Source organism: Semicossyphus pulcher, unplaced genomic scaffold, assembly GCF_022749685.1.
Source record: "Semicossyphus pulcher isolate SPU_LCO1_2020_fin unplaced genomic scaffold, fSemPul1.0.p SCAF_17, whole genome shotgun sequence".
Classification (NCBI taxonomy): Eukaryota; Metazoa; Chordata; class Actinopteri; order Labriformes; family Labridae; genus Semicossyphus; species Semicossyphus pulcher.
The window spans coordinates 14,289,843-14,572,450 of NW_027211681.1; the positions used below are offsets into that span (position 1 = coordinate 14,289,843).

General features: G+C 41.1%; 23 protein-coding genes and 1 non-coding gene across 31 annotated transcripts; 11 read left to right on the forward strand and 13 right to left on the reverse strand.

Moving 5' to 3' along the window:
* Nucleotides 1–20,428: 20,428 nt before the first annotated feature.
* On the reverse strand, nt 20,429–24,411 carry LOC138595357 (CD209 antigen-like protein A). The gene is made up of 6 exons (XM_069666735.1): nt 24,231–24,411; nt 22,467–22,550; nt 22,015–22,251; nt 21,700–21,863; nt 21,483–21,589; nt 20,429–20,785 (listed from the first exon to the last, which is right to left on the reverse strand). Exons 1-6 carry the CDS (start codon nt 24,310–24,312, stop codon nt 20,626–20,628), a joined length of 834 nt encoding a protein of 277 aa, XP_069522836.1. The 5' UTR covers nt 24,313–24,411; the 3' UTR covers nt 20,429–20,625.
* A 2,463-nt stretch (nt 24,412–26,874) lies between these two features.
* On the forward strand, nt 26,875–29,349 carry LOC138594419 (CD209 antigen-like protein E). The gene is made up of 6 exons (XM_069665488.1): nt 26,875–27,031; nt 27,384–27,477; nt 28,417–28,421; nt 28,547–28,701; nt 28,813–28,913; nt 29,170–29,349. Exons 1-6 carry the CDS (start codon nt 26,875–26,877, stop codon nt 29,321–29,323), a joined length of 666 nt encoding a protein of 221 aa, XP_069521589.1. The 3' UTR covers nt 29,324–29,349.
* Nucleotides 29,350–32,055: 2,706 nt separating this feature from the next.
* On the forward strand, nt 32,056–33,142 carry LOC138594422 (C-type lectin domain family 10 member A-like). Its single transcript, XM_069665493.1, has 4 exons — nt 32,056–32,158; nt 32,371–32,607; nt 32,758–32,921; nt 33,032–33,142. Exons 1-4 carry the CDS (start codon nt 32,056–32,058, stop codon nt 33,140–33,142), a joined length of 615 nt encoding a protein of 204 aa, XP_069521594.1.
* Nucleotides 33,143–34,030: 888 nt separating this feature from the next.
* LOC138595313 (histone H2B 3-like) lies at nt 34,031–34,402 on the reverse strand. Its single transcript, XM_069666682.1, has one exon. It carries the CDS (start codon nt 34,397–34,399, stop codon nt 34,031–34,033), a length of 369 nt encoding a protein of 122 aa, XP_069522783.1. The 5' UTR covers nt 34,400–34,402.
* A 1,431-nt stretch (nt 34,403–35,833) lies between these two features.
* Nucleotides 35,834–36,244, reverse strand: LOC138595311 (histone H3). Its single transcript, XM_069666680.1, has one exon. It carries the CDS (start codon nt 36,242–36,244, stop codon nt 35,834–35,836), a length of 411 nt encoding a protein of 136 aa, XP_069522781.1.
* A 3,634-nt stretch (nt 36,245–39,878) lies between these two features.
* LOC138594423 (histone H4) lies at nt 39,879–40,190 on the reverse strand. The gene has a single exon (XM_069665494.1). The coding sequence runs from the start codon at nt 40,188–40,190 to the stop codon at nt 39,879–39,881; it is 312 nt and encodes a 103-aa protein (XP_069521595.1).
* A 3,401-nt stretch (nt 40,191–43,591) lies between these two features.
* On the reverse strand, nt 43,592–43,960 carry LOC138595312 (histone H2B 1/2-like). The gene has a single exon (XM_069666681.1). The coding sequence runs from the start codon at nt 43,958–43,960 to the stop codon at nt 43,592–43,594; it is 369 nt and encodes a 122-aa protein (XP_069522782.1).
* Nucleotides 43,961–45,188: 1,228 nt separating this feature from the next.
* Nucleotides 45,189–47,377, reverse strand: LOC138595309 (uncharacterized). Its single transcript, XM_069666677.1, has 3 exons — nt 46,998–47,377; nt 45,918–45,928; nt 45,189–45,583 (listed from the first exon to the last, which is right to left on the reverse strand). The coding sequence occupies exons 1-3, from the start codon at nt 47,375–47,377 to the stop codon at nt 45,189–45,191; spliced, it is 786 nt and encodes a 261-aa protein (XP_069522778.1).
* LOC138595310 (histone H3) lies at nt 45,951–46,361 on the forward strand. The gene has a single exon (XM_069666679.1). It carries the CDS (start codon nt 45,951–45,953, stop codon nt 46,359–46,361), a length of 411 nt encoding a protein of 136 aa, XP_069522780.1.
* A 6,624-nt stretch (nt 47,378–54,001) lies between the features above and the next one.
* Nucleotides 54,002–55,674, forward strand: LOC138594424 (C-type lectin domain family 4 member E-like). The gene is made up of 4 exons (XM_069665495.1): nt 54,002–54,005; nt 54,998–55,140; nt 55,312–55,412; nt 55,518–55,674. Exons 1-4 carry the CDS (start codon nt 54,002–54,004, stop codon nt 55,672–55,674), a joined length of 405 nt encoding a protein of 134 aa, XP_069521596.1.
* A 3,416-nt stretch (nt 55,675–59,090) lies between these two features.
* Nucleotides 59,091–77,267, forward strand: LOC138594637 (centrosomal protein of 95 kDa-like). Of its 2 annotated transcripts, XR_011308446.1 has the most exons (22): nt 59,091–59,251; nt 59,993–60,121; nt 60,695–60,802; nt 61,051–61,161; nt 62,174–62,294; nt 62,998–63,110; nt 63,502–63,689; nt 64,788–64,857; nt 65,041–65,102; nt 65,472–65,662; nt 65,766–65,892; nt 66,131–66,239; nt 66,547–66,755; nt 67,340–67,435; nt 68,084–68,234; nt 73,927–74,096; nt 74,253–74,327; nt 74,431–74,583; nt 74,878–75,024; nt 75,126–75,197; nt 75,677–75,922; nt 77,243–77,267. XR_011308446.1 is itself a non-coding variant. In XM_069665803.1 (21 exons), the coding sequence occupies exons 1-21, from the start codon at nt 59,227–59,229 to the stop codon at nt 75,851–75,853; spliced, it is 2,604 nt and encodes an 867-aa protein (XP_069521904.1). In that variant the 5' UTR covers nt 59,091–59,226; the 3' UTR covers nt 75,854–76,617. The 2 variants fall into 2 exon arrangements, 1 of the variants encoding a protein (XP_069521904.1); XM_069665803.1 differs by lacking the exon at nt 77,243–77,267 and having other exon boundaries at nt 75,677–76,617.
* LOC138594639 (uncharacterized) lies at nt 67,565–73,467 on the reverse strand. Of its 3 annotated transcripts, none has more exons than XM_069665807.1 (5): nt 73,187–73,467; nt 71,132–71,359; nt 69,764–69,815; nt 68,972–69,011; nt 67,565–68,719 (listed from the first exon to the last, which is right to left on the reverse strand). In XM_069665807.1, the coding sequence occupies exons 3-5, from the start codon at nt 69,792–69,794 to the stop codon at nt 68,392–68,394; spliced, it is 399 nt and encodes a 132-aa protein (XP_069521908.1). In that variant the 5' UTR covers nt 69,795–69,815; nt 71,132–71,359; nt 73,187–73,467; the 3' UTR covers nt 67,565–68,391. The 3 variants fall into 3 exon arrangements, with proteins under 3 accessions (XP_069521908.1, XP_069521907.1, XP_069521909.1); XM_069665806.1 differs by lacking the exon at nt 73,187–73,467 and adding an exon at nt 72,080–72,339; XM_069665808.1 differs by lacking the exons at nt 71,132–71,359; nt 73,187–73,467 and adding an exon at nt 69,941–70,162.
* On the reverse strand, nt 76,731–85,474 carry LOC138594638 (uncharacterized). Of its 2 annotated transcripts, none has more exons than XM_069665805.1 (6): nt 85,151–85,474; nt 79,384–79,455; nt 79,057–79,186; nt 78,327–78,417; nt 78,136–78,226; nt 76,731–77,987 (listed from the first exon to the last, which is right to left on the reverse strand). In XM_069665805.1, exons 1-6 carry the CDS (start codon nt 85,378–85,380, stop codon nt 77,729–77,731), a joined length of 873 nt encoding a protein of 290 aa, XP_069521906.1. In that variant the 5' UTR covers nt 85,381–85,474; the 3' UTR covers nt 76,731–77,728. The 2 variants fall into 2 exon arrangements, with proteins under 2 accessions (XP_069521906.1, XP_069521905.1); XM_069665804.1 differs by lacking the exon at nt 85,151–85,474 and adding an exon at nt 84,445–84,986.
* A 2,181-nt stretch (nt 85,475–87,655) lies between these two features.
* LOC138594203 (E3 ubiquitin-protein ligase SMURF2-like) lies at nt 87,656–145,180 on the reverse strand. The gene is made up of 20 exons (XM_069665213.1): nt 144,810–145,180; nt 124,702–124,740; nt 120,456–120,564; nt 113,680–113,813; nt 110,659–110,724; nt 109,942–110,026; nt 109,508–109,591; nt 106,645–106,856; nt 104,133–104,217; nt 101,810–101,968; nt 100,687–100,740; nt 94,737–94,950; nt 93,128–93,231; nt 92,907–93,021; nt 92,523–92,701; nt 91,813–91,950; nt 91,488–91,608; nt 91,138–91,339; nt 90,861–90,936; nt 87,656–90,758 (listed from the first exon to the last, which is right to left on the reverse strand). Exons 1-20 carry the CDS (start codon nt 144,859–144,861, stop codon nt 90,659–90,661), a joined length of 2,328 nt encoding a protein of 775 aa, XP_069521314.1. The 5' UTR covers nt 144,862–145,180; the 3' UTR covers nt 87,656–90,658.
* A 1,201-nt stretch (nt 145,181–146,381) lies between these two features.
* LOC138594204 (importin subunit alpha-1-like) lies at nt 146,382–151,615 on the reverse strand. The gene is made up of 11 exons (XM_069665216.1): nt 151,610–151,615; nt 151,189–151,296; nt 150,951–151,091; nt 150,364–150,452; nt 149,710–149,978; nt 149,479–149,573; nt 148,949–149,212; nt 148,056–148,289; nt 147,681–147,863; nt 147,039–147,188; nt 146,382–146,593 (listed from the first exon to the last, which is right to left on the reverse strand). Exons 2-11 carry the CDS (start codon nt 151,252–151,254, stop codon nt 146,504–146,506), a joined length of 1,581 nt encoding a protein of 526 aa, XP_069521317.1. The 5' UTR covers nt 151,255–151,296; nt 151,610–151,615; the 3' UTR covers nt 146,382–146,503.
* Nucleotides 151,616–151,986: 371 nt separating this feature from the next.
* Nucleotides 151,987–152,059, forward strand: trnar-ccg (transfer RNA arginine (anticodon CCG)). Its single transcript has one exon. It is a non-coding gene; the product is annotated as a tRNA-Arg (tRNA).
* A 1,429-nt stretch (nt 152,060–153,488) lies between these two features.
* On the forward strand, nt 153,489–159,504 carry LOC138594205 (UPF0450 protein C17orf58 homolog). The gene is made up of 5 exons (XM_069665217.1): nt 153,489–153,561; nt 154,109–154,780; nt 156,722–156,808; nt 157,636–157,827; nt 158,103–159,504. Exons 1-5 carry the CDS (start codon nt 153,489–153,491, stop codon nt 158,288–158,290), a joined length of 1,212 nt encoding a protein of 403 aa, XP_069521318.1. The 3' UTR covers nt 158,291–159,504.
* Nucleotides 159,505–163,237: 3,733 nt separating this feature from the next.
* Nucleotides 163,238–205,469, reverse strand: LOC138594261 (nucleosome-remodeling factor subunit BPTF-like). Of its 2 annotated transcripts, none has more exons than XM_069665298.1 (36): nt 204,698–205,469; nt 201,316–202,138; nt 198,616–198,667; nt 198,227–198,395; nt 195,362–195,601; nt 194,720–194,908; nt 193,708–193,893; nt 193,129–193,295; nt 192,594–192,773; nt 191,564–191,745; nt 191,176–191,307; nt 190,307–190,436; nt 189,726–189,861; nt 188,951–189,253; nt 186,791–188,843; nt 183,600–183,724; nt 182,998–183,150; nt 182,743–182,893; nt 181,845–181,884; nt 181,229–181,454; nt 180,944–181,093; nt 177,596–177,726; nt 177,341–177,455; nt 176,898–177,115; nt 176,551–176,791; nt 176,066–176,331; nt 175,678–175,791; nt 175,220–175,381; nt 174,816–174,898; nt 172,212–172,437; nt 171,685–172,004; nt 171,240–171,413; nt 170,326–170,518; nt 169,654–169,738; nt 168,251–168,437; nt 163,238–165,422 (listed from the first exon to the last, which is right to left on the reverse strand). In XM_069665298.1, the coding sequence occupies exons 1-36, from the start codon at nt 205,269–205,271 to the stop codon at nt 165,386–165,388; spliced, it is 8,913 nt and encodes a 2,970-aa protein (XP_069521399.1). In that variant the 5' UTR covers nt 205,272–205,469; the 3' UTR covers nt 163,238–165,385. The 2 variants fall into 2 exon arrangements, with proteins under 2 accessions (XP_069521399.1, XP_069521400.1); XM_069665299.1 differs by having other exon boundaries at nt 176,060–176,331; nt 182,998–183,126; nt 204,698–205,468.
* A 2,349-nt stretch (nt 205,470–207,818) lies between these two features.
* On the forward strand, nt 207,819–209,964 carry LOC138595341 (perilipin-2-like). 3 transcript variants are annotated; one of them, XM_069666713.1, is made up of 5 exons: nt 207,819–207,914; nt 208,097–208,179; nt 208,285–208,534; nt 208,632–208,768; nt 209,565–209,964. In XM_069666713.1, the coding sequence occupies exons 1-5, from the start codon at nt 207,893–207,895 to the stop codon at nt 209,895–209,897; spliced, it is 825 nt and encodes a 274-aa protein (XP_069522814.1). In that variant the 5' UTR covers nt 207,819–207,892; the 3' UTR covers nt 209,898–209,964. The 3 variants fall into 3 exon arrangements, with proteins under 3 accessions (XP_069522814.1, XP_069522816.1, XP_069522815.1); XM_069666715.1 differs by having other exon boundaries at nt 209,703–209,964; XM_069666714.1 differs by having other exon boundaries at nt 208,635–208,768.
* Nucleotides 209,965–210,957: 993 nt separating this feature from the next.
* On the reverse strand, nt 210,958–215,531 carry rps6 (ribosomal protein S6). The gene is made up of 6 exons (XM_069666147.1): nt 215,478–215,531; nt 214,700–214,831; nt 214,034–214,244; nt 213,249–213,395; nt 211,706–211,863; nt 210,958–211,093 (listed from the first exon to the last, which is right to left on the reverse strand). The coding sequence occupies exons 1-6, from the start codon at nt 215,481–215,483 to the stop codon at nt 210,998–211,000; spliced, it is 750 nt and encodes a 249-aa protein (XP_069522248.1). The 5' UTR covers nt 215,484–215,531; the 3' UTR covers nt 210,958–210,997.
* A 2,322-nt stretch (nt 215,532–217,853) lies between these two features.
* acer2 (alkaline ceramidase 2) lies at nt 217,854–230,056 on the forward strand. The gene is made up of 6 exons (XM_069665170.1): nt 217,854–217,973; nt 218,355–218,469; nt 221,147–221,288; nt 221,888–222,025; nt 227,407–227,544; nt 228,104–230,056. The coding sequence occupies exons 1-6, from the start codon at nt 217,860–217,862 to the stop codon at nt 228,288–228,290; spliced, it is 834 nt and encodes a 277-aa protein (XP_069521271.1). The 5' UTR covers nt 217,854–217,859; the 3' UTR covers nt 228,291–230,056.
* Nucleotides 230,057–232,620: 2,564 nt separating this feature from the next.
* Nucleotides 232,621–243,896, forward strand: LOC138595228 (tetraspanin-5). Its single transcript, XM_069666585.1, has 10 exons — nt 232,621–233,036; nt 235,495–235,545; nt 237,729–237,875; nt 237,989–238,159; nt 238,259–238,384; nt 239,886–239,933; nt 240,567–240,683; nt 240,761–240,822; nt 242,146–242,198; nt 242,318–243,896. Exons 1-9 carry the CDS (start codon nt 232,953–232,955, stop codon nt 242,156–242,158), a joined length of 819 nt encoding a protein of 272 aa, XP_069522686.1. The 5' UTR covers nt 232,621–232,952; the 3' UTR covers nt 242,159–242,198; nt 242,318–243,896.
* A 3,528-nt stretch (nt 243,897–247,424) lies between these two features.
* mttp (microsomal triglyceride transfer protein) lies at nt 247,425–258,945 on the forward strand. Its single transcript, XM_069666088.1, has 18 exons — nt 247,425–247,485; nt 248,986–249,170; nt 249,318–249,461; nt 251,804–251,911; nt 252,008–252,124; nt 252,216–252,355; nt 252,437–252,581; nt 253,175–253,332; nt 253,492–253,660; nt 253,987–254,094; nt 254,235–254,447; nt 254,553–254,764; nt 254,888–254,985; nt 255,094–255,215; nt 255,338–255,565; nt 255,858–255,982; nt 257,341–257,511; nt 258,046–258,945. The coding sequence occupies exons 1-18, from the start codon at nt 247,425–247,427 to the stop codon at nt 258,191–258,193; spliced, it is 2,652 nt and encodes an 883-aa protein (XP_069522189.1). The 3' UTR covers nt 258,194–258,945.
* Nucleotides 258,946–262,193: 3,248 nt separating this feature from the next.
* On the reverse strand, nt 262,194–274,470 carry LOC138594789 (uncharacterized protein C4orf54 homolog). Its single transcript, XM_069666018.1, has 2 exons — nt 270,177–274,470; nt 262,194–267,346 (listed from the first exon to the last, which is right to left on the reverse strand). The coding sequence occupies exon 1, from the start codon at nt 274,422–274,424 to the stop codon at nt 270,201–270,203; it is 4,224 nt and encodes a 1,407-aa protein (XP_069522119.1). The 5' UTR covers nt 274,425–274,470; the 3' UTR covers nt 262,194–267,346; nt 270,177–270,200.
* Between the last annotated feature and the right edge of the window lie 8,138 nt (nt 274,471–282,608).

A 282,608-nucleotide genomic window follows, 5' to 3' on the forward strand; every position in this document is an offset into this window, starting at 1 on the left:
TTAAAAATGGTGTGCACACAACTTTGCGAGCGTAATCCCAATGCATTGGTTGCCAAATAACATTGATGATCCGCGCAATAAAGCTGAACATTTTTTCGTTGCTTTCATATCGGACGTGCGCTTCGCTGTGAAAATGAACTATGAACGAGGACATAATGATTATTTTTTGGAGCAGTTTACAAGAGGTCAGCCTAGAGAATTGGTTAGGAGTTGTCAGCACATGATTCCTGACAGAGGTTATCAACTGGCTAAAAAGCTTCTTCAGGAGCACTTTGGGAACGAGTACAGGATTGCTGCAGCTTATATAGAGAAGGCTCTGGCCTGGCCTGCGGTGAGAGAAGAGGATGTGAGAGCGCTCCAAGCCTTTTCTCTATTTCTGAGAGGTTTTTGCAACGTAATGGGGGAACTTCAATATATGCAAGAGCTGGACATGCCAACTAACATGAGAGCAATCATGACAAAGTTGCCATTTAAATACAGAGAAAAATGGAGAACAACAGCACACAAGGTACTGGAGAGGTGTAATTGCAGAGCTTGCTTTAAAGATCTGGTCTCATTTATCGAACGCCAAGTTAAGATAATTTCTGATCCACTCTTTGGGGACATCCAAGACACGGCAAGTGGTTCGCCTTCATTAAAGAGTGTTAACAAGTTCAAGTCTCACCCCAAGTCCAGCAAGCCAAGAGGTAGCAGCTTCGCCACCACAGTTACCGTTGTTGATGCAGCTAAGGGATCTGGAAGTTCACGCCCAGTCTCACAAAAGCAGGACCCAAAGGAAAACTTTAAGGTTGCATGTGTCTGCTGCTCCCAGTTTACAGACTGGAAGAGTGTCCAAAGCTGAAAGGGAAGAAGCATCGGGACAAAATTGATTTCTTAAAGGAAAAGGGGATGTGTTTCGGCTGCCTGTGTAGTGGACACAGAAGCAAGGATTGCGACAGGCGCTTAACTTGCAAAGATTGTGGCCAGAATCACCCTACCCTGCTTCATATCGCTGGAAGGTCAGGAGCCAGCACAGGAAGTGAGCACTCTAAGGAAACAGTACATGTTAAATCACCTGCTTCAGAAACTTGTGGACATACAGGGGCCGTAAAGGAGGATAGTATTTTGTCCATCTTGCCAATTCAGGTTAAATCCATCACAGGAAACAAGGTAATACAAACCTATGCATTACTCGATCCTGGCAGTACGGCTACCTTCTGTTCAGAACACCTTATGCAAAGGCTGAGTATTACTGGTAGAAAAACCAGTTTCCTTTTGAGCACTATGGGACACGAAAAGGTCGTCTCTACTAGTGTCCTTAATGGTTTGGAGGTGGCTGGCCTTGGCAGTAATAACTTCTACAGTCTCCCGGAGGTCCTCAGACAAAATGAAACGCCTGTGACCACCAGCAACATCGTCACACAGGAAGAATTGCGAAAGTGGCCATACCTCTCTGATGTGCAGATTCCCTGCATTGATGCTAACGTTGACCTGTTGGTTGGTACTAACGCCCCCAAGGTATTGGAACCCTGGGAGGTTGTTAACAGCCAGGAGGATGGCCCATATGCAGTACGAACCGTACTTGGCTGGGTGGTTAATGGTCCCTTTCGAGTAGGGGAGAGCAGCAGGCCTAAAATGGGGTTCACAGTGGCTACTGTTAATAGGATTTCTGTCTGTAAGCTGGAGGAAATGCTGAACAACCATGCCAGCAATCATGACTTCAATGAAAGAAGTTCAGAGGAAACAGAAATGTCACGGGAGGACATCAGGTTCTTAAAGATTGTAGATGAGTCAGCACAGTTTCAGGACGGACATTACAGCCTCAAAATGCCCTTCAGAAAGGACCACCTCACACTTCCTAATAATCGCTCTGTGGTTAAGCAAAGGATGCTAGGATTAAAGGGCAAGTTCAGAAAAGATTAACTATTTTACAAGGAATACTCCAGCTTCCTCACTGATGTTATTAGAAGGGCTATGCGGAGAAAGTGCCTCAACATCAAGTGGAGGGTGAAAAATGGAAAGCTCTGGTATATTCTTCACCATGGCGTATGTCATCCCAAAAAAGGTACATTGCGTGTTGTGTTTGACTGTTCAGCTGAGTGTAAGGGAACCTCACTCAACAGTCAGCTTCTAAAAGGCCCAAACCTCACTGGATCGTTGTTTGGAGTCCTCACCAGGTTCAGACAGGAGTCAGTGGCGTTTATGGGAGACATTCAATCTATGTTTTACCAAGTTAGAGTGGCTGAAGAGGATAAGGATTTCCTTCACTTCTTGTGGTGGCCTGAGGGCAATGTGAGCCAAGAGCCGGAGGAGTATCGAATGGCAGTTCATTTTTTCAGAGCCGTCTCCTCCCCAAGTTGTGCTTGTTATGCACTCAGGAAGACGGCAGAGTACAATCATGCTCACTTCTCACCAGAAGTTGTGGAAACAGTCGGAAGAAATGTTTATGTTGATGATTGTTTAAAGAGTCTGCCTTCGGAAGGAGAGGCAGTCGCCATGGTTCAAGCTCTCACTGGAATCTGCCAAAAGGGAGGCTTCACTCTGACAAAGTGGATCAGTAAAAGCCGGGCAGTACTGCAAACAATTGAAGAGGAGCACAGAGCTAAGGATTGGAAAGAATTGGACCTGGATAGAGAGGAGATTCCAGTAGAAAGAGCTATTGGGCTACAATGTTGTGTGGAGTCAGACACATTTAAATTCAAAATGGTGATGAAAGAACAACCACAGAGCAGGTGAGGAATGTTGTCCATAATTAGTTCAGTTTATGATCCCCTGGGGTTTCTTGTGCCAATAACGCTGCCAGCCATAGTCATGTTGCAAGAGCTTTGTCGGAGGCATTGTGGATGGGATTGTGGATGGGATAACAATCCCATACCTGCAGACATTGGCCATCAATGGATAAGATGGCTGGAAGATCTGAGAGGGTTGGCATTGTTCAAAGTTGAGAGATGCATTAAGCCCAAAGACTTCGGACAGCCCATCAAGGCGCAGCTGCATAACTTTTCAGATGCTAGTCAACACGGATTTGGCACTGTCACTTACCTCAGGATTGAAAATAGCAAGAGCAGGGTCCATGTTTCTTTCTTACTTGGTAAAGCTGCTGTTCCGGCCGTGCGCGTAGATCAGGCGTTGAGAACAGAGTTGGAGCTGCCACTGGATCGGTCAACTTTCTGGAAAGATAGTACTGCAGTGCTCAAATACATAAAAAATGAGGACAAGCGTTCCCATACGTTCGTGGCAAATAGGGTGTCAACTATGAGAGATGCAACTCATGCCTCTCAGTGGAGGTATATAAATACCAAAGATAACCCTGCCAACTACGCCTCAAGAGGTATGAAAGTTGGAGACCTGCTGAATGGTGGTAGCTGGACTGAGGGCCCTAAGTTTCTCTTTGACCCAGAAAAGGATTAGCCTTCAGACATCATAGAGGCCATAATTGCAGATGATGACTTTGAGGTCAAAAGGGATGCTATAGTAAACACAATCATTAGTCAGGACTCTCCTAATGCTACAGATCATTTCATATCTTACTTTTTAGACTGGAGGAGACTGAAAGTGGCGGTTGCATGGTTTCTTAAATGGAAAAGGATTCTTCTGCAGTTGAAACAAAGGAGAAAGGAATTACACGCTCTTGAGCTCCACAGAGAGGCTGCAGATGGATCATCCATTAATGAGTCACTGGAGATAGAGAGGGCAAAAAGAGCCATAGGAAGTTAGATGTTGTCAGTTTAAGATCTCTTTGATGCTGAGATGGCCATCATTCGCTACAGTCAACAAAGGAGGTTCAAGGAAGAATTTGTTGCCCTATCAGCTGGAAAATCTGTGTCAAGAGACAGTTCTTTTTACACAAGTGTCCAGTATTCGTTCAGATAATGGAACAAACTTTGTGGGAGCAGAGAAAGAGCTGAGGGAGGCACTAGCATCATTAAATCACAACCGGATACAGGGAGTGCTATTGCAAGATGGCATCCAGTGGAGCTTTAACCCACCTGCAGCATCTCATCACGGTGGTGTCTGGGACGTGTAATTCGCATGGTGAGGAAAGTTCTCACTTCTGTGTTACATGTGCAAACCCTGGACGAGGATGGACTTCGTACAGTTTTGTGTGAGGTTGAATCTATTTTGAATGGTCGCCCCCTCACCAAGCTCTCAGACGATCCCAGCGACCTTGAGCCCCTTACTCATAATCACATACTCCTGTTGAAAGGTAAACCAGTCATAGCACCTGGACTGTTTAACAAGGATGATCTATATGTGAAGAGGAGATGGTGACAAGTCCAATACAGTGCAGATTTGTTTTGGAAAAGATGGGTACAGGAGTACCTCCCCCTGCTCCAAGAACGCCAGAAATGGAATCAAAAAAGGAGAAATGTTATTCCTGGAGACATCGTTGTTGTGATGGATTCTGCTGCTCCACGTAGATCTTGGCTTCTGGGCAGAGTTTTGGATATCTTCCCTGACAAAGAAGGGTTAGTACGCTTTGTGCGTCTCCAGACAAAGACAAACACCTTGGAAAGACCTGTCACTAAGCTTTGCCTGTTGCAGGAAGCTTCAAGCAGTTAGTGATGAGATATAGTGACCTGAATTAAACAGGGTTATGTCTACAAATGTTTGGGTTTGTTTTGTTCACTTTGTATGTATACGTGTCACTTAAAATATGGCTCCATTGGTTAAAATTTAAGGTAATTGTAATGTTAGCTGCCATTCAATTAGGGGCCGGTGTGTTAGAGCCATTTTTTGTGTCTGTGTTGTAGCATGTTGTCCCTGTTTGCCACAGTTGGGGGCGCATATAGACAATGGCTCATGTAAGACATAATTAGAAGAGGAGTTGATTACTCGACAGGTGTGCTTCTTACCGGGAGAGGCACACAGTTTTTCGACCACCGTTTACTGGCCTAACTCTGAGCCTTTTGTTTTTTTGCATATAAGTTATTAACAATATAAGTGTGTGTAGGGTAATGAAAGTGTATCGTTTTAACGGGATTGTTGTAGCATAAAATAAATACGTTTGAGCACGACTGGACGTTTTGATTCATCTCATTGGAAACGCCACAGACGACGCGTCAACTGGAATTTCCCAGTAACAGCCCCCCAGTGGCTTAGGTCTTTTGTGTTGTCGAAAGATCAAGTCCCTACAATGATATTCAGTACAACATCACTCCCTCTAATGTGATATTGATTAATCATGTCACCATCTCGCACAGTACCATTCTTCTGTTTATTTATTTAGTCCTAAAGAGCCTGAACGCCTCCATCACTGCCTCCACCTGCAGATTATACATACACATATGTTTATAAACAGACGTCGTTTCAGAGGCTCTGCGGCCTTTTTTAAAAAACTGAAGTGGTCAGACAGTCCAGTGAAAAGTCTCTTTTTTTTATCTAAAGAGAGAGAAATCAAAGCAATTTGATCTTTGATTATTTTCCACTCTTATACTGCAAATGGTTACAAACTTTATTACATATGATTCTCATTCCAGAAGAATAAACTTGTTAGCAGCACAAGTTGCTGTGTTGGAGATTATTTAATCTAGGTTTGGTATTTGTGTGTGTGTGTGTGTGTGTGTGTGTGTGTGTGTGTGTGTGTGTGTGTGTGTGTGTGTGTGTGTGTGTGTGTGTGCGTGCGTGCGTGCGTGCGTGCGTGCGTGTGTGTGTTTCTAATGTTGGATCCAGCTGAAAGATTAACTAGAACACACTCAAAAGCTTCTTTCATCATCTTCAAAAGTCTGAGGAGGAGGCCATGTCTCATCTCCTCAGCCTCAAGGGAGGGACCCGCGAGATGTAAACAGGAAGTTAAATAAAGTTGCTAACGGCTACACTGGTATCTCTCGTCATCCTTGAAGTACCTGAAGGTCTCGTGATCCACTGTTAGCAGAGACAGAAAGGCAGATGGCTGTCTCATGAACAAGTCCTCCACATGTTGAAAACATCAGTAGATCTACAAATGACATTTTACTCTTCTAAAAACATTATTGCTAAAGACAGCTCAGTAGAAATTGGATGTTTGTGGGGACGCGATGTTAGCATCACTAAATTGTAAGATCCTGAACTGAGGATGACGATAGAAAGGCAGCTGTGTATGAGGTTAGCAAGAGGTGTTTAAATTGGTCAAAAAAATAGACACATGGAGTGTGGCATGGGTGTGAAGAAGGTGTCGCTCTGGCGCTCTTCAGTGTGGGGATCCAAGTCTGAAGTGATTGAAAAGATTTGAGGCTCTAATTAATATAAAGCCTGTCTGTCTTCAGGGTTACAGACTCAGTAAAAACATGCCCATGTGTTTCAGCCATTAAGGCCTTATGCCCTCTGAGTGCCTCACATCTTTTTAACTTTAACTTTATGTATTAAAGTAGTTCATCAAATATCTAAAGACTTCTTCCACCACTGGACGATGTGGAGCTCAGACACTTTTACAGGAGATTCAAACTGTCCACCTCTGTTGACACACCAGCACCCCCGACCACTGATAAAATCGACAACCTGATCATCAAGAATATTTTTGACCAAATCAACCACCTGTTTTCTGAACTCAGCAAATACACCCAACCCAACCCGCTCAACAGTGTCACTACACAGATGCAGTCTACTCTGACCACCATGGAACAGATCCTACTCAACTGACAAGTCCCACACACTCCCCTCCCACCACTCTCTGCCAGCTACTCACACATTAAACATGCACAAATACCAACGTTCAACACCGGTACAAGGAAAAGAGCAAGACGGGAGTCAACAGAAAACACACACACACTTCACACCTGTTGTAATAGAGAATTACAAAACCCCCAAGAAGCCCTTCTCAACCAACCAATCCATCCTAAAGGAAATCCAAATACTAAAGCTGCAAGCCACAAACTGGTTCAAATGAGAAATGGTAACATACTCATCTACCCCAAAGACATTCCCTCCCTGAACTCCCTACTCTCACCATGGCCCGAAGAAGCATTCAACGGAGCAAAGTTCACCTGCAGACTAGCACGCAAGCACAACTCCATGACCCCATCTGAAACCCCCACAAAACTACTGGTCATCAAAGGCATCCACACTAACACCACCGAAGCACAGGTCCAAAAAGAACTGGAAAAACAAGGCATCAACATCTCCAGAATACACAGAATCACAAGCAAAGCCACTCAACAGCCAACCACATTCATCAAGATCCACCTCATTAACCCAGAGCAAGCTGCTGGCCTTCTCCACGAAGGATTCTACATGGACCTCTTCCAGTACAGAGTGGAGAAGGCACGGCCCCCAGCCATCATCAAACAATGCTACAAATGCCAACAGTTCAACCATATATCCACCAACTGCACCAACCCCGTCGTATGTTTGAGATGCGGAGAAAACCACCATCACAAAACCTGCACAATAGAAAGGAGAGAAGCCAAGTGTGCCAACTGTGCAGGCGAACACTCTGCCGCCTCCAAAACCTGCCCTGTCTACCTCTCACACATGACCCCATCAACCAGAAAGCCACCATCCGCCAGACCCTCAGCCAGAAAGCCCTCCATCACCAACCCCGCCAGCCAGCACCCAAACGACGGCACCCACCTCCCTCACCTGCGTGACGACCTCAAAAAACTCTCCATGGATGACAAGAAAATACTCAAAAGCATCAGGAAATACACACACTCCAGCGTATGAAATCTGGTTGACCTGGTTGACAAAGAAATTGCAAATCATGACACACACACACACACACACACACACACACACACACACACACACACACACACACACACACACACACACACACACACACACACACACACACACACACAGTTGATCCCACTGCAGAGCACCACCCCCTCACAAACCCAGTCACCACCCAAGAAATACAACTGCAATTGAAAAAAATGAAAAACAAAGCACAGGGAGAAGACAATGTTGACACCATACTCATAAAACAAGCACCGCTCACCTACCTTCAGCACCTTGGACAGCTCTTGCCTCAGCACTGGTCACTTCCCCTCACCATGGAAAGCTGCAGTCATCACCATGATCCATAAACCAGGAAAAGACCCTCACAACGCCACAAGCTACCGTCCAATAAACCTTCTCGGCTACATAGGAAAACTGTTTGAAAGAATACTCACCACACGCCTCACCACCCACATAGAATCAATGGGCCTCCTAGGAATTCACCAAGCTGGCTTCAGGAAAGGAAGAACCACCACAGACAACATCCTCCGATTATCAGAAGACATCCACAAAAAACTTCAACAAAAAAGAAATAACCCTGGCAATATTCTTCGACATAGAAAAAGCATTTGACAAAGTATGGCATAACGGACTCAAATACCGACTACTGGACACCAACCTCAAACTCCCGAAACCCTCCCAATCCATCATCTCAAGCTTCCTCAATAACCGACAAATCAAAGTAAAAGTTGCCTCCACCATCTCAACACCTTTCACCCCCCAAGCAGGAGTTCCCCAAGGTGCAGTTTTAAGTCCACTTCTCTTCCTTCTGTACATCTCTGACATCTACTACCCCCAGCCAACATAGCTAACGTCTCACAGTTCGCCGACGATCTCTGTTCCTGGTCAAGCTCCAAAACTCCACAATTAGCAGCCAAAAAACTCCACATATGCATAAATGAAATAGAAAACTGGTCAAATATGTGCGAATCAAACTCAACCCTGCCAAAACACAATGCCTCCTATTCACCTGCAGCCCAACAACAACATCAACTTAACACTATACAACCAGAAAATCAACATCGGCAAAGAAGCAACATTTCTCGGAGTAACATTTCAAAGCAACAACACCTGGACAAAACACATAAACAACCTGGAACAAAAGGCAAATAACAGACTCAACCACCTCAAAGCCCTCTGCGGAAAGCATGGCGCATCATCCTCTACAGTAATCAAAGTCTACCTGGCATACATCCGACCACTCTTTGAATACTCTGCCCCCGCCTGGATCACCATCTCAGACAACCAGCTACAACGACTTCAAACCATCCAGAACAAAGCACTGAAACTGGCACACAGGCACCCTTTCTACATCAGCAACATATTACATACACACCATAACAGGCATCCAAACAGTAAGACAAAGACAACAAGCAATAACACTGAAATACCTGAAGACAGCAACAAACAACCCCGCCCTCCAGAAGATCATTAAGGAAGCACAAGCAACAGCCAACACCACCCTGTCATCCATCCTACAACTGGCCAAAGTCACTCAACCCCCCATAATGGAGTAATCGAAACCTACAAACAGAACACTATTCCACCACCACTATTGCCTAAAATCACCTACTATCACTTAATATCACCTAATATCATCCGCATGCACACACACATATTAATGTAAGTGACACATCATGCACAAGCCGTTTTTTTTTTTTGTTGTTCTTTTTGTTGTCTGTCTGTTTGTTTGTCTGTCTGTTTGTCTGTGCCTTGGTCCACATGCGTCCTCCAACCTCAAGAGCCCCTTGGTTCCTTCCCCCCCTCTTAAAACCAGATAAGCCATGACCACCTACTATGGATAGAAAAGGGCACAAGCCCTGAGCTATCCCTCCAGGCTCATGATCTCTTACTTACTTGCTGAAGAGCATTATTCGTCTTGAAACTATCAACCAGTGACGATGAGTGGAAGAGGCAAAGGCGGGATGAATGAATGAGTCCTTTCCCTGCACTCTCTTTATTCTACTGTTATGGCTCCCCTCAGACCTGCTCCTTGTGCTGCTAAATTCGGACACTTATGGGTAAGGCTTAAATACACTGGTGATGGTGAAGCACCCCCTCGTGATTATGTAGCAGAGGAGCTATTGTTTCAGACAAATTGGCTCAGTGCCAAAGACATTTACTCTTTCATTTTGTTACCAAACAAGAAAGATTATGAGTTGATTTTCTGCCAAGAGGCTCCCCTCCGCCGTTTCTTGGAAGTAGTATCAAGACAATCACAAGACCCGAAATGGAAGGAGTGGTTAATTGAATCCTCCATAGAACTTGATGTCACCACAATTGTGGTCAAATTCTGGACAGGCAGAATCCCGGATGAGGACGTTGAACTTTACTTGAAAAGGTACTGTGACATTCTTCAGCCTCCATTCAAACCAGTGGATAGATTTGGGATTTGGTATGGGGTGAGGAAATTCAAAGTCAGAATGAAAAAAGACAGCAACGGCCACCTCGTCCAAATACCCAACTCCATATCACTCGGTAACTTACAACGGCCGAGTCATTTACAACGGGCAAGCAGCCAGGTGCTTTATCTGTCAGGCATCCGACCATCAGGTGAAGGAGTGCCCTACTGTAAAATGCTGGCGCTGTGGGAAACTAGGTCACAAGGCCAAAGGTTGTCAGGGAACAAGTAAATGTTCCCTTTGCGGACAGAAGGGTCACACTTTTTTCAACTGTCCGCTGTCATATGCCAATAAAACAAAGAAAGTCAAAGCACCCAACATTCAGACACACAATACAGCTCAAGCTCTCCCACAGCCGGCTCCCCTGCCTCCTCCGCAGGACGAACCTGCTCCTCTTCCGACGCCTGTTCCAGCTCAGCCTCAGCCTGAGCAGCTGATCGTGGCCCCCCAAACACAGCTTGTCGATCAGCAGGCTCCAGATCAGCCCCCAACACAGCTGCAGACAGACAGCCAGTATCACTGCGAGGAGATCCCAGCTGCTGAGCCGCAGGCTGCAGAGGAGGTGCAGGCAGAAACCCACAACGACCCCGTTTCCCGCTCAACCCCGCCGATGGGAAGTGAAGGAGATGACGACGATGATGAACAACAACAACAACAACAACAACAACAAGGTGACAACAATGACATTGGCAGTGACGACGACGACGTGTCGGAGAAGTATGAGAGCGCCAGTGATAGTGATGAATTCAGCACTTCCATTGTTCCCGGAGGACATCACACCAGCTCCCCCCTCCCTTCTTCTGGTGAAATAGATGTGAGTATCCCGTCCTCCTCCTCCAGCTCCCCTCCATCTTTTCCAAGGGAGCTGGTACCTGATTACCCGGTGCTGGTTAATAAAAGGAAGCGTACCAAAATCCCAGCTGCTCATGGCAGAGAGAAAAGTCCAGACCATAAGACAAGTCCTGAGTAAGTCCTAACATCAAATCTCTTCTATGTGTTATGTAAAAGTTGCTACCTGGAATGTGAGAGGTCCGCAGTCCTCTAAGCTGAGATGTGGGAAAATGAATTATCTGCTGAACACCGATCTTGACTTCTTGTGTCTGCAAGAGCTCTGTCTTAAAAGCAGCGCTGATGTCGATGATGTGTGTCGTCTTTGGCATAAAGGACTCTGTGTGATCTCTATAGGCGAAGATAACGTTGACGGAGTGGGTATTTTCTTTAAAAACCATACAGAAGATATTATAAAGAGAAGAGATATAATACCTGGTAGACTTCTTCTGATCGATTGTTTTTATATGGGTCAGAAATTTCGTATCATTAATGTATATACTGCGCCTGACAGAAAAAGTAAAATGCAGTTATTTAAAAAGTTAAAAGAAATAGTCAATGTTGGATTTAATATAATATTATGTGGTGATTTTAATACTGTCACTGATGAGAAGGATAGACTTGCTGCCACTCCTTTCAAAATGACTCGGGAAGGAAAATTACTTGATGATATTTGTAAAAATGCATGTCTGAATGATCTGTACAGAGTTTTAAACCCAGCGGGGACACATTTCATAGTCAAAGCCTCTGTTATGTGCAGCTGTAAAGACAGGAAGGGCTTTTGGAAACTTAACATTAAATGTTTAAATAATACTGACCTATTGAATGAATTGAAAATCGAATTGAGTAAAATAATAGATTTAAAAGTTCTTGTAAGATCCGATAATGAACTGTGGGAATTAATGAAAAGCAGGGTTAAAGATGTATTTCAGTTCAAATGTCGGGAATTAAGTAGGATTAAAAACATTGAGTATAATGAAAATGTAAAAAGATATGTAGAGCTGAAATGTAATAAACATCGTACAGAACTAGAGGAAGATATATTGAGTGAACTGAAGAGTCAAATAGACCTAATAAATACGGAGTTATTATTTAATATGCAGAAGCTAATTGGAAGTGATGACAGGGGAAATGTTACTCACACTCTGTCAGTCAGAACAAAACAAGCGGCAGCTTCATTAAATGTGTCAAAGATCTCAGTAGAAAACTGTGTTTTAATGAGAGAGAGAAACGATGTGCCGTCGCCGAGAGCTGCTCCTCCATGTATGGGAGAATAGCTCCCGATGATGACGCCATCAGTTCCTTTTTAGACGTAATCACGCCCTATGATCCGTGTACCTTTACTGCACTGTCAGGTGATTTTAGGAGAGATGAAGTCGTCACAGCCATCAACCAGTTAAACAGCAGTAAGTCTCCAGGTCCAGACGGCCTGCCCGCTGAGTTTTATAAACTGGGCTGTGATGACATCACCGACCTCTTAACTTCAGTGTTTAATACGGGTTTTAGGAACGGTGTACTATGTTACACGTTTTATCATGGAGTCATGTGTTTAATGTATAAAAAGGTTGAGGAACATGATCTAGATAATTATAGACAGTTAACAATAATGAATGCAGATTATAAAATATTAGCGAAAATAATAATGAACGGGCTGAATGACGTCCTCGACATAATAATAGAACAGGAACAAACATGCGCCATCAAAGGGCGACCGATGTGGGATAATCTTTGTAGTTTAAGAGAGGTCATTTACAGTAAAGCCGCAGACTTTTATGTTCTGGGATTAGACCAGAAAAAAGCTTTTGATTACGTGTCACGTGACTATTTATGGGCTGTTCTGAAGGCATACGGCTTTCCAGCTGATTTTATTCAAATGATTAAATTACTGTATGTAAAATCGATTGTGCAGGTAAATGTAAATGTCAAGCGGCGTGAAGCAGGGCTGTCCTCTGAGCGCAGCTCTTTATGTTCTCGCTATAAGTCCTCTAATTAAACGGATAAATAATGATGCTCGTATAAAACGAGCTCCCCTGGGAGACTCGTTTAGAGTGGCAGCTCTGGCCTACGCCGATGATGTCACAGTTATTATCAGAAACCAGTGTGAGATGAACACTTTAACTTCTCACCTGGTTCAATACGAGCGAGCATCGGGTGCCAAATTAAACCAGGATAAAAGCGAAGCCGTGTGGATCGGGTCAGAACAAAATAAGACGGATATTAATATTCATGTAAAGAAAGAAATTAAAGTTCTTGGTATTTGGCTGGATGGAAAAGACTGCTGCCAATTAAACTGGAGTAAGAAAGAAAGTGAGATCAAAGAGGAGGTGCAGAAATGGGAAAATCCAACAGATCCTGTGAACATAAAACCCACCTGGTGTCAAAACTTTTATTTTTATCGACTGTGTTTCCACCGACCCCCAAAACAATCATGACCCTCAACAAACTCTGTGCTAAACTTATTTGGGGAACAAATCGTGAAGTCACCAAAAGATTGTTAATGTACAAAAGTAAAGAACATGGAGGTTTGGGATCACCTGACCTTAACATCCTGTTGAAAATTCATTTTATTAAAAATGTGACTAATGCACTGAGTAAAGGTGCTGCATGGTCTGGTGGAAATAAAAAGCTTTGGAGTAAATTAAATGCAAGAGCTAGAAGTAATGTCCCATATTATAAGTTGATTTTTGGTGATTTTATAACTAAATTTAAATTTCTAAATATAAATTGGACTGGCTCATCCTCCAAAGACACATATAAAGTGATTAATGATAGTGTTAATGGAGGCTTAATTGAATATAAAAATGTACGTCCCAGTGAATGCAATCAGATCAGCAAAAATATCCAAGACAAAATTTTAAGTGAGAGTCTCCGTGACAGAGCGTAGCTGATCTCTGTGAACAGACTTCCTGTGAGGGTGGTGGTTCAGTGGAGCTGCTTCGTCACAACAAACAAGTGTCCCATGATTCACTGTGATGAGGACGAGACTGTAGAACACCTGCTGCTCCACTGCCGCCGCACTCACAGGTGAGGTTAAAAATGGCCAGCGTGGGTTTTAACGTGATTAATGATTTCAAAGCTGTCATGTATGGACTGTTTACTGAATCAATAACCGACAATGAGAGGCGCCTCTTTTGGCTCGTCGTGTGTGATAAACACAACAATATGGAAAACTAGAGGGAAAGTCGTGCTTCAACAGAAAATGATCTCGAGTGACTGAAAAACATCCTCTGTTATCTGAGGAAGAGGAAAACCATTGACCAGAAGAATAACAGTCCTTTGCCCTGGGACCTTTTAAACATTTAATGTTTGATTCACTGAACATGTTGCCAGCCTTAATGTGTTTGACTGTACTGTATGTGTTTCATCTTTATTATTAGTTTAATATTTTAGCCTAAACTTAAATAAAGTGATGTTTATTTTGTTTTTAATCTAAAAAAAATCAAATGAAAACAAAGACGATGATGACAATGGCCTACAGTCAGTCAATGAGTGATACAATAACTGTGAGGCATCGGAGTCTTGTAAAATAAAAAAAACAAAGGCGGGAATCGTATTCCTGAACGAGAAAAATAAGTGGAAGAGGAACGGGCGGGAATCTATGAATTGTTCCTTTGCTGCCTCTGCTTCCTGTTTCTTTTTTCTGCCATCATGGCTTCTCTCAGATCTGCTCCATACGCCTCTAAGTTTTGCCATCTCTGGGTAAGATTGAAATACACAGGTGAAGGTGAAGCACCCAGTCAAGAATATGTTGCTGAAGAGTTGCTGTTTAAATCCATTTGGATCAACGTCAATGACATATATTCTTTCATTTCTCTGCCAAATAAGAGAGACTTTGAGCTGTGCTTCAATGAGGAGGCTCCTCTCCGCTGTTTTCTGGAGATCATCTCCTCTAAAAAAAAATGACAAATTGAAAAACTGGTCAATTGAATCTGCATTTGAGATCGATGTCGAAAACATTGTGGTTAAGTTCTGGACCAGGATATTGAGCTGTATTTAAAATATACTGCGAAATCCTTCAACCCCCAGATAAACCTCTGGATAGATTTGAATTATGGTACGGAGTCAGGAAGTTTAGAGTACGTGTGCGCAGAGATAGCTCCGGCCACCTTATTCAAATCCCTAACACCATCTCTCTGGGACCCTACAACGGTCGCATATTTTACCCTGGCCAAGCAGCAGTGCTTCATATGTCAGGCTGCAGATCATCAGGTAAAAGAGTGTCCCACCATGAAGTGCTGGAGCTGTGGAAACCTGGGTCATAAAGCCAAAGAGTGTCAGAGTGAAAATGAGTGTGGAGTTTGCACCTGATGCCCTGGAGTTAGTTGGTAAAGGGCTCAAGCGTCCAGCCAAATTGGCTACTTGCGGTAGAGAGAAACGAAGAGATGATAAAACCAGTCCCAAGTAGGTTCTAACTTTTATCTCCATCCATGTGCTTATTAAAAGTAGCAACTTGGAATGTGAGAGGTCTACAGTCCAGTAAATTGAGAAAAGAGAAGATTAATTACCTACTTGATGTGGACCTTGATTTATTTTGTTTACAAGAGCTTCGACTCAAAAGCAGCACAGACGTGACAGATGTTTGCAGTCTGTGGAATAAAGGGGTCTCTGTGGTCTCTATTGGGGAAGATAGCGCAGACGGTGTGGGTATTTTCCTTAAAAACAACGATGTAACTATAAGAAAACGAAGAGATATTATACCAGGCAGACTTCTCCTGGTTGATTGTCTTTATCTTGGTCAAAAGTTTCAGATTATAAATGTGTATACGGCACCGGAAAGAACAAAGAAAATGCAGTAAGTTTAAAGAGATAGTAAATGTTGGTTTTAATGTAATATTAACTGGTGATCTTAATACTGTCACTGATGATAATGATAGGGTGGCTTCCACTCCTTTCCAAATTACACGGAAGGGTAAATTATTGGTGGAAGTCTGTAAAAATGTGTCTGTCTGACTTACCGACATACCGTACTCAATGACTTCTCTGATCATGTATTGGTCAAAGCCTCTGTTTTATGTGGTAATAACGATAGCAGAGGTTCCTGGAGACTTAACATGAAATGTCTCAATAACACAGATCCACTAAATGAATTACAAAGTGAAATTAAGAAAACCATGGATTTAAAATTTTTTTAAAAATCAGATGTTAAGATTTGGGAAGTACTGAAAAACAGACTACAAAAATTATTCCGATATAAGTGTCGAGAATTGAACCAGATAAAAAACTCTGAGTACGATGTTAATATGAAGAGATATGTAGAACTCAAGTGCAACAAAAAAAGGTCAGAAGAAGAAGAAAATGTAATGTGTGAACTAAAAAGTAAAATTGACTCTGTCAACAGTGAGTTATTATTTAATATGCAGAAGATAGTTGGAAGTGATGTCAAAGGAAATACAAATCATGCATTCTCTGCCATTCAGAAAAAGACAAAGTAAATTTATAGTAAGTATTAAAGATGTCAATGATAAACTTTGTTTTGATGAGGGAGAGGAACGCCGCGCCATCGCAGAGAGCTGCTGGGAGGATGGTCTCTGACGATGACGCCATTCTCAGCTTTTTAAACACCATCGATCCTTCTGATCCATCAACCTTTACAGATCTTTTAGGTGAATTTCGGAGGGATGAGGTCATCACAGCCATAAGTCAACGTAACAGCGGCAAATCCCCGGGTCCTGATGGCCTGCCGGATGGATTTTATCGACTTAATCTCGATGACGTCATCAATGCCCTAACGTCTGCTTTCAATGAAGGCTTAAAGAATGGAGTAATGCATGACTCCTTTTATCATGGTATAATGTGTTTGCTTTATAAAAAAGGTGAGGAAAATGATTTAGATAATTATGGACAACTAACATTAATGAACACTGATTATAAAATTTTAGCGAAGATTTTAATGAATAGGCTAAACGACGTTCTCGATGCAAAAATAGAAAAACAGACATGTGCAATCAAAGGTCGCCTGATGTGGGACAACCTGTGCACTTTAAGAGAAATTATCTATAGCAAGGAAACAGATTTTTATATCCTCGGTTTGGACCAAAAACGTGCCTTTGATTATTTATCCTGGCAGTATCTATGGGCTGTACTGAACGCCTACTGTTTCCCATCTGATCTTATTAAAATGGTTCAGTTATTGTATGTGAAGTCCACAGTACAGGTGAAAGTAAATGGAGTTTTAACAAAACCCTTTGAAATCTCACGTGGAGTAAAGCAGGGCTGTCCACTAATCAAAAGAATCAACAGTGATGATCGAATAAAAGGAGCTCTCCTGGGAGGCGCACGCAGAGTAACTGCTCTGGCTTACGCTGATGATGTTACAGTTGTCATCAGGAACCAGAGTGAGATGCACGTTCTGATCGATCACCTCCAACAATAAAACGCCTTTGGAGACGGCTTATGAACATTCAATTCACAGGCAACAGCTCTGGTGGACATTCCTGCAGTCAGCATGCCAATTGCATGCTCCCTCAAAACTTGCATCTGTGGCATCGTGCTGTGTGATAAAACTGCACATTTTAGAGTGGCTTTTTATTGTGGCCAGCCTGAGGCACACCTGTGCAATAATCATGCTGTCTAATCAGCATCTTGATATGCCACACCTGTGAGGTGGATGGATTTTCTGGGCATAGGACAAGTGCTCACTAACACAGATTTAGACAAATTTGTGAACAATATTTGAGGCCTTTTGTGTACATAGAAAAAATCTTAGATCTTTGAGTTCAGCTCATGAAAAATGGGAGCAAAAGCAAAAGTGTTGCGTTTATATTTTTGTTCAGTGTATGTGCCAAACTTGTCTGGGGAACAAATCGAGAAGTAACAAAAATATTTTTAATGTTTAAAAGTAAAGAAAATGGAGGATTAGGAGTTCCTGACCTCAGTATTAAATTAAAAAATCCTTTTATTAAAAATGTCTCAAACGCACTCAGCAGATGAGCAGCTTGGACTGAAGGAAGTCAGGCTCGCTGGAAGAAACTAAAGGGGAGAGCCAGGTCCAAAATACCGTATTACAAATGACTCTTTGGTGATGTTACAACAGAGTTTCAAGCTTTGAATATAGACTGGACTGGCTCAACCAATTTGTAAAACAATTAATAATCATAAAAATGGAGGCCTGATTGCATACAAACATGCTCAGGACCAAGACTGCCTCCAGATAACAAAAACCATAAACGATAAAATCTTGTCCGAAAATCTTCGGGACACAGTGTGGTTGATTTCAGTGAACAGACTTCCTGTCAGGACTGTGGGTCAGTGGAGCTGTTTTCTAACTACAAAAAAATGTCCAATGTTTAATTGTGATGAAGACAAAACTTTACAGCATCTGCTGATTGACTGCTACAGAACCACAGAGGTCAGAAATAACATGATCTCTGTAGGTTTTAATATCCAACATGAGTGAGTGTCTCTCTTGACGTCTTGTTGATATTTCTTTTGTATTTCACACAGGTGTGATGACCTCCTTTGTCATGGCTCTCTTATGAGTCAGCACGTGAGTGAGATTGATAATGTGTCTTGTTTTGCTTCGTTTTGTCTTTGCTTATTACTTATATGATGAAACAACTTGGAATGTTTTAAAATTTGCCCTTGACTGATAAATTCTTTGTTTTATTCACAGAAAAAAAAAAAGAGAGAGACGATGATGGCAGTGATTCACAGTCAGTTTTTTTTTCAACAAATACCGCGTGAAATCTGAGTCTTTCATAGAAAAAAAAAAAAGCTATAGAGGTGCAGAGTGTGGGAAGGCAGGCACACGCAGACAGACAGCAACCTCGAGGGTTTTCTTTAGTTCCTCCTAACTTTCGTTTTTTTCTTTCCCCTATAACATGAATTATATTGTTGGGTTTTATTTTAGTTTGAGCTGGAGATCTCCGGTAGTCCAGTTATTTCTTCTTTTGTTTTTATGATTTTGAGTTTTTACCAGTTTATTTAGTTTAGGGGGAGGTGCAGGGAACGACCGTCCATTGCATGGCTGGCCTAGCACCTGCGCACTTTTGTTCATTTTGGCCGAGGTCTCCAGCTCCTTTCTTTTCACTTATTTCAGTAGTGATGATTATGATTTTTGTTAAATAAACAAATTAAAACCCTGTGGGTTTTCAAACTTTTGTGTGGCGTCCTCTTTAAATATGATTGGACAACTCAAAAGGCTCCCCGGTATGTGATTGTCATGATTGGATGACTGGCTGTCAATCAAACTCCTTGTTATGGCAACATGCAACAGCAAAGCCCCCCCGCTACCTGATGTTTTTTCCCCAAAGAGAAGCCTCATCAGTCATACTCGTTACTACTCAATACTGTCTCAGACCAGACCATCATAATGCGTCTGTGCCAAGATAATAACAATTTATTGTCTTACTTTTTGAACAGGTTATAAGTTGGCTAATAATATTATTATTAAACAGGCAGCTAATACCTTGTCTTTTCTCTTTATAAAGACCGGATACGACAGGTAAGAGTTGGGACTTGATGTGACATAACCTGTGACTTGACTTGACTTGACTTGCCCAAGAAAAATGACTTGAGACTAACTTGGGACTTGAACAAAGATGACTTGGTCACAACACTGCTGGTAGAACATACAAAAGTTTTCAATAATACAACTGAACGAGGGGCACAGGCAGCGGTGAGCTGACATGATCAAAATGCTGTGTGCTGAATTTTGAGCTGGGAGGTCGGCTGCTGCTCTCCTCTGATTGGGCATCGCTCTGGGCTGACACCAATCCGTCTCCTCCAGCCAGCAGCGCAGGTGAAGAAGATTAGCCTTAAAGACACACGACTACCCAGGTAGCTACACAACACACAATCAAACACACTCCAACATAATTAGTCACACAGGGGGAGAGGTGAATGGCGGCGACCGTAACACTTACTTAAACTAAATAACACGACTGTAAATCATTTGGTACAAACAAATGTATAAACCTTGATTTTTGTTCAGAGCTCTGTTACTAAAAATTATGGAAAATAATAATAAAACAAATCCACTCCTGTACTTCTGTACATGTAGTCCTTTTCTTTATTCCTCTTCAGTTGTAACCTGTTTTTCCCTTTTTTGGAGACAAGCGTTACAGACTCTTTCTGCTGGACTTTTACACAAACAGCATTAATAAACGTAAGACTTTTTATTCAAAAGTGTTTTAATCATTAACTGCATTCTGACACAGTTCATCACTATTTCTGTTCAAACCATCTATCACTGACCTTATAAAGCTGGATCACCTTTAATCTTTTAACTGGGGTGACACCAAATACTGACCACTGGAAACATGGACATTTATCTATGCAGGGGTGGCCAACCCTGCTCCTGGAGAGCTACCTTCCTTCGTGTTTTAGGTTTCTCCGCACTCTAACACACCTGATTCGAATGTTTCGCTCGTTACCAATCCCCTGAGACGCTTCAGTTGGTTGATAACGAGCAGTTCATTCAAATCAGGTGTGTTAGAGTGCGGAGAAACCTAAAACATGCAGGAAGGTAGCTCTGCAGGAGCAGGGTTGGCCACCCCTGATCTATAACTTCCACACTCTCTTCTTATTTCATTTTTCTAGCTGCACACCTACAGCTACTGCACCTCTCTACACATCTGATATGATAACCAGCTTCCTGGACCACCTTGTATATTGTATTGAAAGCTATTGAAGATAATTATCTACCAAAAATAATGTATGCATGTAAAAGCACAAAAATACACGTACATTCACATTGTGTTACGCTCTTGACCTCATACTATTTACAAGTACTTGGATCTTTCTCACACAGCCAGCGCCGCTTGTCTCCACAGCGGGCGTCGTTCCAGTTGGCCAGCTCTGGGTTGTGATGGTACATCTCCACACAGTCCTCTCTGTTGTTGGGACCACCACGATCCGGCTGACCAGACTGCCAGTATCTATGTAAAAGAACGAGGAGGCGAGGGAGACGTTTAGCTGGATCACAATTTCCATCAGTCAACTTGTGCAGAATCATACAGCATTTTTCTTTTTTACGTATGTTGATGACATATATTGTTTCTCCTTTTGGCATATAATTTAAAGTTGAATTACGTTGGTGTTCTATCCCTAATCTGACCCCATAAAGTAAAATCACATTATGATTTGCGCCTTATTATCCACATAGCTATTCACACGTCTGAGAAAGTCAAAGAAAGTAAGATAGAAAGTCAATAAAAGACATAAAATATACATTGTTCTATACTGTATATTTACTTTGTATACTTCCATTTTCTGTGTCATCATTAAATTAAAGACGTGTTAAAGGGACAATAAATCTTTTTTTGCGTATTGTCCAGAAGAGGGCAGCATAGACGGACAAATTTCAAACACAAAATCACTTAAACTTTACTGAGGTGTAAAAGGGGGCTTTCCCTTTCTTTGGAAAACCCAGAAGACAGAGCTTCTTCTCTGACATCACGACAAGTGTGCATTAGGGTTAGGTTGTTTTTGTTGAACTGTTTCTAGTCTAGTTGACAATTTTGAGTAAAATTCTTCAGTCTAGCTCTGCCGAAAAACATTAATTTCTTAGATACCAAGCTCTTATTTAAATTAACCTTTCTAGCATAAACATTCAGGTTAATCTAAAGGCCTTACGGATTGGTCAGCGCCGATCCATCCACCCATTTGAAGGTCCCGGCGTTGTCATACAGACCGATCCAGAACAAGAGATCAGAATCTCTATCCAGTCGGTACAAGGCCCTCTATTGATTGAGATCACAGGAAATGTAACGTTCGCTTCATTAGTTCTTCTTTAACATCAACAAGAGATACACGTGTAGGTGAATCCATGTACACGTTAACTGCACAGTACCTGTTCCTGTTCACTGTTGATCACCACCAGGTCAGCAGCTTTACTCTGACAGTATTGCCTGCTGTCCTGCCACGTTTTACTCTCAGTTGACAGGAAGTAACATCGGGAGTTGATCTCCCTCCATCCTGCAGGACAGCGAGAAGAGGACACACAACCACCCAGCTCTGGAAGACCAAATAAACACGTCACAGATTATAGTTTGGAGAGAAATACGCATAGCTATTATATATGATAGGAGAGCAGTGGATAAATTACATTACATAAAAGTCAAAAAGAAAGAAATGAACAGGAAGTAAAGTTTTTGTTTTTTTTCACCTAGCAGTCTTTTTTTCAGCCTGTCCCGTTCCTCCTGCACGTCCTTTATCATGTTGTTGAGTTCATTGTTTCGGTTTTCAAGCAGGTTTTTGTCTGCGGTCAGTGCGTTGAATTGGTCTTGTAACCTGTTGAACTGATCATTCCGCTTTTGCTCACAATCCATCTGCAACTCCTTTGCCTGGTTCTGATCTCTGAAATGAGTTGTGTTGCAGTGGGAGGATTCCCTGCTTGAGTACACTGATAATATAGAAACAAAAAGTTACATTTAAAATAGTTCTTTAGGAGGTAATCACAGATATAACTCAGGTCTGGTGTGATTGAAAGTTGTGAAAAAGTGTGTGCAACATGTCAAATTACACCAGAGTTTGTGTCTTTGCAACGCTGTGTTGTTGTTGTTCATGCAACTGTCTGAACAAATTTCAGGTTACATAATGTGAAGAATCCATACTCACGAGTAAGACGCAGAGAAATGTTGAGAGCAGCTTGTATGATACACAGCACGGCAAAGCTTAGGAGAAGTAGCTGGAGTTTTCTCTCTGCAGAATCAGCACACATAGATACAATAAACGTCTATAAGTGCAGTGACAGCTGTGAGGCTGTGATGTTTTGTTGATGTTATAAATGAAGAGATATTTATTCGTTTTCTCTTCCTCTTTTTCTCCCAGTTAAATTCTTCAAATGGCTACAATTACATCTAATGTGGCAAGAATCATGTGAGACAATCAGAGGGTTTTGAAGACCCTGATAGATTTTCTGAACCCTTAATTTGAATTTAAAACCAAAACACAACCGCAGACTTTGTATGCACAATACAGCCAATATATTTCACTTCCACAAACCAATGAAAGTTCAGCAACATTTTCTCAGGTTTACCCCCACAAAAAAAAAAGACTTTAGAGAGCGATAAAAAATGTACGTTGTCCTTAAATCCCTGTCAGTCCTGAGTTTGGTTCCTAGTGTTTCCTGTTTTATTTTGTAGTTCTTGCCCCTTGTATGTCATGTCTTGTTTGACTTCCTTCCTTTGTTCCGTTTCCCGCCTTTTAGATTGCGTGCCCTGCCCTCATTGTGTTCATCTGTGTTAATTAGTCTCACCTGTCCCTGATTAACCTGTGTGTATTGTTCCTACCCTTCTGTGCCAGTTCATTGTGTCTATCGGTGTGTCCGAAACCGCTTACTGTTATACTAATCATACTAATCATACTAACCGTGACGTAAAAATTGAGTATGTCATGCGTTCCCATCTCATAGTATGCAATTTTCTGTATGCGAGAAATGCCCGGATGTATACTAGATCGGCCCGGATATTTGAGTATGAGACGGGAGATCACTGGTTGTACTCCGCCGCCCCAAAATGCATTGCAGCTATTCAGCTTCTACTATGGCGGAGATGGACCGGAGATCAGACCGGACATACGTAAACGATTAAGTCACGTGATACGGAGAAGACGGCTCTGATTATGATGCGAACGGCATCCTAATGGTCAGGTTAGTAGGCAGTATGCAGTAAATACTGTTTGAGTATGTAGTAGGCAGTATGTTAGTATGCGGTTTCAGACACAGCCCTTCCTCCCGTGAATTTGTTCCTCATGTTTCTGCCCTGGATGATCCTCGTGCCTCCCCTGACTCCTCGTGTTCCCTTGGATTGTCTGTTCTTTTTTGCTCTGCCCTCTGATTTTCCGTTTTTGTCTTTTGTTGGATTTTAGATTTTGTTTTTGCATTTTTACTCAGTTAATTAAACTCCTTGCCATTGTCTGCACCTGGGTCCTTTAGCTTTTTATTTTACCCAAACCGTGACAGTACTATACTTGCTTTCATGCATGGCTCACCCTGTTATAAGGGTAGCATGGCTCTCAAGCAAACAGAAAGCTTAAAAGGAAAGTTGGCAACTTGGCACGAGGCTTTTAACATTATATTCACTATTCACTCTAAAATCATTTGGGGCTTAAGCCAGTGCCCACCAGAACTTGCCGCCCTAGGCAGCCGGCCCAGAATATGTCCCTTTTATAAACCCTGATCTGTCTCTTCATCTTTTTGATCTATTCAAAGTTGAGAGAGAATTTTTAGAGAGAAGCTAGACAGTGTAGTCTCCCAAGCTATGATCTCGATGTCCACATTTTCATGTGTAGCTGTAGCTAGAAATGTAGGAAATGCCATTCAAAATCTGGTTCTCATTTGTTGTGTAAGGTACATTTACATGATGTGATGTGTGTTATTACCTGTTTGATTTCCATTCTCACTGCGTTTCCATCCAGGCCTTGGTCGCTCATTAATATAATCTGCTATCTCCATTGGCTGCATCCTCTTGATGGTCTTGATGCATGTGTGAGAAGACAGGTTCAGGGTGATCAGAACACTGAGATGTGTTTACCCTCTTGTGGTGTCTCCAGAATGAGCTAAGACACTGATTACAACATGGTGTACAAGAGACTAAAAAAGAGGATCTTGTAAACTCTTTAAGGTTTGGGGTTCCATGTGCAGTTCAGTTTCTGTTGAAAAAAAAGTCCGACATGAGCAGGGTGAAAAAAAGACACAGGAAGCTGATTGCATCACGGTACATATTCCGATATATATTATCTGTACTATCTAGCAGTTTCACGATAGCACTTGCAGTACACCTACGCTATAGGAAAAAGATAAGCAGTCCTAAACATAACATATAGATCCAGCGCAGCTCAGTACCAACACTTAACAGGAAGTGGCAACATGAGTAATGCCTAAACGTTTAGTGTCAGCACAAAGACAGAAACATCTGCATTTGCGGGGAAGAATACTTGACCCTATTAAAAGAAAGATGTATCATAACACTCTCTGATTCTCTCTATATGTAACAGGCGTGGATTGTGCCAGCGGTAGCCTAACTAAGTAGAGGATCGTGTAGATTGTCGCCTACTGAGACCGTGACCAATGACGAAGAAATGTGACACTTCCGTCATCACCCCTCTCATCAGAGAAGCTATGTGACGAGCTGCATGACAAACTACATCATCAGCTATGTGACAAGTTGCGTATCAAGTTACATGACTGTGATAAATATGTGACAAGCTATGTGATAGCTACTTGACAAGCTACAAGAATACTTTACATTTGCCAGATCTGTTTTCACAATATCTTCTAAGACCCTTTTTTTCATCTATATTTTTGTTATTGTATGAAGCTTTGTTTTGCGACAACAATGATTGAAATAAAAGAATAATACTGTAATTTACTAATCAAGAACGACAGTGTTAAAATAGTATGATTTTGTAGAATTTATTCAATTAAAGCAGTAAGTATGTACAATGCTCAACTGTCCTTCAAATTTTATGAGTGCAATAAACATTTATACTCAGAGAGAAAATCGTGATTCTCATTTTATCTCATTTTATTTTATCTCATTTTCAGAAATCCACCAGACAAACTCCTGCATGTTCTTGTTAACTCTCCTTGCTCCTCACTCTCCTTCACATCTCTCAATCATGCCGTCACTGCATGCACAGCACGTGATCCAATAGACAAAAAAAACTCCATCTGGGTCTACCTCCACTTCACCAAAAAGATATCACTCTGAGTAATAATCATATTTTTGACAACAGAAATGAAATAAAATACAGTTTAAATACATAAAGCATTTTAAACATTCAATTAACTTTAAATTTTAAAATAAACGTATTTAAATCACTCTTTTAAACCAGTTTAAAACTCATGTATTTATTTATTAACCTATTTATTGAAAACAACTACATCACCTTTTTTAAACAGGGCTTCAAAAGCGTACAGTCAATATTGAACATTGACATTGTCTGTTGATGTTAAAGTAAATGTTGATACGTTTAACACCACGTTTAACTCCCACAGCTAACCTCAACCAACAAACCCACATGTTTGCTTTAAGAAACTTCTGTCTGCTCCCCCAGTATTTAGTCAATGAAAGAGGAAGTAAAGTGTCATTGATTGTGCAACACCAGTGTCACAGCAGAACAATTTACACTGCAGTTTGTGACGATCTGCCTTGACAGTTGAACCCAAAAGCACGACAACAGACAAGGACACAAAGTAAATAAGTAAGATTTATTTATTAAATAAATCCAACAAATCAATAAACAATAAATCAAATCAATCAACAATAAAAGGGCAAGAGGAAATCCCTGAACTACTCTCCTAACTTATACTAACCTGAAAAACCTATCTAGTCTGAGAATAATGAAGAGACATGACACAGTTGCAAGTGTTGATTTCTTCAAAGACACGTCAGTTTATAGGAAATGATGTAAGCATGGTTTTCCTTTGGATTACTAGGTTATATATTTGGACCAATATATAAGGTTAGTTTGAGGTGTATAGCAGTTCAGACTAAATACATATGCATATAGGACCTTACATAAGCGTAACTTCATTTCTCAATTTGCTTTTTCAGTTTTCAGCAGTGGAACGAGAAGCTTCTTTCTCTGTTTGCTTAATGGATTTTAAAATAAACCCAAATCTTGTGTCCATTCACCTCAGTATGTCTGACTTGCCCGGCAAACAGTGGAGCCAAAGTTTTTTACTCAGAAATGTTGCCCTCTGTTGACTTGTATCTTGTAAAATTCGATTGTGACGCCTCAGTGGGGAAGTAGACGAGTGAATGAATATTTGTACTGTGTTGTATTCAAGTTGAAATCTTAATCTACCATTATTATATTTTTGTATTAAAATCATAAATGTATTTAATTTACTGTAATACCTTTGAAATACAACAGAGGAAACTTGAGAGTTCTTAGAAGTGTGAACACTGAAGACCTAAAAAAGAGGAAGAACAAAAATGCAATGCTTTAATAGGAAAGACAAAAATATAATAGCAGAAGTTTACTAACCATCAGTCTCATCTTCATATTCTAACAACACATGGCAGAACACATCACCGTGCACTCTCACGCTCCAGTCCGTGGAATATATAGTGACATCATCGTCCCTGAAGAGCAACCTGAGAGCACCATGGACTATGTAAATGTACCTGATGCTTCAGCCAGCAGTAATGCTATGAAGGACGCTGCAGTGTATGGTGAGAAAAAAGTTAGTGATTCAGAAAAGATGAGAAACAATCATTTTATCCTGGTTTTGGTGAACATATAAAAAGATGTAAAAACAGTCTTGATTTGCTTTGATGTGATGAAAGTGTATTCAATCCTTATGCACTATAGACCATTAACTATATTATTATTTAATTTATCAACCTGAATGTTTTGATTTCTGCTGGGATTTTGTAGTTGTAAATCTCAGATGCCAAGCTCACCGGCCTATATACAGGCAGGCCTCCCACAATGCAAACAGAGCAGAATGAACTGGGTAAGTTTGTGAACCTGCTTCTGTGAAGACGCTGCTGAGGACTTTGTCTGTCTGATTCCTTCACTCAGAGAGAAAACACTTCAGACTGGTCACTGTGAGCTTTGGACTCTTGTGTATCCTTCAAGCTGCGCTCAACATTTCACTGCGTCTCGCTTTCTGTGAGTCACTTTAAACAGACTTTTTAGAAACTCTCCATTTTTATAATACTAATGTTAACAGATTAATAATTGCATTTACAATAAATCACAGTAACTTTCCCTGATGGGTTTCTAAGTATGTTTGTGTTGCAATATATTTCCAGTGTGTATAAAGCTTGTTCCGTTATGACAAAACCTGTTGCTGACTCATTATTGTGAAAGTATGTGACTGTCATGTTACTTCCTGCTTCATATGTTTGCCCTTTAAATAAACAAAACTCATCTAAACGTGCGTATACTAATTTTACATTAAGCCACACATATTTTTTAATCTGGTTTGTTCCTAATCTGCTTCTGCCAACACGTCCAAGTGTCCTTGAGGAAAATACTGAACCCCAAATTGAAAAACAAAACAAATATTGTTGTATTGTAATTTAATGCTAAAAATACAAATTGTCAATTAAAGGTTTCTGCTTTTTCAGACAGCTGTGGCAGTGAGACACCAGATATAGAGGCCAGCTGCAAAAACATGACTGAGACAAAACTGATGAACTTTGGTAAGTGGGAGGATGAAACATGTCTTTACCAGGAGTCAAAGTTTGAAACGACTTAATTCAATATGATAAAACAAAAAAGAAAATAAATATTGTTTATTATTTTAATGTCTTTCTTGTAAATGTGGTGCCTATAGGGCTACAGTGCGACAGAAGTACTTTAAAATACAGATATCCCAAAAATTGCAATTGTAAATGCTGAAGCTTGACACTGAACAAAAATCCATTTTAAAATGTACTTATTCATTTGTCTTTAAAAATTTGTCACAAAAAACAAGACTTTTTTTTATTATGTTCTCTTTTCTGCTTTACGTTTTGTAATGCATAATTGCATTAGCAAATGCCCACTTGTTAAAAGTGCTAAATGTATGAACTGATTATAATCAAACACTGTAGATGCAGAGGCAGAGGCCGAGCTGCCCCTTCCAGTGGGCAGATATGGGACTTTGTTTTAGAAAATGTTAATATAGCAAGACAAATCCTGTTTGAGTTGTGCCAAACTCCAGATATAATTGTTCTCTTTGCTGTTATCCATAACAGAACACTATTTCCAACAAGGATGGGTGTATCTCCATCCCAGTTTCTATTATATTTCTTCTACAAAGAAATCTTGGCAAGAAAGCAGAGAGGACTGTCAGCAGCGAGGTGCAGACCTGCTGATAATAAACAGCAAAGAAGAGCAGGTGTGTATTCATGTGTGAGTGAACATGAGTTTGAAACAATAATAACAGAAAGAGTGAACAATACAATGCCACTTTAGAAATTGTTTATAATGTATATGTTTATTGTTTATTGTGTATAAACAGGACTTCTCTAGAAAATTCCATAAGCTAATGTGGATTGGACTGACTCAGAGACAATCCAGAGGAATATGGAAATGGGTGGATGGCACTCTGCTTACCAAAAGGTTCACACATTTACTCAAAAATAACAAAAATAACAATAACTTTATTGATCCCCAAAGGGAAATTCACTTGTCTGGCATCTCATCATAGATTCAAACTGAGACTTAAAGGCCTTAATGCTTCATTTCCTATTTTTGCTTAACTGATGTGTAAATATTCACAGGGCACATTTTGCAACTTAAACCTTACCATAGTCAAGTATATTACTGCTTAGGCTTCTGAAGGTAAACTATTTATTTTCATTTTTGTTTGTTTTAGCTACTGGGGTCCTGGGGAGCCAAACAGCTATCAAGGCAAAACAGAAGATTGTGCAGAGATAAAGTTGCATGATAATGAAAACAGCTGGAATGATATACCATGTGGAGATCAAAACTTCTGGATCTGTGAAAAGACTGGGCCTTATAAGACGTAAGGGACATAATTAGAACCAAGTATTTAACACAGCCATGTATTAAGACATATTAAACCACCGCTGAGAAATGAACTTCATTTACTTTTCTGCATATTCTGAAAAACTATTTCACAATCATGTAATTCTTTAAGTAAGTTACTACGTTGTATGCAATTATTGACAGGGATGAAATGAATGGAGCTGTGTAAGTTTTGTTTTTAAAGTTTAATTCTTAAATCAGAATGGAACTGAGTTATTTTTCCTGAGCAGAGGCCTTATCTATATTCAGTCTTCTGCCGAGGTTGTTTTTGTTGTTATTCTCTTTAATCCATAAAAATAGTGCTCTGAATCCCATCAAGGCAAGGATTGCACATGTACATGTGCAACTGATTCATTATTTGGTTTAACTTTTTGTATCTTATAAAAAACTGTTTGAGTCATATGATGCATATCATGAGTCTGAGTCATATCCCTCTATGGAACGATGTTGCCTCTAGGCAACATACCCATATTTGGCTTTTTACACTCACACAATACATCCCCAGTTACGATGCAATACTTTAAAAAAGAGGACCATAAGGAACCAATAGCACTGTTTGAATTTGCCACATGACACTCTGGAGGCCAGCCTGAATCCCTTTTTTGCAGACTTTCTCACAAGGATCAGCTCAGCCATTTCTCTCCACAAAAATGGTCCTAAAAATGTCTTTTCCTGGCCTTTTTGAGTCTGGAAAAAAATGTATTCACAATAATAGATGAGTAAAGCTTAATTTCTAAAAGTTTAATGTACTATATTTGCTAATTAAGTAATGAAAACTTGTCAAAATGCAAATGTTGCCTTGAGGCAACACCGTACCATTATGGATTCACCATGACATTTTGGTATTGTGTATTTAGGTATATATACTGTTCAAAAGCATACCAGTCATCATCATTTTCTTTTTATCTCTACAATTTAACCTAGCTAAATTTGATGTAGTAAAGTTAAGTTCAGGCTATTACCGTACACTGTAGGCTATAGTTTACAATTACAGTGAACTTTTTGAGTCTTTTTTGCAGAGCACATGCTTATATTTTATATATTTCTTTATACACAGGAGACTGACAGACACTCGTGACATTGAAAACAATCATTCAAATGGCATGCATTGTAACCTGTTGAGGCTACTGAGTATTTTCCATGTGTTTTTAAATACATTTGGTCAAATTTGAAACAATAACGCTTTTTTCATTACTTACCATTATGGTACAGTGTTGTCTCAAGGCAACGCACCCCAAAAAGTACCCCCAAAACTGCCATCATAATGCATACCATAGAGGGATATGATTGCAAGGCCAAAGGTCAAGAGAAGAAAGGTGAAATACAAATAAGGCCTGATGAGTCATCCCAGAGGAAACCTGCAAGTTTTGGTATATCAACATGAGTTTGGTAATGGAAAAGTGGATATTGGGGATTTTTTATATTGGGGAGCTGGGTCGCAATATTTTTTGTTGATTGCTATTTTCTTATATAACTGTGATTACTTTGATTGTGAGTTGATGCACGTTATCATGAGTTGATCCTCTTATTTGTTGTTAATAAAAGGTTAAACACATTTTTTTGGATCTCAGTTGTTTTGCTAAGTGTGTCAGATAAGTACTAGGCCCAACCTCAGCCTCTCAGCGACTTATTTGTGCCATGAAGTCGCTACATCGCCATTTGGTGTCATGTGTGTGTAAATAAGGCAAATCCACTTTTCTAAATGAACAAAACTGCAACAGACAGACTTGTGAAACATACTATCTGACCCTAGTCAGTCTACAGACAGATTCATGTTCAACCAAAATGGAATGCGCTCATCATACAGCTGCAATTTATGTACCAAGGTGGTCACCACAAACATTTCCAGCACCAGACATGTGTTTACAGGGATTGGCTCCTTAGGTTTGTGACGTTTCAAAGCTGCCAATCTGAAAACGTGTTGTTCAGCCTGTCCTTGGTACACTGCAGTTTAAAAGCAGACAGGCCCAGCCATGGAGATGCCTGATAATGTTGTCCCTGATATGTCTTGTAGCACATGAAAAACACCACATGGAGATGTTTACAAGGTTATAAACGCTTGATATTCACTGGAGGGGGTCTTTTAAGGGAATGCTCCCTAACCTTCAGCCAGCAACCTATCAGACTCCTTCCCCTCTAGGGTGGGAGGAGGATGCCCTGACTACTAGGGCTTCCTATTGCCAGTTCTATGAGGACAGGCCAGTAGAGAGGGAAGTAGAAGCTTTCAGCCATCTCTCCAAAAGAGGCTCCCAGCAGACAGGAAGTAGATCTGGAGCGGGCTCTGAGGCTGCTCCAGCAACAGTTAAGCAAGTAGTTCTTGGGCCTGGGTGAGGCTCCAACGACAGGCATTCAGGTTAGTGTGTTATTTAGGCTGGTCCCAAAGCAAGCTGTTTTTATGGTGCTGCCATCCCAGCCAAATACTGAGGAGCTCCAAAATTGCTGGCCAGACCTGAAGTCTCTATCTTGCCACACAGCTGATGGCAGAGCCCTGGCCTCTATGCATAATGTTAGCAGTCATGTTATGTGGAGGTTGCAGGTCTAGGTAGAAGAAAATACAACTAAAGGAAGGGTTGTAGCCATTTGTAGAATTTATTTGGGACTATCTGGGAGAAAAAGAGGAAGAGAAAATGATTAAATGTCTCTTCATTTATAACATCAACAAAACATCACAGCCTCACAGCTGTCACTGCACTTACAGACGTTTATTGTATCTATGTGTGCTGATTCTGCAGAGAGAAAACTCCAGCTACTTCTCCTAAGCTTTGCCGTGCTGTGTATCATACAAGCTGCTCTCAACGTTTCTCTGCGTCTTACTCGTGAGTATGGATTCTTTACATTATGTAACCTGAAATTTGTTCAGACAGTTGCATGAACAACAACACAGCGTTGCAAAGACACAAACTCTGGTGTAATTTGACATGTTGCACACACTTTTTCACAACTTTCAGTCACACCAGACCTGAGTTATATCTGTGATTACCTCCTAAAGAACTATTTTAAATGTAACTTTTTGTTTTTATATTATCAGTGTACTCAAGCAGGGAATCCTCCCACTGCAACACAACTCATTTCAGAGATCAGAACCAGGCAGATGAGTTGCAGATGGATTGTGAGCAAAAGCGGAATGATCAGTTCAACAGGTTACAAGACAAATTCAACGCACTGACCGCAGACAAAAACCTGCTTGAAAACCGAAACAATGAACTCAACAACATGATAAAGGACGTGCAGGAGGAACGGGACAGGCTGAAAAAAAGACTGACAGGTGAAAAAAACAAAAACTTTACTTCCTGTTCATTTCTTTCTTTTTAACTTTTATGTAATGTCATTCATCCACTGCTCTCCTATCATATATAATAGCTATGCGTATTTCTCTCCAAACTATAATCTGTGACGTGTTTATTTGGTCTTCCAGAGCTGGGTGGTTGTGTGTCCTCTTCTCGCTGTCCTGCAGGATGGAGGGAGATCAACTCCCGATGTTACTTCCTGTCAACTGAGAGTAAAACGTGGCAGGACAGCAGGCAATACTGTCAGAGTAAAGCTGCTGACCTGGTGGTGATCAACAGTGAACAGGAACAGGTACTGTGCAGTTAACGTGTACATGGATTCACCTACACGTGTATCTCTGGCTTCATTAGTTCTTCTTTAACATCAACAAATGTTACATTTCCTGTGATCTCAATCAACAGAGGGCCTTGTACCGACTGGATAGAGATTCTGATCTCTTGTTCTGGATCGGTCTGTATGACAACGCCGGGACCTTCAAATGGGTGGATGGATCGGCGCTGACCAATCCGTAAGGCCTTTAGATTAACCTGAATGTTTATGCTAGAAAGGTTAATTTAAATAAGAGCCTGGTATCTAAGAAATTAATGTTTTTCGGCAGAGCTAGACTGAAGAATTTTACTCAAAATTGTCAACCAGACAACAGTTCAACAAAAAACAACCTAACCCTAATGCACACTTGTCGTGATGTCACAGAAGAAGCTCTGTCTTCTGGGTTTTCAAAAGAAAGGGAAAGCCCCCTTTTACACCTCAGTAAAGTTTAAGTGATTTTGTGTTTGAAATTTGTCCGTCTATGCTGCCCTCTTCTGGACAATACGCAAAAAAAGATTTATTGTCCCTTACACAATATTTGTCTTTAATTTAATGATGACACAGAAAATGGAAGTATACAAAGTAAATATACTGTATATAGCAATGTATATTTTGTCTTTTATTGACTTGGGGGGGGGGGGGGGGGCGCTACTGCAATAGGATGCCAGCTGACATGGTTGCCATATTAGTTCTAAATGTTAGGGCTTAGGTCTAAATAAGTGATAACGTATAGTGTGCGGGTTTAGCTCAATGTAAGGCTGTGGCTGTGTAATAAATGTAGTGAAAGACCAACATGTGTAGACTTTCATGTCTGTTGGCAGTGCACTGTGCTTTTATGCTGCTTGTATTTGCAATTTTTTTCTTTTAGATCAGATTACAAAAAATTGTAACACTGCAGAATTGCAGTTAGTTGTTTTCCTGAAAGTTGTTAGAATGACTGCACACCTACAATCATGATAACACATTAAATAAAAACACTTTCACTAAAAATTCCCCAAGCATCTTGTTTGAGGTGTGCCGTGGAAAACAGCCTTTAGATGGAGTGGGTGGTCCTGAAAAGGACCGTTAAGTTTGGTAGGTTAATGTCAGGTTTACTTGGAGCTGGTGTACTTGGTCACAGCCTTGGTTCCCTCAGACACGGCGTGCTTGGCCAGTTCACCGGGCAGCAGCAGGCGGACGGCGGTCTGGATCTCCCTGGAGGTGATGGTGGAGCGTTTGTTGTAGAGAGCCAGACGGGAGGCCTCACCGGCGATGCGCTCAAAGATGTCGCTCACGAAAGAGTTCATGATGCCCATGGCTTTAGAGGAAATACCAGTATCGGGGTGGACCTGCTTCAGGACCTTGTACACGTAGATGGCATAGCTCTCCCTCCTGGTCTTCCTCCTCTTCTTGCCGCTCTTAGTGGCTTTAGCCACGGCTTTCTTTGAGCCCTTCTTGGGTGCTTTGACTGAGTCAGGCATTGTCGCTGAGTAGGAATGAGTACTGTTGCTGAAAGCAGCCGACAATGAATTTGTATGCGGTTAATGCAAAGGAGACTGTGCCGTTCCTCATACGTGATTGGTTGAGAAGACTTTACAACCAACCTTTAGACATGCGGGCTCGTACAGCCCAAGCTAAAGTCTAAAGACTTTTTATCCTGTTTTTTTAATGGATATTTTTTTATTTGTGTTGAGTTTACTTGACACCAAAAGGTGTCACATCAACATACAAAAAATTAAATGACAGATGAGTCATTATTTTTACGACATAAAAAGTGATCATTTACGTGTGGGTTTTGCTGAAAGGAAATTTGCTGTTTCCTTTTTTTCCCAGGGCCAAGTCTTGACAATTTAACTCTGCTTGTTTTTAAATTGAATAAGTGTGTTATATGGAATGTAAATACAAATGACTCAAAATTCCCCATGTTCTTGATATATGTCATCCTTTTCAGATATATCAGTATTTTAGTATTTATTAATTAGAAAAAAAACAAAAACATGGAGAGATTTAGATGACAAAGTTCCATTTTAAAATGGATATTTAGTTTACTTTGTGTTAGAGATAATAAAGGGGAATATCGTTAAATGTTACAGTTTGTAAGTTGTTATTCACACATGCAGTCTTTTCAAGCACACACTGTCATCTCCTTCACAACACACATATAATGAAATAAAATCCAAATGAATAATACAATCACACTCATGTTGTAGTAGGGCTATAGACAACTTTGCAGAAGTGGTTACAGTGAATGTATCAGGATTAGAAAAGTATGATTATATCATGTATGAACTTGTTTCAGAGATTTCAGGGGCAATTTGAATTGAAGAAAAAATTGAGAGCTGGTTCTGTCTGAACAACGAAAAAAGATCCATAAATCCTGAATATTAAAAAAAAAAAGAAAAATTTCTACATTTGGGTCCATCTGTTTGCGAATGATTCTCTTTCAAACAACGCCTTTTATGTGGTTTGACGGAAATGAAGACTTCCTGATTGTTTTATTAGAAAATTGTTAATGGAAGAGTTTGTGAATGGACGAATTCACTTTAATTCATTGAGGTAGATTTTCGAAGTTTCCAGATCAAAACGGACCCTAGAATTAAGAGTGTACTGAAGATATACGAAAGGGTTTTATTTGATAGGATTTTACTTTGTAAACTGTATCAGTTATCAATTATCGACAGACCTTCAGCAAATGTTTATTGATGACACACATTAAGCTGATGTGTTGTAGTTAAGGCTAATTTTCGACAGACGATCCATTTTAAACACATGGGTTTAACCTTTAAATTATTATTATTATTATTATTATTATTATTATTATAATAAAAAAAGTAAAGAGGAATCATAGCTCTTTGGTGAAGAGTGAGGTGGCTCTTAAAAGAGCCGTTGTTGTTGTCAGTGGAGCAGTAGACAGTTCAAGCTCGCTCTCCGCGGATGCGGCGGGCCAGCTGGATGTCTTTGGGCATGATGGTGACCCTCTTGGCGTGGATGGCGCACAGGTTGGTGTCCTCAAACAGGCCGACCAGGTAAGCCTCGCTGGACTCCTGCAGAGCCATGACAGCAGAGCTCTGGAAGCGCAGGTCGGTCTTGAAGTCCTGAGCGATTTCTCTGACCAGGCGCTGGAAGGGCAGCTTGCGGATCAACAGCTCCGTGGATTTCTGGTAGCGACGGATCTCTCTCAGAGCCACGGTACCGGGCCTGTAACGGTGAGGCTTCTTCACGCCGCCGGTAGCCGGGGCGCTCTTACGGGCAGCTTTAGTGGCCAGCTGCTTCCTGGGGGCTTTGCCTCCTGTGGATTTACGAGCGGTCTGTTTGGTTCTCGCCATTGTTTCTTTCTCTTCTATGAAGAGGAGTTAAGTGTGTCGTGCAGACAGAGCAGACGCGCTGCTCTTAAACTGGAGGAGCGGCTGTGAGACGGTGACGCTGCTTCAGACCCCGGCTTCTGATTGGTGATGGGCTACTCCTGGAGCTCAGCCCCGCCTGGAGGAGCGACCCACCGCCTCAACTCCGCTGCTTATTGGAGAAAAATAAGTTCAAACTGTCCGCCAAAACCGAGAGCGGGCCGCGCCTCTACAGATCGCGGATCATTTCTCTGAGTAACTACTCTAGAAAGTATATCTAAAAATGAGTGGAAGGGGTAAAACCGGAAGATGAAAAGAGAAACTATTAGAGATTTATGTGCAGATAGTTATAAGAAGATCGATACCGATCAAGCCACTGTGGAGTCCTTCTTAAAGTCTATCTCCTCTCACGACTCCTTAAACTGTATTCCCCTCCTGGGAGAGATGAAGACAGACAACAGCTAAACACGGGGAAATGTCCCAGTCCTGACGGCCTTCCTGCCGGATTATATAAGCTGAACCTTGATGGAGTCATAAACCTCCTCACCTCTGTGTTCAACGAAGGCCTCCACAGTGGTTCAATGGGTGATTAATTTTATCATGGTATTATGTGTTTATAATATAAAAAAGGTGATGATACTGACATAAACACTTATAGACCGTGATGTGGGATAATCTCTGTATTTTAAGATAAATTATAAACCAGAAGACTCTAAAGGGTTTTATATAATAGGGCTTGATCAAAGGAAAGCCTTCTACTACATCTCCAGAGATTATCTCTGGGCTGTCATGAGAGCCTATGGTTTTCCAGAAGCTTTCATAAACCTGGTGAAAAGTCTGTATATTAAATCAATTGTGTGTATCAATGTTAACGGTGTTTAAACAGAAACGTTTCAAGTAGAGAGAGGCGCGAAGCAGGGCTGTCCCTTGAGCGCCGCCCTTTACATCTTGGCTATCAGTCCATTAATAGACAAGATGAATAATGACAGCCTTTTAACTGGCTCCAGGGTTGGACACATGCACAAGGTCACAGCCATGGCTTACGCCGATGACATCACAGTCATAAAAAACAGGAAATGGATGTTTTAACTAATCATTTAAATTTGTATGAACAGGCCTCAGGTGCCAAATTAAATCAAGATAAGACAGAAGGAGTTTGGATCGGCTCAGATGAAGACGTACAAAACATAAATATTAAAGTTAAACAAGAAATTAAAATACTTGGTCTTACCTTCTGTAACAGAGAATGTAGTGAAAGAAACTGGGAGAATAAACTGTGTGTGGTGAAAGAAGAAGTAAAGAAATGGGAGAACAAAAGTACTAATTACAAAACAAGAATTAATCTTGTTAAAACGTTCATCTTATCCAAACTCCTTTTCCTGGCCAACATTTTTCCTCCTTCTCACAAAATGATCATTCAACTAAACAAACAGTGTGTAAATATGGTATGGGGAACCACCAGAGAAGTCACTAAAAGAGCTTTGTTATTTAAATGTAAAAAACAAGGAGGTTTAGGAGCTATTGATTTGGGACTTATGTTAAATATTGCCTTTGTTAAAAATGTATCAGCTGCCATCTTAAGAAATGCTCTCTGGGTTGGTGATCGCTCCTTGTGGCAGAAGAGAAGGGGCAGATCAAGAAGTGGCCCCTTCTACAAGCTGCTGCATGGAGATTTTACATCTGATCACCAACACTTACAGATCAATTGGAGTGGTACACCCAGTAAAAATATATTTAATATAATAAATAATTATAAATGTGGGGGGTTGATAGAGTATAAAAATATAACTGATAATAATTACACTGAGGTGATAAAAATCATAAAAAATAAAAATATATCAGAGAGCATTAGAGATGTACGCTGGCTCATTTCTGTTGGCAGACTTCCTGTGAGAGCTGTGGTATCTTGGAGTTGCTATGTGATGACAAAAAAATGTCCAATGATTTATTGCCACAATGATGAAACTCAGGAACATCTTCTCATCGAGTGCTACAGATCACAGGAAGTCTGGAGCAAACTGAAAAGTATTGGGTTGTTGTTCAATGTATGTTATGTTTCCGTCATGTATGGTTGGTTGGAGGAAGAATTTCCAAACAAACAAAGAGAACTTTACCAAACCATCATCAGTGTTGCTTGTTATCATTTATGGAAAACACGATGTGTGACCACCATACATCAGACTTTTGTTGACTCCAATACTGTCATAAAACAACTCCTTGTAGACCTCCGGAGGAGGAGAACTCTAGATAAGGCTCAGCGCCTCCCCTGGCACATTCTGAACCTTTAAGGAAAACAAACTATTTTTCGGAATATCTGCACTTTATGTTTTGACCGTATGTTTTTTGTATTTATGTATTGTACTTGATTGCAAACTGTAAACAAATGTAACTTCATCTGTAACGTTTTATTTTCAATAAAAGAAGAAGAAAGAAAGCGGACTTGCATCTCTTCATGTTGAAGTCACGTTGAGCTCTGCTGCTCACTGTTTTTTGTTTGAGGAGCCTTTAAACCTCACACCATCATCGCTGTGAGCACCATCGATCATTGGCTTTTGCCACTACGCTGCTGGGCGACTGGTGCTCGAAATGGCATAATATGCCTCAGGCTCAAACATACTCTATTAAATGTAAACCGTGCATACAGCACCATTGTTAATAAGAAATAAACGTTCATATAAATTATCCTACAGTTTAATTTTTATTTTTAAGCAATCCAACTCACCGTACTTATTTAAATATAGGATAATTATTGGGATTCTTTGTTTTTATTTATATGAGATTATTTTTTAATGTTTTTTTCTTTTTATTATTATAAAGAATTCTTTGACTATGTACAGACTCAGTGAGCACAGCCTGGCCATCAAGAGAGGCCGCCACAGGCCGACCTGGCTTCCTAAAGAGGACATACTCTGCACCCACTGCACTCAACAGGAGGTGGAAACAGCTGCAAAAAAAGTAGAAAAAAAAGAAAGAAGCAGAGCTACACTCTTTAACTAACTGACATCAGAGACACATACTGATTACAAACACCTAAAAAGACTTTGACAACATGTATAATACCTCGAAAACACAGCAGCAAGGTGTGTGAGTATAATACCTCGAAAACACAGCAGCAAGGTGTGTGAGCTGTTTTGACAGAAAGAGGATGTCCAACAGCCCAAAACCTCCATGAAGAAGACGTACATTCTGTGTGTTCCTCCACTGTCCATTTGCACTTCCCATTTCTGTATAAACTAACGGTACAAACGAGACTAAACAAAGCTCCTAGAGGATTCTTTTTTCAAACAATCTACAGTAGAAAGTGGTATATTTTTTCATAGTTACATCAACCTCTTTAGCTGAAATAGTGGATTGGATTGGATAAGGTCATAAGGTGGAGAACTTCAGCTTTCATATCTCCCGTGTGCTTGTTAATATTGGACCACTTTCAGACAAGTAGGCCAAATGCAATTCTGCCTTTACGGAACATAGGAGAGGCGCTTCATTTGTGACCGTTTCAATATGTTGCACGTTTGCCAATGGTAGTTGCAGATGCTGCAAGTACAGAAAGTTAGCTCTTTATATTGAGTGCGTGGGTGGCTCTTAAAAGAGCCTTTGTGTTGTTAAGGACAGTTAATGTTTAACCTCCGAAGCCGTAAAGAGTGCGGCCCTGTCTCTTCAGAGCGTACACCACATCCATGGCGGTCACGGTCTTCCTCTTGGCGTGCTCGGTGTAGGTGACGGCATCACGGATCACATTCTCCAGAAACACCTTCAACACTCCGCGGGTCTCTTCATAAATCAGACCGGAGATACGCTTCACTCCACCACGACGAGCCAGGCGGCGGATAGCGGGCTTCGTGATTCCCTGGATGTTGTCACGGAGAACTTTACGGTGACGCTTAGCGCCTCCTTTACCGAGTCCTTTGCCACCCTTTCCTCTTCCACTCATTTTTCTCGTTCAGGAATACGATGCGAGATGACCTTTTCCTCAATGTTCACAGCTATTTAACTCATGTCTGAGGACGTAATAGAAAAGCCGAGGCATTCTTCTTCTCTGGGTTTTAATGAGGGTCGATGATTTACTCTATGGTGTATTAGCGCCACCTATTGAACAACTTCCGATCTGGCCATGAGGTATGGTCTATGACTAGATTGGAACATGGACAAGTCGAGTTGCATCAAAAACATAAATTCACACAGTATTTCTATAGTATATTTGTACTCCTATTGATCTTACTGTAAGTGCATTAAAAATACATTTGTATGTACGTTTACATACTTGTCAAAATTATACTTCAAATACTTGTGTAATTGACTACCCTGATACTTGCATTACCATTTAGTTTGACACTAAGTCAGTACACTCTCAAATAAATCAACTTTTAGTGCTCTATAAATACATGTAAATCAGTTAGCTACAATGTGTACCAAAACATATTTTAAATAATTATATAATTAACATATACTTTAGTCTACTTGTGAGAGGTCTGACTTTTTAAGCCTTTAAAATAATATTTTCATTTTTTTTTTATGTGGATAAATTAGTACTTTTCACTGAAATGCATGATTATTATGTGCCTACTTGTTATGTAATATACATTAAATTATGTCACAATAGTATTTTAATTCAATGTACTTTAAATTCTTGATTTTTTTTCCTTCCAAAAATACAACTGAAAAGTTCAATTTTCTATTATTTATATCAGCTTTAAAGAAAATTTTCTTCACCCTGAAAAAATAGTGTTAAACTGTACTACCAACAAGCGTGTAATTACATCATCTTTATTGTATATATTCAGAAAAATCCTTAAAAACACAAATAATGACATGCTTAGTATTAAAGTATAATTTTAAACAAACAGTGCAACAAAGTATATTTAAAAATACATTTGTTCTTTGTCAAAGCCATGTTATGAAACGTTTTCTACAATCATGTTAATATTTCTGGCAATATTTCAAACTATGGAGGAGGTTTTGAGCCCCCGACTCAAACCCTGTAAATATTACAGTAACTCGGTAACAATAACTGTAGATCAAAATGAAAATTGGTTGGTCAATGGGCAGTGCCTTTATACAGGTTGAGCTCATTTTTCCATCATAACTTTATTGAGGTACAATATTAATTTACTATACAGCAAGCTTTATTCTTCATGTTTTAATTTTTGTTATCTACTTGATGAATATCCTAAAATTATTTTAAAGAGATAAAACTATTTGTTGGTTGAACTCCTGTATTCCACCTGGATGTCTTTTGTGAGCGTAGGAGTATTTTATGACTGTCGCCGTCCGAGGTCCTGAACTGAAAACAACGGTGTGGGTAGCTTCTGTCTCTGTCCAGGGTGCTGCACCTGTGCTGCTGCTAAATTTAAAAAGTCAAAACATTAACTGAGACTCAGTCCTGGTCCCTTGATGTTCACTTAATTCCTGATTGATCTTTTCTCTCATGTGAAGACATTTTGGCAGATGTATTTGCTCTCTTAGTGGCAGCATCAGGTGCTACACTACAGCCGTCCTGGGAGTCAGTCTGCTGCTGCAGGGATTGGCAAGCTCAAAAAAGCAGGCCATATTTTAAGGATGGAGCCGGATCACGCAGACAAGACAAAGGAGACATTTTCTATATGACTGCGTATCTTCATCACAGTGTAACATGTTTTATAAATGTATCTTCCAGAGATTGCCATGTCCTCCCCTAAGCCCTTTACTACTGCCTTGAGCAATCTGTGGTTTGTTTTCCCAAGTGTGGTTGCTCCTGACTGTGGACGACTGTCTACAGAGCCAGTAAGCCATTAAGCTGCCAGGACTTTGGAAGTCGAACATCAGGCTCCTATGCCATTTTCTGTCAAGAGGGGGGTTTGAGCTGAGACAGTAGGGAATTCATGATCCTTCAATGATAACCAATAAAATGAGTATAGTGTAAAATAAATTTTAACCATAGCAGTTACATGAATGTAGTGAAATAGAAAAAGAACGATTTTTGCCTCTTAGATATGTCGTAATAGAAAAATAAAAGTAAAAATATGCAATCCCCTTAAAATTGTACAAACTAAGTTTTGAAATTGAACCACAGTTCTATTCCGAATGTAAATTAACTCATAATAGAATAATGGGCAGAGGTGTCTGTACTTTCTGAGAAGGCTGGGGTCCTTCAACATCTGCAATAAACTGCTGCTGATGTTTTCCAGTCTGTGGTGCCCAGTGTTCTCTTCAATTGTGTGGTGTGTTGGGGAGGAACCAGTAAGAAGAGGGACACTGCGTGGCTGGACAGACTGGTGAGGAGGGCTGGCTCTATAGTGGGCACAGAGCTGGACTCCCTGGTGACCGTTGCAGAAAGAAGGACCCTGGATAAACTGTTATCCATCCTGGACAAAGCCCACCACCCTCTGCACAGCACATTCATCAGGCAGAGGAGCGTGCTCAGCTGAAGACTGCTGTCCCAGTCCTGCTCCACGTACAGAATCAGGAACTCTTTTGTCACCCTGGCCATAAGACTGTTAAATCCTTCCGGTGATGGCAAGGGGGAAGCAAACAATGCAAAGACTGAAAAGCAAATTCACACCAGAACTCAAAGCATTGTAACACTTTAATGCCCACTTATTTATGGCTATAAATCTTAATGCACATTTGCACTGTACAGTTTTTGCATTAACCCTGCTCATCTCTTTAATGCCAACTTATACATTTTTATCAAAACCAAAGAACACATTAAAGCATAACTGGTTGTTTTGCAGTCAAGTGATTACATTCCTGTCCTGATTAGCCACCCTTACATTTTAATGCAAGGGTGGCACAGACACAGAAAGAAGCTATATAATGCAGAAAGGTCTGGCAATTCACAAAATGCGGAGCCAAGCTTGTTGAGACCAAATGACTGGCACCTTAGACTTAGACTCAACTTTATTGATCCCTTTGGGATGACTCCCTCTGGGAAATTCAGTCTCCAGCAGCTTATACAGTACAATACAATAGGAAAGAATCAGCACACAGAGGGTAAAAAATAAAGATCAAAATATATATATATATATGTATGTATATATATAAAGTACAAAATTAGATAAAGTATATAAAATATACACTAGTTAAAAATATCCATGGGATAAATAAAAAAAGCACACAATCTCTTCGCAAGAAGAGCAGAAACCTCACCAAAGAAGCAAGAAATACCACCCCTACTAAAAAGGTTTTCCATGGACACTTAAGTTTAATATGGAAAGAAAAACTTTAATTCTAAAGTTAATTATGTACAATGATCCTTGAATTAAGATGGGATTTAATTCTGTGGAAAACAGCCCTTATAAGATGGAGTGGGTGGTCCTGAAAAGGACCTTTAGGTTTGGTAGTCTAATGTCGGGTTTACTTGGAACTGGTGTACTTGGTCACAGCCTTGGTTCCCTCAGACACGGCGTGCTTGGCCAGCTCACCGGGCAGCAGCAGGCGGACGGCGGTTTGGATCTCCCTAGAGGTGATGGTGGAGCGCTTGTTGTAGAGAGCTAGACGGGAGGCCTCACCGGCGATGCGCTCAAAGATGTCGCTCACAAAGGAGTTCATGATACCCATTGCCTTTGAGGAAATACCAGTATCAGGATGAACCTGCTTCAGGACCTTGTACACGTAGATGGCATAGCTCTCCCTCCTGGTCCTCCTCCTCTTCTTGCCGCTCTTGGTGGCTTTGGAGACGGCTTTCTTTGAGCCCTTCTTGGGTGCTTTCACTGACTCAGGCATATTGCTCTTCTGAGTTACCTATACTCAGACAGATGACGCCGACGACAGCGGAACGATTAATGTATATGTTGTGATGCAAATTGGCCTGTAGCTTTACTCGCCGAGGATTGGTTGAGATGTTGCGCTCGAGGCTGAGATGTACAAGCAAGCGCAATTGCGCAACAGAACAGTGTGTCCCAAGAAGTCCCCCATGGGACACAGCAATTCTTCCCTAACCCTAACCCTTTTTATGAGACTAGTGAATAGAAATCCGGTGTGTTAGGGATTTCAAGATCTGATCTAATCTATTATGATGAGGGATCTATTTCCCGATAGAATTACATAGAGTTAATGTTTTAAATCATTTGGAGAAGACATTGACATGCAACCTTTCTATAGTATATAAGTAGTATTTTGTTTTAATTCACTTATCAGCATTTTCATAAATGTTTATAATCATGTTTTTATTTTACTGCATTTTATAATTTCCCAGACATTTAAAAATATATCGTCTTTCTAGATAAATTGGGTCTCACTATACTGATAATAATTCAACCCGCTTTATGTTTAGCCCCCTCCCCTCCTCACACTGATCACATTGAAACTGCAGGGGAAGAAATTGGATTCATGAGTTGACCAAAAAATTATTTATTTAACCAGTTTTTTAAAATCTAATGAGTCAGATGAAAGAGCTATAACAGAACTTTTTATTTTTTTATCAGAATAGGTTAATGGGGGGGGTGTTCTACATCAAACGTGTAAAACACGTTAGGGTGTGTTCTTGGAGAGAAGGGTGAGTTAAAGTACAAAGATTATCTATCTTTCTTTCTTTCTTTCTTTCTTTCTTTCTTTCTTTCTTTCTTTCTTTCTTTCGTTGTTGATGTGTGGCACTCAAAAGAGCCTTTGTGTATTTTTAAATCTGTTGTGTCTAATCTCTACTTCATGGCGGGCTCTTGGGCAGCAGGACAGCCTGGATGTTGGGCAGCACACCGCCCTGAGCGATAGTCACTCCGCCCAGCAGCTTGTTGAGTCAGTTTACCATCGTTTTAGATTTTTAAGGTAATGCCTCAAACTAAATTTAGCTAATTATTTAATAGTTAAGCAAGTGCGAAAACACTTATAAATGAAGATTTATAATAAATGGTTTTATATTTAACCCAAGAGTCTGCTGACACTGGAATATAGTCTTTGGTTGTTGTGTGTGGCTCTTAAAAGAGCCGTTGTGTGTTTTAAAGTCGGTTGTGGATTTCTACTTCTTGGCGGCCTTCTCGGTCTTCTTTGGCAGCAGGACAGCCTGGATGTTGGGCAGCACGCCGCCCTGAGCGATGGTCACTCCGCCCAGCAGCTTGTTGAGCTCCTCGTCGTTGCGGACAGCCAGCTGCAGGTGACGCGGGATGATACGGGTCTTCTTGTTGTCGCGGGCAGCGTTTCCAGCCAACTCCAGGATCTCAGCGGTCAGGTACTCCAGCACAGCCGCCAGGTAAACGGGGGCGCCGGCACCCACACGCTGTGCATAGTTTCCTTTGCGCAGCAGTCTGTGAACACGGCCGACTGGGAACTGGAGCCCTGCACGGGAAGAGCGGGTCTTTGCCTTAGCTCTGGCTTTGCCGCCGGTTTTACCCCTTCCACTCATTTTTAGATATACTTTCTAGAGTAGGTACTCAGTGAAAATGACAATCTCGTAATTTCAGACCCTCCTTTATAAGTCCGCAAAGCGCAAAGCGCGAGACTTCCTGGACCAATCAGAAAAGAGGCTTCCAGCAGAGCAACAGAGGCGCGGCCCGCTCTCGGTTTTGGCGGACAGTTTGAACGTATTTTTCTCCAATAAGCAGCGGAGTTGAGGCGGTGGGTCGCTCCCCCAGGCGGGGCTGAGCGCCAGGAGTAGCCCGTCACCAATCAGAAGCCGGGGTCTGAAGCAGCGTCACCGTCTCACAGCCGGTCCTCCAGTTTAAGAGCGCGCGTCTTCTATGCATGACACACTTAATTCCTCTTCAGAAAAGGAAAAGAAACAATGGCGAGAACCAAGCAGACCGCTCGTAAATCCACCGGAGGCAAAGCGCCCAGGAAGCAGCTGGCCACTAAAGCTGCCCGTAAGAGCGCCCCGGCAACCGGCGGCGTGAAGAAGCCTCATCGTTACAGGCCCGGTACCGTGGCTCTGAGAGAGATCCGTCGCTACCAGAAATCCACCGAGCTGCTGATCCGCAAGCTGCCCTTCCAGCGCCTGGTCAGAGAGATCGCTCAGGACTTCAAGACCGATCTGCGCTTCCAGAGCTCTGCTGTCATGGCTCTTCAGGAGTCCAGCGAGGCTTACCTGGTCGGCCTGTTTGAGGACACCAATCTGTGCGCAATCCACGCCAAGAGGGTCACCATCATGCCCAAAGACATCCAGCTGGCCCGCCGCATCCGCGGAGAGCGAGCTTAAACTGTCTGCTGCTCCACTGACGACGACGACAACAACAACGGCTCTTTTAAGAGCCACCTAACTCTTTATCAAAGAGCTTTAATTTCGCTTCTCTTTTTTTTATAACATAAATAAAAATAATTTGAAGGTTAAACCCATGTGTTTAAAATGGATGGTCTGTCGAAAAAACACATCAGCTTGATGTGTGTCATCAATAAACATTTGCTGAAGGTCTGTCGATAATCGATACAGTTTACAAAACCCTTCCGTATATCTTCAGTGCACTTAATTCTAGGGTCCGTTTTGATCTGTAGACTTGGAAAATCTACCCCAATGGAATAAAATGATTCTTCGTCCATTCACATTTCCTTTACCAAACCAACTTTATTGTGCAACCTTCGTTATTAATTTAAACAAAGCGATTTTAAAGCCTCATCCCGGCTTGTAATTCAGCTCAAAGCTTGTTTCAATAGCACATTAAGTGCAAATGGTCTGTTTCAACTAGGTGTGTTACAGGACTGATTTACAGTCAAGTTATTTTTAAAGGGTTACATGTTGACGGTGCAGAATAGCGAATTCAGGAATGTGCATTTCAGTTTAGGTGTGTGGCTCTTAAAAGAGCCGTTGTGTGTTTTTAAGTCGGTTGTGGATCTCTACTTCTTGGCGGCCTTCTCGGTCTTCTTGGGCAGCAGGACAGCCTGGATGTTGGGCAGCACGCCGCCCTGAGCGATAGTCACTCCGCCCAGCAGCTTGTTGAGCTCCTCGTCGTTGCGGACAGCCAGCTGCAGGTGACGCGGGATGATACGGGTCTTCTTATTGTCGCGGGCAGCGTTTCCAGCCAACTCCAGGATTTCAGCGGTCAGGTACTCCAGCACAGCCGCCAGGTAGACGGGGGCGCCGGCACCAACGCGCTGGGCATAGTTTCCCTTCCTCAGCAGTCTGTGAACACGACCAACCGGGAACTGAAGTCCAGCCCGGGAAGAACGGCTCTTTGCCTTTGCTCTGGCTTTTCCGGCTCCTTTGCCACGTCCAGACATCTTCTTCGCAGTTTGTGAAAGAACTAGGTAAAACTGATGAGGGGAAGTGAAATACGTGTTTATAAAGCAACCCCGCAGCTCGTTCATTGGGCCGATTTGAACGACCAATCAGAAAGCAACTCCTCATATGCGGACGTAAGAGAGGCCAGGGTGGAGAGCACAGTGGCGCGAAATGAAAATCTTGACTGATTGGGGGGGGGTGGGATTCGGGTGTTGCAGCAGCACAAAGACAAAAAAATAAAAATAAAATACAGTACATATAATATGAAAATAAGAATAGATAAAACAAATGATGATAATGTAGGCGGTATATACAGCTGGATGTTATACAAGTGACAAAGTGGCAGGTATGAGATAAAGTGACTTGGTGTGGTCAATTGCAGCAACATTTTAGCAGTATGAGATAATACAGTATGATATGAGGTATAAAGTATGACATGTATTATTATTATTATAATATAAGGTACAATATAAAAGTGACAATACATACAGTGTGTGTGTGTGTGTGTGTGTGTGTGTGTGTGTGTGTGTGTGTGTGTGTGTGTGTGTTACATACTGTATGACGTAGGCCTATACTTAAATATATTGTAGTTGTAATAATAATAATAATAATAATAATAACTATTACTATAGCACCTTTCAAACAAAGATGCAGCCCAAAGTGCTTAACAAAATAAGATCAGAATCACACAATATAAATTAAAAACAAAAATATGAATACATGATAAAAGAATAGCAATAGAAAGCAAACAAAACAACAAAATCAGCTCGATAAAAACAAGCATTAAAAAGATATTTCTTTATTTTTTTATTAAAAAGTCCAAGGGAGTTTATAAGATAAGGTACAACCTTATAAATGCCGAAGGAAATTATAGTGCAGTGTCCAGATAGCTCCAAAAATACAGTACAAAGAGAAATACAAAAAAGAGAAAAACAACTAAAATATAAGTGAAAATATTAAATATAAAGTGTACGTGTTAATGGAAAAGAGACTGTGTCTGATAGAAAAAGTAATATTTCAATAGTTATTAACAGAAGTAGACAGGAAGTAATGGTGGCAGTTAAATTGACAGTAGTATTGACAGTTATTACATTAGAACCTCTATTGCACAAGATAATGAATTTAAAGATGTAATTGTACACAATAATGAAGAAAAGATTATATTGTTCCTGATACTGCACATGGTACTAATAATTAAGTACATAAGTAAAGCTTTATTTATAGAGCACTTTTTAAAACACCAGGTTACAAAGTGCTGAATAAACACAAGAATAAAAACATATAATTATAAGGCAAAAGTGACAAAGTCAAACAAGTGGAAGTATTGCAAATGATTATGCATTCTATAGGTATCAAGATGAATACAAATATAAATGTGGCCAGTAAAGTATTATTATACATACTGAACATAATATAACCTGATATTGAAGGTGTTATTGCATATCATATCAGAAGTTGCACATGATGATAAAAAGTCCCTTTAATGCTTAATTTGTCCTCGTGCTGAATGGGGAGGAGTTATACAGTCCTATGGCCACAGGTAGAAAGACTTCCTGTGGCGCTTCTCTGTGCTCCTCTGTGCTTTCAGTCTACCACTGAAGGTGCTCTGGTAGGACTGCTGGACGGAGGGTGGGCTGAGGCCACATCATCTAACCGGTTTATCTTATTGGCCTCATGTTGATCACCTTTAATCAAGTGCCTGTCAATCATTTGCTGTACTAACATCCAGTGGGGAAGGTCTTCTAAATTTTAGGGCCATAAAAACTAAAAGCTACATCACCAAAACTCTTGTGGGGCACTCTAGGAACTCTAGGAAGAAAGGCTATGGAAGTTCTGAGAATACGATCTGGGATATAAAAAGAGAGGCAATCAGTGATATATGTAGGTGCTAAATTATGTAAGGCCTTGTAGATGTGTAAGGACTCTAAAATCAATTCATATTAATAATAAAGCATGTATAAGCTTTTCAACATCTATCTTATTTAGGCAGTATTCGTAAGATTAAAAAATTTGGTTTTTGCAACCTTGTTAAAATGGCTAGTAAAATTAAGATCACTGTCACTGAGAGGCCCTGAAAAAAACATTCTAGTCTCTGCCACTCTGTTTTTTTGGACCGACAAGGAGAATTTCAGCTTTCTGGTCGTTTATTCTTAAAAAGTTTTTACTCATCCAAAGGTTAATATCGTTGCGTGAGAATTTAAAGCACTGTGGTCAGTAGGGACAGAGATGTATAGTTGTGTAATATCAGCGTAACAATGATATTTTACATTTTGATGACTTATTATTTTACCCAGAGGGAGCATGTAAAGAGAAAAAAGAATAGGACCTACAATACTTCCTTGAGGACCACCATAATCAATGTCAAATGTTGCTGACACACAGTCACATAGACTAACAAGGAATTTTCTTTCTGACCAGTTTGAATAAAACCAGTCAAGCACAGTGCCCAAGAGGCCCTCTCTTTTCCCAAGTCGATCAATTCATATGGTATGATCAATTGTATCGAATGCAGTGCTCAAATCAAACAAAAGGAGGGACAGACACATTATCTGAATCAGTAGAACTTCTCATGTCATTTACCACCATTAACAAAAAAGCTTCTGTGCTTTGCTGATAGCCGGACCGGAATTTATATAGAATGTTATTAGTACTAAGCTGATGAAGTAATTGATGAAAAAAAAAAAAACCTTCAAAAGAAGTTTACCAAGAAAAGGAAGATTTGAGATAGGCCTGTATTTAGCAAGGTCGCTAGTATCAAGATCAGGCTTCTTGAGCAGTGGTCTTAAAGCTGTTTTAAGAGCAGAGGGGAAAGTATCAGACAGCAGAGACATATTGATCATTGTTGTGGTTTCTGAGGCGCTGGAAGCTGGATTTTTTTTAAAAATGGTAGGAACAGGGTCCAGGGCACATGTGGATGTAGACTTCATTTTGTTCATAGTGACACCAATGACAAGTCAAAAAGACAGATGACTGGACGTAAAATTGATGGACGCTGTATTTTTACGTTCCAGGATTTAAACTTCACTGTCTTTAGATCCCAAGGACAACAATTAAACTGACAAGCAAACGCGGACAAAATGGACAAAATCCAACGAATAAAATTATCATGATGATATTTTTTCAATGTGCTGAAAACATATTGCACACATTGGTGTTCCTCTGGGGTCAATTTGACCCCAAGCTGTTTTAACTGTGTAGAACTTGTCTGTGTGTGTGTGTGTGTGTGTGTGTGTGTGTGTGTGTGTGTGTGTGTGTGTGTGTGTGTGTGTGTGACCTAACATCCCCACACCTGCAGGTGCAGAGTTGATACTTTTGAGTTGATACATAACAGGGGGGTGGGGAAAACAACTATTCCCACCAGAACTTTGATACTTCTTGTGATGTGGGCATGTGGGAAACAACTTGACTTGTGAACTGCTGCCAAAATGAGGAAGCCAATGTAGGCTTGCCAGTTGATCACATCCAAGTCTTTCCAACTACACATGCCTCCCCTCTAAAATGATCATCTCAAGTACAATATTTTCAATTGATGGTTATATGAAGAGCTTGAATAATGACTTTATGTCTTCAACATGGCTGACTGGGGCTGAGACTTTATAGTGACTAACCACAAACAGTTTACAAAAAAAGGAGATAAAAATAAGTACATAAATATATTTATGAGAGGATTCTGTGAGAGTCATGAATGTGCACCCCAAATTAGAAAATATTTGGATGAAAGATTTTCGAGATACACTAACTCTAAAACTGAAAGTTTGACCTGATGGTGGCGCTACAGGAAAGGTCATATCATCACCAAAACCAATAGGGTTCATACTCTTGTGTTCATTAATGTTGTCAGTAAATTTGAGAAGATTTGTATGAAAACTTTTCAAGATACATTAATTCTAATTCAAATGTTTGGCCTGATGGTGGTGCTAGAGAACAGGTCAACTCACCGATAGGTTTCATTATCAAGGGGTTATTTATGTATTCAACAAATAAAAAAAGTGCCTGACACAAAGACAATTTTACGTAAATCATTTTCTGGAGGCAAATATCCCTGGGGTCAGATTGACCCCAAGGTTAAATGTGTTAGTAATATTTGAGGATAACAGGAGGGTTAAGAGATTTGAGAAGCAGCATATAGTGACTCAACATGCAGATATCTAATTAAAGACTGATGCCACAGAGGTGTCAGAGATGTCACAAAGATAAAGCCGTATAAACGTGCTGTGTTCGTTACAGTGAATACCACTTTCACACTGTAAGTAAGAAGACGCATCATCATAGCAAATACAACAAGGATTATTTTGATGGCTTCTTCGGGCTTATATGTGAACATGCCAAAGGAGATATATGGCTGTTACTTTTATGGAGATGTCACAAATTTCAACAATCAAAAAAGACATCCAGGTAAGAATCTACATAAAGTACATCATTTAAAAAATTATATAATATTCATTCATATCCATACAGGTAACACTTTACAATACTGGTGCGCTCATATGTATTTATTAATGCCTAATTAATGTATGACTCATGAGGAACTAAGGCATACATTAATGATTACCACATCAGCAACTAATAAAGAGTCATTATGATTCACATATTGAGTAATACATGAATTACTATTAATCACGTCCGTATTTATTGATTAATTCCCTGTTAATATCTAGTATTAATACTGTATATTCATGTTTTATTTGCCAAAATGGGCTGATGTTAGTAAAGTCATAATTATATCTTTGTGAATCATTAACTAATGATTCATTTATGCTGGTTATGATTTCACTTTGGGACAATAGTAGCAACACAAATAAAGTAACTACAGCCAGCAATTCACAGTAAATCTGATTAAGAAGCCTGCATACCAGTCATGATCTTAAAATAACATAACATTAATCCTTAATCATCAATAAAATAACATTTATCAGTGACTCTTTTGAAACAAGTTATTTATTTTGTTTATTTTTTGCTCGCAGGGAGGAACCAGTACAAGCTCGTTGCTGTGAGTTTTGGACTCCTGTGTGTCGTACAAGCTGTTCTTAACATCTCACTGCGTCTGGCCCTCTGTGAGTTCACCTCTGTCTCTACTTTCACCGTTTTTGTATAAAGACAAGAATGTGGAAAACGTAGAATTCACACTCTCATTCTTAATGTTTTACCTGTTCCAGGACATTTAACCACAATATTCATTTACAACACTCCACCTGTTTTGGTGCTTGAGAGAAGTTAAACAACCACAGAAAAAGAAAAGTTGAGTTTGTGGATGTATGTATCTTTAAGGATTACAAAGCGTAACAGCAGTTTAGCTTGAAATTTAGAGCAGAAGTGCGTTGAAGTTTGTGATTCAGATTTACGCCCTGAAAGAAAACTTAAGCACAAGTTTAAAAACGTGTTTTGATTGATGGTCAGAGAAAAGTTAATTTACAGAAATTAAACTTTGCATATATCAGGTCCAGTAGAGATATGTTACAGTTTGACAAATACTAAATTTAAATCCACTACATGTCTACATGTTGCAATGAGGTTGCTCAGTCTGGCAACCTGAGTTAACCTCACTGTATAACTCATATGTTGTGTCCGAAACCGCATACTAATGTACTGCCTACTACATACTCAAACAGCATTATCTGCATACTGCCTACTAACCTGACTATTAGGATGCCATTGGCATCGTACTCAGAGCCGTCTTCTCCGTATCACGTGACTTAATCGTTTACGTATGTCCGGTCTGATCTCCGGTCCATCTTCGCCATAGTAGAAGCTGAATAGCCGCAATGCATTTTGGGGAGGTTGAGTACAACCAGTGAGCTCCCTTGTCATACTCAAACATCCGGGCCGATCTAGTATACATCCGGGCATTTCTCGCATACACAAAATTGCATACTATGACCTGACAGCTCCCTAAAAGTGAAGCCAAAAAATCTCTATCGCCCCCTGCAGACTGGCTGCAGTATAGGTCATAAAGCCTGCCTCCTCCATGTTAACAGATGGGACACGAGTCAAACTATAAAATCAAAATACACGCCAAATAAATGTTTCTCAAACATGGTTTCTGTCATTATAGCTAGTTATTATCATGCTGATTTATGTCCAAGTGTTCATTTGTCTTGAACGTCTTCAATGACTTCAACTACAGTCATTGAAGTTTACATATCTGTGAACGTCTGCTTCAGACCAACACAAAGAAGTTGTTCTGCTGTTAAATTTGCCGACGCCGTTAAAAGAGTTACAATTTCATTTAGCAGACGCTTTTGTCCAAAACGACGTACTTCAGAGAGTTAAAAGTGTGTTTATCTCTCTGCTCTCTTAGTCAGCTCTGAAGACAGGACATCCGATACTGTGGCCATTTACAAAAATGTGACTAAAGAAAGAGACGAGCTGAAAAGGAAGCTGGCAATCTTTGGTGAGTACAAGGATGAGACAAAAATACACTGGTAACTTTTACTGAAAAAAATATGTTCTTTCAGGTCCGAGCGCAGTGGACACTGATCAAGTGTCACCAACAGGGTCAAAGTCAGTGACAAAGAAGGGAATCACACATGAAATACTGTTTCAACAATATAAATAAGTTGTAAAACTAAAGATAAAATAAACAGAATTATTTAAGGCTGATAGGTCAGTCATGAATGCAGTGTATGGGTGAGTGTAGTGCTGAATGCAAACAAAACACAGAAACAACCAAACCAGCTGGTGGAGGCCTGGGAGGAAGAGAGGAGAGTTAGAGGTCAGAGTGAAAGCCACTTAAATAAGCGGAGGACCAAAAAAAACTTTGAAAAAAAAAAAGAATAAAATGTCCTTTCATTCCCAATATGTCAAAAGTCATTCTGTCATAGCTGACCTCGTTTGATGCAGAGCAGATTCATTCTGGTTAATAGCTTTTTGCATTCAACATCAGCAAATACATGGCTAACCAACAGATGCAGGTGTGTTTCTGACATTGATTATGTGAGTTCACAATGAATATGTGTTTTGGTGCCTTCTGGAAAATTGAAGGAAGCAGAAATGGATCGTACTTAACTGTTGTTTGAGCCTCTTGCTCGTCACATCTGACAAAGTGGTGCGGTGAGCTTTGGGATTACGCAAGCAGCTCCTGCACAGACACGATCAGGTGCTGCAAAGCATCATTTCTTTTAATCATCTGACAAGGACATTCAAACGTTTCAGTGACTCGATAAGAGCTAGAAGGAAGTGTTGGCTCTTGCTGTTATGCAATCAAGAGTGGTGATAAATGTATTAACTCTGAATGTTACCACAGCCTTACTGTGAAAGGAAATCAGATTTTATATTTGATAGTTGACACCCCTTCACTGAAGGAAATTGTGGGGGTGTAAGGGGGATTTAAAGTCAACTAGAACGGCACAACAACACTTTCCTTACTGTAATGTAACTATAAGTAGCATCTGTAAGCAGAGTCCAAACATGCAATAAATAGTTAATAACACTAATGTCATGTTGAATCATAATAAAGTTGAACAAGGATGTTTTACGACAAAACATGTCTTCACTGGAGAAATTATAATTCTCATATTCTCTCCATTAAAAGCACTTAAATAAATCTAAGTTGCTTTTAAAAATAGATGAACAGACCTTTATTAAATTGACTCTCTATCTATTTATTTATCTCCTAACAGCTGAATATTCTCACCACGGCTGGGTCTATTTCAATGATAGCTTCTATTACATTTCTGCATGGGGCAATTCGTGGCAGGACAGCAGAGAGGACTGCCTGCAGAGAGGTGCAGACCTGGTGATCATCAACAGCAAAGAAGAGCAGGTGTGTGTGTGTGTGTGTGTGTGTGTGTGTGTGTGTGTGTGTGTGTGTGTGTGTGTGTGTGTGTGTGTGTGTGTGTGTTAGGGATGGAGAGAAACAATGAAATAATAATAATGTAGCCAAGTTTACTTTATGTTTAATTTAAGTTGAAGACAGATTTCTCCCTCTATCAAGGAATTCATGAGACAGTTCAAAAAGCACGTCTGGATCGGACTGACTGACAGAGAGACGGAGGGGGTTTGGGAATGGGTGGATGGGACCCCGCTGACCACCAGGTTCAGACATTTTCTTTTGATCTTACTCTGCATAAGTATTAAACAATAATAACAAATAATGTGACCAATTATGTGTTTTCTTTATGAAAATCTTTTGTTTTTCAGCTACTGGGATGCCAATGAGCCAAACAGTCATGAAGGCATAGATGAAGACTGCGGAGAAATAAAGCTCCACTATGACGATGAAAATAACTGGAATGATGTATCATGTACAGTTCAGAACATCTGGATCTGTGAGAAGAAATTCACTCTTACTCAGTAACCAAACTGTGACAACAAGACAACAACAGAAACATTGTTTATTGCCTAAGGCATACGGTGTGCACAAAGCAAGTTCCACATAGCCAGGCTTTTTTCTTCATGACCAAACATCAAAACGTTATCCAAAGGGTCACAACAACCAGGACAGAATAAGAGGAGGATGATTGAAGGGGTGAAAGGTCAGGTTTTCTGCATCACCAACTGAATATACACCGATCAGCCATAACATTATGACAACTGACAGATAAAGTCAGTTGAAACACTTTGATTATCTTGTTACAATGGCCCCTGTCAGTGGGTGAGATATGTGAGGCAGCAAGTGAACCATTTGTCCTCGAAGTTGATGTGTTAGAAGCAGGAAAAATGGGCAAGTGTAAGGACGTGAGCGGCTTTGACGAGGGCTAAAATTATGATGGGTAGACGACTGGGTCAGAGCATCTCCAAAACTGCAGCTCTTGTGGGGTGTTCCCGTCTGCAGTGGTCAGTATCTACCAAAAGTGCTCCAAGGATATGCTCCAACATATATATATATATATATACTTTATGTTGGAGCATATCCAACATATGGATATACAACAGGAGAGCTACTGTAGCTCAAACTGCTGATTAATTGAATGCTGGTTCTGATAGAAAGGTGTCAGAACACACAGAGCATCACACTTTGATGTGTATGGGGCTGCGTAGGCCGGTCAGGGCGCTCATGTTGACCCCTGTCCACCGCCATAAGTGCCTACAATGGGCATGTGAGCTGGACCACAGAGCAATGGAAGAAGATGGCTTGGTCTGATGAATCACATTTTCTTTTACATCATGTGGATGGCCAGGTGTGTGTGTGCCACTTATCTGGGGGAAGACTTGGCCCCAGGATGCACTATGGGAAGAAGCCAAGCCGAAGGCAGTGTGATGCTTTGGGCAAAGTTCTGCTGGGACACCTTGGGTCCTGCCACTCATGTGGATGTTAATTTGACACAAACCACTTAGACCAGACCAAGTACACCCCTTCATGGAAACAGTATTCCCTAATGGCAGGATAATGCGCCCTGCCACTCTGCAAACATGGTTCAGGAATGGTTTGAGGAACACAACAAAGAGTTCAAGGTGTTGACTTGGCCTCCAAATTCCCCAGATCTCAATCCAGTCGAGCATCTGCGGGATGTGCTGGACAAACAAGTCTGATCCATGGAGGCCCCACCTCGCAACTTACAGGACTTAAAGGATCTGCTGCTTAAGTCTTGGTGCCGGATACCGCAGAGCACCTTCAGAGGTCTAGTGGAGTCAGTGCCTCGATGGGTCAGGGCTGTTATTGCGGAAAAGGGGACCTACACAATATTAATGTTATGGCTGATCGGTGTATGTTACGATGTCAAAAAATATATATAATTACAGTACAGTTTGCCCTTCTATAACTGCACACGCTCAGTTGGCATTACCAACGAAACAGTCCAGCACGTGTCCCCGCAGCTGGGAATATTTATCACATATAGAGAATTGTGAATTAACAACTGGCAGGAATATAACGAGTGAATGGGCAGCAGTCCCAACAAAACCTCCTCTGGCACAACTCACAGTGGTGACAGTTTAAAAAGAGCCACCTTCGTGACATTGAAATCTCGTTTTAGACTCCATAACTAATGGAGCCATAGCCACCATCATTGGTTCACTGCTGTTTTAAAGCCTCAAGTTTGGCACTTCAGCTGTTTTCATGTTGTAATTTTTTTTAACCTGAAGTGAGCAAACTTGGATAAATGATAAATATAAAGTGCTAATATAGTTATGTAATATTCTATTTTCACTCACCAAAACAGCCTTTGTGGATGGTCTGTCAGTACAATAAACAGAACAGTAATTTTGCATAATGTTATGCCCCTTACAGTTTTCACAAATAGAGCGATAACTTCCATTTTTAAATATATATTTTTGTTTTTCTTGTTTTTAACATTCATGGCATAATTTTATTCATGCATCATCTTTGGTATGGTTGTTTCAGTGTTACAGGGACTGCATGCATGTACTGTAGCTTTTGCTAATATATGACTAATGAGCTAAATGTTTGTGTTCAATACCACGATGTGGTATCAATAAATTGTATCCAGGTGTACACGCGGCAACATCTTACATAACCAGATTCAGACCCAATAATAACCTTATTTCATCTTCCCTCTGCTCAAAATGTCCCTTGTGTATCTATGTCTCCTTATCTTAAAAAGCAGGTTCACATTTCACACCCTCACTCGATTAGGCCGCTATGCGCTTAGCATTATGCTGACAAACTGGATATCCTTTCTGATGGTGTCATTTTAATTGCTGTGTTGATGCTGATGTTGAAAAAAACTGCTAGATATCTAATAGATGTTCCTTAGAGTTTAGTCTATAATTAGATATCTTGCGTGTGAAGTGACAGTTATGACCTGTACTGCTATTTGTAATTAGATTTCATCTCTCTAGGTGAATTTAATGATCAAAATCCCCCGATGTTCACTATTGAGTGGTAGGTTTGTGGTCACTTGGTTTTATCCCACTTTGTATAAGCACAACTCAAGCACAATACAAATTAAAATGGTAATGAGCTTTATTAAATCCTGAATTGATCTGTAACTTTATTCTCTTTATTAAAGTTTGAGTGATGTGTTATTACACTTGGACAGGGCATAATCAGAGCACATGTGGTGGCTTGTTTCTGGGCAGGGGACAAATCATAAGAAACCCTTTTCAGCAGAGACATTTTGACATTTCACACTGGTAGAGCAAACGTGTTAATAACAAAATGATGACTGAATTTTAATTCGCTTCTTCAATTTCAGGATCCTTATGTTGTACAAGCTGTCTAACTGTCCCACTAAAACAACTGAGATGCTTGAACAGAACAGAGCAATCAATAATGTTATTAGTATCACCTGTGCTTTTCTTGCTATGACAAGTTTAATGCCTGTAGGGAAAAAAGGCCCATTAACCATTGTGTTATTTGCTGTGTAATATGTAATTCAATCCAAATTCTACATTTTAATTCATTACTGTTGTAGTTGACTCATAAAAAAAATGAGTCAATGGTAAAATAATATAGAAAACAATCTGGTTAAGTAAAAATCTATACTGGGCTGATATCCATCCTCTACGGATTACATTGAAATAGGCTATACATTTACCGTAGTTAATATTGAATCAGAACTGAATGCAAGTTTTAAGCCTTGAAATTATTATTTGACTTGATTCAAATAGTCTAAAAACTGATTCATATAACAACGTGTGCCTACAGACAGTCCGTTGCCAAGCTCACTCGGTGAAACTGTACTACTGTGTATAATATTATTGTCTGCAATATACACCGTCACCAGCAGAGGGCGGTACTCGCACATCAAACGGAACTTCCGGAAACAAAGAACGGGTGTATCATCCAATCAAACAAGCCTTCAATTTGAAATGAGAACCGATACTTCCTTCTCCCCCTTAACATTACTGAAACCCATAACAACACCAAAACTGACTCCAACTGTTCAGGGTTATACGAGACTCTTTGGATTGTAAGCTTCAGCTGCCTCTCGTCCACAGCTGTTTCATGGGAACCCAGGAGGGAGAGAGAGGTAAGAGGCAGCCGAGACCCTGTTCTCCAGTCCCGGGGAAAGCTAACGACACGTAACGCTAACTTCAGCTAATGTTTCCAAACAGCCAAACAATTGTTGCTCTCCTGCTATCACCGACATCTCCTACACCATAATAATTAGCCGTATGTTATAGATATAGTTTTAGTTACGGTTAGAACTCACAGTTTAACGTCAGCTGTTCCCGTTAGCAAACAGACCGCTTTAGCATCGTGAGCTAGCTACTTTAGAGTCAACCGCCGCTAAGTTTGTGCTAAAACACGTCATTTGTAACTTAAATGTGGCAGGTAACTTGAGACGTTTGTCGGCTGTTTTCTGTTGCCCCAAATCCATGGCCACTTGTGGCATCTGTTAAAAATGTAATGTACGTCGTACAAAGCGGTCCTAGTGAACGGTAGCTTGTGTAGTAATGTTAGTTGGTGTAGCGCGAGATGACTCCCCGCTCTTAGATAGGAGTTTGCCGGTACAGGTGTTCATAATCCAACCAACGTTATCAGCCCAGGAGGAGACACTGAATGTAGTTAAGGAAAACTGAATATCAACTCCCTTTATGTAAAGTCTTTCTCCAAACATGTCTTCACTATAAAGTATTCAAAACATGTAGAATTTGTCTCTGTTTATGTTATAAAATAATACTTTCTTGATATTAACTTAAGTTTATATCCTCTGTAAGACTTAGCAGTTGGGCATGACTGAGGCTGATATCATTTTCTCTCCATACAGATTGGGTAGATGTGGCAAATGATTTACTCAGCAAGTGTCACATAAACCTCAAGCTAAGGAAACTCACAGACTGTGATGCAAGCGCTTTCATTGCTCTGTATGAAAACATCTTTGGGGAGAAAGTTCCAGGTAAGAGCATGCTACAGATCTACACAGTGTAGGCTGAACAGTCAATGTAGTAGATCAGCAGAAAAACACCTTTTTTAGTAGACAACCATTTTCAAGCCAATGCTCTTAGTCGTGATCATTTGTTGCCTTCTTCATCTTACACCATAAAGTACTGATCATTTTAACTTAAAGGAATGGTCTGATCAAAACAAACAATTACATTGTATTCATATAGCAATTAAATGAACAGCATAATTGATGATGAAAAAACATTATTTGCAGCTCTAAAAAGTTCATTTTAATTCTATTCATGAGGCTAAAACACTGGATGTTAACAAGCTTTAAGTTTTAGTTTGGAGCATGATCTCTTGAGTGTGCTTAGCATGTCAGGAATGCTTCCTAACACCATCAAACATGCCATCACGGGGCTCTTAATGTTGCTGAGCTCTTTCCTGCGTTGTTAAGTACAGGAAGGAGGTACAGTTAAGGTCCCATATGTTCCAGGAAGTGTGTGAATGCATGTTTCTGCAAGCGTGGCATTGTTGATCTTTTTTACACTGTGGTCTCATTCTGTGGTGTGATGTGTGTGTTTAGATTACATTGCATCCCCATGCAGTCAAGAGGATGATGTCCATAACGTTCAGTCTGTGATTGATTCGCTGTCCTTGGATTACCTTCAGATCAGCCTCTCACACATCACAGGTAATAAACATTTTTCACTTTTAACAGCAGTAAACATTGTGTCATGTGCAGGATCTAGCTCTGAACCACAGGAGATGGAAGAAATTTTAACAAACAAGTCACTTTATTTTGGGCTGCCTGACCCAAGCTATTTTCTTAATTCCTTCAGGGGTATGCAGCAACTGAGAGACAATTCAATCCCCTGTTTTCTTCAGCAATAACAAAGATGAGTACTGATTATAATGCAGAGGGTGGCTGTTTGTTTGCAGGAGAAAATGTCGTCAGAGGAGACAGAGAATCTATCAAGAACCTCCTGGAAATCTTTGATGGCCTCCTGGAATACCTGAAGGAGGAGATCAGCGAGGAGTCACAGAACGGTGGTAGGCAGATAAGTTTCACTTCAGTTTGGCATAGTTTCTATCCTTCAATGTATCAAAGCTGTTCAATATGACTTTTGGGAAGACTAAACAGATATTAAGAACTACAAGGACTGGTTAGAAATTAAACTCTTAACATTTGCATTTAATACGCAGCTGTCATCATTAAACAGCTTTTCAGGAGAGTGGCCAGATCGCCATCTGCATCACAGCCTTTAGCATCCGTTTCTTCCTCTTTTTACTGACTGAGGCATAAGTCTCTGTTAAGGTGAGACGGCCTGTATGTCTGTTAGCATGAACTGGGCATGAAATGTCCTTAACCCAGTTTAAGACCAGCTGGCGCAGGACTTTTATGGGAACAGCCAGCCCTCTTCATTTGGCAGAACTGAGCATGCCTTTGTGTAAGTGGGCTGTCCCTCAGACCACTGCCAAATAGCAATTAGTATTTAATGATTGTGTTTGCAGTTACAAACAATGTGAGTTTCTCGAAGGCCTGATAAACATCCTGAATGTTCTGTACTGAAATTAGAAAATAGTTTATTATAAACCGTGTTTTTTTTTTTTTTTTTACCATGTTGTGATTGCATGTTTTCTTTGTTTAGGGTAGAAACGTTTATCAGTCTGAGCTGTGGAGACAATGTGGAGATATCGTGTGTTTAACCATGACACGCTGCACTTCTTTAGTGTGTAGTTTAGTTGGTGGTACATAGTTGCTGTATTTTGATATGTTTGTATTTGTGCTACAAACTAGGAGACGACCTCAGTTGTTTGTTAGACTGTTTGTACTGCGAGTCTTTTAGGTTTGTGTATCTTCTCTAACAGTGAATTTCCCCTGCAGTGTATTATTGTGTTAAGGATTTTGGCTGAATAAACGTTCATTTGTGTTTGTTCCTCTTTTAAATTCCACTGAGGTCATCACATGTTGAAATAACAAGTATTGCTTTCTCTCTTTGGCTAGTTCTGTTTTTTATATAGTTTCTCACCTCTCATTTGCACTGTTCATTTCCTTTTTCAGAAGAACTGAACGACAGTCTTAATGAGGATGTGCCTGGTGAAACCAAGGAGCCAACAAGTGGGGATGCCACAGAGCACAAAGAGGCTGAACCTGAGGGAGCGTCCACGTCTTCCAGTGGAGAGTAAGAGCTCCTCCTAGAAGTCATGAAAATTCTTTCAAACGCTAAAAAACTATAATTTACAACAAAAGGAAGTGCATGGTAGAATTAATTAACACATCACACCAGCTCCTCTGTTTGGTTTGAACTCTCCCATAAACCAAAACAAAACAGTCTGACAGTCTGTCAGGTTTGTTCCACATGACCCTTTCCATCATCCACCTTCAGTGCAGATCCAGTCTGCACATCCTGTTGACACAACAACACGCAACGATAATACCTAACATGTTGTGTAAATATGAACAGGCAAAGGGGTAGCTGTCAAACATTTAAAGTCAAATGAAGATATTTCTGCAGCTTTTCGTGTCTTTCTTTATGTGCTATGATGCATGTTGTGACACTGCTGGTGTCATTACATTTACTATAATTTTGTTAAGGAGGCACGTAAAAGACTTGAGATAAGTACATTTGTAATATTTAATTATATTGTGGTGATACTGCCATTGATGCTTCTTTCTTTCTGAGTAGGGCCATAGAGCTCTTTAAGTCAAAGCTCCTGCTGTGATGATCTCCACATCTAGAAGGAGACCTTAAAAGACCCTTCCATCGAAGCCAAGGCTTAGATCTGTAACAAATGCACAGTTAAATAGAGTGTGAGTGGATTGATTAAGGGAAACTCCATCAAATACAGTACTTTTGGTAAATAATAATACGTCTTATCACTCAGGTCCACTGTCCATTCCAGTAAACATTCCCTCCATTCCTGTAATGCTGAAGGATCAACTAGTGAGCTCATTGGGCTGGGAGTCTCGGCACGCACATTCACAGCCAAACAAGAAGGTAAGACACACGAACTCCGCCCGTGTTTACTTTTCTTAATGACGCTTGCCATTTTGTGCTTTTGGGCAGAACGCATCGTTGTTTTTATGCATAGTGTCAACATGTCGATGTTTTTAACCTGCCGGTATTCCACATTTTGTCGCCTCATTGATACATAAAGATGTTTCCTCAGTGGAGGAGTTCTCAAAGTTCTCTTGCTAATGTAGTTTGAGGCACTGTTGTCATGGTATATTGAAGTTATCTAACCTGTTGTGTACACTCGCAGCAAACCACAAAGATATATTTTATACTTTACTTACTTGTTTATTTATTTAATTGTTAACATTATTTTAACTCTATTTACTTCTCAAGAAAACTAATTTTTAACCTGCTGTTTCTCCCCAAACATCAGAAGCAGTCACCACCTCTGGTCTCCTGGACCCCCAGGATGCTCCACTGACTGAACCGCTGCACTCAGCCATCGCTCTGCAGCCACCCAACCAGAGCGACACCCCTCACAGACCCGATCCACACCCACCCTCGCCCAGCCAGTCCCCCACAGGGCATGAGGGGGAGGACGCAGCTCCTGTCACTACACAGGTAGGCTAATGATGTTTTACAGTGAATTTACCTGATATTTGCATGCAATCTAAAAGGACAAGCAAATTTTGTTATCCTCCCAAAGTTTGAGAGCAATGAGATGTATTACTGTAAAGCTAGCAATGCAAGACTGCCTCCCTCTATAACACACACACCTAAAATCCCATTGGTCTGCAACAATGGCTGTACATGTAAATAGAGATGGATGATACGTCTCCATAGCCCCTGAGATAGGCGCTGCCATCTTGCGATGTGACATCATTTGGAGCCAGAGTCTGCCCAGTACAGATTGGCGGGTGGAGCCGCCGTAGCCACTTCTGCTAACCAAAACACACAAGGGAATTACAGAAAAACAGCAAAGGTCCCACACACTGACGTATTTAACAGCAGAACAGCTTCTTGTGTTGATCTGAAGCAGTATTCATATTTTTTAACAGAGCTGTCAATCATCCTTTTGACAGCTTGGACATAAATCAGCATGATAAGAACGAACTTTAATGACAGAAACCATGTTTGAGAAAAATATATTTGCCGTGTATTTTGATTTTATAGTTACTCATACTCATGTCTCATCTAACATGGATTAAGCATGGAGGAGGCGGGCTTTATGACCTATACTGCAGCCATTCAGCAGGAGGCGCTCCAGCAGGGGGCTTCACTTTTAGGGAGCTGTCATGTCGACCATCTTCTTATACAGTCTATGGTCTGCAATCAGAGGAAAGCTATGCCTTAGGCAAGAGGGTGATTTTAAAACACGTCTCCCTATTTACTTATTTATTTTTACATGTGTTATGCCAAAGAATAAAGTCATTCAAAGCAAAAGTCAATTTCCAACCCAGACAGACAATAGAAATAAATAACTGTCTGCCCAACCTGAACACTGTCTTATCTTTGTAGTGACTTGACCCATCACCAGGGACAATATGTCAAAACAATTTTTACAAGATTTTAGAAAATGTATTTTATGAGCTGCAGATTATTTTCTGTACTCAACTGTGCCCCTCTGTAGTCAGTTTTAATCATCTCAGCTCAGCTTCACAGTAATTCTGTCTTTGCTATTTCCCCCCCTCTCACTTTCTTACTAATGTCCTCATGCAGACATCTACACCAGCAGCCGAGACAGTGGTTACAAACGGACCACAGTCTCCTCCCCTTTTCCAGCCTCCTGGTGAGTAAGAAAAATATACCAGAACAAAATGTTTTAACTATGCGAAACAGAACAAAAGCCGAATAGCACTGGATAGAAATGATGGTGACTGAATGTTGGAGTTGTTGATGGTGGATATCAGGGGCCTGTGTGAAGAGGGAAGTGTAATTTACTTCCTGATTTCATGTTTTGCTTAATTTCCAGCTGAGAGTGAGAAGTCTGTGCCCAGCCAGCAAAGAGCAGAAACAGAAGTGGAGGCACTAGAGGTAAGAGAGCAACAAGCCATCACTTAACAGCCGCCTCTAACCCGTCCAGACATGTTTAGATCTTGTGTTGTGTCGTGTCCAGCGTCCCCTGTGAACAACCCAGCTGAGGGTCAGGTTTAAATTTCAGATGTGTGTGTAAGAAAGGTTATTCTGTTGCAACATTTTGTCCCATTGCTTTATGTACGGTAATGGTGGTTCTGCTAACTTATCTGTCAGACCTACTTACTCCATTTTAGCCCATGCATGTACAGTATGTCGACATTTCTAATCTTTGGATTATACAAATGCAGCAGCTTTCTGCTCTTTTCCTACCTCTTCTTTTTGGTGCCATTTCTTAATGAACTTAAACCTCCTTCTGTCTAATCTCAGCCAACCAACGGGGGTCCCAGAAGGGTTTTATTCCGCACCCAGCCGGATGTGCTCTTCCTCAACCTGCAGGATGAGATGGCAGCTGCAACCCCTTCTCCTCCGGACACTGAGGAGGAGGATGAAGAGGATCTGAGTTTTACACGAACACAACTGGACAGAAGGATAGATCACAGAGACAGGGCAGGCCACAGGTGAGAGAGCTCCAGAAAACAGGAGGAAGGTATAGAAAGGGGATTAACAACACATTTTATGTGGGGAAGGTGTGGTAATGCTTTGTAATCTTTTTCTGAACAGGAGCAGGTTGGAGGAGGAAGATTATGAGGATCCGCTGTCGTATCGCAGACGGAGGAACAAGAAGGCAGAAGAGGAGCTGCACCACATATCTGAGAAACTCTCCCATCGACTCGAGGAACTTGATCAGGTGTGTTTGTGTGTGCGTGCATCTTTAGTTTCTGTTGGTCAGTTTAACAGTTTGCTTTATTTCACCAGGATAAACAGCTCAGTATAAATAGTGCTTTAGATGTGGTACTTGGTGCATACTATTCTACTTTTGTTAATTGCGGTGTCTTTATAACTAATAGTGTTCAGTGTATACATTTCTGTGTTCTTATGTTATCTCATTCATGCTTTGAATCGTGTGTGATGTGTAATTCCTGTAGATGCTTAAGCGAGTCATGAGTGAAAGTGGAGAGTCCAGTGAAATCAGAGAAGAAGACAAGCAGTCCCACCACAGTGACAGCGTCATGGAGTGTCGCAGACAGCACACAGGTACACACACACAAACACACATAACGCCTGAGAGGAACAAAGTGTTTGTGTTTGATCTCATGAAGTCATTACACTACACATTGTTTATATTGACACTATTCTCAACCACACGTTTTAATATTAACATAGTAAATATTTTTAACCTGTCCGGTTGCTAGAGATTGATTTCACAATTACTATGAAAAATACCTTAGTCATTAAAGACAGAGTGATCTATCTTCTTGCTGTGAACCTCCACACTAGGTTGAATCAGTGCCTTGCACTCATATATAAAATAGAAGTATTGAAATGAAACATTTCTTTTCAGTTTCAGGAACAACTGAGCCTGAATCCACCCACCGGACTCGCTCCTTATCCCCCTCCCCTCCACGCGTCGGTCGACCCCTGCAAGGACAGTTAGAGGACACAATGGTCGAGGCTTTGAGTCTGGATGATGGGAGACAAACCAACTTGACGGTTTCTGATCAAACTAGACGAGAAAAGACGCCCCACAGATCTCACCGAAAACACAGAAAGGTATTATCTGTCATGGATTCTTTTCTTCTGTTTATAATACATCATCAGTAGACTTCCTTCACTGTATTTTATTTCAAGTTAATAGAATATGTCTCGAATAGCAGCTGACAATATCAGAACTGGCTGTAATTTGCTTTACAGTCAATATTTGCTATTAATTGACTGCTCAGGGGATAAATAATTATTTGTATAATTAAAATGATTATAATCAATTAATAATTAGCGTGTTTATTGACATGGAGAGGCATGCTTATACCAGGTGTAAATGCAGGTTTTAAACATGAACAAACCTTTTTTATCTCTTAAGAGATTTGAAGGGGAAGTTATTATTTTGGACCCATACGCTATCCTGAAAATGGTTACTTAAATGTTTTCTAGCTAAATAAGCTTTTTCTAAAATTTCCACTGCATTAAACGGGGTGAAAGCAAATACACAATGTCTCGGTTTATCTATATATTTGTAGTGTTTTTATTTCTTAATCTCTCATAACTAAATTAAAAGTTAGAAAATTTAAGTTAAGATGAAAAGTTAAATTATCTGTTATTTCATGTACATGTAAAATACAAATATCTCTCTCTTTCAGTATCTGCAGAATAAGGCCTATGAGGAGGAGCTGAAAAGATATGAAGACAAAGAACGAGCAGATCTAAACCAGGCACGCCTCAGAGCTCAGGAAGCCGTAAGTCATTACTATCATGTCTCGTGTGTACGAGTCTCAGTCCTCACATCCCTCTTCATTGCAGCACATCCCTGTGAAGGACACTGAAACAGAGATTGTGCTGTTATCTGTAATGTTTTTTTCCCCCAGTACTGCTCAGTGGGTTCTGTCCTAGACCTGCTTCTTCAACATCACATATTTCAACTGAACTGCTCTTATGCATTAACAAGTTCTGTGCATGGTTTCTTAGTCCTTTACTTCCTTTATGTGGAAATCATTGAATTTAACAATTAGAGAAAGATAACATTGATCAATTTATCGCATTTTACTATAACAACAGGTGGAAATGACATCAGCTGATTGACTATCGAATGGGTCACTTCATATTGAGAAATTGTAAAAAGTAGTTTTTCACAACTTAGTCACAGCCTGAATATAAAAGTAAACAAAATGAATCGCATCAGCTTGTGAATTAAATTAAGTATCAATCATAGTGAAGAATTTATTCAACTTTCACTTTAAAAAAACATGAAATGCACTTTGTTTTTAATGAACACAGAAGGACGACTTATCTCTCATCTGTTAACACCAATTTCACCTCAAAAGTTTGCATAAACTTTTAGAAACTAGTATCAAATATCAACTGCTCCTTTGTCTGTCTGTGTGTAGGAGCGACAGTACAGAGAGGCCATTCTTAGCGATGTGTCTCAAGCCTCCAGACCCTCCCCGGCTCGAACAAAGGCCCAGCATAGGTCACAACGTAACACACAAACCACACAAGGGCGAAGGTTGCAGGAGGCCCCCAGGAAAGCTGCATCAAGTAAGTTCAGACCTTTATTTTTTTATTGTTCGTCATCTTCAGGCATCTCCAACTGCATAACATTTACCTAACCTAAGACACATCTGAAACTAGGTTTGTGTCCGTAATCAGATTCACAGAAGTCAACTGATCTCTGACAGAGTTGACACAAGGCTCCTCAGGTCTCTGTTGGGTCGTGGGACTCTGAGACTGAGGATTCAGAAATGCTCTTCTTTTTAAGCTGTGACTGAGTCTTGGCATTTACAGACACTTTGTTCTTTGGCTGAGGTTTCCTCTTGGCCGGTTTGGGAGGCCTGTAAATGTTCATATTTGCGGCTTCAGGCTGGTTGGCCCACTTGCGTTGATAATCGCAGAAGTAGCACTTCTGGTAGACTATGAGGTAAGGACCACACGTGCGTTTGCTACAGCGGCACTTTCTGTTGCACATCGGGCAGTTGTTCATGAGCTGCAGGATGGCCTCCTCATCAACAATGTGCAGAGTTGGTCTGTAAGGTCAAAGAAAAGAGAGCTGAGAAATTAAAATGCCAAGGGGGTTGTATCGAGCACAGCTAGAAACATGCAGGAGTTGCTTATTATGAATGCACTGATGCAGATACAACAGTGGTAAAGGGGTGATTAAATTGGATATAACCAAGCTCTGAATAAACTGCAGTATCACAGGGCCTTCTGCCTATTTTAAGCTGCATGATTTACTTGGCACATTAAGGGAACTTGATCAAAGATATTTGCTCACTTACTTCTTCTCGGCAGCAGTGCAGTCCCCAGGTACTTGAATCCCTGCGAATTAATATCGATATTATCAGCCAAAATAGTTTCGAATAAAGTTGAAACAGCAGAATAATGTAGACTGAGTGGACACCTTGAACTACCCAGCAGCTGCAAGCTGCCAGACTGTCTTCAAAACAAAAAGGAAAGCAGAAACTTTGTGTAATCCCAATAGTGTTTGCTTTCAAATGGTTTTTGTCCACTGACAGAACTGCTCTTTATTGTATCAAAATAAACTGAGGGCTTTAAACTATTCCTATTGATACTGATAGTAAGTTCCCAACATAAAAACTGTGTTAGATACAGGTCATTTCCAATCTGTTGGAGATGTTAAAACACTGCTGTCCATGGAGGGAATGTCTAAAGTATTTACTTGTCTCTTCTTGAGAAATACTTAACTGCTATCATTTAAGAATGGTGTGCTTGAAGACCTTAGGCATGTCAATAATAGGCTTAGTTTTATACATTATTATACATCCATCTATTATCTATACCACTTATCCTGTTCAGGGTTGCAGAGTGGCTGGAGCCAATCCCAGCTGTCCGATTAATATATGTTACACATGAATACATTCATAAACACAGCACTGGGTTAAGACTTGATGCAGACATGCCCTTGATTAATTGCTTGTATAAACAAACCTCAGGTACTTAGACCTGTGAACAAAATGCTGTTTAGTGACTATGGCTACAAACACCACCAATAATGTTATTAATTAACGGCAGATGCACCTGTAAAGCAAGAGAAAGTCATTCATATTCACCTGTGCCTCTAACCTGGCCTGGGCTGTCCATTATTGCCCTGTTGTCTTCTACCTGTAAAATAAACACACCACACAAACAGGAACACTCTAAACACCTGATTTAAAATCATCAATGCACAGTTCAGCTAACCTTGCAGCTAACATTAGCTAGCGCACTTACTGTCAAAGTATACTCACATTAGTGGCAATAAGTCATCCAGCTTGATTGTGCGCCATTATTGCTGCAAATAAGGCCATCTAATAATCAGACTTGTACGTAGCAAGGTGGAGACCCTCCCCACCCAGCCCTGCCTGTGCTGGTGTGTGCAGTGATGTTGGGAGGCCCAGCAGTCATTGCTCTGTTTACTGCACACTGGTGTGTCGATACTGTTATGGGGATGACTGGTTATAATCAGCCCGTGCAGGGGTGCACCAATTACTGTATGCACCACCAGCAGAAGCACACACTTCATCTTTTCTAATATAACAACTGACAAAGCCTCCACAGCTTTAACTTAAAGGTTTCGGGACTTCCGGATTTTTCAACCTAGACCTATTTTCCCATGTGTTTGTGTGTAAGTGACTAGTGGAGACAACAGCTATTGAAATCCATCCAGTATTCAGGGAGGGAGCACCGGCCGGCAGCCACGAAATGAAATACAATGTAACTAAACAGGGCGCCTGGCATACGCCGATATACAGCCACTAAAAGCGCTTGTTTCTGCTACTGACAGGCTCAGATCGTTATAATAAGTGTCTGACAACACTGTGGCAGCCATGCTACTTTACCCTACGCTCTCTGTTGTTGTCTGTAACCAAGTCTCGCTTCACGGAGAAGTCTCACGTGAGACCGTAGTTGTTGCAGGAAGAAGGAGAGAGGAGTGAGAGAAGACGAAGAGGGAGAAGTGCCGTTTGTTGTGTTGGAGTACAGAAAGCGTTGCTCAGTGCTATATAAAAGATTGTCATGCCTGAATATTTATCTGATTTCTACGATGTGGATGAAGACTTTGACTTCGATGGACACCCATATTTATTTGAGCCGGAGTATACAGACGAGGAGCTCCTAGAAAACGAAGAGCGGACGAGAAGAGAGACAGGATGAACAGGCGGAGGAGGGTGAGCCAGCTGCTGCAAGACCGCGAAGCTCGGGAGACTCAATATACCTACCTATGCCATGTTTGAGTTTTTGGGTAATTGCACATTTTTAGATATTGATGCCAAACACTGTAACACTTCATAATTTACAATAATAACACAAATTAACTATTCAGTCTGGGCCTAATACACACACAAAAAAATAAAAAGACATTGAGCATCTATCAAGTAATGTAGGAGGTGAACGGTTACTATTCAATGGTTCAGAAATGGTGTCAGCACTGCTAAGCTTACCACTGATTGTGCCCAAGTAGGAGGCAGTGCAAGGTGCGCCCCTGATAAGGATGGCTTGGTGCGTGGAATGGTCTGATGTGGATTTGTCAGAAGTGTCAAGCTAGAGGAGAGACTCCGACCAGTTGATCCAGATCGTTGATTTGACTTGTGTCGAGTCTTGGTAGGAGTGGATTGTGGTACTGCAGCAAATTCACTTTCTTTGGGAGAATCATCACCACCATCCGTTCTCTAAAAAGTAAAGAAGTAGGTTTTTTTTACATAAGTATGAACCACATTCGTTTATCACACCTCCAACTCACAGTTATTTACATACAGGTCCTAATAATTTAGGGAAACGGGTAATTACACAGCTATGGCCCTATCTTCAAAGTCTAAATAGTATAGATGTGTCAATATTCCTAAGCGCAATAATGATCATTCAACCATTCAGTCTGTGTACTTACTATATTTCTGCTTTTAACTTATTTATTATATCTTGCTGACACTATTTTCTTTTGCTGTGCAAATATCCCCTTTGTGGGAATAATAAAATCAATATGTTCTTATCTTACTATAGCAGAACCTGCATAGGTGCTCACAAAATAACAGACATCTTCACTCACTGCGAAATCATCTCTATATGTCCTAATGTATAGGATAAGCGAAAGAAGGCATAAAAGTGTTCTTACAGTTATAATACCTAAACATAACTATGACATTTTTACACCACCCACATGCATACACACTTCGACAACAATATTACCCAGATAATATCAGGTTGTTGATATCACTTACTCAGTTATTATGATAGTCAACTGCTGAAAGGCAGAAAATAATCTATACAGATATTTTATAATCGGTCATGAATAAGTTGATGTTTTGGCTTTCTGAGTGACGGTTTTTGCCGTAATCCTGTCTGGCTTTCGTGTGTAACCAGGTCAACATCATAACTTTTGCTAATAATATCACCTCCACTCTGTCTGCAGCGCGTTTCTCCGCTCTCGGAACAGCATTTTTCTTTATGTTGAAGCGCATTATTGCTCGTCTTGGCCTCTTTGCCTGGCAATAGTCATCCCGGTCGAAATGGTCACTGCAGACCCGAGGGTCTTCGAGGCGCAGTGTATTAACAGGAGTGTGGGGATCCATTTGCAGTACAACTAGCCACAACTTCAGCGTGTCCACATCGGAGAACGGCAGTCGATGAAAGCTTTTCGAAGTGTAGCTAGTCATTTTGTTGCCACAATTTGGAAATGAACACATACGAACCATTGCTGTTGTTTCTCTTGTATTATATACACACAATATACAACAACAAACAAACGGTGTCTTCTTCTTATGCGTCTTCTCGTCTTCTCTCACGCACAGTCAGATAAATATTCAGGCATGACAATCTTTTATATAGCACTGAGCAACGCTTTCTGTACTCCAACACAACAAACGGCACTTCACCCTCTTCATCTTCTCTCACTCCTCTCTCCGTCTTCCTGCAACAACTACGGTCTCGCGCGAGACTTCTCCGTGAGCGAGACTTGGTTACAGACAACAGAGAGCGTAGGGTAAAGTAGCATGGCTGCCACAGAGTTGTCAGACGCTTATTATAACGATCTGAGCCTGTCAGTAGCAGAAACAAGCGCCTTTAGTGGCTGTATATCGGCGTATGCCTGGTGCCCCGTTTAGTTACATTGTATCTCATTTCGCGGCTGCCGGCCGGTGCTCCCTCCCTGAAGACTGGATGGATTTAAATAATTGTTGTCTCCACTAGTCACTTACACACAAACACATGGGAAAATAGGTCTAGGTTGAAAAATCCCGAAGTTATCCTTTAATGTCTTCAAAGGTGTGAAAATAATCTGTTTCTCTAAAAATCCCTTGCTAATACCTCCATTAACCTAAGACCACCTAGACCCAAATCCCTTCACAAGATGAATAAAACTTTCCTACAGCCCATCACGGTAAATCTCAAAAACAAAAACCTTCTGGGATTCCTCGTGGTAGCAAGTTAGCCATCAGTTACTGCTAAACACTGAAGCTACTAGCATCTATAACGTGTTAGCGAAGACTTGCCTGTGCTCTTACCTCGGGTTTTAGGTCTCTAGGAACAGCTGAATGTTTCAGGAAGAAACGTTCGCTTGTTTGTGACCCGGTCTGGTCTGAGTAGTCATTCCTGTCCAAATGTTCGCTGCCCACACGAAAGACTGCCACACGTAGTTCCTTGATACGTGTAGTAGGGTCTATTTCTAGAGCAGCTAACCACAATCTGAGTCTCTTTTTATCGTGTGAAGGCAGTCGATGAAAACTGCATGGCGTTTGTTTTTTTTCATTTTGTTATTACAATTCGGAAAACTTGCAAGCACGACCCATTTCCTCGCGTTAAGTAGTCTCGAGGAAGCACAAAATCTGAAGCAAGAGCCGCATCACAGCCAACAGACCGGTGTGCGCGCATGAACACGCGGGCAGGCCAGGGGAGCTTAAATACACGACATTGGAAAGGATGTCTGTCCTGTAGCAAATGTTAGTGTGTCTATACACGTGTATACAATATTTGACTAATATTTAACAGAAGAAAACATTGACAGTAAAGTTTATTAAAGCTATTATGACCTTCTGAACATGCCAAACATTTAAAATAGGTTATAGTCCCATCCCTGATGCGTGTGTGATATTACAAGGCCTCATTTTAAGGTTTCAATGATTGTTGCAATTGTTAAATGGAGGCATAAGTACATCTTGCTATCATTGCATGGACAATACTTTGTCGTATTAAGAAATTCCTCTTGTGTCGTAATAGTGTTGGTCTCTGTTTCCTCTGTCTCCAGTGGTGGTGAAGGAGAATGAGCTCCTCCCTGTCCTCCTGGAGGAGTTGCCCCACCTTCACATGACCCCCCATGCCCTTGGTCGGATGTGGGAGCAACAGATGCAGCAGGTGGACAGACTCCACGCCCTGTCTTCCTCTCGTGGCCAGCGTCGCAGCAAACTCTCCAGCGAGGTAGTACTGTGGCCTTTACGAGTCTCAACCAAACAGACTTTAAAAGTGTAGTGAAATGCGCCTTACTTTGATGTCTGTGTCCTTTTTAACATCTGGAATGCATCACATGGCTGATGGACTTATGGATGAATGTGTAAACACTTCCTTGTCTACCAGGTGGAGGAAGCTCAGAGGAAACATGACCTGCTGGTGGAGATCGTCCACAAGGAACAGGACCACAACAAGCGTCTGGTGAGCATCACCACATAAATATACACACAGAAAAGATCTTATCAACAACAGTTACAGTGAACACTAAGAGTGTGATCACATGACCTCAATATTTATCTTCCAGAGGGACTTCAAAGAGCGTATTCAGCAGCAGAAGTCGACCCAGAACAGACTGAGGGAGCAGAGGCAGCAGATAGCACGCGCCAAGAAGTACCACAACGACTACCACGTCCAGCACCGCGCCCGCCTGATGAGGTCTCGAACCAAGGAGGAGAGGGTGAGTAGTGATCAGTTTGTACTCCACATGTAGGACTAAGTTTAAGTTTAAGGACAACTTACCATTTATTATGTTTTATTTATCTTCTCAACATTTAGTTTTGTCTGACCCAGAGTTCACTTCAGAACCCAAATAGATTCAATTTCTAAAAATATAAAAGAAAGAAAAGCAGCAAATCATGCTTTAGAAGCTGCAAGATACAGTCCATCCTTTCTACAAAACTTAAACAGACCATCTGGCGTTAGTCTTTTGGGTCACATGACGATCCAGGCTTGTGTGTGTGTGTGTGTGTAGATGTTCCGGCAGCTGTTTGAGGAGGGTTTGGAGCTTCAGAAAGTCCGGTTAAGAGAGCAGCGAGAATACGCCAGGGAGCAGCGGCTGGAACATCAGCGACGACACCAGGACCACATCAAGTCCTTAGAGAACTACTACAAAGACCAGGTAGGACACCAACACACATGCAGTGAACTATAACAGAACCATGAGGTCACAAGTCTACTCATATATTCCAAGTGAGCTATTAAGTGTTTCCTTTCTTTCAGTTTTCACTACTAGCTGAAAAACTTGCACAAGAGCGGCAGGACATCCAGGTTCGGAAAAAAGCTCAAGAAAAGGTAAACCCCCTTTCTTTAACCATGAATGTATTTCCGCTATTACAGCAGCTGGTGAACTGTCCATCATGGTGTTTGTTATAATGCAGCGGGTTAAATACAGTATTTAAACTTAAAATCCAAAACTTGATTAGTTTTTTTTACTTTGGTTTGACGTGCGAGTCTGATAACGAGCGTGCAGCATTTCTTTAATTCCTGCTGTTAAAATCCACAGCGCTCATTGCAGCTCCGTCATGTCAGAAAGAGTTGCACCTGGTTTCTGATCCACACATCAGTTACCCAAGTGTTGACCACTTTTACACCCAGGTTCAGCTTCTGTTGGGTCTTTTATAAGTTTCTGTTATCTTAAAATAGATGATTTCATCCATAGTTTAGGAACTAGAACTGTAGAACTACACTGTGAATGTGAAGCATGACTGTTCAGGTTATTCACGTTTTCCTTGTAAATTACATAAAAACAATCACCATGCTTTTGTTTGCAGGCTCTGCTGAAGATGAAGCGAGAGCTGCGCTCCAGGATGGAGCGTGAGATCGGTGAACTGCAGAAGATCATCATCCAGAACGATGAGGACGATCATTTCCAGGATCTGGAGGTTCAGAGGCTGCGCAATCGAGTCCACATGGCTTCCTTCCAGTACAACACTAGCTATCTGCACTGAGCAGGGAAGTGAGACAAAGGGCTGTTTTAAGCTCTCCGCAATCAGGACATCTGCCGCTCCCGACCAAGGGTACGATATTCTGACGGCTGAACAGTACTGTCTCTTCTATAAGATATGCACGGAAAGAGGAAATTCACTTTAAGAACCTACCTAAACCGTGATGATTGATTAATGAACTGAACACACTCAAACTAAATGTAGCTTTTAGCTTATTTAACTCTTCCTCTCACCTCAGCTGCTATACCTAATGACACCTTGGACCTAGTCCCCTTCTTCCATGGGTTTTATTACTTGATAAGTAAGAATGTTTGAAAGTGGCTCCCTCACTGTGCAGTCTTAATGTGCTGATATTGTAGCAGAAAACTAGTAAAATGTTCTTCCTCTTGCCAAACAGGGACCACAGATGCAAAGTTAATAAGTATGAATGTCACACAATGACTGAGATTTTTACCCTGTTTAATGTACGATGTCATCCTTACATGTTTTAACCATGCCATTGGATTATTTATTTTTTAACTTTAATGTAATTGGATTTTTTTATTAACTTGGTGTTGTGCTGTCTGATCACAATAGGCGATGATAATCAGTCTTTACTTTTCCTTTTCCTCAGCTCCCTTGTGATTGTGTTTTTTAACTCTCGGCCTTATTTTGAACCAACACACAAAAAGATACAAAGTTGAAACTCTGTTGATATCGTGCATTGTATCTAATCTGCACACTAATTCCCATCCTGTCGACATGTATTAAATGTTTCACTCACCTTCTCTGGCTAAAATGGGTCTCAGTTAAATGCTTTGTTCTTTGCATGAGTTTGAGATGATGACATTTAAGATTAAGAACATTTAAGTCGACACACGTGACGATCAAATCTTTTAACAATCAGATCTTTAATGAGGAAAAATTACCTTTTAAAAAAAAACATGTTCTTACTTATACCTATACTTATTGAACACTAGGTTAGGAGATTTTCATCTTAAACTTTTGGCCCTATTTACACCTGGTATTAACATATATATATGGATAATGGCATCCAATTCACAAGCATTTGCAATTTCATCCTAATATTCTCTGTTCTCACATTTTATTAGGCTTCAATATGCAAATCAGTTGACCTCTGACACGCCATGTTTATCCTGACAAGACACCCCGCCCAAAGAAAGAAATGGTATTAATGGACATAAATCTGTTTAAAATTACCTTTAGCCTGACTTGCTAGGTGCTGCTGTTGTAGTTTTGCGAGAGTTTTGCAGGGCTTGGTGACAAAATGCATCCTGCATGCATTTACACACCTTTCTACATTATCCAGATACCGATTGCAGGTTATTGGCCGGTGTAAATGGGGTCTTGAGTTGAATCACAAATTTCTACATTACAATCTTTTTTGAACAGATGTGAAGCTGCATGTCGGCACAAGGAATAGAAAGAAGATTAGAATGACTTCCTGAATTGAAACAATCAGAGAAAAGATTTCCTTGAACAGGTAAGGAGGTTTTCTCAGGAAACAATCTTTGCCTTTACAACTATTGCTCAACTGTAGCCTGTGTTGTGCAGCAACAGCCTCACTCCTGATCACCAACAGTGTTAACTGACTTTAAAAGTATTATCCCTCCTTTTCACTTTGCTGTTGTATGCATGTTAACAGACAACTGCTACCTGCTGAGTTGACCTCTCTCATGCACCACACAGTTCTTTGTAGTGTTCGTTGGCATATGGGAATTCATACAGAGACGTCTTTTTGGCGTCACTGCAGAGCAAGAGGGTTGAATTCCACAAGAGCAGCAGAAAAATCAAAAGTCCACCTGCCATACATATTCCTGGTTCACTGTAATCGCAGCACAGCCACCGTCAGCCTTAAGCGTCACTTCGAACATCATCTCAACTAGTACTTTCGCTCTGTGACACCGCTGAGTTGGTCTGTCCATGTGCTGCATCTTTTCCATTCATCTGGAGACGTCCGCCATCGTCATCTGACAGGTTAGTCCATTTACTGCGATGTTGACAGAAACAGCACGACTGGTTAACCACGAGTTTGAGTCCTTTGACCTGTTTTCTAACTCTACATTGTCTGTTGCATTCCTGGCATGACTGGAACAGCTGAAGGATGCACTCTTCATCGACGATGAACTCTGACGAGCTGAGGGAGGCAGAAAAGATGCACGATTGGAACAACGAGCGAAAAGAGTGAAACAATATTTCATTTTTATGCAAAGCTAGGGATGATATGGGTGATAAAAAGGAGGGGAAATGTTGAATCCGGTTTACTCAAATTTACATCAGCCTACCTGCCCAGATCCACCTGGTGAAGGCCGTCGCCTACGATTAATGACGTGTTGAATTCTTCCTCCTCGTCTTCTTGAAGATCTGTGTTGATCACTTTGAAACAGATGTCAGTTATTAGCTCATTTTCCATGCAAACAATTTGCTTACGTGTCTTTTGGTAGATAAGCACTCTGCTCGTGTGAAGATCACTCACCTCTGTTTTCTTTATTTTCTGACTGATTCGTTGCCATCCCCTCGTCTTGACTTCTTACTCTTTGACAAACAGCATCTTTTTCACTGGACTCCTTTAAAATGGGAAGAAACGGAAAACAATCATCACACAGCTTGGGAATAAAAGTCCACATTTTTACACATGAAACAGATCCCATTACCTTAAAGATAATAAATCAAAGTCTATCACATAAACAGAAAGCTAAGATATTAAATGTCTAACTTATATTATATATATTTATGTGTGCAAAGTGCTTCAGCTATATATGTTGATTAAAAAAAACACAGCAATGAGTCTGTTCTGTTCTGTTCTGTTAGAGGCCACTGTTGACAAATGCTTTCTCAGGATGGATTAATGGTGTCTCTCTATATAATATAACAAATATTGCCCTTTATGTAAAGTGTCATGAGATAACTTTAGTTATGATTTGGCGCTATGTAAATAAAAACTGAGGAAAAAGTGAAGGAACTTCTTCTCTACAATCAGACAAAGTGAAGAGCAAATATATTATATTTTTTTAAGTAGGTATATTTGCTACAATCCATTCTTAAATGTTCTAAAGTTTTTATGTAATTGGTACAAAACATTTCACTGCAACTGACAATAAATTAGATTATTGCCCTCTATTGATTAACTTCCGTTCCAGGAGTGCAAAGAGAGATATATAAACTGTTTTAGCTTAACATCGGAGATTTGTCAAAGTCACATTCACCTTTCCGTTTTCCGATGACTGGACGTCAGGTGACTGGACATCAGAGGACTGGACCGAGGGAGCAGCAGAAGTTTCCGGTTCATCTTCGCTTTCTGAACTCATAGTCAACTGGCATTCATTCACACTTTCACTGAAAAGAACACACAACAAGAAACACAAGGGTATACAATAAGCATGAGTTGTGTGATTAACATATTTTACTGCTAGTCACTGACTGACGAATCAAAAAGACAAAAATATTACAAGACAAAGATGCCAATGCTTTCAGAAAGCCTTCATCATAAAGTGATTTTAACTCGACTAAAATGTAAAAAACATTTTACACACCAGGCTTTCGCTGAAGAACCGCTTTTTAGAGCTTTAGAGGCAGGTTGATTCTGTGGCTGGGTCTGAAGATACCTACGATGAGAAAACACGGCTTTTAATCATCAGGTTCATTCATAAAGACACAGGAAGTACAAGGAAACACGTAGGGTCGCTGACACCATGTTTCTGCACCATATAACTTCAATGTCATTCAGATTAAAATTAAAATCAGGTAACAGAATAGGGTGTAATACGTGTATGCTAATTTATAGCTGATAATTCAATGGCTTGGTTTTATTTAATGCATATATACATTTTGTGATGCATTAGTTGTGTGATAGGAGATACTGGACAAATATTATTGGCATCTCTTATAATAAATAATAAATATGCACATTAAACCCCAACTTTATATAACCGCCAAATCGTTTTATTTTAATTGTAAACCAGGCAAGAGGACATGAACAACAATTTAGCCTCTGTGAGCAACAGCCAATTTCCAGGGCTGCCGGTGTAGCCAGCCGTTAGCTAAAAAGGATAGAATAGAATATCTTTATTGTCATTGTACAAGTACAACGAAATTGAGTGCAAACCTTATTTGTGCAGACAAGAACACATAAAACAGTAAAAAAACAGTATATATAAAAATAAAAAAATATATATATATATATATCACATAAAAACACATACACACGCACACACACAGGGCATGTTCCAGTTCTAATAAAGTGGTAATAATAAATAATAAAGTGCATTAATGCAGTTAAGTGCCGTTATTGCTTTTGGATAAAAACTGTTTTTTAACCTGTTTGTCCTTGTTTTAATTGTCCTGTATCTTCTGCCCGAAGGCAGCAGTTCAAACAGGTGGTGACCCGGGTGTGAGGGGTCTCTGAGGATGTTGTGGGCTTTGTGGAGGTTGCGAGAGCTGTACAGCTCATCCAGGATATTCCGGCCAAGACCTCTACTTCCGTGCACTGCATTATTTACAGTCTGACTAGAACAGAGTTGGAGTTGGAAAATGACACCTCAGAACAGATCCAGTCCCGCCCTTAAAGATTTTGCATTTTTTACACATTTAACTTGTATTCTAGGCAGTGGAATATTTTGACAGGCATGTTCGTTACTGTGCAGTGACCATGACACATCGTATGTGGATAATTGCAGACTTGATCTATCAGCTCTTCTTCAAAACTTTCTGCCATTGTTATTCTTTCTGCTGTGTTGACCCCGTCACATCCCCTTTGCCGCTACACTGCCCCTACTGGTCATGTTCATACTGCTTCTCGTAGCACGATGTGCACAGCCGACGCTCCAGACGCCGGGGGGAACACACTGCAGCCATCATGCATACGCTACCATGTAGTTAAAAGCAAGTAAATCTCCAGTTGACAGAGTACTGTCTCTGGTGGATGTTGTTGCATTGCTCGAAGCCTTAACTGAAGCCAAAACGGCCTTTCCAATGTCTTTGGCTAATTAGCTGGCAACAGACGCGGTTTGCTTGCGCTAGAGCTTTTATTTTGGTGTACCTCCACTAACCAGCAGTGTGAATGTGCATATTCACTAAATATTTAGTTTCACCAAACACATTTATACATAACATGTAGGTTTAGATATAATATTTAGATCTAAATTTAATATTAATATTTATCATTTAACTTTTATATTTATAAGAAGAAAAGTAAAAATGACTACGTTCACAAATACGGCTGTAAATCTGGTAAATGATGATTAAAAAAAATTTGGAGCTAAATGTGGCAGAATGTTGCTGTAAATTTCACTTTCACATCAACACTTTACAACTGGCGCCCCATAGCTTGTCAAACTTTACCAAACTTTCCTCCATCATGGACATGACACACTAAGAATCTAATATCATATAAATACTAAATCGTCTTTAAATGGGGTTGATGTAATATAGTTTCTCTCATAATTCTGAAATGCTTCAACTTTCATAACTCTCAAATGACCACTCCCACCCATTAAATGAGGATTTTATCTTCTATTCATATCTTGTCTATACTGATGGCACTTTCCATTTTATCTTGCATTTATTTACCTGTTTTTTTACTAAGATTATATCCTTTACCTGGTTTACTGCATTTTATATTATTCTTATTTTTTTATCTTGTTTTTACTCAGGGTTTACCCTTTTAGTCTTGAGCACTGTTGTCACTTTATTTATCATGTTTTACAAGTCTGTTTTGTGCTGTCTATTGTGTGTGTGTAAAAGGAGGCTGACTCACTCACTGCAAACCAAATCTACCTACGGGTACAAATAAAGTAACCGAACCTAATAACTGTATGACACATACATAGGCTACACAACACAATCAAAGTCAGCACAAACTCGAAAAACAACACAACTCACAAACCAATTGAGCAGACCTAAAACAAACAACTTAAAAAATCTGAAATTATGTTGAATGCAATTCAATTAAGTGCGATTTGATGGACAGAAACACTGACAGCTGATTAGTATACACCTGGAACAAAGTTTTAAAAAAGTAGCATCTGGTGTCTCCACCGAGGCAAGGCGGTAGATGCTGTTTATTCCAATAAGTACACATTATTGCTGGCAAAATGTTCAAATGCTACTAAATGTATCATAACAGCTATGATTCTTGGTGTGGACCACCTTTTACCTCTTGGTGTTGCATCTTAGTGTTACCGTTACCTGTCAAGAAGGAAGAGGGCAACCTCTGCATCGCTCCTTAGCCCCTCACACTCCCGCACCTGTCGCCATCTGAAAAATGCTTCTCCGATGTTGACCCTCGCCTGGTCCCTCTTTTTATTTAGGGCTATCTTTAAAGCTTCTTTATCCTCCAAGGTCTTGCTTCTTTTTTGCTTGTTTAGCAGTATATGCAGTTATTCGCAAAGCAGGTACAGGGCATTTCCCGAAAGCTGCCATAGCTCCTGACCGACAACCTCTGCGTGCGCGCAAGAGAGCCGGATAACGCTAGTTTGTACAGAGTCACTGTGATTGGCCAGTTACGTGAAAAGCTAATCTGTCCAATAGCAAGAAAGCCAGTTCTGGGTCTGTTTGGATCCCCAAAAGCAATCGAAGGTTTCTCCATGAATTGAATGCCCTGCCGATGTTGACTCTAGTTTTCCCCCTTCGTCGGTCACATTTCTGTTTGGCCATACGGGCTTCACAAGACAAAACTTTTTTTTGCTTTTTATTCTCGGTTGTACTTAGTGTTCGTGTTGTTGTGGGTGCCGGTCGTTTGTTGGCATTATCAGTCTCCATTTCTCAGCTTGCGCTGTCTTGTGTTGCACACTGTTGAATGTAGGGGCGGAGAATGCATATACCTCATATCCTCTTCTTTTCGCGGGTAAACCGGCCAACATGCTTTACAAAGTGTTGAGCCCACGGGCTGTTATATTTGGGCCCTCTCTCAGCTTCTGCTCTGCTGTTCTTTCCTTTTTTTCTCGTATGCGAACGCATAAGCTTGTACAACCCCTCCACTTGTTTGCACTGCCAAAAGTAGGCTACACAGGGAGCAGCATGGTGTGCCTTTCCCCACTCTCCGCCTCCCATTCCTCTCGTCCTACTTCTTTGAGTTTTAATGGCGGTTGGCAAACCAGCCTAAAGGCGCATTACCGCCACCTTCTGGACTGGAGTGTGGAGCAGTAGATAAAGTTAACGTTAGGCTAACCATAAACCTAAAGTTACCCGCTTTTTCGCTTATCCGGAACCTATTCTTTTGTTAGATTTTATTATGGGAGTACTTTATAATAATTGAGTGTTGAAATCACTTATGATGCCCACCCCTAGTAGTAGCCGTGATAAATTAGCTAACCTTAGCTGAAGCTCAATGCCTACCTGATTAGACAACTCTGCATCCGTCTTAAAATCCTTCTGGGCTCTAAGCTGTCTCCATCTTTCAAATGCATCTCCAATATTTACCGGTGTTTTACCACGTCTTAGATCATGGAGCTGTTTGGAAAGATGCCGAGGCTTTTTAGGTCGGAGTCCAACGTTATCTCTGTGACCTAGTCCGTTTGCTTTCCTCCATGGCTGCAGCACACTGTATGTGCACCGATCAGTGTTGCCAGATCAGATTAACAGCTTCCAGCCCAAACACAACTCAAATCCAGCCCAATTCAATAAAAGCCAGCCCAAATCATAACCTTGCCAGAAACCCCTGTAAAACCGTAAAACAATTACATACGCAATAGAAAACAGATCATAAGCATACAAGGCTTTATATCTATATCCAACCAAATACACACAATGCAAAATAAAGTAATCAAATACTGCCATGCAATGTCATGAAATGCCATGAAACAAAAAACACCGAAATCTTTGTTTTTGACCAATGACAGCATGTTTGGTGTTCAAAAACCCACCAAATGTTGAAAGAAGTAGCCCAACGCTATTTTCCCCAGCCCAAGTTAATCAAAAGAAGCCCAATTGGGTGAAAACCAGCCCAATCTTGCAACACTGGCGCCAATTTGTTTCATATGTGGTAGCCCAGGGTGACGGCATGGGCAGTGGGCGGGATCGCGCAGGACAAAACACACTCAGAGATCCGCACCGGAATGGATGGTGAACAAACAGGCTGCAGCAGCATGTTTCATTAAAGTTGGTGTAACCACAGCAACTGAAGAAGCCCGGTATACAACATGGCTGACACACCGGTAAGAATGTGAAATGACAACAACCGCAGCCATATTACACCACAAAACACTATCGAAGCAGATACACATCAAACCAGCGGAAATCTGTGTTTTTGCTGTGAATGGTAATCTACAGCAAATTCCATTTGGCAAGACAAGAAGACAAGAAACTGTGCAAAAATACCCAGTGCCGATTAAGCAGTAACACACTGATGTTGACATCAGGCTACTAACTATCAAGGAGAAACTCTGAAACAGCAACACTGCCTGGGCAAGTCACAAACATATTTTCAGCCGCCCCACGCCATGAAAAACGATGAACAGCAGCCGTATTGGGAACAAGGTAACATTATCCTGACTGCAACACCAACCTAACACAACACCACAGTACCCACAGACATCTTATCAGTGTGGATACATTTATGAAAGCAAATACAGCAGAATTTAAGCAGGGGTAATTACCTGTCAAGCAGAACTGTGGCAAACTCTGCATCATTTTTGTATCCTTTCAGGTCCCGCAGCTCTCTCCACCTCGGAAATGCCACTCCAATGTTTACTCTGGTTTTATTTCTGTCTCGGTCCAACTCTTTCTTTCTAGCTTGCTTTTCCTCATTTGTCTGCTTCGGTTTAACGGTCTTTGTAGTGTAAGCTGTAGTCGGCAATGGAGGGATGGGCAGTTTTTTCATTCCCAGTGGTTGTTTTTCAGCCATTGTGGATACAAACCTGCTGACGACGTGCACACTGAACAAACTGAGTTTGACCGCGTGAGCTTACCCGGAAGAGTGGGGCTGTGCAGCGTGAGCAGCCAGAGAGACTGCTCGGCTCTGATTGGTTGTTGTGGATAGGGAGCGGAGCACTAGGAGGAGCCAGAGGAACAGGATTTTTTTCACAGATTCTCTCTCATGCGCTACTGCATGGATAAAGTGACAGTTTGAGCAAATATGACAACAGGTTAGTTTTAATAATTTAACCTACTGAACCTTTAATCTCTGATGACATATCGTGGTCATTTTATGATGAATACAGTAAATATATTGCATATTGTTCCTTTAAACAAAGGCCAGTTAGATCGCTGTGCAGCATTTCATTGGGGGAATGGGGTCCAGAAACGTGCAGTAAAACCCCACATAAAGGCCTACGTTTCAGACCTTACTAGCATTGTACTTACAGGTTTATGAGAAAGAAAGCGAGTTCAGCATCAGTTTTAAAGCCATTTGTATCCCGTAGTGTTCTCCAGGCACTGTGCGCTGAGCCGATGTTTACTCGGGTCCTCGCTCTCTGTCTGTCACTCTCCCGCTTCGCCTTCTTGGCCTCCTCCGACAAGCTCTTCCTTTGTCTCTTCACAGACACTTCAGGGCTCACTGAATGTCTTTGTTCCTCATCTTCACTGTACTCCATTTTCACCTTTTATACGACGTTGGCTTTCCAGTAAAATAGGTTGAATTAAAGCTAAAAACAAAGGCGAAACTAAGGCATTTATTCCTGTTGTCACTTTTTGGCTCCTCCCGGCTGCCGTAAGCCATAACGTTTTTTTTCCCCTTAAAACTTTAATAACACATGTCTCATGACAGACGTACAATGAAAGATGAATGTAGCCTACTTAATCAAACGACTTCAAGTTATAGTTGGTAATGTTGACGAGCTAGCAAGATTTGAATAGTATGTCTCTGCAGACCCGGAGGCTGCAGATTCAGACCCGCAGTTCTTAAACGTCCCGTTCAAAGCCAATATATCAACGTCATTTTATCACAAGTATAATGCAGACACTGGCGACTATGGCTGTGCGATATGATCAAAATGGCATATCCTATAACCTCTTCCATTCAAGCCCCCCCTAATCGGGGGCCAGCATGAGATGCATAGAGTAAAAACGCTCAATGATCCGTGCAGGAAGCACAGATCCTATAAGTTAGATAAGCAGTATGTACCGACGACCGGTGTCACAGTTTAACTGGTGAGGGTCAGTTAACCTTTTAGCCTTCAAGAGCACCTCACCTGCATGGAGTGTAACACTTGCTACTTTGAGCACCCGGTATCCCTCTTTTTTTATACAGACGTTTTATTGTCTCTGTAGCCACACAAGTCAAGTGGTAAGCACATATTAATAGAACGAAACAATCTACTTATCCTGCTAAAAATATTCTGAATTGCACATTCGCAAATATTAAAATAGAGGGTGATATGAGACATGCATTCTGTATGAAAGTATTAACACATTAAAGCTGCCATGGCACAAAGATAACATGAACAATGGTTATTGTAGCATTAAACAGGTATCGACACAGTCACCTGCATTACACATCGTTTAAAACTGGTTTGCAGGTTGGAGTTCCCTTAAACTGTGCAGCAAGATAACGTAGAAACTGAATTCAACAGTTTTTGACAGTTACTTGTGGATAAGGTTTTGTCATCTGTGCACTTCAGTGCTCTGGCATCAAAAACGATTTCTGAGATCGCCTTTGCAACCACAGCCGCACACAGCGAAACATCACAAGTTAATTCAAACTTCAGCTGACCAGTTTATGTGCTCTTTTACACCACAGATGACTCATGCTTTAGATGTATTGAGTTTTAGTTATTGTGAAGCTTTTACCGATTTGACTTTCCTCTCTATTTACTTTACATTATTTTAAGAAAACAGAAGCAGAGACAACACGTTTGTAGGATCATTCACCGACAGATAAGCTAATGTTATCATTGGGCTAATACTAGCTACAAAAGTAGCTAAGTTGGCAAAAAATACATATTTCAAGAAAATAACAAATCCCCCCTGAAGCAAAACAAATAATTACCTGTCCAACAGAAAGACAGCAACCTCTGTATCACTTTTCAGGCCCTTCAGATGCCTCAGTTGTCTCCACCGCTCAAAGGCTACACCGATGTTGACTCTGGTTTGTCCTCTAGCTTTATCCAGAGCCCTTTTCGTCGCAGCCTTTTCTGCCACCGGCTTTCTTTTCTTTGCCTGTTTAGTGGAGCGAGCCCTTACAAGAAACACTGGAAGTGGTATTTTTGGCTGTACTTTCTCTGCCATTGTACCCTTATGAACTTCTTCTCTTGCTCTTGGTCTTTCTGCTGACTGAGGAGTGTGCTGAATCTTTCTGGCAACGGTGAAATGTGATGAGTGTGCACGCGGGGAGGAGGGAGGGACAGAGGGGGGCGTGGTCAGGGGCGGGACGAGACATGAAGGCATCTGATTGGTTCTTTCTGCTCGCACCGAAAGGCAGGGTTTGGTCAGAGTTTTTACAGGCCTGCAGCTGCCACAGAGGTCTGATTCTTTTCGTTCCTTTTTCTGAATACATAACGTATTGACTACTCTCAGGTTGGAAGGACCATTTCAACCAGTATAACAAAAAGTGTTTCTGAACAGGATTGCCAACTATAACTTTAACTTGCACGTGTGTAAGGACATATAGATAATGTACGTTTTAAACTACTATTATTTATTTTATTTCAAACTTTAATTCCTTATTTTAATACTTTCATTCAATACATTTAAATATGGACTCTTAACCTTCAGACTTTCCTTCCACATATTTACATATTCAACATTTTTCATTTCATATTTATGAAACCAATATGCTTACTTATGTTGCCTTGCCTGCTTTTCGATCTGTATGGGAACAAAGCATGATAATTGTGCTTCGGCTAGAAAAAAAGACAGTAATAAAAGTGGTTCTATAAAACATAATGCTGCGAGGTCCAAACAGCATAGTTTTATTGCTCAGCTTTCTGCAAGGGTACAAGAAGTTTATTACTTTGCTTCTTTATCGACTTTATGTACAGGTGTCAGTTACAAGCTCACAGAGCAGCTGATGTGAAAAACTATGAACACATGAACTGTAATAATAAATACAAAACAGAAGAAATAAAACATGGCGCTGCTTTAAAAAAGGATTTTTTTTTCCCTGTTTTGTACTGATTTCATAAAAATTCATTTACACACACAAACACACACACACAAGAAATTGTACATAGACCTGTAATTTTTACTTTAAAAGTATCGGGGTGAGGTTATTGAACAATAGACAGCTTGTTTTTGTTTTTAACTAATTCAATGATTGTTAAAGAGTTTTTCCAGAACTGGCTCTCAATTTATTTCATTGTAATCAGATCAAACAATAATCTCTTTATATCACAGGCATTTAAAGTCGGAAAATAAAAGGTATTCTTTTCGAAGGACGTCTGAGCAGTTTGGCTGCTTAACTGAGAGGAGATGTGATTCCTCCTCGTCTCGAAGCACTCAACCCCGCAACAAAGACTGAACCAGTCAGAAAATTGAACAAAAAAAATAAAAACAACAGAGCAGAAGTGGACCGTGTGCACTGGACAAACATACATGTGTGCATATCAAGAACATGTGTGTGTGTGTGTGTATATATATTTATATGTTATCTACATTAAAATGAATCAATCTGCCCATCAACTATTTGGTAGAGAGAAAGGAAGTGTCTGATTTTAACTATGCATAACTTGTGCAAAACAGTGGTAATGCATTTCTTTTCTGCCTCTGAGTCAGGTCAGCTCTGGTTTCAAACAACTGCAACTGTACAAAGGAAACAACTTCAATGTTTTCCTTCTTTGTTTGTCTGATGACGGCCATAGAATAAAAATCTTTCTGAGTACCAGCTAACAAACAGTTCATGGTTACAAATAAACGCAGGCAGGGTAAATATAAAAAATAAATGTAACTGATTTATCCAAGTCAAAAGGTTTTGGAGGAGTCATAATTATACTAATAGACAGGCTCTTTCTGTTGAGCATCCATTCATGCAAGGGGCTTTTCTTTGGATGGATGCTCCGATGATGGAGATGCTTATGTCGGGTTTTTAATACATTTTCATTTTGGTTGAACATTTTCACCGTGAAGCACCCAGCAGTTGACCTCCAACACTCGCAGCATTCAGTCTAATCCCCTGCTTTTAAACATCCGTGTCTGTTAAGTGACACAGAGATCCAGAGCTGCAAATGTGGCCATTCTCGTTCTCCTATGAAGGAATGAGTGTTAATAAGTGAAAGTGATTAACCAAAAGAGAATATCACTTGAAACTGCCAACTTTTACACTCGATCATGGGTCTAAAAACAGGACCCCCCACCTCTCCCTCCCCGTATACCACCCGAATAAATGTGAAATAAAATAACAAAGGAAACAACTTTACCTGAGAATGCAAAAAGGTCTGTGGCAGACACCTACATGCTTGCATTTAAACTGAACAGAAAGAACAAGCAACAATATACAAAATAGCTATTTGTACATATATACCCAAACATTACAGGTGTATAGATACTTTATACTCTGTATATTTCTAATGTCGTTGTACAGGAAAAGAAACATGATATATTTTAATCTAACGTGAAGAAAGCACTCCTGCCATCACTGCTCAGTTTTTAAAGTGCTCCGAAGTGACAAGACAGAGAGAAAGACTGATAATGTGACGCCTGCCTTCAACAGCTTTTAAATCAAGCCTGGTCCCACGGACAGTTGTGCCCTTTTTACAACTAATTTGACAGGAAAAGTGCAGGGTTGACTAAAATGAAAAAAAACATGCATACTTTACACGACTGCGAGCGTAAGGGCTGCAGACGAACGTGTAAATGAGGGAAAAGGAAGACGAACCAGAGTTAAAAAGTGAGGTTCAATCAGCTCTGCAGCTTCAAATACAAGACACTGTGTTCATAAAGATGATGGTGAACTCATCTAGAAAAATTTCTACCTTCCTTGCATACAAGCGCACAATTGTTTACACATGCAGAGACATACAGACATACACGTTTACAAAAGCTGCGGCCACGCTGCAGTGATTTTCTTCATCTTAACCAGAGCCCGTCCCTCTTCTTTAAACATCCCAACACAAGCTCAGCAACGCCACAAAACATCAGACCCACACTCAAACCAGTCCGAGTCCCACTTCTAAGTCATATATTCACAATTTGGTGACATGGTTTGACAGTTACAAAGGGACTGCTCTAAAAAAACATTTACTATCCTGAATTTGAATTTATTTAGTCATCGACTTTTCCAAAAGAGAACATTTAGCATTTTTGGAATGTAACCCTGCAAACATCAAAGCAGTACATTGAGGTAGGATGAATTTGTGGCGCTCACTAAATGAAGCAAACCAGCTGTGCAGGCCGCGACGACTGGAAGGTGTGTCGGTTGAGGTTATGATGGCTGCTAAGGGCAGAGCATGGTTATCTGCATTGTTAGAGATTCAGTAGCATGACGAGGATTTCAATCGGAAAACAAAAGAAGTGACTTACTGCTCTCCAATGCCAAGGGAGTTTTTTAAAGAATCACTTTAGTACGATATTGAACTGTATGATCAGACACTGCTTCCTGATGTGATTTAAAGTGAGAAGACTGCAGTCGAGTCCACTCAAAAACTCACAGCCACAGCAGCTTTTCCGTTAATTTACTCTGTATTTAACACAAATTATTACAAAACAAAATCCCAAACAGAAAATAAAAAAGGACTGAGGATTCTGTAGCAGCTGTTCAAACAGATATCGATAAGGGAAGAATGTGGAGAGGGGTGAGAGAAGAGGAAGACTGCAGGCTGCTCGAAAAGACGCACATCTCAGGCGCTGAGGAGGCACGTCTCAGTGACAGTGAAAGTCTATCAGAGTCCTGCACACAGTCACACACACACACACACGCCCACACTCTTTGTGCGTCTCTCATTCCACTGCGAAGCCACAGGTCTCCTCGATGGCCGTCAGCAGCTTGTCGTATAGCTTGTCATAGCTCTCGTAGGGCGGGATGTCGATCCGATTAAAGCTGGAGAGGAAAGACGAGAGATTAAAAATATCAGTTATCATAAGATACACTTTGTTTAAGGTGTGTGTGTGTAAATGTGTTAGCACTGCATGTGACACACACCAGGTATGGGCTTTGGGCAGATTGTTGGTGTTAGCATCGATCTGGTGAATGGTGAATAGTCGGGGCCCTGCAGCACCTGCACTCAAAGCACAACAAGGATTCATCAGGTGCAGCTCAGCATCAATACTCAACAAAATACTTTATTAGCAGGAATGATAGTCGACACACATTTATTTACGAATATGGACACAAAATGTTTCATGGTTTCTTAGAGAGGCTAAACCTATCAGGACTAAAAATAGGTGACGAGTCATCACACGGAGAGTCTGATCAGTACCCTGTAGAGCTTTGAAGCCCTGCAGTGGAACCCTGGATGATCCGGTGACAAACTGCAGCAGCCGCGCCCTCCTCTCTTCATCAAACGACTCCACGGCTTTCCAAAACCACTTGACGATGTTGCTGTCGGGGGTGCAGTGCTTCAGACGGGTGTTGGACTTCCAGTCAGAGATGTCGATCTTCCCCAGGCCACACACGATCAGCTGAAGGCAGAGAGGGATACAGAAACTTCATTACTCGCTTCAGTTAATGCTGGTTAAGAAAAGGGAACCTCAAGTTTTTATTGGGTTTGAAGGAGTGGAATAGAAGATGTGAGTGTGTCTGTGATAGCTGTGTAATCTTCTCTCGTACCTCCAGTTCTTTCTCATCAAAGGATTTGAGCAGGTGTTGAGGAATGACTTCATTGAAGCCTTTCTGCAGGGCCAGAAACTGAGCCTCGATGCCATGCAGGAAACGCCAGTTCACATACAACCTGCAGGGCGAGAGCAGGCAGAGGGGGAAAACACACAGCGGGGTCCATCAGTTCAGTCGACACTGATACAATTACAGATTCATTGTCATGAAATATAACCATGCAACAGTTTGAACTGCAGCAGAAAAGCACTAAAAAAACAGCGATGATGTAATTTATTATGTGTGTGTGTGTGTGTGTGTGTGCGTGTCCCCATCTGCATACCTGACATACTCCTTCTTGGTGTCCTCTGACACGGGGATACTCTTGCCGTTGGGTTTGAGCTCATGTTGGATGATTTCTCCGTAGGCGTTGTGTTCGACACAGAAAGTGTGGTCCAGGACGCCGGTGATGTCATTGTCCCTGAAGAGGAGAGAGAGAGAGGAGAGAGAGGGGGTTTAAACACAGGTTTGTAAATTATTTCCTTTACTCATTTTTTTCATTACTTTTAAAACTAAGACTGAATGGACCAACATGTTCAAAGGACAAATGGCAACAGGTTTTCTGTTATTGCTTCTTCATCAGAATTATCCTTCACATGGTCAGTGAAGACTCCCCGGACACAGGACATAAGAGACATAAAGTTGGTGACATGAACATAAGCAAAAAGTTTCAGGTCCTATCAAGAGTAGGCTGTTGCAGCATCACAAGTGTGTCGAAACATGCAGGAGCAGGACTGAACCAAAAGCAAAATGTTCATATTTGAGATCAGATGTCATCAGGCTAACTTGCCAGCAGAGGGCGCCACAGTCATTACAAAGTTTTTGTGTAACTATCTGTTTTTTGATTTTCATTTCTATCCCCCAGGGTCTTTGAAAGTTGTTTGCTGCTCCACAGGTAAAATAGGACCATCAGTATTAAGTTTCAGGTTACAACATTCACATTAGAGCTCAAAGTTGCTTTTACACTTTGTGCTCATTCAAAAACATTCTTACAGGATCCAGACGAGGCTGTTGTGGAGGTCGGGGTCCACAGACTCCATGTCTTCCAGCGTGATGGGTTTGCCGAGCAGCTGCTTGTAGAAGGGCAGAGTGAAGCCTCCGTCGATGTAGTGGCCGTGGAACACCGCCATGCCCATGATGCGACCCACAAAGTGGAAGTACGAGAGGTGCTCCTGAACGGTAAACAGGGGGATTAATACGAAGGCTTTCATTCATATGTTATAGATACGTTTTATATCATTACATATATACAGGTTCTCATAAAATACTAATAATAACAGGTCAAGTTTATTGTACCAAATTGTCTGATGACTGGTAGGAAACAGGAGTTATTATCACACATCTATTATAGGTTTTATATCCCTATTTAATTCATACCGGGTTGACAGCAGAGTCGGGGTTAATCTGTAGAGTGTAGATGTCGTCTCTCGAGTACTGGAACAGGCCGTAGTAAGGATTCAGCATCTCGTGGGACAGCAGGTATAACCATTCCCTAACAAACACACATACAAATTAACTGTGAAAAATGAACTTCACTTCACCTCAGATTAACTTGCTGTTATTTAAAGCCACCAATAAACAATGACATGACAGAGTACCTTGCTACCCCACCGTAGTCCAGACCCTCTTCTCCTCTGAATTTGATCATCAGTCTTTTCCAGAGATCCTTCGGTCGCATCTTCATCACCTGTCTATAGGACTCCTAAGATTCAACACAAACAGCACATTAATATAATACAGTACAGAGAACGAGATAAGCTTTTAAAAAAGGGACACAACTCTTAAATATCATTAAAGGACCACACCGTCAAAAACTGTAACTACTAACTATGACAAGTAGAAGTTCTGATTCTTGTAGGAAACTTTAAGCCTGACTGGGCCGTACAATGCTGACATATAGACCGGGTATAGACTCATTTACACGCGCCCAAAGTGCATGAACAATTTAAGTATTCCTTTAAAAATAAATTACTGCCAGTGCATCCATTTTCTTCGTATCCCTCCGCCCAGTGATAGTTGAACAAATCATCAGTTTGTTTCCTTTTAACATTACGTAAGAGTGATCTGTCCCCTCAGAAGTGCTGAAACAGTCAGAGGCCGTGCCACAGTCAACAATATCCTGCCACAGCAACAGCACTGCTGCAACACAGCTGAACAGAAATACTCTACACTCAAGCTATCCAGCATGTTGCTAAAGAAAAATATTTGTGTTCAAAGTGTCAAAAACCACAATCGAAAACCAGGAAACGTTGAGAAACATTGTATTTGCGTCAATCACATGTAAACGTGTCTAACAGAACAAGTGCAGACGGAAGATCAGACTGGAGCCGTTGCATTCACTCATGCGAACACGCCGCCAGCGCTGAAGTGCAGCTCTGGTTCCTGCAACGCAAACCTCAAGTGGATCTGCAGCGCTGCTTTTCACACTCAAGTTTCCCCTTCCACAGCTGTCACGTCGGAGGAGGATGAAGTCATATTTTCAGTGCTCAACTTGTAGTTATGAAGTTATGTCTGGCCCCTGAATACTTGCCACTGCTGCCTTAGCTCCCTTCCTCACCCGCTCCTTCTCAGCCTCCCCTCCTCCCCCTCTCTCTCCCCTTCTCTTTAACTGCTGAAATCATCCAGAAAGAATGCCTCGCCTTGGTAGAACAAATGATTTGGAGTGCAAGAAAAAGAGGTACAGAGGAGGAGAAGAAACAGACAAATGTGTTCTGTGGTGGAGCGAGGGCTTTGCTTCTCGGCGTTTTCCCTGGAAACCATAAAGCATTTCTGAGTAGTGGCTCTGTGCGGCCCTGGGCCTTTTTCTGGTGCACGTCGTAAAACGGGTGAAAAAATGCCAGTAAAATGCAAAGATCTGGTGTTTGAGCACTCGGCTATTGTTTTCAAGGACGTTTAGAGTGTGCATGCCAGCACGTGGTGCTTTTAACACCAGATGATGAATTTTATGAACGCAATGCCAATGTGCCGTGTTGTTAGGATTTCATTCATGTGTAGATGTTTGTGTCTGGAAACAGATGCACTTCAACGGTCAATCGAATGTTTCCTTTCATGGTTTAAAACACATCAGAAATTTAAATGTTTTAGAATAAAGATTATTTTTTAGATAGAGAGTAACATTCAGGGTGATGCAAACATTAAGGAGGGTAGTGTTTGTGTTCTTTGTGCATTATTTACATGTTCCCAAATTCAGGCGTTCACTACTTTTACCTCAAATATCTCCTCGCGGCAGACCTCGATGCGGCAGTGGCCGGCCTGGGGTTGTTGCTGAGAAAGTTCCTGCCGCAGGATCTTCAGCTTCTGCACCAGGTCTCTCTTGTATTTGGGCACAGTCAGGCACTCCGCCTCTTCAGGCAGCTGGGCAGGAGACAGAGCCTGCGGAGGGCCCCCAGGACCCCCCTGGTCTTTCAACTGCGGCGGATGACTGCAGGAGGGGTGGAAGATGTACAGACAGGGAGCGGTGGAAAGAAGGACAGAGGGGAAACAAAAGAAAAGAAGAGACATATGTCAGCATGATTCACAACATTTCCCCCCATCTAAAATAACTTCGAACCACCGAACAAGACAGATTTGTAAGACAGTCTCTCTCTTCCCGCTCACCTTCCTCACTCCTCCCAAAGCAAAGAGCACAAAGCAGACCCTGAAGCCCTGAAACAATCTGATCCTGATCTGAGGACACACTGTGTGTTTGAACAGACGTTTATTAAATGTCAGCACCCGACAAGACAGAGAAAGGGAGACAAACCCAGAGTAAGAAAAGAGTGAGAGACGCACAGAGGGAACAAGAGAGGAAGCAATGTACAATGGTAAGAGTTGTAAAAGAAGTAGGCGACTATAACGATTTAATTCCCTCTAAATCAACACTCCAGCTTTGTGCTCGACTCTTTTTCATCCAAAGACATCTTCCACCAGGCTCCGAAGATGCCTTTCTCTAAGCTGCAGCTAATGTTTTGATAAATGTGGATTTCAGCTCCATTTGTTTGAACAGCGTCCAGCCAAGTTTTGTAATATTACGACTTCAGGACTACATGGTTACGTGAGGGAAAGGGTGTGAGCGATGAGCACGGCCGTAACACGGCGGACCCAGGAGCTTAACTCGAGGAGCTTCAGGCTTTTATCCTGTTTGCTCTCCTGCCATTCAGAGCGAGTATATTCTAAAAGAGACAGCTTTAAAATACAGTCTTGGCAAAGGTGAGCCATGGTCAGTGTTCTCGTTCTGGCCTGCTCCAGGCCTCACTGTGGCGTTGGTGGTAAGATGCATGGGTGGGCTGTGAAAACATATCACATCTCTCTCTCTTCAACAGGACAGCAGCCCTCATTTTCCTGCAGAGAGACGCTGAGCCAGCAGAGGACTCCTTTAAAAGAAGCGACTGTCCTCCACTGGGAGTGTCGAGGCTGCTGTCGGCCAAACAAAGAGGGCACACCAAGAAGCCGGAGTTGGGATAAAAAAAAAAATAGGAAGCAGAGACCTTCTGAGGTAGCAGCCACATAGCCACCCACTTATTCCGACACTTGTTATACACTTGGGTTCTCTGGTTCAGTGGGTTGAAGAAGGCCTCGTCTATCTGGGCTTTCCAAACTAAACGGGTGCAGTGTTTCGCTTGTCTATCCCTGTATAATCAAGTGCGCTGCTATTTATTTTATTGGCAGCCACTGGGGCTGCTAGCATGTCAAAGAAAGGGTAAGACTGTAGCGGAGCAGTCCTGAAAACCACTTTAGGAAAGAGGAGGGGAAGAAAAGATGGCCTTAAAAAAAAGGAATGAGTTGCTTTTGGCTGGGAGGTTCAAGAACCATATAATAAACCATAATTTCAGCGCACTTTTTTTTTTTCCTTCTGAGGGCACAGTGTAATTAAAAATACGTTTCGACATAGTTCACCGTCTCTGGTTTCCAAACGGGACGAGCTCGGCATATTTTATGGTAAATATAGAAAATACAAGCGCAGCAAAGCTGAAAATGTGTCCGAGCCAACAGAGAGAATGGTTCCTATTGCTGTGACAGCTCGGGTGAAATACGACGATCGGGGAGATATATAAACTTTCAAATTCAATAGAAGAGCCAGAGGATTTTATTATTGTTATCCTAAGGTGGAAGGAGCGGGAGGAAAAGTAAAGTAAGAAGCCTTAAAATTAAGGAGTGAACATTTTCCAGAACTGGGTCACCTGCACCTGAACCTGCAGAGTCATGATAGGCCTCCATCCTCCGTCTCTGGGTGTGTGTGAGGTGACAGAGTGCACACGCAGGAGCGTAAGGCTTCGGTTTGTGTGTCTAAGAGAAAATGTTTCTTTGACACGGCAGCTGGCACAGGTGGGCTGAAATTAGTGTTGAGTAGGTGCAGTGGTGTTAAAGCCGCAGCAGCCACCCCAACACACCCACTCTGCCCCCCCCCCCCTCCCCCCAACCCAGCCCGGAGACTCAAAGGGCCCTTTGTGAGTCAGTCTGGTCTGAGGATCAGCTGGTGCCCCGAGATGTCAGCCAAACGCTGCAGCCGACTTTACAGAACGTGGACTCAAAGTGTGAGCATGTGCGTGCAGGATTGTATACTTAAATAATATGCGTGTGTCAAACGTTCTGCTCACCTACGAAGCGACCACATCTGCACACTTCTGGTTCACAAAATACAGGAAGTACAGGAAACCAGCAGCAGACAGACTGCAGTGATGAGTCTGCCTACTGACGAAAATATGCTCCACATAAGACCTTCTGAGAATACGGGCGAAAGGTTTTTCAAAATGTTGCTAAAAAATATATAATATGCTGTAAATTCCTTTGTTTATATCCAGAAGAACCGTTTTAAAAGATTGATCCAAGCCCCAACCCGCCAGCAGACCACGGCCCTGCACTAAGGTTTGAAGAGGACAGTCGATATGTTAAATAAATGCATACACTTTACATATACTTTATGTTAATTAATCCATATATAGGGGTTTATTTCTAACCAAATAACTTGTAACCCACATTTTTGTTTCACAGGTTAAATACACCACACACGCAGGTGCCTGATAAAAAAATTATCATCACTTGCTTAAACATCAATGCAAATGTTTATATACCTGTCGTGATGATTTATGACCGGGTTGGGAAAATACCTGCTGATGCTCACTAAACCTAAATCCAGCGGCAACTAAAAATACCTTCAGCTAACGCTGATGTAATCTTTCAGACACATACTGTGTGCTGGTGCAGGGAGGAAGCTAAGTACTGAGAGACAGTGTGGCACACCACAGCAATGTGGCTGTGTCTGACTGTCTGACAGCTCAGGGCCTTCATCAGTGTAAGGTCGGCAGCAGCGGGGTTGTCTGAGTCACATTTACACAGAGATGTTTGGTGGAGGATCAGACTGAGGTGCAAATTGCAGAGCTCAGTGTTGTAACATCGAATCGGTTTCCCGCTGTGTAATCTTGCAGACAAACTTTATGGCTTAAGTAAATAAACTATTGTTAAGCTGCAGCCAACGAAAACGAGTCTATCTCTTTGTTAGCAGGACAATGAGGATATGATACCTTAAAAGGATGAATAAAAATGTAGTTCTTATTTCAAGCATCACAGTGGCTTGTTTTTTAAATGTAGTTAAACATATGTCAGGTTCATCGGTGTCATAAAGAAGAGCTGCCATGGTTTAACTAAAGCTAGGAAGGATTATAATCGATGAAATGATTCTAAAAAATGTTATTGTCTGGTGTGAAGACAGACGCACTGAAACTGCACTGACAAAACAACATGCGTACTTAGACGTAACCACAGAGCTCGGTCAACCATCCTGTCTGACGGCTCGTCGTACAACGGTTTCCTCTGATAGAGACGTTGTGTATTTTATTGTGATTGCCGTCACTCTTCTTCAGGACGAGGCTTGAAAAGGAAAAAAAGATGCACTCAAAGCAGAGCTGACGGTCTTTCTCCTGACTTCATTAAAACGAGTCTCTTCACTGCACCGGTAAATTTGTTTGACTGACAAATTCTGTTTTCTCTCTTAAAACTGGAATTTTTAGACTTTCAGTTTTGTTGTGTTTGTCTGCAAGAAAATGAAAAACAAGATGGTAATAAAAAGAGATGATTTTAATGCTCAGACCTCCCATAACCACACACACACACACACACACATCAAGGTGTGATGCATTTAACTGATCCCGACCCCGACATGCAACCCCTCAACAACCACTGCTTTCAGTCTCCCTATATGGGAACATATTACTGCAGTGCTGCATGATAGCAGGGTCCAGGTGTGCGTGTGTGTGTGTGTGTGTGTGGTGCACCAATGTGGATGTTGGGGGAAATTTTCTTAAATCCAGGCGTTGATAAAAGACAGATGTTCTGACACTGAGCCAGCGGAGGGGCTGATAACTTTAACAGTTTTTGGAGGTTGGGGCGGCAGATAAGAGAGGGGGAGAGTGAGTGAGGACAGAAGGGGAGAAGGTGAAGAGATGAGAGGATAAAAAGAAATGAGTCAATGACAGTAGGACAGAGGAAGGAAGGCTTACTGGTTTTTCTTTGAGAACAGAGGCCTGAGCAGATTTGGTTTGTAGTGAACACGCACGGTGTGAAACAACGGATTGTTTTCTCCTACACGCTTCTTCCCGTGTGGTCTCTGTATTTCTCTAGTGCTGTTTTTGTTTATGTGTCTGCTGTCAGTCACTCGCAGAGTTCAGCTTCTCCCTGTCAAAACAATCTGACGACATGTCTGTGTTGTTGCAAACATTTCGCATGGCCAGTGTTATGTTCTGCTAAAGATGCAAAGCTAATAGGAGCCTTATATTGGGCTTATAACTGCTCTAGACTTAGTTTCACTATTACTTTCAGAAAATATGCTACTCTTAGAGGCTTCTTTTAGACTGAGTGATGTTGCAAGTTCTTGGCGTAAAAACAAGGTGAACAGTCAAAGTTGTCTCAAGGGTTACAATCTGATCTGAAGTTTTAAAGTTTTCAGTCAACTTTTACTTCTGCTCTCACTCAAATTCAGTTGTTTGGCAGATTAGTCCAGAATTTAAACCACGCTTTGACACAAACTGTACAGCGAGGGTGCGTTTATTTTGTTTTCATTAATCAGCGTGTATCACGGAAAGCTTCGTTACAAATTAGAGCTTGTTAATTTTGACCTTTTGCAAAGTTTGTCTGGTCTCTCTCGAATCTCTCCTAATAAGGAGCCAGACACGCAGTTAATGATGCTGACTGGATAACATAGCTGAGCTTCAACTCACAACCAGAGGCTGTTCAAACACATATGGATACTATTTGACCAAATGACCAGATGTTGATTTCCTAAACACGTCTATCGTGCCAGCCGCTCTAATTGAACAAGGTTTCCACTAAGAATTTGTACTAAAAAAGCAAAGAGGAAAAATCTCCACATCTCTCTGTGTTCCTCTTGTTCTAATGATTCCTGCCTCACACGGGCGGAAAGTACCTGAAGGTCCCCAACAGCCAAAGACCAATCCTAAAACTCGCCCAATCATATCAGCGATTCATATATCGCATGGATTTTCAGCACACAAATACAACAACTCAATCAGAAGGCAGACAAACGGCTAAAGTGTCAAGCACATGTGTGTTTGTTAAGCACATGAGAACTGGAGCTAAGCTAACAGCTGCTGTTGCGAACACGTGTTTAGTATAATTCTCCCTGAGTGGGGTCGGCTTCATCAGGCCTCTCTGCTGGCTTAGCTGCCGACGAGCTGATCTTCATTGGAGGCAGACTGCTGACGTGAAAGGTGGACTGACAGCCTCTGATACAAACTGCTAGCTTCAGTGTGCGTGTGTGTGTGTGTGTGTGTTTTGAACTTGAATGAAAGTCAAACCTGAGGAAGGTTATGCATGTAAATAACATGAGCACACACAGGCTGAATATTCCCCTGTGGAAAATAAGCACAGTCAGCAATTTCACTCATGATAGTATAAGGGTGTGTGTGTGTGTGTGTGTGTGTGTGTGTGTGTGTGCACGCACGTGTCTTCAGCTTTGAGTGACTTGCTGCTGAAACTGCTTTATGCAGACAGCCTGGGCGAGTGTAGGAAGAAGCATTGCATTGTTCACATGCGTGTTTATCGTAGGATATTTGTATGTGTGTGTGTGTGCAGTCTGATATCTGTATGCATGTCTGCACAAATGTCCGTGTATATGTGTGTGTGTGTGTGTGTGTGTGTGTGTGTGTGTGTATATATAGGTTACCTGAGGTTAGTGTTTTGGCTTTCCATGGCCACACGGGAACCATTTGGACTTGGGCTGTTGGAGGAAAAAAGGAGAAGAGAGGGGAGAAAGACAAAGAGGGAGAGAAAGGAAATGTAAGAAAATATGAATGACAGAGAAAAAGATTAAAGAACAAAAGAGGGCGGGATTAAAAAGGAAAATTTAGACATGAGCAACGCAGAGTAGACATGTGAGAGGACACAAGAGAAACAAGGTAATAAGGGAGATCACAGAAGAAGAACATGAGGACAAAATCAGAGAAAATAAGCAGAGGAGGAGAGAAGTCAAACGCATGTAAGAAAAGATCGCAGAGAAAGAGGAATGACAAGAAGCGGAGAGAAAAAAAAACAGTTGGTGAGATGGATGAAGGCAAAACAGTCATTAGTGATCATCTTACAGCAGACATATTCGTCGCTGGTGGATTCATGACTGTGAAGTGTATCACAGATTTCCAAACAGTTTTCCTCTCCTCAGGTTGTTCCAGCATTCCCAGACAGGAGTCATCAGGTCCATTTCCACGACGGGCAGTGTGAGTGTGAGGGCTCCTTTTAAAAACACTAACCTGCTAACAATACCGCCGACACTCAACAGCAGAGCAAACCAGTCTAAATACTGGACTTGCGTTAAAGTCTTAACGTACAGAAAGATGCATCACATGTGCAGAATATGAACGTGAGCACCACCAGGGGACAGTATGTTTTTTAATGTGTGTAGAAACGTGTCCAGATTTTCTCTTCAGCTCATTTGTCTTTATTTTCATCTGGTATTTTTATGAGGACATAGCTTCAGAGTGATACTAAGTAGGCGGGTGTTTCACTGCAAATATTGTTTTCACTACTACTCTGAGTATTTGGGGAGGGGGGATTTAAACACCAACAAGCAGCAGTAAACATACAGATTGACAACATATCAGATCAACATGTAAGACTCTTTCTATTTTGGAGAGTTTAACAGTTGTGATAGTACACATGAATGTGTGTGAATGGGTGAATGTGACATCAGCTTTGAGTGGTCGCAGGACTAGAAAAGCACTATACAAGTGCAGTCCATTTACAAAGCTGCTATTATGTAAAAGGAATAAAGGTTAAATGACTGAGACACTCACTTGAGCACGAGATGCAGGTTGGCAGAGAGCCGCGGGTCTGTGAACTGTGTTGTTCGATTGTTGTGGTCCACAAAGTAGACGCGGCCTGTGGCTGTGTTTCTGATCTCCCAGCCCGGTGGCAGTGGGCCCAGCTCCTCACAGTTCACATTACTTAAGTCCCTGAGAAAAACAAAGTACCTATTAACAACACGAGATCAAACATTTAATGCAACACATTTTTATAAAACAAAAAGGCGAGCTGACCAACCAGTATTGATAATCATACTTTTACAGCTGGGGCGGCTGTTGCTCAGTGGTAGAGTTCCAATCAACTCCCTATAGGAAGGTAGGCAGTTCGATCCCAGACTGCTACAGTCTACATATCAAAGTGTCCTTGAGCAAGACACTGAACCACAAATGTAGTTAGTATGAATGTAGTTACTTCCTGATTGGAGATTGGCACAGTAGCCGTTGTCGTCAGTGTGTGAAGGGGTTAATGTGACATGTATTATAAACAAAGCTTTGAGTGGTCAGAAGACAAGAAAAGCACGACATAAGAACAGTCCATTTACTAACTGGAGTACCAAAGGATTATGATGCAATTCTATATATTAGAGACATCTTTATGCTAACTTATAGCAGAAAGAGTAATTATATAAAAAGATTCCCAAAAAAACTTCTACGGTACATTATAGGGAATAAAATAGACATTACGAGAATAAAGAAGTCATATTACGAGAATAAATTTGTTATTTTATTAGAATAAAGTTGTAATTTTAGACTGTTGTTAGCCTAAATATTATTAATATGAGAAAAGCAGCCAGCCTCCTGCACTAAAATGAGGAACATATAACTTCACAGTGAACATCTTGTGAAGTTATGCTTGTAAATGATGAACACAACTTGAGTCGGAGCTGTATTTATTGAACACACCCGGTAGCATAGATGTACCTCGCAAGAACATGCGAGATCTCCTGCCTAGTAATGCGCAAGCACACTAAACAGCTATATATCAATACATTAGAACAGGTTTCACAAATACAAATCACTTCAGCACCACTTTGTCAAAACTATCAGGACTCTGAAAAGTGATTTTATTTGAAAATTACGCGTGAGCTTAGTCATTTTAGCACAGGCGTATGGCTGGTTTTTGATATTACCCTTCAAAATAAGATACAGCCTAAGATTATGAATTGTTATGACTTTTTTTCTCGTAAAATTACGACTTTATTCTCGTAATATTATGACTTTATTCTGAAAATCCTAAAGAATTGTTTTCCCTCAATGTGGCCCTAATACTCCGTCGTACATCAGAGTACCTATGCTTTGTAAAATTCAGATTTTAATGAAGGAGAGGTTCTTCTCCAAGTTGATCTTACAGTGTTGGTCAGCCTGATTTATAGTTAGCTGCTTTTCAATGGTAAGTAGAAGAAATGAGTCGGCAATTGTTTACTACAACTACTATAAACCTAATCAATAATATTTTTTAACAGTGAACTTTATAACTGTACATAAATGTTGCATTAACATCTCCACTAACAGCGCGTTGACAGACCTAATCCTAACCCTCTAATTCCTTGTCTCTTGCGCTCTCCTGCACACAGACACTCCAGTCAGTAGAAACCACAGTCCTGATCTGGGTCAAGGCTGTAGCCTAAGGAGGACTGGTGCTTGTGTCCTTGCATGTGTGTGTGTGTGTGTGTGTGTGAGTACTTTGTCCTTGTGTGAAGTGAGGACACACCACTCAGGGACAAAGCACATGCCTCTCAGCCCTCATCACAACATACTGGGTCATTTTAGCAGCTCCGTCCAAAATGACCAAACCCACAGGTTACTGATGTGTGTTGGATGTACAATTCATGCTCTTCAGCTGTGAGCAGCAGCTACGCCAGGACACGGCCAAAAATGTAACGCAATAGCTGTTCCTACAATAAAGCAGGGGGCTATTGAGAGTTGGTGAAGCTGTTTGATTGAATGCAGAACCACTAGCCTGTGGTGTGTTCAGCTTAACATCTGTCCAACAATGTTCCACATCGGACTCAGGGGTCAATACTTTGGCTGACCCTGACTTGAGACTGAAATTTGACTCATAAGACTGTTTTTGAAAACGACTGAGTAATTAAGTGAGAAATTAGGTCTGTGCAACCCAGTCAAGACCAGTTCGGTCCTGTCAGTTCAGGGAATAAGCGTCAGGATTTATATTAGGATTAGCAACACAGGCTGTCAGTTTAGATAATTAAGCTCACATTAAAAGCGTCGAATGGCACTAAGAACCATAGAAGTGCTGCACAAACAGAGACAATCTGAACAATAAACATGGAAACTATGAACAACAGGGAGTTACCTGGGCACCCGGGGGTCGTGCCAGGTGCTGACTCCAGTCTGCGTGTGGAGGAAGTAGACCTGGCCCTGCTGAGTTGTTCTTTGCTCTGAAACAGAGAGAAAAATGATTTTAATTAACATGTCAAAACCTGCACTGAAACAAACTTGGAACTGTTGCCGGGGCTTTTCTGGAGTCTGGTCCTGGTGGGTACACGCATGGATAGTAAGTTTGTGTACTTTGGAGAACATAAAGTCTGTTTATAATTAATGTGACAGGCAAACTGCAGGGACAAGAGTTTCTTAAGGTGTGTGCCAATGTAATCAATTAGTTCCTCTTCACCCTCCAATGGGGATATCCCAGGAGGATAAGGGAAAATAAAATGTGAGGGGTATTTTTCAAAGACTTCCATGACTATTTTTCCTCCTTCTGAAGGCTGGTATGTGCTCCGAAAGTCATCCCTTCCTATTAATCTCCAAAACCAAAAGGAAGTGGAACGGAAAATGCTGTCAAACGCTCTATTATAAAATACTGTACACAAATAAGGCAGCCGAGGACACCAAAAGGGAATCAGAGGAGAGCAGTTAATCATCGGCTTTTAAAGTCTCTGGTTCAATCCAGCTCATGAATAAGTCGAGAGTGAGTGTGCGAATGTTGGCACAAAGTGTGTGTGCTGCACAGGCGTGGTGTTCATGTGTGTGTGTATTCACCCGCTAATCCATCACTACCCACCACCCCGACTTCCTACTGGCACAACTCATTTCCTACCCACCTCTCCATCTCTCTTTTTTCCCCTCACACCCTCCCTCTCTCCCTCTGTCTCTCTCACGCTCCCTCTCACCACACCCAGCCCCCGGTTCAGAGGGTTCAGGCGAGGAGGAAAGCTCGCTAACCGTTGGGCATCAGTGACTCACTTTGTCCGACCTCGGCCGGCCTCGGTGGACGCAGCAGGACGTTTCGAAAGGAAGCACAGGTCCAGCAGTGCCATTCTTAAATGCTGGCATACAATGCCACACTTAAAATAATAATTTGTTTTACAGACTCTGTGGGTATTGTGGGGTACACTGTGGCCGACTGTGAAAAGCACAGAAAAAAATGCTATGATGTTGGGAAATGTCCTCGTGTGGCTTCTGCTTTATTTTTCTTGTATGTGTTTTCATGCTGTGAGTGAGGCAAGCTTAAGATTTACAGACATGAACAAATACACAAGAACCTAAACTTCGAGCTATGAATACTCTCGCTGCTTCCCTTCACTGTGGGAACATCGGACTGCAAGACAAAACTTTTCAAAGCATATTAATGCAGCTGGTGTTGAGTGCAGTTGTCATTATGTGGTGCTGTGGGAAGGAGGAAGAGGGGCAGAGGAGGGTCGGCTCGCATAGAAATTGTGATTAAGCCCAAGGAGAAAGCAAAAAGAGAAAGAGACGAGAGAGAGGATATAAAGAGCATTTTAACTTTATTGTCATTATTAAAAGAGAACGTGCTCAAGGTATCAACACTGGGCTGCAAACAAGCTGCAAAACTCAAGGAGCATCTCAGCATGCCTTTAATGTACGTATCTTTCTTATACACTGGCTAGGTAAAAGCATTCACCTGCTGATCATATACCTTGACCATCAGCAGGAGATACCTTTCGACCAAGGAACAACCCTGAAAATGCTTCTTCTCTTTGCAAGAACCAACAAATAAAAACACAAGTGACGAGGCTGAGTTCTGTGTAACGTAACCAGCATCAGTTGAAAACATCCGATTTCTATCTAAAAGTAGACAATAACAAAGTCTGTGTTAAAAACAACAAAGGGAAGACAAACATAGTCTAGCAGTAACACAATGCAGCATAACCCAGATAATTCTCTCTCCAGTGGTTTAGGGGCAGCTCGCATTATTTTGACTTTAACAAAACAAAGGCCAATTCTAGTCTTGGAGTTTTAAAGACAGCATTAACGACCCCCTCCAGTGACAATCAAGTGTTTAACCTTCAACATCTCCATGTGGTGTTTCTCATGTGCTACAAGACATATCAGGGACAACATGAGCAGTCATCTCCATGGCTGGGCCTGTCTGCTTTTAAACTGCAGTGTACCAAGGACAGGCTGAACAACACGTTTTCAGATTGTCAGGTTTGAGACGTCACAAACCTAAGGAGCCAATCTTGTTAATGGACGGGATGACACAATGCATATCATTATGCGTAACCTATGGCAACCACTATGGCGATGCGCGAGCCAGCTGTTACCGTCATCATAATTTTTGCAAACTCACTACTGACTACTAACGTTAACGTTACTACTACTAATTACTACATTTCAAGCTAGCTAAGTTTCAACAAGTTGCCACTAAACAACGGCAGAGATGCGTTTTGTTTTTTCTTTTTGATACTAAGGTGTCCTCTCTGGTCAAAATGCTGAACATAGAGGCAAAGTGCGACAACTTATGCAGATTATATCACCTTTCCTGCTCTATTAGACTGAATTTAAAATGGTAAACCGATTGCGAAGAGACTGTGTATGTGTGTTTGTGTTGCCGTGTCTCTCACCATATCCCTCTGGCAGGTCCGGCGGTGTATGCAGGTGTGTTCGACTCATGTAGTTACGATGCCGCTGGGATCGAACCCTTCTCTCTTGGATGCGCTGCTCGCCCGGTGGGCCGCTGGCCTCGGCCCCGTTAACAGGCGTCATTACCGGCGTGTTCTCGTCCACCACGCAGCTCAGCGGACGCCCTGATGGGCTGGAGTACTCAGAGGCCGGCCTGGGAAGAAAATATGCAGGTTCATAAATACACAGTCTACGGTTTTCTCTGAGGGTTCTTATGAGTTTAATCAAACACATACTTTTGTTGCCTCATGGTCTAATAATTCTGTTCCATTTTCATTTCTTTAGGTGAGTCATGATTTATTAATATATATATATAAACATATTACACAGATAATTCTTAAAACATATTGGAAATCATAAACACTTCAAATTTTAAAGAGCATTTTGGCTAAGCAATAATAACGCTCTGTGAAGTGGCTTAATGAAGTGTTGGTTTTCATTAGGAAGTGTAACACGCATGTAATAGTGTGTTAAATGAGTGATAAATGGTCGGCTCTCAGCTTCAGTGAATGTATGTGACTTTTTCCCTCTACTTGAGTGCAAAGAGGTGCTTTTCTGTGTGATGTAAGTTTGTTCTTGTGATGTCTCGATAACACACAAGTGGAATTATTAGAAAACAGCTTACGTCAACAGTACATAAGATGATACATGTATTGTATTGCTATGATTAAGATTAAAGGGGTATGAAGGATTATCATGGTTTGCATTAAAGCAATCACAAAGTCCTTACAAAACTTTAATGTGATTCTGTACGACTCATTCATGAACAGATATCTGGAAAGCAGAAACAAACAGAGACAGGCTGGCTAACTGACAACACTGTATCTGTGTGTGCGAGTGTGTGCGTGTCTCTACCATGTCTGACCGCCGTCTGGCTGTCCGGAGTTACTGACGCCTTGGCTATCTTAAACCTTGGACGCTTGTCTGTCAACCTACAACCCGCTTCCTGCCCCCACACACACTCTTCCTCCCTCCTATTTCCTCTTTCTCCCCCCTCACTCCAGTCCCACCTCTCACTCCACTTCCCCTGATCGTTCCTCCACTTAATGACACTTTTCTCCACGTACACCTCATGACCAGCACATGGACAAAGGTACACATGTCCTCACTGATGAGCCATAATATTGAGACAATGATTATTTGCCATCCACTGAACACTGCAAAAGAAATTCAACAATTTTGCAAGACAGCTCATTTATTTTGTAACTGTATTTTGCTTCACCTGACTAGAAGAAAAAAGAACAGTACCTGATTTGTTGATCTCCACCTCTTCCTCTAACTGTTATTCTTCCTCTCATCTACTTATAAACTCTTATTTCTTCCTCCCTGCTGGCTCATCTTCCCCCTCAGCTCTTCACCATTTCTGCCGTCTTAAATGCCATACCACTTAACCTTCCCTCACCCTGTCCTGTCATCCTACCTTGTTCTGCTTTGCAGCCTTCAGGCCACTACAGATGTGTAGTCAGAGAGGGTGAGGCGGTGGGGGCGGGCGGGGCTACTTGTTTGCTTAGTCCCCTAACGGCTCCACTGATTTGGGCCAACTAGGAAGGCGACAGTTGTTCCTGCAGGAACAGGCACCAAGTAAAACCTGGCTGCCCGACTGGCTGACTAGTTTATTGTATGTGTCTATGTTTGTGCAAGTGTGTGCGTGCATGTGTTGTGTGTGGCGGGGCGGTAGGCTAAGGAAATTGACAGCAATTGACTCATTACCAACAGACTGTTATTGTTGTGTTGTGAGTTGGGCTGAGTGGAGGTTTGTTTTTTTCTGGTCAAGTGGTGAAAAGTCAAAATACTTAAGTACCCCCTCTCTAATTTTTGGTAAAAGGTCAAGTTTGTTGCGCATTAAATCAGCATGACTGCCGTATATGCAATCTCGGAACCCATCTGCTATCGTTTGAGACGATATAGCCTCTGGGGACAACGGTGAACATGTCGGGCATGTCCGGTTAGCGATAAACAACTTCCAGTCAAGACTTTCTTTTCCGTGTGCTGCATTGTTTACAGTCCAGTTAGCAACTTAAGAAGTGACCGTGTGTCCAAAGTGAAGCAAATATTGCCCCTAGAAATATATCAGCAAAATAAACATTTCATTCATTTCATGGTTATGGTAATTAAATCCATCAGAGGAGCGGCCATTCATCTGTTTCTGGTGAGTCTCAGTTTAACTGTAAATAGTAAGTTAGACAGAGGCTGCTCTCTGGCTTACTTTAGCGGTATGAACCTGAAAAATAAATTGTTTACTTTTAATTAACGGGTCTTACCTTTACAGCATCATGATGCAGATTAGTAAAAAGTAAAAAGGAAGCTTTGACAGGTCTGTCCTCGTTTGTTGAACGGAGGTCAGATCAACCATTTCTGATACATTCAAGGAAGTTGGGAAATCTGAACGCTTTTGTGACACAGTGTCACGCGAATTTACCTCAAATGAAATTTTTCATCTAAAAAGAATTGTTAGCTGAACTTGCTGCAGATGTCTGTTTATAGGGATTAATAAGAAGGTGAATCATCATCAGATGGCCGCTGATGGGAGCCAGGATGTCATTACGGTGGATTACGTTCAGCCTGCTTTTGATCACCACACGGACTGTTTTTCCTGCATACGCCGCAGCCTGCTGATACGTGATTGGTCGCTATTACTCGGACTACAAGCGTACAACAAATGGAAACCAGAACACTTCTGTAAACCGAGATTACTGTATATGTGGTGGCAATAGAGGGATGAGCTTTGACATGATTGTGAACATGAGAAAGCTCCCACTAACATGGCTCACTTTTAATGATCTTGTACAGTATTTGAAGTTGTACCTGGTAGGTCTCTCCCATTGTGTGGTACGTGTGATGTGGTTCAGGTACTGTATCCTTCCAGAAGCTGTCCTCCTCTCTTCCCAGCTGTTTACAGACAGATGAAGACAAAGAGGTGAGAAAAAGCATCATACTTAAAACACACACATAAAAAAGCACTGTCCACATGTGATCATTGATGTTACAAACAACACAAAAAGAGAATCACAAACAGGCACACAGATAAAACCTCAAAATACATATATTTTTCAAACACAAACAAATATTTCTTTCTTTTAAAGAATAAACAATAAAAAAAGTTTTTTCTCCTTATAAACCAGACAATAGTCTCATAGGGGAGGATAATGATACACACAGCTACTTCTTAGAGACACATGTAGTGCTGTGTGGAAAAATAGAGAGCTCATTTTCAAAGTAAAACCTGCAATAAAACTGACCCATCAGGTAAGTCGTTGTCGAACAGGCGACTGCAGTCCACCACAGGCCCTCCTGTCCCAATGCGATCTCTCGACTGAAGACTTACTGCACAGTAAACAAAGACAGCAGATCAATGACAGTTTACTTCTACAGTGTGGATGAATTATTGACAAATACATTCATCATTTTGTAGAAAAGGTCCCATGGTATGTGGATTCTAGTTCCACTGATTCTTTCTATACATTATTTCCTCTTCATATGGTTCTTTTTTGTATTTCTACTCTGACGTTTATGAAACTGAAATAAAAGATAAGAATCAAAGACTTAGTTGCAAGTACCATATATCAATTATATACCTCAGGTTTTCTACAACAAAGCTAAGAGAAAAAAAAAATCAAGCCTGTGGTTAAGTGGTTGGGTAATGAAGTGTGTCGGAGTATTGAGACGGAGGGTGCAGTCTGGGTTAATTCGTGTTTTTCTAGTGTTTAAATAATTTAATGCACCGAGACATCCAGACATGCATTTGCTATTTGCAGAATAACAGAGTCATCCATAAGGGAACAGTTCCAACAGCGTACCATTTGTTAATTGGTTCAATGTTTGCACACTTGATGAAGACCAGAGCTTCACGAATATGTTAACAGACTTGAACTGACATAAGAAATATGCTTAACAATAGAAATGTTATCATTTTTATGGGTAACTACAATACAAATGTGTGTGTTTGTGTTCCTTACCAACTATTTGTCCTCTCACAGTATCATTGTCATTGGGACCAAGCTTATTCAGGTCGAGTCTCTGATCTGCGGGAAAAACCAAACAAGACACAAACATTCAGGTCGACTGCAAAGTACCAGAATAGACAGACGTAACTAATAAAATAACTTCTGTGTGCAAGTGTGCTTTTAAATCTTATTCTCTGAAGGACAAACTCCGATGCAACTTCACCCATTCGGGGTGAAAAGATTTTAATCTGGAGAGAAAATATCTCAAATTCTGGACAAAAGATGCCAGCAGCCATGTTGTTTCTGGACAGTAAGAACTCATTGTCTGTTCAGCACAGGATAGCACTGCTAGACAAACACAGTACAGAAACACAACCCAGGAAGACTCTGAACAAGATCCAGACGCAGATACATGCAGCAGTGTCTCTCTCACACACGCTCAGTATCCCACAGGGAAACTTGTGCATAAGCAGTCCAGCTGACCAACACAGGAGTGATATACATTGGTAACCATTGACGAAAAAAATGTCCGCAGGGAAAATGGCTCCTGCAGGGCATTTGGATTACTTACAAATGAAAAATAAAATGTTAATCATACATGGCAGAGGGTGAGTGTAGGGTGTGTGTGCAGTGAGAAAAGAAGGGGAATATGCAGAAGAGGCAGAGTGAGACGGGAAGATAAAGAGATGCCCCAGTTCTCTGGGAGCTAATACTAAAACCACAGTCAGACTGGATTTGTCATGTCTCTGCCTGTATGATTTTATGTGCACACAAAATGCTGTGTCTGTTTGTATGCATGGATCGAGCAGATCTAAACAGTCCTATAGCTTGTTTCCAGAAGAGTGTGTGCGTGTGTGTGTTCATGTGTGTGGGTGTGTGTGTGCATCTGTTCCGGATACATGTCTAGACTAAACAGGGATGGTCTAAGCCTTACATGGCTGGAATAGTGAGCAGATTTTTCTCTTAAATAAGAGAAGAGAGAAGCAGAGAGACAGATCTTTAACCACAGGCTCACTGTGCCATTCGATTCTTCGTTACGAACAATCTGAATGAGGGTAGTGTGTATTAGTATCTGTTAATTTAGCTTATGCACATCTGGCTCTTTGTGTTTGTGCATGCATATAGAAGTATCCTTTATCCTTTAAATCATGTAGTTGAGTCGATTTCAGTAACTGTGTTTTGTGTGTTAGTGGGTTCAAATAAGGGGCAGAGGACTCAGAGGTTTGTTTCTGTAATGCTGCAGGAAGTAGAACTCGGTGCAGAGCCAGACAGACTTCTACTTAACTAGATGATCATGCAGGATCCCCTTTTTGGGTTGCATGAGTGTGTGTGCAGGGGTGAAAGAGTGTGTGTGTGTGTGTGTGTGTTTGTGTGAATATGATTTCTAAGAACAAAGGAAATTAAAGTAAGTGTGTGTGTGTGTGTGTGCGTGTGCGTGTGCGTGTGCGTGTGCGTGTGTGTGTGTGTGTGCGTGTGCGTGTGTGTGTGTGTGTGAATATGATTTCTAAGAACAAAGGAAATTCCAGTAAGTGTGTGTGTTTGTACTTGTATGTTCGTCTGTGTGTGTGTATGCACATCTCGGTCAGACCACAGACTGGGCACTGTTACTGTGCCTGCCGCACACAGGACAAGGGCAGAGGGATAATGTCACAGAATATGTCTCCCCTGTCCACTTCCTGTTGCTGTGATGCCGTATAATTTCTGCCATTTTGGCCCTACAGTAAGTGGCTGTTCTGGAGCCTATATGGAGCCTATGCTGGCTGTAAGTTGTGGGTATATTCAATGTAAGGGCAATTCCTCTTGCATTCAGTGGTGTAAATATATAGCACCAGGCTTCTAAGGCTGTCGAGGTCCTTTTTTGCGGCACCACTGACGCTGTCGTGGTTTTTGGCAGATTAGGGGGTGAACTTTATGAACCAAGAGTGCCATTTTGTAACAAACATAAAGGTTGCTGGAGCTTAGTCTGAACTCTAATGTGAAGTATTTGGCTCCACAGTTTGGAGTTGGCGTAGAGCATTCAACATTGCAGTTTGGTTAAAAATGCATCCAAGAAAAGTAAATTACAGTCAAACAAACAACTCCTAAAGTGGATGTGGGGTGTGCATGTGTAGAATGGATGAATGGAAATAAAGGCAAGGCCAGATTCATAAAATGGAGACAGATGAAAGTCATTGTGGTGGTTGTGGTTCATGTCGGACCCTCTCTGAGTTTGAGACAGGTCAGGAAGATGGACTGAAGGACAAACGAGTGGTAACAAGCACGTGGCCATGTGAGAGTAAGTCAAAGAGCAGAACATATGGGCAGCAGCCTCAGACTAAACATTTCCCACACTGACCTCGGATGAACTTTCTGGTCAACCAAGGATTATCAAAGATCATACCACAGCAACATCCCTCTTCTTTTTGCATCTTGTGCCAAACAGTGACCATAAGTATTTAGCAGGACGATACTTCCAAGAATAAAAGCTACTATTCTCCTTGACAAAAAGTCCCATTGCTGTGAAATGTATTGTGGCTACTGATTTAGTCCCAGGTGGCTGATTTCTACAGCAAGCAATATCTCTGATAAGTGTTGCTTCAAGGAGTTGCTTGTGAATTGTGCCCATAAATGTTATGACGATGAATGGCAGGCACAGAAGTAGCAGAGAGAATCTGAGAAGGGGATGGGACAGCAGCATTGTTGAAAGAGCTACACGTGTAGCTGCAGGCTAGCTCGCTATCAGACTGCTGCAGGCAAACTGAGAGACAGGAAAGGTTCCCTGACATGAAGTCTGTGTCTGTTGTTGGGGACACCACACATTTGTCAGTCTAACCTTGTATGCTGAGTGTAGAATGTGTGTGTATGCATACGTGTTAAGTTTTCATATATTTATCTTGCACCTCCTGCAGAGCCTCCCCATCACCCTTCACTAACAAGTGAGACTGGCACTTAACGGTAAAGAGCACACTAAGCATAAAGAGGGAGCACGAAGAGACGAGACACCAGTTAGGGGAGTTTGCATTTCTGCACACACAAACATAAACAGGTACTTACAGCCAGTGTCTTTGAGTCTGTTGATGGCGTTGGACAGGAGACGCACACAGCCCAGGAAACCTGCACCCTGCTTTTTGTGGATCTTCTTGTGGTTCCACACGCTGATGGTGATTGAGTCTGCCTTTCCGATGTATCTGACAGAGGGAAAAGGAAGCAAAGAAAACAAGTCAATAAGATAATGTTTGTAATCCTGTCAGAATAGAATTGCAAAGGGTCCGATGTGTCATTAATGGAAAGTTATTTAAATGACAAGCTACTACAGATGACTTTTCAAAACATTAAGAAATACACAAACCAAAGTAACCGTACAAAAAACAAACTTTCGTATTTCTTCCAGCTTCTTCTCCCCGACAGAGAGAACAATGCACATGGTGTTTGTGGTTCAGACTTTCAGACTGTAATGAGGCAGATTAGCTGATTTTAAAGTAACGTCTGTGTATGTGTGTGCATGTTTTTGCAGATTTAGCACAGCTGAGGCCAGTCTAGTCGTGGTTGAAGAACAGAGGAAGTCCCCGTGATATGCTCCACCACAGTCTGAGACTCAGACAGCTCCGGCAGTAAACACGCAGAGTTCAACATTTAAATGCAGTCGACACATAAACACACACACACACATAATAACAGCCCAGCTACCAGCACTGATGCCAAGCTCTATATTATCTGTGCATGACTGGCAAGGTGTGGGGTTTCCCTACTAAACACATCAAAACCTAAAGGTTAGGAAAACGGTTGCACTGAAATCAAATTACAACCTCTGTGGGTTGTGGACCTTTTTAACGGTCCAGTAATTCAATCTGATCAGGATGCAGGAGCAGAAGTTTGTCTCTTTACAACTTTCATCTTTATTCTAAACATTTAAGCAACATCACATGAGAGAGAGTGACGTTATACTGAATATCATCATGGCTGTGATTATATGCAGCCTCATGCCTACGACCGAATCACAGCCGAGATGATATTCAGTCTTACATCGTTCCCTCTCATGTGATATTGCTTTTATAGTTATTGAAGCAGCAAATACTAGTAAAAAACTAATAATCAACAACAGATTATTTTTTGCTCTACCAACTTAACTGGTTCTTCAACTAAACTGAAACTGGACTTTTGTTGCCAAGCAACACAAACCTTCTCCTCCACTCTGTGTCTCCAGGTTACCACAGAGCAGCTGTTTTGCATCATGTGTTTGTTTTAATTTATCATCAACCAGTGAAATAAGAGTCTGCTGTGTGAGATACAGAGGTACCAGCTTTATCACCGTAGACATACACAGTCAGCTGTAATGTTAATTATCAGTATTCAGAGCACCTGGCTGAGGCGGAGTGATACACAGAGTGAAAAGTCCCGGTGATGTTGTGCTCTATATCAGCGCTCATGGAATGCCTCTTGACCAATCAGATAACTTGGTCAGAACTAACTGTTGTTTAATTAATGTTATATGATGACAAAGTGGTGACATAAGACACTGTTTCCAGCAGTGAAAGTTTCGATCTTCTCCAATCAAGGTTAGTTTAATTAAAAGCTTATTACTGAGACATGAATACTTAAAGGCCAGAACACACTGGAGGTAAGCTCGACCCTCAATCTTGTAAAAGGTTTCTATCACAAACATGATACGACAGTGAGATCATACAGAATATTTCAATAATTGGGACAACTTGGAAAAAGTTTCCCTGAAGATGTAAGAAAAATAAAAGCAAACAGCTGAATGGTTTTACTTATACTTGATTTTGTAACTATTCACAGTCATGCCGCTGTTTGATGCTTTGATGAGAGCAAATTTCACTAAGCTCATCCTTGATTAGAACTTTCTTTTCTTATGTTAGATTAACGGATGAACTAAGCATTGTGCTTTTATGTTTCTATTTGCTTCCCTTGTTTGGAGTCCTGTGGTGCAACTCCGATCGCCTCTGAGGACATCATACTGCTCTAAATTTAATCTAATGCTTTTCCCTTCACACTGTTTGGTTGTGAGATTTACAGGTCAGTGTGATGCAGAGGTGTGTTGTGCAAAGCCCCATCATGGAGCAAAAAAAAAAGAGAACAAAAATAGACGACAAGACAATGACTCAGAGTCTGAAAATAAGAGAACAGGTAATGCAAAAACGCATTTCCTCACTCACAATAACTGAGCCAAAACTGTGTTTGGAAACCTCCTCCAGCTCAACATTGCAGCTAATGAGGTGATTATTACAACACTGCTATCAACATCAAATCTTAACAGATGGGGATGTGTTGAAATGTTTAAAGGAGAGTGATCTGTCAGTATTAATAATAACTATACTGCAGAGGAGAGGAAGGATAACTCATTACAACAACAGACAGATTCAATACATCAATTCTAATGATAACATTAGAAGAGATTTCTAACCTATTTATGGTGATGATAATAAGCAATCAGACGCATGTTTTTCTTCTGAGCTCCCTTTTGTGAATGTTACTCAGGGTCAGAACAGTATGTGCAGAGAAAACACAGTTAACAATCTCACACACACAAAATCACACGGGCACACACACACACACACATTTCATTAGGTGGTTGTGGCAACAACAAAAATAAGCATAAGCGCCCCTAATCCTACAGGCAACAGCAGTGAAAGGGAATAAAATTCTTGGGTCAAATCCAGATAAGCTTTCCAGGACGTACTAAATCCAGACCTGTAGGACTTCCCAAACTTGTTTCTTGCCAGTGAACGAACATTTCAGCAGGAAAGAACAAGACTTCTTTCCAGATTGGATATTGTTCATATTAATGTTGGACAGCCTTCTGTTGTAAACCTCTATAAAGACAAAAATAAATTAGCGTGTCGATTTTACATCTCTGACTCATCTGTGTAAAATATATGGATGTGATTTATGTGAACCAAGTCGATGCCAAAGCATTCTCCCTCTGTTCCCTCTAAACTTAGTTACCTTGCTGTTACACTGAATGAACCGCCCCATTTCATTTCCCTTCTTCCACTTTTAGACATGCACTTCCATTAACTGTTCCCCTCTTCCATGAAAGGAAATTCTGAATAGTTATGCAATAAAATCACTACTAAAGTGATTTAATTTACCAAAGTACACGAGGTTCTGGGTGTAATGTGTCTTCCATCAGTGCATCTCGAAGGTGGCTGTTATGGAAGGACCCCTGGAAGACCAATTTGTAGAAGCTAATAGGAACATTTTAAAGTGATAATCTTGAAGATTTTCATTTAAATAAATGTCTTTTAAATCCCTATCTATCACAGAATGAGGTAACACAATGGTAATTGAGCCTAAGGCCCACTGATGAAAGCCTTTGCATTTGCAGTATTACAGACTGGGTGTCCGGTGCGACTTTCACTGAAAAAAATCACAAGCAGCGCCCAGTTAGTGACGCGTTTTCCATCAGCCAGCAGTGGTTGCTAGTGCAGTGGAAGCTAAGCAGCTGCTTTTCCGGTCTCTGCAAGTGTTGCGAGTAAACATTAAACTACTGTGGCTGAACAAACAAAGAAAATATCGATGACTACAGATACAACTTCAAAAATAAGTTAAAATCCAAAGAAAAAGAAACGAATTCGACGCTCAGATGAAGGCAAACAGTCTGAAAAGGAAAGCGACCGTCAGCGAGGAAAATCAAGAGTCACACATGCAACACTGTCTGGATATCTGGGAAGTGTGCTCCTGCAATTACCGTTTATTGCCATAGGTGCCGCCAAAGAGAACGAAACTGAGATCTTCGAGATTAAAACTTTAAGTATAAAGAAAGATTAAAGTCCAAGAATGACGAAGACAAAAAACGTAATATACAACCAAACCCATCTCTGTATCCAAGCACAGAATACAGTTTCTTTCATGAAGCATTCTCTCTTAATGCACCAATTCAGTGCATGTAGGTATGAAAGACTTTTATTCATACAGCATGTGAATGTCATACAGAACTAGAAGGCTTGTGATATGTAGGTTGTCAGCTTTCTGACTACTGCATATTACTTAACATTTTATCACAGGGGAAAAAACAAATCGACATGCGTGAGGATCGGTAAGGAAACCCAAGCAGGCTGTCATGAAGGGACATGGTATGCACAGTAGGGTATGTGCAGTATTTAATCTTGAGTAAAAACAGGGGGAGCAGACAGCCAATCTGACCCTCTAACCAAAGCAATGTGAACAGTTAGACTGAAAGGGCTGGAAACTGGAGGCCGAGCGCGAGGAGGGACCCTGCCAAAAACCAAACCTACATACTACTGTGAGTTCATGAACTTTCAGCGGGGCCCATGCGACCTAAGGACACTTATATGAATTATAGAGAAACAACTATAGTTAGAAAATAAATCTTTATACTTTTGCAGAATTTTACTATATGCAGTGTAAGGCATAAAGCCCCTGGCAGGATTAGTGACATGTGGGAAAAGACCCCACCTCCTAAAGCTGGAGGCTGGAGATGGAGGTGTGGCGAGCTGGCAACCCACCAAGCCCACACTCCCATCTGCTTTCTGTGGCATGTTAGCCATTTCCTGAACCAGAGGAAGGGGCCAGGGGTCGCTGGCGGGAAACACACTCCTCTGAGGGTGGGGATCGAGATGGGGGCAAAGAATTATGTAAAAGAAGGAGGGGAGCTGAGGTGGATGTTGACAGGGCGCGAGAAGCATTGTGAATCAGGTGTGTGAACTTTACAGCCACATGCACATGGACACACATAATTAAACAAATAAAGTCAAATTCAATAATTTGAGATAAAAAGTTGCAGTTAATCATAATTTTCTGTTTAGATTGGCCGTATTTCAAGACATATTTTCCCCTTATAACTATTAACCCTGTTTCTTAGTAATTTATTAGCTCACCCTTTCACCTGCTGTGCCCTTCGTGGCTCTCTCTTTCTCTCTACAAATTTCCAACTCTTTTGAGAGACTGGCTTCCTTTTCTACAATCCCTTCTCCTATCACCACTGTTTCCCTCCGTCTCTCACCACTACGTAAGCTTTCGCTGCCAGTGGGTCCTTTGGGGTGATTGCTTCTTATAAACGGCCTGTCGACACAGTACAGGGAACATTCGCAGCTCACAGCCTCAGTGAAAACCCTCCTCCTGCCACAGCTCGAGTACAGAGTTTCTTGGGGGCACCTGTGGTCATCCAGTTTTCAGCCTTTTTGTAGTGCGTAGCTTCTTCTGAGGCCAGTGGACATTAAAATGACAACGTCTTTCTAACTTTTCAGCAATTCCAAACGCAATTATGCCATTTTAGTCCCCTGATCCCTTCTCAAATACTTAACCATTGATGGATTAAGTACTACTGGCAAAAAGTGTAAGGGGAGCTGCATCGATAAAAACAAAAAATGTTTCAAGGAAAAGAATCTTAGAGATAACGAAGGGGTCTTAAAGGGATAGTTCGGGTTTTTTGGAGTGGGGTTGTATAAGGTACTTCTAAATAGTAAGTGTACTACGTGGGGTGGCTGTGGCTGTGATTCCCTCAGTCTACATGTTCAGGTGTCCTTGGGCAAGACACTGAACCCCGAATTGCTCCTGGTGGCATAGCCAACGGGTATGAATGTGATGGCTGATTGACAGTTGGGCACTTTAGGTACCTCTGCCATCAGTGTATGAATGTGTGTGTGTGAATGGGTGTGTGGGTCAATGTGACATGTAGTGTAAAAGCAGCTTTGAGTGGTCGAAAAGACTAGAAAAGCGCTATAGCACCATTTACCATTTCTGCACAGTAGGTAACAGTCAGCACGGCCCCTGTTAGGAGAAGCCAGTCAGAGTTCCTACACAGAAGTTAAGCTATGCACCGCTGCAGACAGGGTCAGGATTACCACATACTTTAGCCACTTAAAAGAGACTCACATATAAACAAACATCTCAGTTTAAGTGTATGCTGTATTTGAGATTTTTTTACATTTACGTCAGACAGCTCTTTCCCTCGGCACTATGCCTTACTCTGCACAGCAGCCCTGTGCACCTACGCATGCAGCGCATGGTATCGAATCTGCTGTTTAGGTTTGTAGAAGAGACAACAGATAAAATAAAATACAATACTAGGGATAAGGACAAAGTGCTGTTCACAGTGGGGACTAGAGGATATTGTTTTTCTACGCATGTCATAAAGTGTGTATGTCAGCTGTTTGTGTCAGAAAGTGCAGCGGTTAGCCACACACTGACATAAAGCTTCACTTTTCTAAAGATATCACTGCTGGTGTTTGTTTTTTTCTGGACTGATTAAACAAAGAGTGTCCTACTGTACCTTACAGATAACACCGTGTTCTGTTGAGGGATAATGGCGTTAGATAGCGGTGGCTAGCTCTGCTGAATGTAAACATCAACACTCCACACGCAACGCTGAGACAACTCCACGTCTGCACCTACTGTGCTGATACCGACTGTACGTACTACCCTTACTATTTATAAGAACCTCATACAACCCCACTTCAAAAAATCCGAACTGTCCCTTAAACATGTGTTGGACTACGCAGAGCAAAAAAAACTCCTAGCATATGTCTTGTTGAGGTCTGATATATGGAATTTCAAAAATCCAACTCTACAAGATGTTTTGTCCTGAAAAGCTTTAAAGACGGGTGTTTCTGCACAGAGCGCAGCAGCTATTCAACCTACATTCCTGAAACAATCGTCATAGCATTTCCACACAGAAACATACAAGAGAGAGAAACCAGCGTGCTGCATTTATGTGAAACAATGCTTTCTCTACCGGTTCACATTCAGGGGTGTGTGTGACCTCATACACAAAACCACACACGCTTGTCTCATTTGTTCCTTGATGAATGGACGAATGAATTAATGTCACACTGCTCCTGTTGACTTACAGATCATAATGCTGGTTCCACTTCGGGTCCAGAGTGTTTCTCACAGTATCTGTAGAGTGGCATTGTCCTGAGCCATCCACCACCACTTTGGCAAAAGGATCCGGCAACCCTGTGAAAGTAGACAAGGAGGCAAGTTAAAGGATTTGTTCAGCAACCCCTGTGAGGTCACCAATCCCTCTTTCATGGAGGGAAAAATACATGTGTGACGTAGTGCCTCGTTTAACGGCCAATTAGTCCATTTATGTAGAACTGCAGTTACATGTTTAAAGCTGGTTTTCACTATTTATTAATGCTAAAGCTGGCAACTGTGGTTCTAAGTCTTTATCATAAAACAACACACGTAATTTACATAATTATATTTGGAAGCTTGATTTCAGTTATTTCTGCAGATTTGCCCCCTCTCTCTTTTAGAGGCGGTCTGTTAAATGCAGTTAAACATTATAATTTGACTCCATCTCTAACAGAAACACTTGACAAAAGCCAAGCAGGGCCATGAAACCAGGTCACATTTCCTGGTCTCACTGTGCTGGTGTCTTCTTGTATTGATCCTAGACACCTCACTATTGCATATGCTTTCAGTTTCTCTAGCTTTGATAGATCTAGTTCTGAACAATGTAACAAACAGAGGCTGCGGCTAACCACTCCAAGCATCTTCATGACAGGAGGGTTAAAGAAGGTAAAATACTTTTTTCTAAGTCGTACTTTTCGAACGGTTAAGCTCACGAGATGGAAAGCAAATACTGTGGACAAAACTTTCTATTGAGTGAATAGAAACATTCTGATGTCTGAAACATTTACTCAGTTATAGTCAGGGGGCTACACCTGTGGACCCAAGAAGCACGAATCACCTTTGTTTGTGATCTTTTCTTTATTGTTTCTCAGTCTATTTGTCTGATATTCCCTACCTGCAGAAGGGGGATTTGTTTGAGCTGTTGTCTGATTGTTTTTCATGGCCGTGTTCAGGCTGCGGGAGTACAGCCAGCAGCCTGGCCATAAGTACAGCTGAGAATTTGTCATCCAGAGCTGTAATTGTGGTATTGCTGCAGTTGGACCAGGCACTAAACCTGGTCTGGTCAGACAGGTGAGAGGGGAAAGTAAGGGTGGAGAGGACGGAGAGACTACACAGACAACAGCTGCACAGTATAACCTCTATTATGTTTGCTAGTTTTAAAGGTCTTGATACTGGATTGGGACCCTAATCAGAGTTAAGTGCAGGGCGGTTGTGCGTTTATACACTGAACAAAAATATAACACTTTTGTTTTTGCTCCCATTTTTCATGAGCTGAACTCAAAGATCTAAGACTTTTTCTGTGTACACAAAACGCCTATTTGTCTCAAATATTGTTCACAAGTTTGTCTAAATTTGTTAGTGAGCACTTCTCCTTTGCCGAGATAATCCATCCACCTCACAGGTGTGGCATATCAAGATGCTGATTAGACAGCATGATTATTGTACAGGTGTGCCTTAGGCTGGCCACAATAAAAGGCCACTCTAAAATGTGCAGTTTTATCACACAGCACAATGCCACAGATGTCACAAATTTTGAGGGAGCGTGCAATTGGCATGCTGACTGCAGGAATGTCCACCAGAGCTGTTGCCCGTGAATTGAATGTTCATTTCTCTACCATAAGCCGTCTCCAAAGGCGTTTCAGAGAATTTGGCAGTACATCCAGTAGGAACACGTTTTAGCAGTTGGGGGCGGCTTTTTTCTAGTCGTTTTCAATGAGAGGGGCGCCGTTTGTGCGCAGCTTTTGCGTTGCTAAGCGCCTTGTGTTTTTGAGGAAATTCTCCAAGCACCTCGAGTTGAAAAAACTTCAACTCAAAGCAGAAAAGTGCTTGACGTCATTGCCGTTTTTCTCATTGTCCAATCAGATGAAAGGAGAGGAGGGCCTTCAGTCAGTTTACAAAATAACGGTTAGGTAAATGACAGCTAATGATTTTACCGCCTGCAAAATGCGTTCTGCTTGATCAGGGCCTTAGTCATTCTTTCAGTATGTCACTTTCTCAAAGAGGCATGGTAAGGTGTTTTTATTATCAGACCCTCAGAGGAGCTTCAAACTCCTATCGTAAAGCTCCTCTAGGCATCTATGACGTTATGATGAATATGTTTAATTTCATGTAGGTCTCGAAGCTGACTGAACAGAGAAAAAACAGTGTGCACAAACCTCATGGTGCGGTTAGAGGACGCGATTGAGAAACTAAATCACTGTTTGAAACTATTTAACAGGGACATTTTAAGAGAAACTCACAGACGCAGTGTCGCATTACATAACTTTCAAAACTTTCATTACTTTCAAAACGTGTTCTATCTATTCTAATAATAAGCCTTGGATTAGTAAATCCCTTCCGCATTTGCCTTAACATACTGAACCAGAAGAAACTAATCTTCTATTGAGGGCACAGGACTAAACTCAGGTATGAAGACAAAGTGAAGGTGAACTGAGTGATAGTAACTCTTGCAGCCTGGGATGTAGAATAAAAAGAGAGGTGTGGTGTGCATATCTCTGATACTGAATATGCAGTGGAGTTACATATATTTCATCTAGCTTTGATGCACACAATTTCATCAGGAAGAAATAGATTGAAGAAGTATAGGTGTTAATATTTTGCATTTTCCTCAAGGAGAGGAAAAGTGGAGTAAAGTTGGGGCAAACTCCTGAACAAGACTCCTGAAGACACATCTGTTTATCTTTCAGACTTAGGCATCTAGACCTTGAGAGGAATCTAATTTCATATGGCACTATAAAAAAAACTTCATTCATTGATTGATACTGCGGTTCTAGTGGATAAAGCCTCATCACCAACATCATTGATGATAATTGCCCTAAGGCCTTATCTACCCTGTAATAAAAAACCTTTAAAAGACTTTGTAAAAATGATAGCCAGTGTCAAGTCTTTCATGACATCACCTGTTGGTCTCCTAAACAGAGCATGACTCGGCCTGTTAGTAGCTGTGAATTGGGCCTAATGCCTGCTTTTTTATTCTTCTGCTACTTTCTTTGATGCTTTTGTGGCTAGACAAGAACAATTAATTCACTTGAGAATATGTGTGGCAAATCTTTGACGGTATGTTTATCCAGTTTGAAATGAGGGGTTCCTCTTGGTCTGTTCCTCTGGTGTTCTCTGTGTGACTGTGCATGCATGGATTTCATATGCGTCTCAGTATTTACCTTTTGTCACCGATACTTCACGCAAGTCAAACCTGTTCAGTCACCCCTATGCTCTAGTGTGAATTCCCTCTTTGTGTTTGTGTATGTTCGTGTGTGTGTTGAACAAAAATAAACCCACTATTGTCTGTATCCATGACTGGCAGGTTAATGGAGAACCAAACTACTCAGTAAAAACCAGCTTTGGTTGCAGTTTTGTGCTTTTACGACGACTACAACTAGCAATTAAGGTGAAAGATGTGGGTTGCTTCGGGGTATTCTTTCGTGAGAAATGTCAGTGAAACATCAGTGAAAAGAAGATAAAGGTCTCATCTTACATTAATGCCAGCGGCAGAGGAAGGCCGCTGTCCTGATCAGCTACCTGCTAAACAGCCTGAAGCTAAATGTTAACCATCAGTGAATAAGAAGCCAGAAAGAAAACAACATAATTCTTCCTACCTCTGATGACCTCCAAGACTCAGAATTTCAATCTAAGTATGTTTGTTGGTGTTTTAACCCAGCAAGTCCCATGACACTATTATAGTGTGGCAATTTTCAGTGTATTTGTGTTGTTTTAGGTTGTGTTGTAAACAGACGGACAAACACATGTTGGCACGCTCTATTTTTACCACTCACCCAAGATATTCTAGTCGACTTAATTTTCCCCCTCACAAAATTAAATAATTTGACATAGTCTGTAATGATTTAATGACAAAATGAAACCATGAAACGTTTCCTTGACTACAGAGTAAAGTTTGTGTTTATTCTCATGTAATTGCCATTCAAAATTTGGCCATGAGTTTGACTTTATGAGGTGTAATTTCTGTTAATTAAAGTTAATTAAAGCCTTATAATAAAGTCTAGTGCTTCTACACCAGTGTACCTGATACTTTATTACTACAAGTAAGGTTCGCAGTGGGTCTCTGTGCGTGCCAGGTCTCCGGGTGTGTGTAACAGACAGACACACAGCTCCGCGGGGACTTCATTTACAGCCTGGCTTCAAAAGCCAGCAAGCTGCCACGGCTGACAAAGCCCATTCTAATGCACAAGGGAGGAAAAGGGACAGGAATAGAAACATGTAAAAATAGGCTGTACTTACGGAAGAAGTCTTTCTTCGCCAGGTTCTTCGCACACAGGACTGAAAGACAAGACACGGAGAGAAAAATTAACTGAAGGTTAAAAATTACATGTGCACAAATGATCTCAAAACAGAGACTAAAGACTGTTTGTTTTCAGTGATTTCACATTTTTACTTGTGATTTCCCTTCTTCCTTTATAGTCTATAAAACACATCAGTTGTGGCAAATGTGTTCCAGCCTTTACTCATTATCAATCTGCCATGCAGCATGTTAGTGCATCATTAGCCATAATTGCTTTGTACTTTCTTATTGCTTCACTTTCTCACACCCCTCACACTGCTCAGTATATAACAAACTCGCACAAATATGAACAACAATAAAGAATAACAGCATCGTAGCAGTGGTGTAAATGCAATTGAATAGGAGGTGCTAATACTAGCCAACATTATAATTAGTCCAACTGTTTCCCATTTTTAAGAGAAAGCCCAGCTAAGATATCATTCATTATTAATCCCTGTCTTAGCCGTTGAACATGACACGGTTTTCTTTGAGTAATTACTGATGTCTCTTCCTCCAGCATATCGGTTTGTCCATCCTCACTGTCCCATCAAAGGCCATGGGACCAGTTTTAAGAGTTCCTCCTTGTAAAATATTGAGCAGACAAGCACTCTTTCCTGCATGAGGCAAGTCACTGCGGGTTTGCATCACAGACAACATACAATAGCTTTCAAGGTAGACTGAGAAAGTAAGAGAGTAAGACTGTGTTTGGGTTGGTCAGACATCTCGTGTGCGAGCAAACTGAAGCAGGCTGATGCTTTGTTTTGTGCTGGCTAGACAATCCTGTAACAATTACCGAGCGAGACAAAGCAGGCTAAGACCACTGACGGAGGAACCCAACACGATGAAGGTAATGAAATTAACAGTGAGCTCAGGGAATCTAACAGCGAGTTGAATAAACATCACAGACTGCAGGGCTGACTGTCCGACATCCTAATCATGTGTCTGACAGTGAATAAGAGGTGGTGTTAAAGTCTGAGCAAAGACAGAGAAAAGGAGGTCAAGAAAAACCCCACATGCTCGGTGTCTCTGAAAGTGCTTCCACACATCCATCCATTTCCTTCTTTCTATTCATGGTCACGGGCTGGCACTTCCACTTCATTATTTATACAGGTACAGTCAGGTGATCCCTCTCTTTTCCAACTGAATCATGTAAAATAGCCCCACTTTACACCACCACACTTAATCTTAAACTACAGTATTAAAATGTACGAGATAATAAAATAAAGGGATCTTGTGCAGAGCCAATGCAGCTCAACGGGCTGTTAAGTCATAAAAGAATTGAAAGGTAAAATAAAATGTCATCCTTTGCTGCTTCTCGTCTTTATTTTGCATTATTTCAGACACTCTCTACTCCAACATAGACACCAAAACAGTGCCGTGCTGGGGACATCATGTACATGGATTACAGATCATGTCAGACTATGTGTACCTGCACAGATGAGACACAAGCACCACTTCCAAAAGATTCAGACCTGGGAAACCAACATAGCATTGCATCCGTTCAATGCGGAGACCTTGACAGTGACTAAAATGACACAGTCAGGCAAGTCGGACAGAATCACAACATGGGAATAGACGAGCTAAACAGAAACCAAATTACACTGACTGGGCCAACAGGATGAGCACTAACACTCAGCTTGTCAAGGGAAATTACACTGCCAAAGCCGACACTATGGGCGCAGGCCAAATCGGAGGCAGCCAGAAAAGCCTCCTGTGGGACAAAATGGACACCATGTTGACAGCAGACAGGAGAAAAACAAGAGAAACAGGGGCCTGAAATCTTGGCTGAACATTTGTGGATAGACTGAACATTTGTGGATAGAGTTCACAACTTGGAGACGATAATCCTCCACCAAAGTTCAAATGGGTCATCATTTTATGCCTCGCCTTTAAGTTTAATGTATAAGCCTGTTTTGTGCACATGTATTCCAGGTATAAGGTTTACGAACACATGCATGTATGCATCCTTGAGGTCCAACAAACATGTCAAGTGCATTTCCTTCCACATAAAACTCATCTGGAAACAAAGAAGTCCCGCACAACTGCACATGCAAGTATGGGAAATGTTTTAAGAACAATGTTCAACAAATCTGATTTTGAATTCTGCATCGTTTCTTTACAAATAACAGTTTTCTTATTCCTGCCTTTGATTGCACACTATTGCATCAGTGGTTCTCTAGAATTACAAGGGGTCTAAAACTCTGCGTACAGTTATCCTAGTTGGGAAGTGGTTGGTTGTTAAGTGGCGACCTCACACCTCTGCAGTAAACTGTTTCCGGGTCCAAGCCGTTACAACGTCTCCTATTTAAAATATGCCGCAGTGCTGTGTTCCTCGCAGCTTTAAGCAGGGAAAACTAAGTTGATTGTTGCTAACACTTCGTCACGGACATGCACCGGCACGATCAGCACTGCAGCCGCCACCCTTACAACAATCAACGTTACCGTAGGCTGCCAGCTGCAGCACCGGTAGCTAGCAAGATTGCAAACTTGACATGGCGAAAACAGATGGTAGGTTTTAATTTGTGTGTGTTTTGAATGTTTTAAATGAAAATTAATTGAAATAATGTTGAAATAACTTTTAATTTGTATTAATAAATAGCTATAGAAAACATTTTTCCCTCTGGGATTCTCCCAAAACAGACTGCGTCTTATATTCCAGCGTGATTTATATTCCAGATTTTACAGTACCTCTAAACCAGTGAGTTAATGGGTCAGTTTTTGTGAAGGAATCTTACCTCAGAAAGCTCTCACAGAGAGACATCATTAAAATTTGGATCCAAGCTTCAATTGTATGTAGATAAAAACAAGGATTGGCTTGACAGTAGGCTGATATTATCATCATTATCCAGCTTTATGGCAGGTCTTAGCACAGATTATTCATTTGACGGATGCATTTTTCTAGAAGTAATCTGAAGCTTGTGAATTGCAATTTGTTTCATTTAATTCATTCAGTTCTGTTGAACGGCTGAACAAAGTAAAACAAGGTTCAGACGTCTGGATCCAGGATCATTTACTTCAAAAAGTAAAAAATAATCTGTTATCATTAATGAGCTTTAGATCTCATCATAGCTGGTGTCAACTGAATTTGGTGCTCAAAGCTGCAGAAGAGGCAACACTGGTACATAGCTACTAGGTCAGACGAGGTCGGAGCAGTAATAAAGACTTGGCCCTCTGGTAACCAAACTATGCTAATGAAGATTAAGGGATTAACCTGAACACTGCTCTACTGTCTCAGACACAATTACCACAGAGGGAAAAGCTTCTCTCATTGTCATCAATGGCCTCTCACCAACAGTGCTGCCAGGCACAGCAGGCTGCTGCAACTCGTGTTGATGAAAAAGGTTTAAAGAGGGAATAAATTATACAAGGAAGCAATATGACAACTCCGGAACAAAGCTTTTGGAGATGAAACAACCAGTGAGGTTTTCATGACTAAAAATGGCACAAAAAAAGGTAAAAAAACAAGGTACATACTTCTTCATAATTGAAGAAAATATACCCATCATTCTTACCAGGAGACAACACGTTTCTCAAGCCCTCGTTATGCCCCGCCAAAATAAGAAACAAGCCGTCTCTTTGCTTTATAATTTAACAGTTATAGTCCAGATATAATCACAAAGCATAGCTTACATTTTGTACTGCAGCCAATAATAACCACAGATTGTAATATCATTTATAATTCAATAAAACAACCTCATGCAGACTCCACCACTGTGGTCTGTGGCATCAACGAGGAATCAGATCTCGCCTGTGCACCCTGTGGGGATCCGGCAGTGTTGAATAGCTGCCACGTGAGCAGGCAGGCCGTGGTGACCCAGGGCTGGCAGAGGACCAGACTCATTGAGATCCAAACACGGAAAGCTAGGTCAACTGGGAATCAGTAAACGACCAGGAAGCCCTGAGGTGACGCTTCAGTTCAGAGCTGTCAGTGTATCATCGTCCCCACCACAAGCGCTCGTCTTTAACAGTGAGGGGAGACACTTAAATCTGAAAGAGCAGCAGTGTCCTGTAAACAACTAAACAGAATAATGATAAAATAATACAAAGATCTGCGAAGACAACACCTCTGATGACTTCTGTTAGATGTTTCGATGAACTTTGTCCATCTGAATGGACGGGAATTACTTGCAATCTTCCAGTCAAACCCTTGATGACTAAAACTGTATAAGCGACATGGTCTCACAGCTAAATCATTGCCTGGGGACAGTTCAGGTAGCTTATCTTTACGAAAGAAAGATGAATTAGGCGGTTTTCTACCTTCTTCTTGTGTGAGTCCAGAAAACAAGAAAAAGACCGGTATGTAAGGTATTTTGTATGCAATAATTATTTGAGAGATAGGTTCCTTTAATCGAATAAGATCCACATATTTGGTCATAAGCCATTTGCACTTCTATTTAGGACTGTAGCTGATTCAGAATACATACATGAGTCTTGTATTTTACCAGCCAGTTTTTCATAGGCAACAGCTGTTAACTGGGACATTTCAAGCGGACAATTTTCGAATTGTTATAATGAACATCATGGCTGTTTTTTAGCGATATAACTTAACCAGTGGAAGGATTTTAATCATTGGACATCTGGATCTTAAGTTGTCAGAGAAGCAAGCTAAGATAAAGTTAGCGACAGTATGGCTCCTAGCCCGAAAAGAGAGGCTGCTTTAATCAGTGTTTTTACTGGTATAAATTACCACTCTGTTTCCATACAACAATTGTGAACAATTAAGGTCATTTTACTGCAGGACTCCTGCTTGGTGTACAATGAGGAAGCTAAAAAAAAGAGGAATTAAAGTGCAGATATATGACCAACTCATACTCACAGTCCATGTGTGAGAGGATTTATCTTTTAAAAATCTTCATCCAGAAGAGAAGCAAACTTAAGAGCTCATGTTAACGTGATTTGTTCTAATCATTGGCCATTTAGTCATTTGACCACCCAAATCACCCTGTGATAGCAGTTAAAGGGTCAAGAAGGGGTCATCTCGGCTCCATTGTTTATAAAAAGGATTTGAAACAGCTGCTGTTTTTTGGGACCATTTGTAGGTGAGTCACCCCATTAAACAGTCTGAAACAAGCCGTAAATCAAAGTAACAGCCACCGCAAACCAAACCTTAAGAACTAACAAACTAGGATAATGCTTTAACCACTGTCTGGGAGCTGAGGGAGGTGGAGACAGACAGTGGCCTGTCAATGACCCAGACAATATGTCCTTAGGCTTCAAAAGGTCAACCGTAGCTTCCCATCCCCAGGGGAAGTGGCAGTGCACCGTTTGAGCTCACACCTTTGCTGAGCTTGTAAAGCAGCATTTTACAAACTATTATTATTTGTCAGTACCTTTGATTATGTCCCACCTCAAGCAGGGCATAAAATAAGGTCATTAGTTGAGTCACAAGCTATAAAGGATCCATAGGCAATTGAGAGTTTAATTTTTTAAAGATGAAATTATTATGTGTGAATTTGGACTTGTCCTGTCCCCTCATGTTAAAAGACACCAGTCCTTTCAGTATCATAAATAACAATGAACAGTGATGAGGGTAAAAGAGAGTAAAAAAAAATATCTGCAATAGAAATCATACTAAATATAAATTCAGCACCACGGGCAAGTGCCTTAGTTTTCAATGCAGAACATGCATAATGTGCCTTGGACCACAAAGAGAGGCAGTTGCAGGAGCAGGAGCTTTGAATCATCTCCATCTGTCTGAACACAAAGGTCAGGCTGAAGGTTGGCATTAGTTCTGGTCATAAGGTGAAAGGTCGTAAACAGACAGGGGCAAGGAGGTGTCGGGGGTTTCCCACTTGTTTTCTCAAGGGAGTCTCTCAAAGCCACCATTTGCAAAAGATGCTCCACCTCTCACTTGGTCTGTTTGTAAGGGATAGGAGTGGGATGAGCCTGATGGTCTAAACCTTTTAAACATCAACAGGGGTCTCTCTGTGGTAACTGCATCCATGTTTGATGGATCAAGTTTGATGGACACTTTTCTTTTACAGATATGAGAGAGGCACAGTTTATATTGTGATACTTGGTAAGAACAAATGCTGACATAAGTGAAAAGTCATAAAAACATTCAACTCTGAGTGGTATGAGTCACACTGAATAAGAGGTGAAAACTGTGGGAGATGCAGCACAAGCTTGAAGGTTCACAGCTACATTTTAAATAGAATAGTCATTTTCAATTAATAAGCCAATCTATTTTATAATGAACATAATCTTTTTGCGATTCTGGTTGATGTTAATAAGGGAGGAGAGGATGAAGCTGGACCAAATTAGCTAAACTATAGAATCAGTGTGGGTAGATAAAACATGTTCTGTATTTCAATTCACATTGAGGGTTGGGCTGAATGAAGAGGATATCGTCCACCATCCATGGCTTCAGGTATCTAAAATCATAGCATTGCCATTAATAAGCCTCGCCCCCAGATTCAGTCATTTACTGAGAGTCATAGTAGCAGAGTGTTGGAGCAGCCCGCTGCCTGCAGTCTAGAGCAAAGGGTTTGTTCTCAGTAATCCAGTAGACGATGGCGTGTTTGTGCCCCGCCAACTCCCGGGTCAAGTACAGCCATTTTTATAGTCCATTTGTTCAATTAATTCTCAGGAAGCACGCGAAGACAGGAAAGTCAGGCCTTGCTGAATCAGCAACCAGTTGCAGAGCGCGGCGGTGATGTTTTTATGTGGACCTCTTTATGCAGGGAGTTTTATAGCCAAATTCAAGCAGTGAGTCTGTAATGAGCTTCTGTGTTCGTTTAAAGCTGTGGTCGTATTTAATCAACACACCAACATGCCCGCAAACGGGAACCGTTACCAAATATTAGCACGGTCAACAGTGTGGTTGTCTGTTGTGTTGATGTTCAACACCCTGAAGTATGACTTTGGCGGTCTAGAAAGCCTGAAAAATGCTCGAGTCCCACAGCTAAAATCAAATCAGGGCAACATCTTTCAGGGTGGATAAGGTCCTATGTTCTTGTTCCCCTAATGACAGTCAGAGATGTGGTTACCTACCAACAAACTGATGAGTATTAATCACCACTACCAAGGGGATGACTCCTTACTTAGAGTCATCCAATGGCCCCCTTCTCCCAAATCTTGATTGCCAAATAATGAAATGTACATGTGGCCCAAAGCCAACACTTTATCTGATGCCAGCCAAAGTCATGTGTCTTAAAGTCTCAGTTTCTCCCACAGAAGAGAGGGCTAAAATGAGACATCATACACACAAGTCAGCTAACTAACTAACTAACTAACCCCTAAGTCTCTAATGACACTCATTTAGATTTAAAAAGGGAAGGTCCACTTCCTTTCCCCTTGCCCATGTAATGACTCTTGCTACAGCCCCATGCTGTCTCATTCACAGCATTGTTCGCGGTTTAACAAAACACTTCCTCTTCCCGTCCTCACGCCTCCCTGGCGAGCTTGCTCACTTACTAGGAATACATGTTGGCAAAATGTCAAGCATAAGTAAACTGTGTGTACATGACCAACTTAGTTACTGCAGCAAGTAAACATAAAAAAAAATCACTGTGGTAAGGTATGAATCAGCATTTATGGGTATCCAAAATTGAGCAATGCTGCCAAACTGGGGACCTAGACTGCACTGTGCTTCCTCTGGAAAGCCATTACAAGATTTCCCAACCTCCCACCCTCAGCCTCTCTCCAGCCCAGTGAATGCTCAGGATGCCAATTATGTCATCCCTTCGAGAGGCCAGCAGTTACAGCTGACCCTCCCCCTCCTCCTCCTCCTCTCTCCTCCCTGAGGAGCCGCCAACAATCTGGAGTCAGGAATCCGAAGCGGAACGTGGTCACTTCACAGGGGAGGAGGGCTGAGTTGTAGAGGGGTGAGAAGGTAAAGACGAAATGTAGATCTGGAGGCAGGAATTTACGGAGCGCAATGGAGAAGGAGTGATAGAGGAATATGAGGAGGGGTTGATAGAGGTCTATCTAGAGTCACAAATCTGAGGAATGCAGACAGTAGAGGGGAAGAAGGGGGAGAACTTAATTTGGACCAGGGCATTTTGACTGTGATGACATTCCAGAGGAAACACTGACGGAGGAGGAGCAGGGATAGCAGAGAAAGATAAGAGGGGATAACAAACATTTTCAAACTAAAATATTCCTGCCATCCAACTAAAGTTAAACCATAGAAATAATGATGAGCTCACACGTTATTTTTATGCCTGGTGATATTTAAAGCCATCTCATAGAGATTTTTATAAACATTTTTTCATCCTAAGTACATCAGCCGGTTTGCGCACAACCCGCTGCATGCATTGTTTGCCGTTGTACACGGTTCCAGCAAGGAGTGTGCCGGTCCTTGCCAGTCAGTAGTGCTGAGTGCTAGCTCTCTGCGTCGGTGATGTACAGGGGAAGCCCTAACCGACGCCCACAGAATAGCTCTTACCTGCGATGCGTGGACCTCTCGAGCCACCAAGTCATTCGTGACATTCACCGCTCACTCGCTACATCACGGACGCCTGGCAGCTTGAGTCTCGTACACAAGCACGAGTGATGCATGAAAAGCCACACAAGCTGTGAGCGTGAATCTGCAGTTGCCCACACACAAGCTGAGAATCGATGTCTCAAAGAGCTGTCGAGCTATTGTTTGATTGATTTGAAAAACATACAAAATAGGAGTTTTTCAGTGTTATTTGTGTAAAAATATTATTTTAAATGGCAAGTTTCTCTGAAATACAGAGACATTCAATGTAGATATCAGGAATACGAAGCTTAAAAATGTCAGATATGAAGGAACAAGGTTTACGATTGTATTGTACTTTTACTTATATTGAGTGTAACTGAAGGCCCGGCAGCAAACAAGAGTTAAATTCATGTTGCACAACGCAGTCCGAGTACCCGAGAGCAAAATGCTTTTATTCATTGCATTTAGTTCAGTGTTTAACCGCAGGAGACCACTGCCTAGGATTCAATAAAGTTCAAACTATGTAGATCTGTAGGGTAGAGGGTTTTCTTGCATTGATACAAGGCTAAGGCAGAGACAAAAGAAAACAATAAAATGAAAATGTTTTTAATACTTAAATGTGTGTTCAGGGTTTCAGGTTCACCCAAGCAATAAAAATCTATAGCTCGTTGCAGGTTCACACATACCCATCTCCTTAAGGTGCTCTAAACCGAAGCTACTTTATCAATCTCCAAGGAGTATCTGTGTTTGTCTGTGCATTAAAACAATTGTTGGCGCCATGATTAATTTACTGTATACGTATGGACTATCAGCCCTTTCAAACAAGGGAACGAGAGAAAACAAGGGCAGAGGAAGATGACGACCATGATCATGAAGTGGAAACAGTATTCAGAGGTCGGGACGGGATGGTGGGGATGTGAGGAGCACTGACAGGAGGAAAGGAGAGCAGTGAAAGAGGAGAAATGCAGTGATGGAAGAGAGAATAGGGACACAGAAAAATAAGAGTAAGAGAGCGGGTGAGGACAACAGGGGCTCAGGGTATGAATTGAACAAACTGTAAGACTCCACCATAGCCATCGGAGAGGTAAGGCTGAGACTTTAAAACACATCATAATGCTTGTCTTAAAGTCCCATGAGGTGACATTATCATCCAACACTTATTTTAATTTTGGGGATTGAGAGTAATTTGGCCCCTACAAACAGCAACAAAACAATCCCTGTGGATGAACAGATATCTCAATCTTTTCAAATATTACCATAACTCGTTTCAATCACTTAAATGAAGCAAGTTTAAACGAGCACAATTGTGAGACAGACTACTTTAAATAGAAGCTCGATCTGCAGTTGGAATTGGAAGAATGTCACCTCACATACAGTAAATGCCAGCTATACCTCGGCTTTGATTTTATTCTATTTACTATCCTCTTCATGGAATAACAGGTCCTGACTGAGGAGCGTGGTTAGACGTGTGAGACTGAATGGTGAGAGACAGACCGCTATTGTGAAGCTGGAGGTAAAAGGGGCCGACAACGTGAGAGAGAAAGCAACAGAGAGAGCGACGGGGCAGAGTTTGCCATTATTCTGTCACAAGGTATGAAAGACATGCACAAAGGTTACATTAGGCTGTAGAACATACCTTCATCTGTGTGTACACAAAAGTATTCAGCTGAGCCTGGGGGGGTGATGATGGATTCAGGGCTATTAGTTGTCTGTTTGAGGAGAGGGGTTATGTGCAGCACAGAGGGTGTATCTACAGCCTTTCTACATTGCAATTCGACCACATCAGCGTAACGAGGCTCCACCGTTACGCCGCCTTTGCCATTTTACATTGAACCAAGCAATGCCGGCATGAAGCAGTGTGTGTTTTAACATGTGCTCTAGCGTTGCAGAAGCAAAATGGGGGAACCATGGAAACAGAAAGCACAAGCTTCACATACACACAGCGCTGTTCCGAAGTTTACCCTGACGCCGTTTCACCTCTGTTACTACCTCAGAGGCAGAAAGACTTCGCCCTGCCGTTCTGCCTCCAGGCGTTTCCACAGAAGAGGAGACGTAACAGAGGTGTAATAGTCCCACCTTGAACAGGCAGAGTAAAAGAGACGGCAATAATCTGACACTGACCACATTTAGCCGATTTAGAACAAAATAATCAACCACTGAACTTTTAAGGAGGACCGGACTTTACTTACTCCTATTTATTCCCGTTTCCCACAATAGATCTGGACCTAATTATTGACCTCCACATCATGTAAGACAGCCAGACGTGTCTTTCCAGAATCAAACTTCAAACTGTGGCACTGGGCTCTGTCATTTTAGCTGTCTCAGGAAAAAAGTGTTAATAAAACACTGTGCTTTTGGCAGCTGTTCTTTTAGCGCTATACTGAGAAACAGATTTCAACAGTAAATGTTGTCAGAAATTGTCATGGAGCCATGAATTCTGCAAAATGTTGTGAAATCTCTGACAATCACTTAAAACAAGCCTTTAAGAATGAAACGAATCAGAACAAAAGTGCCAAAGAAAGCAGCTCTACGGTGGCTGTTTATAACAAGCATGTGAGAGCCTAAACAATTCAGTAATTCCCTTTATTTAGTAGAAGTGCCAAGACATGCTTTTGTTAGTGATTTAGGCGTCAAATCCCTTTTTTTGCAATCGCACAATAGTACGCATTGCAGGAATCCTCATACTTTTACTTCAGGTGGGAAATCCTGCTGTTATTGTGATTATGTTAAGAGTGGAGTGGGATGTTACGGATCACCGGCGCCGTCCGAGCTACTTGATCCTCGTCTCCACGATAAAAACCACTGAAACACTCCGACCGTCTCTCTCCCACACACAAACTGAAAACACAGACTCAGAGGGAGGGGGGGATGCAACGTGAGTGGCAGTGTATGTGCGCATTCGTACAGTAGACGCGCTGAGTGCTCTACCAGATACACACACGGTCAGACTGGTGGGCAGTCTGACCGCAGAAACAGTAGCAGGAGAGCAGTGAGGGGGAGGATAGTGATCCTTAATGTCTAACCTGCCTTCCGGCTTAATTTGAGTTAAATAAAAACTATCACTGTGTATTTATTCACAGTCAGTTATTAATATTTATCACTCTAGCCTGGCAACAGTAAGACATCTATGGATATTTGCACACTGTTTGTTTCTATTTTTCATGTTGTATTGCATGCTTGCCTTTACACTGCTCGACTCAAGTCATTTTGACGACTCGAGTTGTCCCTCAGTTTATTTGGTATTAAATGATACAGGCTAATAATCAACCTGGTATAAGTGTAAATAATAGTGATTACAGTGACACATTTTTATGCATTCTCTTTCTCTAGTGAATTAAACTTGAATAACTGTTTTGCTTTGGCTCAGGCTCCGTGGATTTCCCTCACAGACTCCGTGGGGTCCCAAAACAAACTCTGACAATCGCTTAGTGCTTAACTGTGCTGAGGGACCGGTACAGGAAGTGCACGTATACACTCATGTGTGCACATCACAAGCTAAAAACAGATGAAAAAAAAAAAAAAAAAAAAGTAAACCAGCTCTGGAGCCACACCGGCAGAGTCGTCTGTCAGCTGTCTGGACTAGATCCGGGGGTGAGCGAGAGAGAGGAAGGAAGAGAGTGAAATGACAGAGAGATGAGGGACGTCCTGTTCAAGAAATAAAAAAGAGAGAGTGAAAAAGCGAAGAGGAAAAGGAGAGATGTAGAGATATATGATCAGGGGCTATAGAGTGGAGGTAGAGAGTCCAGGCAGTCAAAGGAAGATGGACAGGCAGGATACAGTAAAGAGCAGAAAAAAAATCACATTTGTACACCCATTACCTGCATTTTCACATATTCCTAATTTAATTTATAAGACTCAAACTCCTGCCTCCACTCGTAATTCTCAGAGGCTGTCAGAAATATTATGATCTAAGCATATGAAAAGAAAAAGGTGATATTTCTCCCCCGTACTCTGCAGGAAAATCCTCCTGAAGCACTTGGAAAGTTTAATGTATTCTGCATATTGAAGACCACCTCCTCTCCAGTCAGAGGCTGTTATGCAACAGTGAGGTGTTCAGTCTTTCCATTTTCCTGCTCAGAAGTGCGCTGATGCCACCAAGTTCAAAAGTAATTTGAAAAGCAGATAAAGCTACGGATTGACTGAAATAACGAAAGGCCAAGAACAAAGTTTTACAAAGCTGTCTCAAAAGCGTATTCAGAGGCCATAAGGCATAAATGCATATACTTTTCATTAGATGAAATGTGGGACGTTTTCCCTGAGCTCAGCTTTCAGGCTCATATTCTATGCACAAAAGGTTTTTAGTCCAGTTAAAAGCATGTAAGCTCCCTGTGTGTTACGTGGTAAAAAAGCAGGTCATGAGTGGAGAACAGTAAAGCTGAGTTATGAGACTGGCAGCGCACTGTGAGATTTCATAACTGAGTCATAGTCTCCTTATATATATGCCTAAGTCTTCCTATGACCCGTGTTGAGTTACTAAGAAGGTGCCTGAAAATGCTATAACAGCTTGTCATTTTCAACAGTTATTTCTCACAACAACTTATTATAGCTGGATCAGATATTAAGTAGCATCCATCCTGGGTTAATAGAGGGTGACCGGCTTCACACAGCTGACATCTCTGCACAGCGGTGCTCCTTTATGTCTGCTTTGCTGTGGCCGTGTCCAATGTGTTTAACCTAGTAGGAAAATCCACAAGTCAACTGACAACAAATGTATCAACGAAAAGTAAGGGTATAATTCGACACACCAGAGACTCGGGGCTTCCCCGACGGCATGAAATACGAGCACAGAGGAGAAACTGAGATGACCGCAAACTGTGTGGAGCTCTGTGTCCCTTTTTCACCCGGCAATGCCAAAATCCAAAACAAAAACACATACCGGGAGCTTTGTCTCAGAGGGTGATTTGCAGACGAACAGGGGAAGTAAAGCGGAGAAAGGTTAGCTCTTGATAAATCCTCTGGATTCAGGGGCTGCAACACTATTTTGTTTTAATCTTACACTTCAGCATGTAGCTTACTAGACTGAGGTTGAATCTACATTGTGTTACTCAAAAATGAACATCAAAGACAGCCATTTGAGTGGTCTCAATTTAAACCCTTTCCCACCGCAATTAGCACATTGACGCAGGTTTTTCAGACCTGGGAAGATCTGCTTATAAATGCCGAGACATGGTTAGTAAACAGTGAAGATGTTACGGTCGTTAGGTCTTTATTGTATCTATTACTCATTCAGTCTGTTTATCAAACTTGGCGCAGACAAATTTGGAACGATGTTCGAGCGCTGCTGGGATGGAGACAGGTTGAATTACTAGCCGAGATGACGAGGAGTCGCAGAAGTTACCGACGGAGCATAGCATCACGCTGGAAAGGGGTAGGAGATTACCATGTTGACATGGGTTTTGTGTTGCCATCAATGTCGATCGGAGCCGAGGGAATAATTACCCGGGTCTACTGCAGAGTCTTTGACCCGGGTCTGAATGCTGATTGTAGCCTTTCCCATTAAGCATAAAAGCCGGATGTTAGCAGGTTTTTTGACCAGTGGGAAAGCAGCTAAAGTGACCAGACTGTGACTGATGGCCAGGTCAGACATGGGCTGGACAGATACAGCACAGCCTCTGGCTGAACGACCGCAGATTATTGGGAAGGGGAGGAAAAGAAGTCAGCCAGCATCTGTACAACAAAGGTGGTCTAAACTACTCTTTATCAAACATAACAAATATGCTCTGACCTTAACCAAACTAAAGCATTCTCACGTTTACTATCCACATTCCCTGAAAATTATACCATAGCGCTAGATGCAGAACCATTCAATTGTAACGCAACTGAGATCACAGTACAAGACTTTGTAATCAAGACAAATGATCTGATGTGTGTGCAAAAAGTGCAAAAAGAAGCTGATTTTCTCAATGAAATTCCTCTTTTCCTAAGCGCTCATGCACATACTTGTTAACCTGCATTTTCATAGAGATATACCTGAAGGTTTTAAAGTTTATCTTGAGAACAAAACTGAGAAGATCAAGACTAAGGGACCATTGTTGTTCTTGACATATCTCCTCACATCAGTGCTACAGAAACCTCTTTCAATGTAAATATTTGTGCTTATCTCGGGGAGGTTAATGGAACCAGCAACAACAAGCACTGTTTTGGGTTGAGTTATGAGGTGCAACAATTTGACCATATGTATGTTTTGGACTACAACATGTGCATTGAGAATTAGTTGATGTTTTGACTACAAAATAAGCAAAATGTGCAACAACCTATTGCCTGTTCTGTTGCATCTGCAAACCGTTGTATTTTCCTTTTCCACTGATAACAGATGCAGCTGGAACACTTGCATCGCAGAGTGAACATAAACGTTTCCATATGATGGATACGTCCGCATGAGCACTGAATGAGGGTATAGAACCCGTGTGTGGTCAACTGCAGCGTATGCTAGAGATGCAGACTAAACAGAGCTGGAAGAGGTTTGAGTATAGAGCTCTGTAAGATTTAAACACAACGCTGGGAGCCCAAACACCAGAGGTAAGTTCAAGCAAACGAGCAGACATTTAGACACAGGAGCTTCATGTCTTTTCTGACAGGGACTGTGCACACAGACTAATCTGTAGTGAATATTTATGCAAGAGGATATTTCAGCACAACGTTCATGCTGGATGACACAGCTGAGTAAGAATGAACAAAAGGTGATTAAACAGTCATTTTGCACAGAACAAGCGAACACTTTATGAGGAATCTACATCGACTTGTGCCTCTGATGCCAAAGGCAAACAGATTCGAGCATATCGGCTGACAACCGTCATGAACACACAATCACCGATTTAAAAGACATCTCACACATGCTTCAGAGGGGAAGAGTATCACGTTAAGACAAATAGGAAGTGTGTTATCCCACAAAAGAGGAAAGCTCGAGGTGAGCTGTATGGAAATAAGCATGCAGGCTTGACCACATAATACGATTGTGGATGCGGGTTTATACAGCACAAGCTTTAAAGCTCAGACTTCAAAAAAGGCAGTGGACTTGAAGTCCAATCGCTCACTGACCTCTCCAGACAACATGCTCCTTTCACTGTGCTGGTGTAGAGATATGAGATGCATACTGAACAGCCTAGGCAGTCTGGGTTTCTCAGGTTATTGAACAACCTTCCACATGGATGGTACCTCGTGTTATCCATTTCAAAATCTGCATCACATTTTCAGATTGCCTTCTCTCAGCTTTGCTTCGATCAGATGTTTGCACACTTAATCACGAACGCTGTTGGTGCTGTGCATATTTTTAAGGCCGACATTTCACCTCATATATCAGCGTGTGTGGGATAACACAAATGAAGATAATTTGGGGGAAAATCTTATGTTAGAAGCGATTTTGAGCAGTGGCTAATAATTGCCCCATAACTGGGTCAAGTTGCACTTTCTGCCAGAGCATAGCTTGTTCCTTAACTTAGCCGGTGCCAGGGATACACAAAACAGACGGCAAAACCACAAACACGTCACTGTATGACTCAGAGCCATTGTGTGCTGGTGAATCATAATCTCTAACTCTGGTCCACATTTCAACTGTCAAAACTCTGCATTGTTTAAAGGGGGGGAAAGCCACTTTGGTATAAAACAGTTTAGACGTATCAACAAAACACCAGCACATGCACATGCATAGTCCCCGTCACCATGCACACATCAAGGGACAAATTAGGTGATTAAATGTGACTATCACTATCACAGCTTTTATTCAAGTCACACTGGGAGGCCAACAAGAATGGGGAGCAGATCTTGGATAGATTTTCTCTTATTTCAGGATATTTTACTTAATCAAGCAAATTATCCAAAAAGGCTGTAGCTATCTATCATTTAACAGGATAAACACATCCTGTAAAAAATGCTTTCTACAAACACTGTACAATTATCTAATAATAACATAAAACTGGTCAACTCCTCGTCTATTTTCAGCATCCCCATGTTGCACTGTTTGCAACATTAATTCCTTATATCTCAGGAAGCAGACAGGCCTAATTTAGCCCAGCATCGCGTGCTGACAGTACATCCTCTAATAGCTCAAATGTGTGTATGACTGCATCTGTGCATGTGCGTGTGAAAGTGTTAGTTTGTTTTGAGAACACAAACATAGCGCCGCCACATACTAACAAGCAGACACACACACAGCTCTACAGCTGTCTGTATATGCTGAGACAGTGGTCTCTAAAAACCTTCCTAAAATGCACTCTGCATTAATGCTAATGCCTGAGCAAGGACGGAGGCTGGATCTTTATCTTAATCACCAGCTTCCTGGCTTTACCCCCCTTCAACATACACATAGATACCAGCGCCAGCTTCCCAAGATGTTTGAATGACAGACACACAGATACACACACAGCACGAAAGTAGGTGACAAACGTGCATGTGGGTTTCATGCTTCAGGAGTGTCATGCTAATGGAAAGAATGGATCACAAAGACAGGCTGTGACAGCCTACCGCAGGCAAGAGGCCATAGTTGAAAGGGCGATGAGAGATGCATTCATCCCCTCGTCCATCTCTTGTCATTCACCTTTGAGAAACTCCAGAATCCATCCAGTGAAGGAAAATGGGGGGAAAACACCCGGTTCTTGTTCAGATTAGTTAATCACACACCATCTCTCACTGCGCTGGAGACAGAGGGAGAATTACACCATTTGTCGGCTGCCTGCAGTGTCAGGAATAACAGCTCTCCAAATCCAAAATTGCTCTCTTTTACAAGCTTGGCAGAAAGTTCTGAGGGGACACGACACACCGCCTAGCAGCAAACTCAAGCTAGGATGTTTCTTTATTAATAAAAACAGAAAAAAGCAAATGTCCCAGATACATTTTCTAGAAGGGGAAGCTCGAAAAATGCCTGTGTGTGAAACTGGAAGGTGACTTTTGAATGCAGTGTGGGATGATGAAGCTAGGGATGACTCTGTTCAAATCCTGCAGTTTGTGTAAGCTCTCCCTACGCAAAATCCTTATCCACTGCAATGACGAGAGGTGATCCCAGCGAGGGTGGCAAACTGCAACAGCACACTTCAAATTCAGCTGTCTTTGTTTAACTGCTATCTAGGAAAAGCTTCACTCTGGTGGGGGAGAATTTTAAGAACAAAACCAGTCTCATCAATATACAAGTTGTATTGTTGAAAAGCTAGCCCTGAATGATATTAGGGGAAAAAAGCAATGTCTGATAATGACCTGGTGACAATTTAGGTTTAATAAATCTCTATAAACAAGCATCTGCATACAAGGCAGCTAAAATACACACTTCATCGTCTCTCAACTCCAACTCTTTTTTCACTTCTCAAGTTGCTTATCAGACTGTAAACACTGGCAATGCATGGAAGAGGAAGTCTTGGCTGGAAGTCTTTATCACTAACTGCTGGCTACTAGAAGCCCTGAACAATTGGCCTTCATCCTCATCATCCTCAGACGATAGCTGATGGGTAAAGAGATTTGGGGTTTGCTGACTATAACAACCTTTGCAAAAGATTATTCCTGCAGAAATGGTTGATGAAACCCAATACGGTATTGGCTAAAGTCTCTTTATATTGCATAGCAAAGAAGCTGTTGTATGAACGTAAAACCCAACCTTGAGAAAAACTGTTGTAAAACACAACAATAGATCCAAATCCCTTAACCGTCTTGGATCCAAGCCTTTTGTTTAACTAATTTTAATTCTCTCTGACAGAGAAAAGTAAGCATATTGTGAGAGAGACCACAGAGCTGACAGAGTAAAACTGGACTACAGCTGGTATGCAAAGTTAGGTCTAATTAGACATGGTTTCAGACATATAACTCAAGTGTGACCACAACTAGACACATAAGTATAATAGAGCTTAAATGAATGCACAAGTCTAAATGTACACTAAGCATCACTGCACTCTGCCATATGAACCTCACACACACAAACACACACAGACAGAGACAGACAGAGAGAGAGAGAGAGTTTTCCTTATCCTTTCTCTTTTGTGAAGGACAGACAGAGGATGTGTCTATGACTGGGAAAGACTCACATTTCCTCTCTGAGGTTTCACATTCCTGGAATTCCGTCTGAAGACCACTGCGGCCCATTTAAAACCATTCCCCATATGGAGGAGGGGGGACCAAGGGAAGGGTGGCTTGGGCAGGTTTTGGAGCTCTAGCAGTTAATTTTTCTCGACATAATTACTCTACCTTTCTAAGTAAATGAACCTGTTGTTCACTTGCAGCATACTGCAAGGAATGAGAAGATTAACATTAACCCAAATCCATAAGATGCAGCTTAGCCAACCCAAAACCAAACTAAAATACAGGTATTGGAATTTAATGTTCTGCTGTCGTCGGTCTTTAAATGAGTACTGTAGGGGTCTACCACACATACAGGTGTCACCATCTCATCAAAATGAGACAACCTTGGGTCCTTTATTCTCATCTTCAGCTCAGCAATCCTACAAATGCCCTCCAAGTAAGACCACAGATCCCTCTTTGAAGCCAAAAATCATTGGCTTGTTACAAAAATAATCAATGATAATACATTTCTTCTTCTATTTTTATCCATAATTATTCTTCATACAACACATTGAAAATAGGACTGGACAATAAGACAATATATATCGTTAAAGGTCCCATATTATTACATGAAATTGTCTAGCCTATGTTTTTTTCTATACCGTCTCCATCATGTGTCACAAAGCCAGCAGCTGAACTGCTTTACGGCTAATTTTACGTAATTTACGTCATCCTTGCCGTGGGAGTGAGCCTGTAGCGAGCCATAGAGGGAGGTGCTGTTTATTAACATGGATATTAATGTGCAGAAAAGCACTCAGGCTCAGCACAAGCGAAAACAGAAACTCAGTACTTTTTATTTGTCAAGTATTTAATTCACACAGGATTATCCAAAAATATTTTCATATGGACTAATTACTTGTTAAAATACCAGAAAACGTGACATATCCTGATTTACATATCGTTATCGAGATATGAAAAATCCTATATTGTGATACAGGATTTTGGCCATATCGCCCAGCCCTAACTGAAAATCATTACCTAAAAACATCAAGGTCATTGGAAATGGCATCAAAATGTGTAAAGATGTTGTTTTTAAACAGAAAATGAATTCAGGATTCAACAGCCACTCACGCCCCATATGAGGCTATACACAGCATGTCCTCCACACAATGAAATGTACTTTGAAGGAACATGACACCAGAGAAGAGGATAATTTCAATATTTGTTGAACACTTGAGAAACAAGTGTTTAAAATAACCACATTCATTGTGCTGAAAGAATTTAGAAATATATGGACAGTAGCTGACTGACCAATATCTACCATTTCATGTAACTACTCATTGGGAGAAATACCATAGTAACGATGCTAAAGCGACAACCTGCTCAAAGTAACGTGAGCTTGTGAGTTACAATATAAACAGCTTTGTCACAGCTAATGTTTGCTAACGAGGCTCACTAACTGCCTTACAAATCCGCTTGGTGCGTTGGCGTTCGTTACATTCAGTTAGTATGAAGCAATTGGGTGCAATTAAAATAAAAATAACACAAAGAGTTTAACATTTATATCGCACAATAAATATGCGCCGCTGTCCAGTGTTACTATCCGCAGATGTTAGTTAGCCTGGCTAGCAGCTAGCATGCTAACGTCTCGAGCGTCGCAGGAGGGGGTTTAAATTCGCTTACCTGTCAACCGCAGCTTCACTGGGCCATTTCTCCTTACTCCTTGGCTAGACATTCCCCTTTGTGTTCCAGCTTGATGAAAAATCACAAAAAGTGTCTAATTCATGTGCCAGCGTGTGAGTTTTTCAAAAAGTTATATCCCAAAACAATCCTTCTGCTAGCTTGGGGTTAGCTTGTAGTATCACCATAGCAAATCATGCTGCCTGTGTATGCAACATAATGGTATTATAATCACACCGCTAGAATAACACTCTCACTTGAGCCCCTTTTCCGTAAAAATGCAATTAATAACATGCCAAATTGACTTTCACGCCGCGGGACAAGGGCACAGATACAATTCAAGTGACCAGTAAGCTCTCCATCCGGACAGGCGCCCAGTCTGCCCGTGCTGCTTACACTGAAGTTGGTCGTGATGATGGGAGACTGTGCTGTTGCTGCAGGCAGGGTCAGGGAGAGAAGAGAGAGAGCGCTTCCGGGAGATCTTTCAAAACAAAAGCACTATCAAAGAATATTTTTACCTGTAGAAACACTATCAATACCTTGCACCAACAACAAGAGGCTTTTATCGGCCTCTGTGATTAATGACATGCATTTTTCTTTTGTAATTATAAGTGTTACCATTAAACTAAAAAGTATGAAAGACGTCTTTTTCAAGGTTGCCTCAATACACATTGGCTATAAATGCAGCAAGAAGCAACCGCGACACCACCTGGGTAGTTATGGATCATATTTCATTTCTACATGGTTTAAGTGATTTTATTTTGAATGTAAAGTCGTCATAGTCCGTCCTTAATCTGTATAGCATGAATGACTTCATATCATGTCGACATCAACAAGTCATTTCTCTGAGTGGTTAGATTAGACATTGTTCAGGGTTTACAATTTCTTATCTAAATACAAAACAGTTGCATATTCAGTCTGGATTGATATCATTAACTGTTTATGATAAATACCAATCCAAAGACTTTAATCAGAAAATGCAGTCAGATTTGAAATGTGAATATAACACACATCTTAAGACATGAAATATGTCACTGGTATATGTAATAATGTCAACCTGGGCCAGTAATCAACTCAAAATGATCATTTTCATAAAGCCAGTTTATACTGTCACCATATTCATCCAATGAGCATATTAAGAATTTCCTTGAATTTCCTTGGACGCTGTAGATTCAGCTCTACCAGGAAGAAAATTACTTTGACATGAAGCTTCTAAGTAATGCTCTGCTTCTTTCTGCAAACTCTGAGCCTTTGTGGCCATATATAGTAATATAATGTGAATGTTTTGAAACAGTTCATTCATAAGATACTAAGAAATGCACTGAAGACATAACAGGGTCCTTCCAACATGTGGATTTACAACAAGAATAAGATAAGAATAAGCAGTGTCCCCTAGTGGTGAAATGGACCCATAGTCACCTCCCATTTCCAATAACAACTAGTTCTTTACAACTTACCTTGCTCACATCGTTCAACCAAATAAATCAAGCAATTTACCTTGATAATATTATTTTAAAAAAAACTTAAAAACCTCAGGTATGGGTAAAATTTATTTACACATAGTACTTTGAAAAACAGGGATATTTTGTCCTTGCACACCATGTACAAAATGAAATGTCTGGAAAAAATACAAAAATATGAACCAAAAAAAAAGGTACAAACTTTCTTTTTTATGTTACAAAAAGATTCTTGAAATGTTAAAACTGGAAAGAGCTTTGATCTTCAGGGATCTGGAAGGTGTAGGACTCTGCAGTGGCCTCAGGAACAACAGACACATCATCTTCACTCTAAAAGATCAGAGGGGCAGGGAGAGAGAAGCATTAGAGTACTAATACGTTTAGCATGTTTTAGCAAATCATGTTTGTGTTTATCTGGATGGTTGAAGGAAGTGGTTGGTATTATAATAGATGCAAACTATCAAATCACACAGAGCAAAAGTCGTCTGCACATAGGCAGATTTTAAATATGACAAAAGCAGAAATTAACAGAAGTCAATCAACTCCAAGATTCTCAAATCTGGCCACTTTGGTCATTCATCTATTTCAAATTCCAGTTGCACTTTTATACTCTATATAATCTCTATCAGTGATTTTAACACTTGCACTGATCACTGTTGTCAATTCAACCATTCTCCCAAGTTCTCTGAATCGTCCACTTTCACCAATTTACAAAAGCTTAGCTGTGATTTCTGCATGTCTGGTGTGAAGGGATGAATATAATCAGGAAACTTACATCTGCAGAGAAAAATTTGTCTATGATGTTGAGAGAGGATTTGTAGACAGCTTCGTTGTCATGGGTCTGCAGTGCCTCAATCTTGTCCAAACCACCAATCTCCTCGATCATTACACACAGTTTCTCAGTTTCACCAGTTTTGTTTGCCATCTGTGGAAAAGGAAAAAAAATAAATAAGACAAACGGTTTCCTCAGCAGGCGATGAAACTGCGACCACTCATTTAATCTGAGACTGTCAAGAATGCGTCTGCGTCATTCAATCTACAATATGATTAAATTCTGCAAATCTTCATGTTCCTAATCTCAGAGACCCAATATTTAATCTCCATTTCTACGAGACCTAGAAACAAGCGTCTGCAGGAAGGAGTCTGAAGGGGTAAATTTAAAGGCTCATAGTTCTCAAATGAATCAAAATTATTGTTTTGCAATTCTAGGCTTTAGTGTATCATTAGCCCTTAATCCCTTATTGATGGCTGGCATCCTGAAAATGTTGAAAATGTAACTGTCCATTCAAAGGCCAAACATTTGCAGAATTTACCTGCAGCTAACCTTCATTTTCTGTGCCAGTGTTTTTGATTGCACCAAAAATTGCTGTGAGCCAAAGTCCAAGGTAAAGACAGTAACATGGTCTTTGCAGTTTACCTGTAAAATATTGTAGATTGCATCCAGAATGACCAAGATGATTTTGCTGTCTTTAGCCGTCAGCAGGTTGACCAGAGGCTCCAGCACATTGCAATGGACAAGGTAGGCCACTTGCTTCATTGATCCACCACTGGTGAAGTTGGTGACAGCCCACACGGCCTCTTTCTGGCTCAAGTAGTCTCCCTAAACACACACGTCTGATATTTTAGGCCACATTCAAGTTCAGACATACACAAGAAACATAAGAAAGTAGCCTCCAAGAAACAAGGTAAAAATCAATAGGAAACAATTATGATTCCAGCTGGAAAAAGGTTTTAGATAAGATACATGACTGCGCTGGTCAGCTTTATTTTCTATCTGCTCTTGTGTTCTGACCTGTTGGAGGATCTCCACCAGGATGGGCATCAGGCCTGCATTGACAACCTCCTGGATCTGGTTTTCCTTTCCAGCAGTGATATTGGACACTGTCCAGGCTGCCTCTTTCTGGATATTTGGCTTGTGGTGGCGCAGAAGGCCAGGGAACATCGCCAGGGCACCTGCATTCAGCACACACTGGGTCTGCTCATCCGTCCCAGTCACAATGTTGCCAAGTGAACGCAAAGCTGGAGTCTGGGAATTGAAGAGAGGTGAGTTTAATTTTCTGTAGTATTTGAAATGTAGGAATAATATATAGGATGATAATGATTATGTCAAATGTTGATAGGCAACATAATTCAGCACATCGCTCTGAAGCCACTTACAATGAAGGCAGCAGAATAAGAATACGATTTTTAGTCAAAAGGTTCACATCTATTTTGTATCAATAATCTGTCTACACTGAGCCAACATCTGACAGAAAGATTTGCTCGGAGTGCAGGAGGGAAACAACTCTTAATTAGTCTGAACTTATATAAAACCTAAAAATATGAAGTAAGAAAGAAATAAGAAGAAATTGGCAGATAAATTGTTTTTTTAACTCTCAAAAAGGTAAAAACTAAAAGGTTCAGGAGGAAAGATACAACAGAGAAGAATGGTGTGGGGCTGAGGAAGTCATTTAATAGATAATGTACCTCAGACCATAAAGAAAGCACTGTTGGACAAGGGGGTGAAAAGCAATTATATTAAAAGGGCCTTAAGACTTTCATTAAACACTGTCATGACATCTAAAGGATGAAACAAAGTGTCATGTTATAATGCCTTTGCATTGTAATGTTGTTGAAAATCAGGACAGTAGACACTGCAGTATTACAAATACCAGTAACTTGAGTCTTAAACTCAACAGCACATACCACAATGGAGAGCTCCCCACATGCTAGCAGCTGTACGAGGCGGAGCACCAGGCCTGCCTGCACCACCACCTCTATCCTCTCATTGGAGCCATCGGTCAGGTAAGACACAGCCCAACAGGTGTCGGCCAGAACCTCCCTGTCGTCGTGGTGCAGGAGGCGCACCAGGGCCGGAAGAAGCTGCTGCACGGCTGGCAAAGGAGGCGCTGGGTTCTTGTTCCGGCACAGGTTTGACAGGGTCCAGGTGACATTTCGCAGGTAGCCAGACTGGTAGAGTGGGTTAAGAGTCAAATGTTATTCCAGAACACCAAAGCATCATAACATAAGGGTTATTTGAGACTTGTCAGTATCACTGTGCAGTTTATTATAGTTTATTCAAAGATTTCTCTATAAAGAGAGGCAGTTACGAACAGAATGTTTCAACAAAAACAGCCTCAGGATTTCTACATTCCAGTTTTAACATAGCCGTAAAGCCTTGCATTTCAAAAATATCTCTTAAAACTAGCAGTGTAAGAATTTTGATAGTGACTCACAGGAAATACAGGCAGGTCATGGGATCCTAGCACAGCTAAGAGTGGATCAAGACCACCATGTTTGATCACCAGGTCTCTGTAGTTGGATCCATCACCTAAATCAAGGAGGGGGACAGGAAGAGTCATTTCCTGTCTGCAGTGAAATCCCAAAACAGGAAAAAGTATATCACAACTGATTTAAAAATAGAGTACGAGACTGAAGGTAGTTTAGATGCCAAATGTTGTCAGTACCTGCGATGTTACCCAGGGCCCAAATGGCCTGCTCACTGACGTGTGGGTGGGGAGATGACACCAGGCTGATAAACGCTGGAATGGCCCCTCCTTCCACCACAGCCGTGGTTTGGTCTGAGGTACCTGAAGCGATGTTGGTCAAGGCCCAAGCTGCCTCAAACTGGATTGGGGGGCATTCCGACAATGCCAGAAAACTAACAAACTTTTGGATGAGGCCTGCAGCAATTATGCTGTCAATAGGTGGGTGTTTTTCTCTGGAGAGAAGCCTCCTGCACGCCAATAAAAAACACAGGGGAAAGTTAGTTCAAGGAAAGAGATATTGAAATTGTTGATGTATCAAATGTCGGTATAATAACCACTAGTTGGAGGGAAATAAAAGGTATATCATGCATATATTAAAAAATGTTTAATAAAAAAGGAAAAATCTTGGAAAGAAGTTCAGTCTAAATGATCAAAAGAAGCTGATTTATATTAAATATGTTTCTGACTGTTGAAACATCTTTTATTTCAACAGTAAATTAAAAATCATTGTGTGATCAGAAAACAGGATCCAACTGTTCTTTTTGCCATCAGTGTGTAAGCATGAGGCAAGGTAAGGACATGTTTATTTCATTCTTACATCAAAACTCTAGAAAAACTAGAAAGTGACTTTACCTGGCTCCCTGTGTGGCCTGCAGCTGATGATCTAGATTCTGGCTGTTTACACCTCCCACAATCTCCTCTAAAGACCACTGCTGTGGAGGCTATGGAAACAGAAACAAAAGAGGATTACTATGTGCCAATTAAACCTGGGCCAAAGACCGGCTTGAAATAACCCTCAATGTGCACTGGAACATGCTTAGAATACGTTTAGGTCAGGGGCTACAGGATCAGGGTGATGTAGATTAATAACAAAAACAATTACAGAGCTGCTACTACTGATTCGTTTTACATGAACTGGGATGCTTTTCAACACCTGCACTTTTATCATAAAGTAGACACTTAAGTCTGCGTCTGGTATCGTAATGACCTTTGGCCACTGGCTCCCTGTTTTTTATAAGTCTTTAATGTTCACTTTGCATGTAGTGTCAGCTGGTTTGTATGCTGTTGTAGCTCATTTATAACCACGTTTCAGACATGGAAAACACATGGAAACCAGTTGTGTTTATTTTAAGTGCGTCCTGTTTATGTTCCCAGCTAAGTAAAGGAGCTAGTGTATGAAAGGGGCAGTACTGAACAGGAGATCATCAGCGGGGTTGTACCAGTGCGTTGGGATCTTTTTCTTGTAGAGGAGATGTTGGTTCATCTATAAGGCTCTGGACGTTTCTCCTTTTCAGGATCTGATCTTCCTTCTTTGCTTTCCGGATTTCAACGTTGACTTCCGCTCGTCTACGTCTAAGCTCCTAAAGAAGTCGACACCAAAAAACATAAAGCATTAACATTACGATTAGCTATTACACAATTCGTGTCAAACTGCTATCTGTTAGTGGCAGAACTTACATTGGCATCTTTCCCATTGTTTTTGAACTGGGTGAGTCGAGCTCCGCTGTCGTTTCCAGCTGACATTCCTGACCGTTTAATAAGGCAAACTGACGATCCAGACACTCCCTGTAGAACGATGATAATTTAACGTTAAAAATGAAACCGCCGTACAAACGGCGGTTCCAACCACCGTTCTCTGGTATACTCTGTTAGCTAGCTAGCTAACCGGCCCCTTGTCTTGAAGCCAAGCCGCCGGTTATCTAATACCATGTGGCCCACCGCACACGGAGCCCGTCTAGTAAACCAACACCCAAAACCCCATAAAATTCAGGAGAGTAAACATTAAACACTCAAATCATGAACAATACTATCAACTCAACTCAAGGATTGATTTGTTTAAAATATAAGTTTAGACACATAGCATGTGCGACGTGCTTACCTTGGTTGTATCTTGTTTTTTTGTTTTTTTCTTATGTGACGTCATATATATACCACCCTGTCTTTTCTGAATTTTGATTGGCCAGTTGGACTACAAGCACCGCCCCTGAGGCAAAAAACGCATTAAACAACAAAGCCGTTGTCAAAGGCAACCGCTGGTACTATCGCGAGATAAATTTGATACGTTCTTTTGTGTTGAATGGATGTTATTAAGGACTATCGCGGCCATGTCTGACGTACCTATGGTGTTGAGAGTACCATTTCCTCTACTGTATCATGTGTAAATTAATTTTAGATGCTGAAATGTGCAAAATACCACGTGTTTCTATTAGTTTTATTCTTTTGATAAAGATAGTTTCACTCATAATGCCACGTAATGACCCAGTGGCCTAATGGATAAGGCATCAGCCTCCGGAGCTGGGGATTGTGGGTTCGAGTCCCATCTGGGTCGCATTTAACTTCCTTTTCAGGGCTTATCAATATCGTTACTAGTTGATTTGGGCGGTTGAATAAAAGAGTACCAGACACATCACTGTATTCAGGTAACGAACCATTCTGCACAAACTCAGATGAATTATGACATTCATACTAATCATATATAGTTATGCTCGAAATTAGAGATGGATTTTATTAACAGCCAGCTTAATCTGGGAAGTATGGGTCCATTATTATGGTGGGAACATCAATTATCTATTCAATATCATCAAGGTCACAGCTAAAAGATGTGTGACAAATAAAGAGGAACTGTTCTGCCCTCCTTTCTACAAATAAGACAACCAGGCCTACGCATTTGATGATTTGTCATTTTAATTATAACTAATGCAGATATTTATATATAACTTTACCACTCTCATGATACTTGATTCTGCAATTTTTTTGGGAATGATTTGGCCTGGCTGTCTATCTCTCCTTGAGGTTCACAGGTCATCAACAGCTACGCTTGGATTCAGTTCTTCTTTTTTTTCTGGAAATGCTGAAATGAAAGAATAAGAGCAACAGCGTATTAATTGTGGTGTCAAACTAATAAAGACAATCGACTGAAAACAAATATGCATGGTTGCAGCAATATGCTGGGAAGCGTCAGCTCTTGTCTGAGAGAAAGCTAACTAATGTCTTTACATAAAAAAAAAAGAGAAGAGTTCAGGGTACTTGATATTAATGAGAGAACTGCCCATTGGGTTGAGATGGATTGCTTAAAATGGGAAGATTTTCAAAGTATTTATTTTACAATTTTCTCTGTCTAATTTAATGATGTGCTGCAGTTTCTCACAGTGACCACCAGGGAGCAGTAAAGTGTCATGATGCTGACGTCTGAGGAAGCTGCTGTGTCTTCCTTTCTTCTTTTTATTAAAATAACATTAAACACAGAAAGCATGAATTCACAGACTAAAGGGCATTCGATTTATTCTAAAGCCAAAAGAGTAAACTGATTTGATGAGACGACAAAGTGAATTATTACCTTACATGAGGGTAACACCAGAACAGTGTTATTAACAAGTTAAGCAATATCACAGTCGACGTCATGATGTACTGAGTATCATCATGGCTGTGATTATCTACAACCAAATCACAACAGTGATCCTAGTATTTGACAGCACTGTTTCAGTAGCTGACCCTAGCAAGGGCCAAGATAGATAGATAGATAGATAGATGGATACCCTTCTCTGAAGACAAAACAGAATAACTACACACATATCACGCCTGTTACATTGCTCTTTAGACTCAGTTTATGAATGAAGGGAGTGTCATGTTAAAGTGTTTATTTCTGTGTTAGGGACGTCCCACCCCACCCCATCTCATTCCTGAGCGGCCCCTATAAAGATCCCAGGAATCCCTGCTCCGCAGCAGACCTGAACGCGTGTCCACACTGAACATCCAGGATGACAGGGATTATTCTGTTTCTCTTGTTTCTGGGGTTTCCTCTTGACAAGACAGAGGAGCATGTTGTCAATGGTGAGTGTAAACATGTGTATCCCTAGAAATAGTGAGGATGTGAAGTGATGGTTATAGATTTTCTTCTAAATGCTGTCTTTTTGTTTTACATGTTGCCTTCTTTTAAAGTATATTTTCAGTTGGATGCTCTGTTGTGGTAGATCATTTTGGCTACTATTAAATACTCACAGAAGCATCAGTTTTATTCTGTAATTTCTTGACATTTATAAAGGTACAATAATCTGAGGCAATTTTTCTTCTTAATTACCATGATTACTTTGGTTGATTTAAATATAAGAATAAAATAACTAACATTTTAAGAGCGTTGGACATTTAAATCCAACAAATGAGAAGAAAAATGAGAGTTGTACTTTTTAATAAAGTTTCTCATGATGAACATTACTAATAAATCTTCAACTGAAGCACTAACACAGAATTTCCATGCTGTTTAAATGAATCCATTGTTGTAGTGTATTTTTGAAGCTGACGTGCTTTGATATTACTTTAATATAATTTATCAAATGGAGCAAATGTTTCTCTGAAGTGCAACTTATTTGTGTGAACCCAGAGCTGTACACCCTGATAGAAAAGGGTCAGACCGGCTTTGTGGATCCAGCTCCCAGCAACCAGAGCAGGCTGGTGGTCAAAGAGCCCTCTCTGCCCATCAACGAGCTCCTAGAGAAGAGCAGCAAGACCGGAGAGTCCAAGTTCACCCTCCATCCTCTCCCCTCTGCTGTATGGCCGAAGCACAGCGACCTGGCCCCCATACATCGCCACCACGGTCCCCACAACAAGAGCAAAAAGGGCCCCAAGAGCGACCGTCTGGTGGAGCACAACAGCGAGAAAACCAGAGGAGAAGTTGCTGGTTTGCTTCCCAAAACTTTGCTGACAGGAGCTACAGCAGTTTTATCAAACAACAACAACCGCACGGTGCAGAAAACCAACCAGGACACGCAGTCCAACGTCAGTCCTCCTCAGCAGAGTGAACCAGACAGTCACCCCAACTCCAGACCCAGGAGTCCAGTCCAAACACAGCCTCAGACTCAGCCGAACCAGCCGGCCCCTTCCCCGCGGAGAGACCCTCCAAACAGACGGCTGGACCCAGAGGAGAACCGACCGGGAAAGTCCAGCCTCTATCAGTCAGGTATCGGCGCAGGGACCCGGAACAACAGCCGCCCGCCTGTCGTCTTCAACCGGCGCTCCTCCAGCCTGCTCTACCAGTTCGACATCTTGAGGCGAGGTAAGGGATGATTTATTGGATCAGGATCTTTGATATTTACCTTTTATGAGCTTGAGGTGTATCATTTTTTAAACTTCCCTGTGGGATTACATATTTCAAAAGATTGAAAATTATATAAGATTTATTGGAATTTATGTAAACCACGTGGGAAATGATTTGATGCTCAATATTGCAGATTTTTTTTCTTTACCATTAATAATCTTTGCATTCTGTCCTTTAAAACATTATATCACACAACAACAAGAACATGTTTGTATAAGCTACTGAATAAAAAATGTATTGATTTCATTTTTACAAATGTATAATTATAGTGGTAGGCTAGTAGTTTCCTGCAAATCTACTAACAATTAAACAGAAAAATTGGATTTGAACCTGGTCCTGACAAAACTCCTAATTACTTAAAGCTCCTGTGAGGAACATTCGATTTGTGTTGATTTTAGCGTACCCTGTGGACAAAGCCAAAGCATACATGCCATGTTGTGCTATGCTATGGGGGGCTACTGCCATTATGCTAGAAAAAAATGCAATTTCGCTCTGTGCCTTTGGAGGAGGCTATCCGCTTCTCCAATGGGCCCTGGAAAACCTCCGCCAGACTACGTAAAACGCGTCATTGGCAGAGGTCAGGGAGCTTGCTGAACTACACTTCCTCAATCTAGGACTCCCACCTCTGATGTCATTTCTCGTTCAAAATCGTCAGGTTTGAAATGTAGACTGCAGACCCAAACATTTTTTTAGACCACCAGTATATTCTTGTTGTATTTCTGATTCTGTACTGCTCTGAGCCATTGCCTGCAGCGATCAATGTACTTAGTATTTCACTCCAGTGTCTCTTGCTGGGCCGTGTGCAGTTAACCGCTTCGTCTGACACCTACCCCCCACCAGTGGTTTCAGGCATTAAAAATATCTATATAGAAAAAAACAATCTTGTCGCTGATGGTCTGGTTTGTTGTTGTAGGTCATATAGAATCAGAGAGTTAATTTCAGTCTATTTCATAACCAGAGAAAACATTCTTCACAGTAACTTTAAAAGTCTTCAAACAAAAGTTAACTCAACAAGACTAGGTCAAAACCTAGTATGTGGCTGACTGCATCAGGTCAATTTGAGGCCGATGACAACGTGTTTGAAAGCAAGTGCACGCTGCCGACGTAGGTCAGGACAGCGGACGAGCAGCAGAGGAGCAGCCCCACACATTCCCCAAACAAAGTATCCAGAGCCGTATAGTCAGAGAGTCGCGTCAGTGGAGGTCCAATATTCTCCATGATCCGCCATTGCAATGTCGCAGCCCTCTCTCTCTACGGCTGTAAAGTACCGTCACTCAGTCAGTCAGTCAGTTACTCAGTCAGTTACTCAGTCAGTCACATACAGACCCATGTGTCGGACTGACCGTGGCAGTCAGCCAAAAAGTGCTCAAAAGCAAAATTTGTTTGTGTCCACGTGATTGGAACGACCCTTCATCGAGTCAGGCCTGTCATTCGTAATCTTGGTCTTCCTTCTTTCCCTGTTGCACTTCTGTGAAAACAGATCAGTCATACAGTCATACACTCACACACACACATACACACAAAGGTCACACAAAAAAGTGATAATGATAGGGATGGTTTTTAACCTCTCCAATAAAAATGCCTGACCCTAATAGCATGAACTTCCCTGACATTGGTTGTCAATGTCTCTCTTTGAGTGTAGTCTAATGAAACTGATGCAAAGCCAGTGAGAAGGTTCTGACATAATTAGGATGGAAAATGTACCACAGATGTAATCACATCACACATACCACCTCCTCCAGTCCCATGCAGAGGAATGCAACGCCTGGGTCTTGTAATGACAACCTTGTCCTATTTCTAATGATGCTGGAATGAGAGTCTGGCTCCGTACGGGGCATAGCAGACAGTCACTTCTTCTCATCCCTCCATCCTGTCCTCTGCTTGTGTTCCTCTCCGCAGAGTCCGACTTCACACATGATGCCTTCTGCATGAGCGAGTGCAGGAAGGAGAAGGAGGAGAGAGAGTATTACTGCTACAGTGAGTTTGGTATGTACCCAAAGACAGACATCTGTTGAGTGTGTTTGTGTTCCATTTTGTTTACTAATTTATCACCATAAACTTCTTAAGTATAAATATTATATATAGTATTATAATATTATAATAGTATATATTAAATATACGTACCATTAGAAAAGAATGATTACAAATTTGGGGAAATATGTTAATAGTATTGATACCACTCTCATTTGTGCACAATAAAAGTAACGCCACAATTAGCCACCATTTAGCTTAGGTTAGCATTTAGACCAGAAACAGAAAGCAAAAGCTAGCTACATCATGTTTTTGAATACATACAAAACCAAGAGTAAACCAAAGTGTACATTGAAATTTTATATCTCATTTCTTGGAGTTTCCTCACAGTCGTTTAACATGGGCAGCCCAACCTTTGTAGCACTGTGTAAGGGCATGTCGGTTGCTAGCTTGGAGGTTGTTGTTTCACGTTAAAAAAGTTGTAGATAGCAGAAGGAGAGAATAATTCTGTCTCAAAAAGGATGCAAATAGCAGACAATTTTTGTAGCCAATAAACAAACAAGCTATACTGTGTTCATTATCAAGCTCTAAAGGTGCTTGTAGGCTGAGTTTTTACCATTGAAAAGAGCAGAGCTAACTGTCTCTCTAAGCTAGCTTAGCTAACGGCTGGCTTTAGCTTCTTATTTACTGGACAGAGGGAGTGGTATCAATATTCACACCTCATTGTGGGCAAAAAAGAAAATAAGTGTATTTCCAAAAATGTCAAACTTATCCTATTAAAAAATAGACATGAATTTACATTATACATTTTAACATATAATGTTTTCATGTGCCTTAATCAGCTATCAATGGGATCGTTCATGACATCGATGTGTTGCGTAAAGGAATACGCCTCATAACTCTGATGGTGAGCAGTGACGGCTTCTACAAGATGAGTCGTCTCTACGTGACCCCGGACAGCTTTTTCTTTAAAGTCCGCCTTCTGGTCTTGGACACCTTCAAGTGCAGCAAGCCCTGCCCTGACATCAAGCTAGGTGAGTGAGGCAGCGTTGCTTGAAGGATTACTGAGAACCAAAACTACAGAAAAATACCAATGACATGTTAAGTGTATCGCTTTTTTGTATGTTAATAAGTAGTTTAAAGAATACTAGATAAAATATATCCTTTCATTAATAGTTTCATGAACCGTGAATTAACCTTAGAAAAGGTTTCCCCCAAATATTCTTCTGTAGGATTAAGCAGTATATCTTCCTTTAATGCAAACAGGAAACGTTGCACTTTTCCGACATTTGCCTTTTGTGTTACCAAGGAACCAGATACATTGTGATGGGCCAGATCTACCATCGGAGGCGCCATCTTCCCAGTGACCTCCTGAACCTCCTGGGGGGTAAACTGAAGCCTGGAGACGGCCTCCTGCGAAGCAACAACTACGTCAAGAGGTTCAACAAACGGAGGCACCAGAAGGCCCTGGAGGCCACCCGCTCCAGGTGTAGGTGAACCAAGGACAAGACTATCGCCCCCTGCTGCAGGGGAAGAGACATTGCAGCCTGAACTGTAAATAACTAACCTTTCAGTATTTTTCAAGACAGAAGACATTTTTTGGAAGGCATGGATTTATTTTCTTATGGACTTCTTTGATGCATCACTATCCTGGTTCTTTTTTTACTCATCTGTATAGTTCTTGTAAGTACTGACTTGTGGCGCTTTGATAGAAAACAGAAGGAGCTGCAATTAAATGGTTTTTTTATGATCATTTTGTAATATTTGGGGCATCAAATAATCAATCCCCCCACCACCCCTACTAGCAACTCAACTCAAACTCCTCATTCATTCATGGCTGGTTCATGAAGTCCCTAAATTGATAAGGTTTAAAACAGTCTACATTTTGAAGGGAAATTGGGCTCACTTTAATAACACTTCCTTTTATTCTTGCCGTTATTAAGGGTTTATTAAGGGAAGATTACAATGTTGATTCCTCTGAATAGTCAAAGATGCCCCTGAATTTATATAATTGCAAAAATGTTGTATTGCACTGAATAGTATTGTTTTGTAACACCCAATCCCGTACATGTTTTTGGGAAGTAGGACATGCACTATTGTTACAAGGACCAAAGGGAGAGATTTAAGGGCCTGAAACAAGCAGCAAATAACCTCAGTGGAGGAGTAGGGGGAGGGAGAAAATGGAGAGGGAGCCCAGGAACTTCACTTGTCATGAGAGCGGCATATTTTTCTAACTTTAATTGTCCATGATAAAATATCTGCCTTTGCAGACCAGGACATCAAAAGGGGCCTCACTGAATGAGGAGGGGCTATGTTGTTGTAGGGACTAAGCCATAAATCTTATCGCAGGAATCTGATCCTCTCCACACCTGGACACATGACTCGAAAATAGTGCCTCGTCTTTGGGATCTTGTTTTCTTGCTTACACACAAACACACTCCCCTCTGGGGAGGCCAAAGCTCAAAAATGGGTATTTAAAGTATTTAAGCAGGATCAGAGAAAGCGGAAGGTGGGGGCAAGGTGGAAGGGGAAAAAACGAAGGTTATGTAAAATGACACAGGAGAGGGTCTGTCTTTCCAAAGGGACAGCTTCTTATTTAATCAGTAATCCTTGGCTTGTTTGTACTACAACCTTGAGCTCATGCTTCTAACGAATGGGAAAAGATTTGCACTGAATGCTTACATTGCTTTACTAAACATAACCCCAATAAAAATGTGTATTTGTTTCATACTCTTGACCCTATGGGAAATTGTTTCTTGTCTTTAAACCAACCCTCCACTCACGGCATCACATGCATCTGCCCACTGACTGAAACATCGATCCTCATTATCATTCCCAATGATTGCATGAGAAGGAGCCCCCAAAGTAAGACGCTCTAATTAGAGTTTAACAACCATGGTCTCTGTCTGGCCTGCGGGAGGAGAGACTGACTTGGGAACTTGGATGTTGAGGCAGGCAGGGCTAAGCCTCTTTTCTCCCCCTCTGTACGTCTGTCAGCTGGGCCGGTCAGTTCCCAGGCTCGAGGAAGCCTCTATCTGGGATCAGCGCTGGAGGGAACAGATGCAGGCGGGCAGGAAACAGGAGCCTTCTCCACATCTTGGCTACTATCGCAGCGGGAGGACATTCCTCATCACAGAGGATGTAGAGGAGGAGGGAGAGAAGGAGGAGGGGGAGGTTGTAATATCTCAAAGTTGCTTCCTGTGTGATAGCCCTCAAGCCACAAGGGGGGAGTGAGAGAAAGAGGCAACGACGGCGGATTGAAACCACTTGGGGCTTGTGGTCATCTGCGATGCTTTGGGCGTCTACGCGAGCTTCTGGATTCATTTAGCGGTTTGAGTAGGGAGTTAAGAGAGAGGGAGGTGCAGGAGAAGGGTGTGACAGAAGAGTGAAAGGTCAACTTTGGAGGTGGCTTTTATGTGTCATGTTGATCACAGGAAAAGTTTGTATGAGTGTGTTGGGGGTCATGACCCCATACTTCAGTGCCAACAAGTCAACCATGTTTCCCTTGAAGATCTAGAAGAGTTAAGCGGAGGGTTGAATTTACCATTTAGGGCCGGATTCATTTACTAAGGGGCCCCAAGGGAAAACATGAGCTGTTGGACCCAACAGTTCCCCTGATTCTCCCATTCTCTGTGCTTCTTTATGCGTGTGTATAAAAGATGTTGACAAACTGGTTGGGTAGGACAACTATGGACAAAATGATTTATGTCAGAGAATAATTTCAAAGAGGACTTATTCCAATTAAGGGGATTATACAGACACATAAAGGTGCCCTACAGAAGAATTAGTTTTGCTGATTCTTACCTTCTTCACTTAAGCACGCCAATCAAAGAGAGAGAGAGACTTCAAAGGCATTAACTGTCCCTGGAACTCAAGTGAACTGTCTGTCACGCTTCCAAAGCTACCACTGACAATGCAAGTTTTCATTATGTAAGCGTACATTCACTGACTTTCACAATAGTCATTTGGGAGCGTGCAAAGGAACCAGGTGGAACACAGGGCTAATAACAGTAGTTATGAATGGTCAGTCAACCTCAGGGTATGTTTGTCTCACTCAACCGGCCAGAGAGCCCACTGGATTCCCGGTAACTTGCTGTCCCTTCTACATTCCTGTCTCTCTTTGAGTCTGGGAAGTTAGTGGAGAATAAATGATGACCAAAAGTGATCAGCCAGTACCAGTCCTCCATCTGTGCTTCCCTGGGAGGTTGCTGGAGTTGTACATCAGCTTGGGGAAATAGTAATCATGGCACCCCATGAGGAGGATTCTTGACATTGTAAGTTCCTGGTCTGTTCTCCAATATTTTAAGTAGCCCAAAGGCTTGGCATTCAGAATATCTCTAGTTCTATGAGCATGGTCTGTTCCTTGAGACCTGGTGACCTTTCTGGGTACCTGCAAAGTGTGGGGCACTTGGTGTATTGAAGCAAAGAGATAGTTTTTTTAAGCTAACTACTCCTTCAGAAGAAGGGCCATGGATCGGAAGGCATCCTGTAGCTCCCCTTCCATGGCATTTAAGTTGGTGCCATTGTCTTGAAAGATTTTGGATGGTCTAGTTTGCTGGGCCAAGTCTTATTGACATTTTGAAGACCTCTAAATAGATGCTCTCAAGGAGATTGAGGTGTATACAACAGTGGACATGCGTTTGTATCAACAGGATTCTGATCTGATCCACTTGAGGCGGTGCCAAAGTCAACCCAGAGTATGATTTGCTGGATGGGGACAATGAAGTTGCTGATGGTGGAAGAGTGACATCGGAGTAAAATGCTTGCTCAGCCAAAACTTAGAAGTTCTTTGGCTTTGATAGGGATGTCAGCATCTGTGGTCGTGTAGCTCTTGGGCAGGTCTGTTGTTCCCATGCAATCTGACTTTCTGCCAGACTTTGAGGTTGGATGGAATCATCGCAGCCTCTTTTCTCCTTCCACAAGTCCTTGATAAGCACCTTGCTTTTGTTGTTAACAGCACAATTGTGCCCACTGAGTTGCATTGGCAGGCTACAACTTTTTAAACGTGCCAGAGTGTCAAGGGGTGCCTCAAAAGTTAGAGGAATCGCATAGGCAGTCCCAGCTAAATCCAGTGTGGGCTCCAGGAGGTCACAGCTGACTTAAAACAACCACAACTCACTGCTTTGCGACTGAAGTTCTTGGGCAAAGTGTTCAATGACCTCAGACATGATGCTAACAAGAACATGGCCAAGGTCTATTGAGGTAAAGTGGTACTAGAACACCTGGTTGTTTACTTGTGTGGTGCAACCACTGGTGAGACCTGATGCTTTGCTGCAGGCTGGTTCAAAGGCACTGGTGGGGTTGGATTAGATAAAACACCTAAATTATTGTGTAACCCCCCAGGATAAAACACCAGTCATGATATGACAAATCTATGGTACGATGCCATTTGGCTGGCATAGGAGCAGGAATTGGTGATAGCCGAAAGGTTTGCTACACCTGTAGTCAGAGCAATGAAGGCTGAGGGATTCATGGACACAGTGGCAGTAGGAACAAAAGGAGTTGGTGTTGGGTAATGGGAACTGCTACTGGAAGAGATGTAGTAAGTTCTGCCTCTGAGCCGACAACAGACATAATAACAGAGGCAAAACGGCGTCTGTGTAAACAGCGGAGCTGGCAGAGCGGAACAGTGCCGTGTTTGTGCATTTGAAGCATGTGCTGTCTGTTAACACCTCGTGCACACGTTTGCTTCTGCAGCGCTAGAGCGCTATGTAAAAACACACACTGGGGCGGCTTTACGCCGGCATTGCTTGGTTCAATGTAAAATGACAAAGGCAGAATGACGGCAGAGCTTCGTACTGTGGTGGAACCGCAGTGTAAAAAGGGCTATAGGCTTCCCTGTTGTTTCACGCTTTCCTCAAATGAAGCAGCCAGGACACTATAATAAGAATGATGTGGGTAAACTTCCATCGATAAGATGTTTGCTGGGAGGATTCACTTAACCAGGACATGAATCATTGCAGTTCATGGTAGGAGTCTAAACCTCTAAGCCGCTAAGATATCTCAAGCTATGCAGACGATGTTTAGATATATATCTTAAGGGATCATTAAAATGTAGGAAATGTTTTTTACATAACTATATAAACTCTATAAAAAATGGATGTTAGATGATGTATTGAAAAATAAAATGTATTTTTGGTAGACCCAACCTTGTCTCTAAGTTAACAGAATGTTTTCATCCCCTTTCCACTGCTGTTTTATATTCCATACAAAATCTTAGTATCTAAGCAGACCAGGCCCTTCACACACACACACACACACACACACACACACACACACACACACACACACACACACACACACACACACACACACACACACACACACACACACACACACACACACACACACACACACACACACACACACAGGGTCAGGTCATTAACACGCATGGTTAACCTTTCATGATGAGGCCAAGTCAAAGAAAACAAATGTTTTGAAAAATGGTGTCAAAAACATTACTTTATTACTTAGGATGAAATGTCCTATCAAGTACAAAAGAGAGTCTCTTCGGAGTTTCAGCAATCTGTTAAAAACATAGAATACTTCTTTAATCTGCAGTTATGTTTTCTTCAACATTACTCAAAAAACTGAGAACTTTTTGTTGATATGAATAAATAATACAAGAAATGCAATGTCAATATAGAAGTTATGTTGAACTGGTTTGTTTCTTACAAAACAAGAAAAACTCTTTACAAGAGTTAACTGTGTCAATCTCCTCCATTCAAAACCTGTATGCTCACAATATGCAGCACTTTTAATAAAAGGGCAATTTCACCTAAATGTAGAGTTCGCTTCAATCAAAGAGAAAAAAAAATAGTTGCTGGTTTGAAGAGTGAAAAATAAAAGTTTCTACGGCTCTAAAAATCGTTTATCTCTAGATATTTGGACAGCCATAATATACAATAGAGATTACATAAAGTGGATGAAACACATCATCATCAGATAAAGTATTCGATATTTGTGTGAAAGACACACAAACACAGAAAAGAAGACAGGAGCTACATCATCTCTCAACTCAGCTACACACTCACACACATACAAAAAACTGTCTGAAACCAAAACATTTGCTTAATTTTAAACAGTTTTAACAATATAAAGACAAGTGTGTCTTATGACTGCTCCCCTCCTACAAAACTGATAAACACAGTTTACAAAAATGTTCCCAAATATGCTAAAAATGCAGCTATAAAATTGTCATACAAACTCCGACATACAAAGACTCCCCAGTCCCCACTCAAAATTGACTCCCAGACATGCTGCCGCAGACCGCAACATAACTGGGTTGATGCTGAGTGGAAAAGTCCATTATCCAATTACTTAACCATGGTTTGAGGGAGAGTTGAGAGACATATGTGAGCCAAACTGTCAACTTCAATGAAATATGCGGGAAGAAGTGGCTGATAGATAAGGGGACAGACTTACAGACTCAGCCAGTTTCAGAAACAAAGCTGTGATGAGACAGTGAGTGTGCATGGAGGGAAATACAGTACAGATGAGTTAGTGAAGGTTCACCTTTCCTGAAGGCCTAACAGTCTGCTTCCTTCTGCTTGTTTCTGACCTTCCTTCTAAAAAGGTCAAGTTTAAAAGGAACATGAAGCTAGTTAGCATTCGTCTCGTGATTTTCAGATGAACACAAAGCGGGGAAAACTCGGAAGAGGAGCAGGATGTGGTGGATGCGATGGCCTGTCCATGTTGTTTCCTTCTGGAAATGAACATAAAAAAGAAGACCCCTTGGATGACTTGAGTCAGGGCTGTCTACACCCATGTGTTGTGATGTTATTCCAACAGAAAAATCATCCCCCCCCCAGAAATCTAGCTTGCACTACAAACATTGCATCATTGAGTCATTGTGACACAGAAATGTGACAGACACTTAGATTTGATGAGCCACCAGGCAGGTCAAAATAATGTGGTCAAACAATCTGGGTGCATTGGACCTAAGTTTGAAATATTGAGGTGAGACTACACTAGAAACTTGCTGAACAAAAAAACCCTGCTATATTGAATAGGATTATTTTTTCGTGTGGGTGGAAAAAAGAGCAAGGTTTGTTGCTAGACCACTTAGAAAATGCTGATTTCAGACTTTTGTCAAATCTTGTACTCTAAATGTACTTTACATTTAGCAACATGTGGACATCTCCGTTTTCATTTTGAACCTCTGAACATTAACCTGTGAAGACAAGACTAAGCTTCAAACGGAAAAAATGAAATAAAAGTCGCACCCCTGACAACGGACACATGAAAAGATCAGCTATAGAATGAACACAAACGCCTGCAGCAGCAGTGGGATCATCAGACTGCAGCTGAACAGCCAACCAGCCAACTTGTCAGCTTCATCTGCCTTTTCGATCTGGATCTCTCCTCTGCTGGATGGGAAACAGGCTGCCGAGTCTGTTGCCGGTTGTGCACCTGGTCTGAAAGTGGGAACACTTTTGAAGGAAAGGGGCTTTTCTCTCCCATTAGCAACGCAATGGATGTGCTGGGCGCTTTCACACCAGTGCGAGCTGAGCCCCACTTGGACCATGGGGAATAATCATTCATAGGAAACCACAAGGCCTGTCTTTTTGACACCTGGATTTTAGGAGGGAGCTATGAGGCTGCTGATTGTAGTTTGTTGTTATGAGACCTAAAGAGACAGTAAAGAGAGGAGGAAGAAAACAGTTGGAAAATGACTTGTTGTTTCCTTTTTTATTAAAAGCTTTACAATATGACAAAAATATGCACTAGGGGAAAATACAAAAAACAAACAAACAAAACATGACAGGATGCCAGTGGGTCAGACACTTTGACAGAGACCAAGCAGCCATGTTGGTGAAATGTTATCCAATTGTATTTTGTGATGTCGGCCCAACAGCGTATTTACAAGGACTTATTTAAACTGGAGACTGTCGAGCTCGGCATATTTAGAACAGGAAAGTTAAACTACATTTTCTTTGATCTATCTTTACAGACCTACCATTATTTCCTTTAAAACATAAAAATAGTCCTTCACAAAAAAAGTATAATATACACATGAAATAACATTATACATGGGTACAGCCAATAAAAATAAACTAATAAATGTTGCATGCTTTTTTAAAAGTCTCGGCTAAGAAATGAGGTAAAAATGTTTTGCTGCAGCATGTAATGACCAAGATGATAAACGACATTTCTGTCAAATTAAAAGATAACTTATCTGTCAGTGTGTGTGTGGAACTTAAGTTAGCTTTCTCAAACTCAATAGCTTTTTTTAAGTTGTTTTTTTTTTTTTCAAAATTGAATCTGAAAAAAAAGAGAATGACAACCTCAGCTAAACTTCATGTTTTTTCTTTTATCCAACTGAAACATAAACAAAATATCAGTCATCTGTTGCAAGAAGTGTAAGAAAATACATTTTCCCTTGAATGCTTTGTATTACCAACATGGCTGCAATAATTAGCCAGTAGAAAGTTTTTTGTCTTTCTTTGCGTCTAAAATAAAAAAAGGATCACACCTACAGTGTGGCTTAATATATTCACTTTCTTACAAAGTTTTATCGCTGTTTTAGACAAGTAAAAACAGCACCATCGGGGATAGCAAATTATTGTTTTTGTTTGTTTTAAAGTGACCCCGGCACCCAGGAGTTTGACATCACAATCTGAAAAAGAGAGAAAGAGAGAGAGAGAATGGATGGTGTAAATACACGCGGGTGAAGCACATCACTGTTTCAGCCACATAAAGCTGGATGCAGACAACAAGAATTAGTGAACTCATTACACATCAGAGCTGAGATCTTCCTCCTTTTGTGTCCACTAACAACGTTTTTTTTTTTCACTGGCAGCGCCTTTTCTCTATTTAAAACCAATGCTGTTCGGAATGGTTAGGCGAAGTCGTTCCGCCTCTGTGCCAGCATCAGAGGTAGTAACAAGAGGTGTAACAGAGGCGAAACAGCGTCTGTCGAAACAGCGGAGCCGGCAGGGCGGAATAATGCCATGTGTGTGTATTTGAAGCACACGCTGGTTGTTTACACCTCGCACACGTTTTGCTTCCCCGACGCCAGAATACAATGTAAAAACACACACTGGGGGGGCTTAACGCCGGTGTGGCTGGGCCAATGTAAAATGGCAAAGGCTGCATGATGGTGGAGCTTCGTTACGGCGCTGAGGCGGAACCGCAGTGTAAAAAGGGCTTTTGTCAACAACAGCGGGCGAGGAGAAGCTAATCCTACCGTTCGAGGGTACAATTTCCAGGTGTAGAGCTGCTGCTAATGCCAGGACACGATTTCTTTCCATTGTTTCTAAGTTTCCTTGAATCAAAGTATATATTAAGCATACAGAGCCATTTAAAACAGATTTAACGGTCACTACCAAGGGAAGCGGAAGTGCCCCCAGCAACAGTAAGCGCCGTTGAGAAGCACTCTGAATTTGAGGTCGTGGGCGCTGCCAGCGCAAAAAAACGGCGTGAGTGGACACGGGTTGTTCTGCAGTAAAAATACGGGCAAAGTCATAAAGTATAGAAACAACAAAAATTGAGTTTTGATCAACATGTGGCTAAAATCTTGTAGTGTGCATCCACCCAAAGCAATCCCTTCACACAGCAGGGGCAATGCAGTGAGGTGAGTTCAGAAATACAACTAAGCACAAACAGAGAGTGGAGTTATTAATGCTTATCAAATCCTCCTTATATAACATACAAGGATCAGTGCAGTCCAAGCCACAGTAGAGGCAGGAACAATGACATAAAGAAGGTAAATCATTGTTTAAAAAATGTTTTTTCAGCCACATTTTTTTGTACTTGTAAAATATTCTCCTGACATTAAAAGTTCAAATCTAAACATGCCATAACTCCACTAAACACAACAAAAGCAGTCCATGTGCCTTTATAGCATGCTGAAAGCTGAGGCAGACATGCTGTTATAGGTGGAAATGCAGGTCACTGGAGGCTGAATGAATACAATATCAGCATGAGACTGCAGAGGATCAAAGGGTGTGACTGAAAACTCACAGTCTGCAGGAAAAAACAACGACAAAACGCATCTATTGCAGAGAGCCCAAAACAAATCCAGCTTATAAAACAATACAAAATTATATATTTCATGTGTTTTATGCAGAAGTAGCCTGCTGGCTGTGTGAGTTTTCAGTCATCGTGACAAAATAGGAAAAAAAGGTTATTCAAAATAATTTAATGTAAAGGTTTTAAGGAAACACAAGATGGTGACTCAGGAAATCAAAGTACAGAAGGAGTCCAACTCCACAGGCGCCAGTATTTTCCATGAGAAGTTACATTTTATTGGTCTCAATGGAGAAAGTCTGTCTACCAAACCTCCAGGGAGGTCAAAGGTCAGCTACTCAGCAGCACAGCTGGAGCCGCTTATGGCTAATGTTTCTTTCTTAAGGACATGTGCTTCTGCATGGGGATGACTCAGGGCGCTTCTTTTCGCAGAGTCACCTACTTGTGTCTCTTCTCTGTTATCAGCGGATCATTTCCCCGTCTTACCTGCTGGCTTTGAAGCCTTTGAGTTTCTGGACAAAGAAGTTCTCCAGAACCTCGGCACACTGGTAGAAGGGCGAGTCGCTGGGGTTGTAATAGCGGCAGTTGTCGAAGATTTTGGTCATGTCCGCTACGAACTCCGTCAGCTTGACGTACTCGCGCTTCTGTAGCCTCTCCTCCATGGTGGAAAGGTCTGAGAAAAAGAGGATTTGACAAATATATTTGGTCAACAACTGCATGTAATCAAAATGAATACATAAACCATTCAAATATAATTGTATATTAAAACGTCACATATGTGGAAGAATCAGATAAATTTCCAAAAATCAGCATGTCTGCTTCAAAGTAATTGCAGCTCATGTGGAATGTGTTTGACAGACAATCAACTCATTGCTTTTAATGTGACAGCAAGAATTCAAAAACCCTTCCAGCTTTAACCTCGACTTCCAGATCATTAAATGGGATCTCACCAATCTGCCATTCCTGAGGAGAGCGTCATTATCTGAGCATCAAATGTGCCAACTCTGGATCTCCCATTATAAGGCGCCTTCAGTGTCACTAATCTGCTTAAATCTACTTAGAAACTCAACAGATATAAGATTTAGTTAGCGAGGAAGCTAACTGGAAACAGCATATAATCTTCTGCTGCTGGTGGTTTGCTCTGCACGACGCCCCCGGGGCTCGTTTTAAACAAACATATCCGACTCATAACAGCTGCCCCGGGGCTTACAAACCTCATGGTCAATATCAAAGACCTCCTTCTTCTCCGTCATCAGATTTCATCTCAAAAACCCTCCAAAAACTACCAACAGCCAAATGCTCCTTTTTTTTTTTTAATACTTTTGAAAACCAACAGGGTCTTTTTCTTGCGGTGGAGGGGAGAGGGGAGGACGAGAGTTTCCAGGAGCGGGCCAACAGAAGCTAAGTGTGGAGCTGGTCCCTTTCCACAGGGAGCCCCGCCGGCCCCCGAGCAGCTCATTAACGGTTTGTTTGTGTGGAAGTTCAAAAAGGCCCTGCTGACGTAAGTCCCCATTTACATGGCCGGTTTGATCTGAGTTGGAGGGCTTCCTCCCTGCTGGCCTCCTTGAGGCTGAGTTTTAATGTTGAAGATATAGAGACGGGGTGTTACTTCCACTGAGGAGCTGCAGCTTCATAATTGCCCAAAGCGTTTAGAAAATGAAAACAGCACTTTCATCAACCTGGAAGGAATCCAACTCGAGTCTCTGGGATTCAGAACTGGGTCTCTGCTGACTACAATAGTCTTTATATTTCCCTACATCGCCACAAAATGCAACACTGAAAGTATGCCAATCCAAAAAAGAAGCCTGGACAACTGCAGTTATTTTGACTGATATAATCCAGGCTGTTCACTTTTGTGTTTGTGTGCTGTTACACCTTCATCCACTCACCCATTGGTTCCTTAATAACCCTGTAGTAGTCCGGGGCGTCGTTTGTGTCCACCGGCTCCAGGAACGGCCATGCCATTTTATGTGCCTGCAGAGGAGGGAGGGGCCGACAGGGAGAGATGAAGAGAAAGACAAGACACTTGAGAAAGCTGAAACCAATGAAGAAAAACAAACAGCACTCTAAAGATGACACTGGAAGCAGGTGGGTCAACACAGATGTTCCCTCTTGCTTTCTCCTGCGCTGCTATCTCTCTCTGCCTCCTTCACACATACGCAGACGGCTGGAGAGAGGAGGAGAAAATAAGAGAGAGAGAAGAGGTAGGAGGAGGGAAAGAAAAGAGAGGGAAACTAGGAAAAAAACTCTGAGGCCGGGCAGCTGTCCAAGTAGCGCTCTGGGGAGTTGAACCCATCAGATAAGACGGACACAGAGGACTTTTGTTTGCTGCTCTTACGTTGCAAACGGCCGACGAGGGGCAGTGTTAGTGTTCAGGCTATCGTGTGCAATAAAGCTACCACTACAGTGCAGCATGTTTTGGTGAGCAGAATTTCCCTTTACTACACCTTTGATTCCAGGTTAGTGAAATTATCTCCTCTTAATGAATTTTTTTTCACTCCTACATCCCTGCACACTGAAAGCATGTGTGTTTGTGCAGCTAGTATTAACCTCCTCTATACCTGTAACGAACGCAGAGTTCTCCGCAGGCCCTCGTAGTCCTTGTCAGTGAGCGGCGTGAAGACCGTCATGGCGTCCTCCGTTGACTGACACTGTGGACACACGTATTCGTCGATGTGGTTGGCCTCGCTTTGCAGGATGCCCACACAGCGACCGTGGTACCAGTTCTGACAGCGGTCACAGCCGATGTAGAACCTGGGAAGGCAGGAAAGACTCACGTTTACTTGTGATGTGGGACCCTTTGTACTGGATTTCACTGTATTTTAATGTGCTTATAAATACAGAAACAAATATTACAATACTAATCAAGAGAGTAGAGACGGTAGGATCATCATCTTAGTGCTCACAGTATTAACTACTATCATATTTGCATAACTTGTACTCTTTTACGCATCAGGCTAGTTTTGCGGCTCCTTCCAGCGGGAGGGCCGCAATGCACGCTGGGTGTTGTAGGAATGTAGAATGGGCGAAACAACCAACAGCTTTGACTGACAGTGGCTTTTTCCAGGGGCGAACTGCTCCTTTAAGTAGCATCACAAACTCTTCTCTGATTTCAACTGGAGGTCTGTTTAAAATGTGTTACTATAGTGTATTATAAAACCATTCTATTATATTTTCAATGCTAATCATCTTAGTGCTGACTGTATTAACTACTATCACATTTGCATAACTTGTACTTCGAGAAAATTATAATCCAGTTTTGTATTTAAAGCAAAAGCACTGATGATTTAACGTTTTAAGCAGAGTGAGGTACACACACACACACACACACACACACACACACACACACACACACACACACACACACACACACACACACACACACACACACACACACACACACACACACACACACACACACACACACACACACACACACAAACACAGACAAACACACTCTGCTGCAGCTACTTACTGGGACTCGTCGTACGGTGTCTGACAGATGCAGTACAGCTCCTCTGTGCTGCTCTCCTGGCCCCGTTTACACTCCACACAGATGTAGTCGTCCATCTTCTTGGCCTCCTTCTCTGTGATGCCCACGCAGTCGCCGTGATACCAGTTTGTACACAGGTCGCAGCCGATGTAAAACCTTTACAGAGAGAAAGGATACAAAGATGTTGTTACTGATGTTTAACACGAGACAGCGACTAGTAAAGCTTCGGTCAATGTTTTTAAAACATATCAAAGAGGGTGATGCTTTTTAAAATTAGGCTGTCATGAGGATGGACAGGGTTTGATTTGCGCTGGAAGGTGGACTTATTTGAATGACTTTTGTTTAATAGTGAGTGGAACTGGGTAAAAGCATCATAAGTTATCATAAGTCGGTTTACGTTAATATGAGTGTTTTTAGTTCATCATACTTGGTCTCGTCGTAGGGCGTCTTGCAGATGCAGTAGAGCTTGATTTCCTTCTTGCTCTCCTTGGAGCTCGTCGTCAGAATCATCTTCTTCTTCTTGGACTTTGCCGATGTTGCGGTCTCCCTCTCCTCCTCCCGTTTCCTCTTGTGTGTGGAGGTGACGGCCGTGGTGAGTTGGTGTTGAGAGGAGATGCCGTGTGTATGTGCGTGTTGCTGCTGGTTGCGGGCAGCGGCGGCGGCAGCAGCCTGGGCGGCCTGGTGGGCTGCGGCCTGAGCCCTCTCCTTCTCCCTCCGCATCCGCAACAGGTCCCTCTTTAGCTCCTCCTGAGGAGTGCAATCCAAGGACAGATGGATTACAATGAGATGAGAGGACATTAATAAGCTGATTTAAAGGGATAAAGGAGTTTCCAATGCTGAGTAAATGTGTGTTTATGTATTATTCATTCTTCATTAACTTTTGTTTTAATGTACCTCCTTTTAAAAACGTATTTGTTGGCTAGTATTTGAATTGGTCTTGTCCCCCCTGCATACCTGAGCCTCTAGCTGAAGCTCCTTGTCGAGCAGCGCCCGCTTCTTTAGGATCTCCATCTTGAGGCTCTCTTTGTGTCGGTAAAGGAGCGAAGAGAGCTTGCTGGCGTTGGCTAACCTCCTCTTCGCCTCCACAACCTCCTCCTTCTTCCTCCTCTTGGCCGCCTGCCTCTCATCCTTGTCTATCCGGTCCAGGATGAACTTCATCACCTGGTTGCATACGATCATTCTGGACAGACACAGAAGTGAAGATGGGACAGGATTAATAACAGACTTATATCCTCTTGACCTTCCGAAATGTGCAGAGGATTATAAATGCATATTGTCAAGCTGTGCCTAAAAACACAGCTTAAAAATTATTATATTGAATCTAATGAGGACCCATGTGAAATAGGGCTGTGGCCTGTGCGCTGTGTTTCTTAGGACATGAAACACACACAACAGTCCTGCTGAGAGAGAAGGATAAAAGAGCAGGGCGGGAAAGGATTATCACATATCTGAATCTTGAATTCAGAGAGTCACAGAGGAAGAAAGTTATCCCTCTGATACACCAGTGGGCAGGAGCGGAGTATTAATCCAAACAATGCTTCAATGTTTCAGAAAGTACGACACGCTCGGCTTTTTGCTGCTTCAAAAAAAAAAAAAACCCTCGATTTTTCCACATGTAAGAAACGGCCGTGCGTGTCAATGAACAATGAAAGCATTTCTCTCAATGCAAGTCCTCGAGGCAATCGGGTGGCTCGGTTGTGTAAGCTTTGAAACAACAAAGTCTTGTACTTGTATCTGATCTCCATCTGGCTCATAATCTCTGCTTTCTCTTCTGTGAACTCTCAACTCAAGACTAAAACGCAGAAATGAAAGCTTGCAAACGCACAAGTTTTCTTTTCCAATAACTGTCATTAGTACTGCTTGGAAATGCTCGGGGGTTACATGGTTGTAGCTCCTAAAAAAACAGACAAATGTGAAGACTTTTAATTTACAATTAAAGACAAAGCCTAAAACACGGCTTCTGGGGCAAAGCAGTTGTGTCATCATCCCTGTGAGAACCAAGTCGTGTTCCTAGGCCACGTGTCTTACAGATGTTCAAGGGCCGGTTGGTTGTCCAGTGTTTATTTGTGCGAGACTCTGTGCTTCAGTAGCTGGGGAGCGGAGTGAATGGAGAGAGATGGATAGATAGAGGATGTGTGGGAAGCCGTACTGCTCTGCTGAGGGACGAGGAAAGGTCATATGTGACAACTCAAGCAAATGTAAATGTACATGCAGATTTAGGGTCGTGTGTAGGATCCTTTACTGTGTTATGATTTGAACTTCCTGCAAATCCAAAGGAAGTGAAAGACATATTCAGCAATGAAGAATTACATTTTACAGTAAAGCATAATTTACGGCTCTGTAACCCGAGTAAGTTCACTTGTGTTCGCTAACATTCACAACTAAGATCGAAAATCGTTGCTTCACGTTCAGCAACAGACTTCTGCTTTCAGTGTGTGTGAACAGCACACAAAGACGCAACCTTGGCTGCTGAGGTCGAAGACGGGCCAGGGGGTTCTTACACCGAGGTACACAATGCAAATGCAGCGAGAAAAGTGGAGGAAGCTCATGAAACAGGACATGCAAACTCGTGCGAGCTGATGTCAGAGGCCGGAGGATTTTTACTGACAGTAAGTCGTGTTTTGGAGGAAAAGCGAGAGAAAGGGATGACATGAAGAAATGGAAAAAGGATGAAAAATAAGCGGCGAGACAGACAACAGACGGAGCTGCAGTGATGTCACGGCAGTCTGGGTTCGGTATTTCAGGTTTGTGTGAATGGGCACAGTGTTGACACACCGTCTGTGGACATAAACACATGGTTGTCAGGGTCACCTGTGGGTCAGAGTTTAATCTATCTATACCATATTAAACAGGGGTCCAGGAGGACAGAGTTTCTGAACAATCTACTACAGTTACTTTTGTTTTTAAATGCAAACGACTCTGCAAACAGAATATAATTGTACCTTTTTCGAAGCAGAACAAAACCCTGTGCTTTTTCAGAAACTCTGTTGGGTAGCAGTTTAACCCCCTCAGGAGACAACTATTGAGAACTGCTCAGCTCTCGATAAACAGCACCAGTACACCAACATTATATTAGTCACAGGGGTGATACTAGGTTAAAGCAAACCATCTGTATCTGCAAACCCCCCAGAACTCAAACTAAAGCAGTGCACGTGGTATTACTAATGAATAGAAGACTCTTTTGTCAAGCTCATCAACTTTTTATATAAAAGTTCAAACACGCAACAAATCATGGAAGGATTCTAAGAGCCCTGTGTGAATTTATTGAACGACTCCTCTCTTTTATAAGCGGGTTTGCCTTTGTGTTCCTGCTTTTAGGATCACAGTGAGAACACGCAGCTGTTGGCAGTCACACACCCAAATGTTCCCATGCTTGTGTTGTACCTCCTCATATGATGTCGGATAAAAGTGAAACACAGAGGAGAGCAGAGTGTACGGACTGCCGAAGTTAGGATGTTACAGCTCCATAGGCTCCCACGCTGGATGCATAGGAAGGCGTCAATTCAAAGAGCAGATGTGAGTACTTTTCACATCGACAGAGACAAGCTTAACACAAACCTCTGATTCTCTTCTCTCTCTGCAGGCGTCATGGTCTTCTTCTGCTTCAGGTGCTCGATCACAGCGTTTTGTTTCATCACCACCTGGAACACAAACCGCATGTTTGACAGCAGAAACAGTCTGAGAGGTTAAAAACATTTTTGACTTTAGTGAGGTTTAATGCAACTAAAATATATAGAAAAATGTGACCAGGAAGTAAAGTATAGTAGGTAAAATATATACTTAAAGACAGGTGAAAACACACACAGGCACAATGGAGAAGCAGCAGCATTAAACCCAACAAACAGAGATAAGGCCCGAGCAAAGGGAGGGTTGGAGGATGGTGACTGTTTATGTACTGGTGGCAGCAAGAGCACCAGCCTTGGATTGAGATGGACGACCCTGCTACGGACACGCTCACACACCTGCTTCTGAATGATGTCGCTCTGGCTGGCTGCGTTGAGGGCTTGCTCCCTCTTGGCTTCTGCAGCTTGTCTCTTCTTCTGCTGCTGCTGCTCTCGGAGCTGCTGGATCCTCTGGAGCTGCTCCTGAACAGAAGCTGCCTGGATGGTCACTACGTTCCCAATCTGCGTGGAGAGCATAGTGGGATAACTTACCAAAGTTTGTTTACTCTCTTCTTACTGTGTGATGAGTTTAAGACTAATTTAACAGTGTTGACCAGTCAATTGATAAGGTTAATAATGCAGTTTGATTTTGAAATTCTGGCCTTTCAAGACATCATAGTTTGTCCATTTAGAGAAGCGGTTTAAGCATGTAGCCAACACACTTCTTCTTATCTAATTTTAAAGGATCAAAACATCTGAACAAGGCCCTATGGAGGTAGTACAGGTTAGAGTCTACTTTAGAAGCCTTGCTGCAGTACCTGTCCTCCCTGAGCTGAGGTGGTCCCGGTCTGTTGTATCTGGATAGGAAGCTGCAGTTTGATGTGCTGTGGCAGAGAGCCTCCAGCCTGCTGGGCCTGCAGCTGAGCCAACACCTGCAGTCACAACACAGAACATCCACACATTTAACCACACTGTAAAGAAAACCAGGGTCTTTATATAGAACTTCCACTAAGAAGAGAAAGATCACACTACCTGCTACATTACAGGCATCCTTAGTTTAACAAGGCAACACCTTAAGATAGGCTGTTAAGCAAGCTAGTTATAGATTCATCTACATTTATGCCTTTTTAGCCCTTAAAGTAGATGGTGGTTATGTTTAGTGTTACCATAAAGGTGGCAATGTCTCTTTGCTAACCATACCTGTACCTGCTGTTGCAGTCCAGACATGCTGATGAGCTGGGGTGTCTGCTGTAGCTGCAGCTGGGCGGTTCCTCCCTGCGTTTTCACCTGCAGCGAGGTAGGAGACTGGATGGGCATGTGAGCCTGTGTCTGAGGGGGTAACTGGCCCTGCGGGGTGGCTGAAGAAGGGGTGCTGGTGGTGGCCAAGGGGGTCGCCCCTGCCTGGATTGGGGCTGCGGCCTGCTGTGCAGGCTGGGCCGGGGTTTTGGTGGAGGAGGAGTTAGGCTGGGTGGCTGGAGAGAAAGCAAAGCCTTAGTGAATTCATCTCTACATCTGCAGTGTTATTAGAAGTCTGTCTATTGACTGTGAATCCCCTAGTTGAAGAGCATCAAGATCAGATCAAATTTCACAATTATTATTATGTTTTTTCCTGAACGTTTGTGCTCAGTTAGATAAAAAATAATGTCTTCTAAAATGCCTGTTAAGTTATCCATGCTTGTTTCTTATCATACCTGTGCTTGATGTTGGTGTTGCAGCTGAGGCTATGGGTGTAAAGAGGAATCGTTGCACCTGACCGTTGGGCAGCGCTGCCTGCATGAGCTGCTGACCGGGTCCTGGGATAACGGTGACGCCTTGAGGTATAACCTGCAGCTGACCGGTGGTCTGACCCTGACCCTGAACCATCACCGTCAGAGCCTGTTGGGTACCACCCACACCAGCCTGCCGATCCACACCTGACCCCGCCTGCTGCTTCTACGGGAGGCAGAGAAGAGAGGGGAAGTTAGTAAGTGAATAACGTTTTACGGACCGTACGATGTGCTATGTTCCACAGGCAGTTTTTGGTGTCTCCCTGTCTAACCTGTGTGAGCTGGGTGAGCTGTGCCAGAGTGAGCTTAACCTGGCCTTGCCCCTGTGCCCGCGGGGTGCCGGGTGGTGTTTGGCCTGCAGCCTGCCCTGCTGCATTGGGGTTGGCCGACCCCTGGCCTGTGACAGTCGCGACAGGGCTGGCACCAGATATCGCAGTGGAAACTGCCTGGCCCCGAATGATCTGCGTCACTACTTGCTGTCCGCCTTGACCTGGAACACAAAGGTGTGAGATGGCAAATTTAACATCAGTTAGAAGAGCAGATTCAGAATTTGGGGGTAAACCTGGAAAACACACATATATACACCAACAAGCTGACTTGCAAAGAGGGGAAGAAACTGTTAAATGCTGATAACTTTACTATGAATGTGCAGGGAGAGGGGGAGTTGCTATACATGCCACTAAAAAGCATTCAAACTCTCAGGAAGACTAATTACCTTGCTGGACCACAAGAGGAGTTCGCAGTATCGTCTTTCCCATTGGTCCTGTCTGCTGGATCGGTGTTCGGATCACTGTCATTCCTGGACGGATCTGAGTACCCGCTGCCAGAACCTAGAAGGATATTTTCATGAAGAAATCAACGACATTGTTTCAAAGATAAGATCTGACAACAAAACAAAACTGAAGGCAATAGAATTAAATAACATAAAAGACATAATTATGAATAGTTCAGAGCAGGGAGGCAGACGTACCTGCTGCTGGGAGCCCGGGGTATTGGGCCTGATGTTTAGCGTGGTGGTGCGAGGCTGGAATGTGGTGTAGGTCTGGGCACCGCCTGCTGTGCTCGATGGGATGATTCCCAACACTTTCTGCTGAACCACACCTGCAGAGAAAAGAGAAAGATACCAATAGGTGCATGAAAAGACAAGAGACAGTTCATGTTTGAAGTTTCAAAAAAGGTCAGATACGAGATATAAAGAAATTGTGAGCTTATATTTTAAGAGATGTTGGAGGGATAATATTTACTTGTCAAAAACATGCCTTAACAACATCAAACACATCCACCAACTAAATCTTTAAACGCTCAAACATCACTAATACAATAACTGATTTGAAGAGGTGCTTACATGTTAGCTTGTTACAAGAGAGCAGTTGTACAGACGTCCTTCCCTGACACAATTAATTCATTATTTGTGGCCTTCCTTGCAGCTTTTGATCACAGCGATGGTAAATATTAGTCGAGCAGGTAAACAAAATCTTCAAAGGCTCACTGAAAGCTTAGTTGGGTTTCCCCCAACATACCTGACCCCCCCTCATAAATTATGCATGAATCAGATCCTACTTTTGAACTTTCATCTGACAAAGGGAGCGTTTCATATTTGTTCACCAGGCTCTGTGCCTTAATGAGCTCACGTGAAGCCGGTGGCAGAAATGGAAACCATGACTGTCGCGCTTTTTCCTCTGCTGCTGCCTCTGCCTTCTCGCTGCGGTTTTTCAACCGCAACCGAGCAGGTAAACCTATACATCAAGGGTCTGCCTCTTCAAACAGGGACGTTAAACCCGCTCGTAAGACCAGGGGAGTAGCTGCTCTGGTCACACACATCAAACATGCCGTTTCTATGGACTGGCTGTTTGGAGGTCGGGGAGTTGGGACTCCGGTGAGTGGAGAGGTACGCTTTTATTCAAAAAGACGGAGGGAAAAAAAGAAACATGGAATCCCGCTATAGAGGGCTACCTGTCTGGGAAGCAGACCTCAGAGTAAACTTGTTTTCCTGCCTGACTTCCTTAAGGCCTTCCAAAACAAACAGGGCGTCCAACAGTCATGCTGGATAAATACACATGTCCATTAAATGGTTACACTCCACCTGAACTTAGTTTCTCCTTCATGGCAACTTCAAAGGTAAGAAAAATCACCTTCTTTGTAGCACTAGTGAATACAAGTCTCTTAAACTGGTGATTGCAATGTTCTATAAAAGTTAAGCTGCATTAAATTATACATTTACTGTGCATCGAGATGCATTCCTTAATGCCATCAAGGTTAAAGGTTCATTTAAAATATTCACTTTTTTTCTGTGCATTAGTTTGTTTATACATGTTAAACATCTCTTCAAGATGAACCTTTCCTTCCCCATGATTTTATATTTTGCACTGAAGCATATTTTCAGATTGAAGTTGCACATTTTATAAAACATTAAGCGTCAACTAATTGATTTCGTAAATGTTGAATAACCCACACGAGAGCTGTCAACAGAGCATCTCAACATGACGGACCACCTCTACTCAGAACCACAGACAGAGCAGGTGTAGCTGAGGACAAACCTCATCCCTGATGTCAATATTGACATTTCAAAAAAGTTCAAAGGCACCTAAATTAAAATAGAACAATCCTGAATTCTCACTCTGCATTTAGATCCTCAGACTCAACAAGTCTACCGTCTATAAAATCATCCAACCAAAATAACAGCTTTCTATTGGAATAGCATGACGACAGGACACCATCAGACATGATGTTCCACCAAACTGGTCTGCTGACTCATGAGGTTGGGCACGCAGCGGGTACCACAATGGGTTTGGTGCAGACCGGACTGCAACAGTAGCACAAACACAATGAGAGACTGGCTGCTTCTGTAATAGTAACACACTTTTACAAGAACAAGCACAACATAGAAAGCCGGACTTAACAGCTCATGTTTAAAGATATATAAAATGCTCTGCTTGAAATAATAAATTGTGTCTGATATGTTTTTTCTGCATAATACGTTTAATTACCTTGTAAAAATCCTCCCAAGGCATCTCCTCCGTCTCCCTCATTAAAAACTCTTCAATCTGCATTGTCCCCGCCCACTATGCACATTTTCAACCATCCCCTCGTCGTCAAAACAAAACATCTCCATTGTTTAGTGGAAACTTGTTGAAACTTAGCTAGCTTAAAATGTAGTAATTAGTAGTAGTAACGTTAACGTTAGTGGTCTGTAGTGAATTTGCAAAAAATACGATGGCAGTTAAAGCTGGCTCACGCATCGCCAAAGTGGTTGCCATAGGTTACACATAATGATATGCATAGCGTCACCCCTTCCATTAACGGGATTGGCTCCTTAGGTTTGTGACGTTTTTAAACCTGCCAATCTGAAAACGTGTTGTTCAGCCTGTCCTTGGTACACTGCAGTTTAAAAGCAGACAGGCCCAGCCATGGAGATGACTGCTTATGTTGTCCCTGATATGTCTTGTAGCACATGAGACACACCACATGGAGATGTTTACAAGGTTAAACACTTGATTTTCTTTAAGCTATAATCAGAGTAATTTAATCCATTTTATTAAAATATATTATTTTAACTTATCTTATAGCTGATTTTGTTTTAATTAATGTTATTCTATTATTGAGATAGCAACAGTTTAAATGTAAATGTAAAGCAGAAAGTTCCAGGACAACCAACAACATGACTTGAGGACAAACTGAAACAGGAAAATTCAGCTTACAGTAAATCACTAAATACATTATCAGGGATGAGGGGCGAGAATTCGGAGGTCCGAGATGAGGTTTAATAAATTCCTTCATGTGCATTTAATTTTAAGGTTGTTAAAATAAATGGCTGCATTAGGAACGTGTGACAGCTGTGTGACGGATTCATGACGGATAGAAACCAGCATCCAAACACTTGTGGCCTATAGTTAAGTTATGGGCCTTTAAAAATGACCATCTACTCGTGTACTTGGCTCACTGACAGCAGCAATAAAGGACAGAGGAATGTCTAATTTGTGTCTAATTTGTTGACTTCAAAATATTTGGGCCTGTGGTTACTTGCACCAACAACATTTTAAGATGAGTGAAGACAGACGGAGCTCTTCTAGAGCAGCATGCGCGTGGTTGGCACACCAAAGTGCTTACAATGGCATCCAATTAACAAGCCGCATCTAATTCGGCTCCTTTGAAAGTGTTGAAAAGTCTCAGCTGTGGGTCTGAGGCGAAGGAATGAAAACACAAACATACATGCATCCTGAGACGGTGGTGGATGGAAAGAAGAAACATCTACACTGAATATATGTAACTTGTACCCTCCGGCTTCCTCCAAGGTGTGACTTATTAAAACCCGCCGTACCTCCTTGTGAAGTTGGCACGTTGACCGTGACGATCTTGCTGTTGGCGGGCAGCGGCAGCTTGGTGGTCACTACCTTTCCACCCACTGAGGTTCCCGTAATCTGGAAGGTGTGCCCACCAGACGTGGCCACGGTGGTCTCATTGCCCGCTCCTGATAAATAAAACCAATTAGAATCGAGTGCCTTTACCGAAACTACAAGTACAACAACAAATACTAGTACACTGTTCTTCCCTGCTGCTCCCCCAGAAGAAGAACAAAACTGCTGTTAGCTTGTTAAATTCCTACCTTGTGTGCTTTGACCCTGCTTGACCCAGGTGGCAAACGACTGCTGGAAGTTTTTGTTCTGTTGGAATGTAACCGGGGTGCCCATCTTAGTGGACAGCACCACCTTGGTGGTAGGGGTGCCCTGGCCCGACAGAGAGCCGACGATGACTTTGGGCGTGGCAGCAGGAGTAGAGGGAGTTCCTGCTGGAGTTGCTGTGACTGAACCGGGTTTCTGCTCCAGACGTTTCTGAGATGATATACAGGCCAGTCAGTCTCAGTTGTGTAGAAATGAGTAGTTACAGTGGTATAGATCCGTAAAGACAGGAATGTTCGGGGGTTTGATGCCTGATCATATGACACTATCAGAAGAAATTAATAGTCTAATAATAATAATGATAGTCTGCCGTCTCGGTCAAGTTTCCATTCATTGCTCAAAAAAAGCACTAAGTGTGTGTAAAACCAAATAATAAGACACTGGGTATTTTATATGAGTCTCCTGCTATATGTGGGTTTTTTTCTCCCACAAAAAAAGATGTAAGCCTTAGTTTGTGGAACCCAATTTTTAAAAATGCTTTTAAAACATATAAAAAGCAATCAAACATGTTGTGAAAAGACAACTGAAGTAAACCACACTCACCTTGGCCTGCTCTGCTGCTTGAGCTTTCTCTTTCTCCACCCTATAAAAGCAAAAATAATTCAATTAAAAAGTATAATAAGTAGGATTTTCCTAGAAAAATAAAATATAGACTTGTACAACTATAATATATTATAAATCATCACTTATGGGCCTCTATACTTGTGTTGGTCAGTGTGTGTGCAGACTCTTGTGAGACCCTTCCCTCTGCATCTATTCTGTTGTTTTGCTTTGCACGGAAAGTTTTCAGGAGGGGCGCTGTTGTAGTTCCCTGAGCCAAATACAGCGTATATGTGAGCGTGGGAGTGGCTCAAATTAGCGACTGGGCCCCATTCAGACCGGCGAACACGGCGAAAGAGCGATGCCGAGTCGGCCTTCTTTCTGTTGGACAGGTAGGTACCTCAAACCGGGTAGGACAAGCTAACTGGCGGTTAGCATGCTAGCGCAACGGAAACCGGCGGTTAGCTTTCTAGCGCAAAGGTAACCGTTATGCTGTCGGTGTTAGCTCGGCGGGGTGGGAGGGTTCTCGCACGAGCGCGTGAGAGCGAGCTTCTGGTGACGAAGAGCCCAGGAGGAGGGGCCCAGTTTGAATGTGTTGTTGACAAAATGCAAGGAAAAATCCTACTTATCCTTATCCTACTTACATTTAAGCTTTCAAAACAGCAAACATTTTAGACAAAGAGAAACCTTAAAAAATGGATGACAGCTATAAGAAAGGTAAAATGATTTAAATTATCCTACAGTAGTTCCATAATTCTATTATGATGATGATAGGGTTGATGAAAAGGTAAATATTCTGGAGTAAAAACATTTTGAACATCCTCCAGCCTTCTACCGTCTTCCTCTCGAGTTTAACAAGTATTGTTCTATCATTCTGACATAACATGCTTGACCCTCTGACCTTTCTGAGAACGCTCTGATCTCCCAGAGGTCCAGCTCCTCCTCTGCAACCCAGGTCTCGATCACGACTGGGCCTGTCTGCTTGTCGGGCTCTGGTTTCTTGGGGCGCAAGGCACTGGAGCGCAGCCCTTTCCTCTGAGGGGTGTGGGTTTCTGGGAGGAAAGATAAATACATTATAGACAGAAGGGTTGTTTAAATGTTGCATGTTTTCACTTTGTGTTTTGCTGTTAAAAAAAGATAATTGTAAGTGTGTAACCTTTCGGAGTCTCAGGAGCCCCGAGAGGACAGATGATCTTGCGGATGCAGTACTCCGAGCGAATGCCGTAGGGTCCCACGTCTCGGCGCTTGATGATCTCGGTGGTGGTGATTTCAGTATCTGATGTCTCTGTAGCAATGAGTGGGGATAGGGCTGGGTTTGTATGGTGATGAGGAGGAAAGCCCGAGAAGATGGAGGAAATGCACTCCAACAGAAAAACAGCGACACCAAAACGAGGCTGAAGGCTGGGTCTTCTTTTAGACAGCCTTTTTGTTTGTTTGTTTCTCTGGGCCAACAAAGGTTTATAACTAAAGTTTCTAGCAAGTTATTGAACACCTGGTTGAAGCTTTAATCAAACACCTGCTGCATATTTCACCCACAATACCAGTGGGACTATGAATGAAACAAAAATCATAGAAGAAAGTTGACGGCACAGAAACATCCAAAAATATCCACTTCCATGCTTCATATATCAAACCCCACAATTAATCTGTCACATATAATCCAATCCTAAATTTGCATTATTCCCCTAACCCTAACCCACTCTCCCAGGATGAATGACACCTGAATTTGGAGGTTTGGAAGGGACGGGGGGGTTGTACCTGTACGTGTGGTGCCGACAGCAGCAGATGGTTTGACGGCCATGTTGTCCCATCTCAGAGAGGCCCACAGGAGCCTCAGCATCAGGCTCACACCAGCCAGAGACTTCACCGTCTGCAGGCGATACCTATAACGCAAGCCAGGGATTAATTTATTTAGATATGATTGCATCGAGAATATTCATCAGATTGTGTGTAATGTTTTCAACTTTGCATCTATGCATAAGAGAAAGAAAGAAACACAGAAATGGAAATGTCTGTTGTCATGTAATTTTAATCTTGAATATAAAAATCGCTGATAGCTATAAAACTTGTTCTGCAGCTATGAGCTGAAGGAAGGGTTTTGAAGTTTCCAACTGCTCCGATCTGATGCAGTTCATCAGTGCTCGGTGTTATAGAAAACACGTTCGCAGCACGGTCAAAGAACAGGAAGAGGCAGAGTGAAAACAGTCTGGGGTGATGTTGCCTTCCCCTCATGACAATTTCCATGAAAGAAACATGGATTGGCTGTAATCTCTGTAATCTTGTATGCTAATTTATGTGAGAAGAAAAATGATCTAGGACTACAAAAGCACATAAACCAACATTTCTAACTCACAAAGTTCAAGGGGAAGCTTGTGCATACTTAATTTGGTCCTTTTTAATTTGATAAATAGTTTTGGCTGTAGCAGTCTGTTCTAACCATAATAATAATAATAATTAGTCGTTATTATTTTAGAAGAAATATTCCTTCCGTGCATCACTTTGGCCGGGACAGCTGCTCCGACAGTGAACTTTGCACAAAGGACATCTTGAACATTTTCAAAAACACGATCATGACGAGACAGTGTGCGTCAGGTTTTGGTAGATATATCCTTTCCCATGTGTGACCACAGGCGGTAAAACATCCCTGGGCTGGGTCGCTGCGCAAAGTGAACATCCTGACACTTCTCCGACCACTGAATGATTCATGGCTGCTCTGGTCAAAATAACCAGAGGTCCTTGTGTGACACCGGGCTCAGAGCCACAACAAATCAACAGGAAATGGCACGAACTAAACCAGGGGACAGTTTTAAGATGCCCTTTAAAACATGAATGAATCCATGAGAAATATGTGGCAGAAAAACCTCTTTAGCACCGGATACACTTTCTCTGGCTGGATGCACTGCTACAGGGAATAAATCAGTTAAGAAAACACAGGGGTGGTTCATTTTGAAATATATCTCTCTGAAGTGGTCATTCATAAAAGAAGGGAACAAGAAAACTCTACTAAAGCATTCATTTTTAATTAAAATTAAATTTGTGCTGCCATCGAGGGGTTTAAATTCATATTGTTGGGAGTCAGTAGAAACAAATTATGTCAGACTGTCAGAAACTAAACCATAAATTCAAAGTTAAAAAAAAAACATGACACAACAAATAGATGTGTGCTTTATGTAGTTGAATTTCCCCTTTCGTGTGGAAGTTTTATGTCTCTGCCTTAATGAAGATCCACAGGGACTCAGCGTTACGACCATGTTCTCACAGTAAAAGATCTTCCTGATTTTATATGTTTGGCTTTGTTCCCTGTTGCGTTCTGTGATTGCATTAGTTGCCCCTGTGTTTTGCTTGTTTTTCCTGCACACAAAGTGTCATCTATTAGTTACTAGAACTGTAACCAAATTCCCAAAGGTTAATATTTTTTTATCTTGAGCACACATGGTGATTATCTTGTGTGAACAAGTTATTATATTGTGCAAATATAGCAGTGTTAATGATTAAACTTGCCATAATTTGTCATTATTGTTATTGCCTCTATTTTGCCAATAATTTGCTTATTTAATTGTGTAAATAATGTTTTTGTATTCTTGTTAGCGTTACACTGGGACTGGCATTTTGTGTGTAACATGGGCGCCCTCTGCTGGAGCCCCTGCTGACATGATTCGCCCCATGTTGTGTTAGTATGTCATTAGCTCTGCTAAAATACATTAAAACAAGTTCGTTTTTAGGTTAAATGCTGTTTATCAATATGGTATGTTTGAAAGACTCTCCAAATCCAATATCAAACGCTTTTGTGATGATATTGATTCGCTGAGTAGGGTTACCACATTATTATACTTTGCTAGCCAAATCTGCGTGGTGTAGCTCACTTACCCACAGTTATCTTAAATTAAATTATCACCTTTTGGGACTTCAGGGGCTCCGTAGAATTGTAATAAAAAAACGAGTATTACATTTATTATTGGCTGTGAAAAAAATCAGCACTACCACGACAGTCTCGCGAGCTCTGTCGTGTTCTCGTATGTCCTCCCGCGTGCTCTCTTGATTATGGAGATTCTTTGATTGCACACAACATAACACAACAGACACGCTAATAATTAACTTTAGTCTAGCTGACACAAGCTAATACAACAACCGTGTGGCGTTTGGTAATGATTGGTGGAGAATTCAAATCCCTGCCCGACTGGAGCAATGACTGTATATACAGATGGACGACGCGTCTCCCATCTGCTGTCATTGAACGGAATTGATAAACAGCCCCCATGATAGGTGCTGCCATCTTGTGATTGTGACGTCATTTGGAGCCAAAGTCTGCTCAGTAGAGATCGGCGGGTGGCGCCACTGTAGCCAATCCTGCTATGATGCTATGCTTTGTGTTGGTCTGAGGTTAACGTTCACAGATATGGAAACTTCAGTGACTGTAATAATTGTTTTTAGTTACACTTCCTCTCAATGTTCCTCCTCTACTCTGCTAATCCAGAACAGATCCACTGCGGGAGCCGTATTTGTCAACAGAGCTGTCAATCACCATTTTTACAGCATCAAATAACTAATTAAAAATACATTTGTCAGAAAAATGAACACTAGGACGTAAATCAGCATGATAATAACTAGCTATAATGACAGAAACCATGTTTGACAAACATTTATTTGGCGTGTATTTTGATTTTATAGTTTGACTCATGTCCCATCTGTTAACATGGAGGAGGCGGGCTTTATGACCTATACTGCAGCCAGTCAGCAGGGGGCGCTCGAAATGTTTTGGCTTCACTTTTAGGGAGCTGTTATATCGTCCATTTTTTTTACAGTCTACAAGTCAAATGCAAAGGATTGATTTCACTGAAGAGATCAACGAAGTGCGACATAATCAGGGTTTTGTCAGTGAATATGCTGCATAACACTTTGAATAATGCTCTTGGTCTAGGTGGGTTGGATAAAAAAAAGTCTGAGCTTACCTCCAGGTGATGCCAAACGTGGGCCTGGGTGAAGGATAAGGCCAGATATCCAACGCTGGCTTGGCGTTGTAGCTAAATATGGGCACCTCACGGAACCCCCCTCTCCTTCCCAGCACCTTCAAGTCGTCATGTGGCAGAACAAAAATACTCTTGCGGCTGCTTTTGGTGACAAACTTGCGGTAAGAAGGAAGGGCAGTGTCTGAACGCATCTTCTTGGTGCGGGAGAACTTGAGGAGGCGGACGCGCCCCTTTGTTGATGAATAATCCTCGTGGCTCACAGCAACAGTTGACACTGAGGTTTCTCCGCTGATATCAGTTGTTGACTTACTAATGGAGGCCGAGAGCTTCCGTTCCTGTGTCACTATTTCACTCTGGCTGTCGTCTGAATGACCATCGGAGGGGCAGATTTTGGTCACTGTTGTTTTGGTCATGGTTGTGAGGGTGGACACTGCACTGCTCTCTTGTGTCCTCGTGTCTCGAGACGCGTCTGATGGCACTTTGGCCGTCCTCGTCTCTGTGGAGACTACTGTCGTGGTGGTCGTGGAGGTTGTGGTGACCTGGGTGACGATGGTTTTGAGTGGTTCTGTTGTCGCACTGTTGCTGTTCTCCTCTGCAAAGTCGTCGCTCAGACTGGACTCCTCTGCTGAAGGAATAGGAGACGGTGGCATTCGGATGATCTTGACAACAGAACCGGGTTTGGTCTCCGCTGACTTGAACGGTGATGTGCTGTTGTGCTGTCGAGTGCTTTGTGTGTTCTCTCCAAGTGCATCTATGTTGTTCTCCAGCCTCAGTACTTTCACTGGGGGTTTGTAGTCCTGGTCTGATAGCGTTGTCTTGCTCTCCAGGCTGGGTTCCTTGGCCCTGACATCTGTACATTCATTCACAGGAGCTAAATCTCCGTTTACCAAAGGCTTCTGCTGTGTGCTGTCCTTCAATGAGACCACCAACCCTTGTTCATCAACACTGTTGCCTTTGGGCTGAGTGCTGTTGGTAAGCACACCCTTATTTGAGCTCATTACAGAGTTACCCAACATGCTTTCACTTCCTAAACCATCATTACCATTTACCTGAGGGAGAGGAGAAACTGCCTCAGGAGTGCTAACTCCATCGGTTTTACCTTGTCCGATGCCTTGCATATTTCCTTGGTTCTCCTCGGGCTCCATGCCATTCTCCTCGGTACCCGAGCGCACTGAGCTTAAAGTTTCTGGGTTTTGCTGAATGAGCTTAGGAGATGTGTTTTGACTGCTTTTTTGATCAAGAACACTCGTAGAAGTTCTTACAGGGTCCAATTTCAAGTTGGGTCCATCTGATCCCGTATGTTCATTTTGTGCAGCCTTGGTACCATCTGATGATACCCTGACTGGTTGTTGCCCTAAAGAGCTGTGAATTCCCCCTCCTGTTTTTTCTTGTACATCCGGCAGTTTGACCCCCTCCTGCCCTGAAATGTCTGAATTTGTTTCTTTTGGCCCCGTAGTCCTTTCCACCAAATCTGCCTCCAATCGCTGGGGCAGGGAGGTGGTTTGGTTTCGTGGTGATGCTGAATGTTCACCTGTACCTGTACTGCAACTGTCTTTGAGTGTGGAGCTTGGAGTAGGAGAAGGAAGAGGAAGAAGAGGAGCAACATTCTCAACAGTAGTTTTAGAGAGTTCAGACTGACTCCCCTCTCCTCTTACTACTCCTACTCCAACGGCTCCTGGACCTGGAGTTTGTGCTGCCGAAGTCTTTCCCGTCACTTTCACAGCCTCGCCCAGTGCAAGCTGTTTCTGAGTGAGAGTACTGGGCTTGAGTGGCGACCGTGGCCGGACTGGAGTGCTCAGAGCTGGGGTTGAAGTGGATGAAGCCGACACCTGCTGCCTCTGCCTCTCTTCAATGATGTGCTGCTTCACTCGTCGCTCCAGCAGGCTGTCCAGCTTGGAGGACTTGACCTTCTTCTTGTAGGCAATGCGGGTGAGGAAGCCCTTGCTGACATCTACAACATCGTAGTTAAAGGGCCGTGTTGGCTCCTCTGCAGGCTCCTCCTTCATGGAAGACATTTCCTCCTCAACACTGGACCCTAGAGAGAGAAAATTAATTTAAACTTCAATCTGCACTGACAAAAACTGAGGCAAAACTTATAAAATGCAATTAAACACAATGCTGTTAGACTTCACTCTGTCATACTTTTCTCTTCATCTGATGGTGAGTCTGAGGCGTCCACCTCCATCTTTGCAGGTGACTCCTCTGCTGGCAGTTCCTCAGACTTTTCTTTTTCATCCGTCCCCTCTTTCTTTTCTTCTTCCATTTTCTCATTGGATTCTAAATCTTCAACAGATGTCAGGCAATCGGTTGCGGATTGGGAGAGGCTTAAGGATTCTTGATCTTTCGCTTCACCACTTATGACAGCAGCTTCCTGAGCTTCTGGTGCAGCTACGCTCGGTCGTCGGCTCAAGTCCAACAGGGTACATTTCTTTCCCAGTTTAGCATCTTTGGAAAACACAAAAAGAAAGAGAGTTTAGTTTTCAAATTGGTTTGTAACACAGCTAAAGTTACCTATGATCTCAGCACAATCCAAACATTGTCAGTAAACTTGAGTGGGATAAGGATGCAGTCTATAGTTTCTCCAATATAAAGAACATGTTTCTTTCCAGTTAATCTGCAGCATTACTGAACATTCAAGATGATTAAGTAGCAGAAAAGGTTAAAGGATGAGCTAGAATCCAAAATATTTATAAGTCTTGGCTCAATCAAGTCTAACCAAATGAGAAAAACTATTTTAAAAGTTTGGAATGTAAGTACAATTTTAACACAGGGTACAATTCTAGTGCCCTAATCCATGACATCCATGGACATCAAAAGAGAGACTCGATTGATTGATTGCCAGCCAAAGCACAGAATGACATCATGAGACTAAATTCACTCTGAGAATGAAAGACAGTAAAAACTCTCTTTTCCACACCTTCTAGTTCTTTGCGGTAGTTGGCGTTGGTGTTGCCGGGAAGCCGGGGGAAAAACCGCGGCACATAAGTCCTGCTGATCCAACTCCAGCCCCCATAGCCCGTAACACGGTACTCCTCTCCTTTCTGCTTCCACACCTGAATGTCACACAAGAAAGAAGAACCCAAATCAGGAAAACAGGGAAAAGGGAACAGCACAAGGTAAAGGGTGCAAATAGAGAAACGTGCATAGGAGAGACAGAAAACAGAAAAGTACATGTGCAAATTTCTGAGGAACTTGTAGCAGAGCCTAACTTCAAGTAGCCCTTGATGGATGGTGATACACGTATCCTGGCAATAAAGTCTCTTCAATCCAAAAGTCAGCTCAACTAAAATATTAGTAGTACAGCTTGTTTTGGCACAGAGAGCAGAAGAATAAAATCATGTTCTGTATTTAGTTCATGTACATAAGAAATTATGACGTTTGATGAAGTTCGAGGGGGTTCCAATTGTGTATAAATGGCAAAAAAAGATCCAAATACATTTATATAATTTAATTAAAGTTGTGGCAGGCTTAAAATGTGTGAGTGTTCATGTGACCCACCTGGTGTTTGATTGGAAATGTGTATTTGACCCAGGTGGCCTGTTGCATCGTCTCCTCATCCTCCAGCTTCTTCTCCCTCTTCTTCACTTTCTCTTTTTCCTCACGTTCCATGGAGGTCATGCGGTTTAACCTGAAAACAGGTTTGAAAGGTGTTGATACAGTACAGCATGCAGCAGCAGCAGTCTGAAATTGTATGTTTATAATGTGATGCACAGGTGATCTTATAACGCACATCTTTTCAACCCTTTGGCCAATAGGGTTGGTGGAAACATATTGACAGTAATAACTATTAACTATTTATTTACACTTTATTATAAAGTGTAATTAAACGAGTAGAAAGCTACTTGATGTAAAAGTATGATTAAAACCCGGATTGAAGATCAGAGGATGGTAACATATTTGAGAACATTTGCACAAATGCACTCTGAACTGTGAGCATCAAAGTAAGGGAGAGCCAGTCACATATGCACACGTTGTGGTCCAGACCTTGTGCAATGCTGGACAATCTCCTCTTTAAAGGGGCGTTGTGGAGTTGAAGCAGTAGTAGCGGCAGAGGTGGGTGGTACTGGTAGTGGACTTGCAGTGAAAATATTATGCCTCACAGTGAGGGTGGGCCTTTTGATCTGATTTGGTTATGATCCTCTCTGCCTGCTGAACTGACCACACATCCCCCGTGTACATGCACTCAATGCTTGGTTGAGTGTTTTTGAAGTCTTTGAATGTTTTGCATTCAAACAGAATTTGTGGAGGCATCCTTCAGCTATTCATTTATTTATGCGTGTTTCAGAAATTATATCAGTGTGTGTAGATTTATGAATAAAGCATGCACAGACACCCACACACACACTGTGTATAAATGATGTGTGTACCTGGTGTGGCCCAGTGAGTCCTTCCAGACAGGCAGCATAGCCACAGGCTTGATGGCACACTCCAGGATGGCCAGAGCCAGCGCAAACTCTCTGGCCTTACTGCACATCTGAACTGCTTTGATCCAATTGGTCCTAAAAACAAGCAAAGAGACATTAAACGTTTTTAAACTTCTCTTTCCTCTGGGTGCTTTCACTCCTAGGAAAAATACAATCAAAGGTTTTAGTCTGATCTCTGTGTGACAACTTCCTTTAGATAAGGTGACCAATATGACGGACAACCTAAACCACTAAAAGCAAAATTTAATGCAGGCATAAAAAAAACATTGTAAGCTACACAAATAGCAGAATTGTAATACATGATTTCCATCTCACAGTGCCTGTCCTGTACCTGTGTGAGGCCCAGTTAGGGTGCATAAACGGTGCTGGAACATTGTTCTCCAGCTGGATGATGGTGAGTCTCAGGGTGGAGATGGTCAAAACCTTAGAGCCATAAATAGACCCGTTCCACTTAAACTCTCCTGCTGGTGTCATGCAGAACTTGTGGGACAGATGCCGCCTCTTGTCATGGTCCTGATGGAAAGAGAAATGAAGAAGGCATTAGTCAGGGATTAAGCTTAAAGCGATAATCTCAAAGATTTTCATTTAAATAAATGTCAGAATGAGGTAACAAAAGGGTGATTGAGCCTATGGCCCACTGATGAAAGCCTTTGCATTTGCAGAATTATGGACTGGGTGTCTGGTGCGACCTTCGCGGAAATAAATCGGCGCCCAGTTAGTGACGTGTTTAAATCATCCAGCAGTGGTTGGTCTGCCAGAGAGGGTAGGCGCCTCCTTTCCCGTCTCTGCAAGTGTTGCTAGTAAACAGTAATCAACTATGGCTGAACAAACAAAGAAAAGATCGATGACTACAGATACAACTTCAAAAATAAGTGAAAATCCAAAGAAAAAGAAACAAATTTGTCACTCAGATGAAGGCAAAAAAGGCTAAAAAGGAAAGCAACCGTCAGCCAGGAAAATCAAGAGTTACAGCCGTAACAAAGGGAGCCAACTGTGGACGTCACACATGCGACACTGTCTGGATATCTGTGCTCCCGCAATTACCGTTTATCGCCATAGGTGCCGCCAAAGAGAATGAAACAGAGAATCCTCGAGACTACCACTTTAAGCATCTGAAAAAGTGGGGACATTTCATGTTGGAAACAACATACTATCTTTGTTAGGGCCCCATTATGTATGTTGGTAGTCTGTGGTTCAGTTTTAACACTTCAAAAGGATGAGATGTGGATTCTATCCCATCACAGACTGACATTTTTACCATTCGACATCAAACTTACTGTCATAAATGTCTTCACAATAATGGGAGGGACCTGCTCTCTAAGAAAAGAATATCTATGAAGTAGAAAGGTGGTGCTGCTTGCCTCTCTGTGCTGGTGTTTGTTAAGGGCCACAGCGTTCGAGCTGTACTGGTTATGATAGACGCGGTACTTCCCCTCCTGGCCCAGCTTGAAGTACTGGCAGAGCGTCCCCTTCATCACCACGTCCTTGCTGCTGCGTGTGCTGACACGGGTGATGTCACCCTGAGCATTTACTACTAATACCTGCAGAGGAAGGAAAAAATATGACTCATTAGGATTTATGAATGACCGTCTTTTTGATAATACAATGTACAATTTTGTAGCCAGCTGCTCTGAGTAAAGCATCCCTGTCATAGATACTGACTTCAAAGCCTTGGTCATCTCATTCTTCCTCAATAGCATTAAAGTCCAGATACTTAATTATCTTTTAGTGGGCTACAATTTCTTTTAAGGACAGTCCTCCGTTGAAACCCAATATTCTTCCCTAAGGCCCTTAACCTCATCTTCATTCATACATCAGCCTGTTCTGTGTTTCTTTACTGTGCTACACACAGAGAAGCAATTTGTCAATATCTTTATGGCTTGTGGTCCTTGTCACCTCTTTGCCCTCTTTGAAGCCCCTGTTGGCTTCGTGAACGGCGGCAGCCACCTGTTGGCTCTTCATCTGGCTGAGCTTGCTGTCTGGGTTCCTCAGCCGGGTCACCATGCGAGTAGCTGAAGACTTCCTACCGCTGTTCCCTGACGTGTCACCGTCTTTGCTGTCCCCTGAAAACACGATGGAGGGTTCGGTCAACAGACAGTCATACACAGTCGTCTTCTCTTTTTGAACTAAACCATATGATGTGTAATGATCATAAAGAGCTATACCTAATTGACATTTGTTATGCAAGTGATACTTCTACCATACAGAATGTGCTGCTAGCCTGGTTCGAGGCTTAGAAACTTGGACATACAATGTGTAAATGTATGCAAATCTTTTTTTGGGCATCGTTTAAGGCTTGTAAGGTTTTTTTAGGATTGGGTAGTCTCACTGAGCTCAAGATCTCTTTAGAAAGAGAGACTTTAGTAAAGCAGAGTGCAGTTTTCCACAGTATAAACTTTAATCCTGACTGCTGTAAAAGACTGATACAATATTACAAAAACCAAGATGCAATCATGAGGTACTGTTTTTTCAAACCTGTGTCATCAAAGCTGGCCAGGGATGACTGGGAGGACTTGTCAGCCAGATCTGGAGGTTCAGGGCCTCTGGGAGGGACCAAAGCTCCCATGCTGCTGTTACTGTTCTCCTCGCTGGTCTGGGAGGGCTGGCTCAGGCTGGGGACACCATCTCCACTGACAGGGACAGAGTCTGACGCTGGGGTTTCTGCAACACGTGCAGACAATCACAGAGTATTGTTTGTTACATAAACAAGGCTAGTTTTCTCCTTTACTGTGTTGTTCGTCCGAGGTTTCATTCTTGGTTTGTGTTCAAGCAAGTAACTGATGACATTGACATGGAAGAGCAAGACAAAATCAAGCATCAAAGACATAAAAAATAACAGATTTTTCTGCACCAGCAAGAGCTCTGTCATGATGAAGAAAGAAACTTCCCGGTGATTGTTCTAAAATAGCTCAGGCTGTGGCTCCCTCTACTGTTTAGTCATGCGTAATGCACGCAGCAAATAACCAGTTCAAATGACGGGATGGGTCATTTGAAAGCAATGGGCGACCAGTCCAGGCAAGAAAAGGCTCCAACAAGGCTTGTGCACACAAGACCACACAGACCATAATAACAAATGGTTAAGCGATCGAATCAGAGCTTCCACTTGCAAGCAGCAGCAGAACAAAAGCCTTTACAAGAGCAAAATGTGAACGCTGGCCCCCATTCACTGAGGGTTGGACACTGACTGCAGTGACAATGCCGTCTGATTGCAAATCAATCCATGCAATTGTGGAAAATGGCTTAAAGTATTCCAGGGCTGAAGCCAGGACGAAGCCAAAAAACGGGACTATCAAACATAAAAGCCAGCAGATGGAATGACAGCTACATGCAAAGAGGCATGCCGGGGACATTTACACTGGGCGTTTACAGCGCGCAAACAAGTCTCTGGTGATGTATGAGATTCATCACACAATGCAGTGCAGTTGCAGACTGTGGTGGTTAAGCAGATCCCCAAAAACAGCTTCACCATGAACATGTCCTAGTATACCTTTGGTGCTTTTAGAGACCTCCGTATGGGAACTTCCCTCTATCAGAGCCTCTAAGTTGGAGGCTGGGGGCTTTGGAGCCTCGGGGGTGAGTCTATAGCTCACGGCGGTGGAGACGGTTGCTGGTATAGGTCCGTCTGTGATGCTACTGCCACTACTGCCTTCTTGGCCAGTGGATGGCGCTTCAACAGCTACAGATGAACAGCAGTAATGTTGTTAATATTGTGGATTTTAAGTATTAATGCACAGAGAATTTGGAGACAGTGGAGAGAAGCATTGAAGGTTGGGGCTGAAAAAATTGGGGGGAAAACTTGATCTTAATTTTTTGCAACGCTACATATATTACCTTTTAATGTATCTTAACTCTTGGGGTTATTAAAAGAGCCCCACATTTGTTATTACAGCCCTAAAAAGAGCAGGGTATTTCTAATTGCCTAATTAAGCCAAAGAACTGCACAATCAATAACTAATTACACCATTGTGATGATGTTCTTTTTCCAAGGCTCAAAAACAGAACCAAGTGCAGCTACTGAGACCAGAATGAGCTTTACTGGTCAAAGTCCTTCACGCTGCTAATATTATTCTGGGCGACACATTTGTGTGTTTTGGGGAACTTCATGAAATATAAACATCATAATAATCACCTCCAGTTTTGATGCCATCATTCTTCTCATCCCAGGCTTCTTCTTTTGTCTCCTCCTCCTTTATCAGAGCTTTGCCATCCTGCTGCCCCTCGTCCTTCACCCTGGCCTCCTCATCTTCCCTCTCAACGTCTTCCTCCTTCTCCCTCTCCAGCCGCGCTTTCTGGGCCTCCTCGGCAGCCCGTCTCTTCACCTCCTCCAGCTCCTCCTCCTTCTTAGCCCGCAACCGCTCCAGGATCTCCTCTGCACGGAAGAGGAAGAGGGGAACAAAGGAAGATCATTGTGAGACAGAAAAAAAAAAGACTAAGAATAGCCCTGAATGGGATTTTATGATTGTCTTGCTTTATAACTGTAATTAACAACACAATATAGAGAAGAGCTAAGAAAGAAATTCATTGAAGGGAATGTGTGAAACGTGTCGTAAAGAGGTGTCATTTCAGAATATGTTACATGTTATGACATTCATGAAATAGCACAAAGAAAACAACAAAATACAATTATAAAATTATAAGTTGTTAATTTATGGCCTTGTTCCATTAAAAGCCAGAATAGTGTTGGATATTGTAGAAAAGACTGGTGGAAGAAAACTACAACAACAGCATCCAAATTCAATTCAGTTGAAGATATCAACTCTCTCGGAAAAAACCAAAATAACCCCATATAAAAAGATGTGCACAATTTGACATGCACACATTTAACCCCAAAAAATACCCCTTTCCCACCTAAATTTAGCACGTTGTCGTTTTTCAGACCCAGGAAGATCTGCTTATAGATGCAGATTGTCTCTTTTCCCATTGCCAGTGAAGTATACTCCTTTCGGTCTGTTTTCTGCTGCGTCACCGTCTGCCGTCACACACGCGCCCGAAACAGGGTTAGTAAACGGTGACGATGTTACGATGGTTAGGTCTTTATTGTATCCATTACTCATTCAGTCTGTTAATTAAATGCGGTGCGAGAAATTTGGAATGACGTTCAAGCACTGCTTGGACGGAGACGGGCGGAATTTGTAGCGATGACGAGGAGTCGCAGAAGTTACCGACGGAGCATAGCATGGCGTCGGAAAGAGGTAGGAGATTAGCATGTTGACACAGGTTTTGTGTTCCCATCAATGCCGATCGGAGCCGAGGCGATAATTACCCGGGTCTACCGCAGAGTCATTTGATCCGGGTCTGAATGCCGATTGAAGCCTTTCCCATTAAGCAAAAAAAACGGATGTTAGCAGACATTTGTGGGTGTTATTAATTTGACTGAGCTCAACTACCGCACCGAGAGCTTGCAGGATTGCAAACTGGACATGGCGAAAACAGATGGTAGGCTGTAACTTGTGTGTTTTGAATGTGTTTCAATGAAAATAAATTGAAAAAGTGTTGAAATAAGTAATAAGCTCTTGTGAGGAATGTTCGGTTTGTGTTGATGTTGGCGCCCCCTGTGGACAAAGCTCTACCTCTTATCGCTTTGCTGATTTTGTCCTGTACATGTCATATGCATCACTCACTTTAAATTGTTGCCCTGGAAAATGTAAACAAAGGCAGCATGCAGTTAATCGCTTCATCCTCCTACCCCCCTGCTAGCAGTTTCAGGCATTAAAAATAACTTAAATAGTAAGTACTCTTATAGAGTATTATATAGTTCTCTTATAGAGTCTGTTTCATAACCAGTGAAAAACTCCTCACAGGAGCTTTAATAAATAGCAATAGAAATTCTCCCTCTGAGATACCCCAAAAACAGACTATCCTTTAAATTCTGGTGCGATTTTATGGTATTTGTTATTCATGTGTGATTTTCTTATTTATTTTATTAACACTGATTAACAAACGTAGAGGCAGGGCTGACACAGACCAGTTCACTATCACCTAACTTGGCATGACACATGGAAAAAGAATCAGAATAACACTGGATAAGAAAATAGATATTCAAAAAAACTGAGCTTAAATGGGGCATAAATTAAATCTTAGATCTTGACCTGCTCTCCACATGATGAAACATTAATTTATTATGATTTCATGGATTTCAATACAGTCTTATGTACAAGTAGTGAAAAAAGCTCTTAAACTCGATAACCAGAACAGACCCTGAAAGCAACGAGAGGATGCACTTTCAGGATATTAAGACATTTTTTTCTAAGCACTTTTCTTTCCTGACCAATTAGCCACATGTAAATGATCAGTTTAAAATAAGCAAGAAGGTCTACATAGACCTACAATTTTTGAGGTATTGCTAAGCTAGCTGGTACTGTAAACTGAGGCCAAAATAAAACACAGTGGAAGCAAAGGAATGAAACTGCTGCTGCCAGTTCTAAAAGGTCAGAGAAAAGCTGCACATATTCTTTCGAGGGGCATTCATTGTTGTGTTTTTATTATCTACTTTCAGCTGTTTGCTGAAAGTGTTTCCTCTCAAGCTGTTGCATCATACCACAAACAGCAGCATTTACATTGGAGAACCACTTTCCAACAGTGAATTGTAATGAAATTTCACTGCACGTCAGACTAAAGGCTATAAACATGATCTGCTCCGGTGCAACATTTTCACAGACACAGCGAGCGAAAATGGAACACATAGATTTGGCGGGCGGCCTACAGACAGAAAGGACGGGATGAGATACTGAAAGGAACTCATGTGCTGGATACTGGCCAAACTGGGACCAGAGTAAGGTTACATAATAGCTGGGTTGATTCCTATGGTCCCAACCATCTATGACTGGGTGGCATTCATGAGTATAGGGGATAGAGCAGGCAAAGGAGAGAGACGGACAGAGAAATGAAATAAAAAAGGACTTCTGGCTTTTCCTCCAGCACACCAAGAATTAACTTAAATTCTCTTAAAATTGGTTTATCTTATTAAAAATAGGAAAGATATAGAGCTCTTTACCATTAGCGGCTGTGAGGTAACACTTGTTGCTGCCACGGGCCTTGTTGGTTAGGTCCTCACTGATGTCCATATGAGCGTGCACCTCATCCCTTATCTCCTCAAGCGCTGCATACAAGTCGGCCTCCCAGTACTCCTTATCCAAACAATCAATGAGCTCAGCTAGCTGGACCTGGAAAGAGCAGAGTTGAGGAGAGTTCAAAGAGTGCAACGCAAGATTAACTCAGCACTGCCAAAAAAACAGGGAATGTTGTGTTTTCTTTCGATAATTTAAAAAAAGAGCACAATTATGATGCATAGCTATAGTAGAAAACTAAGTAGGAAATAAAGAAGATTGTGATTGTGTGGAGAGGAAACATCCTGAGTAAGACAAAAAAAGTACCAGCATTTACCTTGGAGCTGTAGTACCAGATGGCTTTGTCCTCCTGCTCACCATCCTCTTCACTGTAGGGGAGACATAAGAGAGCAGACAGGAGGAAAAGAAATTAGGAGACACAACAGTGAGGGGTAGGACAAACAGGAACATTGAGCAGATGAAATAAAAGATACATGCTGCACATTGACTTTATGTGCTTTAGTGCTATTTGTTAGCCTTTTGTAATGCAAGTAGATACATGTTACTTTTCACATTAGTTACCCAGGTTACTGCAGATTTGTCATTTGTGTAAATCTCTATATTTACATAATAATTATTTCTTTGCATCCCTGACAGGAAATGTTAAATTATAGGACCCTGTGCATGTGTGATGTTGACTATAGAAGTGTGTCAGGAAAGGATTTTGCCGTGGAGATACAATAATTATAGTCACAAGGTCGACTTGAGTGTCTTGGCAACATTAATCTTTAATCTTTTATGATTATTTCTGCTTTATTGTGTATAATGTGTTTTATGTGAGTATGTTGTGTTTTCCAATACAGCTCTTAAGAGCCAGTGAACAGGCTTGACTGTTAGGAGAATCTTTTAGATGTTGCTGAAGAGATTATAACTTTTCTTAAAGTCATTTCTATCAACTGTCTGTAACAGATGTAAATCAGTATTAATGAAACAGCAGGACCACTTAGAATATTATAAACTTAAAATGATTATGTTGAGTGGGGGTCTGAGGTGTTGTATTAATAAAACAAAATATGATATATTTAAATGGTCACAATAAAATTCCACAGAGGATAAAAAATAGCACTAAATTACAGCCTGGCTCTACTAATCTTTTAAATTTAACAGGTACATGTAATATTCATATAATCTGTGAAAACCTTTTTACCATGAAATGTGTGAACCTGTGGGGTGCAGGATGCCTAAGCTTCTGCACAAACCCTGCACAATAAGAAATATTGACTTGTGTTTATGTAGCAGAAGCTACAGAGCGGACTATTTCACTTGCAGCATGGTCCATGCAGAGAGACCGAAGCCGGGGGCCATGAAACAGTAGTGTCTATTCAGCATCCTGCACTTGAGGCACATGTGCACACACAAACACACACGCACCTTATTCATGTGCACATCATTCATTGCACGTAGCCACTTACGTCCAGCCGCACAAACTTTCCTCTGTGCACACTACTTGTAAGCACAAACACACACACGCGGCCTCTGAAGATCAGTACCGCAGCACCTGCTGGGGGCTAAATTGGAGAGCAGGAGGAAAGGAGAGAGAGGGAAATGCAGCCGTGACAAAACTCGGGGCCATCGACCCTCTTAAATCTTGTATTGTTCAGGTGATCTATGCTGCTTTATGGTTTACGAAGCAGGCCTTCTGCTGCTGCTGACCCAGCACACACACACCATCTGTGACTGCTCCATACCTAGATTATTTTCTAGTGTATGGGACCTTTACTGCTGTTGGTCAGGTGATGTTAAATCCTATAGACGGATACAGTTACTTTTGGTTTATCAAACAGCAGGTCCAAACACCAAGCAGATCTGTACTCATATGCAAGACCCTCAGCCTGTGGTACTTTGCACCTAAGTGCTGATTACCTGTTGGTACAGTGTAACATTGTTTACACATTCCGGCAGTAACATCAAGGTTGATACAAAGCATATTTAACATGTTTTCTAGAACTCTGGCTTTGATGTGTTATACTGTACATCATGTACTATTTTTAATATTAGAAGTTGTAGTTGTTATGTTGTTGTTTTAGGAAGGCACATGCTTTTAAAACTGAACAGCCAACTGTAGCCAATATAATGGGTCACTGCAGATTTATCTCTGCTGACCAGGATCAAGTTGAGATTGGACATAACCTGGATTTAAACACCGGATGCAAATTAAATTGATTGTCACTCACTCAGTTAAGAACGATTTGTAGCTCAGCAAAAATGTCTTTGAACTTAAGGTGCAAAATATGAGTCACTGTGATGCTCAGGATTAACAACATCCTCTCATGAATCGAGGGGGGTCAGATACAGGTTGAACACATGCTCCGTAAAGCCTGACTCTTCAATATTAAAAAGGGGCTTTTATTATTACCTTGGATTACCAAGAAGGCAAGAGCAGGTGTGAAGACAACAGCAGAAAGAGCTTCACAGACATTGCATCAGTGCAAGATGAATCTCAAAGAAAAAAAAATTCTTATGCATTGCAATAAATTCAGACTTTAGCGATTTGCAGATTGCGAATGCTCATTATTGCTAATAACGATTAAATTGCAATTGATTGCACAGCCCTAGTGCCTGTCAGTATTCACAGAACTATGACGCATGAGCAGCATTTTTTATTCCATCAAAATATATATATATATATATATATATATAAAATAACTCAGTTTGAGAAGGTGCAGAGAGGTAGGTGGTACTCTTCTTTATGTATTTTTTAATAATTGTAACTGATGTTTTTTTTTTATTCATGAGCACTTACAAGTTTCCTATGACATTTTTGAAGACTATGCTACAAAGCTTTGTCTTTTCTTTGTTTAACTCTGACAGCCAGTTCTCTTAGCCAAATGTCTATGATTTCATGTTGTCAAAGCAACTAATAACTTTGTCTTAAAATTAACAGATGGCACAATATTAATGAGAAAGACCAACAAGTTCTCTACTGTTGACTCCACTGCAGTAATTGTGTCACATAAATGAAACATTTAGCACTTACACTACAACGCGGCGGTCGAGGAACCAGTATTTCCGATGGTGTCGGTCGTAGCCGACTGGCAGTTGTCGGATAAACGGTCTGCTCCTCTGCACTTCCGGGATGCAATCTGCCACACCGGGAACCTTGTGTGCCACACACACCTCACACTGCCACTCGTCCTCCGGCACTTCCTGCAAAGGAGGCTTCACACACTCCAGATGGTAAACAGCCGAACATGTCTCGCAGCACAGCAGGTCACCAAGGCGATGGCACACCCTGCAGTGGTCGTCGTAGGCAACCACACCTTCTGACATTAGCTCCTCTCGGGCGATGTTGGTCGCCAGGAACTGATCCACCAAAAATTGGAGAACTTTGACTTTGCTCTCTAACGGTTCATAGGGGTAATCCTCGTTCTCCTGGAAAGGCAGAATGTGTCGGTACTCCGGGTCACTCTCACAATACGCACGCACCACCTCTGGCCACGTCATACCATCCACAAAATACAAGGTGGAGTTGACCGAGTCCTTCACGTCAGTGGGACCAAACGTGGTGTTGGAAGTGTCCTCCTCTCTGAGAATAGCTTTGAGCAGGGAGACGTGGGTCTCTGCCAGCAGTGTGCACTGCTCCTGGCTGGCCAACGCTGCACAGAAATCCTCAAAGCGGAACGGGGAGAGCCGCAGAACCGTGCCAAAGTTGCGTAGGACTTCGTAGACGGCAGACACATTGAGAAGCTGTGAGGAAGGAACCAGGAGGTCCTCGGAGGACTTGGGAAGCTCCAGGGGAGGAATGTCATTTGCCTCAATGATGGGCGAACGTGGTCGCATTGCCCTGCTCCTTCTCCGACCTGCGGGGAAAAGGAGAAGAGTCATGAGTGAGAACAAGGGTGGCAAAAAAAAGAGAATGAAAAGCAAATGTGCCTGTAATCCACTGGAAAAAAAAACCCCTGAAAAAACTGTTTCCTGCCAGCCTACTCTTTGTAAGTATTAAAGAGCAGTAACTCTAGCAAGTACTTGAAATTCAGGTATTTAAAAGAAAGCCAATATGTCTGCTAAATAGAAGAACCATTGTTGCTTTGTGTCACCACATGTTCAAACTCCGCAACTGTGAGCACTTTCATCAGATCTACGGTACATAAAACAGCCACGCTATGACTACATCATATTTTACCTTCAGTCAATAGGACTTAAAGTTATCAGCATCCTTGATGCCTCACTAGAAACCACTCTCAGCTCTCTTGCTCAGGTCGTACAGTGCCTGCAGCTATGTTGGTGCTTGGGAATTCTCCAAGAAGAATCCCAGAGTGCCACAATTTTTACTCTTTCCTTACAGCTCCAAGGCCCAAAGTCAGTTCTACTAAAAAAAATACAAACTACAAACACCACATCAATACTATACCTCACTAGTGAAACTTCAATTTGTGGGGAATCAGGAGCAAGTGACAATGTAAATGTAGATATGTCTAATGAAGTGTGACATTCTGGAAGTCATATTTTAAAAAGGTGTGTAAGCACTTCATTGTCTCGTGATGATGAGCTAAATGCTCCCATTGGATTTTTAAGCCTGCTTTTTATCTATTGTGTAATACATGTGAAGGTGCATATAATCTTTTGTTTATGTGCGTCTGTGTAAAGTGATATTATGTGGAATAAACCTGCATATGTGGTGGTTATGACTAGCTCAGTGGCCTTGTGACCCTGCTGCTAAATATGTTAACTGCTTGGCTTTGTTATGAAAGGCTAAAATACCTCTATAGTCTGGAACTATTCACTAATTAAAACAGCTAATAACAGAACGTTGTGTGCTTGTAGCCTTCTTATGTGATCTCCTCATTCTCAACACTACATCAACACTGTATCTTCACTGTAGACACTGCAGTAATCGCTGATGATATTGAAGTTGTTAACTGATGAGTAAATTTATTTGTATTAGGTCTGATATAACTCTGTTATGGCTGGGGTTTGGCACTGATGTGCAAACAGAAAAACAGGACTACAGCAGAACTGGCTGCTTCACAAAAGGTGACATCCAGAGATTAGAGGTTGACCGCTGCAGGTTCATTATTCAGCATCGAACACAGGGATTTTGTGTAAACGGGGTATGGGTGCAATGTGTTTGGAAACAGCAGGAATACGCGTGCAGGGTGCATGTCCATGACAGCAAGAAGCACCGCAATGTCGGTGTGTCACTATTGTTATTAAGACTGACCCCTCACACTCGGCTGCACAAAGCTGCCATGTTCAAATGTCTTTAGAAAAATCGGCGGCCTGGTCATTGCAAGTTGAGAGGTATGTGAGTAATCCCTAAACCACTTAAATTGTAGCCTATCTAAGCCTGACAAGAGTGTAGTAGTGTTATAGGACACAAAACAAACAGAAATACATTCTACTTTTTTTCCCAACAGAACATTTTTTTGGTCTCAAAGAAAAATGCATCCCAAACAGGAAAGACAAAGGCTCCTATGTCGCAGAAATAGCAAAAAGAAAATGCACTGGAAGGAAATGGAAATGGAAATAATTATTAAAAATTGAAAAGTAGGAGTATCCAGATTTGGGTTATTTGTCCAATTCATTATCTATTCAACAGAAAACTCAAGCTTATATGGCAATTGACTTTTACAGACACATCTTCATTAAGAAGACTGCCCATAAGTGGTAACGTGACGGCTCTAATTTGCTCACCTGATAAACACAGGAGGTGTTACTATGGTAACGGTGGACCACGTAATATTATAATGAGTTGGTGTTTGCAACAAGTGTAAAAAGAGCGCCTCTCTTCAAAACAAAGGCCTGTCAAACTCATAAAGAAACATTAGGCAACTAAAATATGTCTCCTGAAATAGTTAAACAGATATATTGATGGTGCTTAAAAGTTGCATTTCTTATTTGTTTGGCGCCTAACATTTAATAATTTAAGTAATGCAGCTTTAGAATAAAAGTAAAAATATTAGTGTTAAACTGACGCCAATAGCAAATAAATGTTTACAAACTACGTTTTGATGGAGCTTTGTTTACATAAGTTTACTATGCATTTACATTAGTAGATATTCTGAATGAATGAAATCAATGAAAGGAGACAAACTGTTCATACAGCCTGTTCCGTGAGTATTTAAAAACGTTAAATACAGAGCGCATGAAAAGGACCGACAAAAAACACTTATAAATTCTTCATTTTAAATTGACAACAAAAAATTTGCTGATCCGACAAAAGTCAAACACATGAGAGCGGGTTGAAGCGTGGAGCCGATCTGCGAGCCGAGCACACGGTAAACAAAGGCCTGTTTCTGAGTGCAAGCTCCATTTTGAACAATGCAGCCTGGTTTCTGTACTGAGCTAAAAATACAATGCACACTTTAAGTAATGCAAACCTGCTTTGATAAAGTGCGTGCACTTGCATACGAACGTACCTGGGGTGCTACCGAGCGTGCTGTGGCTCCTAAAACTACTCTCCGTACAGTAGCTGGCATCATCATCATCTGGTAGTTCCTCCAGATAGTCAGAGTCGTTTCCCAAGGCCTCCTCTTCTTCAAGATCCGACGAAGGGTTGTCGTTTAGTAGTTCATCTTCGTCTGACCTGTAGCTTAAATTATCATCCTCCTCATCGCTGTTGTCGTCGTAGACCACCTTGGTTTGAGGCCGCCTCACTCCGCCTCTACTGCCGCGGCCGCCTCTCGACCCCCTGCCTCTCCCTCTGCCTCCTCTGCCCCGCGATGCCGCGGCCGCCGCCGTGCTAGAGGCTCCAACTTTCCTGCGGCCCCGGGACGAATGAAAGTTCTCTCGGCCAGAGATTTCGGTATCCACCTCCGTAGAGCCAGTGCCGCAAATGCCGCCACTTCCTCCACGTCCCCGACCCCGTCCTCTGCCCCTTCCCCGTCCACGCATCCCTCTGCTCCTGCTACCCCGAGAGCCGCGGACTGGCCCGGGTGAACCTTCCCGCATCACGGCTGCTTGTTTGGGCGGCCTTCCTCTTCTCCCCCTCATTGTAGGAGAGAGTCTCTTCTGTTCCGCTTCAATCTCGGTGCTTAAGTAAGCCGCACACAGCGGAGAAAAGCGGGGGAGAAAAGAGCCAACAGTTCTGGTGACTGTTCCAACCAAGTCCCCACCAAGCCCCGGCCTCAATTTCAGGGCGGAAAGCTCAAACTGAATGGCCGGTGTCCCGCTCTGGGTCGCCTGCAGACGCCATTTTTCTTCTCAGCTCTCCCTCCGTTGAAAACACAGCAGGCCCCAGAGCTGCGTTAAGCTAACCACCAAAATCAATGGATGTACCGGATGTACAGCACAATTTCCTTCAAAGTAAAAGCAAAAACAATTTTAAAATATAAATAATTATTAAATATAGTGATGTACAGAACCTTTAAAAGTACCAACCCCGATTGAACACATCATATTTTGTTCACTTCAACAATTGATATTATGAAAATATAATGTTAAAAGTTTAACTTTTATCGAGTCCACTGTACAACAAACGGAAGTGTAATTTCCGTCCTCTACCTTCACACTGGAAGGCCTGAGTGGATGTGAGATCACGTGACCCTCTATTCTACAATAGACGCAATTGCCGTGCTAGTTCATAAAATTAGATATCCATGCAAACGCTTTCCGCCAACAGCACTTTATTAGCGTTGGTTGCTTCTTGTGGATAGTTTAAATCGCAGGTGGGTCGAGCGCATTCAGTGCAACGCCACCGTTCATTTTCGGCCATGTCGCCATCGTCGTCACAGCGAAGCGAGAAGATATGCACAAGTCCGACATTGAGCTCTATTTAACATGAATCTATAGTAGTAGCCTTAAAAGTTATCAGCACACATATTTTTATGCTCGAAATGGCGTGAACGGGGGAGCAACTGTTATGTATTTCTTATACGGCTGCATTTTACATAACTTTAAAATTACTCTTTACATTTTTTACCCAAAGGAACCTGACTCAGTGTTCAGTCAGTTAAGATAAAATACCCAAGACACAGCGGGAGAAATTCTGCGCTATATTCCATTATAGCAGCAGCCCGGTATAACATATAACTAAACATAGGCAACAGAGGTGAAATACTAACATGGTGGTTTCTAGATATCCACAACTCTTGCCTTTAACTTGTGTCACCCCGTGGGTTAGATGACTTGAGAAGTGAGAAGTTTAACCCCTTTCATCTATGATTTTGTTTTTATTTTTCTGTGGTTGTGTCTCTGTGAATATGCTTAGCTAATTACTTCATAAAGCAGACAAACACAGACCAAGCTTCAGTTAGCCAACATAGCTAGCAAGCAAAAACACTGCAAAGAAACGCTCTGTCTTAGCAATAATTTCGCATGACAAATAGCTGACAAAAAAGTATAAGTTTTTAGATTTATAATTTAACTCTGTTTTGAGGTGATTATCGTGGCCGAGTGGTTAAGGCGTTGAATTCGTGATTCAAAGGGATCTTTCAGCACAGGTTCAAATCCTGTTCACAGTGGAAGCGACCTCACCTTTGATCACTTAGACCGAAAATTGATATGTTGAGAATCAATGCCGACATGGCAATCACTGAAAACCTACTCTATCTCTATGGGAAAACCTACTACATAATGATCACACCAACAAATACACGCGGATTAAGTGCGTAGCCCTGGTTATTAATGCAAGACTTAATACATGAATAGCTTATAAGTATTTAACAGATTCATAATTTATGATACATTTAGGTTATTTTTAATTATTTGAAAATGATTATAGTTCAAACTAACTGCGAGCACAACCTAGACACTAGACATATAACTAAGTTTACAGATGTGCAAAGATGTGAGATTTGTGAAAAGATATTTATAATTACGTTGGTTAACAGATTATCATACAAAATATAACATAACAACCTTTTCGAGTGACATATGATGATGTTGATAACGCCATTTGATCAACAAAAAAAAAAGTTAAAATCTTTCCGTTTATCATCGCGTCGCGGCCCCGCTGACATATCGCGAGAACACTCAGAGAGCTCCTGAGCAGCGTCTAGCACAGGTGAGCGCTAATTGACTGCGGCATTTTTCCTTTGGGTCAGCACTTTGACGGTTAAGTGATTGTTGTATTTTTTTGGAAATCGTCCCCAACTAACCACAGTGTGCAAAGCAGTTATTATCGTTTACTTACATTAAGGACGATTTCTCTTCTCCCTGTATCAACGTCTAAGCTAGCCTGGAACATGCCGTTGAACAACAACCACAAGGCGAGTACAAGAACGGTAGATTAAATTCACGTGTGATTACTCACACGACAGCAACACATGCTATTTTGTGTAATTTTTTGGACGCAGCTAATTCCTGAAAAATGTTCCCTTAACTTTTTACTACTAGGCATACTTTGTTAAGGAAGTTTCTCAAAAGTTTCATAACTGATATCTTGTCCTGTAGGCTAAGACTAAAGTTTTCTGTCTGTTATTTTCTTGCAGAAGGTTCAGAGTGCTGCTGCCAGGTTGGCTAAGCTGCCCCTGGTTCGCTCAGCTTGCAGCAGCCTGTCAGTCTTGTACGTTGACACTAAATGCAACCATCCTAACCTGAGGTCTGTGTGTGAGGTGCTGGAGAGCAGTGTGACAGCTATAAGCACAGCAGCCTGTATCAGAGTGTCACCTGTCATGGATAAACTGGGGCCCCAGAGTAAGTACAAACAGGGTTAACATTATAGGTTGTATTGTCATAGTGTGCACCCCCTGCTTATGTTTTATGATGTACTCTAGATCTGGATGTGAGAAACTGAAAAGGGTTACTGCAAGTGAATTTACATTAGGGTTGTACAAATAATTAATTTCATTATTGATTATTCTTTTTTATTCTCACAGTTGTAATTGCAAATAATGTGGCATGTAAAAGTCTTGACTGGCTGGAGACAAAGTTCCCAGTGATTCATGCACCCACAGAGCAGGTAAACCGTTCCTCTCCTCTTTCAAATCTTAACGAGTCACACAAATCAGACAATCCACCTCAGACAGTAAAATAAGCTACAGTCATGTTTCCTGGTTTCTCACAGGTTGTTTCTGCTGCCAAGAACAAGGTGAGTGAGATCCAGGATGTGGTGAGCATTGCAGCTAATGGAACAGTGGACTGTGTGCAGCACACGGTCACATGGCTGATGGGGAGGATGGAGCAGGTGTATGTGCATGCCGACCAGCCGCTTGTGCAGAGAGCCATCAGTGTGGCCGGTGTGGGCCTGGACTCTGCTCTGATCATGTCAGAGACTCTGATGGACTGCGTGCTTCCTCCCTCTGAAGAAGATAAAGGTATGTAGTTAGTGTAGAGTGAAATAGTCAGAGGTCACATTTAGACACAAAGCTGCCTCTTTCTGTCACTATAAATAACTCATTGCTGGCTTTCTAGAAGCAGAGGCTCACCTGTTGGAGGGTTTTGAGGTGGCCGCACTCAGGAGAAGTTATCATACACGACTGATTTCACTTGCTGCCAGGCTGTGCAGGAGGACCTACCACATCGTTGGGTCCAAGATTCAATCTGTTCAGGTGTGCTGTGAGTACAATTGAAAAGGAAAAGTTGGACACATTGGGACATACCAGTACATTTTTATGCTTTCTTGCCAACATAAGATTCAAGGATCGTTACCTCTCTAATATGTGTCCATGAAGCTACAGTCTGAAGCTACTTAGCCTAGGCATAAAAACGGGTAGAAATGTCTAACCTGCCCCTTTCTGTTCAAAGGCAACAAAATATCTATCGACCAGGCTCAAATTGTTATGACTTACAGCCTGTAGTTATATCTTATTTCATTATTATCTTCCCAGTGGTTGCCAAGCAACTGCACAGCGATTATAATCTGTCAGGGGCATTGATGCTCTCAGCTAACTTTGCAAGAAAGTAAATAAGCACATTTTCCAAAATGTCTAACTATTCCTTTAACACAAGATGGAAGAGTTGTTCAGTCTGAAGCAGCAAACGTGGTTTTAACAAACAGAATTTGAAGTATGATTTTATTCAAAAGGATACTGTCTGATTAATGGAGCTCCATCTGGAAGTAACAGATGTTACACACAAAAATAATGAACTCACACAGGTATTAACCAGTTATTAGCATATTCATTTTTGTGCATTTATGTACTATTCCTTTTAAAGCTATGAAAAGTTTATATTGGCTTAAAATGAAAATAACTCAAGCATGTCACTCCTGCAAAGACATTTTTTTTCTTGATTTTGTTAAATATTTGTAAACTGAATTTAGCAACTTTTGTTTTGAATCATATCATTTGCTTACCATCAAAATACTTTTTTTGTTAAATCAACCTTTGTCCTCGTCTTCCACAGATGATGGAGAATTTGTCCAGGTCTCCAGGTCTGGTTCAGGACCTTCAGACCTGCTGGCTGACCTTGGCTACAAACATCCAGGAGCTGCCTCAGTATCTGCAGCATCAGCTTGTGTCTCTGTTCTTCTTTTTCTCCCAGATATACAACTTAAGCTGCCCGCCAGCCCAACATCAACAGTCTAATCAAGAGAGAGCTTGTCTCAATGGGACCTCCACTCACAAGGATGTGGTCCTGGTTCACCCGCAAGCTACCCCCTCCAGACGAGGGAGGAGGCAGACAAAGATGTCTCCTTTTGAAATTGGATGTAATGTTAAAGGATGTGGTCGTCCTTGATATAGATTAGTTATTTTTTGATATACATGTTTGTGTGCTGAAGCTTTAAAAAGAGCTGCAACTGTGTATTTGCCCAAAATAAACGTTTAAGATTCATGAACTTTGATACGCTTATGATTCTTATGGTCCTTTGTGTCAACACACGCAAGTCAGGTCAAAGAAAAAGCAGAGCTCATAACAGTCAACCACCTAATATAAAGACCTCATAACTAGTCTAAATGGTCTTGTATTTAAATAATGACATTTATTACACATAGGCCAGTTATTTTGAAGCTGAAATGATCCAACAGCATCAACTCTTAGAAAAGCTGATATTGACGTGCAAATATTTACTCTATTATATCCTCAGGACATACATTTACAATAGTGCTTAGGAACAGAAAAGATTTATTTACCGTTAGATTAAAAGTTTTGAATCCCATGTTGACACGATCTCAGAAACCCAGCAAAGACTTTTTCCCCAACAAAAATTAATCAATGTTTCTACAGAGAAATCTTTTGTTTGAGCCTTTATCGTACAATAAGAACAATGTTTGTCCTTTATGACGGCTACGTCTGTGGGAGGGTTAATGCCTGAGGACTCTGGGGACCAACCACTCCAAATGGAGTTTGAGCTTATGCCCTCAAGTTAATGTTTAAAGAACCCCTTTTAAAAAAAGGACTTCATCCATTTAAAGTTCTTTGTAATGGTATATAGAAGTTAGCACTGTTGTTCCCTTCCCTATGAATTTGCACCAGGTATGAATTTCTATCATCCTGTAAAAATATTTGTGTCAAGACACTTGCAGAGCTTCTTTTTGAAATGCCAGTATAATGGTGACCACTCAAACATTAGCAACTTCTAGGTTTAGTTTTCTAACAGCTTTTATAGAATAACTGAAAATAGTGTTAATCTTTAAAAAATGCCTATTTTATGTATATAAATAATTAATGCCCAAAGGGCCATGTGTCTTTCAGCTCTTGAGTAGCAGCTGGTTGGCTGACTAATAATACCTTTTACAAATATTCACTCAAGTCTTAACTCAATATATTGAAAAGGAAGAAAGCATGTACACTGGGATGTTTTTCAGCAAAACTTGAATTTATTTGAGTTTTTGATTTCACTTTTGGCTGGACTCGGACTTGGATGTGGATGCCCTCAGAGAAGAAAGGCGGCGCCTCTTGGCGATCTGTTCCTGGCGCTTCTCCTTGGCTTCCTGTTTGCAAAAAAACAAACAAACAAGTGCGTCAGTCAAGTGTTTAACACATCCAGACAGAAGCCGTTTCTCCTCACATCACTCACCCATATCACGCAGTACTTTTCCCCTTATTCTTAACATGCATGTTTAGGGCTTTTAGCATTTGATTCTAGTGACCAAGGGCTTAACTGCTAAAAGGCAATTCTTTAACATTTAAATTAATAAATGGCTACGAATGACAATGCCATACACTCAGGCTCATACAGGATCACACAAGATTGTGAAATTATGATTGTATTGCCAACAGCCATCTAAGCAAAATTGAAATGATTACTTTTAAAGACCTTTCTACACAAACAAATTACACTACAGTAAAGCATCTTAACTGAAGTACACTACCTCCATCAAATCCTGGATTCCTTATGATCACTATTTAAAATTTACCATCAAATAAATTCTGTTCATGTCTGTCACCTGGAAACTGTAAGCTGCTATAATACTGCCCCTAATGCCTCAAAGAGACAATATATACCGTCACAAAAAACAGAGGTAAAATGTAAAGCGATTTGATAGCAGTTAAAGCTCAAAGTAGTTACGCACTGTAATAAGAGAAACAGAAATAAACATTACCTTCATCCTCTTGGCGAGCAGCTTGGCGTACTCGGAGGCCTCCTCCTTGTTCTTCTGGGTGCGCTGTCTCTTGAGGGCAATACGGCGGCGCTTGTGCTGCAGCACACGAGGAGTCACCAGTCTCTGGATCCTGGGAGCCTTAGTTCTGGGCTTCTTGCCTACCAAAAGAGAGGGGACACAGTTAATACTGGTGATGAAACAAATGCCATCTGTGGTGAGGAGGGTAGGGACATATTGTATATGCCACCTTCAGTCCAGTAACTGAACTCTTTTTAGAAGATGCAGGAAAGGTAACACTGAGTTTGGGCAACATTTGTAAGGGTGAATCAATAGCAACCAAAGGAAAGACGCACTACAATCACAGGGTCGTCATATTGATTTAGCTTTTTTATTCAATAACAGTAAATCCATTTAAACTGAAATTCCCCACTACAATCAGGACACCTGAAACCATCTGCAGCTTCTAGTTTTACCCAAAGCAAGTATCCTGTGATCCTGATCTCAGTTTCACACTGGACTTTGCACAAACTATGCTAAGTGCAAGCAACATGTATGCGACATTGTTAAACTGTTAACATATTTTGGCTACTGGCAGGGATTAGTTAACTTGGTGATCAACACACAGGGTTGAATGAGGCTGAAATATAAAAATAACCTTTACTTCCATTTATACTTAAACATTATGCATCAACAATACTACGTGAATTGTCTGAGGCAGAAAGGAACATAGAGAGGAAGCATAGGGCAAGTCATTGTGTGCAGTAGAGAGAGGTGTGAGTGGGACTAGCAAGAAACACTAATATTCCTGGTTTTCAAAGTTTTACATGGCAAGTAAAGTATCTCAAATTATCACACCTAAAAGGGAGATACGACTGCCACAGTGGCCTTAAATATTGTAGCATTTTAAGTTTCACAATAAAAATTCAAAACACTTGTTACACCGAAGTAACATGACGATACACCTCTCTTCCTATGCATTGAGTGTTTGTGTAATCAGCTTGTTCGACAACTACTCAGACTTTCAAAGCTCTTAAACCTACCATGAGGAGTTTTTAACTGGTTATGAAACAGATCAAAATAAATACTAATGTGTCTGTATGAGCTACAAAAGCAAACAAGACCATCAGCTGGAAGATTAACCATTTCTATATAGTTTCTTTTGATGCCTGTCACCACTGCCAGTTTGCTGTCAGACGAAGGGATTTTCAAAGAACAGACTGAAAATTCCTTTGTTTACAAAATCAGCTGAAAGGATTGACAATGTGTGATACGTTTGAGTGTAAAAGACAGCAGCATAAGATTTTTCATCATAAAAACACTACCTACCCATGTACAAGACAGGATCAGCCAAGATAAAATGTATAGCTTTGGCCTAAATCAATTGCATTTCATTTTAAAAACAACTCAGATTCCTTCAATAAAACCCTACTTTCAACTGGCACAGACATGTGGCTCATGATCACAAGACCCAGTACAGTCAAATCAAAACCCAGGAAAAACCTACATTCAGTAATCTGACCAACACTTTCAGCTCCAGCCTTACCTTCTTTAGCCAGGGGTCTCCTCACAACATACTGCCTAACGTCATCTTCCTTGGCCAGGTTGAAGAGCTTGCGGATCTTGCTGGCCCTCTTGGGACCAAGACGGCGAGGGACGGTGCTGTCGGTCAGCCCGGGAATGTCCTTCTCACCTGGAAAAATACCAGATCAGAAGGACATCAGTTTAATGATGAAGTGGATTAATGTTCAATTTACTATCAAGTTTTACTGCTTACATCTTAAGTTTAGCATGATTTTCAACAGTCACAGAAAACCCGCCCAATCGCACAACAAAGTATAGCATGTGTAGTTTCCCAGAGACAGTTGGAGGCATAAAAATAATCAGGCAGACAATATGCACAAACTGTATCATAAGTTTCTCATGAATGGCAGACACACTGTGCCACACAGCTGCTCCAATGACAGAAATTCTTACACTGCTAGATCAAGGCATGATATGGTAAAGCGACAGCTTCACTGTCATTCTGGTACACAATGAGAGAGCAATGCAGTTCAACCATCCACTGATCCAGGAACTGGTCATATCTGGTAAGCAGCTCCGCAGTTACTCTGGCAACACACTGTCCCCCCTTAATGACTACAGACCAACCAAAAAGGGTCTACTGGTGTGCCATTATTTTCTAGAGATATTAGAAGACCTTTTTAAATCTCCAATAAAACTATTCTGTATTGTAGACTCTGAATAATTCTTGCATTAACTAGTTTTATTTCTTTGTTTCTATATGAAATTAAACATTTCCATAAATGCTTCACACATGCCCAACATTACCTTTCTTGACAATGACCAAGTTCAGAACGCTGAGATTGGCATCAACGATGCAACCACGGACAGACTTGCGCTTGCGCTCGCCAGTCCTGCGGGGACGGTAGCAGGAGTGGCCTTTGCTGAGCAGCAGGCGCACGCGGCCGTGGGTCAGCACACCCTGTTTCATGGGGAAGCCCTGCTTGTCGTTGCCTCCGCTGATGCGCACCACATAACCCTGCAGATATACAGAAAACAAAGTGGTTACTTGCCAGTGACATATTCAGAACGTTGATTACCTTGCAATACCTTCAGCCAACATTTAGACCTTAACTTGATGAGTTAACTTATAATAAATGTGGAGGCATCTGGCCATATTACCATGATTAGAAAATAGAAAGAGCAACAGCAGAGTGTCAAAAGCACCATTCAGCACATGACTGTTTAGACACAATGGGAGAGCTACGCAGTGTCAACCATCCACTGAACCTGGAACTGGTCGTATCTGGTAGGCAGCTCCACAGTTTCTCTGGCAACACACTGTCCCCCCTTAAAGACTAGAGATCAATCAGAAAGGGTCTACTGGTGTGCCACATTAAGAATAATGGGCATGTTAAACATTACACTCAACACAGTGATGAACTGATGACTATATCAGGATATCAGAGTGTAAAGATCACAACTTTACATTACCTTCCACTCATCTCCCAGAGGGTCAGCAGGCACTTCAGTGGCCATACGCTTCTCATAGAACGTACGCAGCTTACGCTCATCATCAACTTCAATCAGCTTCTGGCAGCCAGTCGCGGGAAATGAGATGTTCAGCTGAAAAAGAGTAGTCATGAAATTGGTAAAAACCTGTGCTTGATCATCATTGGTTACACAGAGTCTATGGCAGGTTAGCCAGAGTCCTCATGCAGGTACGCTAGGTGTAGCAACTGGTATTACTGGTACATCTGAAACCTGACACAGGACTATAAATGACTCTACAACGTTTAAGCCGTTACATTAAAGGTTATAGTATCGGGCTCAAGATAAATCCATTGGCTCGTCGGCCTGTTAGCTTCTCTGCAGGCGAGGTACTAGTAGCCCGCTAATGTTAGCCTCACAGAAGCTACAAGCATCAATTAACTGATTTTAAAGCTAACGGCATAAACAGACCAAGCGATTTACACGACAAGGTGATGAAACGTTAGCTACAAAAGTTTGAAAACTCTTTGCAGGAGTTAACTGAGACTTCAACTTAGTGCACATTTCTCTCAGTACGCGGCCATGTTTCTACAGATCATCTGCCGACAGAATCGTCGGTGCCGACTTTCTATCATAATCAAAACTCATCCTCAGTATCACAGCTATAACCATCAATTCAAATTGGTTAGTTTGAAAACCCAGAATCATAGCAAATTTTATATACTGTTATTTCAAAGAATAAAGCTTTCAACAGAGATAAATAGTTAGGGAAACATTGTACCTTCATTTTGCTAAACCGGCCCTACAACGGTCCGCCACGGAAAAGAGACCGGATATCCGCCTCGAGCTCTCACATAGGCCTGAAATGTTATCGCGATAACTGGCTCGCTGTATTTTTTTCTAATCAGACTCAAGCTGAAGGTAATCAAACAAATTACAAACCAAAAACAAATAGACGAATGAAAACTGAAGCCAACAAACGTGACTGCACTAAATAGATCGAATGAAAAAATCGTTTTGTTTTGTTCACATGAAAATACTGTTTAACTAATTTGAGATTCAAAATACGTAATGCATATTTTATATTGTGTATTTTCGTTCCTCATGAAAATAAATATTAGAATATAAGAGTAAGAGATGTCACCTAAAGCTCAGCGCAAAATAAAAAAATGACCTTGATCAATAAATGGTTGTGATCATAGACTGTTGGTTGTGACCATGTTGCAACACTAAAGTGCCTCGCTGAACATCTGTAGCTAGAGGGTGCCAGAGAGCAGAAAATGAGCTGTGATGTAAAGATTATAACCATCACACTCCATAAAGAAATGCTTTGTAAACCAGACAAATCCTATTCAAATGTATCCATCATATTGAGTATTTAGCAGTTTATTTATACAATAATCTTTAAGAATACTGATATCACACACTCACAGGCTACTGCATTATACATACAGGCAGCTGCTGAACCAACTTCCTCATTTTACAGTTTGAGAAAATAAGGACCTCAATATTAACTTAATAAACAAAGTGAAGAAGACAATTTACAACAAAGATGGCACTGGATAAAAGAGGCACCAGGCAGAGATAAACAATAGAACATAGAACAGATAAACAACAATTAACATGGATAAATACATATAATATAAAAAAATATATATACATAATGTTCAAATAGATTTTTATAAATTTAAAGAATAAAAGTAAATAACAATTATTTATGATAGGTAAGAAATCATTTATTTGAAAGCCGATTTCTTTCCCTTTGATTCAGTTACACCAATAATTAAAGAAAGCTAAACTCCTTTAAGCTGCTGCAGTTTCAGTGTTTTGTTGGTCATGCTGGCTCATTGTCACATTGACATTGCCTAATATCCTGCTTTAATGCTCTATTATCAACATTCTTAAGGACACCTGTGGTAAGAAACGGTGATGGAGGAAAGATTTCAAACTAAAAGAAGTATAAACACAAAAGAACTGCCACTTTTTAATGTCCTGCATACAAATTCTGACTAAAACAAAAGTACAGCTGTGTATCATCAGTAGGCTACTTATAATGCAGAGTGGTCCCTGTCAGTTGTAGTCCTAAATTATTTAATATTAGTCTTAAGCAAGATTCCAAATGCCATCTGTAACTTTTTCATTTTGTAACTAGTAGCTGGTAAACAAAGGTAGTCGAATTAAACGTGCAAAAATCTGTTTAAATAAAGTGCAGATAAGAAATGAAAGAATGTGTGCATTTTATTATTACCATGGGGGAAATTGTGGTGCAGCAGTGGCTGTACAGAGACAGAGTGCAAAAATAGAAGTGCAAATGGAAACTATTTATAAAGGTTCAAATGTAAAACTATAAATGAATAGCATCTACATAAATCAAAAATATACACAATGTAAAACTAATAAAAGAATGGAGTAGCATTAAGTGAAGTAGCATTGAGTAATGAGTGTATCAAATCTCAAGTACAGCTAACATACAGTAGTATATCATAGTACATGTGTATATGGTTATACTAAACAAGAACAAATACTGAAGGATTGTAATTTAGTGCAACACTTCAGTAAAAGACCACTTTTAACTAATGCGAACAAGTCAAATCATCAAAACACTACAAGAATGCACTAAAATAAAAAACAAAGGCCAAAGTTAAGTAAACCAAGGGGATAGACTACAGTAACATTAATATTTTAAATGCAGTATGGTTAAATCCCTAATGTAAAATGCTTATTTGTATTTATTCTAAAGATCTTTTTAATTCACTTTCAATTTCTTTGAAGAAAATATATTTAAAAAAACGCGGCTTCCGGGCCGGGCCCAAGTCCGCTGTGGTCACGTGTTACCGAAGAAGGAAGCAGGTAGGAGTGAATCCTCTTGTTCAGCTTGAACACTCTTTGGCTACAGAGCACAGCAGCTGTCAATGCACAGCACTGAGCGTCACGACAAGCAGGAGGCTTTGTGGAAGGACAGAGAGGCTTTAAAATGCAGCTCAGCGACGGTTTTTGTTGTATATCACGTTGTCGCATGTGCAATACTTGTCAGGTCTCAAACGTTAAAGTCTAGCGTGTGTTAAACGAGGCGAGAGGCATTGACTTTCCTCGAGTGCTTTTGTCTTTTTGTGTCTCTAAAGCTGACGGCGGAGTGCTGTCTGCTGTGTGCACTAGTCCAGACATGAGTAACGTTAATCTGATTTTTTGGGACCAGTTGCAGGCTGGCAGCTCCGATGTGGACTGGTGTGAAGGCAATTACCTGATATACCCCACCATCGCTGAATTTTACAACACGGTCGGTTTTGATTTGTAGCTAACGATGTTTGCTTTTTTCTCTTTTGATTTTGCATAATACCGTTTTGTTTACAGACACGGCTAGCAGCTATTTCTGGCTCTGTTTTCCTCTGTATGGCACTGCTTTTGGTTATGATATTCTCAGGTTAGCTGTAACTAGCTGTAAGTTATACTGACTTTCAGCATTTTGGCTGCTTTTCAGCTTCAGCATCATGATGTTTACTGGTAGCATCAGGTTACAATGTTTCCTTTTCTTCATTTCCACTGCCTGACAGTTTGAAAAAAAGGCCTGAACAACTTCTGACCTGCACGATGTCATTGAGCTGCAGTTCAGCTGTGATGTATTTCTTTGCTCATAGCTTCCCTTTGTTTATCATTTCAGATCAGCAACATTTTGTTTTTTGTTTTGCCGCCCATATTAATGTGCTTGTTCCGCCAATATGCAACACATTTCAACAGTGGGATTTACCTCATATGGATTCTTCTAGTGGTGGTTGGTAAGTTGGCTGGTTGACAATAATAATGTGTGTATTGTGTGATGATGACCTCTTAACCCTCATGTTTCTGTTCAGCTTTAACACTCAGCTGACAATCCATATAATGTTCACCAATACTTAATCAATACATCGATATAAAATCTGTCCATTGTGTTAAGAATGAGCTCAGTATTTTCATGTGTTTCTATACAACAATAGAGTACTTAACAAACAAAGCCTGTTTCAGACTGTGCTCTGTTAAAGTCAAAGTAGACAAAATACAGTCAATTAGACCGGTATTTTTTTTTTTTTTTTTATTGAGATTAATTGAGTTATTGTTTTAAGCAACAAGTCACTGTTCCAGCCTCTGAACTGTGAATATTTCCTAGTTTTTCAATGATTTTGCAGTGCATTAGAAGACCAAGGCTATAGCAATAAGGCAATTGTTTCATGGAAGTAAAGGCGTTTTATATATATATAAGTTTGCAACCACTTTGATAACTGAATATGTCATTTTTAAACAATAAGTCACAGGTTCCAGCTTCTAAAACAGGTATAATTGCATCTTTTGCTCGCCTTCCATGACAGTAAACTCAGTTTGTTTGCACTTATGTTAAAATATATCATCTTGATGACATTATAAACCAAACATTTAGTCAGTTTATTGAGAAAATATCTGCAGATAAAAAAAGTGATAAACAAACAGGTAATTCTATCCCTAAAATACACACAGACTGAGTACCAATGTATACAAGATGTACATTTTCAGTGTGTTTGAGTTGTAATTAGGTTCTCAGGACATTTTTAAACTGCACCAACACTGTTAGGATGTCGTTTTCCTCTGCTGTGGTGCCACCTGAATCATTTTGCCCTCTTTATTATGACTGGGCTCATTCACTGGCTGGATGAATAAGCCCATTGCTTAGATTTCATTAGATTTGACACAGTGTTAAAGTCTTAAATGGTGCTACTGTACGGTACAGTATGAAAACATTCAAAAAGAGACTTCAGTGCTGGGTTTCCTCACTGCTGCTACGAAAACAGTCGGTCGGGTCGCCGTGTCAGCACAGATAACCTGACAGACCTCCCTCTGTTCCTGAGGGCTGACCTTACTGCGTGATACAAAACAACTGGAGCTGGTGAAGAGGATTTGCATATAATGGACTCAGCAGATGTAAACGAGGCTGTTTGTTCTCAGTCTGTAACTTTGTGTTAATCTTGTGCTCAAACTTGAAGTGTAAGAAAGCAGCCTCTTCCCCTTTTCTCCTTCCATAAATGCAGTACGGCGGGCCTGGTTGCACCTCTGTTCGGAATCTGGAAGCTGTTAAAAACACGGCTGACAAAGGGTTACATGGTTTCATTTCTCCTCCACTGGCGCTATAGTTGAGACGACCTTTGACCTTGAGCAGAAAAACAACCCTTTAGGTGCAAAAATGAAAACGACATCCAGCTGCTTTTCTTCTGGTGTTGGCCTCAGCTGTGCGCGAGCTGAGTCATTCATATTAGTTTGGGACGACTGCATTGTGCCTGCTTTCAAAAACCTAAGCAATTCTATGCAGCGATGCAACTACATATTATTTTTATTATAGGATAATCTGCTGATTTATGTCTTAGTGAATAAAATGTCAGATAATTGTGAAAAATTTACAATTTCCCAATTCTGTCCGATGTTTTACTTTTATATTAGGGCTGCACTTGTCGATTGTTTTCTCTTTCAATAGATTAGTAGTTTGGTCTATAATATGTTTCCCAAATCTCATCCTCAAATGTCTTCTTTTGTTCACAGCTTAGACATATTCAGTTTACTGTCATATTTTTTTTCTTAAAACGCTACTTAGACCGATTATTTAATTATCAGAATAGTTGTTTATTGATTTAGTAGTTGTCAGTATTTGTTATTTGATTAATATTTGCAGATGTACTCCAAATGTCTTGTTTTGTCCAACAATCAAAATACCAAATATATTTAGTTTTCTTAAAAGAAGACAAGAAAATGAAATTATTGACATTACATTTAAAAAGTATCTCTGAATCAAAGAATGAATATATCAAATAACTTTATTAGCACCCTATTTCGATGACAAAGTTTAACGCAGTGTTTTTTGGCTGCCTGTGACTTACATGTACACTGACAGGTTTGGTAGTAACGTCCGACTGCGAGCAGAAGCTGCTCCTGGATAAGAAGTTTGCTGAAGTGTAGGAATCTCCTGCAGCGCCTGTTATCAAAACAGATTATACTGATAATAGACGGTCTGTTGGAGTGCGATAATAAATGGGCACTGACTGATCCGTCCGTCCACAGCATTTTTTAAACTCCCAGTAACACTAACACTGGTTTCTTAATATTTGATTTTGAATGACTAATTATTTGAGTTATTCAGTGTTGCTTACCAAGCTGCTTTGTTTTTGATGATTTTATTGATGTATTTTTTAAAAGTATCATGTCAGAACTGATCTCGTCTGGGGGTAGTTTAGTAACTTCTTATCTTTGCCGTTACTTCTCTTATTACTTACTGGAAAAGTAAATCTTTTAGCTCCAGATGCAGACTGTGTAGCTATGACAGATATATCTCTTTGACTTTCCAAATAGACATTACAGGTGCCCAAACACCCCCTCCCATTAACCTAGCCTTGTTTACACCCTGATCAACTCCAAACCCTCCTCCGACAAACATTTCCATCTCTCTGTGTCCTTCAGGTATCGGCTCCACATATTTTCATGCCACCCTCAGCTTCCTCGGACAGATGCTGGATGAGTTGGCCATCTTATGGGTGCTTATGTGTGCCATTGCCATGTGGTTCCCCAAGAGGTACCTACCCAGGATGTTCAGGAGGGATCGGTACGTTTGAACAGTGTCACAATGTATCAGGATATATTAATGATTTTAAGTGTGTGCTGTTATTTGTATGTAATAAAATTTCCACCATATCTCATTACTACAGCAGCTAACTTGGCTTCAATTAAAAGGAGGCAGTTATCTCTGTATTTAGCTCAGCATTTGGCTGGAGTGAAATTCTGCTATTTTAGTCACAGTACTAAAAACATTATTTACAATGCAACCAACATCAAATTATATTCCCCTCATTTTAATACCTTATTATCTTCACAACAAGTCAAATGTCACTTTTGCATATTTCTGGTCGGCATGCAGTGTTGAGGAGCCGTTCTATGTTCAGAGCTCATAGTTGGCCACTCTTCTGTCATGTGATGTTTCCACTGCTATGACTCCCTGTTTAATAATAGGCCTGTCTGAGATAGCTGACACTAGAAAAAGCAGCATCACATGTCTCAACTTCTCTTTCCATTGTCACCAAGTAGCTCCATGACCCTTGTTTATTAAGCTATTTTTAGTGTTTTGTAGTGTTTTCTGAGTCTTCCAAAAAGTCTTTATGAATTTTACTTCCTTCCTCTTCTGTCTTGTTTCGCTTTTAAATCTAGGTCAAGGTTCAAAGTGGTCATTGGCATCTTGTCAGGGATCACCACAGGGCTGGCCTTCGTCAAACCTGTTGTCAACTCATTGTCACTCATGACCCTGGGCATCCCCTGCACCGCACTGCTCATTACTGAGCTGAAAAGGTTAGTGAAAAGGACTTTATAAAGCCCTTATCCAGGACAATCATACCCCTTTATATGTCATGGTATTTTATTCACTAAGGCCATTTAGACGCAAGAGAAAATAGGGCTTTACATTTTAAATCAACAATGGCTGAACATTACCTAATGTGAAACTGGAGACTAATCCAGACCCTCACAGACACACCCGAAAAACGTTGTCACCTTTGGCTTTTAACATTTTAGCATTAACATTCAAGGCTGTTCAGTGAGCAGACACTGTTGAGTGAAACTGGTAAATAAGATTGTGTGTCACTGGCATTTCAGTGTTAAAAAAAGCCTCTATTTCTTATAAATAAAGCAGAGGAGGAGCATGTATTATGAAAATAAAAGATGCCCTAAAATTGAGCCTTGGGGTACGCCACATTTAATGAAAGCAGGAGCCTCAATGATGACACTCAGCATGTTGTCATCTTTATAAGCTGATGTGCGGTGAAAGCCAGCCAATTCTTGAGCAATAATGAACTCGGAGGAGGATGAAAGGAAAGAGAGCAGACTAAGAAGGGAAGTAGGACTACAGACTCACTTGATTGTACTGGTATACAATTTTTTAGATGGACATGACATGTCAGGCAGGTGCAAAGTATCAAAATACATGATGTTCTCTAACAAAGAAGTCTTTCTTCCATTTAAGTCACTTCAGACTGTGAAAAATCAGGGAATGCAAAGGATTTCTTTCAGTCATTGACCCGACTCAAGTTCTAGGGAGCAAGGAAAGAAATCCTAGACCATCTTCAGTTCACTGTTCCCATCCTCAGTCTGAGCAATACGTTTTTTGTTTTTTTTTACGTATTATTATGCGTTTTCTTTGTATGTGATCGTGTTAGTTAATACCCACGTTACATTCGTTTTATCTAATGTGAATTTTAGTGTGACTGTCCTTGATCTGGGTTAGTGAATGTGGGTTATTTGATCGTCTGCATGTGCAAGCAGCACAGTTTATTCAACAAAAGTGGGTCGCAGGACTATTTGGAAATCCCCTTCAGTTCGAGTTATTGATACGAAGCTTGATAAGAATTTAAATTTAAAACAGTTTATACAGTTTGAGTTATAAATTTTAACTTACCATAAAATTCTTTGTAGATGTACGTATGATTGTATTTATCATTCTTATTGGTATATTTCTCTAATTATACAAACATAACCGTTACGCTATAATTTAGTCTTACATTACTGGTATAATAATATTGTGTTTGTAAATAAAAAAAAATATTGTCTTTATTTTGATGCAATGTAATCAGAATATGGTCAATACATCAAATATATGTAACTGTAGTGCAAATAAAAAACATCTATTAGCTTTTGTATTCTAATTAGCTCATATATTAGCAGGCTAGTGTTAGCATTGCCAGTGAAATTCAGCCGTTACACTTGGCAGTTAGTTGGTGTGAATAATTGTTAACAGTAAACTCGCTACATAAAAACAATAAAACCTGTTTTAATTTAGTAATGCTTAATCCTCCACCAAACGCATTATGTTATAACGTGCTAGAACACAAGGTTGGAACATAAGAGTTTACAGAAATACAGCAGAGGATGTTAATGACTAAGTCCAAGTGAGTTAAAACAGCTGCTGTTATGTTCAGTTGTTAACAGGACAAAAGGAAAACAGTGTTAAGATGTACTCTCTGCAGTCTACAGTACATTAACAAGTCTCCTTTGGCCTTTTGTTCCTGCATTGTCTCACATATTTCGGGGGAATGACAGGGTCTTATGATGTCAAAGAACGTACCTGAATACACACAACAAGCAGCTCAAGTCTGTTTGCGTGTTTGTGTCTTTAGCGTTCCTCCGTCACAGTAATGGGAAACTTCCCTGTTGTTTCCGTTTCCCACATCCCTTACTCACCACCGTGACTCTTGTAACCTTAAGTCATCCATTGTTCAACCTGTTGGTAATTCTTGACATTACTGAAAGTGCCAGTCATTGACTGAGGCCGCTTGTTTTTGTTCTACTAAGTGGGAGAGAGTTCCTGTGGCACAGGCTGATAGACTTTTGCCCTCAGAAACATTTTGTTGTTTGCTTTTTTAGTGTACCCTTTTGGCCCCCCTTCCAGTCACTTTCAGGCGGAGATAAAATAACTTGTCTGTTGTATACAATACAAATATTACACAACTGAGAGTATTTAAGCAATGGTATCTGTCATAGTTTTTCTACAATAGCAGCAGAGTAACACGGTGTGTTACTGTGAGAGCAAATGTATTTTCACATTGCATAAAAATGGTTGAATTCATCCATAGACCGTATTAAACCAACTTTTTAACATGTAAAACTTCAATTGAATCAACAGGTAGAGTCCTTTACTCATCATAACGCTCCCTGCTGTCTTGAACGGCTATAAAAAACACATCTTCAAAACAAATTTGCCCCAAAGTATAATGAAATAAGAAATAATGTATATAAAACTGTATTAGGAAAAAGGGGCTTATCTTTGCATACGAATTTTTACTTACGACATTCCGAGGTCTGTTATTTCCCCATAATAGACCGTTGTCATGAAGAACAGACCGTTGCTAAGGATGCTGCTCTAATCACAGAATCTGGATGGCTCACTGTAATCATAACAATCCGCTGAAATGATTGCTGATTCCTGCGGTCCCGTTCACCGTGTCTTACTTCACCATCAGTGGAAATGTTTTCCTTTCATTTTTTCAATTTCCATTTAAAAGCTCATTTTAAGCAGGCTACAGAGTTGACCGTTGCTATGGACACAGCTCTAGCTGTGAGTGTAACAGACTACTTTTTAACGGAAATTATATAATCATTTTTAAATCAATGAAATCATTTTTTGTAAGTAACAAGCCGTGTAATAAACGTGATGATGTATGTCAGGTTTCCATTCCGCGATAACCACCTGCTCACTATACATTATCCCATGCGCATACCTTCATGGTCATGTATCAGCAAACATAAAAAACCTCTATTAAAATACCATAAGTTTAATCTGCCCTGCTACTAAAAAAAGTATTAAAGGTATTTTTGTTCATATTTGGATGATTGCTGTTTATTACAACTTTCATCTCATTTTCAAAGTTAATATAGTCAATAATTTTCTATACGTTTTTTTTTTATTGCATACAATTTAAAACTTCTTAAAAAATATCCGATCGGTAAAGAACTTATTTTGAAAAACATTTTTTAAATTTATTTTGAAAATCAAAATATGGGACTCTTTTTTGCATGTTAACCACCTCTCTATCTTACCTCCTCTTTTCTTCCCCGTTTTCAATACTGTGACCTATTTTTCACAAATGTTAAAGTCGGCCCCCAAAAAGGGCAACTTCCAACAAAGGTCAGATGATTCCCAAAAGTTTCTGTTGTACATGATAATCATAGTTGGCTGGGTTAAGCTTACTTTAAATTTTAACTCTAATGTTGTTTAGAAAATCTGGCTTGTTTATCAGTCGCCTGATCGTCAGACAGCTTGTGTCATACTCTTTTACGTCGACATGTTTCCGGATCTCAAAGAAACTATGAAAAGAAGATTTTAACTAACTAACTGTAAAGCTTTTTTACAGCCCATCACTTCTATATATCATCTGTAAAACTAGCTTCTGACTGATAGTGTTTAAAAGGGTATTGACCTCTAGTTTGCACGCTGTGCCTTTTAAAACATTTAACGTCCACATGAAGCTCTCCAGTGTCTTTGATACGCATCAGGCCTGGTTTCACTGATCGTATGGAGCCTCTTCCTCTCTTTTCCCTGGAGTGACAGAAGCCTCTCAGCAGTGCTTCACCCCACATACACAGACCGGCCTTTCCTCCACTTATCTTTACTTCTAACAGTCAAACTCTCCACCACACTCACTGAGCAGAAGGCCTGGTTTCATGTCGTGTTTCTTATCTTACGTGCTTCTGTTTGCGCTGATAGGCTCAGTATCCCAGACATCCGGCCGTGCGGTGATGCGTTTGTCAGTTTATGTTGGGTTACTTAGCAGGAAGGGGCGTCGGCAAACTTATTGCTGTTGAACTCTATGTACAGGCAGTAACTGAGCCTCTAGCTGGATTACTACTGTACCTGATGCACTGAGGATGTGCTCCCATGTGCATATAATGGATCGAAACACTTACTGTATAATACAATATTGATGACAATTTAATGGCCCATTTCCCTCTGGGAAGATGTATCATTGTCCAACTATTTTTGGGCTTCCTATTGCTGTGACACCATTTTTTTTTATTATGTAACAAAATAAAAGTTTGTCTGTTTGGCCGCAGATCCACATGCATTAATGGATAGTCTTTTCTACTCTAACTACTGTTGCTCTACATTTTAGCATCTAAGCTGCACTAATCAATATTTTCCAACAATGGATCAATCCACAACATGTAATGTAAACAGGGTCATCAGTCATGGCGTCTCCTTCACTTAACTCTACCACTCAGAGTTTTCCACGACTCCACTAATGCTCGTTGCTTGTCTGAATCTTATTGCGTTGTAGTGTTCTGGTAAAGAGTTTGCGTCCCAACATTCCTGTCTCCTTGAAACAATGCCAACCCAAATGAAAGGCTTGTAAACTCGCATGACCTTATCAAAAGCTCCGTCTTTAGGGAGGGTGACAAACAGTGTCACGGTGACTACACAGTTGCATCAGAGTTCAGTCAGGCTTCCTTGCCCCTGTCTTTGTTTGCCTCAGCCAGAAGCAGGGCTGTGACTGGCGCGTCTAAGGAGGACAGGACTAAGAATAGTTAAGAGGCATTCTGGATTAGCACGTGGCTCTGTGGGTCAGTGGTGTGTCCACTAGGAGATATTTGAGCAGAGGAGTAAACGAAATTACTTCGTACTTCAGGTCCCAAAAACAAGGGGTAAAAAGAGACTATAAAAGAGCATTAAAGTTAAAAGTTAAAACCTACCATTTAAGATCCTTGCATGGACATCTTAGGTGAAAATAAAAGCACCCAGTCAACAGCCAGTAAAAAGCATAATTTATGTCAGAACCATCGGAGGGATTTCGCCATCATAAAGCATCTGAGTAAGACCATCCACACCGCGCGTGATCATGAAGTACGGACTGATTAACTGCCCTGTGGGAGGCTCCAGATGCCTTTGGGCTAGAAACTATAAACCTGCACATTATAAGGATGTGTATTCGGTACTATTGTGTAATATGACCTGTGATGAGTAAAGGAAAATGAGCATATAAGGTCTAACGTTATATTACTTTCTGCTGTTAGGTGTGTTTTACAGCTGCTGTAGCTTTTTTATTTTTTTTTTTTATTTTTATTTTTTTAAACCTACTGTACACTACCTGCCTGCACCAAATGTCAGTAAAAAGTTAGACACTAGCTGGAGACTGTTTTTAAGAGTTGCACACATTTCTCATTTCTCTGTTTGGTGACCTCAGGTGTGAAAACCCCCGTGTGTTCAAGCTGGGCCTGATCTCAGGGATCTGGTGGGCGCTGGCTCTGCTCTGCTGGATCAGTGACAGGATATTCTGTGAAATGTGGTCATCTGTCAACTTCCCCTACCTACACTGTGCTTGGTAAGCTCAAACACAAGCCAGAAGAGTCCGGTTTATTGGACTGCTATTGAGGTCATCATTTACGTACAATTTCTGAAGTGTTGTGACACTTTAAACTGAAATATTATAGTTAGAACTTCTGCTTTTTCACTACAAAAATCTCTATCTTTTATAGTCTTTTCTGTCTATTATTAACTCCTAAAACTCTTAATTTCTTAATACAAGGTGGGAAAAAACTGTCAGTGTGGGGAGATAATTTCAACCTGTCAACTTTAAATCTAGAGTTTTCAGAACATTAGGGTCTGAATTGTGAAACAGGAAAGACTAAGAAAATGTAAACTGTTCAAAGAAGGAAACTTAACTTAAAATATCAGAAAGAAGTTGATTTGCATTGAAAACATGTTGAAATACTGTTTAAAGAATATATGTTTTAAAATAACTACTGAAACAAGTTAAAAAGAGCACTGTACACATTGTCTCACTGCTGATAACTGCATTGTCACTATCGTGAACACCTTATATATTCAGTGAGCCATTTTTAAAGCAGTTTGATTAATTCACCCTTCTCTTGGTCTCGCAGGCACATCCTCATTTGTCTGGCTTCTTACTTGGGCTGCGTTTGCTTCGCCTACTTTGACGTAGCGACCGAGGCCCCCGAGCGAGGGCCTGTCATCATGTTCTGGCCCAATGAGAAATGGGCCTTCATCGGTGTCCCCTACGTTTGCCTGCTCTGTGTGCACAAAAAGTCTGCCATCAAGGTGACTTAAGGTGACCCGAGTCTGCTGCTCTGATGGTCGTGCTTTAACACTTCTCACCAGGATGTATCCAAACAACGAGATGCACCGCTACAGCAGCAGGGAGTCCGGTGGTGTCCACAGGTGCTGATGTCGGTGGTTCACATTTCGGCCAAATGTGAGGATTTTTATTTCCTCTTTTCTCTGCCTGGTCTGGTTTTAACTACACAGCAGTGGTTATGCAACTCGGTCAAAAAAAAGAGGTCACTCTAACATGACACAGGGTGACTTTTCAAAAACAACACAGTATCAAAGCCAAGACACCTTTACAGCGTTCAAACACTCCTCAGGCTTTGTATAGGTGACCATGTAAGTGTTAGTTTTATGCATTTCAGGCTTCTTTAAAAGGAAGTTTTTGTACATTTTATAGTGACTCAGAAAACCTCATTAGATAAAGCATTGTAATGCTTTTATCAACATGAATATAGCATCTCATAGGTGCATTCTGGCCATTTTGAAACCATGTTTGGACACGATAAAGCACTGGATTCATTAACTGTGATTAAAGTATTAAGCATCTTATTATCATGCTTTACCAATTTTAAACCAATAAGCTGGTGCATCAGATGTTACAGCAGTGTTACAAGAAATAATTTCACTCAAAGCCTTATGTGCTTTAAATACATAATAGATTCAGGCTGTAAAGCTGCCCTCAGTGTCAACAAACATTAATTTAATACGTCAGAAACAGGCTTCTTTTCGTTATTGGTGTGCTCCGTTTTACCTCCAGCATGCCATCTGTTATTGTTCAAGGTAGTATATTAGAAATGTGTTTAATATATTCCTGTATATAGTTTAACTAACAATGTAATATGCAATTATTTGTCATGTAAAGTATATAGTTCATATATTGCTGAATGAATAGGTACACTTTAATATTGGCCAAAACCCAAAGTAATCAAAAACTGATTGTGAAATCAAAATGTATTGAAATTTGATTGACTATTCAAGTAAATGATTCTATGTTTTGCACGAAATGAACAATGGTTCTCAAGCCTTTGGCTCTATACACACTGCGTAGCAGCATGAAACATAAATAAGACTATTTACTGAAACATTAGCTTGTTAAAGTTAAGCTTTTAAAGGGCCAGCATGCACGATTTACTGGCATCTCTTGGCAGAAGTGTAATAATATATTCCTAAGTATGTTTTCATTCGTGTATAATTCCCTGAAAATAACAATGTTTTTGTCACTTTAGAATGAGCTCTTTATATCCACTGAGTTTGCTCGCTGGTTGCACCTTTAGTTTTTACAGTAGCCCTGAACGGACAAATTAAACACTCGCTCTAGAGCAGTGGTTCTCAACTGCTCTCGCCTCAGGACCCTCCACCACCTCCTTAATGACAAATCGCAACCCGAATTTCAGAAATGTTTCAAGCACTCAAATTTAAAAATGGTGCCGTTTGGATCTGAGACGGAGCAAAACATCACAGTATGTCAACATCAGGAAACACAACAGTATAATAGTCAAGCAAAATGACCCGCAGGTTGCAGTGCATAAAAGGAAAATATTCCTCCTACAAATCATTTAATTAGCCGCCTTTTTTCAGCAGAATAAACTCAAAAAGTGCATAATAAACGCAGCTACTGTAGGGCTCATCAAGAATGTAACTGTAGCGGGGGTTACCCAATCAGTGGATACATGTAGTGCGAATAAACTAAACTACTACTGCAAGCACATCATAGGAAACTCATGTCCTTCAAAATAAAAGCGCTGGATAGACTTTTTGCCACAACTTTTTTTCAACCCTCTTTTGGGTCCCTACCCACCAGTTGAGAACCTCGGCTCTAGAGAGTCTTTCAAGTGTTTGGTTGTATCACAGCCACCTCAGTTTCTCTTTCACGCAAGGGAAGGTTAGTTCGCAGTTGGTTGCAATCTGCAACCTCACCGCTAGATGCCACTAAATCTGACACACTGGTCTTTTAATGCTCAGTTCTCAGTATATTTAGTCACCCGGACATCGGATCCGGACATCTCTTAAACATCTCTTCAGGGTTATTTATTCTGAGCTCAGTATTCTGGACTTTGTGCTAAATATCTAACTATGAAAACTGTGACAAAAAGCCTTAATCAAACAGAAAAATGGACTGCAAAAGCAAAAGAAGGTGCAATGTGTCTTTGTCTCATGAGCCTGAGACTGCTCAAAAAGGGGAAATGTGGTGTTGTGTTAAATATAATGGAAATGACCTTTAGTAGTAGTAGGTTTAATGTGAGGGATTAGGTTTTATAACTCTGACCTCAAACCTTTTGTAATCCATCAGTGTTCATCAGACAGAAATAGAAACTCTGTATGTGTAAGTATAAAAGGGAAGCATGTGGCGTGTTGCGAAGCTAAACACTGACCCTAAAAGGATCACCAAAGCTCTTTTCATCACAGACCATTGTTTAAAATGTTGTTCTTGAAAACTGCCTCAAGCTGTTGAACTAATATTATGATACGCCTGCGCTCCTGCAGAGGATTCTGGGAACTCAAACGGATAAAATAACTCATGATGGGTCAAATGAAGGATCATGATTTACAAAGACAAATATTTTTCCTGTGAACCTGAAGTGATATTTTTTTAATAACATGAAGTATTTTGTAAAGTCCAAAACAGTTTCTATTTTTCTAAGTGAACTGCAGCCAAAAGTGAAGAGTGGATTGTTTTTGATGTTGCATGATTACTACCTTTGTATTGCCAAACATTGTAAAGAAAAGGGTTTTTTTTTTATGTTCTTTCAGGAGGAACTTTATGAACAGTATTGACAATGTGAACAAAGCTTGCAAACAAAGCTATCGTAGTGCCCAAAAAACAACAACACAGTGCTGCAGAGAATAATGAATTGTACATGTGTTTGTTTGTATGAATAGAAAGTCGATGAATCAGCCTCAGTTTGTGTGAACAGGACAGCCTGTTAATCGCTGCCCTCTGCATCGTCATGTGTGTATAGGCATCAAGTGTTATTATGATCTCATCAAATGTGTTATTCTTTTATTTTAACTTACAATTGTGTATAAATCTGGGTTTTTTTCTGCCTGCATTGACAATACAGACAAACTGCACAGAAATATTTATTTTCATAATTTATCCTGTTTTGTAAACAAATATTTGTAATAGATTAGAACATTAGTACTTATTTTGTTTTATGCAATAAACCCAGCCAATACCCATAACGGCTAAGAGTGTTTATTTTACTAATTACACACAATATCATGTGTTAATAATGCAGGCATCAATAATATTATTCATGGTTAATCTTTACATTGTTGCTTTGCGTCTTTGTCTGAGGACTGTGACTCACGGTGATGCAGGTGACACTTTTTACCACCAGGGGGCAACATTTTCCACATTTACTTTACTGAGCACATCAACCAAAAGATTTTAGTATTAAAAGGTTTGAATGGTTTTAAATATGAGAATAACTTAAGATAAAGTACCAACACTGACCTCCTCAGCAGACTGATCAGTGTCTTTGAGATTTTGCCAAAAGAATCTGTTCATCTGAAAACCTGGACACAACTGATAAGTATGTATTTAAATGTCACTTTAAACATGCCTTTTGATCTCTGAAGGTGTGAATGAAGCCTGGACAAAGTTTGAATGACTGTTAACTCAATGTGCTTTCCAGTAGAACACATACAGCAACAGAGGGGGAAAATACAATTAAAACCTAAGAAAGTGCATAAAGCAACAACAAGAAAAAGAGAAATACAAAGGAGAAGAAATACACCAATGCATAGACCCTATGAAAGCCTGACAGAGAAAATATGTCTTAATGTCATGTCTTAAGGTCCACTTTTATTGAGATCAAATGTCTTCAATGTTAAATAAATTTATATAACATTAATTAATGCAGACAATATAACCATGTATTATTTGAAATAAAACTTATTTTATCATGCTTGTTTATCAGTGTGAAACAAGGTTTGATTAAATATATATGACCTACTATACTGCTACTGTAAAAAGAAGCAGAATTGTTTTTGTATTAGAGTTATTTCAAATTTATTATATTCATGTTTTCTGTAGTTATTCATGTAATTATTTATTCCACGATGTCTGTTTGATTTATAAAATATTCAACGCTTTGTTTCTCCAGAGCTCAATATGTCTAATAGGGTTAAATTTCCTATTATAAGCCAAATTAATTGCTAAGTAATTAATAAATTATGCTGCAAGTGATTTAATATCGTGGCACACTGTATTTCATGGTCATATGAGGGCAGTGACACCCACTGCTGGCGGAAGTCCCGCCTCCTATGACTTCCACTGACCCCCATTGGTTACCACGCACGTCACTCAAAAAACAGCCATGTCTAGATAATGGGTCAGATAGATAGAGGACCATCGCCTTTAATCTGGTTGACTTGTACGGATCTATTTCACCATTACACGTTTGGAGAAACACCCCGGTAATCGTTTCTTGTCTTTGTATTAATAGTGACGGACCAAACGCTTCTCCGCGGAATCATCTGACACCGGAAACACACGATGTTTACAATCAGACGCTAAGACAAGTAACGGTGCGTTTGTGGAGCCTTGAAAAATACAAAAAAGGTGTTTCCAGCCTGACAACCCGGCTGTCAAACATTAGTGGACCATAGATGTGATTCCTTCTCACTGCGGGCGTCTGTAAACCAAAAGCGTTCAGGATGATGTCAGGAAAGCATTTCAAGGCTCATGAAGTGAGCTGCTGCATCAAGTATTTCATCTTCGGTTTCAACATCATTTTCTGGGTAAGTCCTGTGTTTGCTGTTCACATATCCGGGCCTCAGGTTAATGCACTGACAATGACATGTTTTTGTTCTCCTTGAACAACATTTTTTGGGTAGAATTCAGTCAAAGGAGAGGCGTTTTCTCTGTTTTGTTGGAGACACGGATGATTTCATCCTGTGAGCTCACCGCTGCTGTGCACTTGCTCACTCTGTCACCTATCAGCAGCACGCTTTTGTTTTTGTGTCGACAGCAGCAGTCTGAAGAAGGGCTCACTTTGTTTACATCAAAGTATATCCTCCTCATATTGGGCCATTTTGTTGTCAGTGTCAGCGATGTTTGGGAAGACCGTCAGAGAAGTCAGCATTATTAGGAATAATCTTGTAATGAGTGAAATGATGGAGAAAACAAACAGCTCCCTTTGTGCTCTGGACCCACCAGTAACCCCAGTTAGGACTTCTGGGTGCACTTTAGGCCTCCAGTTATCAGACTTTAGCAGTGCCTGTTTGGGTTTTTAAGGTGTTTATAGAGGTATGGATAAGTAATGTCATTCATAATAAACAAGTATTAAATTAGCTAGGTCTACAACTAACATGAATCTCCAATATTAGTATCTTCTTAATGTGTTCACGATTAATCAATAACTAAGCATATATGAGTCAAAATATGTGAAAAATTCTCATCAGAATTTTCCAGAGCACGAAGGGACATCCTAAGATTGCTTCTTTTGTCCATAACATACAGTCCAAAACCCAAAGGCTCTTCATTTACCATCATATATGATGAACAGAAGAATCAAATTCTTACATTTAAAAAGCTGGAACCAACAAATGTTTGACGTTTATGTTTGAAAATTTAATGATAGTATTAATCGATTACCAAAATAGTTGGCCATCCATTTTCTTTAGACGGACTAAGCGCTCAGTCAATTGATGCTGCTCTAAAAGTATCTATTAACTGAAAGTGGTGGGTGACTAATCGTCCTCTGTTTGACAAAAAGCTAAAATAGATTCTTTTTTTCAGCCATTTTTTTTAAAGGCGAAGATGGTAAAACATTCAAATGATCAAGGTTACCAAATGTGAGAAGTCCCTGCTTTTTCAGGTTCTTTTTAACCATTTAACCATTATTTTCTCTAGATCTATGTATTATAAGTATTGGTTTGAAACATCCTTACTTGGTTCATTATATATACCCCTTATCCTGTTCAGGGTGGTGGTGGTGGGCGGGGGGCTATCCAAGCTGTCAGATGGCAAGAGGCTGGGTACACCCGGCACAGGTCGCCCGTCAATGGCACATAGAGACAGTCAACCTTTCACGCTCACATTTCAGAGTCTCCATTTAACCTAACAAGTATGTCTTTGGACTGTGGGAGGAAGCCGGAAAACCAGGAGGGAACCATGCATGCACAGGGAGGACAGGAAACTCCACACAGAAAGATCCACAACATCTGAACCGAGATTCGAAGGAACCTTCTAGCTGTTAGGCGACAGATTAATCCTTTATGAGAACTTTTTCTAGTTAATTGTCTTTAGATTGACTGATACATTTATTGACTCATTGCTGCAGCTGTGTTTGTGATATCATACATTGTGAAAAATAGCCCTTTTCACAGTAGACATTTTGACTTGTCCTTGTAGAATAGGCAAAAGTGTTTCATCATGAATTTTTTAGTTCAACATGTCGTCTTTTCCAGCTTATCTTCTGGCCCACTGGATCACAGGACGTTAAAAAACACTATCATGTTAAAAACAGCACACTTATTTTTAAGACTTATATTGTCTCACAATATCATCATATAATCTACCCCTTATTTTTACATCAGATGAACCACTATGTTTAAGGCTTCTTAATGGAGCTCAGAGTGATGAAGATGAAGGCCTCTCATCCGAGCAGGCAGTCAGCGACCCCTCTGATCCCGTCAGCATTTATATATAAAGAGAGGAAGTGGGCTGTGTGAGAAGCATCTGCTCCTCCGTCCTCTTAGTTAATCTGCAGAGTGCTTTATATATATAGTGGGGCAAGTCCTTAACCAGAATTACTCTGTAAATGGCTCTGATACAAGTGCTTAAGTTAATAGCAGTTCTTTTTGGGTGAGAATAGAATACAGTCAAATGGTATCTTGTGTTAAATTTCAGGCCATATAAAGCGACGATGATCTGAATAAAAAGCAATCTAGGTAGCTTGCTGCAAAAAGGCCGTCGTTGCCATGATTTCCATCTTTTCATAATCCTGAAATGTGGTTTTGAACTTTTACGCTGTAGGTGGAAATGTGTACAGTCATAATGCGTTCAAGCTGTTAAAAGATGCTTTCTAATGTGGGAGTCTCCTGCTGATGCTGCAGACTGAGATGAGAAATATTTAGTAATGGACGGCTGCCAGGAAAATCTCTCCGTGGTTTTTGTCTCCGTGCTCCTGTGTGATGACTACATGTTGCATTCCCAGTGAAATAACCCTCTTTCTTCTCTCTTACCGTCTCTTAGTTCCTTGGAGTAGCGTTCCTCGGCATCGGGTTGTGGGCATGGAGCGAAAAGGTGAGTTCATTGGATCTCTCCCAAAGAAACAATCAATTTACTGCACAAATCTTTTCACGCATGGACGCCTTTAGATAGAGAATAAACTAAGCGTATCATTTACATTCATGCCCTGTTGTTTACACCCGCCTGTCTGCTTGTAATGCTGGCTGTGGCTTTACTGAATCAGAAAGGAATGTCATGCTTTCCGGTGGGACGCCCTCTCAACAATGGACAGCAGAAGGGATCTGATGCATTTCACAGATTCATTCACTGTGTATTCTCAGTACTGGGGGTGTGAAAGGGGGACAGACACTCCAGTGAGGTTTCTTCACTTTCAATGAATAACCTTTAAAGACTATTAATTTCATAGATTACTGCGCTATCCTTCACACACAGCTGCATCTTATGATTGTTTTCATCACTCCTGAATCCAATAATTACTGTTACTTCACTCATTGTTTAGTCAATAAAATGTTGGAAGATAGCAACACATGTCAGTTATGATTTTCTAAAGCCCAGATTGAGTTTCTTTGTCCTGTTTTGTCAGACCAACAATCCAAAACCCAAAGAGATTTAGTTTAAAAAAAGATATTAAACAGCGAAAAGTGCAAATCTTCACGTATGCAAAGCCAGAGCCAGAGAATATATTTAATTTTTTTAAATAAACAAAGGAATAATTAAATGTTCAGAGACTTTATGGGAACATTTTTGGCCTCTCTTATGTAAGTACCTTAAAGCAACTGTGGGAACCTCTTTGCCTGTCCTGTCCTTGACCTGCGTGTAGTATATTCCAAATATCATCCTACCTCTCTTTTAACTAGTTAACTTACCACTCAATGATGAACTTGCTTTTTAGGTCATATAAAGGTCAGTTAAAAAAACTCCTCACAGCACTTTCAAAGACCAGTTCCAGTCATGTTTTAAGACATATAAAATGCTCTGCTTGAAATAATAAATTGTGTCTGATATGCGTTTTCTGCAAAATTACCTTGTAAAAATCAAGGCATCTCCTCCTTCTCCCTCATTAAAAATTCCTGAATTTTCATTGTCCTCGCCCACTTCTTTCTACGTTTCTCCTTTCATAAAATTACAGCCGAAAGCAAAACACATCTCTGCCATTGTTTAGTGGCAACTTGTTGAAACTTAGCTAGCTTGAAATGTAGTAATTAGTAGTATCGTTAACGTTAGTAGTAACAGCTGGCTCACGCATCGCCAAAATGGTTGCCATAGGTTAGCATAGCGTCACCCCGTCCATTAATGGGATTGATTCCTTAGCTTTGTGATGTCTCAAACCTGCCAATCTGAAAACGTGTTGTTTAGCCTGTCCTTGGTACACTGCAGTTTAAAAGCAGACAGGCCCAGCCATGGAGATGACTGCACATGTTGTCCCTGATATGTCTTGTAGCACATGAGACACACCACATGGAGATGTTTACCAGGTTAAACACTTGATTTTCACTGTAAATAAATATATCTTTAATTGTAAAGCAAAAAAAGCGGTTAGCCTAGCTTAGCACCAACTCTGGAAAGTGGTGGGAATAAGCTAGCTTTGCCCTGTGGAGAGGTAACAAAATCTCCCTGCTAGCACCTCTTAAGGTCACTTATTAACAAGTTCATACACAAACTAAAATATAAAAACAAGAATTTGCAGTTGTACAGGAATTGTATGTGCTGGTCTCTGTCTTGCCTGGGAACAGTTGCCAGGCAACCAGCATTGACTCATGTAACCCCAGAAAAACACATCTTTCTGTTGACATTTGTTGTAATAAAACATACAAGTTGTTACATGTGGATTTCTTTTCAGATGCTGGTTAGTTGGTTTTGTTACATTTGGACAGAGTCAGACTTGCTGTTTCCCCCTGATTTCAGTCTTTATGCTAAGCTAAGCTAGCCAGCTGCTGGCTCAAGCTTCATAATTACTGTACAGACATAAAGGTCGGTCGTCTCATCTTAATCTCAGCAAGAATTTGAAAAGGCTCGTTTCCTGTAATCTCATTTCCTCAAAGTTATCAAACAAGTTTACAATTAATTTCATTATTATTGGTTATTCGACACATTTAGAGTTGCATAGAAAATTGCCAAAGTATTTGTTCTATTTTACAAGATTTATTAATTTTATCTGCCTCTGTGAGACTCATAGAGAGAGTGGGCTCCTTCTCTTGTTACACCTTTAAGCCTCTTACCCCTCACTCTGTTCTCAGGGCGTTCTCTCCAACATCTCGTCCATCACAGACCTGGGTGGTTTCGACCCGGTCTGGCTCTTCTTGGTGGTGGGTGGTGTGATGTTCATCCTCGGATTCGCTGGATGCATCGGAGCGCTGCGAGAAAACTCTTTCTTGCTCAAATTTGTAAGTTCCTTTATTTATTAATAAAAACCTCGTTCTGTAATATTTTCCGACTAATTTAGTCTCATAATAATATTTGTTAAATTCAAAGAGCTGTGAATGTTTTCGTCTTTCAGTTCTCCGTGTTTCTGGGTATCATCTTCTTCTTGGAGCTGACTGCAGGAGTTCTGGCCTTCGTCTTCAAAGACTGGATCAAGGACCAGCTCAACTTTTTCATTAACAACAACATTCGGGCCTACAGAGACGACATTGATCTGCAGAACCTGATAGACTTCACTCAGGAATATGTGAGCGCAGAGTTTACTCATTCACAGCAATATATACCTTTAATCGCGGTGCTTCATTTCTGTGGGACATTGTTGACATATTTGTGTTTGACCTTGTAGTGGGAGTGTTGTGGAGCTTTTGGAGCCGATGACTGGAATTTGAACATCTACTTCAACTGCACTGATTCAAACCCGAGTCGTGAGAAATGTGGAGTTCCCTTTTCCTGCTGCACCAAAGATCCAGCGGTATGTCCTCCCCAAAACTCGCCACACTTAAGTCTATCTAATTAAAAGCCAATTTATTCCCATTAATGTTCAAAAACAACAAGCCTATGAGTAGAAAAGGAGTTTTCATGTCTTTAAGTTGATGTACAGATTGAGTAACTTTCTATCATGCTGAAACCTTCAAGAGCTGGTATGTGGAGAGGAAATTGTGAAGGCTTTCTCTGTGACAGATAGCCTGGTTATGTGTGTCCTCCAGAAGGCCGCCCGAGGCGGTCAACTGTCATGGCCCGGTTCCAACAGGATGTCCAGGCCTCATTGTTGAGTCCTCTCAGGCTCTGCCAGCACTGCAAAAGTCTGAGAGCAGCTGGGAGGAGTTATCTTGACCGAGGCCAGAAAAATGCTCTGACTGCTGCTCTCCGTGCAAAGCAGTGACAGAGCTCTGCTTCAGCAAAACAGGCTCTGGAAGTTGCACAAGAGTGTTTTTTGTTTTTGCTGACCAAAGGGCATCCTGTTCCACCAAGGTCATCCTCTTTGAGAGCAACATTTTGTAATAAAAAGTGGATCAATTGTTGTACAAAGTTAAACTTGAATAACACATGATGTTCCCAGAGGTATCACTGGCTGGATTCTCTGCATTTCGCAACATCAGACTTTTATCTCTTGTAATTGCCCAACAAAACACACACACAGTTCTACACGTAGAGATTTTTTCTTGTTTTTGCTGACCTTTAAAAATAACAGCATTTAGCATCTTTTTTTAGTTGTTTCCAATGAGGACAGAGCGCATGCAGCCTCCTAGACAAAAAGCACTGCACCCAGCTTATTTTTTCAGAGCGCTCCGCCTTTTTTGTGCTGCTGCTCCGAGCACCTCGAGTTGAAAGTCTCTGAACTTTTCACAAAGGCGCTGGCATTTTTAAAATATTTTCTTCAATGGTCTGAAAATACCAAAACATTTACCATAAATTCCATAAACAGATTTTCTCTGGCACTCAAACCTGAGCCTTTTTGGTCCTACCAAAGACCAAAAGGGAAAAAAAGTAGTAACAAATATAGTTTGTCTTTCAAAGAAAAGGCTTTGTAATTTCTTTTTTTCATTGGCATACTCTAGTTTTGTTAGCAGTATTTCATGAATAGGCTGAGCTATTAAATGTCCAACCTGTGTGGCGATGCAAGGCTTGCCTGTTGCAATTACAAGCCTCACAGTAGTAGGTCTTAATGCCAAATTTTTATGACCCAAGTCTTATATAAATCCATGTCTTGAAACACATGTCTACAGCGCTGGTCTGTAGATTTAAACAGGTTTAGTTCACTGGGTTCAGTGCTTTCCAATAAACATCTGGAGGCCAAACACACCAGTAATATTTTGGACAGCGGTGTTCCCGGGGATGTAATAGTAGCGAATGCTTGCCAACACAGTGACAAAAATAAAGATGAAGGCTTAGTTCTCCCAGTGTATTCATCTTAATGTCTGAGTATACTTTTTAAAAACTGTAAGCATGAACCAATCTTCTTCTCTTCACAGGAGGATGTTATCAACACTCAGTGTGGCTACGACATCCGAGCAAAAACGGTGAGTGGCTCAAAGAAACCAACATTTCTGAGAGAATGAGACCCTGATGTGGAAGTAAGCTGCTGCTTTAAAACCGAAGAGCAGAAATTGCTTTTTTGCCTCTGGCAGGTTTATTTGGCTGTATGAAGTCATCAGGTACTCCACCCTGGGCACAGTTCCTCTTTCTGTGTATTTCACAACTTCCCCACTCTTCGAAATACAGCAGCTGGCTCCCCATCAGCGCTTTGGGCCGTGTGGTATTACTCATGCTGCAGACATGCACCGGGAATTGAACCCCCTCCCCCATCATTAGCTTTGGCCTTACTCCATAGTAGCATAATGTAAGGAAAGGGCTGTGTTTGTTTTTGTGACTGAAAATGTGAGGAAAGAAGCCAGAGTGAACCAGTTTTTACAAGAGACGGAGCTGGAGAACAGAAGGCTGAGTGTGTGTTTACAACCGGGCAGCATTAATTCAGAGGGATTTTATTGTGAAAGGCTCATGTGGAGCCCACGAGATGTAAAAGGGAATCATATGCTACCACTGACAACATAATTTTGTGGTCTTAAATAAATCCCAACATGATCCCATCATCTTTCAAAACGAATATAAAAGCTTTAATGCTGGTTTGTGTTGTTTTCTATGTGTTCTGTCAGGACTCGGAGCAGCGGACCTTTATCTACATCAAAGGCTGTGTTCCTCAGTTTGAGAAGTGGCTACAAGACAACCTGACAGTGGTGGCAGGCATCTTTATTGGGATCGCATTATTACAGGTGAGGAATATTTACCAGGTTTACTTTCTCATCTGGTCTCTGTCAACCTTTTATTCACTGTTTGTTTCTGGTTTTAGATCTTTGGCATCTGTTTAGCACAGAACCTGGTGAGCGACATTGAAGCCGTGAGAGAGAGCTGGTAGGTGGCAACAGTTTGTTCAATCAAGCACTATTTTACTTAGGCTCGCAAACATGTATCAATACTTACAGCAACCTTGTGAAACTATTACTATTACCTCCTTATTTCCCACTCCATAGCTCGAATGCCTGATCTTGCTCTATGTAACTCAGGTTGAGCAGTTATGATGAAAACTTTAAGCTCAGTTTTGTACCATCATCATGGTGAAGGTGAAGAGACTGGAAAGGATGTTGACGGAGGAAAGAAAAATAGACAATAATCAAGGACAGAGAGTAAAATTTGGACTGACTTTTTAGTACCTGCAACTGTTCTTGCATAATCAATCAAATCAATCAAAACTTTTTATAGCGCCAAATCATTACCAGAGTTATCTCAAGACACTTTACAAAATGAGCAGGTCTAGACCGACTCTTTGTTATGTTATTTAAAGAGAGACCCAACATGAATCACCATGAGTAACATTCGGCACATTGGAAAGGAAAAACTTCCTTTTAACAGGCAGAAACCTCGAGCAGAGCAAGACTCATGTCGACTGGAAGGGCCAAAAAATAAATAATGTTGCTTTAATGTTGTGAAACTGATAAATACAGTTTCTTTCACTTTAGCTGTATGAGTGCAGGAGCCTTTTTGACATTGTTGTCCAGAGAGAAACAGCTCAACAGCTGTACAGTTGTTTATGTTCCCCTGTGGATGAATTACAATCGCTTTATTCATCCCAACTCTTTTTATCTCGGGCCAACATTAGGTCCAAGTTGTATTTATCCTGTGAAATATCTTGACATCTACTGGATATTATAGCACAACATTTGACTGCAACATTCAGGGTTCCTTACGGAAGAATCCCACTTACTTTGGTGATCTCTGTTTTTCCTCTAGTTCCACTATAAGGATGGTATTTGTAGTTTTTAATAAAATGCTCAGTACTTTGGCGCATCAGTTTATTCGTTGTGTACAGTTTATCAGCCAGACACGCTAAACTGAGGTGGCAAACATGATGAACATTCTACAGTCATACCTGTACATTTTCATTGTGAATAATTAGCTTGCAGACTGTAGCATTTAGCCCAATGTCATTGTGCCCGGGACTACAACCTTAAGTACAGCAGCATTTGTAGTTTGTAGTATTCATAACTTTGTAACTGTGAGACAGATGCATTTCTTTGTGGGCTTCTTTCATGCACATTGCAAGCAGGTTAGAATGAGCCAGATACTCCTCCTCTAGCACAGCCTTACAGCCCACAGCATGTCTGCTTTTGGTGTTGTGTATTTTATATCTTGATTTTATTGCATCTGGTCTTAAATCTTTGCCTTGTTTTTGTGCAGTTTGTTTACCTAAAGCCTCAGCAGAAACTCTACAGGCAGGAAGGATGTACCAGGTAAGCACTTTTAGATTTTAGATGTTGCAGTTTATAAATATTCATATGTAAATTGATTTATTCTATTGATTCTCTCTCGTGGACTTGTTTTGCACTAAAATGTTTTTATTTCCCTGCAGGACTCTGCAGTTTGGACGCCAGCAAAGAAGGGAAATGAATTAATCAGCTAATGTGTCCAGAACAAAGAGTCTCATTCAAATGTAAATTTAGAGTTATTTTTAGAGTTATTTGTGGCCCCGTTTCGGACTGAAGCACAACCTCTGAAGTGTAGTGTAGCTCCCATACAGTACACATGCTGATAATGTGGAGCAGAGGAGGTTGTTACATGTAAACAGGTCAGATTTGATGTTTTTTTTCGAGGTGGTGCTTCAGTCAGAAAAGGAGCCTTGGTTTTATAAGTCTCACAGCTGCAGTTTTCACACTGCATGTAAGGGTTGTGTACAAAGATAAGAGTGATTCTGGAAATGCACTGCATGCCTCTTGTCTACTGGTAGGACATTGGCTCTCCTAAATGTATTTCATTAATGTTAAGTATTTTAAAATATTTGTAAAATAGTCACTAATTCAGAGTGAATCGGCTGGTTAGCACTTTGTTGAATGTTTAATGGAATCTACTTAAAGCTACGGAGAGTTAACTTTTATTTCCATCTGTCACATTAAGCTGATGCATACAGTTTGTAAGCAGAGTTTACAGTCGGGCTGGGGAGGATGTGGTAACGGGCAGGTATGGTAAAGGCGTACGGTGGATGTTGTATGCTTTGCAAAGTTGCAGTTTCGAGTGTGACATTTGAAAAACAATGTCCACATATACTGAAAGATACCAGAAGAGCAGCCTTAAGCACTTTAATCTTCATAAGAGTAATGAAGCTCATTGCAGCCACTCAGTTTCTGTCATGACAGACTGTTATTGTAGTCCAACAGCAGCCACTGGAGGGGGCACTTCTCCTTAAAACCCTTACAATGCTCCTTAATGTCACTTAATTTGTCCACAAACAGCTTGATAGAAAATGTGTTTCAGCACATTGTCAGTGTTGTGCCGTTCCTTGCACATGACCTTATCTTATTGTATCTGTTTTTTAATTTCCCTCTAGTTTTGAAGTTATGCCTGATTGTTTCTTTGATGAATTCTGCCTAATTGGTGGGAAACCTTTGTTGGTGGTGTTTTTTAGGATCTGTAATTTTTCACTGGAAAATTAGCAAACGGGAGGTAGAAATGATTTATAGCCTGCATACTTACAGACGTTACTTGAAAGTGGAGCACACAGGCTCTCTCACCAGCATTGTTTTGAAATGCAAACTGGGATCCAGCGCTTATGTTTTTCTTTCCAGATAGTTAAACCTTTTAATAGAACTGCATGAACGCAAATGTAAAGGCAGAGAGAATCTGCAGCAGGATACACAGAGCTTTTAATTTGTAGTCCTTTCAGCCTTCTTGTACTGAACTGAACATCTGCACACAGAAGATATTAAAAATGCTTATAAATGTAATAGAGCAGCAAGGGGGTCAAATATTCTTTATTCCACTTTAAGCTTCATATGATTGTTGACTGATCACACTTTTTCTTACCACTCAGTGCCATATTTGTGATTTCTACATACTCCTGATTATAACTTTGCATTTGTTTTGTGTACTCCTACATCTTGTAAATACCTGGATTGTAACGAGTTGTAAAAATATATCTGAATAAATGTTTGTCTTTGTAAGCTTCTGCGTCTTCAAACTGTATAAAGATCATGAGTTACAGCTGGTTGAGTCTTAGTTATTAGACTACTTTATTTGCAGGATAATATTTCAATTATAGGTTACAAAAAAGGAGCCAACAAATGGCAGTGTGGAAGATCCCTCCTGACTGTGAGTATCCTGTCCTCTCCCACTGTGCCAGCACGCTCATTAGAGGAGCCGTTATTGAGAAGGTAACACTAGTCTCATGACGTCATTGCAGATGAGTTACAGTTTGGTGACACTGTCACTCAACACCGCCATCTAGTGTTTGTTTAAAGAGGAATATAACCATCTTTAGTTTTGAGCTTCTGCTTTTGAGCTTGTACGAGTCAAAGCTAAAATAAAACATTTAATAGAGATCATTTTGTATGCAAGTAAAGGGATTAACTTATTTATAGATTTTCATAGGAAATGAAAGAAAAGAACAAGTGTTACTCATAAATTTAACAAATAAAGACCTCTCGTGTTCAAGTGTCCCCATAAGTCCCCATTATAACAGTGTGACAGCATGCATAATACCAGAGCTGCTAATTCACCAGTGGTGTCAAAGTTGGTGTCATCTCCCTCAAACACACAAACACACATAATATGTCAAAAGCAAATAGGCAATTACAACTTAGGACCAATCACAAGCTAACATGTTTTGGACTAAATGTTTTAGTTCAGGTTACTCCTCGTGCTTGCGTGGGTTGCCTTCCGGCTACTGCAGCTTCCTCCCACAGTCCAAAGACATGCTCGTTAGGGTCATTGGTGACTCTAAATTGCCTGTAGGTGTGATTGTGATCGTAAAAGGTTGTCTGTCTCTATGTGTCAGCCCTGTGATTGACTGGTGACCGGTCCAGGATGTACCCCACAACAACATCCAATTACGATAGAGACCGGTTTTGGTATTACACAAAAAAAAATGTTGGATACTCAATGTAATTCTATTCAACCTCATCTATTATGAACAGAGATGCTAAAATGTTTTCAGCAAGATGTTTAACTTACGCCAGAATAACACCAGGCATCCATGTCACAGAGTCAGGGAAGGCCTTCCTGCTGTCCATGTGTTGTCTCAGATTGTTTAAGGTCACTAATTGTCATGTGTAGATTACACTGAGGTGGAGTCACCGCAGGCCGAAATCACAGAGGAAAAACACATTGCTGTTTAACTCCTAAAATAAACTTCATTCACAAAGAGAACAACAAAGATCAGTGGGTTACACACACACACACTTTTCTTTCAACACATCTCAGATAATTTGCTGTTTAGATACCTAGCTTTGATAAGAGTATCTGTTTGCCGTGTTATCAGGCACTGATTGCAAAGCTAAGATGTGACCTTTGGCCAGATGCCTCAGTGCTACTTCCTGCACTTGTCTACACTCAGTGGAGAACAAGAGCAAACTCGTTCGTCTGATGTAATCAACTTTCTCTCAAACACATTCAACTAAAGGTCATAATGCTTTGATTACAGTGCTGCATGATTGTTCTTTTTTTAATGGCACATGTTATGAGGAAATGTGTCAGTGTGTGTTTGTGTCTCATTCACTCATCTCTGTAAAACTGCCAACTGAGCAATCTTCCTCTGGAGCTTTTAGCAATTAGATTGAACAGGATAATGATATTTTCTTCTTAATAAACTCTACTGAAGTTGATATTATTGGCTTCTTTTATTGGCTCCCCTTTATTTGCTTGCACCTACTTTTAGAACCGATTTTTAAAAAAATGAAAGAAGAAGAAGAAATCACTTCCTAGTTTTTTCCTGTGACCTTTGTGACCTCTTGACCCCACATGTAAGTTTTTTGGAACCTGAAGTTGTTATTGGTAGCTTTGCTGGTTGAACCTTTGTCAAAACTCGCGGCCATGAACCATGAAACAGTCTTTGCAAATGTTTGTGTTTGAGTTATTCTGACCACTACTGATTCATTTTTCCAATAAAAATATAATAATAATAATAATAAAAGTCATCATTACATCATCTGTAATCATCCAGCAGTGGGCCACAGGTCATGACATACTTACAAGAGCTTAACCTGCAGAAGATGATCCGAGAGATATGGAGTCAGGGGGAAGCACAGCAGCAGCTCCTGACTGCTGGCTCAAGCCAGACGTTGACATCCAGCTTCCCCACTGATGGAGGCGTCGTCTAGCTTCAGGACAGTGAGGGAATCATCATCTGATAACGAGAGATGATGTCAGTGCTCAAGTCATCATATTGTTTTCAGAACCACACTGGATTCAGATTTACCAACAGAAACTTCAAATTGAAGTTCAGTTTCACTATATTCAGTATTGAAATGCTTCAATCTGTATGGCCTCTACGTTTAAAAAGACAGACGTAAAAAGCAACGAAAAGTGACAGCAGTGTCATAAATGCCAAATGAAAGCATATTTAGGATGAAAAGGTTTGACCCTAACTAAAGTCAGGTTGGGTTGATACACTTTAAAATTTCAGGACAATGTGAAATGTCTATTAGAGAAGGATAATGTTGAATCTAAATTAAAACAGAAGAGTAAGACTTAAGTAGATTACTGCAGATGAAACTGAGAAAGTTGCCTCTGAGATTCTGCCATCAAAAGTCATTCACACTACAACAAACCAACCATACACACTGTATGTAGATTATTACAAACACCTATTTTTAAATATTTTAATGACATAAATTGAGGTTAGAGCATTTATTATTTTGTACTTTAATTATTACTTAAATTGAGTCGGAACTTCATTCATTAGAGAAATCAACAGTTTGTTTAAAACGCGAACACATCAGCCCAATATATTTGAATTACTTGAATATAATATATCATATTCGATATTTTACACAGACTGACCTTTAGCTAAAATTTATCAAACATGTTGTGCCCCCTGAGACGCTGTAATTCGATCTTGAGGGCTGGTTTCACTTACAGACTGCCCATTTCCTCCAACAGCCACCCAAGACACACCAACAAAGCAACAACTATTCATCCCAAGATGAAACTAGGTGAAAGGTGTCTGACATGAGGACGACTCTTTGCCTGCTCTCGGTAAATATAAAAGCTCTTTTGTACTAATTTATAAAAGTGTATACGTTCTTCAATTCAAATAATTAAACTATTGTGTTTGTGGATATGTCGGGGCATGATTCGGCCTACTAGAAACCTAAAAGCAAGATGGCGAGTCTCACTCGTCTCTTGATCAACTGAATCAATCACTTAATCCCATTTCATTGATCGAGCAATCACGTGGTCGCGCGCAGACGCACGCGCTGGGCCTCGATATTAAAAGGGGACGCCTGGCCGCACATCTATCAATGGCAGAAGTTGCTGTCAAATCTGTGCTCGTCAGGTTAATGATTGGCGGGTTATCTCGTACTTAGTACTTGAGCGTGGAGTTTGGAGTCTGCCCTCCCCTCCGATAAAACATAATAGGAGAAGCTCGGACCTGCTGTGCCTTTTCTTCTTGGCCTTTTTGTGCCTGTTCAGCCACTGACTGTGTTTCTGTGTCGATTTTTGTGGCTGCAGAGAGAGGACACACGATGTTCACTCTGCTTGTGTTATTGCTTTGTGCAGCCTCCTCTGTCTCAGCTTCTGCCAAAGGTGAGTGGATGGATGACTTCTTACTATGTTGTTGTGTAGGTAAAGTTTGTGGTAGTGGGGTGATTGCCAGGAGGAACTTCAATGAAGGTTGAATCAATGTATTGGGGATGAGGAGATGTATAGTTCATCCTCAACCTGTAGAAAAAGTGGATTTATTTGTAGCTCAAAATGAATCTATGCTGTGCTCTGGAGATGATCAAAGGTGAAAGATTATTTTCATTGAGCCACAGAGTTTTAAAATGAATGAACCCTTGCATGAAATCAAACTGGTTGATGTTTCAGAGCCTATAATGTTATGTTTAATTCTGTGTCAATGGTGAGGCTTCGCATAATGTGGTGACATCATATGGATAAGAGGAGAAACAGTCTTGATTAAACATAACATACAGTTTTTCTTTTAGTGTTTTGCTTCCGATGTGTCCTAAGAACAATAGTCAGTGCTTTGACAAAATTGAACCACTAATTATAATTATAAAGCAGCTCCAAACTCATCTGTGACCAGTGATGAAATCAAATACTGACACGTCAGTCCTCCCTCGTGGCCTAATGTCATATCTAACAGAGAGCTTCTCATTTAGAGCAGAGGAGAGATTTTTATCTTGTCTTACGCATGTTGAACACACCTTGTTAAATGGCCGCTGATTGAATCACTTCTAAGCTATAAACGGAAGGTATTTCTCTCAATATAAGAAACAAAACAGAAAACGAAAGAAGAAAGGAGCTGTATGTTTAGTGGAACTTACAGGTCAATATCTGAAGTGTATTTGGGACGCTAAAAAAACCTCTTTAGACGTTATGTGGCCAGAAGTGCAGGAATGATGTCGCAAAAGCACATCATATCTTTGCATATGTGCATGTTTTTGGTAAAGAAGGGCAAACATTTTTGACCCACCAGTTGTTAAAATCTACCATCACAGACTTCAGCTTCAGGTCTGCTGGTTACAGCTAACACTTGTCAAAGTTACATTTTCACTGTCGGCAAGGCAGTTTAAAGTAAGAATTCCTTTGAAAAGTATCATATGTAGTTTTGTGTACACAAGCTTTGACATCTCAGGTTAAAGACTTTGCTCCTAAACAGCCACTTTTAAAATGAAAGAAGCGACTTAAATCACAGGATCCATATCACAATATCCATGTTTGCATATTCTTTGTTTCCCCAAACAACACAGCCATTGCCTTAACCTCAGATCAGATTTAAGACCTTGAACGCATCACCAAAAAAGAGTTTTAAGAACAGACCCTGTGCAACAACAACAACAACTGGATATTAACTAATGAATCAAGATGTCAAGTTTCAGCTTGATACTATCTGATATTCATAAGGTTCTGACATGAAATGAAAGCAGTTGTTGGGTATGAGAAACGTATATAGTATAGTCACAGACCGACACACTATCTTAACATCACAGTATGATAAGAGTCTTCTTGCTGGTCACCCTCACTGTCACCATTCTTCTTTGCTCACCAGCTGTGTTTCCTGTGGTTCTTTTGTTTCTTCAGGTGCTGCTGGACCCCGGCTGAACAACAACCAGCTGTACAAATTCAGCTACACCACCGAGGTGCTGGTGGACAGAACCAGGGGGTCAAAAGAGGGCAGCGGTGGCTACAGGATCTCAAGTGATGTGGACATCAACCTAGTGTGGAGAGATCCCAGCAACAAAGATGAGCAACTGATTCAACTGGCGGTATGTTAGCCCAAACTCATGTCAAGACAGGACATGGTGTTATCTTGTAGACTGTTTATAGCCATTTTTTAGTTATAAGCGAGTTAGAATAATCCATCAGAAAAAGGCGCAGGCTTTTGCTCACTTTGCTTAATATCTTGTTTGTAGATCTCAAATATTAGGATCGAGCCTGCGTCCAGTCGACCACAGAAGAAGAACGTCCTCCATGGATCCACAACAGAAAGTGTTTTGGGGAAAACCAAACTGGCAGCTCTAACGAAGCCTTTCTTGGTGCATCTGAGGAATGGAAAGGTAAGAGCTTTGCAACCTTTGGCACCTGCAGTGGACATTTCTCTTTTTAGACAGTGATAAAAGTTTAGATCATTGGTGTTAAAGAATATGCGTATAAAGAGAACAGTCCTTGTGGCTACACCTCTTTGTTTTCTATCCTCATGTTGACACTTAAAATACAACACCTTTGGGCATAAAGAGTGAACATTTCTGTTAAAGACTGAGATAGTTCATTTTAATACTCCATATGATCACACCTTGGAGAAGTATTGTTAGAAAGTCAGTAGTACACTATCGTCGCTCCTCTGTTATTGTCCTTAGAGGTTTAGTTAGCTTACTTTCATTGTGCTGGAGTGATGATGCTGGCAGGGGAAATACCAGCAGGTGTGTGTGTGTGTGTGTGTGTGTGTGTGTGTGTGTGTGTGTGTGTGTGTGTGTGTGTGCAAAGGTCAGCAGGTTCAGAGGGTCAAAGGATGAATGAACAAGAATGGCCTAGATGGTCGATAAGGCTCTTCTTACTCTTACTCTTATCAATGAAGCATAATTGCCATCAAAAGACTGATATGAAGTTGATGGTTAGATATAAGATTAAAGAAGAATCATGGTGCACTGGTTTATAGCTAACAAGAAGATTTGTGACAGCTGTGAGCAGGAGGATAGATGTCTTGTGACTTTGATCACCTGTTTGTCCTGACAAAGTAAATGGTTGGGCACACAAAGGGATTATACTAATTACTCAAAAAATGGTTCATTCATCCGTTCAAATGCGTTATAAATTATAAGAAATACCTGTGTGAGAAAATCTGTTAACTAATTTAACTGTATGACTGCCTACCAATGGCAAAGTCAATCTAAAAAGCTAGTAAGCATCTGTTAATAGATTTGAAAATGTATATCATTATTACTATTAGAGAGAAAAAACATCTATGTATTATTGGTTAATGCTTATGTCTTTAAAGACAGTAAATGCTTTCTTATCCATTAATAAAATTATTTGTTACAAGTTAGATGACTTTCTTACATACTTAGATTTATAAGTACAAAGTATGAAGTGCAGAAAACATTCAAATGTTTGTTGTAAATTTTGCCAGGACTTCTGCAGATACTTCAATCGCATATTTTGGACTCTAACTGTTGTACACGAGCGAAACAGCAGTAAAAATCTAACCTTAAATGTTACCATTAGGGTTAAAACGGGCTTAAAGAAAGAACCTCTGAATGGTGTGAAACAGGACAGATCAGTGTCTCACCCTGTGTTGTAAGGTTATTTATACTGATGGCAGGCTGCAGCAGGAAAAATACACAGAGTAGCAGTGGACAATCTATTTATGGTGGTCCTAGCTGATATTGTGGCTGAGCGCCACAGATAAATAACATGCTGTATAAGAGACACTGTAGGATGATGTAATAGGCTGTTTTCTGCACTAAAGGAACAGGACTCTATTATTGAGCCAAACTGAAGCCTCATTAGAAAACGGTGTGATGCCGTGTGATATGATATTTCCCAAGATGAACTGAGCTAATTTGACAGAGCTTTGGTTCCATTATTTTAATATGATACTATAAACATACGTAAACATGAGACTGACTCATCGTCATGCTGGTCATTGCTGTGTACTGATGTGTACTCAGGATATTATTAGAGGCAATATACCGTATGCAAGGTTGAGATAGACTCATTAAAAACTAAAGCGTTAATACCAAAGTATTCTGGGTTGTTTTTGATCTCGGCTTCAAAGCATATATAATGTAAATAGTGTATGATGTCATCACCATGCACACATGTGTCTGCACACAAGTGTGAAAGGAAAACTGACACCCTGAAGGGCTTTGTGAGCAGCAGCACGTACAGCAATGTGTGGTGCTTGCCTTAGTTGCTGCTTTATCTGCTACTATGGTATTTATTGTTTAAAAGCATTAGCCCAGCATTGTTGTACCAAATCACACGGCAGGTAGTCTGGAACCTCAAAGCTAATTTTCAATTTTCAGAGCGTTATCAAGGGGAGCAGAGCAAAAAGCCTCGAAACCCTGACGCAATCTGAGCAGTGAAACATGTGACTTAGTGGAAGGCTGCTAAGCTAGGGAGCTAATACCGGTATCAAATGAATATGGCTTCTCTTAACGTTCCACATGTTAGTCAGCCGTGTTGGTTGTTTACATAAAAGCCTCAATGGAGCTTATACCCTTCCCATATTAGATAATTGGTTGTGATTGGCCTGACCTGAATCAGGACGGATAGAGGTGCATCTAAACAAAGTGGGACCAGAGACATTATAACATTAGCTTGCAGGTTTGTCTCGTTACTAATCAAACAGCACGTATTCCTTTTAACATGTTTCTTTCTGTTTACACATCTCTTGTAGACAAAAGCATTTTATTCCTATTGGGCCGAACCTGCTACCATCAAGAACATGAAAAGAGGGCTGGCCAGCTTGCTGCAAACACAGCTCACTACTGGGGCGGTTATTGAGGTAATATCCCATCAATACTCTCTTCACATTAATTCATGTTTCCTATATTTAATATTATGTGTTGCTAATGTAAAAACCCTGAATGTGTGGGAACAGAATGACGTGTCTGGAAGGTGCACAGTCGAGTACAAGGCAGTCAAAGGTCAAGTGACGAGAACCAAGATCCTGGAGACGTGTAAGACACCAGAGACAGGATTCACCACACACAGCCAGGTATGTCAGCATCCGTACCAACTCACGGTGCTAAAATCTGAATATTACTGTATCACTCATAAAGAACACCTTGACGTGTCTCCCTTTTCAGGTCTTGGGTGTGAGCAGGAAGTCCAGTTCTGTAACATCATTCACACTTGAGGATGGTTTCATCCGCTCGGCTTTGGCTGAAGAAACGCACTCACTAGCTGTTAACGCCCGCAGATCTGCTGCAGCTAAAGTTGTGTCCCGGTAAGTGTCTTAGCAAATAATTAATGTGTCCCTCCATTTTAAATATGGGCACACTTTAAATTTTGATGTCTTGCTTCACAGGCAAACACTCACATTGGTGGGCACCGAGGCTGGACCGCTGGAGGCTGCAGGAAAAGATGCGGCTGGGGTTGTCAAGTCAATCGATCCCAAACTGGCAGCTGTTGGTATCATTGCGGAGAAGGTCAAATCACAGGGGGGGCCATCAGTGAGTACCTGTTTACTTTGATATGTACAATTTCATACCTAACACGTTTTAGGTACTCGCTATGGATGGCATTATTTGCTCGGCAGTTTAGTCAATTAAAATTTCTCAACGTAGTATTTCATAGATTGTAATACAGACATTCATGGTCCCCAGTAACCCAATTACTTGGAAAAAGTCAGCACTTTAAATAATACTAAATAATACTACAACTTAAAAAAAAAACTAAACTTAATTGGACGATGAAATCCAAATGCCTCTTCGCACAGGGAAATTGAGGTCATGAATATATGGTCAGAGCAAAAGGTAAAAGTTCAGCCAGGAGGTTTGGAGGCGGATCAGGAAATAAAACACCAGACAGGGCTTCCTAAACAGGTGCTTAATAATCCTCACACATGCTCCTAATTGAATTGAGATAATATTTTGGTGTCTACAAGCCTTCTTCAGAGTCGAAGGTCTGTGCTGTACGTGTCAATATTATAAGACACCTCCTGAAAACACTATTGGTAAATTGATACTGTATATTTTTGTTCTGTAATTATTGACTGAAAACGATCTGTCTTCTGATCCCCTCTCCCCTGTGTGCTCCCTCTTAGCTTTTTGAACATTGGCAGGCTGAACAGAAGCAGCTGGAGCCAGCGAGCCTGTCCAAAGCCACGGCTCCTCGCAGCTTCCTGGCCCTCATCCAGAGCATTAGGAAGGCGTCCAAGGGCGAGATCCTCAAAGTGCTGAAGAGTGCCAGCAAGACCTCTCTGTAAGCGGGCTCCTCCTTATATCCTGCATCGTTTCCGACTCTCCGACTCCATAACTCAGCTGTTTCCTTTAATAACTCTTAACTTTCAATATGGATAAATACGGATCCAATGAGATCATCTCACCATCGTTGCGTTTTCCATCTTCCTGTCACTATCAGACCTCAGGTGGTGGATGCTGTGACCTCCTCCCAGACTGTTGCATCTTTGGATGCCATGCTTGAATTCCTCAACTTCACTGATGCCAAAGGTTTGGTTCTGCAGGAGAGATTTCTTTATGCCTGTGGCTTTGCTTCACATCCAAACGAGAGGATGCTCCGGGCTCTGCTGGTCAGTGTCATGTAATTAATTACAGAAATTTCCCCTTTTCCTGTTCATTAAAGCAAAGAACAAGAGCATAATTTAGTACATATCAGTTATTTATAAGAGAAAATTATGTATGTGCATGCACTGAATTTCACTCTGTCAGTGGACTGTTATTGAGTTTAATATATATCCTATATATACTCTCTATTATTGAGTGTTGATACATACATACATGTATGATACATCTTAAAATTTTGAAATGTTAGTCTTAAGAAATCACTTTGCCAAATCAAGACATATTATTAATGTGTTTTCAGTGAATCTTAATGAGAAGATTTCTTCCCTTTCAGGATATTTCAAATGGAAAGATCGGCAGCAGTGACATCAAAGAGTCAGTGGTAATCATTATGGGAGCCCTGGTCCATAAGCTGTGTCAGAAAGGAGGGTGCAACTTACCGGTAAGCTTCTAAGAACATAACATAAGTTGGGCAAATTGTAGTGCACGCTTTAAAGTAAAAAATGAGGAATACTCTGTAAGCTAAATTTGAATGACTTGAAGAGCTGACTGATGATTTCCTGCTGCGTGTTTACCTTTCAGACAGTGGTGCAGGTGAAGAAGCTGATTTTAGAAGGTCCTGACAGCACCACGGTCGAGTCCGAGGTCCAGATGTATCTTCTGGCTCTTAAGAACTCCATGCTTCCTGAGGCCATTCCCATCTTTACCAAATACGCAGAGTCAGTTGTGGGAGCTTACAACACCATCGCCCTCACTGCCCTGCAGAGATACAACGTCGATCTCATGACAGAAGAGGTAAACCATAGTGTACATTAAGACTTTATTTTGAGCTCATGTTGTATGTAAGTATGTGGAGCTAATTAACATATAACTACAACTAAATATTTATGTGACTCGTAGGTGAAGGAGACAGTAAACAGGGTTTACCATCAGAATCGACGCATCTATGAGAAGAACGTGAGAGCTGCCGCTGCCGACGTCATCCTCAGTAGCAACCCCTCATACATAGAGGTCAAGAATCTGCTGCTGTCCATCGGAAACCTGCCTCATGAAATGAACAAGTACATGCTGTCAAAGATCCAGGACATCCTCCGTTTTGAGTTACCTGCCAGGTGTGTTATCAGGCATACAAGAGACCAAAAGAAATGCCAACTTTTATATTAAGGTTTCAGAGTTGTACACAAAAAAGTGTTGCAGTTATTTTATTGTATAACATATTTCCTTTGATTTTTCAGCAAAGTTATACGACAAGCTATGAAGGACATGATTTCCCATAACTACGACCGCTTTTCCAAGGTTGGGTCATCATCTGCGTACTCAGGATTCATGGCACGTGAGTAATCAACGCTCATCTCTAAGCCTTTAAAAAAATGACACAATATTTTGTTTAAATGTTAAGATAATCACATCGATCAGTTAAGCATGCTAACTCTTCCTACAGAATCTGCGGATGTTACCTCCACGTACAGTTTGGACATCCTGTATTCAGGCTCTGGCATCCTGAGGAGAAGCAACATGAATATTTATGGTGCTAGTAAAGGAGCAATGCTACATGGACTACAGGTGATGAACCACACAATGAATCTGAAATGGGCAACTATAATATATTGAAAACATTCATAGTTTTTTAAGGTTTTAAAGTTGTTTATTTAAAGACTAACTTTCATATTCTGCCCGTCTTCCAGGTTGCAATTGAGGCTCAGGGTCTGGAGTCACTGATTGCTGCCACTCCTGATGAGGGAGAGGAAAACCTGGAGTCATTCGCCGGGATGTCTGCGCTGCTTTTCGACATCCAGCTGCGACCCGTCACCTTCTTCAAAGGTTACAGTGACCTCATGTCCAAAATGTTCTCAATGACCGGGGAGCCCATGAATGTAGTGAAGGGCCTCATCCTGCTGACTGATCACTCTGAGGTAAGCAGCTACTACCGTGAAATGCTTCAAGGCCGCATTTACACTAAACTTGATATAGGAGTCACACCTCATCATGTTGGTGTTTAGCGAATGACTCTGAGTTTGAACTACAGTTCAAACATAATGCTTTTGAACAGGGTCTAAATATGGAAAGATGATACAATTACTTGGCATCTGTTATGCTTTGACAGTTGACAAAATAAAAGCAATATAATGGGATAAAATAAATCTTATACATCAGTGGGGAAGATATAACCAAGTCTTTCATTGCCTGTGTTTTTCTGCCCTCCAGGTGATCCAGCTGCAGTCCGGTCTGAAGGCAAGTGCAGAGTTCCAGGGAGGGTTGGCCATTGACATCTCTGGAGGCATGGAAATCAGTCTTTGGTACAGGGAGTCCAAGACCAGTGTCAACAACAGGTACAGTGTAGAGACAGTACGATAAAACATATACATTTATATAGGTCACTGCCTCAGTGCGACCATGTAAAAGTCAATTATCTCTGAGTATATTTGTGAAGTACTGTATGTACAGTATTGTGTAATACACTGACAGCGCAAAGGTCTCTGTGATAGACTGACCATTCTTTGAAAACAACCTTTGTGACGGAAAGGAAAGTAGTTTTGAAAGTTTAGAGGTCATGTCACCACTCTGCAAATAGCTTTCTCTTGATGTCGGATTTGTGTCAACTTTAGATGGTCTATAAGCGCTGTCTGATTCATTTGTTCCACCGGCATGTTGGACCTCCTCCAGTATTGTGCTTTACGCCTGTCTCATTTGTAGGTTCCTGTGGATATGACGTCAGTTCTGTCTGGTGCTCTATTTTAAAAACATTACAGACAACGCACAACGGTAGCTGCTGAAAATGGAGCACATTATCATGCCTGTGTCGGTTAGCTTGCGGCATGTGCTGATGAAACGGGGTTTAGAAGAGCAATGCCACCGATTCTTTTACATTTAAATATAGCGCTATTTTCATGGGCAACACAGGACTTGATGTGCACCTCTGTACTTGGACCACATTTTGCAAGAACACACATTAGCTTAAATGTTTCTCCAATGGGATTTTCTTGTTCCACTTTTCAATCACTGTTAAGGACTTAAGGATGAATTGAACCATGTGTGGAGGGGAATGGCAGAGGCAGGTGAATGGATCAGCATAGTTGTACCTCTTCCACTCTGATAATAGAGGGGCAGGCTATCTATAGAAGCAGAACAAACCACACTGGCATCTTTGCAAAGGCATGTTTCCGCGGGCAAAGTTAAAGTGGTTGGATTTTTAACTTGTTGGCACAGCACACACTTTGGTTTGAAACACAAAAAGCAAGTGTTGTCTGCAATTGGTGTCTGAGCTTTACTGTGCTTTTACCCACTGAGGCTGAAGAAAATGACTGCATTTAAAAGGCTGAAAGCTGACTGTTACAGTTGTACATCAGAACACATTTGAAAAAAAAATTGAACTGCCGTTAACTAGAGCAACTACCTTTTTGAGACGCACTATGCACCATGCACAATAGTTTAATGGAAACTGCTGGATAAAATATCTGGACATTAACAAAATCAAAAACATTTAGCAAAGGATGCATCAGGATTTGGACAGTTCATAAAAAAGACTTCATTACATATGAAAACAACAATTGTACATGCGTAACTCTATTTCAAAGGTGATTAATTCTTGTATAATTCAGTCATGTGAACTCAAATAGTAAATTAGATTCACATACTATTTTTGGTCTTTTGGAGTCATTTTAAATAGTTTTTTTACTTGTGTTTTCAGGGGAGCATTAGTGTTAACTGGCAACGTTACAGTGGACATGGACTTCATGAGAGCGGGTGTGGAGGTCAGCTTCGAAACAGAGGCATCACTGGACTTCATTACCACTGTGCAGTTTTCTGAATACCCCTTCCTGGTTTGCATGCAGATGGACAAAACTACGTTCCCAGTCAGGTATTGTGAGACTGTCCCATAAAGAAAATATGTTCCACTCAATTGCACTTTACATTACAGCTTAGTGATGTGAAAATAGTTGGGTAATAAGTTATACCATGTTACAATATCCTACTTTGTAATACTTTTTTGAATATGAGAGGATGAATTTCTGAATTACCAATATTGACTTCCAAGAATTTTTGTTATTTTGATCATATGCCGGTAGAAGCCTACAACATATTGAAAAACATTAACCTGTATTACCTTATTTTTCAGTTTGTTAGCCTAATAATATCACCACATTACCATTTTTAATGCAAAGATTACAGTGATGATTAAACTATTGTTAGCAGGTTACAGAAGACAAAATCTTACTGATCCATTACTGGGTAGTTTTCACCTAATTACATCTTTGTCTACTTTTGGCCATATGAACTAGATAATGTTAATACCAAGCAATTACTTTACTTTCATGTGCTTCTGAATACTATTGGTTTAATTGTTGTATCAGCCTAAACAAAACTTAATCTACTCTTTATGTTCTGCTTTCAGTGAGTACGTGACCAAGTACGAGAGCTTGTCATCAGGGAAAAGCACTGTGTCACGCAAGGGCAAGAAGCAGCTCGTCCCGGGCTCTGAATTCCCTCTTCACCAGGAGAACTCAAACATGTGCAAGAAGGTTTTTGACTCCAGTTGGTAGAAGAGACTCAATGAAGTACCCGGGAGCAATTTTTTATTCTTATGGGCAGAGTATTAACACTAAAAGAGGATATATTGCATTCAAGAACAGCCATCACACCTCAGCTTCATGCAGTGAAAAACCATAAGAGAGAAAGGGTTGTTTTGTCTTTTTTATAACAACACACACACAATGTTTACATTCCTGTGAGTATTTAAGTCATTAATTGGACAGTTTGTTTGAAATCAGGAATTTTTGCATTGTCTTTTTATGGATTTCCTTGAAAATGTATTTATGACGGCGCGCACACACACACACTTACGGGATGTGATATGTTTTATTTGGTGGGTAATACTCAACATTGCTACTGTAATCTTTCAACACGGTTAAAATAAGATGTGCATGTAAATATCACACTGGAGACAGTGGATTAACCTTTCCCCAAGAATAGAAACGCTCCTTAATGTCAACATTTCTTTGTTTTTTAAATAAATGTGTTTTCTAAGGAGGCGCAATTTACTGTTTTATGTCACTGCATCACTGTTCACTACCTTGAAATAACTTATTTAGCAGTAATATCAAATAATTCAATTTAGTTTAATCATTTTAATGTTATTAAACAATGTGTCTGAATGGTCTTCATTTTTTACTTGTCAGATTCAAGGTGAAAATTCAATCCCCAAAAATCAATACTTACGGAAAATATATTTTTTGTACATGGCTGTAATTGCTCTGTTTGTATGAAAGAAGTGGGGTAAGATTTTTGAGCTACTCTGAACTTGTGTTTCCATATGAAGAGATCATTTTGTTAGATCTGTAATTGGCTGACAATAAATGTGCACTGGAAACACTTGTTGACTTTTGGCCGGGCTTGTGGATTCTGATTCAGCAAAAAAATGTTTGACAAATAATTGAACAAGATTGTGTAAAGCCTCAGATTATTGGGTTAGAAAAGAGCCATGACACCATGGTGTCAGCTTTTAAATTATTAATTTAATTTGCTGATTAGGAGCCTTTTATCTATTTATTTGGGTTAGGTATAGTGTAAAGGAACTTACCAGAAATTAGTTAAAGACAGGGTGAGTTGTATTAACTTTTATTAACCTGTAACCTCATCTTGTCAAATACATCCCAATACTTTGTGTTAAACTTTGAGATAATAAGCAGCGGTGGAATGTCAATGATTACAGTTAATTAGTACTTTAAGCAACATTTTGAAGAACTTGAACTTTACTTGAATAGGCTATATGAATTTTGTATTTTACAAATATTGTTCATTTTACTTCAGTAAATTCACTTTAAAATATCCACTACTTTACAAATCCAAATTATCAGTACAAAATTAAATCAATGTATTAATCATCATTGATTGAGTAAATAAAGTAGTTAAAATTAGATGCAATAACAGGACAAAAGGCAAACAAATCCGGCGGCAGTTTCGTCTCACGTTACTATGGAAACAGCAGCACAATACTTGTGCTAGCTAGCGGCTACCTGTCATCTGTAGCTAACATTTAGCCTGAGGGACACAGCACATGACAGAAGAACCACAAATTCAGCTCACTTACAGTATTAAAGAAGTTTGTCGGACAGTCCTCTTTTTCACCATCCTCCTCATCATCTTCCATGTGTAGCCTCACAATATCTTAACCACATTAGCATCCTTATTGCTGGAGTTAGCAGTCTGCAGTCTTAGCACTCTCCCTCGTTTCTTATCATTAACAAAAGCAAAGCTTTAACAAACTTGAACTCACCACTTATTATATTTAACCGAATCGCTTCGACACTTGTAGTGACTTCGAAACTTGAAGCTGTTAAAATAACGTATGTTTATGTTGTCCCACACAAACAGACTTACAAGGAAATGAAACCAACCAATTGAAACGCACAACAAGCAAGCGACGGCAAAGATCAACAGCCACCAGTACTCACGTCACTGAAACGTCATTACGTAAATCGAAAATATGATTATATGTTATTTAACTTTTAAAACATGTTATTAGTTGGTTTGTTGCCTTGCTAGCATACCCTCTATCCGTCGCCGATATCCAAGAATACTATCTCCAGGAAAAAACTACAACACATTAAAAACCAAACGAACTGGTACAGTGTATAGAAACAAACAGGCTCAATCCTCTCGCAGGGGGGGGGGAGGTAATAATAGACAGGTGACACCAATTAGGGCGGGGCTGACAATCAAACAGGCGGGAAACGCATAAGGGCAGAGGAAGTGTCTGAAACGAGAAGAGAGGTGAGTAGCTAACACAAAATATAACAGGATCCCTGAAAAACAATGAGTCAAAGAAAACAAATTACCCTGAATGTTTAATGTTGCTTTTGGCAGGCTACTTAAGGGTATTTTGATACTAATACTTGATACTTTTACTTAAATTTGATTTTATATGCAGGAGTTTTAGAAGTAACACAGTACTTCTACACTGTGGCATTGCTACTTTTACTGGAGAAAAAGATTTTACATTACATTTTTGCTTGCCCACTGCTAATTAGTCAGTGTTAGCATAAATAAGATGATACACATGGTTCGACATTATGCTAAACCTTTCCATGATGGATTTTCCATTTTGCTGACATTACATCTCGATTAAGCATTGCTGTGCCTAAGCCTCTCAGTGCTACTAGTTTAGCTGTAGACTCAAAGAAACCAGTGATCCCAGTGTACAAGTTGCTGCCTCCTGGTAGTTTCGAGAGACAATTCAGCTTTCTAGCAATCAAATAATTTCAAGATGGCAATTTGAACCTATCACAGCGGAATGTGGAAGCTAAGGTTTACTTTCTTCTCCCTACTCGGTAGGTTGTGTAAACAGAAGTGCACGAGTTTAAGTAACCCAATAGCCCTATTTTGTGGTGTGTTGTACCTAAAAGGAGTCAAAATTTGTTGATCCAGGTGAGGCCATAAATCATGACTTTTCTTGTGTCACAGCCGTGACATCAGAGCCCTGCACTGGCATCTAAATACAACAACTGGGCCTTAATGTAGATTCTTCAGAAACCACCGAGAGCAGCTGGGGGCAAACCAGTGTCTGCCAGTCTCGCTGCATCCAAGGCAACCGAGTAAACACAACAGCAAACTGTCAGGTTAAACTTAAGCCTCAGCCGGGTGATGTTTCAGTGTCACCAGAAAGCTAACCTTGCACGCTGGCAGATGCCAAATGTGTACTCCTGTTGGTATAAATCTGTTCGATTCCCTTTGACCCTTGTCATTTATTTTTCAGTATGTTTTTAGTGAGCAATCTTTATTAGCGATGTATTGAACTGTAAAACTACAACAATTAGTTTTACACGCAATAGAAATATACAAAAATGTTAGAGTGCATGACACATTATTTATTGGTTGTTTTTTTATTTTATATACTGTAGGTTTATAAAGTATTAAGTAAGTACCATCATGTTTTGTTCTCGGTTAAATTTAGTTAAATGTATGTTAAATGTCATCTAGTTAATGTACTATATTTTGGTTATAGCTTTAAAAAAAAAAATCACCCTTTATAAAAGTTGATAACTTGCAACCATATTGGTTTTACTCATAATAAATAAGCAATTTATTAAAACGCCGACAACCAATTAAAAACAATGAATGAGAACAACTTTTTGGTGGCAAAATTAGCAAAATACAAAACTTTTCAGCCCTTCAGTTAACTAAGTTCACAGTTTAGCCAAATGTACTTTTTTATTAATAGGTATTCCAAACAAATTCTTATTCATATTTTTTATTTTATTTATAAAGCTATTAGAAAAAAAACTATAAACATTACGGTTTCTTTAATGTCAAGTAAATCTCTCTAAACTTTATTCCTCTGACATTTCTGTATGCTGTATGATATATTTAATGATCAAAATGAGTGATGTGCTTTTTAAATAATTGAACCATCTTGATTTTGACATGTAAGTGGGATACAAAGGCAGCAAAATGTATTTAATTGAAACACAACTAGACATTAAAATGATTTAAAATCATAGACACAAACATGTTCAGTAGCTTGCATTTGAAATTTATTGCCAACATATGCAGCCTTGTCAGACTACATAACACTCGTTCATCATTTTCATTATTTTCAAGCTTTAAGTGCAGAGGCAGCACTCATTTCTCCTTTAAAGATATCTCTCCGCTGTCATCCTGACCTCTTTCTCTTTCCGGGGCAGCCACAAACAACAGTTGACATCAGGAATATAACGTACACAATGCCACAATATGACAGAACAGCCATGAAGGCATTTCATTGAAACATTTGCCCTTTTACTTCATACAATCATACATGTACTTATCTCAGACCCTCTCACCTTCGGTTAACCCTCTTTCTATAAACAAAAGCAAGCTTTGATCACGTCGGTTTTCCATATTTAACCTCAAAGTCAGCAGGTTTGTTGAAGGACATATGGAAGAATATTTAAAACAAATTATATTATCTACGTTACAGTGCATCTTTGGGCAAAATTCACCAGGAAGAATTAACAGTGTTTCATTGCACAATTAACAAGTCCTTATAGTGCTCATCCAATCTTTTACAGCCATTCTTTGCTGTCAGTGTTGGTTATAAAATAAGTGAAACTCCAAGTGCATTAAGTACATCATTTCTCACAGATAAAGGTCATACAAGACACTGATAAAATGCATGTGGTAGAGGGGCATTTTTTATGTCTATAAAAACATTTGAATAGCTGGTTAACTGGAGCGTTAAAATTATAATATATTTCTAATTTATATTGTTCATCACACGGATTTTAAATGATATGTAAATGTACTTTTTTTGAATGATCTGAAATCACAGCAATAAGCGTTTTATCTTCGGCCTATGGACAAGATGTTGATTTATCACATACTTTTAAAACTCTCTGACAGGAGGTAGTTTATCATATCTCTCAAATAGGACTTTTTCATATTTTCTAAATGATATGCTTTTGATATATTTCCCTTTGGGTGCTTTTAATTCAAGAAGAACATTTTTAAAATTAATTTCTAAACAACAGATTAATAATTGGTAAATGAATAACAGTTTAACTATCTAAACTGCCTAGGGGTAACACAGTATCCATAAGAATAACAATGTGTAAAGGAATAAATGTACAAATTTAAGTTACATTTCACCTCAAATGCATTAAATGTTCTAACATCAAGTTGCTCAGAAGAGCAAGTCATGTCCAATCTACTGAACAGTCAACTTTTCCAAATCACTGCATGAATTTTTATCACTTGTAATGAAATGAACTCATAGGGCAATTTATATAAAGTCTGTAACATGTATTAACCAGAAGGTACAAAGACTGACCAGCAGCTCCAAATACCTGGTTTTGGATTTTTAACATGCTAAAAATAGCAATCTATAGTTTGCATCAATTCTACATGGGATGCAAGCAAAACTGAGTCAAGTATAGACCTATGATGCTCCACTGCGTGGTCAAAAGGAAACAGGACAGGAAAAAAAATCTCAGATCTTGACTGTACATAAAACAGTAATACAAATATTTTTGTAGATGTCATGAGTCTATGTTTCATTGTAATAAAACCTCAGTTCCTACACATTAAACGTAAAGAGGTCAGGGCGTTTAGACAAGATAAACCGACATTGCTGTGTGTGAAGTGTAAAGACACACCCAACACATGTACAGTCGACGCTCCTGTCTACAGTGAAGTAACATGACTCCTAGTTGTATGCTCACAGAATACCAAAATGCCAAACATAACTCACAGCCACACACACAAACACATTCAGACTGCACGCGCACTAACTCCCATCTCGTTACACAAAAGTGTAAAAAAAAAAAAAATCATACAGCATAGAGGAAGTTATCCCCTAAATATCTCAGCTGGACCTGACTTATTAGGCCCAACAGTACATAGGAAATCCATCCTAAGATCACTGTTAAACCAGAGTCCCAGCTATGCGTCAACTTAGCAACACACTTGGTGTGTTTCTCTTTTCTTCTCACTTTAACATGTGAGGCATGTGCTTTAAAATAGAAACATACAAGACTTCATTCATCAGTATCAGTTGTGCAGGTATTAACAGCATTTTGTGAGTCATTACACAGAGGTGACACATACTTCAAGTAGAACATGAGCCATCGACTCCTACAACGCATCGAAACGTTGTTCTGAATGCAGAAAATAAGTGTTGGAGAGGTATAATATTACTATTATACAGAGCAATTTTAGATGTGAGACATCTAAAATGTGCATCACTTGGGACCTCTAAAATGTATTATGTTAAATCACATTTTTTTCCTCTGTAAAAAAATGGGTGATTCGATGTCGCCTCTTTATCTATTGTTTTTTTTGTTTTTTTACAGTTCAGTGCAGACCAATGGTCCCTGTCTTAAGAAATCTGTGTAAAATACACGTTATAGCTTGTTTTTTTCCATTATAATCTTATTGTTGGATTAAAGCAAGACTATGCAAGTTTTAATTACCAGTGGGCACTGTGCCAACAAGCAGCAGGATAATGGTACATATAATTCCCCTTCATTTCTTAATGGTTTTACAGATGTCCATCAGTCCTGTCATCCATTTTCTACTGTTGTCACTTTGGGTCAGAGTTGCAGCAGTCTAAGCAGGACAACCTGTATGTCATGTCCTTCTCCCTCACCACTTCATCCATCCATTCCTGCAGGATCATGGGGCATTCCCAGACCATAGGGATATGTTATCCCTCTCATGTAATCTGGGTCTGGCCCCATGGTCTTTCACCAATTGGTTGGTTGATTGGTTTTCCAGGTGATGTCCAAATCAGTTGTCTAAACAACCATGTCTCACTCCTCCCAAAACAAAGCACTTCTACTCTGAGATCCTTTAGCTATATTGTACTTGCTATACTCCACACTTTCTTTCGAGGGTATTCCCAGCCACCCTTTGAAGGAAACTTGTTTGGTCACTTGTGTCTATAATCACGTTCAGTCATTACCCATAGCTAATGCATGCAGGTTAGAGTTGGTACAAATGAAGTGTGTTGCCTTCAGGCTCCACTATCTCCTTGCCAAAACAGTCTCGAACAGTGTCTTCATAATTGCGAATGTGGCACAAAACTGCCTGTCTATTTCTTACTCCATCTCACTTTCACTCATATACAGGACCCCAAGACAATTGTCCTTGGGTACTTGGGTACTTATCCATGTCCTTCACTTTGGGCAGTGACTCATTCAACTACACAGGAGCAATCCACCATTTCCAGGTAGGAAAACAACAGCTTCAGGGTGCTCACCCTCATCTCCACCACTTCAAACCTGGCTACAAACCATCCCAGTGCAATCTGGGAAGTTATGATTTCATAAAGCCAGCAGAACCACATCATTTGCAAAACGCAGACTTGCAATCCATGGACGACTATACCAGACACTCCACATCTCGTCTTGCCTATAAGTTCTTGAAAATCCCAAACTGAAATATGACAATACACAAATCTGCCATAGTCCTATACCTAGTGATAGATAGATGAGCTTAAGACTTCCTGGCAGTTAATAATGGTCATGCTTCCTCATACTCCCGGAGTACTCAATATAAGATTCACTACCCCTGGGAAAATGGTCAATAGTTTTTATGCAATTCCACAAGTGGTCTGGATGGGGAAACTCCTGTGACCCCTTCAGTATCCTTGCAAGAGTTAAGACCAGGTCCACTGTTCTGTGACCAGGATTGCATCTGCATTGCCCCTCCAAGGCCTAAGACTTGACAAGCGGTCAAAACCTTCTTTCCATTAACCTGGTACATGCTTTCCCAGGGAGGTTTAGCAATTGCATACTCCAAAAGTTAGAGTACATCCTCTGTTCCCCATTTTTAAAAAAAGGGCAACACCACCCCATCTAGTCCACAGGCACTGCTCCTGACTCTCACATGACATATTGGAGACATCCCCACGGAGACCAGAGCCTTTAGCATCCCAGGAAATCCTCATCCACTACAGGTGCCTGGTCACTGTGGAGCTTTTTGTCTACCTTAGTAACCTCAGCTTGTGAAATGGACAAAGCTTCCCCAAAGCCTTCCAGTTCTCCCCCCTTTATGAAAAGATTTGGCAGTCAGGTTCCAAAGTGTCCTTCCGGCTGTCCAACATGTTGTTGGTGCAGGTTAGTAGCTGAAAACCAAACCTCCAGTTATCAGACAGTTTGGTAGAACCTCTTTGAGTATGACTGAAGTTATTGTCCATGGCCTCCTTGAATACACACACTTGAGTTTTTGTATTTGTAACAACAAAAGCTTTGGTGCTTCTGGCATTCCTGGGATGTGTCTGCTGCTTTAGGAACCGTACAGGCCAATCAAACCCAAAAGGACCCCTTTCACTGTAGGGCGACCTCCCTCACCACGGATGTGCACCAGCAAGTTCTCTGGTTGTCACCGGAACAAACACAGGCGACCTACTGACTGTCCACAGCTTTGAGCAGTTACTACTGCAAAAGAGGCCCACTCTGATTCAATGCCTTCACTGGGATGCAGGAACATTTTGGGAGTTCTACAAATGTTTTTCTCAATATGTCAGCCTATGGGGAGAGTTTTTTATGGACTGCGAGATATACGTTTTTTGTACTACCATGTTTGAGTATGGATGTATCAAGACAGCTGGATATGTTATTGCAAGTCAGCCTTGTTTCCAAAAAGTATGTGATGGGACCACATGAAGGATTCAACCTACTTATTTTATTTTTGCGATGAAATTATTTCTGTCTAACACAAGCACAGCCAGAGACATTACGTTAGCACACTGACAGTTTGTAACAGTAACATAGTAAAATGGTTGTTTTTTCCTGCATAGTCTTGCTTTAAACACACAGTAACATAAAATTCAGAATAATATAATAGCGGCTTGGCTGCTTACACTGAACTGTATTAGAAAACCTGCCTTGTTTCCTTTTAAATTGACATGTTGCAGGGCCCAAGCAGCATCTCAAAAGTTCTAGACAGCAGCTAAATGGAAAGTATTACAAAGCAGATTCAAAAAACAATATGGCACAGCATCAGCCGGAGGGTGTGGCTGAATGCCTTTATCCTTAAAAGTGCTACATTGCATACAGATAATAGTAAGGTCTGCTGCAAGGATTTTCAACAGGGCAGAGTGGGGATAAAAAGTTTTGGTTGTAGTTGTCCTGGGGAGAAGATCACAGATAGGGTGGGTTGATGGGGATGAAACCTGCTCTTTCGTCAAACAAAGGCAGATTCTTCGGTGGAGAGATCTAGGGGTGACAAAGAAGACATAAGATGGGTGTTAAACTCAGATGAAAACAAAATTAGACTTAGGATGAAAAAACATGATTTAGTTTTGGTCTAGTTTATGATAGAAGTTGTTCTCCAAAGCCGCTATTGGCTGGTTCAGTTCCTGTTCCTGGACCAGCTGACCAGAATCAGCCACACCACTGCTGGGGGCACAATTCTTGATTTGTTTACGTAGGAGTGTTGGAGGCTGGCAGTGCTCCCCACCTCCTTCTCCCCATTAAGGAAAAAGCCGAGGGGGAGGGGGCTATAAAAAGTTGACCCCATCTCAGCCCAGACTCGCTTCCAAGCTGGAGCTGCAGCAGCATCTGATCTCTCCGAGCAGCTGTCCTCTCCCTGCATCAGCACAACAAATACTTTACATTGCCTGACCTTTTCCTCCTGCATCACTATCCCAGCCATGCCCCCTCTTCCCCCGCCGCTAACACCCCCACCACCACCACACACACACACACACACACACACACACACACACACACACACACACACACACACACACACACACACACACATACACACACACTCACTCTAGGTTCTTCTTCAAACCACTACTCAACCCCATGCTAGGCCCCTGCCTGCCACGCACCCGGCTGACATGTATCCCTCATGCTCATGCAGTTGTATTATTGCTCTGACACATTAGCTGAGAATGGATTGTGACTAGTTGTAAGTGTGTATATGTGAGTATATGTGAAGCTGAGAAAGAACTTTTGTTTTCTTGGAAGAGTGTGCAGTTAATGGAGTGAATAGATTAGGGATTACTCTCTGTGTCAGTTTGCTTGTGTATCTGACTACAGTATCTTTCTTCATTTCTTTTGTCCTGTATGTTTGCCCTTTAGAAAAACTCATGCATTCTTTCATTTAGAGCTGGATGAGTTATTGCAATTGTCTCTTGTCATAACTTCCCAAGTGTCTTCTTGGATAGCAAATAAAGAATTAGGCAAACGATTGAAAAATATACTCTTTCAAAACACATTTTGTTTCTTGTCTTAAGCACTGCTCATAGCTAGAACCAAGCATAGAATTGAATAGAATAGAATAGAAAATACTTTGTCTACTTTTTGCATGCAAAAGGCAGAAATTTGTCTTTGACTGCATGTGCAAATATATGTGCTGTATTAAACACAGGGTATAACACATTTACGCAAGGTGGCACGTTTAAAACTATTCAAAACCCCTAAAACACAACATATACACAATGAAAAACATAATAAATGGACACGAAACATAAATAGTGATTTAGAAAGATCAAGCCAACCTCTAAATGAAATCTAAAATGCTTTCTTACGATTCCATTTTCTCTACCCCAATTGTATTTAGATCAGTTCTATTTTCCTTGTCATTGTCTTTACAATGTGTTTTATCTTGTTTATGTAAAAATACATGTGTCAGATTATGGTGCATATTTCAAAAGTCACTCATGTCATAGTGGGAGAGGTAGAGGTACAAACAATAACACTTACAATGGCTTAATTTCATATTGGTGTTTCAGTCACTTAAACAGTGTACAATAGAAGCAGGTCACTCGCTTACTGGGACCCTTGAATCAAATGTTATATCTCATAAGCCACACCTCTGCTTTTCTTGCTATCCCTGCTATTTTGTTTCCAGAGCTAGTACAACACAGGAACTCACTTTAGTTGTTCTGAAGTAGTATTAAAATGTGAAATATACATTAGTCAAATTGGTGAGTGTGAAAACAGTATGCTACCAAGTTAGCATTGAGTCTAAGTCCCAGCTAAGGTGCACATAGTTCAGCTGAAGTTCAAGCTATCTGGTGAATCCCAAGCTAACCGAATGCAGGCTATGCCTGTTAAGTGACTGATGCTACAAATTAGCTTAGGCTAGGCAAGTACAATACATTGGACACTGCTTCTGCAACTGTTACAGTTTCTTTGTGCTTGTTCTTTACAGAAAAATAAACTAAACCAATTCTGTACCCTCAAGACCAATGACCAATGACCAATAAACTACACATTCGGCCTTTATTTTGTTAAAGAATAGCCAATGTACTGCTTTGATTTGGTTGAAAATGAAAACATTGCAGGAGCTATATATTCCAGCTATTTCTATTTTGTTTGTGTAAATTTGAATTCAGTTGAAGGATTTACAGTTGGCGTAATAATGCAAGAAAGATTGTTTCGGCTCATTCAGCTGAGAAAAATGTTTCACATGAACAAGGAACGAACACATTAATGAACTGTAATGTTATCTGAGTAATTAAAGCCTCTATAAGAATAACTTGATGTAAGGTGCCACTGACTGAAATAGTTTCCTGTGACACCTTCTAACCCTGAGAATAAACCATGTAAACAAACTCGTCTCACACTATTAAAATAGCCCGACGATGTGTAATGCAGAGAAAAGGGAACTCGCTGCAGGCCGCGGCTGAAAATCCAATCTCCCAGCATGCTCGGCCGCAGCTCAGTGGAGTCAAGTTACCTGTCATGAAGCTACTGCATGTCTATTAACACTGACATGCCACTGCTGAAGCAGCCGCGCCGGACTGCTGCTTTAGCAGCATTTACAACATAAAAACCATCTCAGATTTCATTAAATATATCAGCTGTTATTGTTATTCAGCAAATATTTTACCTCAAAGCTAATTCACCAGATAATAAACACTCGAATGTATTAGAATCTTAAACCAGTAAAGCATATTTATGTTCACTTGCTGATACAAAGACGCAGAGTCGCATGACCGACAGGACAACTCATATGGTTAGAGTGGAAGTGGGAAAGGTGAGCGCTGTGTCTGATTCTGTGAATGAACAGGAATATGTGATTACTTACAGGTCTGATGAGATGTTTCCTTGGTCACCGATGCTCCACCACAAAGCTCATTGTTGTCCCATCAAAGGAGGGCGGGGCGATGATTCTTGGACCTTGTTGCGTGGTGATGCTGATTACTGGCTTCCTGTCAGAGCTCACTGCACTTCCTGCAGCGGTCCCATGTCCCAAGCTCACAGGCAGCTGCAGTGCAGCCTCACCTGTTGCACTGTAATACGCACTCTCTACGCCTGCTGCATTAGCTTCAAGTCTCGAGCTTCTGGCTTTTGTTACCTTTTCTCCACCTGCATCCTCTGAGTGACACGGTGACTGTGGATACACGGCCTGGGCCGGCAGAGTGGGTGAGGGGATGAAGCCGGGGTAGATCATGTAAGTGGGGGCATATGCTCCAGGGCTCAGTGCCAGGGGGGACACAGAGAGAGGCACAGGGGTGACGGGTGACACAGGAGAATGGGGCATGGGTACATCCACATACTGGCCCGTCTCAGGGTCAAACAGTCTCTTGGTGGTGGCCTGTATTGGAGTGTCCACCAGGTAATAATGTCCTGTGGTGGGGTCCAGAAGCATCTTGCGCTGTGTTTGTGGGATTGTCTCTCCGGTAGAAGGTGTGGGGGACACAGTTGGGATGGAGGGAGAGATACACAACACCTGCTGTGCTGCAGGAGGCCCTGCTGGTACCCTCGCGTGATGGTAGATACTTGATGCCGGGTACTCCATGATTATTGGAGGTGATTTGCTGTCTGCTGTTTTTATTTGGCCAACATTCGAACTCTCCAACCTGGAAACAGGCTCTGGATTCTGCAGTTTGATTTCATTCGTATACCCCAACCTCGGGATGGTTAAATAGTTCTCAGAGTCTGTGCAGGCCAGTGTGACAGCAGGATTAGTGGGAATGATTTTGACCTTTCCCTGCTCCACCTGGCCGTGTTTGGGGGGCTCTATTTTCACAGACAGCGGAGCCGCTGGTGTGCTGGTGCTTTTTAAAGTCGATGGAGGCTGCAGCTCAGAGCTTCGTGAAACAGAGTTATTAACTGAACTAATGCTGACACGTGCCTTGTTGCCAAAATGAAGGACACTTTTATTACTAAAGGTTTTACTTTGTGGCGATTGTGTTTTAAAGGTGTCATCGCTGTATGGGACATGTATGACATTAAGAGCTCCTTTTTCCTCCTGTGGTTTGTCTGTTTCTGTGCTATTAATCAAAGACTGGCTTGTTGTCTCCGGCTCCTCTGCTCCCTGCTCCTCGCTGGCAATAAGTGACAAGACGTGGCTGCCTGTGATGTGCTGAGGAGCCTGATTTTTACGCTTCCATTCATTTCGATCAAAAACATAAAGCTGCTCCATCGTTTTGACTGCAGCTTTTAGCTTCTCTAACGCAGCCTGTTTGGGTATTTTAGGCTCACCTGCAAACTTTTCCTGCCTCTGTTTTGTCTGTTTGGTTTCCATACTTGTCTGATTGTCTGACTGCTCCGGGTGTAGCTGCTTGGATGCAACAGGTGGCACCCTGCTCGTTGTGCAATGTGATGCTGTATTTTCAGGTGTTTCAGAGGGGACTTCAGCCTCTGCCTGTTTCTGCGACGCCTCAGCTGCCTGTTTAACATTTGTTTTCACCGAGTGACATTTAATCACAATAGGAGATGGTAATACATGCTTCACTGGCTCCTTTGTGGCCTCGTGTTTATCAGCTGCTGTTGAATATTTACTTTCACTGTGATCCAAAGAAACAAAGCGGTATGAACTTTTGACCAGTTTACGCACATCTCTGACTTGATATATTGGTGTTTGAAACTTGCATTTGGTGTCTCTAATGTCTCTAACAGTGAAGTTTGGAATTTTATCTGAAGCAGACCAGATGTGACATTTAGCATCACCTGCTGCTCGGAACGTGTTAACAGTGTTGCAACTTATTTTGGGGGTCAACAGGTTGGCGATATTCAGTGTGCAGCCTTTATTTTCCTTCACACTTCTCAGGCATATTTTGATCTCAGGAGTTTTTCCTCCCGTTTCATTTTCACATTTCTGTGTGCCTGTGACAGGTGCACCGCCTGGCAGGTCTTCTGTAAACTCCTTCTTTTTTGCGAGGAGCTGGAAGCTCGGAACAAAAAGCAATTTTGTGAGCCTGCTGCTGGTGTCTAACGCTTCTTTTTCTGCGGTCTGTGTGTTGCTTACAGGTGTGGGTTCTGCCTCCTTTGCAGGTTCTTTATCATCTTCTTTCAATTTATTAAACGCACTACTTTCACTGTGGCTGAGAGGTGCTTTTGGAGCACTGTTTTCTGATTCGTCTGGTGTTTTGTTGCTTCGGTGCTCCTCTGCAGGCTCACAGGAACCAGGTCTGCTGCCGTCCTGATGTTGTTCATCAGCAGAGTTAACAGTGACTCCTGAGCCGGACTCTGAAGCCTGTCTTTGTAAGCCTCTTCCCTGGCTCCTGTCTTTCATTGCATCTTGATCTTTTAATTGGAAACTTGGTGAGAGTGCTGGGTACGTGTCACGTATTTCCCCCCTCTCCATTTTACGCTCCTGTTCAAACTGCATCTTTTTAGAGATCACATTTTTCAGCAGACTTGATGCAAAAACTGCTCTCTTGTGTGTGTCTCCAGTGTTATCTGTTTGGTGATACTGCATCTCACACCCTGACCTGGCCAACACAGTCCCTGCGATCTCATTGGATCGTACATTCTTGGAGCATTTTGGACGTCTGGCGCCTTCAGGCGCTTCAACATTGCAGCGGAAATTCAGTGTGACTCCACGCTGCTTTGACTGATCTTTCAGCTCGATCTTTTTGCTGGAAGAGGAGGATTGTTGATTTGTTCTTTTGTTCAGTGTGTACATTTTGGTTTGTGGCGCTTTCGTGCCGGTGACAGACTTGCCATGCTTCTTACTGTCCGCATTCTTACTCATTTCTAATGTGGCACTGGAAGTCTTGTGCGCCATTACGCTGCGCTCCCTGCCCCGGGATATGTTTCCATAATTCCAGTCCACATAGGCTGACCACTTATTTAGCCCATATTCCGACATGGAGGACTCACTTGAGGTGCTAAGATTAATGGCATCGAAGTATGGACATGCCAAGCTCCGGAAAGACTTGGCGGTTAAATTACGCACCTCTTTATCAGCGTCGTCCAGCTCACTGATGGAGCTGGACGCTCCGCTGGAATACTCATTAATATCTTTCCGTCTCAGTTTGGTTGCAAGGTGCTGACGGCCCGGCGCAGGGATGAAATATTGGGCTCTATCGCACAGGGGCCCCGCTGTGGCGCCAGAGCTCACAAAGGAGAAGTGGCTCCTGTCTCCAAAGTGTTTTGTGTACCCACAGGTGCTGTTGTCATATATATTGACTGGTTCGTTCACCGCCCTGGACGAGGTTTTTATTGATAAATGAATTTTTCCAGTATTAGCGTCTCCAACTTGGTTTTTACTCACGCTTTCATCTGAGCTGGCGCATTTATCCGAGTCACCAAGATCACTTTCCTCCTGCTCCGTGCTGACAACTGCCCCCCCGAGATTAGACTGCACTTTCGCCTGGCTCCTGCCCTCCAGTATCAGAGTCCCCTCCTGCGTGTCGTCGCTCTCAAAAGACGCGTAATCCACAAAGGAATAAACCAGGTTGTTGTCTTCGAAATCCCAGCAGGTCCCTCGGCCCAGGTCGTAATCTACGTCGTGGTCGAGCTCGGTCAGCTGGATCTCGTGCGTCGTGATATAGTGGGACTCGTCCTCCACGGTGTCGGAGCCGCAGTGGTCGGACAGAACCGCGCTGGCACCATCATCTGACTCCGTTTTGCTGTTCAGGTACATGTCTGTGTACTGGAGCTCTTCACTTTCACTGCAGTCACTCGGGTCCGGCTCGGCCCGGCGTTGCTTCTCATTCTCCGAGTCCAGATCTGTGTTAGGAAGTTTGGTCAGAGTTTCCAATAGAGACTCACCCGAAACAGGCCCCGCGTCGGTGGCCCGCTTGTCCTCTGACCCAACAAAGTCCTCTGAAATGATTTTACTCTCCTTGTCATGCTCCCCTTTCTTTGTTTTGTGGCATTTCACAACAGACAGCTGGTTTCCCTCGCCAGTGAAAGTCACTTTCACTGTTTTTGCGCCGTCCGGTTTCATGTCCAGATCCACATAGTTGGACACGTCGCTGTTCGTCTCGGCGCTGTGGCCCTTCTTACTGTCCGTTTTGTCATTCTCTTTGTCCTCTGGGAGCAGCTTCCTGTGAAGTCCGGTGTCAGCTCGGTAAATGAGAGTTTCCTCCGCTGCTTCCATTTAGTCCGGTCTTACCGTCAGGTGGTCCGCGTTTACGATGTTATCCCAACACAGGACGGAAAACTCTGAGGGCTGCAGGGACAGGGAGGACGTGAGCGAGCAGGGAGAGAGAGAGTGGGAGAGAGAGAGAAGGGGGGAGTCCCGAGGAAAATCCCATGATGGTCTCTCTCTGATGTGAGTCTCAGTTAGTTTTACCATCTAACTTTATACAAGAAGCACGTGGCCTTATGAAACGTACCTCCAAAACGTGGAAAGAGATTCAGCACCTTTTATGAAGAACAGCTCCCCTGAGCCTTATGCACATTTTCTGAATACTGTTGCATATCTACATTTACTACATGAGTTTATGAGTTTATAGAGTGATGCACAGCACTTCATTTTTCCCTCATTTAACTTTATTCACTAGTGAACTCTGACATAAAAAAACCCCTGTAAAATGTGACTGACAAACCTTAAAACATGCTTTATATTAATCGTTTTGAGTCTTTTTAAAGCTACATTACAAACAAGGGGACCTTTCAAGGTAAAGCAGGCTGTTTCATAACCCGTGGAGTTTGAATCAAATTATTTCTTTTGTAAAGTTTGTGAAGTAGAGCGTATGCCAGTTATTGACTGCCGTGTGTGAGAGCAGAGATCGGAGAAGGCCAAATCTGTAATCCAAACTGCTTGAGGGTGTAAAACTGTTGGATGAATTGAGGCTTTAGTCATAAATAACCTGAAGAATCAACACAATGGACCAAGTTTAACATTACAAATTGTACTCCTATTCTAAGTAGCTTGTAGCTCAGTGCCATGGCAGGGATACAGAGCAACAAATGGACAAACTCACCGGTCAAATTGTTACTGCATATTCAAAGTTTTGGTCCAGGGAAGCAAGTGCAAAGTGTTTTGTGTTATTCAACATTGGCACTAATGGTATTTGTAGCCATGCCATCAGTGCTCTGCCCTCTCTCTGAAACAGCTGCCTTTCCTTGACTGAGAGAAACATTCACCACCAGCTGGTGCCAGTCACATAACAGAATTTATAAATTCATCCATTCATCTGTAGACGTAGTTCGAGGTCTGTGTCAGCCTCATATAATCCGCTCCCTTCATTGGGCCATGCGAGACGCGTGGGAGTTTGGACAAATGAAATGAAGGATTGGATAATAGTGTTGGGAACAATGCAGAATAATGCGTAGTTATGATGTGGTTATTAGGCCTCTGTCTAAGTGTTGAAGACACAAGTGTTGTTTCTGGACAGGGCCCCAGATTGGTGGTATGCAGCAGGGAGGGGTCGGGCCAACAGTTGCTCCGTGTAGAGGGCACACTGACAGCAATATCAAGGACAGAGGCCACCAGGATAAAGCCTTTGTCACCCTCAAATCCCACTTTCACACTTAGTGTCATTTATGTGGTGGAAGCTCTTGGAAATCATCTGTTTTCCAACCAGAGGTGGAAACACACCGATTACATTTACTTAAGTAGTGCTAAAGCACAGTTTTGAGGTACTTAAATGTTTCCTTAAATCCTCCACTTATGAGACGGAAAAATTTAATTTTTCCTCTACTATATTTATTTGAAAGCTTTTATTTAATGCAGAAGAATTAATATTGAAAAGATGGTTAGCTTATAAAATAAAACTTCTCTATTCTTCTCTTTTCTTCCTGGTTTGGGGCCCTTAAAAAGAAGTGTCTCATTTGGGCCCCTTGTCATGTCTTGGATGCTTTTAGGTTACACTTCCAGTATAGTTTCCCTCAATCCATATCCATACAATACCTACATGCAGGCCTACCTAAACATCAGGTCTATTCTGTGTTTCCTCTGCGGACAGGATTCTTCAGTATAGGAGGGATTTGTAGCAGATAAAAGCAAACACGTTGGATACAGAGGTGTGCGCTGTTATTTGTCTGTACATCAGTGTGCAAGGAACGCCAACAGAAGTGTCACAGAAAAAAGTGATGGAATTGAGTTGCTATTTTGATACCATCCACAACCTTTGCCAACAGTAACAAGACAACAACTGTTCACATGTGAGACAAACTGAACCTAAATGAATTGCAAGGTTGAATACTGCATACAAGCTGTTAGCACATCCAAGAAAGACACATTTCCCCTAAAAACTTCTCAATGGGTTCCATTAGGGTGGCTGGTTTGCAAAGCAAAGAGACACAATTAAGATCAGCTTTACTTTTTCTTTTTCTTCTCTAACATATTTTTCCCAAAAAATAAAAATGGGAATAGTGTGCCATGAGTTTTGTAAGGGATCCACCTTTTTGGAAAATGTGCAAAAATAAACATTTGGAACAACCAAAAACATCAGCTATGAATTTGGTAAATCTAAATCCACAAGATACATCGATAAAATTCTGCTCACAATCTACCCTTTATCTACACTGCTTATCCTGTTCAGGGTCGCAGGGGGGCTGAAGACAATCCAAGCTGTCATTGGGCGAGAGGCGGGGTACAGCCTCGACTGATAGCCGGTCAATCACAGGGCTGACACATAGAGACAGACAACCATTCAAACTCATATTCACACCTACAGGCAATTTTAGAGTCACCAATTAACCTAACGGGCATGTCTTTGGACTGTGGGAGGAAGCCGGACTACCTGAAGAGAGTCCAAGCTTGCACGGGGAGTACATGCAAACTCAGAGGCCCCATACTGTATGTCCAAAATGCGATTCGAACCAGGAACCTTCTAGCTGTGAGGCATGCTAACCAATGCACCACCATGCAGCCCTTTTTCTGGGCAGTAGTTTAATACAGGACTGTTACTTGTGATGGAGTAGTTTTGCATTAGTGGATGGTAGGCCGACTTTTACTTCTGAATCTGAAGACTCTTCTTCTTTAAGCCTTTACCTGATGGATCAAACCTGTTATCTGTGTTGGCTGTATGTGAGTTCAGCTGCTGACTTGCAGAAACAAACAGTAAACTAATAAAGGTCATGACTCCAGCTTAGATTTCACAACAACACATTATACCTATAATTGCTATAATGACGCACCAGTGCTTGAAGACTCCTAAATGTTTTCTTCAGTTCGCAGCTTAATAAATGTAAAAATTATGATAGTGATAAAACAAATCCAAATAACCATAGTCTGTAAACAGTACAGTTCCTTTATTCTCTATAAAGCTGAAAAAAATACACTCTTAATACATCTCATATGGACACATGTTGCGCCTGTGATCTCTAATTCCTATGAAACATCTGATTTTCTCTTTCCCTGTTAAAACACGAACACACACGAAGCTTGAACTGACCTCTACAAAGCTGATAAATTTAGGCAGCTATTTAAAATGGGGACAGCGCTCACGCAGGCATAGTTGAGATCAGTTTCTTACAGTGGCTACATTAAAACAGCAGGTGTTAAATCATGAGCACCATTAATCAACGACACCGCGAGTCCACGTGAGGACCTTTTCAACCCCCGCTCTGACCCCCCGCTCACTTCAGATTTTGATTCAGAGCTGAGTCACTGCTCACAATTCATACACAAAATGTACGAACATGTGCTCTAAAAATATCAGTTTGAGCATGAAGGTCAAGTTAAACAGTAACACAGCAAATCTTCCAGCGTTAACAAGTGTTGATTTTACAGTGACAGATTCTCCGAGTTGACAAGTGTCGGTTGGACAGTTGTTCGTGCTCTCGCAGAGCTCACATTGGTCCACGTGGAGACTTCAAAGCTAGTGACATACTCTGATGGGTGTGTACTTATGGAGTCTGGAGTTTAAGACTGGAATAGATGTAGATTTTTACTGTATTAAATTATTTTTAAAAAAGTTCAAATTAATCCAATCCACAGAGCAGCAGCAGGAGCTCTGACTCTGACAGGCCAGACTCCTACCAACAAGAACAGCTGACGAAATGTATAATGGAAATGTTAAAGTATAAAATTATGAAATCCTGTTAATAGGTCAGTGAAATGTATTTGCCTCAAAAATTTATTGAAGTAGAAGTACGAGTAGATTTTAATGGATGTACTTAAGAAAAGTAGAAGTTCCCCTCATTTCTGAATTAGCCAATTAGCTTGTTAAATTAGTTAACTATACTCTCCAACAAGCAAGTCTATTTTTTTTAAGTTAACATTCACAATTTTTTGTTATTCAGAAATGGTTAAAGTAATAATCTTGAAGATTTTCATTTAAATAAATATCTGTTAAGTCACTATCTGTCGCCCAATGAGGTAACACGATGGTGAGTGAGCCTATGGCCCACTGATGGAAGCCTTTGCATTTGCAGTATTACAGACTGGGTGTCTGTGGCGACTTTCACGGAAAGAATCACAAGTGGCGCCCAGTTAGTGTCGGTTTTCCATCAGCCAGCAGTGGTTGGTCTGTCAGAGAGGGTAGGCGGAGCTAAGCGGCTGCTTTTCCGGTCTCTGCAAGTGTCGCGAGTAAACAGTAATCTACTATGGCTGAACAAACAAAGTAAAGATCGATGACTACAGATACAACTTCAAAAATCAGTGAAAATCCAAAGACAAAGAAACAAATTAGACACTCAGATGAAGGCAAACAGTCTAAAAAGGAAAGCGACCGTCAGCGAGGAAAAATCAAGAGTTACAACCGGAGCCAACCGTGGACGTCACACATGCGACACTGTCACTCTCTGGGAAGTGTGCAAATACTGTTAATCGTGATAGGTGGTGCCAAAGAGAACGAAACCGAAATCTTCGAGATTATCACTTTAAAATGATTCACAAACATTTACAATATTTACATTTGATGAAAGGGTGCATCAAAAGAACTTCATATTTCAAATAAACACTTATTTTAATGTATTGCTTTATTGAAGTACTTGAATTTTAAAAAAGACTTAAAAAAACCCATATATCTTAATATACTAATATACTACTTACACAATCCTGAATCGACTTATGGAAAAAGCAGGGAAACCTGTATGTCAACGTTTAACTAACCCATAATGTCATGATGACAAGAAAAACTACATTTAAAGAGCGCTGCAGCTAATGAAGATTTTATTGTTGACAAATTTGGTGTCTATTAACTTATTACTTGATACAAAATGTCGAAGTTTTTTTGTCCACAACAAATGCAAACAGTTTACTGTGACATAAGAGTAAAGAGACCAGAATATATGGATGTAATAGAAGCTGGGATCAGGTGATTTTGGCTCTTAACTCCTTAAAAAATATTCAAACTGGTTAATCATTTATCAAAATAAATGGCAAGCGATTGATAGCTGACTTCTACTTGATTAAAAGTTGCATATAAAATTAGAAATAGGATGGATTGTTTATAATATATTGAGAACACAGACTGGTTGAATCTAATTCCAGTTTGATATCTCCGTGCTTCCTGCAGGATCGTGCAGTCCAGTAGTGCCTGTGAGTTTCTGAGTCATCTGCAGCTCCTGAGAGGGAACTGGAGAAGTTTTAGAGCTCGAACACCTGCTGTGAAGCAGTCACCATGAGCCAGACACCGCACTTCTGCAGGTTACCCCCTCTTAACATTCAAGGCTTTCATGGTTCAAAGGGTCAAAGGTCATCTTTGGATTTGAAAGTGTCGTATGTGAGCTGGTTTAGTGGATGTAAGGGATTAGAGGGTTACTCTAAACCAGCGATAATGACAATTCACTTAAGGAGGATAAATGATCACTGAGTATTCAGGTTAACGGTTCATTAGGTTCACACATTTATAAATATCACTTATTTAAAGAAACAACATAGTCATCGAAATGTAGCATAAAGACTATTTTATGTAGTAGTTTCATGTTGAGTCATTATATTTATACGGCCCAAATGTAATCCTGCCTTTCAAAGTGCAATAGGTTGATCTTTATATTTGTAAAGGTCAGATAATTCAAACTACTACTATTCAAACTGATTTTTAAGATGTAAAACCTTAAATTGGCACCAGTATAAAGGTGGTTCTGTTATTATTAATTTTTTTTTCAAAGCTAATTTCTCATTTTACTCTGTCATTGTTCGCCTGCTGAGTTCAGGGCTGATGTTAAAAAGTAGAGGGCATTTTCAACTGATAAAATGTCAATATTAACACCAGCATTGTCGTGTTTCATAACAGCAGTCATATCATTTATATAACAGAATCACTTTACTTTAAAAGAGGACAAAATCATTCTTGACACTGGCATCAGATGGCACCAAATTAAAGAGAAAGAAATCCTACATAAGGGGGCTTCTATTTTTGTTGTAGTTGAAAATAAAGTACATGTAAATAGCAGGTAGTACCATGTCATATACTTTAATAGGCATTTGGTTAGTTATGATCATTTTTGCACATCCCTAAACTTTTGTTACAGATTGTGTGCTTATTTGTGTGTTTGACCTGCTGTCATAATCTGATTCTTTATCTTGTTTAAGGCCTACAGTAATTTTGTTTAAAAATCCTGTACTTTCAAAATAAGTTTAGAAATGAAACTTGCATGAGAAATAAACCACCGAACCATCAGTTCAGTTACCAGATTAATTCATGTTTTTTTCTGTCTGTGTAAAGGTGTTTGATCTTACTTCACAGTGTTTCAGTTGTATTAAAAAATGATTATTTCGGATTTGGATTATGAACTACCACCAAAAACTGTTCTTACAGTTTATAGACATTCAAAACATGGACAAAATGTAATAATGTTCATTCACTGTGTCAGGTTTTATAAGTAACATGCATCTCCAACGCAGAGAACCGGCTGGGCCTAACAAAACGCTGAATGTGTGTTCCCGTTCCTGAATCACATCTTGGTCGTCTAGAAAGAAAAAGCAAAGAGATGTTTGCAGTGGCGTCATGTGGTTTCAGCTTGCACGTGTCCTAAGTGTTTCAAGGATCCTCTAGCCTAAAAGCAGCAATGCTAGATGCAGAGCTGGCTTGAATTATGCCAGCAATGGCAGACATGTACGTTTGCTCCCTTCTGGCAATGGGTATTTGGTTTCACTCGTGCTCATAAACTCTGGTTCCCCAGCAAAGGTCAGCACCTTGTTAGGGCCTGCTGAGACAACTAACAGCCCTATTGTTGTGTGAAAACGTCTTTCTATGAATATGAGGAACATGTGGCATTTAGGGATGATTGAGTTGGAGAGAGTTTCTGACCAGTATAATATAGATTACATTACTTAACAAAGGATTAAACTTAAGATACTGATAACTTTAGGTTAGTTAAAATCCTAGTTGATCCTGTGCATATGGGGGAAATAATGTCAGCATGACTGATTGATTGATCTCCAACTTTTGTTTTTACAACCCATGTTTCTCTTATACTGACATCAATTGACTTCTTTAGGCACGCATTTGCTTGGTTTATAACCCACACTTGTACATGCATTTAGCTGTAAAATGGCTGATGGTAAAAAAAAAAAAAATCACCCTGAAAACTGAAAGAAAAAAGGAAAAAGCATGTGTCCTTAATTCCTTTACTTTAACTTTAATTAGACTTCTGAATAAATACATTTGTGTGTTCATTAGAAAAGATGTAGTGTGTAGTTGCATTTGCTTTGGCTCAAACCTGGAAAGACTTATAAGAATATAAGCAGTAGCAGTATATAAGAAGGTTAAAACCTAGACCTTGCACCCGGAAATGTCTCAATTTTCTGAAAACGAAACAGTGCCATCAGAATAACTTCAACATATACTATAATGAGATACAAACTCTAGACATAACGTGCAGGCTGACAACATTCGCACACAAAAACACTAGAAAAGATCAAAATATTACCTTCCCCCTTCTGGAAACAGAACTTTAACTTGTTGGTTATCAGCAGCTGCTCTCTAGTGGTATATTCATGTAACTGCACACATAGACAACCATTCCATCACAGTGTACACAGGTCTGCAGATGGTCCAGAGCTCTTAACACTGACAGATAAACTCTGTTGTTTTCCTCAAAAATGAATATGTCAGTTGTAACTATAGCCGTCAAACAGAGCTGGAAAATATTTGATATAAAGGATAATTTGGTTCAATAATGTCAGAGAACAATGATGGCCTAGAGCCTGTCTGCAACTGAGTTTTACTCTTTATGAATCTTTATAAACTAAGTGCTTTGCAGAATACGTCAAGAGACGATGTTTGCAATGTGCATTTAAAAACTATGGCCGCTGTCCATGGTGCTGAAATCCTCTTCACTGCATTTTTCACTTTTTTGTTTCGTTTTTGTGTTTTATTGATTTTCCAACCTTGATTATTACTTTAAAAATGTTGTTTAATGGCATGCTCTAACATATTTA

Excerpts from the sequence above, each read along its gene's own strand:
- LOC138595311 (XM_069666680.1), bottom strand. The coding sequence starts at position 36,244 with ATGGCGAGAACCAAACAGACCGCTCGTAAATCCACAGGAGGCAAAGCC.
- LOC138594638 (XM_069665804.1), bottom strand. The coding sequence starts at position 84,692 with ATGGCTGAAAAACAACCACTGGGAATGAAAAAACTGCCCATCCCTCCA. Across the intron at positions 79,456-84,444 it reads GCCACAGTTCTGCTTGACAG|GTATCTTCAGACCCAGCCAC; the intron begins GTAATTACCCCT and ends TTCTCATCGTAG. Across the intron at positions 78,418-79,056 it reads AGTCATCGGAAAACGGAAAG|GAGTCCAGTGAAAAAGATGC; the intron begins GTGAATGTGACT and ends CCCATTTTAAAG.
- mttp (XM_069666088.1), top strand. The coding sequence starts at position 247,425 with ATGTTCACTCTGCTTGTGTTATTGCTTTGTGCAGCCTCCTCTGTCTCA. Across the intron at positions 249,171-249,317 it reads AGCAACTGATTCAACTGGCG|ATCTCAAATATTAGGATCGA; the intron begins GTATGTTAGCCC and ends TCTTGTTTGTAG. Across the intron at positions 257,512-258,045 it reads AAAACTACGTTCCCAGTCAG|TGAGTACGTGACCAAGTACG; the intron begins GTATTGTGAGAC and ends TTCTGCTTTCAG.
- LOC138594423 (XM_069665494.1), bottom strand. The coding sequence starts at position 40,190 with ATGAGTGGAAGAGGAAAGGGTGGCAAAGGACTCGGTAAAGGAGGCGCT.
- rps6 (XM_069666147.1), bottom strand. Across the intron at positions 213,396-214,033 it reads CTTGGTCATTGTCAAGAAAG|GTGAGAAGGACATTCCCGGG; the intron begins GTAATGTTGGGC and ends GTATTTTTCCAG. Across the intron at positions 211,094-211,705 it reads TGCTCGCCAAGAGGATGAAG|GAAGCCAAGGAGAAGCGCCA; the intron begins GTAATGTTTATT and ends TTTTGCAAACAG.
- LOC138595341 (XM_069666713.1), top strand. The coding sequence starts at position 207,893 with ATGGATAAACTGGGGCCCCAGA. Across the intron at positions 207,915-208,096 it reads GGATAAACTGGGGCCCCAGA|TTGTAATTGCAAATAATGTG; the intron begins GTAAGTACAAAC and ends TTATTCTCACAG. Across the intron at positions 208,535-208,631 it reads TCCCTCTGAAGAAGATAAAG|AAGCAGAGGCTCACCTGTTG; the intron begins GTATGTAGTTAG and ends CTGGCTTTCTAG.
- acer2 (XM_069665170.1), top strand. The coding sequence starts at position 217,860 with ATGAGTAACGTTAATCTGATTTTTTGGGACCAGTTGCAGGCTGGCAGC. Across the intron at positions 217,974-218,354 it reads TCGCTGAATTTTACAACACG|ATCAGCAACATTTTGTTTTT; the intron begins GTCGGTTTTGAT and ends TTATCATTTCAG. Across the intron at positions 218,470-221,146 it reads GATTCTTCTAGTGGTGGTTG|GTATCGGCTCCACATATTTT; the intron begins GTAAGTTGGCTG and ends TGTGTCCTTCAG.
- LOC138595309 (XM_069666677.1), bottom strand. The coding sequence starts at position 47,377 with ATGTCTGGACGTGGCAAAGGAGCCGGAAAAGCCAGAGCAAAGGCAAAG.
- LOC138595312 (XM_069666681.1), bottom strand. The coding sequence starts at position 43,960 with ATGCCTGAGTCAGTGAAAGCACCCAAGAAGGGCTCAAAGAAAGCCGTC.
- LOC138594261 (XM_069665298.1), bottom strand. The coding sequence starts at position 205,271 with ATGAGGGGGAGAAGAGGAAGGCCGCCCAAACAAGCAGCCGTGATGCGG. Across the intron at positions 177,116-177,340 it reads TCCTCTTGTGGTCCAGCAAG|GTCAAGGCGGACAGCAAGTA; the intron begins GTAATTAGTCTT and ends TTTGTGTTCCAG. Across the intron at positions 172,005-172,211 it reads AGCTTCAGCTAGAGGCTCAG|GAGGAGCTAAAGAGGGACCT; the intron begins GTATGCAGGGGG and ends TGCACTCCTCAG.
- LOC138594789 (XM_069666018.1), bottom strand. The coding sequence starts at position 274,424 with ATGGAAGCAGCGGAGGAAACTCTCATTTACCGAGCTGACACCGGACTT.
- LOC138594422 (XM_069665493.1), top strand. The coding sequence starts at position 32,056 with ATGTGTGCTGATTCTGCAGAGAGAAAACTCCAGCTACTTCTCCTAAGC. Across the intron at positions 32,608-32,757 it reads GCTGAAAAAAAGACTGACAG|AGCTGGGTGGTTGTGTGTCC; the intron begins GTGAAAAAAACA and ends TTGGTCTTCCAG. Across the intron at positions 32,922-33,031 it reads TCAACAGTGAACAGGAACAG|AGGGCCTTGTACCGACTGGA; the intron begins GTACTGTGCAGT and ends CTCAATCAACAG.
- LOC138595228 (XM_069666585.1), top strand. The coding sequence starts at position 232,953 with ATGATGTCAGGAAAGCATTTCAAGGCTCATGAAGTGAGCTGCTGCATC. Across the intron at positions 238,160-238,258 it reads TAGACTTCACTCAGGAATAT|TGGGAGTGTTGTGGAGCTTT; the intron begins GTGAGCGCAGAG and ends TTGACCTTGTAG. Across the intron at positions 239,934-240,566 it reads ACGACATCCGAGCAAAAACG|GACTCGGAGCAGCGGACCTT; the intron begins GTGAGTGGCTCA and ends GTGTTCTGTCAG.
- LOC138594424 (XM_069665495.1), top strand. Across the intron at positions 55,141-55,311 it reads TCAACAGCAAAGAAGAGCAG|GAATTCATGAGACAGTTCAA; the intron begins GTGTGTGTGTGT and ends CCCTCTATCAAG. Across the intron at positions 55,413-55,517 it reads GGGACCCCGCTGACCACCAG|CTACTGGGATGCCAATGAGC; the intron begins GTTCAGACATTT and ends TTTGTTTTTCAG.
- LOC138594205 (XM_069665217.1), top strand. The coding sequence starts at position 153,489 with ATGACAGGGATTATTCTGTTTCTCTTGTTTCTGGGGTTTCCTCTTGAC. Across the intron at positions 153,562-154,108 it reads AGAGGAGCATGTTGTCAATG|AGCTGTACACCCTGATAGAA; the intron begins GTGAGTGTAAAC and ends GTGTGAACCCAG. Across the intron at positions 157,828-158,102 it reads CTGCCCTGACATCAAGCTAG|GAACCAGATACATTGTGATG; the intron begins GTGAGTGAGGCA and ends TGTGTTACCAAG.
- LOC138594419 (XM_069665488.1), top strand. The coding sequence starts at position 26,875 with ATGGCAGAACACATCACCGTGCACTCTCACGCTCCAGTCCGTGGAATA. Across the intron at positions 28,702-28,812 it reads AAGAGCAGGTGTGTATTCAT|GACTTCTCTAGAAAATTCCA; the intron begins GTGTGAGTGAAC and ends GTGTATAAACAG. Across the intron at positions 28,914-29,169 it reads GGCACTCTGCTTACCAAAAG|CTACTGGGGTCCTGGGGAGC; the intron begins GTTCACACATTT and ends TGTTTGTTTTAG.
- LOC138594639 (XM_069665806.1), bottom strand. The coding sequence starts at position 72,256 with ATGGATCCCCACACTCCTGTTAATACACTGCGCCTCGAAGACCCTCGG. Across the intron at positions 71,360-72,079 it reads GCGCTGCAGACAGAGTGGAG|AGAACGGATGGTGGTGATGA; the intron begins GTGATATTATTA and ends TTTACTTTTTAG. Across the intron at positions 68,720-68,971 it reads TGCACTGCTGCCGAGAAGAA|ACCAACTCTGCACATTGTTG; the intron begins GTAAGTGAGCAA and ends TTGACCTTACAG.
- LOC138595357 (XM_069666735.1), bottom strand. The coding sequence starts at position 24,312 with ATGCAGCCAATGGAGATAGCAGATTATATTAATGAGCGACCAAGGCCT. Across the intron at positions 22,551-24,230 it reads TGAGAATGGAAATCAAACAG|AGAGAAAACTCCAGCTACTT; the intron begins GTAATAACACAC and ends CTGATTCTGCAG. Across the intron at positions 21,864-22,014 it reads GCTGAAAAAAAGACTGCTAG|AGCTGGGTGGTTGTGTGTCC; the intron begins GTGAAAAAAAAC and ends TTGGTCTTCCAG.
- LOC138594637 (XM_069665803.1), top strand. The coding sequence starts at position 59,227 with ATGGGAACCCAGGAGGGAGAGAGAG. Across the intron at positions 63,111-63,501 it reads ATTCACAGCCAAACAAGAAG|AAGCAGTCACCACCTCTGGT; the intron begins GTAAGACACACG and ends CCCAAACATCAG. Across the intron at positions 74,584-74,877 it reads CTCGAACCAAGGAGGAGAGG|ATGTTCCGGCAGCTGTTTGA; the intron begins GTGAGTAGTGAT and ends GTGTGTGTGTAG.
- LOC138594204 (XM_069665216.1), bottom strand. The coding sequence starts at position 151,254 with ATGTCAGCTGGAAACGACAGCGGAGCTCGACTCACCCAGTTCAAAAAC. Across the intron at positions 148,290-148,948 it reads GTGGGGAGCTCTCCATTGTG|ACTCCAGCTTTGCGTTCACT; the intron begins GTATGTGCTGTT and ends TTCAATTCCCAG. Across the intron at positions 146,594-147,038 it reads ACAAATTTTTCTCTGCAGAT|AGTGAAGATGATGTGTCTGT; the intron begins GTAAGTTTCCTG and ends CTGATCTTTTAG.
- LOC138594203 (XM_069665213.1), bottom strand. The coding sequence starts at position 144,861 with ATGTCTAGCCAAGGAGTAAGGAGAAATGGCCCAGTGAAGCTGCGGTTG. Across the intron at positions 124,741-144,809 it reads AGTGAAGCTGCGGTTGACAG|TCCTGTGTGCGAAGAACCTG; the intron begins GTAAGCGAATTT and ends CTTGTCTTTCAG. Across the intron at positions 120,565-124,701 it reads GGCGAAGAAAGACTTCTTCC|GGTTGCCGGATCCTTTTGCC; the intron begins GTAAGTACAGCC and ends CTACTTTCACAG.
- LOC138595310 (XM_069666679.1), top strand. The coding sequence starts at position 45,951 with ATGGCGAGAACCAAGCAGACCGCTCGTAAATCCACCGGAGGCAAAGCG.
- LOC138595313 (XM_069666682.1), bottom strand. The coding sequence starts at position 34,399 with ATGCCTGACTCAGTCAAAGCACCCAAGAAGGGCTCAAAGAAAGCCGTG.